This window comes from Pseudopodoces humilis, chromosome 7 (assembly GCF_049639895.1).
Source record: "Pseudopodoces humilis isolate 2021_Gansu_Grassland_sample_001 chromosome 7, ASM4963989v1, whole genome shotgun sequence".
Classification (NCBI taxonomy): Eukaryota; Metazoa; Chordata; class Aves; order Passeriformes; family Paridae; genus Pseudopodoces; species Pseudopodoces humilis.
The window spans coordinates 56,222,699-56,473,767 of NC_142206.1; the positions used below are offsets into that span (position 1 = coordinate 56,222,699).

The 251,069-nt window shown below is 41.6% G+C and overlaps 2 protein-coding genes and 1 long non-coding RNA gene across 8 annotated transcripts; 2 read left to right on the forward strand and 1 right to left on the reverse strand.

Moving 5' to 3' along the window:
* Positions 1–7,210: 7,210 nt before the first annotated feature.
* Positions 7,211–40,931, forward strand: ESR2 (estrogen receptor 2). 4 transcript variants are annotated; one of them, XM_005520059.3, is made up of 10 exons: positions 7,211–7,417; positions 10,084–10,196; positions 10,750–11,222; positions 15,386–15,561; positions 18,331–18,447; positions 26,658–26,957; positions 31,424–31,562; positions 34,156–34,289; positions 36,434–36,608; positions 38,528–40,931. In XM_005520059.3, the coding sequence occupies exons 3-10, from the start codon at positions 10,789–10,791 to the stop codon at positions 38,715–38,717; spliced, it is 1,665 nt and encodes a 554-aa protein (XP_005520116.1). In that variant the 5' UTR covers positions 7,211–7,417; positions 10,084–10,196; positions 10,750–10,788; the 3' UTR covers positions 38,718–40,931. The 4 variants fall into 4 exon arrangements, with proteins under 4 accessions (XP_005520116.1, XP_014105548.1, XP_087913897.1 ...); XM_088057771.1 differs by lacking the exon at positions 7,211–7,417 and adding an exon at positions 9,199–9,495; XM_014250073.2 differs by lacking the exon at positions 10,084–10,196.
* Positions 40,932–45,351: 4,420 nt separating this feature from the next.
* SYNE2 (spectrin repeat containing nuclear envelope protein 2) lies at positions 45,352–219,905 on the reverse strand. 3 transcript variants are annotated; one of them, XM_088057691.1, is made up of 117 exons: positions 219,891–219,905; positions 201,873–201,988; positions 192,358–192,419; positions 191,321–191,416; positions 190,974–191,051; positions 190,790–190,882; positions 189,453–189,634; positions 187,660–187,856; positions 187,112–187,212; positions 186,298–186,399; positions 185,398–185,535; positions 184,426–184,590; positions 182,457–182,569; positions 181,609–181,765; positions 179,864–179,954; positions 179,530–179,717; positions 179,197–179,361; positions 177,778–177,951; positions 175,944–176,102; positions 175,516–175,689; positions 174,482–174,607; positions 174,168–174,323; positions 173,305–173,516; positions 172,954–173,029; positions 172,230–172,348; positions 171,564–171,687; positions 170,566–170,723; positions 169,926–170,073; positions 168,178–168,776; positions 167,390–167,569; positions 166,010–166,160; positions 164,097–164,255; positions 163,234–163,395; positions 160,701–160,802; positions 159,278–159,478; positions 158,170–158,335; positions 157,274–157,386; positions 156,283–156,485; positions 155,806–155,925; positions 155,412–155,700; positions 154,875–155,044; positions 153,242–153,551; positions 152,392–152,544; positions 151,197–151,553; positions 150,578–150,706; positions 149,455–149,616; positions 148,421–148,567; positions 145,752–145,907; positions 145,116–145,381; positions 141,930–144,033; positions 140,941–141,260; positions 140,098–140,242; positions 139,487–139,702; positions 138,852–139,117; positions 137,948–138,104; positions 135,098–135,253; positions 132,318–132,458; positions 131,799–131,981; positions 131,256–131,393; positions 129,941–130,126; positions 128,842–128,964; positions 127,143–127,325; positions 123,283–123,408; positions 120,746–120,940; positions 120,129–120,203; positions 118,990–119,109; positions 118,128–118,229; positions 116,313–116,525; positions 114,415–114,582; positions 113,337–113,456; positions 112,283–112,395; positions 111,502–111,643; positions 110,465–110,596; positions 109,734–109,886; positions 109,272–109,481; positions 108,027–108,128; positions 106,843–106,962; positions 106,491–106,691; positions 105,962–106,135; positions 105,256–105,387; positions 103,391–103,587; positions 103,045–103,177; positions 102,226–102,408; positions 101,670–101,816; positions 99,873–100,049; positions 98,532–98,687; positions 97,024–97,173; positions 94,514–94,690; positions 93,193–93,326; positions 92,539–92,743; positions 90,362–90,541; positions 88,857–88,982; positions 88,236–88,390; positions 87,722–87,869; positions 86,903–86,997; positions 85,410–85,644; positions 83,803–83,997; positions 82,981–83,106; positions 80,840–80,995; positions 77,150–77,308; positions 76,038–76,204; positions 63,818–63,980; positions 60,174–60,361; positions 59,873–60,023; positions 59,240–59,422; positions 57,807–57,944; positions 56,713–56,907; positions 55,595–55,877; positions 54,240–54,376; positions 53,279–53,405; positions 51,433–51,644; positions 49,132–49,332; positions 48,667–48,795; positions 48,025–48,213; positions 47,301–47,390; positions 47,034–47,080; positions 45,352–46,449 (listed from the first exon to the last, which is right to left on the reverse strand). In XM_088057691.1, exons 2-117 carry the CDS (start codon positions 201,949–201,951, stop codon positions 46,224–46,226), a joined length of 20,904 nt encoding a protein of 6,967 aa, XP_087913817.1. In that variant the 5' UTR covers positions 201,952–201,988; positions 219,891–219,905; the 3' UTR covers positions 45,352–46,223. The 3 variants fall into 3 exon arrangements, with proteins under 3 accessions (XP_087913817.1, XP_014105244.2, XP_087913818.1); XM_014249769.2 differs by lacking the exon at positions 219,891–219,905 and adding an exon at positions 55,179–55,247; XM_088057692.1 differs by lacking the exons at positions 148,421–148,567; positions 219,891–219,905 and adding an exon at positions 55,179–55,247.
* LOC148184042 (uncharacterized) lies at positions 219,202–221,000 on the forward strand. Its single transcript, XR_015772917.1, has 2 exons — positions 219,202–219,405; positions 220,708–221,000. It is a non-coding gene; the product is annotated as an uncharacterized LOC148184042 (long non-coding RNA).
* The last annotated feature ends 30,069 nt before the right edge of the window (positions 221,001–251,069 follow it).

Consider the following 251,069-nt stretch of genomic DNA (forward strand, 5'->3'; position numbering starts at 1 on the left):
GTTTCATTTAGCCTTTTTAAAACCTCAGTGTTTGGTGCCAGAAATTGCTGGCTAATTAACCTTCAGATTTCTGTGCTACAAATGAGAATGCTTGGTTTATAAAATGATTCCATCATGTAAGAGCCTTAACTGCAGTGAACGACAAATTCAGAGGCTTGTTATGTCAGAAAGGAGGAGGAGGAACTTCTGTTTAGGTCTTGCCTTCAGAGGGAAAGGAAACACTGATAGTATCCCTGTAACCTTGCACTGATGAGCAGGCACCACATTGCTTTGGAAAGATTAATATTTGAGATCTGATGACTAAGTGGTGGTGGGCACAGCTGCTTTATAATCAGAGATAAAGGAAAGAAGGAAAACAAATCCAGAATTGCTATGAGAAAATCTGGCTGACATGTAATGCTGTCAGAGCATTTATAAAGAGCAGAAACCCTATTCAGTGTCAATCAGGTACGTGCTATATTGAATGGAATATTTATTATTGTAAATGTTGCCAAAGGTCTGCAATTGATAGTCTCTGGATTTATGAACAGTAGCCTCTATGAGAGAAATAAGATAGGTAAATTATAGAGAGTATTAATTTTGGTTCCAGTGTAAATTTGTTCTTAAAGTCTATCAGTTTATGCAGATTAAGTGATCTTCCAATAGGCTTGGGGTTTTTAAATAATTGTGGATACAGAGAAAATTATGGAAGTTTGCTATATTTTAGGTCTTTGGCTTAAGAATCTTATTAGAATAGGATTGCTGCACTGAGAGCAGGAAAATTTTGGAACATACATTAGGAAATTGGTGTTTTAAGGTTTTTGGGAAATTCCACAGATAAATATGATAATAAAAGGTAAATGCCTCTTCCAAGCATCATAGTAATTGGTATAACCTGATCCAAACTAAACTGGGGTTACTGGAGGTCTCTTGACTTGACTTTTGAAATTCCAAATCTCTTACTGATAAATGTCTCAGGTTTTGTTTTTACAGTTGTGAAGTAGTTTTCTCATTGAAGTTGGTGATACAGGTTTACACTCCTTTAATAAGAGCTGGGTTTTTAGGTTTGCTTTTGGCACCGCTAAAAGGTTTATTTAACAATAACTAAAGATTGGACAGCACATGTGTAAATCTTCATCAAACCCATCAGAACCTTTGCCTGAATGCTCATAAAAAACTTTTGGCTAGCAATGGCAAGAATGATCTGGTCTTTAATCTTGGATGCTTTATAACCAAGGTTTTATTAGAGAAAATAAATTTCAGCCTGGAGAGAGGATGGGATAAACAGCAAATTGTGCAATTTATACCTTGGAATGGTTGGTAAATGTACTGTTTCTTTCTGGGAAAGGGTTCAGCCTTGTCAAACAAAGAATGATGCACAATTATCATTTGTGTGTAGAGAAAGTTTTGATATGATTATGGGTGGCATGAGAAAGTGCTTTTGAACATAAAGTCATTTACCATTTGCTTGATGTGCTCAGTGTTACCAGCAATGTGTTTCCTCATCCATATCCTTGAAATTCCTTGCTCATCTGTTGTCCGCACAAGAGGGAGAGAATTCTAAGACTGGTGTTTTTACTGAAGCAGCAAATACATGTTGTATTTCTGATTTAAAGCTTTAGAACTTTTATTTGGTATTTGAGAACTTTATTAAAATTCTTCTTTCTGTTTGTGAACCAAGTTCAAGCACTCCTCTGTGGCTGTCCTCCTTTTTGCTTTCCTTTCTGAACTTTCCTGTACCTTTTAAAATAAGATGTAACTTGTATTTTGCAGACACAGTGACTGTAACACAGTGTTAGTGGAAGACAGCTGTAGTGTCTTCCTTGTCAGGCTGGCAACTCTGTGTGTGAGTGAACAGCTCAGCTTCCTCAGGCTTTCAAAGCAGAAATAACAATAAAAATTTTGGAACTGAAGGAATGGAATGGAAGCAAGTCTGATGTTTCTTTGCAGTTTATCTCTTCAGTGCTGTAAATGAGCACCAGTAAATGGAGCTTCAAGTATTGCTGGAGAAAGTGGAAACTATTTTATATCCTTGAGATTTTTTTGGGCTGATAACCTGAAAAGCTTTATATATCACAGGAAGAAAATGCTCATAGTTTTAGAGGTGTTCTTAAAATGTTGCAACTGCAGAATTGTCTTCAAGTAGTCAGCCAATGTGACTGACTATAATGATGTTCTGATCAAGAATAGATTAAAATATATTAATTAAAACAACTATAAATATAGTTAGTATATGATCCCATTAAAGACTCCTAGTTTTAGTTCTGATTCTTGAATATTGGCTTAAAGGTAAAAGTAGGAAAGGTCTTACAGTGATAAGGGATGGTGATCCATGGGGCTGATGTAAAATCCACTATTTTACTGTGCTTTTCTTCATCTCTCTGCAGCATGTTTTTGCTAGCAGCGAGAAACAGTCACATAAAAGAGTTTGCTGGTCCATTCCTTGAGAGACAGGACATAAGAAACTCAGCAAGCAGAAATCCCAGAATAATTTCTCAGATTTCATTTCAATAAGACTAGGAGGACATTACAGTTTTGTCTTAATTAGTGTGTTAGACAAATGTCCATCTGTGAGAGACATCAACAAAATTCTGACTGACTCAGCCGAGACAGGATTTTACAATAAAAGGCACGTTTTCGTGTCTAAGTTAATGATGAGACAAATCTAGAACAGCTTTCTTTGCTTAAGGGACTAAAACCTATCCACAAACTTTATTAGCCTGTGGATGGTGTTAAACATATCAGACCTGGGATTTCATGCAGCATTATAAGAGTGTTTCACAGCTTGAAAGGCAGGAATAAGCAGTGCCTGGGTTTCTGTGCTCTTTCAGTGAATTAGTGATGGTGGAGAAAAAGTAAAGGCATAATGACTCATTTATTAAGTGCTTGTAAATCTTTTAAGTCATCAAAAACTGCATCAAAAAAAATTCATTTAAAGAAGTTCAATAAAATTGCAGAGATTAAGATGTTTAGTCTTGAATTTGATGTTAATATGAAAATGCACAACAAAATTAATACAATTAGGATAGTTTTTACATAAATTCCAGTAAGAAAATCAATTTACTATAGCTAAAACCAGATAAGCAGCCAAAGGAGTTCTGCATTTCATACATAGTCATGCATAGACTTAATTTCTATTACCATTGTAGGAAAGACTGCTTATTCAAGTTTCATGACTAAAAAGACAAAAGTTTTAAACTTTTTATTTACTCTTTGGCTACCTAAATTATTCCTATAACATGAATCATTTGCATAGTAAAGAGGCCATCTGGAAAAAAAACACTGTAAATAACACCATTTTTTTGGGGGGAAGAGAAAGTAGAATAAGACATTTTGCAAATTGGTCTGACAGGAAAAAGTCTACTGCTTTTTCTTCACTCTTTAGGTCACTGAGATCTGAAAAAGTTATTCCTGACAACATTTCTGCAAGGAAGGTTTTCTTTCGTCAAAGACAGCTCTGGTTATCACCATTGCTTCTCAGCTTTGCAAAACAAGGGGTTATTTGAGGAGCCTGAGGCATGGCATGCTCAAGGGAAAACCAATGTCTGTTTAGCCAGGAGCAATGGCTCCTGAACTTACTGACATATATGCAAAACAGAAACTCCCACCCTGTCTTTTGGAGCTATGGCAGGTCAGATCTGCCAGGGTGGTAGGGCATGAACTGCAGAAATAAATGAGTTCACATCATTTGGGGATGTGTCCCACTTGTCTGCCCAACATCAGACTTGTTCCCATGGATTGCCAGGGGGCAGGTTTTAAGGGGCAGTAATGACTTTTCTCTTTTGTCCATTGGCAAAAGGACTTTTAATCTTGTCACAGGTCTTTATGCCTAGTGAAGGACAGCTGCTACCTGGGAAAGTCTCATCTTTGCTTTCTTCAGAAAACAAGATAGTATCTCCCCTGAGAACGTAGGAATTTTCAATTCCTGCTCTATCCCTATTGCCCGATTTACTTGTTTTTCTTCATATATTGACTTTTTTAGCCACCATCTCTTTCCTCTCAAATTTCTGCCTGGCATGAGTGCATTGCTGCAGGCTCTGCTCTCTTCATGCTGCTGTATATCCTCTCAGACCTGATTGGGAAACTGCTGTGGGAAAAGGGAATAAATGAGGTGGAATTTTCAGTCCCCAATTTATTTATAATACAAGAGCTGTTGATTTGTTGTAAGAGTAAAGAAAAGGAACTTGACTTGAGTCAAAAAAACTCAGCCCCTGTGCCAGCTCATGTCTATACCCTGCCAATAACAGAGACAGTTATTCAGAAACCCTCCAAGCTGTGTAAAAGTTCTGGGCAAAATAAGGCATTTTTTCCATATGCTTTTTCCCTTGTTGAGGGCAGAGGATTGAGCATGGCACTCTGCTTCTCAGCAGACTAGAATTGTGTAACATCTTTGATGATGACAGGGGAAGTGGGATCTAGGCCCCCTCAGCAAGTTTGCTGACGACATTAAGCTCTGTGTGCAGTCTCTGCTCTGCCCTTGTGAAAACCCACCTGGAGTGCTGCATCCATCTCTGGGACCCTCAACATCAGAAGGATGAAGAACCTAAGATTCAGTGAGTCCAGAGGAGGCCATGAAATTCATCAGAGTGCTGGAGCACATCTTGCATGAACATAAGCTGAGAGAGCTGGGGTTGTTTAGCCTGGAGAAGAGAAAGCTCTGGTACTTCCAGTGCCTAAGGGGGCCCCAAGGGAGATGGAGAGGGACTTTTTATCAGGATGTGTAGTGATGGTACAAGGCAGAATGGCTTCAAACTGAAAGAGAGCAGGTTTAGACTGGATATTGGGAAGAAATTATTTGCTGTGAGGGTGGTGAACCACTGGCACAGGGTGCCCAGAGAAGTTGTGGATATCTCATCCCTGGGAGTGTTCAAAGCCAGATTGGATTGAGCTCTGAGCAGCCTGATCTCACAGAATGTGTCCCTGCCCATGGCTGGGGGGGGTTGGAACTAAGTGATCTTCAAGGTCCCTTCCCACCCAAACCATTCATAGATTCAGTTATAATTCTATGAACACACTTTTTGCAAATGGCTAGAAAGGAATGGAGTGGAGGAAGGCACATGTACATTTGTTTTAGGACATTGCCATTAAGATAGAAATGTTGATTGAAGGAATTAATTCCTCCTGGATCTAAGGAAGTGGTGTGTTCTAAGTTGTTGGGACAGGGCTGTGGTGTGGTAATCAAAACAATAATAACTTTTTTAGAATTAGATTAATTAATTGGTATGTGCTGAGAGACCCAAATGTGCTTCAGAGATGCTGGATACCGATGCACATCCCAAATCCATGAAAATCTAAATCCCTGTGCTGCTCTTCCCTGCACTTTCTCGCATCAGAGGAGATACTTTTTTTTTTAAATAATGAAGCTCTTGCTGGACAAGGGTGCTATTCTTTGTATTGGCTTCTGCCACAATACTGCTGCAGATGGAAACATGATTACAAAATCCTCAGATAGATCCTTGTAATTATAACTTGTGTAATAGTTTTAAGAGATGCTTCTTTTCTAATGGAACACACTAAAATTTTCCTGCTGAAATGCAAATATTATTTTTGATGAAAAAGTCTACACTGTACTTTGAAATAATTGCATGGAGAGTAAAGGAGCTGAAGCATCTCAGTTTGCATTTGTATTCTTGAGCAGGACAGTGACTTTTCATTTCTGGTGCCTGAAACCCTAAGTCTATGAAACATACTTAGGAGATGCAAATAATAGAAAGCTTAAATCCGCTCTCAGATCTGGTAACATTTTAATGGTCTACAAATTTAAAGGCTAAAAACTAGTAAAGTCAACCTTAACTCTAGTTTGAACTGAGATCTGAAAATGTTTTCCAGTATTGGGAAGGTGGGGAGGGAAATCTAGAGAGCAAGTAATCCAGCATCCTGCTCAAAGAGAATCTTTTCTGAATCTCTCCAAAAACAGGGATTTCAGCCTTTCTGAATATCCCATCCCTGTGCTTAATTCTCACTGTGGAGAATTTTTCCCATGTTCTACTGAAATTTCCCTTGCACTAGCATGTGACCGTGTTCTCCTGACTTGTGTGCTTTCTGTAAAAAGAGTCTGGATTTCTTGTCTTTGTAACTCCACTTCAGGGGGTAAAAGACTGAAGTTGTGTATTCTTCTAGTAGAACAAATCCAGTTCCTTTGGTGCCCCCATGTCATATCCACAGAGCCCTGAAATGTATTTATGAATGTTTGGAATAATCTAGGAGTTGTCAGTGTCCTGAGTAACTCAAAGGCTAACATAATCTAAAGAGTGCTCATTTTGCTTGTTTCAAAATATTCTTTCCTGTGTGATTTTGAGCCACAGTATTTTATTTAGAGTAGGTCTTGATGTCATTGAGGACAGGTTATTAATTTTGGAGGAAGGAGTACAATATCTGAAGTTTGGACAGATAGCTGTGTTTGCATTTTTCTTCCCTATCTCTCCCCTACTTGTTGCATCCACTCCTTCTCAGGTAATAATAAACTTGTTAACTTGTCTGCCTTCTGTTGGCAATATCTGGCACTGCTGTGTTTAATGAGTAATAAGTTTGTCACAAAACCCACAGCACAAGTATCATCTTACGCATCAGGAATGACTTTCCTTTAATAATCACTTTTCCAGAGGATGATTCAGTTTATTGTTGCAGTGAGTTGTGTAAAATGTAACTCAACAGAATATTAATAGAATGCTCTATTAAAGATGACTGAGGATCTTTGCCTGTGGGGTGTTGGAATGCACGCTTGCTGAATCACCTCTATTAAACCCAAAGGCAGAATGATTGCACTTTAGTTTAAGCCTAGCAGAGAAAAAGGTCATCTTGATTCTCTATTGCAAGAAAGCTTTACTCAATATATATATAAAATGCTAAGCATGTTGTAGTGTATGTTGATGGAAGGGTGCCTGAGAACATCTGTCACTCCCTTGCTTTTTGAAGTGTTGTACTTTTCTAGGAAAAGCTATTGTATTATGTTCCCAAGCAGGCACCCTGCCCTCTCTACCTATTTTTCCCATTTCCAAAATGGAAAAAAAAACCCCAAACAAACATAAAACTGAAAAAAAAAAAAAAGAAAGCAAAAGAATTATTTTCCCACAAGGCTTTTAAAGAGGTACTTGGTATGGGTAATGTGCAATAAGTGGCTTTCAAGTTTGTTGAAATACGTCAGATGGCTTAATTATTTACCCATGTATCTGTTTGACATCTAAACCAGTTCTCATGCCTCATCTGGCATGTCTTGCATGGTGACTCTCAAGACAGATTGAGTTGTTGTAGAGTTATTCAAAGAGAAGAAATCTAATTTTTCTTTTTTTTTTTCGGGGGGGCGGAGGGAACATTAATAACGTTTGGGTTTTTTCCCTACATTCTCATGGATAGTCGTGTCATCCTTTGGGTACTGGAGCTAATGAAGCTGCTTTATTTCAGAGTGAATCCTGCCTGTATTGTCTTAGATTTGTGAATGGTAAGTATTACTTGAGGAACTGGCCAGAATGGCTATTGTTTACTTAATAATGGCATTTCAGTTGTTGAATATGTCTCTAAGCTAAACTTACTTCAGTGGATTGAAACATTTGCAGGCTGCCAGGAGACTGGAGTATAAATGTAATAGACACCTGTTTTGTTTCTGTGCCTGGTATAGATCCAGTGCAAGGCTGATAGACCGCATCTAAATAATGTACTTTATCATTGAATCTTGCTTTTAAAATATTTTTTTCAGAGGAAGAGGGAGTGTTGGGACAGGAGTTCACTTTGGGAAGTAGTTAATTTCTGTTTAATGAGTACTGTTTAAGATATGAGGACATTATACCACGATGGAACAAATTTATTAGCCTATTGCACTACTTATTGTAATCCTTGTATTAAATGTGGTTGTGCTTCCTTCTGAGATGTTTGTGGAGTTTTTCTTGAGTCTCAGATCTTGACATCTATTTCCCTCAGTCTTCAGGTCTGCTTTAAGACACACAACTTCACAGTCCAGCAGACGATTTTTAGGACCTTCTGAGTAATGATGCATAATTTCAGCAGTTTCACTTTATTTGTGAGGCTCTGGGCTTCCCATTTTAAATTCTCTGGGTGTAAAGAAATGTGATCAATGTGATCTCGTGTACATCCATGGTCTACTGTAGCTAGACCATTTCTGCTCCCTAAGTTAATAATCTCAGGTCAATACTGTTATTTTTTCACTACATTGCAGCCTGCTGAAGACCATGAGTACAGTTTTCTTTAACCTGCTGGACCCCAGAGTCGCCTTCTCTTGTAAATAAGTTATGAGCAGTGTGTTTTTCAGGAAGGCTGTACTGACTTCTTATTCTTGTGTGAACTTCTACCCCTAAAACAAGCTTCACTCTTGCTTCTGGTAACTTCTGTATATGTTTCTAAATACTGTGTGCTGCCCTTTGGAGACAATATCTCCTTATGCTAAGCAGGCAGATACCCTGCACACACACATTAGTGGATTCCCCCTGCAGAAAAACATGACTCAAATCTCAGCTGATTTCTGTTAATAAAAATTTTGTAGTAGCAGCTCTGTTCTCTTTGCTTCTACAGCATGCAGGCATTTATTTTCTAAATGCTGAGGGAAGCTACACAACCAGTTGCCTGCTGCAAAAGCTGTCACAGCAGAATGTCTCTAGCTGGCTGTGACAGAGATGTTGCTGTGGTGCTGCTCAGGTCCTTCTCTCCAAAGGGTTTGGGGTCCCCCTGTGCTGTGTGCCCTTCCAAAGGAGGCAGAGGGACAAAGTAAACACAGCTTTTGCTGACCTTCCAGATTGTGTGGCAAAGTGCCCATGCTCATCCTAAATATCTGCAGCCTCTGAGACTGCAAGGGGAATACAGCTTTGCTTATACTGAGTCTTTAAATGTGTGTTGAGTCCAGTGTGCTCATTGGGCCCACTCATAGTAACCCATGAAAATACTCCAAATATTTTTTGTTCCATTTTTTTCTTCTAAAAAATTACCCACCTCACAGTCTGGGAGTGAAAGAACCTTTGGGTTTATCAGTGGTTTTTTTTTTGCAGTTTGCACAATGCCTGGTTTTTTCTGGAGAAGGCTGTGAAGCATCTGGTGGGGGCAGATGAAGCGTGTAGGTTTTGTGAGGAGTGAGGTCAGAATCCCCTGCTTTGACTGCTCTGGAGTTCCAGTCCAAGAACTGCTGGACACAAACAGCTGCTGAGATATCTCATTTTCCTGTTTCCCACAAAGGAAAAAACAGCAGCTGGGTCTAAAGTGCCTGAGCTGATTTAAACGAGTTTCTGGTTATTTCTACACATAACTTCAGTTTCATTGCCAGAATGCAGAGTGAGGAGGAAGGAAGGACTCTCAACTATCCATTTTAGTCAAAAAGACTATTTCTTACCTTTTCTGTTAGTGCTTCTACTCTCAGTCCTTGCCCTAGAAGCGGTGCCTATCAATGCCCCAAGGTGGCATATTAGAAATGCCATGGGCTGAGAACTTTGGGGACAGGGAGGTTGCTGGTTCTTCAACAAACCTATGCTTGAATCTTCCTCATCTTGTTTTATGGTCATGTGAGGCAAAAAAAAGGTAAGAACATTTAGCATCTCTACCTTGGCCACTTGTGGAATAGCAAAGCTGTGGGTGAGTGTTTAGTTATCCTCTGGTTTCTCGTGTTAGGATCTTATTACCATATGTAAAAGCACATTGCAATATCAGTTCAGGGGGCTGAAACTTCCTATTTTGGATACAGTATTGTTTTGAATTGCAAACTAGGTCTGTCTTTAAAGCTGGAATGAATTACAGATTAAAGTCTTAGTGAAGAATAAAGAAAAAATATGTTTAAATGCTACAGTAAAATAATGCTTCTAGGACAGAGGTCTGTCTCAGGAGGATAATTTTGGTGGGCTTTTATTTTTTTCTTTTCAAAATTCTTTTCTCTCTTAAATGATTTGCCTATGCCTAAATCTTGCAAAGAGTATTTACTGTGGTCAATTTAAGATCTTTGTTTTGATAACTGAGTCAGATGGGAGAAAGGACAGGGGGTAGTTGGGATGGGGATGGAGAGTTGCAGGGAATTATAAAACTTCTGGACCTTATGAAATCACTCGAGTTTTATTGTCAGCTTTGGAAATATCTGTGTTTCATGACTTCTGCTTTTCCAATGGCTCTGTTCAGAGGTGCCGTACCCAGGGACCTCTCAGTGATGAAGTTGCACTGCTTGCTGACATCTACTACCTGTCTTCCTCCTCTGTGTAAAGGGATGTGCAGTGGAGTTCTGGATTTGGAAGGTATAGGGGATATGCATGTGTGTGTTTGTCTGTTTTCAAAATGCCTGCTGTTACATGTTTGTGATGGAAAAGGAAAGCACCCTGAAGTACAAGGCTGAGGACTGTAGTGCTTAACAGCAGGAGATGGTGAGTTGTTATAAAGAGAATTGATTTCTCCTCCATAGCTGTGGATCTTGGGGTAATTTTAGCTCTGATAGAGAGCAGATTTACCCTGGTTGTAACTACTGTTAAGATCCAACTTGTCACCTTCATCTTCATTTTAGGCAGGCCTCAAATAGTTTTCTTCTTAAAATTATTATTGTTTTTTAAGACAGTCTGAAGTCAATGTGTATTTTAACCTTTATTTTTAAGGATATTCTAGAAAGCTTTCTTTTTCTTAAAGGTAGTAAATTTGTACATTGACTATTTAAGTGCATTTGGTATATGATCTGTTTTAACGAGATGTTTTTATGACTTCTGGTTTACTGGGTTTTTTTTTTCTTTTCTATAAAAGGCCTTAATACATAGCTTTCTTACTTTTTAATTTTTTTTCTTTTTTTCTTTATCATCTTAGGATGAATATTTGAAGAGCACTCCTCAATCTTGCATCAAAATGTCCCTGTGCACATCTTCTCACAAGGACTTTTCTCAGTTGCTGCCACTTCAGGATATTGGATGCAATAAAACAGAAATTAAAAATTCACCTGCTGGTGTCATCTCTCCAGTTCCTTACAGCTGCAATCAGTCCACACTGGCAGCAGAACACAGTCCAGTCTACATTCCCTCATCTTACATGGAAAACAGGCACGAATATTCCGCAATGGCATTCTGCAGCCCTGCTATGGTGAATTACAACATTGCCAGCAGTTTTGGGGATCCAGAGAGTGTGAGTGCGAGGCAAACCTCCAGCCCCAGTGCGCTGTGGTCTGCTCCTGGCCATCTGTCCCCTCTGACTCTGCACTGCCAGTCCTCACTGCTGTATGCAGAGCAGCCCAAGAGCCTGTGGTGCGAGGCACGACCGATGGAGCCAGTGCTGCCCGGGAGCAGGTCAGTGCTGCTTCTTGCTGGAAAACTTGGCTGGATATTCTTTAGAGTTTCCTTAGCTCAAGCCTTTTCTTTTTACATTTGATTTCTATGTGTTGGTCCCTCTGAAAAACAAAACTATGCCAAAAAAATTTAACTAGACACCAAATCAGTCTGAGGGATTTGCTTGCTTGTTTGTTTGTTTGTTTTGTTTTTGTAGCTTCTGAAATGAGATTTTTTCTTTCAATACCTCCTTAGAGTACTATACAGCAACACAGAGCATTACAAATACCTTCAGTGTGGGAACAGTTTACATTGTGTAAACAAAATTTCAAGACTGATAGGTACTATTTTGTGCAATAAAATTATGCTCTGGGAGATTAAGTCCTTTGAGTGAAAGAGGTAAAGGTTCATTCTTTTTGCCTTCTCATACAATATTTTTTGAATTCATTTTTACCCAGATTATTTTTTTACAACTTCTAATAGATGTGAAGGCTTTTTGTTAACTTGAAATTCGAGGGAAATGTTTTCTTTGCGTTTTGGTTTTAGTATAAGCTGTCACACAGCAGCATGCATCATGTTAAAAGGGGGCTGCTGCTGAAAAAGCCTGACTTTGTTTCTTGCTGCTGTTCCCACTGACTTTGTAAAGTTGTTGCGAAGAGCAGAGTCACAGGCTGAATTTTCAGCTGACAAGAAGCACTGTTTGCGAAAACATGTTATTGTTCCGCACATTTACTCATATTGCAAACTCTAATCAGCATCTGGATCATCAGGTGATGAAATTGCTCCATTCATGGGCATAACACTTGTTGGATGGATAAAAGCCCAGGGTGTGCAGGTGCTGTTCCTGCTTCAGCAGCTGTATGTCTCTTCATAGGCCTCCTTACTTAACTTCAGCAGTCGTTTGGAGTATGAAAAATAATGTGTCCTGGCAACAGTTTTAGTTCAATGGTTAATAAAGGATTTGTGCTATTTTTGAGACTACCCACACTCCTGCCATGGGTGGGTTTGATGCAGTTCTGGAGAGCAAATACGCTTTCAGTGTAGGTGTGTGGTTTGGGAAAGACTCTTTGGGAAGCACTTACAGAGAGAAGAATTCCCCGAGCAGCTTTGATGTGTACAGGGGTAACATCCAAACTCTTTCCACATTGGTTAAGGTTCCAGAACTTTGACAGCCCTGGGAAGGTTAGTGTTTGAAGCTGTCCAGATGTTGGGACAGCAGCTGGAATAACCCAGGAGCAAGAGCACCATCTGATGCTCTGCAATGCCCTCTCAACAACAAAAAGAAGGAAAGCTGAACCTGTCCCACTGGAGTTCAAATGAGTAAGTTGTCAGCTATTTGAATAGATATATAAGGACTATTGCCCATGCAGCTGATGATGACCTAACTTAAAGAGAAATCAAGAAAATCTGGAGTATAACCTCTTTCTCACAGAATGGTTTGAATTGAAAGGTGTCTTTAAGACCATCTAGTTCCAGCCCCTCTGCCACGGACAGGGACACCCCCTAGACCAGTTTGCTCAGAATAGAAGGATGCCCAGGAGAAAATCAGTGACTTATTACTTTGAGTGAAGTCTTGATTCTTTTTTAGAAAGGTAGTATCTCTATATAGGAACCACAATCATAAAATAGAGAGAAGTACTAGGAGGTGTAAAGTAATAAATCTTTCACCATGTGGTTCCTTGGTAGCGACCAGGTACATCCCTTATTTTCCTGCATCCTTTGGGGCAGGAGCATTGTGGGCATCTATCCAGTCACTTCCAGCTCACCTGCAGGAGCTGGCAGCTCATTCCTCTGCTGAGCATGCTGGTGTGCCCCAGTCCTACAGCAGCTGGGATGTGATCTCTACCCACATGTGGGGCTGCCCTCTCTGGATTGTCCTGTGTGTCGAAACGCTGTTGGAGCAGCAGTCTTGGGGTATGGGATGTTTACCTGCAAGCCCTGACTGTTTGCAGGGTCTGTTGTCCTCACAGCCAGTGGTGACAAACTGATGGGGTTTGAGCCTCCTGGTGTGAGGCTGCAGCTGTCACAGACAAGAGGCTGTGATGCTGCTTGGCCCGCAGGAGGAATTTGTTCCAGATGGTTCTGCTGTGTGCAAGCTGCTTGTCACAAGTCTGAGGAAGCCTTGCAGCTTGCATGAGTGCAGGGTGGCTCTTGTTAAACTTTTAAGCAGGGAAAGAAAAAGCACTTTTTAAAAACGCTTGTCATGACTGGGAGGTAAAAACTGACAATCCTCGCCGAGATGTTACGGCATGCACTTTTTCTTTACTTTCATTCATAACCCCAGTGCTTTATCAAGGGCAATAAACATTGCTCTCCACAGCATATCAATCAGTCATAGAGAGGCTCTCCAGCTGATTTTGATCCTCTTCTGACCCTCACAATTGGATAATGACTGCCAAGTAAAGCTTAAAAATATACTTCTTTTACTAATATGAAACACCAAATTACTTTTATTTTTAAATACAGGGGAACAGGAAGGAATAGGAATGCTTTTCCTTCCTTGCATTAGCAAATTAAATAAAGCATTTTAGGCATGTGTGATACAGCCCCTTTACTCCTGCAGAGAGTTCCCCCTCACTGGTCTTCCCAGCATGGCAGAGCAGGAAATAACTCAGTGATTCACCAACCCATTAACGAGGTGTGTGTGTGTAATCAAAGACCAAGCTTGTTAAATACTTAAACACTCCTCTGCCCTGCTGTATCTGAATGAATTACCATTTAAAAAAAAAAAAATCTCTCATAACTTAATTGTACAACAAATACCTTAATTTTTCTGTTTTGAAATTTGTTCTGAGAAGCACCTTTTCCTCCTTTGCAAATTTTAACAGGAAATTTGAACACGTTCTCCTCAAAAACTTATGAACTTGATGATTTTCAGTTGGCATGTGGGTGTGTTTGTCCTTACCTCCTGTCATGAAACCAGCACAAAATCTGCTTTTAATATATTAATTAAAGCCTCTTTGACAACACTTTCAGCATGTTTCCAATATTCTGTTCTAAACTTGCCCTTGTTCTGTAGAAGTCATAAAGCATGCTACCTGCTATCTTATCTGGACTGATTTTTGTTCTCCCCCCTAATCCTTCTGAAAGGCAGGATGAGGAAAATTATAGAGATGTTAAGTTCTGCCTCCATGTTTAAGTTTATACCTATAAGTTGACTATACACCATTCCTTTTCTCACACTCTGAGCTGCTCAGAGTTTGCATGACACTATTTTTTCTCTGTCTAGAAATGGTATTGACCCTGAAAATACAATGTGCAAAACCCACCAAGAAAATGAGGTCCAGATAAAAAGGATACAATGGATATACTTCCTATACCTAAACCCAACATTACTGATAATCTAAATTCCTTTCCTCTGGTGTTTGTTTACAGGATCTGGGTTTCAGGAATTGGCTGTCTTTTCCTGTTTTAATTTTAATCCAGTTATGAATAATTGTTCCTGTATGTTGGAGTTATTTTCAATGCTTCAGGGATGTCTCTATCTTACTAATTTATATAGAGCAACACTTTTTTTTTAACGTAAGGAAGTATTTTATTGTGTTTCTTCATTCTTCTTGTATTCAGACTTCTTTTTGTTTAGCATTAGGGTGATCGACATGGGCTGTCACCTTGAACAGAAAACTTTGTCTAACATCATAAGCTGATCTTGTAGACTGAGATTCACACCTCAGTTATTTCTCTCCATGTCATTGAATGAGTAAAGCCTCATGTAAAGGATGAAATATTTGAGAATGGATGTGTGTTGTAATTTTGCCTTACTAACAGGACAAAGCAATTGCAGCTGTGTTCATTGTAGCACTTATGTCAGTCTGAGCTGTACGAGTTCTCCTTTTCCATGTGAAGCTCCCATGGGGCAAAATCCACTTGGTTCACAAATTCCTGGACTTGCACATTTCCAATAATTCTTCAAGCATTCCATATGATTTTCCCAGGGTTCATGTGACTGATTCAGCAGCAGTCCAGTTTTATGCCTAAATCCTTCTAGTGTCTTCACTGGGATCAGACTATGCGCTTTAAATTATCTTGTCAGAGAAGGCTTAGCAGTGTTTCCCACTCTCCTGTGTTCAGGAACATGAAGACTCTATAGAGAGAGGATAGAAGACAATGGAAAATTATGAAACTCTTTGCAGTGCAGTTTAAATTTTTCCTCTTTTATAACAGATGTTTTTCTTTTCTATCAGAGAAACATTAAAAAGAAAAACTAATGGCAATGACTGTACAAGCCCAATTGCAAATAATCCAGGCTCAAAAAAGGATGCCCATTTCTGTGCAGTCTGCAGTGACTATGCTTCAGGATACCACTATGGGGTCTGGTCCTGCGAAGGCTGCAAAGCATTTTTTAAAAGAAGCATTCAAGGTAGGACAAACAGGTTTTGATAACTTTGCTTAAATAAATTGTTTCATGTGACCAGGGGCTGCAGCAGTTGACCTATTAATGAGCTGGTCTGAAATCCTGATGTCTGGTGCTCCATGCTGAAAATAGAGCAACACATGATTTGACTGTTTTATCTCTTGGCTCTGATGTTATCAAGACTTGGAAACATGACAGAGTGAGAACTGATTTATTTAGAGAAGAGGTGGAATGCATAGCACAGTGAGGCCCTGCAGCACAGGCCTGGGTGGGATGGCGCTGCAGATCTGTGAATCTGATGGGAGTTTGTGGCCCAGCTTAGTTGTGATAATTGAGAATTAGTTGTCATAGACACAGTAAGAGTAGGCAATTATCTGGAGACTTTGCTTGCTGGGAGCTCTACTTGACAAGAGTCTATTGCCTGGAGGTGTTGAGTCATACTGTGTAGTATCTACACACTGTGGAAGATGGAAAAATACCTGTAGGTATTAACCTGATTATCATTAAAGCTCAGCCCTCCACCCCTCAGAGCCTGCACTGCAGTATCTCCTACTCTGCCAGAGCTCTCTGTCTAAGACTTCCACTTACATGTTTCAATTCTTAAATATCTGGTATTTAATTAAAGTTTGCTGCATGGCTGCATTGTGAAGTAAACGTGGGGCTCCACGTTTGCTGTCACAGCCAGTGGAAGTCACTTAGGCACTGTATTGCAGCTTTGGGGCATTCAGTTCCTTTAACCTTGGCCTAGTTATCCTGATCTTTGGCCTCATCTGGGATCTTTTGGTGGAAAATCATTTCTATTGACATTGGTTGCTACACATGGATACCAATGGAGAAAATCCTGTTGTTGTTTGATTTTTAATGTTCATCTCCTTTTCTGCCTGCAGAGCCTTTAGCAATCTGCAGATATTTTCTTTTCACTTAATATGGTAGAGATGGTGCCAGTAGGAGAATCAAATTTAATTCAGAACTTGGTTTGCCTTTTCAGTTCATTGTGCAAATTCTGCACAGGTGAATAGCAATTTCTACTAGTGCAAGTACTTTTGATTTCTGAAATAATTGAACAGACCTTTGTGTCCAGTTTGTCACAAATGAAGACTGAATTTGATGTCAAGGTATTTTCTGTCAAGTACATGCTTTGCCTGCTCTGTGTTGCTCACATGTACTTGGGCCACCAGCAAGTTACCCACTGTGGCCTTTTGTACACCTCAGTCTACTCTGTCAGGTAATAGTGTTTATAATTCAAATGGAAGAATAAAAAAAGCAAATAAAAGAAAGCCAGTTCTTGGCATAAAACACTATCAAGCACTCAGTTGCAATGGTTGTTATACAGGATATTGTGTATTAAAATAAAATACTTCTGGGCCTGCCATAGACCAAAATGTCGGGCTCATGAATTAAATTAAAATTATAAGTATGACTGAGAAACTGTGTGTGGTCTCCTTGGCTTATCTGAATTTGCAGTGTAGTCTGTTTGTCCCATTGCTGAACATCTGCCTGCAAGTTAAATTATCCCAAGGCCACAAGAGTTTTAAATCACTTTATATTCCTGTGTGCAACAGAGAGCTTCCTCCTCCTCTCCCCTCCATGTTGTGTGAAGAGTGATAAACAGTAATTTGTTTTTCAGTTGTATCTGCCAGTAGGAAATGAGACAAACTGTAACAAGATATTTTTTAAATTGTCAGTTCAAAAATTCAAGGTTAAAATAATTCTAATTTTGCATGGCAATAGTCACAATGCTTCAGTTAAATAATTACTCTTGGGGACATGAACTCTTGGATTTGCACCAAGTGAAAAAAAAAAAATATCATTCTAATAGCTGTATTTTTGCCTGATCTTATTTTTGGTTAGGGAAAACAAAACCCAAAGCAACTTAAAAAGCAGCCTGGGGAAAAAGATATTAAGAAAAGTAAATGAATTTTTTTGCATGCTTTAGTAATTGCTGCAAGAGAGTTCCACTATTTGGCAGGAGATGATTCAACTGTATTTATGCCAGAGTGAGCCCAAGTCCAGTAATAAACCTTTGGACCAGATTATTGATTAATGAAATACAGTAACATAAAGGGGTTTGGGTGGGAACGAGGTGATATGGGAAAGAATGAGAAAAGAACAGAAGAGGCTGCAGTGAAAACTGATGAAAATAAGATAAATACTTATCCAGAATATCTAAAATTTACACTCTCTACTTGTGCTTTTCTTTGTTGTTACAGGATGCATTATTTCATACCAGTCTGCCTTCTATCTAGGCTTTTTTTGTTTTGTTTTGTTTTATTGTTAACTTTGGTCCAGGGTCAATCCTTCAAAGGCTTCTTCATTCCTGGAACTCACCACGTCAGAGTTCAGTAAATAGAGCTGTAGTTTACTTAAATCTTTCCAGGACTGAAGCTGCTCTTTTCAATTCTGCTGAGGGGGAAAAAAAAATTAAAATCTGATGTCTTCCAGCTATAGGCTCCCAATATACAGCAAGAAATTGGAGGCTGGGAGCAAATTTCCACAAGAGTCTATGTTCCATTCTCAAAAAATTAGTTGCTTTTTAGAAGGTGCTTGCTAATCTGACAATCACCACTGTAAAGCAATGCTGTCTGGTTAATTCTGAGGCCACAGGCTGATGTTCATTATAGGATAAATATATATTTTTGCATCAGTTAAATTAACAGAGCTTAGATATATGCACATGAAAAGGTTGAATTGTTTAAAGCCAAGAACATTCCTGCTTTGGGAAATGACTGAATGATGGTTGGAAATGTTGGATTTTCCCTTCTTGCCCCACTGCAGGACACAACGATTACATCTGCCCAGCCACCAATCAATGCACAATAGATAAAAACAGGCGCAAGAGCTGCCAGGCGTGCCGGCTACGGAAATGCTACGAAGTGGGGATGATGAAGTGTGGTGAGTTTGCCACATTCTTAGCTTGGGTTTTGCTGGTTTGGTTTTTTCTTCCCTTCAGCCAATTCTGTATCTTTTTTTCCCCCTTGGGATCCTAAGAAGGCACAACAACTAAAGCAAGGTTTAAGCAGGTTTTATAGGAAGGAATTAACTGATTCTTAAAGCTGAAGAAGACTTGTCATTTTCAGAAGAAAACCTGTGGGAAGGGGCAAGGTGTAGGTTAAGCGTGTGAAAACCATATAATCTCTGCAGAGTTTTGAGAAGGCAAGCTAGTTCCATGACACACAGAATGGGAAATTGTCACACTGTATTAGGAACGGTGAGAGTGACGACACAGACTCTCAAGATTAGTTGCAAAAGAGAGCTAGTTTTATTTTCCAGATCTTCTTTTATAGACAGTTCCAAGAAAGTTGGAAAAGGTAAAACTTTCTTTGGTCATCAAACCAACACATCACCATCATTGGACAGTTAGAAACTATACCCCTTGACTGCTTCTTGCAAGAAAACAACAAGGAGACAAACAACACCAGCAAAGGTTGTTTTCCTTCTCTAAAGACTGTTTGAATTCCTCCTCATACTTTCTCAGGCCAGTGTGAGAAAGTTATGTGACTTAATTTCACACAGACACTGTGCTACCTGCCCGATCTCTCACATTCAACATCCACAGGAAATCAAGAGGTGCTGCTTCCAGAACCTCCCAGAGCCAGTCTCTGCTCATGTAAGGTGAAGGAGCCTGTGCTGTGCTCTGCTGGTTGGATGCACTGCAGGAGCAGCAGTTTTACATGGAAGCAATAGTTAGTTAACCCAGTATTCCACCTCTGATGGTGGCCTTGGGAGGAGTGTAGGAATGTGTATGAGGAGCTACTGCTGTTAGCTCTCTGCATCCAAAAATTAATGGTTGGGGACATTAGTAGAATGACAGATTTTTCATTGTCCCTCTTTTTAATCCTATAAAAGTGTAGCATCTACAACAGCAGCTTGGCCATCTATCCTGGGAAGAACAAGCTCTCTGGTTGCCAGGCTTTTGTGGGGGCTTTGTTGGGGCAGCAAAGGGAAGGCAGTGGGAGGGCAGTTCCTTTCTTTGAACAAACTATCTTCAGATGATGCCACACAGCTCTTCCACCAAAAGAAATAATGAACAACCACTTTTTATCACTGCACCACGCAGAATTTTCCAGGCTTTTCTTTTATCCCTATTTCATACTTACATCAATATGACTTCAATGCAGTTGATCATTTATAGATGATATTTTAAAGGTTACTTTTAAGAAAAAAAATTGAGAAATGTTTCAGTCTCATGTATGTTTACAGTCAAGGTTTGCTATTTCTTATAGATTCCCCAATGTATGCAATAGAAACAGGCTGGGAAAATAACCCATAAGGACACTGGAGTGGACAGGAGAAGGTCCCTGTGCTTGGCTCTCCATGATTTGCAGGCATGCATCTTGTTTCATCCCATGTAATGTAGATACCTATTTCTGTTTCAAAACTAGATGCTATTTTCATCCTCCCACAGCTTTGATCTGAAGACTGTTTGCAAAATATGACTTCTTTCATTAGGAACATTCTTTAGAATTTCAGCCTGCATTTATTGCTGAACAATTAATATCAATTTTTTCTTGTAACTACATTGTCTTTTAGCTTAGAGGCTCCTCTTCTCTTTGTTATTAATGGCCTGGTTTTGTTTAAAGACTGCATCATATCCCCTCACAACCTTTGTTTTAGTTGGCTAAATAAACCAAGAAAACTTCTCCTCTTGCAAAATACGGAAAGTAGATAAATCTGGAAGTCATCAGGATAGCTTGTCCCTCCACCTGCTCTGGACAGAGATAACACCATTTGCACTTGGATGCCCAGAATCATGGACAGCAGTCCAGTGACTTCCCTCACTGCAGCAGCACTGATACATTTCTGTTGCTGCAGGAGCTTTCCTCTGTGCATAACCCAGGATCCTATTTGCCTTTTTCAAGGTAACATCATGCTGCCAGTTCATAATCATACCATGATCTGTTGTGACTGCAGCCTCCCTAATCATTTCTAGCTGATAACTCCCAGAGTAGAACTGAAATTTCAACTGTTCTTTGTATCATTTCTGTACTCCTGAAGTACATTTAGTTTCTTCTGTTCAAGTCAGATGCTTCTTTCTATGTGAAGCTCCTGTCTTTTCCTGCAGTGATGATGCATCTCAACTTTATTGGTGTCTGTACTTACCTCTAGAAAAGAAAGTACAAACTGCAAATAAGACTCCTTTCAAAATATTACTTTCTGAAAGATGCCACTGTCTTTTGGTCATTTTTATGACTCAGAATTCTGCTTGAAGTTTTTCCAAGTGAAGTTTCTTTATAGCCCCAGTTCTGGAGTTGTAAAGGTTTGGTAAAGATTGATTCCAGAATGATATTCTAAGTTAGACCTCCGCAATGCTTGCCTTAAATGAATCCTTTTATTCTAGCTGTCCAGAAAGTCCTGGTGTGTGATTATTCCTCATAGGCACTGTGGTATTACAAGCAATAAATTATAGTATGCACTTATGTCCTAACCTGCGTTCCCTTGAATCTTGTCACATATTCATAAACATGTTTTTCTACAATAACGATTGTCTGCAGGACATTGATGACTGTGCCAGCCCCCACAAAAAAAGATAAATTGAAACTGTAACTGAAAAAAAGGACTGTATTTTTAAATAATTAATTTTTAAATAGTAGCAGTAAAGCTTAAACTCTTGAGAATTTAATTTGAGACTCTGAACAATTTATTTTCAGAAAAAAGAACATAAAAATTATTCAGAACTGTCTGAGTCACCTGATGAGTTAAGTGGCACCTGTGAGTAATGCTGGTGTATGGACACATGGTGACAGACATTTAAATCAGACAGATTTTAAGACAGTATTTCTTGCATGAAATGTAAATGCCATTTCCTGCAGACCAGAGCGATTATGTCTCAGACATTTTCTCACAAAAACTGTGCTCTAATAAAAACTTTTTATTGTAGAAAGCCATAAAAGAGAGCACTTTGTTTTTAATGAGAGCTTTTCTGTATCTCTGCTCCTTTCTGAGGTCACTTAGCGAAAGGATTGATTCACATCTGCTAAAGCCCTGGCTGGGATAGAATGGTTTGTGAGTGCATTTTTGCTCAGTGGACACTTGTGTCCAGCAGAAGAGATAAAAGAAGTTCAATTGCCACTTTGTAGTTTATGAGAGCTCTTCATAAAATCTTGGCACCATTCCCATCATATCTTTAAATCCTTGCTTTGCATATTAACAATAGACAACGCAAGAAAAAACACACCCATAGGTACTTTTGTGTTTAAAACATACATTTCTGTGCCTAAATATGATTAAGCAGTACAGGCCATCTTCCATACAGTAGGAGACAGCAGAAAAGTGTTGCTCTACAGCTTCTTAGTCTGAAATTCTCTTGGCTGTCATCGCCTTCAAAAAAGTTAAGAAGTCAGCCCAACAAGCCATAGGTATTTTGGTGGAGGCCAACCTGGGGGTGCTTTGTATTAGGGTGATACTGGATTTTCTTATGAAATATACCATCCTTTTCAAAAGCACAAAGGCCGTAGACATTGCATCTGCCAACTCCTCTGCAGGAAATCCATGTTCCCTGCTCTTCCAAACAAGGAAGCTACTGCTAAAGCTTGGCAGTAAGACTCCTAACAGTGGTAGAAAAATAATTAACAAAAAAATTGCACTGTCATCAGGAACAAAGAAAACAGAAAGACTGCAGTAAACTCTGCCCAGCAAACTTGAATAAAACAGATCAGAATAAAACTGATCTTCCCTTGGAACTTTCTGGTGCTTACCTGGGGAGCTGAAATGGACTTGGACTGTTTGTTTAAGGCAGTGAAGAAGAGGGGAGTTGCTTTTCACTCTTGGAGTAGCTAAACCCTGCTTTCCTTTTGATTTGCTTCCTGAGGCTTTCACAAGGAGTTTTCAGTTTCCCTGACTTTTAATTCCCTCCTCTGCCCTGCTCCTATATCTTTCTCCCCATGTGTCAGTTCTCAACATGTTGAAATTGTTCCAAAGATAAAGCTCCTTTCAGCCTCGAGTGAGGAGGCTGAGAGGCCACACTCAAAAGTGATGGAGAGATGCTTCTCTTGAATCCTGGCATCATTTGACGAGTTTGCAAGAAAGAAAACAGATTTCTCCGGGGGCTGGTTCAGGATTTGGCTCTTTCTCCTGTGTGTGGCTGCTGTGTGCAGTTGAAATACTGTAAAGTACTTTTCACACAGAAAATAAGTGAGGACAAAATATTTCAAGATATTGACTGGACATCAGATGTATTAATTGAATTTCAGCTTTTATAGAAATCCCTATACAGATGGCAGCTCCTTTGTCAGTGGCTCAACTCTTGAGAATTCGAGGGTCTGCTCTGGAATATGTACTCATCAGAGCATTTGAATTTGCTTTCAAAGGTGACTGGAGTGATAATGATTTACCAGTGTGTACTGGAGCCAGTTTTAAGCTCTCACACTTTCAAAATCTGATTATAAAATATTCAATGATAGAATCTGCAATTGCTACAGAGCTGAATAGTTACATGAGCCATTGCAAGGGACCAAAGTCAGCATGAAGGGCAACATGCCATGTAACTGCCCACCATATCAGACAGCATTTGTGATTTTCAGAGAATTTGCAAAGCTTGAAAAATAATGTATTTCACTGCCAGTAATACCTGCTGCAGCTTGTTCATGGCTGAGTGAACAACAGGCTCATTTTAATGACCTTTTTTTCAATGTGCCTTATATCTTGGGGTCATTTATTCGTGGTCTGTGGTGCTGTAGCTCAAGGTCTTGCCCTTGGTCCAGCATTCTCGGCTGAATACAGCAATTTTCTTGCACAAAATAGCTCTAAATAAGGAGAGTGTGGTAGGAAGAATGAGGAATTTGATCATTTTGCACTTCTGCAATTGCCTGAATTACATTTATAGAAATGAATATTAGATACTAAGTACAGTTAGGGAGTTTGTGGTAAAGTTGAAGATAGTCCCTAATCTGGGAAGCTGTATTTTATTGCTCTGCCTTTACACACACTGATCCATATCTCTGTATCTACTTAAGGAAAACATTAGGCTGGTTGATAATTATTTATAATATATAGCTTTATAAACACTTATATATGTCTGTTGCATGCTAATGGACGTATAGGTCAAATTTCTTAGTCCTGCCTAATTCTTGGAATTGAATAGAAAGCAAAGAAGCTCCTTTATGTTGTTGAAAGTTGTTTTAATGGGAAAAACTGGTGTCTTCTGCTGTTTCAGTTAACTAGAGAGTTTAAATGTAGCTTTTTTTCCTTAAATGCAAGCAGAAAGAAATACAAAGTATTTATAAATGTTATCTCTTTTAACTATCTTTTATGCATGCTCCTCGGATTCTGCCTACTTCTGCTTTGGGCAATATATGGTAAATAAAAAATAGAACAAATAACTCAGAATTTGCTTTGGATGGGTTTTTTCCCACCTTGTTTAATATTTTCTTTAGTAGCAAGTTTTTATGCAGAAATGTAATGATCCTAGTCTGGCTTTCTGCACTGGTAATGTGATTTTAGAAATTTGACTTATGTTTTAAATGGAGCATATTTTATATAATAAGAACTGGTTATATAAAAAACTCAATTCAGTTAAATAACCAAAAGTAATTTAAAGAGGTTTACTAGTTCCCAGTAAGAGCCCTTCACAAGTATTGAGAACTTTAATACTCTCAAAATCATAACCTGATTGAATTATATTTAGGTGGAGCATGGAGTACAGCTGTGCAGGTGGAAATTGTTCAAGATTTTGTCAATTAAAACAGAATGCTGAACTGTTTTTTAAATTGCTTTTAAATTTGATTTCTTTTATATTTATTAAAGTATCTGCTCAATTATCTGTGTGTTTATATTTTCTATATATTTATAAAAGCTCAAATTTATACTTATAGGCTACAAAATATCATTTAAAGATCTTTACAACAGTGAGTTGGAAAAGATAACTCAGATAATGCATGCCACAGAGCATTTGGTGTTTTTGGATAGCCCAAGAAAATTTTTACTCTACCCTGCCCATGGCTTTATTCCCTCTGCTATTTTTCTTGTTCTGTGTTTCAAGCTGCCCCTGGGAAATGTACTTAAGTGTTCTAAAAAGCAGAAACAATGTGCTTTATTTCTTTGTGGTTATGGTCTGTCCCATGCTGTGGGGTTCAGAGCCATGGATATCTGTAGGCAGAGCACCTTGGTTCCTGGGTATCTCCTCATGCATCTCCAGCTGTTGTTTCAGTTGCCTATTTCACTGTCAGCCTTTACTTTTTGTCTTCCCTGATGGAAAATACGTACTTTCTGTGTTATTACATGATTTCAGAACAGTCTGCAGCCCGCTGTGCCATTCTAGTGGTCTTTTTGGAAGCTCACAAACCACTTGAAGATTTTCCTCTTGACCTTTGTGCATTAATGAAGAAATGAGGCTTAGCACAGAGTTCACTACATTATCCAGGTGTCTTTGTAGAAAATAGTCTATGCCTTGGTGGCCTTTGACTCTTTTCAGGAAGGATTTGCCCTAGACTGATGGTGGAAGAAATTGCTTCGTTACTTCTGTAACTCTGCAGGGAACCTTTTTTTGGGTATTTTCATCAAGCCTCATTCTATGAATTTCCATAAGATAATACAGAGACTCACGCTCTGAGTGTCTCTGCTGGTATGTTATCTTCCCTTAGCTGCTGTTCATCTGCTCTGGCAACTTCTAGCTAGTTGTCATTTGGCTAAACCTTTGGTTCTACAAATTATTTATTTCCTTCAATCCATTATTTAAGCAAATATCCTCGCTGCACTCAGCCCATTTCATCATACCCACATCCCTCTCAAAGTTGCAAATCCATTCTTTCTCCAAATGGTGCAGGCCTTAAGCTGGGCTTGCAGCTGAAAAATACTTCCAGTTCCAGATGGCCTGTCCAGCTTGGGTAGCTCTGTGCCTGAGGTCTGTTAATTAAGCCAGCTTTGCCTATTGGTCTTCTCCAGTCTCTTGGATTTCCAAGGAAAGTGTGTGCTCCAATACTGAGAGCTTCTTAATGAGAAGTTCTTTAACTTTCTTCTGCATCCAACATGGTTTACTGAACAGGCAGCAAGTGAGAGTGAGAGCCACCTTCAACCGAAAGGTCCACATCCTAAAAGTTGTGGAAGACTCTGCTGGTCCTTACTCAGGTTGTTCCTTACTGGCCTCTGCATTCACCCCTCCTACAGACTGACCCAAATGCTGTTTGACAGCTGCTGAAGATGTGACAGGACTATGACCTGAGAAGCCACCTCCACCTGAGGTTCCTCTGCCACATGAGCCTGAGGGTCTGCATTCACCCAGTGTCTTATTTAGCAAGACAAAGCCTTGTCAACCATATCTGAAATTAATTTTTGTGCTCCCACTGCCCTTATTTTTAATTTGGCTTATGTTTGGACCTCTTTGCTATCTGAAGTAGAACTATAGCTGAGTATTTTGTGAATATTATGGTTTTGGAGAACCTTTTTTCCTTGGAAGCTATGCAAAAATGTGTAACAGTGGTGCTACCAATAGCATTGACCAAGAATTGGACAATGTTTAGATTTGTCAGAATGAACAATTAATTAAATCTGGGAATGTAAAGGACTGATCTTTGCAACAGAAATAGCCTTCTGCAGACAGGACTCCACACAGGGTGCTTGTTCTTAGCTGTAGATATCTGAATTCCCTTTGGAGAAACTCCTGCTGGCTTTTTGGGGCATGGGGAGAAAATGGGTTGAATCTTGTGAATCCCTGGCTGAACATCCAGCTGACTCTGAGGCCCAGCTGTGCTTGTTCCTGAAGCATTTAATCTGTAACATGGCCCAGACTTTCAAGTCTTTTATTCCCCCACTTTACATATAAAGCAAAATTTACAATCAGCTATCTTTATTTGCCTTTAAAGATCTGATTTACATCTTTTTGATGTCAATGGGAGTTTCCCACTGGACTTTTAAACTGAGTTAGCTGATGTTTAAAACCAAACATTTTTAAACTTTATTTTTGTTTAGTAGAATAAACAAAACCCCTCAGCTGAAGTCAGCGGGGCAAAGTTAAGTCTGTGCTGAATGCCTTAGAAACTTAATGTTCGATATTAGAACACCCAGTGTTAAAGAGCTTTCCCCCTTCTCCCCAAATATTTGGGTTTACGTAAGGGAGAAAAATTCTGTGGGAAAAACCCTCCAATGCAACCACATGCCTCTCGTGCCAGGCTCAAGAAGAGAACGCTGCGGGTATCGAATCCTGCGGAGCCACCGCAACCCCGAGGAGCGGGTGCATTGCCTGGGCAGAGCCAAGAAATACAACGAGGCAGCGACGCGGGTGAAGGAGATCCTGCTGGGCACCGTCAGCCCCGAGCAGTTCGTGCTGACCCTGCTGGAAGCGGAGCCGCCGCACGTGCTGGTCAGCAGGCCCAGCAAACCCTTCACCGAGGCCTCCATGATGATGTCCCTGACAAAGCTGGCAGACAAGGAGCTGGTGCACATGATCGGCTGGGCCAAGAAAATTCCCGGTGAGAAATTCAGGCTTGTTTTTATTTGTTTCTGACGATGGTTTTACCGTCAGTGTGTCCTCCTCTGCTCTGACATGACAGAGCAGCACAGTAAGAGCATGGTATGAAAGTCAAGTTTTACATCCTGCTAAGTAATGGAGAGTTTATTGCTCTCATGAATTAACCTGGATGTTTTTTGATTGAGACACAATATAACCCATATCTTGCTGTCTGTTCTTACTCAAATACTTGTTCATTTTGCTACAAAGCAGAGCTGGTGTTGTATGTAATTTCTACCTCAGCTATAAATAACCTGATTAAGGTGGTTTAGAAGACTCCTTTTAACATCAAATTCTTTCCTTGAGTCCTGATAGAAGGTTTCTGTCAGGTGAATAACTGAAGGGTGTCCAAGTCCTGGGTGTTTGTAATCATTTCATTGGACATAGCAGCAACAGAAAAACATCAGTGGAGCTCAGTATTTATTTCAGACTTATCATATGCACTCCTTCAAAAAAAAAAATCAGTAAGGGTTCTTTTGGTTGTTGGCAACACCAAGAACATGCACTGCAGTACAACTGCCTGGAATGTCTCATATATGTCCATGGCATCATGACAATGAACCACTGAACTTCTCACAAACCAGAAACAGTGAGCATTTGCAGTTCCTTCTACATGAAGTACCCGTGACTAAAACAGGCAGAATAAAAAACTAAAGTGAGCTAAAAGCATGGAATAATTGGTGTACTCATGGCAGTCTGGGGTTTGACCCTGAGCTTCAGATAGAGTGCAGTGCTGGGAGCTGGCACTCCATGGATCCTCTCCTGGATTTTGTGCTGAAGGGTGATGGTGTGTGCCCTGCCCTTGCCATGGTGTGCACCATAAGGAGCTGCTGCTTATGAGAACACACCTGGGAAAACAGGACAGGAACCCTTCCCTCCAGAAACACAGTGTGTGCACAGTGCAGGAAGCAAACTTGGAGGAGAATATTTCATTTAATCCTTAAATTAGGAATTTAGCGGTCAGGGAAGCACATCCTATTTCAGGTCTAGGGGGAGCTGCTGATGTGCTGCCAGCTCCAGCTGGAAATGAACACATCTCCCAGGGGCACAGCAGTCTCAGACACTGTGTTGGAGGGTCCAGGTGTGGTGGTTTTGGGGTGTGCAGATTCCAGGCCAGCTGCTGAGCTGCAGGGAAGGAGATGTTTGCACCCCAGAGCATCTCAAACCACGCTGGACATCTGCAAAGAGATGATAGTTTTGCTGTTAATATGGGATGTTTTAAATCTGAGAGCACAAATCATTTATCCTTATTTTTCCTGGCTTAAGGAACTTGGAAAAGAACTGTGAAGCAAGTAACCATAAGGGGTTAAATGGTATCTATCATTATTATTTCTTGTCTAATCATAAAAATGTGACTAAAATGTGCCATTTCTGAGGACTCTACTTAGTTATGGTTATCTGGTAGGAAGTGAATTGTGACCAAAAAACAGTCTTAGAAAATGACCTCATTTTAAGCAATATTTCAGTGGGAAGCACCCCCAACCCAACCTTTTCCATTTTCTGATTATTATTAATTTCTATTTTTTTAACTCTGGGACTTCTTTAAGAAAAACAAATTCACAAACCCAAACCCTCAGCCAGCTGAGATTAATTATTTTTATTTTTTACAAGATCAGTTTCCAAACCAACCCAAATTTTGGCATCAGTCACTTTTAGTTTATTTTCAACATATGTCAGAAATAAAAACTTTTTCTTGGCAGTAAGAGAATTGTATGAAGAAAACCTATTGAAGCAATCAAACCCTTCAAAACAGTTCCTGGGAATGCTGACACTTTGTAGTATATGTTTATTTTTTCTGATCACTCTTTTTACAGACAACAGAAATAAACAACATTTTAGAGCAATGCCAAAAATAGATGGAATGTTTAATATGCACCGAATTATAAGTGACACTGCCATATTCAATGGCAGTTGGAGCATTCACTTCAATGTGGATTGATTTTTTTTGTTTTTCGTTAAAAAAACTGTGATGACTAAAGTTCAGGACATGGAATTTTGTTTTTCAAAAACTCTTACCTGAAGGTAAGCATGTCCATCCCTGCCTGGCTCCTGGAGATAACATCTTAGGGAAAAATAGAGTTCTCGACTAATGGCCCAGTGAGCAGTAATTTTACTTTCTGAAAAGCTGAATATTTGCTTTTGTGCACCTGGCTTAGAAGACCATTTTCATCTCTAAGTTATTATTGGATATTATTTTGACACTCGCTGGAGGTGAAAAAAAAATGTTTCATTATTGTATTAACAATACCTTTTTGCCTAAATAGGAAAAAAAGCATGTTTATATTTTGTGGGTTTTTCATATTTAATATTTAATGACAGTCTTTTGTTATGAATTTTACTCTGTGGCTGTATTTTTGTTCTGGATTTTCAGCCTAATGGATTATATTTTTTTTTGTTTCTCAGTAAAATAGAAGGTGACATCTGGATTTTTTCCCTTATGAATTCCAAGTATTCAAATTCTTGGTTGTCAGGCAGCAGAACACAGCTTCTGTAGTTGCCTTTTGCTTTGTTGACCTAGTCTTAAAGAGTTTAACATGGTTCATTGCTGAACCTGTATTGCAAACCAATAAGATGCTGTCACAATGTAGAAATGTGGATTCATTATGCAGCCTAGTGTGCTGCTGACCAGAGCAATGTAGCTTTTTCTAGTTTTTACACATCCAGCACAAGTTCTTTTTCTTTGTCTGTCTTAGCAGTTTATAATTAAATGATAAGGAATAGAGCCCAGAATCTAAAAGATGTCTAATACAGTCAGAGAAAAATGATTAGTTTATTGTAGTCTGGAGGAAATTAAATGGGGCTCTGCAGTAAAAGCTGTGGTGGTTATTTGCTGTCCTGGACATTTGGAGCATGAGATTGTTAGGAAAAAGAGAAGTAGAGTCCTTCTAACAGCTGTGCTCCATGGCCACAGCTCCTTCTACTGCCACTGATAATTTGAGTTTAGCAGATGATGTTAGTGATAAACCTGGATCTTCAGGAACCTGCAGATTGAACCCTGGGACTTGGTCTCATTCTCACTCGAGAGAAGTTTTAAACCTGATAATTCCTTGTTTATGCTAAAGAAATCAATACATGCCAGTGTAAATGTTTATTTAAATGTACTCTGAAATGTCTTTGGGCTGTTGTTTCCCAGGAAACTGGCACTGTCAGTTTTTGTACTATTTCACATTTCAGTGAATATTTTCCTAACAGCAGTTTTAAATGATGAGTGTGTGTGGCAGATAATCTGTTGCTGGCTGTGTGTTCTGTAGTAAATTCTGTGGCAGTGGAATCCAGGAGGGAAGGTGCCACTCCTAGGCTCCTCTTTACCCTTCTTATAAAATCAGAGGCAGGGCTGCCCCAGCGTTGAAAGGCAGCATGTTCAGCAATGATAAAAGTGAGCATTGCCCAGTTCATGTCAGCCCCTGGCTGTTGCTGACTGTCTTCCAGCTGAGTAATGTAATAATATTAAAATTAATTGTATAAATTACTGACAGAGAGAGTCTTTGTCAGCCCAAATGTCCTGTGTGTATTTTAAGACCTCAGACAACTGGGAAGAACTTCAGGAAACCTGTCTGTCATGGCCAGGCTGTACAGATTTGTCACCACACAGTGTCAGGGATGCCAGCTCATCTGAAAATGGAGCACCTTTGCCAAGGGCCCAAGCTAAGGGAACACAGCTTTGAAAACTGGCCTGATGTTGTTTTTGATCACTGAACGGCTCTTTATCACATCTGTGTTTTCCTCCTTGACTGAGCAGTCTGTTTTCCCACTCATGTTTTGATAATTTAGACTTCTGGTCTTTCGGTTTGGAGTGTGTACTTTTCTTTTCTTTTTTTTTTTTTTTTTTTACTGCTTCTGCCTTCTGGCAGTGCTGCAGTGTTATCTGAGCCCTTGCTATAAGTTCTGGAGAGAAATAAATCATAGAGTGGATCAAGGAATGAGTTGGGTTGGAAGGGTTAGGTTTAAAGATTGCCTCGTTCCAAGGCCCTGTCGTGTGCAGGGGCACCTTCCCCTGTCCCAGGTTGTTCAGAGCCCCATCCATCCTGGCCTTGAACACTCCCAGGGATGGGACAGCCACAGGTTTTCTGGGCAATCTGTGCCAGGGCCTCACTCTCACATTATTTCTTAAAAAATCTTTCCTCTTTCAGGACGAGAACAAAGCAGGTGACTCTGCAGTCATTTGAGTTTCACCAGCTGTATGGGACTAATTGCACTAAAACACCACTCTGCTTTATTCCAAATATTTTGTGGAAGATGATAGTAGCAAATATTTTTGTTCCTATTTGACATGGCAGCCTGGCACTTTGGATGCCAATGCTTCCTTATCTTCACAATCCACAGTTCTTTCTGTTTTTTTTTGTTTTTTTTTTCTCATATACTCATTTTTTTTATTAAAACAGAGCATTTAACATGTTGATTTATTTTATGCTATTTGCATCCCTTTAGGCTTCATTGATCTCAGCCTCTATGACCAAGTAAGACTCTTGGAGAGCTGCTGGATGGAAGTTCTGATGATTGGTTTGATGTGGAGATCAATCGACCACCCGGGGAAACTGATTTTTGCACCAGACCTTGTTTTAGACAGGTAAGAGGAATTAATTTCTTGAGAACACTTCATATTAGCATATTTGAAGGTGGAGTGAATTGTAAGAGGAAGAGGATTAAACCTGGCAGATGTTATTAATATTTCATCAAAAATATCATTTACTTGTGCTTATAACAATAATGTCCTAAGGTTCTACATCCTTACAGGGGCTTAAGGAATGCTGAGTTTTAAAAGCATGGTTTAACTTGCAAATTCCTGAACTCCTGTAGCACTGAGTGTGAAGTTTCTCTGCATTTTTTCACATCTTTTGGTGGTTTTGTTCCCTTTGCTCCAGGTCTCTAGATACTGAAACTGTCAATATAGCAACACAAGGCACTACATTGTCCATTTGTCCCTACATCCCTCATTAAAAAGAAAATATAGTGTCAGACAATATTTTTAATTATTTTTAATAGGCTTCCTGCCTGGTTTTGTTCCTGCCACTACAGCAGGCTTCATAGTTAAGCTATAATAGTGAACTTTGGAGCACTTGCCAAGAGGGATATAAAGACCCCTAGCTTGATGCTGGATACTAAGAATATTTTTTCAAGGTACAACAGGGTATTTTCAAGTTTAAAAATCATTTCTCCATAGCATCATGTACCAGGAAGGGAGAATATGGATTAGTAAGGATGTTTTTCTATAGAACCTTGCAAGGATTTGACCTGAGCTTCATACTGGTAAAAAGTCAGGGAAGCAACCTACTCTCATGGGTAGTCTTAAAATGTCTTTTAGCCTTTTCAGCCTGGGAAAATTCAGATTTACAGCAGTTCTGTGACTTGCAATCAATAATTATTGTTGTAGATACAGATAGGTAAAATTGACTAATAAAGAAAAAAAAATTAATTTATAAAACAGAGGAAATAAATATAATTTTCTCATATAAAATTCAATGCAAGGACATGCTTCACTGTTCAGTGCAATGATCAGAAATTTATGAAAATGTAAAATACATTTAATTGCTCAAGAGTTAATATGGGCTGAATAGAGTAAGAATATTTCTTATATCATTTCTTCATTTCCTCAAGACATGGCAGAGTGGGAGCTTACATGTGTCTGGGCGTGCTGTAATTTTATTCAGGACATTTTTATATGAACCTGGTCTGTAACTTGACTGTTTTTATCTTTGAACTTAGGATCCTAGAATGGTTTGGGTTAGAAGGGACCTTAATAATCATCTCATTCCACCACCCTGCCATGGGCAGGGACACTTTCCACCAGACCAGGTGGCTCAAAGCCCCATCCAGCCCGGCCTTGAACAGTTCCAGGGATGGGGCAGCCACAGCTGCTCTGGGCACCCTGTCCTGCTCACACCCTCACAGTCAAGAACTTCTTCCTAATCTCTAATCTAAACTCTCTTTCCATTTGAAGCCATTCCCTCTTGTCCTGTCCCTCCAGGCCCTTGTCCGAAGCTTCTCTCCGGCTCTCTTGGAGCCCTTTCATGCACTGGAAGGGGCTCTGAGGCCTCCCTGGAGCCTTCAGATACATTTCATACATAATCTTTGCAGACAATGTTTCTCTGGAACCTCTGTCCTTGTTTTGAATCTGGCAGCTGCCTGTCCTTCTCTAAAGCTTAATATTCTTCTTTGCTATGAGGAATGCAGGAAACTGGGCAGTAAAAAATACTTTTTGCAGGCAGAACCTGCTACCCCTAGGTGGTGTTACCTGCATGTTCCTGCCTCCAGCCTGAAGGCTCAGCACCTTTCTCTTGGAATCCAGTAAATTTCTTTTATTTTACTACACTGCTGTGCTTAAATCTGTCTCATCTTAAAAACATTGCAGAGAAAAAAATCTGTTACAAAGAGTCTAATAAGCCTCCCCTTGAGTACTGTTGCTGTAGAGCTTAATCGCTGGTTTAGTCCAGTACATATAAAATAAAACTAACAAAAAAACTGGAACAGCAACTTCAGTAGTTTGAACTTTGCCACTGCTTTATTTTAAAGAAATAGGAATGACTTGTTTGGGGTGTTTTTCAGATCTGAAAATAGGACCACTTCTCATATCCAAGATGGAGAACGTAGTATTCTGTAAACACTTGCAAATACAAAAATAACCAAACCACAAAACCACCAAAACCCCAAATACTTTTCAATTCCTACACAGAAAAAAGTGCCAGGAGATAGGGACAAGAGATGTTTTATTCTTTAAAAATGTCTTGTTATTCCAAGAAACTTATTTTAGGAAGTCTTTCTTTTTTACCAAGTCCTGAGGCCTCCATTAGGTACAAACATCATATTATTGATATATATTACTGGTTGTGGGTAACTCCTTGTGAAACAAATCTGGAAAATTATTCAAGGTGGTTCTATGCCTCGCACTACAAGATTTCAAACTGATTATCCAGAATTATACAGGCTGAGAGGATACAGGAATATGATCACACTTATGGTCAATCCAGCTTGCACTTTAACAAGAAAATCAGTTTCTTATAAATGCTGACCTTTCATACCAGTGTAATTTTCAATTTAAATTTAATGACAGAGCTTTTAAATTCTCCCTAAGACAGGCCTTTTCCAGCCTCCTTCATGCTTTATCTGTCTGAGTCAGTTCCTTAATTCTACTTTTTGGTAACATGTTGAATGTGTTTCCATAGGGATGAGGGGAAATGTGTAGAGGGAATTTTGGAGATCTTTGATATGCTCCTGGCCATGACCTCGAGGTTCCGAGAGCTGAAACTGCAGCACAAGGAGTATCTGTGTGTCAAGGCAATGATCCTCCTCAATTCCAGTGAGTATGTGCTTGGCTCTAATACTCACCAAATGGTACCTTTTATTTTGAGGGTGGCTGGGAAATCAGCCTCAAGAAACCCAAAATGTCAAATCATAAAAAACTGTTGGAAGAGAATAATAGGAAGAGACTTGTCTCTGATAGATTGTAAAGATTTTTTCTTGGGAAATTTCTAAGCTGTATAATTTGCTGTATTTAGGGGCAATGTCTTTTCTAAGAACTGCATGAAAGACCCCAAGTTCTGATAGCTTCTCACAAGGTGGGGCTCATGGCTTGGGCTGTGGATCTGTCCTTTTCAATGGGAAATTTTGCTCCTATTTCTGTGGATCCCAGTCATGTGTAAAGTTGCTGTGGCAGCAAAAGCCCTACAAACCTGTCCTTAATTCTAGTAATTCTGGTAATACTAGTTACTCAACTGAGTAATGACTAATGGGGCTTAAATGTTCCTATTTAATGGTAATGAGTTGGTTAGAAATGATTGGAAGTACTCAACAGCTCTGAAGATGAGTTTCAGGACAGGAGTTCTGCTTTGCAGCCTTTTAGACAAGGTGAATGTTTGCAAGTTTAGGGTAGCCTGCAGTAAAAAATAATTTTTTGCCCAGAACATTTCGTAGTCAATATTGACAAAACCAAAATCCTACAACAAAATAGCAGCTAAACTATTTACATCTATTGCCTTCAGCAAGAAGCTGCTGCATAATTCTTAGTCCAGTACTGAAGGGGAAGAGTCCAGCTGCAATCCCACTTTGCCCACTTGTTTGGGTTGAAGTGTTGATCTGCTGGAGGGTAGGAAGGATCTGCAGAAGAATCTGGACAGTCTGGATTGATGGGTCAAGACCAACAGCACGAGGTTCAACAGGACCAGGTGCTGGGTCCCCCTGCACTTTGGCCACAAAAACCTCCTGCAGTGACACAGGCTGGGGGAACAGTGCTTGGAAAGCCATGATGATGATGATAGGAGATAGGATTTCATGATGATGATAAGAGGAAATGGCCTCAAGTTGCAGCAGTAGTGGTTTAGATTGGATATTAGAACAATTTCTTTACCAAAAGGTTGGACAGGCATTGGAACAGGTTGCCCAGGCAAGTGGTGGAGTCACCATCCCTGAAGGGATTTAAAAGATCTGGAGATGTGGCACTTGGGGATGTGCTTTAGTGGCCTTGGTAGCACTGGGTCAAAGGTTGGACTTGATGATCTTAAAGGTTTTTCCAACCTAGATGATTCTATGATTCTGTGGATACCACTATTTCAAGAGACAAGAAAAGCTGTTCTTCTATCTTTTCCTAAAATACAAAAAAACCCAGCCCCAAACCCCCAAACTCCACATTCATCAGCCTTATTTTCTTCAAAGTTCATGTCCCAAAATATCTGTCCTTTTTCTTCTTCTACTCTACTTTCTTGACACAGTTAATAATTTGCCCCTAATTTTCAAGGTGTTCTGGAGCTCTCTCCTTCCATAAGTATCTCAGGAGGGACTGTTGAGGTTTTTTTCTTTCCCTTGTCCCACGTGTCTTCTGCTTTATCAATAATGTTATTGTGTGTTTCCAGACCTTCCTAGTGATTTATTTTTTTCATTGTCCATACACCCAAACCTCTTTTCTTTTCTTTTGTTTTCCTTTTGCTGACTTTCAAGGTTTCTCACTGCAGACATGTGGTGTATTATGACACCCTTAGTGATCTGTAGGGAGACCATGACCAGCTGGGTCACTCTGAGCAGTGTCACTGACATGTTCTCCTCCCTCCCTACTATATACTCAGGGAAAAGGTTTTTTTCCAACAAGAAGGGATTAGAACAAGCCTAATATTATAGTTCAAAAAAACAGGGTACAGGGGAAAAAAAATCCTGGAGCTTGGAGAGCATGTCATGCCCTGACTGAAGGGTCTACGTGCAACATATCTTGGGAGGATTTGGGAGAATTCCTCACTTTGCAAATGATGGGGCCATAAAATTCATGCTTGATGTGGCATATGGAGCATCATTTGTATAGTCTTGAGGGGGGTGTCAGGGAAGGTATCATCTCTAATTATGTTGAAATATTACATATTATAAAAAATCTACAGGCGTAGCTTTTTTTTTCCTTTCCTTATTAGCAGCAAATATTTCTTCCTCTTCTCAAATATTTCTTCCTCTAACATCTCTTAGGCATGTTCCCCTTGTCAGCAGAGGAACCTGAAAGCAACAGGAAACTGCACCACCTGCTCAACGTGGTCACAGAGGCTTTGGTGTGGGTTATTGCCAAGAGCGGGATCCCCTCCCAGCAGCAGACAACTCGCCTGGCCAATTTGCTGATGCTCCTCTCCCACGTCAGACACGCCAGGTACAGTTTACAGAGTGTGTGTAACGCTTGTGTTATGTTAGTGTTTGTTTATTACAGCAAAAAAGAGGTGTCTGGAACTCCAGAGCACTCCTGAGGGAGTCCTGGTGCTGCTCTTCACCTCTGTCACTGTGAGGCTTTCCTTCCTAGCACAACAGAACAGGCAGTAAACTCAAGTGCTTGCTGGGACTTAGTGATGTGATGATACTAAAATGCTGTCTTAACCTTGTTACATTAAATTATTCATTATGTGTCTGCCTGAAAAGTTTAATAATAACAGAAATTGAGCCTTTCAGAAAAACACCCCACCCAGTGTCAAAACCCTTCCATTCAAAATGAAAATCTGTTCTGAAACTGATCTGCAGTGTGCGCTTTGGTAGAACAAAGTGGATTTTGGGGGCCATGTTTTTCCTAGACCAAATTTGTTGTCTTTTTTGTGGAGCCACAGAGATTTACCAAATGACTCATGCTACATCAGTATCAGGCCCCTGATTTTTTCTGTGGGAAGTGGCTCCAGTTCCATCTATGCTTGTGGTACAGCAGACTGAAAGGCGGATCCTACAAAGTGAGGTTTTAATTTTCACTTTGTTTGTCATTTTAAATTATTACCCAGAGGCCAGCTATTGACTAAGTTGTCTCATGGCTTGACTTGGGGCTGTGTGTCCAGGGAAGAGATCGTGGGACAGGTTGGAGAACACAAAGGAGAGCTGGGCACATCTATAGGGACACTGAAAAGGGGATGGCCACCTTTGCAATAAACATCCTGGGAGAGCAAAGGGCAGCAGCAGGGACCTGATGGTGCTGAAAGACAGATTTTAACAGTCAGTTTGTGGCCTTGCAAAAGCTCCAGCACCAGCCAGAAGTGAACTCTGTCTCATCTGGATTGTGCTCAATGATGTGACTCCACAGCACAGCTTTGCAAGAGCTGTTTTAGCATTCTGTGAACAAACATCATGCATCTTTGTGAATTTTTTGTATTTCCTCATTAAACCAAGATCCTTTATGCTGTATCTCCCTCAGACAAAGTCTGGAGGCTGCTTGTTGTGTCCTGTCTCCTTTAGGTTACTCAGTGCTGGTCAATCAATTAGGCTTTGTTCTGGAAATAACTGAGAGCTGGGTGTGGGAGAGGGGCTGCAATTTCTTCTTGCCATTAACATATTCATAACTCTTGAATTGTAGCAGAACCACGTTTATCTGGAAGCATTGCCCCTCTCCCAGCCCAACCCACCAGCTCAGCTGCATGCTGGCTCTCTGCTGGGATGTATTTGGTGTTGAGCAAGCACCCTTAGATCTCAGCCCCAAACCCCTGAGTGTATCTGGTGTATAAATACGTGTGACTGCAATGGCAATAGCCAATTTTAGTCCAAACCATGATACTGTGCTGAATGTTCAAGCTAGCAAGGTGTCATTGTATTTTACTGCATAACAGAAAGATTAATTTTAAAGTCTGCAGCCACCTGCAAGATCCTCTCACTGGACATGCAGAGAGTAAACAAAGTGCTTGAAATTGGCTGGGTAATTAGGTCTTCCTACTCAGGTAGGTAGAAGAGGTAGCTAGTCATTAGTAAACTGCATGTAGTAAATCCTCCTTTTGCATAAAGCTTCAGTATGGGGCCTCCCACCTTTACAGCATCCAAGAAGCTTTTCCTTTCATTTCAACAGGGTCGGTACATCTGAATTATTTCCTGAAAGAATTTGTATGGTGTAAAACAAAACCTGCTTCTCTAAATAGTAGAACATTCAGCCTTAAAATATTGGGATGTTATTACTGTTGGTAGTGGTAAGTGATCTCAGGGACCACAGCATTTAAATCCTCTTAAATCCAAATTACAAAAAGGGACTATTTTGGAACCATGAGCATGTTTTTCTTCTCTGCACTGTTGTAACCAGACTGCTGAGTTATTTTCTGTTCTCCTGCACAGTAACAAGGGAATGGAGCATCTCCTGAGCATGAAGTGTAAGAACGTGGTGCCAGTGTATGACCTGCTGCTGGAGATGTTGAATGCTCACACTCTCCGAGGGCAAAGGAAGTCCCCGGCCACACACCCTGAGTTTGGCCCACTGGAGCAAATGGAGCCTGGAGACAGCCTGAGGAATGGGGCACCCCAGTAATTGTGTCAAGACCTGGAAATGTGAGGCTTTTTCAGAGCTGTGGGAGAAAACAGAACTGCTGTGATGGGGCTGCAGAAGTGTGACCTAGTGTGAGTTCTCATCCCTTCTGGATTTGCACATCGGTGTCTCGGAGAGGCCGCGGGGCGCTCACCTCTGTCTGTATTTCTGACATTGCAACAGCTGCACTGCTATAGTGCCTTTTCTGAGACTCTGCAAAAGCACCTTATGAAATCAAGCCTCAGAACAGCACTGTGGGACAGGGAATTGCTGCCTCTCCTTCTCAGAGGCAGAACTGAGAGGGAGAGGTAAAGGGACAGGTTTGAGATGGCAGAAGAAGCTTGGAAAAAGCATGTTGGTCTCTGTCTCCCAGAGCAAGACTTTTAAGCATTGACTGAACAATGTCCTCTTTCAGCATGGGATGGTGTGAAGTGTAGAACAGCATCATTTGGGACAGATGTACCTCTGTGTGCTGTTCCCTGGGGAATGCCTGCTCTGTAGCTGATCTAGATAAAGTGCCGAGATACAGACAGTGTGAAGGAGCTTATTCTCAAATATGCAATGGCTGCAAGGGCCTTCATTTGAAGGTCATTTGAAAAAGCTTCTAGGATCAGTTCAGAGCCTCTGCAGAAAGTTTAAATTGATCTTAAGTTTGTATTTTTTGAGCTTGTTCTCAACACTCACATTATTATCTGCTTATATTTCTTCAGTGCTTTAAGCAATGACGAAATCGTCTGAATATTTCAGTCAATGCTGACCTTTGAAATGTGTTTTGTCTGTGAGATTATCATGTTGTTTTATATATTTATTAATGATGTTAAATCTATTCTAATAATTGGGTACAAGAAGTTGCTCTGTGAATATTAACTGTTTGTATTTGTATATGATCTGCTGATCAGGCCTTGTGAAACCAGCTAGAAAAAAAAATCTTCCCACCCCTTTGACTGGTGTGTGGAATTACATCCTGCCCACCCAAAACCTCTTGCAGGGGGGTGAGGCACTGGATGGGAACATGGATGGGGATCTGTTTTTGTCTGCTGCCCTGAGGTTTGCTGCTTGCTTGTTCTCAGCATGCATGGCACCTTGTGCTGTGGTCTTCATATCTTTATAGGAGCCCTCAAAGAGCGAGGATGGGGATAATGGTAAATGTAAAGATAATTTAAAGATGGGGATAATGTAAAGCACTACTTTGCTTTGCAAGTGTGATGACTTGTTTGAATTACACTGAAGATGTAGTGATTTAAACTTCCTTTTTGTGCTGATTTCTGCATGTGTTTAAGCTGCACTGAGTTAAAAAAAAAAACCTGATAAAAAGGCCTGGCTGATGACCTCAGAGATTAGCAGGGTGGCATCATTTATTCTGGTAAATGTCTCTCTACATGGAAACATTTAAATATAGCACATGCATGTTCTGGGCATTATGGTGAAATAAATTGGTATCACACCAAAAGTCTATTTTGAGCCAAGAAGTCTTTTGCATTAGGGACTTTGATTAGTATGCCATTTGCATATTTTGAATATTAGTCAAACCATTAATCTTGATGGTTTTTTAAAGCCAAGGACAGTCTTTTTTATAGGAGGTTTTCAGTGAGTTACACATCTATTGTCTGTTTTGATCTTGTACTATACCAGATGCTGCTGCTGATCTAAATTTTTACTCTCTGCCTTTTTATTGTTTTTAAGAAACTGTAATATAGCAGTGTCCTTCTAAAGATGTGTAACATTTACAATGAAAAAAAGGAAAAAAATGTGAGTACAGTCTGGAATTTATTAGTACTTTCATTTTGAGAGATGTTTTGCTGTGAAACAAACCTGTCTCAGTATTTCTTGGGCTTGATTGTTCTGGCCTCATTGCCTGTTGTCTTGATCCTTCTCTGATTTTCCTTATCCTGTGTAATCTTTTGGTTTAATACAGTTTTTTGAGGAAATGTTTAAGTGATTTGTTTGTTTGTTTGTTTTGCTTTAAAAGCACTGGATTTATGTACCATCTTGGAACAAACCTTTTGAAAAGAAAATGGGAAAGACTGGGTATAAATCATGAAATTACCTTCTAAATGGAAATTTGTTGTGGATTGACTCTGTAAAAGGGATATGCTGCAGTTTTGTGCTGTGTGGTGGTGTTCATATATGTTGCTATTAGTACAGTGCAAATGGGAAAATGATGTGATTTCAACCTACTTTTTGTCTTGTTCAACATGATTTTATTAAAAGTTACTAGTGGTGTTTTAAAATGGGTGAAAGTCAACAGCTGTGGAGTCTGGATTAATGTAGCTGTGTTCATGCTGGGATGAGGAGATGCTCATCTCCAGCAGCACGGGGAGGTGTGTGGTGGTGACTGAATGAGGGTGCCTGGGACTCCTGAGAGAGGCGTGGGGTTTGTCTCTGGTCTGGATCCCCCAGACTGTCTCAGATGCTGCATTCCCGTGTGGACATCGCTGTCCCTGCCAGCCTCGAGCAGAGCTGTCACACTGTGCTTCCATTTGGATATCGGGGCTTTTCCAGTCTCAGTGGATGAGTGGAGTCCTCGGGACCTGCAGGGGCTCCGAGGAGGGGGTGTTCTATTGCTTTATTTTTTATTTTTATTTTATTGCTTTTTATTGTTTTATTTCTTTCCTTTACTGCTTGGCTGTAACTTGGCTTCTGCTGGGACCTGGCAGAGGTGCTACTGCTGCTTGGAGAAATCGTGCTGCAGTTCTGGGATGTTCACAGACGTGAGCTAGCCTGGCTCAGGCAAGAGGGACAATTGCCATGAGTTAAAGAAAAAAAAAGGAAGGAAGGCCAAACTTTTTAACAGCACACATAAGGAAAACAAGCTGAGCTTCTGCTCTCAAGTCTAGAACTGGGATCAGACGGTAAAACAATCTCAGCTGTTTTCTTTCTTTTCTCTTTTTTTAAAAGAAATGTGGTTTCAGACAGGTGAAATGCTTTGTCTTCAGGAATGTGAGACCTTTTCCACACCTCTGTCTTCCATCAAATCACCCATTTTTAGTGCTGTCATGTTTCCAGTCAGAGAGGACAGTGTGGGGGAAAGATATGTAGATGTGTTGAAACATTCTTCCTTGAGATAGTGCCCAAGAGGGTAAGTGCTCCTATAAAACAGCAAACTAAGAAAAATCTTCAAATGCTTTGTTTGTTGACCTTTCTCAATAAATATGCCTATTTCCATAGTCATATTATGTTAATTCCTTGCTGAATGAATGATAAATCTACACAGGGATCATCATGGTGAAAAGGGAACATCCTTTCAAGTGTTCTAAGTGCTGGAATTTTTAATTTTACTCTTGATGAGCTGGGGAGTATGAAAGATACCTGTTGTATTTGCATCATTACAGTGGTTTAGTGGAGCCTAAAAATGTAGTGAGGGCCAGAAAGTTGCCCGTTGATTCTATTTGAGCTGTCACCAGTGATCATCCTCTTCTGAGGCAAGAATTTGTGTTGTGTTTGGACTTTTATCATACAATCATGGAATGGTTTGGGTTGGAAGGGACCATCTCCCCTGCCCCTTTCACCAGACCCAGTTGCTCAGAGCTCCATCCAACCTGGCTTCGAACATTTCCAGGAAAGGAGCATCTACAACTTCTTTAGGTGACCTGTTTCACTGTCTCAACACCCTCAAGGTGTCCTGTCACTCCATGCTCTTGTCAAAAGTCCCTCTCCAGCTTTGTTGTAGCCCCTCCAGGTAGTGGAAGCTGCTCCAAGTCTCCCTGGAGAGCTCTCCTCCCTGCACGGATTTCTCCAGAGCCTGGCCAGGTGTCTCCAATCCACCCCACCCTCCATTCCATCCCCTTAGGAGGATCTGGCTGCAGATTTTGGGTGTGGGGACTCACCGTGGAATAGTTTTGAACATGCCAACCAAGTTTCTGCCACGGAGTAGCAATTGCATTTTACCCTCTCTGTACTGTTAGGATGCAAACACAACTTCTCAGTTTGCTCTAAGTTTACCCCAGGCCATCTTTTCACACTTCCATACAGTCAGGCCTAGACGCCATGGAAACACCTTTGCTCTCATCACCATCCATCTTGGAAAAAATGGTTTGACATCACTTGGTCCTGTGAGGTAGTGGGTCAGCAAAGCAGTTAAGATGTGGTCATCTGTTGTGCTGACCCAGAGCCCAAACCAATTCTGGAGACTGTTGCAAGTGGGAGTGTGAAAAGCAAGTGGGTTGCTGCAATATGGAATGTAAGTATTATTGACATTAATTTTTCACAGTATTTTACTACTAAAGTGAAGTGTTAAATGGCACTTTCATATCTAAGACTTAATTTTATTTATGATCTGTGTTGAGAGAGATTAACTCCATCTTTACATTTAAGAGTCACCTACACTCCTCATGCATTGCTGAGTGTTAGCGATTTTGATTTAAGTGCACAAAGAAAATGAGACTGCTTTGCTATAAAAATGCCAACATCTGCTGCTATTGCCTCAACTTCACTCATCAACTATTGCCTTCTTCACTCATCACAGTGTCACACAGGAGCTGGCATTGCCACTACCAGTGCTTCCTGCACATCTCCTACGCCTGTTTTCCACAAAATGTTTTGTTCTGAGTCCTGTCACTTTAGTTTCAACATTTCACTCTCTCTGAGTTTGTAATGGAAATGACTGAAAGTGATGCATTTTAAAAGCACTTTATGTATTTTATGGTAATGTGAAAGCAACCCCACAACACCCCAGCCCCTCCCTTTCCCCCAGCTGTCTTTAGTTCTGTGAACTGATGGTATTTGTCTGCTGCTGTGTTTCATTCAGTTATGGATTGGTGCAGCTGACTAAACAGGCATCAAGAAATGTAAATATATGGCTTTTTGTTCTTTTTTCTCCTGCAGCTGAGTTCAGCCTGGTCTCATGAGCAGTAATGTGCACTCAGTGACTGAGGGACACCTTCCACCACACCAGGTTGCTCCAAGCCCCAGCCAACTTGGCTTTGAGCACTTCCAGGGATGGGGCAGCCACAGCTTCTCTGCATAACTTTTACCAGCACCTCCCCATGCTCACAGCAATTATTTTCTTCCTAACATCTACCTAACACTGCCCTTTGTCAGTTTAGAGCCATCACCCTTCATCCTACATCCCAGCCCCTTGTACAAAGCCCATCTCCAGCTCTCTAGTAGGTCCCCTTTAGGTACCAGAAGTTGCTTTAAAGTCTCCCTGGAGCCTTCTCATTGCATTGACTGTGCTGGAGGGGGGAAGGTAAAGCTGAAAACAGAGTGAGGCTTCATCTCACTGCCAAAAAATAAGACTTTAAAACTAGCTTTGGCTTGGTTTGATTTCTCAATGCATGTGCACAACCACAATGGGGTTGTGCTTGCTCTCACTACTGCATCTACCCTTGCTTTAAAACATTTTTTTTCCTTCCCTGGCCACTATCAACCCAGTCCTGAGAGAGATGATGACACAAAGAATATAAAATTACTTGTTTAAAGCAGACTTCAGTGTCAGCCTACAGTGAGTGATTATAATTGATTTAAAATAGGTGTAGAAGAAAAAAAGATTTAAGCTATTTCCCAGACTTTTTTTTTGGTGACATTTTGAGATAATTTCTTGAAAGCTTCTCTTTTTATATATTACATCAGCTCAACAATTTGATATAACTGTTCATAATGAAAGGAAATTGTAGGCTATGAAATTTTCCTTAGACCTTTTAACATTGTTCAAGTTTTTTCCCCTGCACAGGTTCTTTAATGGAGGAACTGAGTATCACATCAGTAACTGCCTATTACTTCTTGGCAGAAAGGTCTTCATGGGCATTTGTGACAACCTGGCAATGAAATGATGGTTAGAGCTGGCTCACTTCTACAGAGGAAGAAACTTAAATGAGCTCCATCTTAAAAGTAATTGCTTTGAAAATATCAAATAATTATTGCAGAGGGAGAGAGGACAGTGTGTGTGGCTGTGTGCAGTGAGTGGTGAAGGGGATCCATCTCTGGATACAGCCCCAGTGTGAGAGCTGCTGGTGCTGGAGCACAAGTCTGGCACCTCAACACAGCTTATGAGTTTAGTTTAATATCCTGGAAATAAACCACAATGGGTTTGCCACCATGGCTGGGAAAAAGCTGTTAGTTTGGCCATTCTCTAAACATCAGGACAAAGCAGTTTGCTTCATAAAGCCCCTGGCAGAAGATGGGGAACCAGCAACCACCAGTGGTGACAAGTGTAGAAAGGGTAGGAGAACTCTCCCAGGCTAATCAGAGACTTTATTTTCTATGGGTAAGCACTGCAGAAAGTGGCTAATTCCTGGGTCATTTTCACTGCAACACACAAAAAGCTTTCGACCAAAACCCTTACTACTGCACTGAGCTCTCCTCCACATGCATTTCCCTACTCCAGCACTCCCACTATAGAAAGTCAGTTCCAGAGTGGGAAATAGTTCAGCATTCAAACAAATAATAAGCACTAACTGGTTCAACTTTGTATTCTTCCTCCAGGAAATCAGTTGCAAAGGAAAGGATCTGTGCTGTGGAACACAGGTCCCACTGCTGGATTTGTGATCTCTCACTCTGACAAGCAAGGGAGTGAGTGGTTGTGCTTCCTCCAGCACCACTCCCTTAGCAGACAAAGAAATTGACTCTTCCAGGAGTGGAAGGGGCAGCACTGCTGGGACACGAAGCTGGTCCCCCCCACTAGACACACCCACAGTCCTGCAGACATTGGCAAAATTTTAATGACAGTACTCAAACTGTACAACCGAGGGGCAGTGGCAATGCTGACTGTACACAGTGTTTCTCCAGCCGCTGCCCACACGCCAGTTTCATTTTAAAAACAAAGCTTATAAAAATGCACAATTCTCTCCCAGGGTACTGTACACTATTCAGCAGGTTAAAAACTGAAAAAAAAAAAACTTTCATTAAAAAAGTCAGTGCACTATTTGTATACATCAGGGATAGTCTACATAATCATGTTCATCTAGAAAATATGTGCATTAAAAACCATTTCCATGCAATGCAGCAATTCCTTATTTCAAAGGTGGTATAAAAAGACAACACAGCAGTCCTAACCACTAGAACACTTTATGTCAAACAAAACAAATGTGCATCATGATACTGAACATGATAGATGAATAAAATACAATAACAAAGATTCAAAAATATGCAGTTTTTGTTTCCACCAAGTGACTACAGTACCAAAAGATACAAGTAATGTGAAGTGTGTGCAGAAATTGTGTTAAATGAAGTCCCTCTTCACCTACCTTGTGTTGTGCTAACCCAAGACAGACTGCTATGTTTAAGATTACTGTGATGTCGTTTCTGCATCTAAGAACTCAGTATCCAAACACCTTGCTAGCTTAAGAGCACTGCCCCTATAAAATAGTGTATCTATTGCATCAAAGTATAAAGTGTGTTGCTTACAGTTTAAAAAAATCTATAGAAAAAGTTTTGTTTTCCGTACAAAAACGCTGAAATTTTGTCAAGATATACATTTTGAGATGTGAATCTCGCTGCTTGATTGATGCTAGAGCAGCATGGGAGAAAAAAGCACCACCCAAGAGTGTTTTGGTGTGACTGCAGGGTGTTCTAGGTCGGGGGGGGCCCATTGGTGTAGCGCAGCATGGGGTAGAAGGAGCGGGCGAAGTTGTTGGCCTGGGTGCAGCTGTAATCTTCCTCAGAGGAGGGGATCATGCAAGCCAGGAGCAAAAGCAGCAGGAAGAACAACTGGAGAGGTAAAGCTGCTCGTAACACTCGGTAGAAGAAAGAGGGAGACCGAGGGTTTGCCTGCACAGGCTGTGGATGGCTTTCACTCCTGAAAAGGAGAAGAACAGGCACTTCAGGGTTTGAGTTAAACAAGCTGTTTTTACCCTATTTTCAGATGCAAACTTAATATTTCCGGAGGCAAACAGACCATTCCAAATAGGTGTTGAAGCACAAAGGAAAGACATCATTCATACTGATGAGGTTTTTCCCCTGGCATTACTGAGATCTCCCCTTTGAACAGGCCCCAATGGACTGGAGGTAAAGTTCTCTCTTTGTCCTTTGTGGTCTGTTTGTACCAAGTGGCTCTCAAGGGCAAGTTTTTTTTCCCCAGGCATACTGGCGGAATTAAAGGAAGATTTAAACCTAAAATGTCCCACATTTGGCACAGAAAATATTTTCTCAAGCAAGAGTTGCACATCACTGCAGAGGTCCTGAAGCAGGAGTGCTAAAGGAAACCATTCCCTATGGGGCAGCCCAGAGCTGGTAGGCAGAAGGGACTCTACAGGTAGGCAGAAATCTCTTCCACCCATGTGTCAACCTACAAGGCAGAGGTACCCAGGTTTCTGCTGGCACATAGCTCATCTCTGCCATATTCACTATTTTTCAAGAGATCAGGCATAAATAAAATATTACCTTGTGCTGCTGCCATTCCTGCCATCAGCAGTTCTCCTGAGAGCCACCTGTTGAGAGAAATAGCTTTTAGTATCCAGATTTCAGAAACTACAAGGGATTTATCTGAAAAGATAGCTGTAGATTAAAGGTCCAATTGTAAGTGCTGTAATAAGGTACATGGACCTAAAAGGTAAAATGATTATACTTGAGGAAGTTCCACACTAAATATGTCAAAATACACTATATGCTAGTAGTAAAATATTAGGAAAAAAAAACCAAAAAACTTGCCTTCTTCACAACAGGGCTGGATTTCTCTTCTTCTGGATTATAGACTCCTGAGTCCAAGTCATCTGGAACTAGCAGGAATGTTTTGGTATCCTAAAAGATAACACCAGCTTTCTCTTTAAAATGCACATTCAAAACTGACAATAAGCAAAGTGCAAAGAACCACCTTTCATTGCCTCTCTAGGTGCACAGCCCACTGCCCCTCCACATAAGCATACCCAGTTCCCCAGAATAAAGCAATGTTTTACAGTACCTAGCCTGAAGGAATTATAATGGAATGGGTGTAGAGAGGTATTAACCTGAAAATATCTCTGATAGGCCTCAGCAACCCATTGCTATGAACTTCAACTCCTACGTGTTCATTACACGCTCCTAGCCTGATACCTGGTTTGGATCACACAAATTCAGGTTGGAAGGGACTTCAGGAAGTTCATCTAGTCCAACCTCCTCACCAAAGACCTGATCAAAAGCCTTACTCAGAACTTTATCCTCTCTGCTCTTCAAACCACTCGAGGACAGAGGCAGCACAACCCCTCTGTTATAATACTGTACTAGCCTTGGAGTGCTGAAGTTTTTCCTACAGCCAGAACTCTTCTTTTTTCAGCTTATGAAGGTGGAAGGACTTAAGCTTTAAGTCAGTTTTTTTTTTATAAATACCTTCACTCTCAATATGCTATTTCTTTTCAGTAAGGAAGATCTATGAAGGAGTATTTAAATTCCAACTTACCAGATTCCCTTGTATTGTTTTTAAGTCATGAGAGACTTGTTCTATCAGCTGTTTCAGTTTTGTTCCAATTACATGGACCTTCTCTTCCTCTTCAATGTAATCACCATCTGATTTCAGCAGCAGGTAAGCAGTGAGCTCTTGGAGGGAGTTTACATTAAGCTGTTGCTCCAGTAGCTCTTTCTCCAGTTGCTGAGAATAAACAAACAAAAAGCAGCACAACAGACTGTTACCCTCCACTTTATGGATGTTTTCCCAGAAGGAAGAACTCTGGAAAGCTTTAAAGAACACTACAGCCTGCTTTAGACTCCACAAGGCACAGGAATTGTTATTACAGCTACATAGGAAATGAAGTTATATTGAAGAGACTGGTTGTAACATTTAAAAATAGTTCTACCAGCAGGTAATTCACATTAAATTTTGGAAATTGGATAGCAGCATGAAGACTGCTCATAAGCAACTTTATTATGATTTGTAATTATAGAAAAGTGCTTTGTAGAGGCAATATCTTGGTCCATTTCAAAAACTACCCGCATGCCTGAGTACAGCAGGTCTGAGGACAGGCTGCAGACACTGCAACACATCAACATCCTGCTCTTCACTGTGTGCTGAGAGCTGAGGTGCTGCAGTTAAGACTACACTTACCATTAGCTCCTTCTGGCATTCCAGTATTGTATTGAGATCAGCACTGGGATCTGTGATTTGTGCTTCGTTCCTCCGGCTTTCAGCACTTGCTAACCACAGGATTAGCTTTTGGCTCTGGTCATGGAAATCCTAAAGAAACAAAAAGATTGGCATATGAGGGAAAACACCTTTGCAGTGCCTTCACCTACAAACAAAATGCCCAGCTCTGATTAGTCAGTCACCACAAATTCACAATTAGTGAGCGTACAGAAACCTTATTAAATTATTCCACCTATGTAGTAAAAGGGCATTATCCACTTGAAAGGTATTTTTACCAAACTGTTTCAATCCATCAGAGGCAACTTTATCAGGAAACAAAGCGTCTTGGACTGTGAGCGACACTTCCACCCATGCGCAGGAATTACCCCTCAGCCCTCTCAACAGAATCCCAGGGGTTTTCCCTTACAAGCAGACTTGTGTATGCACCTGGCAGTGCAGCAAGGCTTGCTGTAAGCCCTTCCTCCAGTTGTCCAGGGCACGAGTTGCTTTCTCCCAGTGCAAGTTGACTTTCCGAAGCCTGTTCTGCAGCTCCTTGAACTCTGTGCTGTCTGCTTTCTGGAATTCTTTGCTGCTCAGGTTAGCAGAAAGCAACACTGCTTTGTAGTTGTCAAATGCTTTAAGCATGTCCTGGTAGAAAAAGAGGATTATGAGCTTTTATGAATGATGGAAAATGTACTTATTTACAATAAAACCACACACTCAAAAGTACCACAGGTATTGGGGAAGGATGTTTGAATCTGGTGGCTTTTCAATACTGCTAAGAAACATGCTGAGGTAGGTTTATGTTTGGGTTTTTTTTTTAAAGCCAAAACCTTCACTTTGAAGAAAATAAGTGTGACTGGGCTTGTTCTTCTCCCTAAGTCACAGGCATTATGGCTTAATCCACATCTGCCTTTCAATCCCTCTGAGCTGCCTCTGTCCCTGACAGTTGGACAAATACTCCCATAGATCATCACACAGTATTCTCTCCTAATTGATAAAGGTTTTGCCACCTCAGAATCCTAAAATAATGCTGACAGGGACATCTGGAGGTTCTGGACTCCATTCTCCTGTTTCACACAGGACCAACTTCAAACTCCAAGGAGGATGCTCAGGGCCTCATGCATTGAAATTTTCATTATCTCACAGGATGGATATTCCCCACCTCCTCTGGGCCCCTGGTCCCACACCAGACCACCCTATTGTGAGAAATTATTTTTCTTCTCTCTGGTCTGAGTTTCTGTCAGCACATTTCTCTGACTTCTCAAGAAGTCTACCCCCAGAAGGCACTCCTGCCTGCTTTCCTCCTCTCCCTTAGAATTGCAGGGGGAATAATAAGGAATTTGCAGTCATGGTCATATCATCTAACCATCTTTATGTTAAGGCTGAGCCTGTATTTCTGAAGCTTTTTTAAAAAAAGAATGCCAAACAATGCCTTCCTTCTACCATCCAGCTTACAGTTATAATCAAGGGTACTCCATCTTTTCCAAGCTGCTCTTGCAGTAGGGAAGTAAGAACTGCAGGATGAATCCCAAAAGCCACAAAGCTCAGATTGCTTTTCTCAGCAGCCTTTCTATCCAGGAGCGTCAATCTTTACATTCTCAAGATCCGAGTTCCACTTGTAGAAAACTGCTGGTCTAAATTACTTTTCACCCATCAAAGGATCCTGTCCCACTCTCCTCCAGGCAGTATCAGGAAAAGAAAACAGACTTCTGAATACCAGTCTGTAGGCAGACTGGCTTCATCCTTATCCCAGGCAGTTGGGATGTCCTGACACCTCATGAAATTCACTTCTTAGAGCACACTGACTCTTTTAACACCCCTCTAAAGCCAAACAGTCTGAAAAGGGGATTTACAGCCGGCTGGACTCCTCTTAAGCAGATGCAGAAGAGAGAATAAGCAAAGCTCTGCTTCTTGAGGTTAGATACCCAACTCCAGGCTGAAGGGAAACACCCCTCCACTCAGAAGACACCATCAAACCTTTCCTAGGACTTGATGCCTGGATTCAGACTGGCTGAAGGGGTCAGAGTCATTGTCCCTGGCCTAATAACTACTCCAAGACATGTAGGCTTAAACATACTCTCAGCATGCCTACAAAATCCCTCCTATTTGTAAGCATCACCCCAAAGGTGACATCAGACTGAGCAGCAGACTCAGGGTAACTCCACATGGGGCAGCTGGTGAGGGGTGAGCACACAGGGATTTTGCACTTCCAGATTTTAGGAACACTTGCTCTCTCAGACTTCAACCTGAGGCATTTCATTGCCTGAGTCCCAGGGCCCCAGCACTTACACGAGCCCTGGTAGCCTGCTGGCTCAGCTTGCAAAAACCAAAGCTTTAGAGCAGATCTTTGTCAGTCTCCTGCTGAAATGACACCCTGCCCTTAATTCAATTTTAAAAAAAAAAGCAGCCTAGACTTTGCAGCCTGTTGACCTGGCCTATTTTCAATCTCTTTCTGGTTTGCACAGAGGGGAATGGCACAAGGAAAAGATGTTGATATCACTGTGCAAGAAAAGAGAAAGGGAGAAGTGGAGAGGTTTTTACATCTGCCTGCCAATCTCTGTATATGAAGACAGAAGCACCTTGCCTAAGAACCTCTTTAGTCCTCTTAGCTGAGAACAGTTCAGCTCCCCTGTGGCACAAGAACACTGCTATTGGCATCCACGCTGCCAACTGATCCCAGGAGACTACGGTGATTAAAAAACATCAGCATCTTGAAATCCCTCTTCTCAGTAGGCCATAACTTACTTTCAATGTCTTGACCTTTTGTTCCAATGCCTGCATGCTGGTTGTATGCTTCACCTTTTGCAGCTCTTCCAGCTCTTGCTCAGTTTTATCAAGCCAAGCAGAGATGTCACTGAGATCTGAGTCCAGCTGCTGCCACTGCTGCAATTTCTGTTTCATCCTAAGTTTATTTCTGAGGTCTTGAGCTTGGATGAGCTCCCACCTATCAATAATGCCTGCAAATCAGAAAAAAAAACAACCACTTAAATCTTCAGTAAAGGAAGAAGTGTGTAAAACGGATACAAGTTTTGTAATAAAATTATTCTCCATTCTACTTGAGACCAAACAATTGCTGTAATGTATTCCTGTCATTCAGCCACATCTTTTCTTAAGATTCTGCAGTACCTAAATTTAATATTGCTGGTCAAGTTTTTCACATAGCAATGCTACACAGAATTTTAATGACATTAATTGGAGATGTTTTAATTCACTTGGAAGAACAGACCAAACTGAAGGAGACAGAATTCAATAAGCGCATCTGTGATTTGGTGAACACCAAAATTCAGCACAGAACAAATATGATCCAGCAGTTAGGACTTTGGTTTGTGTTTTATGTCCATGTGGAGCTGCTGGACAAAGTCCAGAGGAAGCCACAAAGATGAAAGGGCTGGAGCACCTCCTGTAAAGACAAGCTGAGAATTGCGGCTGTTCAGCCTGGAGAAGAGAAGGCTCCAAGGAGACCTTAGAGCCCCTTCCAGTGCCTATAGGGGCTCCAAGAGAGCTGGAGAGGGACTTTTGACAAGGAATGTCAATGAAGTGGAAGGACAATGGATAATGGCTTTCAACTGATGGAGGGAAGGTATAGATTAGATATTAGGAAGAAATTCCTTACAGTGAGGGTGGTGAGGCCCTGGCACAGGTTGCCCAGAGAAGCTGTGGCTGCCCCATCTCTGGAAGTGCTCAAAGCCAGGCTGGATGGGGCTCTGAGCAAGCTGGTCTGGTGGAAGATCCAATCCCCTGCCCATGGCAGGGGTTTGGATCTAGATAACTTTAGAGTCTCTTTCAACCCAAACAATTCTAATGACTCTATGTTTCATCAGTTCAGTGCTAGAGGACATGGAGAAGCCAGCTGTGTGATCACTGACATTTTCTGGAAGACATCTAAACCAATCTCAGGCTATTCCTATTCACCCCATGTATGGGACACAACTCTGGACCATTTGTGAGACCAGAGAATCAAAGGTGAATGTAGCTGCAGCCTTCTTTTTATCACATGATTTGCTTTCATGACTGCAGTACAATGTGTTGTTACAATCTCAAGCACCTGAAACCAGGAATGAGGTCCTAAAAAGCCAAGAGAACCAGCTAACTGGCCTGCTTGTATGAAAGGACCACTGTAAAGATACTGAAGAACAGAATGCATTAACAACTTTGAAAAAACATTTCTGCAAATGGGAGCTTTAGCATCCTGTTATATGGAGTACCAGTAACTCCATATAATGTAACATAGCAATCTTATTTTAGACAGACTCTTTGGTTTGAAATCTGATTAGAAGTCTCTAAAGTGTTCAGTATCAGACAAAAGTGAAATTGGTCCCATTTACTACAAGCAGCTTATAGTGAGTATGCAGAAGTATGTTATGAAAAACAAATCTCAGTTCTGGAAGAAAATGTGAAAGCTTTGAACAGCACACATGGGTTGGACAGAAGCAGATGAGAAGGGAGCTCAGCGAAACTTGGAAATTTGGCAAAATACATTCATTTTTTGTTATTGTTCCCAAATATGCTGCCTTTGTGCCATCTCTGCTTTGTCCCCCCAGAGTCACAGGACAAACACCACAGTCCCAAAGCCACTCCTAATGCTGTGTACCTGACTGCTTTTCTGCTGCTGCTATATTCACAAGTTCTTGGTCATCTTGGGGCTCCTCATCACTCATGCTGGCAGACGGAATTTTCTCCTTGCTGCTGCTGCTGCTTGCAGAGCTGAGCTGCTTCACCTGGAATGACATTTTGGTGGGTGAGCCCTGCAGGTTAACAGGATGTCAAAGGTCCAACCTAATCTGTGTTACTCTGGGGTGGCTGGGCTCCTGCATATCAGATTTAGCACTCGGCTTCTGCAGCTTTGCTAACAGTTTACACTGGCTCTCTGTGCCTTTGCAGTAAACAAACACACACCATGGCGATGCCAATTACTACAAGAGTAACATGGAAAATTACTTGCTTTTGCACTACATGTACCAGACAATGTACAACTGCTGATGCTCTCTGTTGGATTGTGGGTCTTGGCTATATTGACTCTAAGGCTCTGAGACTGGATTAATGATGACAAAAGCAGACAGATACCACTACCACCCTGTCTGGAGGAGTGCTGACAATGGGTCCAGATCCACTGAGCCTGGCAGCTGCTGCTGAAGCTATGGCTGGCAAACAGCCACCAAGGCTGAGGTACCAATGGACAATAAGCCATTTTGCCACATTTTTTAGTGCCTAGAAGAAGATTAAATGGTGTGTTGCATATTAAGACCCTTCAAATTTGCTTAGGAAATATAGGTAAGTAAGTACCAAGCGATTCACACCCTGTCCTTTGTGGGGGTTAAGTTATCCTAGACTTGTCCTGTGACAATAGAGGAAAGAAGTTCCTCCAGAACCTGACTGACCAGGAATCCAATCTGAGCCACCAGAAACGAAGTCTAAATTTGAATGAAGTGAAAATTCCCCACCTCAACTATTCTTTTCTTTGACGCTGGAGAAGGGAAGAGGGTGGAGTTAAACAGAACAACAAACAGACTGTGTACAGTTCAGGTTCAGTGCCCCCAGAGCCTCCAACTCACATAGTCTGGTTTATAGGGAGTACTTGTCTCTGGTCCAGACAACACATTTCCAACCATCTCTGCCTGGTTATATCTGTGTTTCCTGCAGACTGGGCTACCTGGAGAATGCCAAGGATGAGTTTCTGAAACAGACTTTCCTGAAACAAACAAAACCAAAACCACACACCATGAGTGCAAGATCCCACCTGCACAAGGAAGCTGCTGCTTTGTATTAAGTTAGAAAGCGCTTTGAATAAAATGGCATCAAGTTATGGCATAAAAATGACAGTTTTGCAGCTTTCCTTGCAAAGCATGCACATTTGCAAAACATCAACAGTGTTTCAAAGGTAATGAGATGAGAGCCATGCAGTTATGGGACATTCTGTTTTCTTCTGGAAAATGCTTGAATACAGGTTAGAGTATTCAAAAAAACCCCAAAAGACAAGGCTGCACCATGGTTCTGTAAAGTTTGCATCCAACAATAACTATCACGCATCTGCAACATGTCAGAGGGAACAAGTTAGACATGTCCTGGTTTGGAAAATGTTTGTTCTGGATTTAACAGACAGGACACACAGAGTTCTGTCATGCACAAACCACAAAAAAATACTCGCAGAGTTGGATCTATTGCCTTCAGTAGTTATGCAACCAAAATTAGAGACAACCAAAAATTGAAACTACCCAGAGCAAACCACCGAGAAAGAACCAAAAGACTTTGGATCAGTACAATGAAATGCATGTTAACCACCTTGGCATTTACCAGGCAAAATCTAAATGGTGTGTTCTTGACTGCTTTTAATGTCCATGTGGATGCTGCAGCGTAAGAACACCATGACAGGATGAGACATGGTGTCCACACAAGGCAGGAAGTCAGACATTACGTATGAAAGAGGTTGAGGAATATAGCGTGCAGCACAGGGAGATTGCCATGTTCAGACACATGCATTAGCAGGTGCCTACCAGAAGATGCTTTCAAAGTTTTTGTGGTCATTTTAAGATATGCCTCAGGGTTTTCAGTGATTTCTACATCTGAAAAAAGAATAATGTCATTTTCCTCACTATTCAGTATCTTCCAACTACTAAAAACAACTGAAACAATGAGGGACAGCAGAAACAAAGAACAAAGTAAGTGGTTGGTACCATTTTCAAACATTCTTAAACAGTAAGGCTTCTAAAACCTTATGGTTCTAAAAATAAAAGCTTGGTTTAGACACTACCATTTCCTTCATCTAAGAGATGAGTCAGCTCACATCTATTAAGGGTACTTGAAAGCCAACCAACAATATGGGAGCAAGACTTCAATCCCCCTCCCTTCCCACACAAGGACATCCTCCAGCTGTCCATGTCACACCAAACTGCTGGACATTGGTTCTCACCTGACAGAGCACTGTAGTATGTTGCTTCTTCATCATCTTCATGAGAGGAAGAACCTCCCACGTCACCTGTGTGATCCCACTCAAGTGGGATGGAGTCAACACTGACAGGGGTCTCACAGCCTGATCTCTCATGGCCCTGAGTCGGGGGCATAAGGTGGCAAAGGGACTGTGTCGATGAGGGCCCCTCAGTGATGGCTTTCTTATGCCAGGGATCATTCTGGATTTCTCTGGAGTCTTCTTGATCTGTCTCATTTTCAGAGTTATCTTTTTCATCGTCCAATCCCTACAAATAAGCAATTATTGCATATTAGTAAGATTTACAAGAGTTCTTAATGAGCGAACGATTAAGCCACACAGTACTACAGAAGACAGATTTGTGGTCAGCTGCAGCAACCAAAGACCACGTGCCTAAAATTAAAGGAAGGCATAATTTCTGCCTTCTTCCTCTTTTGCCAAAACCAATCCTCACATCAGCAGCTACCTCTCCTCTTCCAAGGCACTTCACCACCACCATAGCATCTCTCCAGTTTGCAGGAGGAGTATCCAGTTCCAAATGGACTTAACAGGTCAGTAAGGAAATGATGCTCAGGCAGGAGTAAACAGCAACTTGTTCATGTTACTTCCTTGAACTGGCTTTCTAACAGATGTTCTTTCTTTTGGAGGCCAAGCAAACTGAGAATCATCTGAAAGTTCCCAGGAAAAAGCAAAGTGCATGCTGGTCCCCATTCAGGGTTCTCACAACAAAGTGGACAGATGAGTGGACAAACAAATATGTAAAAAGATATTCTAAGTACATTATTGATGGTAAAGAAAACGAAGTGATATTAAAAACACCAAAAAAGGTTTTGAAGCCTTCAAGACACAACTATGTAATTCTGAACCTTATGAACAACCTCCATTCTATTATCCAGATTCTGCAGAGAAGAGAGGCATGAAAGGATTGGCAACAAAAATTTAGCAAGGCTGGCACATCTACTGCAGAGCTCCTGAACCCTTGGAGCTCAAACCACTCAGTCAGACTGCTAAGAATAAGCAATTACAATTCAAAAACCAAAATAAGCATTGCAATTCAAACACCAAAATCTTGTCAAAGGATTGAAACAACTGTTGCTTCTTACAGGATCCCTTGAAGTCAGTCTCTGATGGAACCGAGCAACTCGCCCAAACACCTCTTGACAGTATCGATGAAGTTCTTCCAGTTCATCTTCAATCAGGATGGCATCCAAAGGCTCGCTCTTCTGAATCAGTTGCTCCCCAAAAACGATTAGCTGATCAATCTTATTGGTGTTTAACGTTATTTCCTGTTGGAAACCCTATTCAGAACATACAAGAAAAATAATTACTTCTCCACTGGCCCTTTCTAGCCTAAGGTTTGTCCCTGTTTTCTAGCTCACTGCAGTTAAAGAGAAGCTGCAATTGACATTGTTGTCTAATTTAATTTGGCAAATATCTTTTTACTTAAGAGGTCCAAAGATTTGTTTTATCAGCAGAATTACAGTTCCAAATGAAGTGGCATTTTCCACCCATGTGTACATCAATATGGCTGCAGTGTCCTGAGCCTGAAGGGGATCACGATATGGGAGTTCAGACTAAACTAATCAGAGTTCATTTTTCTGTTGGGTACACACAATTTTTTCTCAGTAGCCAAGAAGTTTATTTGGTTGCTTGGACCTCCAGCCTATACAACAGTAAATCTACATCCCAGAACAGTAACAGTGCAGGGAGAAAGGAGAAATGAGCATATGATGTAGCAAAGAACTAGTATATTCCTCAGAATCACTGTACATTCCTGATGTCTGATTTCTGTTTACATTCCCAGCTACAAACAATGAGATCAGAGACAAGATTGTACTACAAAGCCAATTCAAAAAAGATTTGCACCAGAAAATAATGCCTGAATTTAGGAATGTAGCTCTTACTGTTAAACAGCATCTGCTGCTTTCCAGGCCAGATACCACTGTCACTGACATACTGTCAGGAGAAAATGGTAGGACAGAACTGAACCTGAACACTCAATCTGAATTAAATATTGCACAGCTGAATCTTGATTCAGACAATATGTCTTAATTTACTACTGTCTTCAAACAAATATAGTCCTAGAGAGATCTGGTGGCTATTGTGAAATTACAGAAAATGGATGATTCTGTCTGGCAAGGGCAGCCCAACAGGATAACTGGGCTACAGTAAACAACTGCTTCATAAGGATACATACATTTAATTGGCGCATTTTGTCATCAAAGTTACTTTTTGAGAAGTGCTCCACATTTGTCAGCTGTAGGTCCATTTCTGTGAGCCAGACAAGGATGCTTTCCCTTGTCCCCTCAAACTCATCTCTCCGGTTGGTGAAGTGCTGGATGGAAAAAAGGAGCCAGTGTTACATGACTTCAGCTACTAAAAGAGACAGCTCAAAGGAGCTCTCTGAAATCAGTGTTTTATTTCAAAACTCCTGTTCACCTTAAAGGCAGGCCATCAGGACACGAACAGCAGCATGCCATGTATAAAACCTGTCCTCTTCCTGTAGGGATGCTAGAACAGTCCCCTATACTAGTACATTATTTGTATGAAAGAGGGAGTAAAATTTTAGCAGTTCAAGATGCTTCTCTAAAATTTCATTCTTGATTCCACACATTCCTTCTCCCACATCATTATACTAGCAACAGTTATTTGGACTAACTTGTTCTAAACAACTAATTTGCTCTAAACTTAAAACAAAGATAAACAAAACGAAGCAACCCACATCTCTAATTAAAGTAATTAAAACTCTAAGATTAAAATCAGCTTTTACTGATTTTACAATGAAGAGGCTGGATCATGGATGACCATGCCAGTGTAATTAATGCTCTGTTTGGCATGGCATGTCCCACAAAAGCTGCTAACAGACATACAACTTGCCTGTTTTCATGGGTGGATTTAATTTTCAGGAAGGGTATCATGCAACATCCCAATTATAACAATTCATAGCTGCACAAATCAAACCCCACCACTGCTCTCACTGCCTCATACACTTCTGTGACTTCTGGGAGCTAACAGTTTTCCCTGTCAATTGCTTGCAGCACTGCTATATTTAAAAATCTGGCAGTGACAAGTTTCCCTCAGGGCACAGCGCAGAGATGTGCCCAGAGATCAGTTTAATTGATGACCAGGATATTTCTTTGAAGTGTCACAAATACACTCTTCAACAACATTCCTGATCAGGCAGGCAGCACAGCAGGAGCTGCTTTCTATCACATCTCCATCTTTAATGCCTTGGTGAATCACAACTTGGCACAAAGTAAAGCTGAGTTGGAAACTCCAAACCATATCTGCACTTGGGGCCCTTTTGTCTCTCTGCCTCTCATCTATGGAAAGGTGCAAGTGCCTGAACACATCCACCCAGTACAAGTGGGTAAAAGGAAAGTGTGATAGGAGCAGTGAGTATTGCAACTGACATCTCAAAATCTGCACTCCTTCTTCCTTTAAGCTTTTCTTCAGCTACCAATCTAGGTTTAGGTCTACTCCATGTACTCAGTGACCCTCCCAGAGCTCCTCTGCTGTAGTTGAGGTAGTTGAGGACAGAGAGAGTTGCTCTGATGTAGGCTTTGCTCATGGGTAATTCCTGCAGAACCCTGCGAGTGCTCCTCACTCCCTCACCCCACTGTGCCCTACCTTGAGTCTCCTGAGAATGGAAGCGACTCGTTTCTGGAGGTTATCCCAGCGCTGGTTCCCCTCGTGCACCATCTGTTTGAGCTTGCTGGCCGAGTCAGTGCGGTTCTCGCGGGCCAGGCGCCGGTACTGCTTATTGATCAGCTCCAGCTGCGTGAGGCGCTCGTGGATCTGCCGCTGGAACGCCTGCAAGGCAAAGCGTGGAGCTCATTCCCTGCTAACAGTCAGGATGTGGATATTACCCATTGAGAGAGATGATGCCTTCCCCTTTAAAAACAGACCTTCCCACTGCAAAACTAAATCCAGATTTTAAGACCCGTGTTTTAAACCATCTGCTCAAACTTAGCTCACTAGGAAAAGAAAGAAAAGAATAAACATCAAACTACAAAAGCCTCTTGCCCATAAAAAGAAAGGCTTTAAACTTATAAGTGTCTGTTCAGAGCATTGTATTCTCCACATTAAAATAAAATTCTGGAGACAGACATTCTGGAGACAGCTGGACACTCACCAAATTATTTATGTTCTCAATACTACCAATGCCAAACCAATGTTTTCCAGAGACTCAGGCATTTTGCACAGACAATATGTATTCAGCAGCCTGATGCTGAGCATAAAAAAAACAGTTAAAAAATTCACCTCAAATTTCTTCAGTTCCTCTTTTGCATGTGTGTACAAGACCTCTGAAGAATTAGGCCTAGCTGCTATATTTTCAGATGCTTTTAGCCAATCTTCAAAGCGAGAATAATCATCCAAAAACCTCTGCCACAGACGCCAGGTTTCCTCAATTCTGAGAGAGCAAAAACAGAAAGGCTTTAACACAAGCTATCAACTTTGAATTCTTTTTTACTCCTCAAAATTCAGCTTGTGGCAAAAGCTACAGCATTTCCTCAAAATGCTGCCACAGGCTTCTGTAGGAGGAGGAGAATAGGAGACATACTTCATTCGCCTTTCCATGGACATGGCACAGATGTTTCTCCACCGTCTGTCCAAGCTCCTGGTGGTTTGTTGGATGGAGTCACACTCTGTCTCATTGGCACACGCATCTGAGTCGTGTAGCAGGACTTCACAGATGCTAAACACGGACTCCACGCCCGCCGTGTGCTGCTCTATGTCTCTCTGCAGGTCCTGCCATCGGCAAAAGATTAGCGTCAGTGGGAGGAAATGTGTGTGGCTACATCTCAGCCATGCCCTTTCAAAATGCTGCAGAGGATGGGGAAAAAGAAACTCCCATGTCAGGAAAAGCTGATTTAGCTTTAACAAAGACTTGCAGGATGAGCTGTGCAGATGACACAGGTCAGGAGAAAACTGCCGTGCAAAAAAAGGGTTGTCCACCTTTAGTGTCTCAGTCTAAACTCAGTCTTCTCATCAACAGTCTGGACCATTTAACGTGCATTCAAAACACAAACCTTACCTATACCATAAATAAATTCTTATTAATTTTGACAGCACAAGATGGCTGTCTCACATCAGGTTACTGCACTGAAAGGCTCATCTGAGAACTCCTAGTGCAGAACATGCATTTTAGTGACTGATCACAGGCTGCAGCACAAAACACAAACACAGTACACAAGAACCTGGTGTTATACTACTTTTATTCCCTCTTGTAGGGCTCCTGTTCTAACAGACTGTTGCAAAGGGTCTGGCAAATACCTCTTATCTAATCTACACTACAGGGGGTTTTTTCAGAGCTTGCACCTCCATGATAGTCTGGCCTTTCATCCTGTACCATCACTACTCCTAAAGCCGGGGTAATTGAAAGACAGAAAAAAAGCCACATCTAAATATGTCTTATTGAAAAGGTAGATCTGTCCTATGCTACCAACTTTAAATATTAATAAAATGACAATAGCCATTACAATTCAATTTTTTTCAACCCATTTCTGGCTTTTCTAATGAAGGATACAGAGACTTTTGCTTGAATAACACTAGAGCAACAAACACAAATGAGTATTTTCCTGACAAGAGTGGAGTTCTCATTAAATGGTATTTACTGATTTCAGTCAACAGCTGAAGCAGAATTGGTTTTGCTCTAGACTTAAAAAAAAAAACAAACCAAACAACATAAAACAAATAAACCCCCCCAAAACAGACACAACTTGTAGTAAATACAAAATGAGTTAAGGAAGATTTTTCATAGAAGTCAACAGGCTGCAAGGAGTTGAGAACCACTCAGTGGCAGTTCTCAGTGGTTACAAGCATACCTGAACCAAGGGCTGAGCCATAAATGGTTAAAATATGGCTGGTGGGATTTGTAGTTATGAACAGCTTTAAGGAATGTAGAAGTGAAATTCTTTACATGGGTGAGACTGTCAGAAGAAGACCCAACAGAATTTTTTACAAGTTACTGAGGACTCACAGCTATTTACTGAGTAAGATGCATCAGTGTCTTTTCAACACAGGCCCCACAACTGGGAGCAGGCTCTGCCTCACTACTGGTACCTGGAGAGTCTCCTCTGAATTCATTAAATTCCACTGGATTTACAGGTATATTAGTGAAAATGAGAATCCTGACCACAGATTACAAATTAATTCTAACTTGCACTATGGTAATGTTCCTGACATGATCACATTACTTCAGACCATGCCTGGGTTCATGGAATAGCCTAGACAGAATCCCTGCTGTTTTCCAAATGACCTGATTGCATTAAGTGAGACAAATACAACAAACTAAGGGAGAGGGTAAGGAACATATATGGAGCCCCAAAAGGTAGCATTCCTTCAACTCTGCATAGCATTGCCCAGAGAGCTTCAACAGACTACACACTGCTAGATTTTTGCATTAGTGAAACACCTTTGCAATCTTAAAATTAATATTATTCATGTTGTAATTGTCATCTTTTAATTGAAGAAACATGCCATAAAACACCTCAGTGGATACACAAGGCTTTTAAATTTCATTATTCAAGACTGCACAGGTATTGACGTTTATTTGACATCCAGTCATGGATGTCAAATAAAAGAAGCCTGTAGGGCATATTTCTCACCATTGATCTGCTCTTGCTGAAATAATTGTTCACATAAAACCAGGAAAGATCTTTCTATTTGTTGCATTCACACAAATGTTTCACTAATGCAGAACAAAAGCAGCTTTTCTTTTTACTGAGGTCTTTTTAGTCAGCACAGTCTTCTTGTACTCAGCCTGCTAAACAGCTACTTGTAGAAGGAGTCTAGAGGTCTGTATTTAAAACAGCACCCAAAAAACTGAAGCAGTAAGTAGCTCTGAGCAGCAAATGATGGCTCTTATAGCCAGCTGAAGCTTGAATGCTTATAATAAAAATAAATTAGTTTGGACACAATTCCTTTGTGCTCCATGCTCTGCTCTGCCTGGCAATTTATCATGGCCTTTGAGAATGCAAAAGATTTGAATGAGAAGAAAAAAATATTTCTTTGTTGTTTACATGACCATTCACAATGCAGATGAAACCATGAGAGGTGCTGGGCCAAGGCTTCTAGGGTTTGACCAGCTCCTGCAATGCAGTCAGTGGGAGCCACCTCCAATCCTGCCACACAGGAGCTGGCCCTTCCTGTGGTATCTGGGACATGAGTACAAGGACAGCCACACCAACCAGCAGAGAACAGAGGTCTGGGTCACTCAGGGATCCTTAGACACGAAAGCAGAAGCCAGAGAGAAAAGATGGAAAAGGTGAGAAGGATACCAATAAATGTTCCTGAAGGTACATGCCATAAAGCTCCCAAGCTTCCAAACTTGACAGACTTACTCTTGATCTTTAGTTTTTGGGCAAGTATTGCTGTTTAACACAAAGGCCAGATGACAGCCAAGCACTTAGAACCTGGTCAGACTTACAGCACAGTCCTGAGCAAAGGATGACTCCACCAGCAAGTCTGTGCTTTGGAGAAGTTCCTTTTCCTTGCTTGGCTGCTGGCTAGAGAAATTTACTCCAGGACTATCCAGCTTCTCTCCTAAGGTCCCCCTGATAAGCCACTGCCTTGGATAAATGCCCACCAGCAGCACCCAGCACTGCAAGGTTGGTTCACACTTGTCTCAGCAGGATTCACGCACCAGCTCCCCTAGCCCTGAGGGATCTTCAGCCTGCCTCTGGATCAAACCTCAGTCAAAGGTGTGTCTGCACATATCCACCTTCCAAAGCCAAAGCATCCTGCTCTGCTAAGCTTGCTCTGCTGTCTGCAAGGAAGGGACAAGAACTGGAGCCAGTGAGGGCAATGCATCAAATCCCAGCACTTGGATCTGTCACGGCCACTTTGCAGAGAGCAGCATTCACGCCTTGTCAGTCTAAGTCATCCTCATGTACTCTGCCCACTGCCTGTGCCCTGCCTAGTCCTCAGGAAGTCTGCTGTACTGAACTGAGCAAAGTTGTTTTTGTTTGTATTTTGTGTGTTTTCCTTGGGTGAAGTGGGGCAGGGAGAAGTGGGGATAATCCAACACAATACTGAAATCACTGCAAGCAAATAAAATATTTCCACGTAACGCATCTTGGCAAGAACACGCCATGCAAAGCAAACAGTCAGAAGGGCTCGCTAAAGAAAAGAAACAGGTGATTTCATACCAGGACCAATCAGCAGCATTTTAGATCATTTACTCTGCCTGCTGCTATTTCCCACCTGCTGTTCTGCCAGTCTCTTCTGGATTTCTTGGTCATCACAGATGTCATAAACAACAGGCTTGGAAAGCTCAGACTCAATCCGGGCCAACCAGGTGCGAAGGTTACTCATGTTTTTGTCCAATAGTTGTATAAAAGCAAATGTTTCCTTCAGTTTCTTCACCCTAAGCAAACCAGGAAGAACATTTTGTTACAAAGATGGTCAATCAGTGGAAAGTATGTTAGCAGGAGGTGATGACAGGCATGGCTTTATGAAGCCATGTCTCATCAAGCTGCTGCCTGTATATTGGTGCCTTGTTTTAGTCAAAACCTACCTAAACTGGCTCAGCAGGCCCCTGCTCTACAGCTGCAAGCAAGTCTTAGCTGAAGGCTTTAGTGAAACTGTGTAAGAAAGGTGAAGGCAGAGCTAGGGAGCACTGGGCATTCATCTAAGAGGAAATTTGTACCATGATTTGCCACAGTTAAACTAAAATGCGTATCTATGGTCTGATTTCCCTGCTGTGGATTTTGCTCAGTGTCTTCTTTAGCGACCAACAGGCTCACACTAACCAACAAAGTACCACTCTGCCAAGAGAGGCAGAATCTGCACAAACAACCAGTCCAACACCCTGGGAAAATCACAAAATGGTTTGGGTTGGAAGGGCCTGAAAGGTCACCTTGTTCCAACCTGCCATGGGCAAGGACACCTTCCACTATTCCAGGTTGTTCCGAGCCCCATCTAACCTGGCCTTGAACATTTCCAAGGATGGGGCAGCCACAGCTGCTCTGTGCCAGGGCCTCAGCACCCTGTGGATACTGATAGGAGAGGAGAAGGCCTGAACAACAGCTACTATAGAACTTGTACCACTACAACATTAAAAGCTCATCTAAACACCACACAAACATGCAGAGATATGTCAGACTCCCCTGGCAGGTGAAAAATTTAAAAAACAATCCTGATGGAAGAGAATATCAAATGGCCAGGGAGACTTGTGCAGACAAAGCAAATGAACCATTGAGAGCATTTACTTTTCTTACAGCTGTTTGTAGCACAGCTATCAAACAGCAGACAAACTTTTTTTTACTTCCAGCCTTAGCAGCATATTCCCATGTCAAACCTCCATATCCATATTAGCCCCTCAAACTACCCAAGCAGCATGCTTTGATGTTTTGGAAAATTTGTCTCCATGTGTTGAAGGAATATCTGGTGAACTACCTCGCTGTTCTCAAATTTTTCTTGAAATTCTCATTTATAGAAATTCCCCAAAAAAATTACTAAAAAGGCAACACCTTAACATCCAGATCACAAGATGAGATGAACTGTACCAAAATGCATGCATTTCTCCCCATGAACTGCAATGGTCTACCCTGCAGTACTATAAATACCAACACTGCAGACTCTAAAGTCAGATGAAATCATTCCACCCATGTCCTAGGGAGAGCCCACTTCTTAGACAGCATTGCTTCCCTGCACTGGTCTCCTGGTCTCTAGTTATGTTCTTGTGCCTTAGGATGGATTTTTGAACCTTGCATGTGATTTCTAAAATGCAAACTCACAAATTAAACCTTTAGCTACTGTGTTTTCCAAAAACTATCACAATGAGCCTCAATTACTTAAGTCAAATGCAGCACAAAAAATTAAAATCTGTATTGTGAAAAGGCTGAAACGTTTCCCATTCATTTGCACAGTGGCTGGAAACTGTCGCCACAAACAAAACCAGCAGTGGGAGTGCAAGGACAGCTTGTACAAGGTGCATGTCCCCAGATGCAGGGGACTGTTGAGGGGTCTGAGTTGAGCCCTGATGTACTTGGCAACACACATCTTGTGCAAGCTGGGACTGGGGCAGGGTGAGAGTTGTAATCTCATGTAATCTCATGCAGGGACAGATTGCTTCAATGGAGAACTGCCCACACAGGGGACCTGGACAGTTTCTTGCCCCACTGTCCTGCCTGCTGCCAAAGTATCCTGGCAAGTTTTAGAGGAGAGGGTTGTCTCTAATGAATGGCTTTTGCAACTGCCTGATGATACAAGGACAGAAGACATGCAGGACACCTAATCCAAAATGAATATGCCACCCTGTAAGCAACAACTGATCTTATTAACAACCTTAAGGTAACCAAAGAGGATAAACACGTCAGCTAGACACTTGATTTAAGGTAAATCACTTATGGAGGAGATATGGGAATGGTCCTGCTGGATTTCTTCAGTCCTATTGTTTACAGAGCAAGGCCAGAAAGTTTAGGGTCTCATATGGATTAGCAGCATGGAAAGCTTCCACTACCTCTTGTCCCAAAACCACCAGGCAGTACTTTCAGCTGTTTTACAAGGAAAGCAAGAACAACATAGTCCTACACTGAAACTCCTGGCAGGTATTTAGCAATTCTGCACTCTCCAAAAGTAAAACTAGTATTGTCTAACTGATGTAAGCCTGTAAGCCAGCCTGAAGGATTTGGCCCAAGTCCAGGGTCCACCTTGTTCCTGCCTTGCACTCACAAAGCTGATGACACTGGTGCAAAGCACCTGCCTCTGTCCCTTTACATGGACTCTGTCTTCCACTGCTGCAGTAGATTGAGAGGAAACCAGTGGATGACAAAAGCATTTAGCTGCTCTTGCTTTTCTTAACAAGCTTTTTTTCAGAACTCTGGTCCCAAGTTCTACCCTGTATGCAGACAGCATCTGGCTCCCAAGCAAACAGCTGATGTATAAATCTTGCTGCTCTTGGTTTTGCTTCTGTTAAGTGGTACTCAATGAACATGTCATTGCATCATTTTCTTGTGCTGTCATGGGCTTGGCAGTTATTTACCCAGGAGAACTAATTCTTCCTCTGCCCTATTCCCACCAGTTAATTTGGAGCTGGCTGGTTACCATGCTCAGCAGGGCCAGTGACTCCCAAGGCACGTGGCTCTCCAATGGCAGGTGACTCAGGAAGCCTTTTTCCCTGGAGAGACGGACAATACAGGCTCCATGTTGAGCACAGAATGGAAGAGCCTGAGCTGAACACCCACACTGTTGTATTATTAACTCTGCATGACTTCAGGCCAGACGGAAGGAAAGCAAGGCTTGATGTCTGCCCCGTCCCCGACTGTATTCTGTGGCAATTCCTCTATATTCTATGATGCTTCCCACAACTGCTATGGAGACATGCACATGTTGGGAGCATCTGATGGCAGAGCTGACCTGCTGAGCTTACTGTGCTGCTCAGGATCATCTCTGCCTCCCTGTGCTCCCTTCTTTGCCTCTATCCACCTGTTTCCCATCCCTAAACTGCACTGCAGAAAAATTCACAGGTTGCTAAACATCTTTCTTCACTCTGCATAGTGGATAGATGAAAACAGCCAAAGGAAGTCCAAAGCAAAACCAAAAACTATTAGACTATATATAAATGTATTTATGACTGAAAGTACAATAGACAAACTTAAAAAGCAACAATTTTAGAATCCAATAGTGGCTTTTTTCACACCAGCGCAATATAATTTTGGCTTAGAAATCGCTCTGATTTTTAAGTTATGAATGTCACCATGAGGATCTTTATCTTCTAGTGTTACCAGAAGCAACAGTCTCAAAGACAGCATCACCGTGGAACTGAGAGCTTGTATTTACTTTCTAGCAATTGCCATTAGACACACCATTGTAATTAAGTAATTTAATCTGTTATTTATTATGGATAGAATTTGGCATTTGCTAATCATTTAAACACCCTTAACATGCTAAGCCATTCATCTCCAACTTGAGCTAAGCAGCCAAAGAAGAACAAAAACCTAAGACACGTTCACACTAGTGCAGTGCGTAAATGGAAAGGCAACCTTGTCCAGACATTCACACTGGCTCATCTCCTGTCAGCAGGGACACAGCCCAAGGAAAAGGACAGGGTTCTACACTGAAACAAGAAGTAAACTGATGAAAAACATGAGCATCCTCAGCTTGCACAGAAGTCACAGGCAGCTGCCATTTCCCTGGCTACAGCTCAAGAGTGAAACAGACTAATTATGTCCACAAAAGTCTTAATTTGCAACTATCATTCTCAGATGCATACCTGCACCCTGAAAATATTCTTACAAATCACCTGATCTTTGCATGAAAGAAACCTCATGAATTCTTTTGAGATGCATCCTGACCATTTCTGGGGAAAGACAGCCCTTCTGGAATCTGGGTGGGGGTGCATATTGCGAGCCTCCAAGCCTGGGGGCAAAAGCCTCCAGCTAGATCCAGGCGATCAATCACCCAACATACAGTGAATTAACAGCACTAGAAGTTCAAGTGCAGCAAAGAAAACCAGCTTCTTCCAGAGGCTGGAAGGTGCCACCACTGTTGATAGAATTCTTCCTCTCTGAAGTATGATTCTCAAGTTGAGATTGGTCAAATGGGAAAAACTTACTGTTCACAGAAAAAAGGCCTGCTTATCCATTGTTCACTTTGCACTGAGAACTCACCTGCCACAATTCAACGTGCCTCCAGAAAGGAAAAAAAGGTAATAATATAAAAAAATCCAATAAAAATATCACAACTAATCTAAAAAAACCCTGACAAATTCAGACTTGTCCTTTGCAAAGGGCCAAGCTAAAAAATCCACCCTGATTAGCACTTAGACACATGTGCAAGTTGACTGGAATAAGCCAAACAAAGCCAATTTTTAAATATATTAATCTTTACACCACAATAGATGTGGCAGAAAAAGAACAAAAGTAGGAGATTATAACTAAAAGCTGGCTGCAAAAGTGAACAGAAGGACTAACGGACCTAACTCGAGATTGGATTTGGGTCTTAATACCCTCAATGAAGTTGCCAGCATTGGGTTACAAGAGAAAAGCATTAAGCTGTCTCAGGCTGAGTCATTGCAAGGCCCCAGAAATACACAGTACATGTGTAATAACTACTGAGGAATTACCTAGAAGTAGGAGGAGCTTCCAAGTTGATTGAAATGTATTGACACCAACAAAAAGAATTACAAAATGCATGCCCTACTGCTCTGCTTTAGCTGTCAAAATGCTGTAGGAAAGAGTACGGGGGAAGCTCAAATAACGTAAATAGTTGCATTCAAATTTTAGTGTCTGAAAGAACAAAAAACATCCTGGCGTATATTCCAAACTCTCCTTCACAAGCGCAAATGTCATCAGAAAAAGCGACTCCGTGCATGTCCTTCGGAGGAGGAGGAGGGGCTGAAATGGCCCTGCCAGCTGACAGGATTGTTTACCAGCGGCAAAGCAAATGAGATGCACAGCCCAGGAAACCTTTGTTCAGTGACTTGCAGGGGGAGCTTAACCGAGTGAGGGACAAAAGACGCGGTTTGGAGAGGTGATGCCAAAGGCAAATCTTAGGCCTTTCTCATGGAAGGCAAGGCCATTTCTCGGTCGGTGCCGGTGCCGTGCCAGCCGTGTCCCTGGGCTGCGTGCGCGCCGGAGGAGGCTTTGGGGGAGGCTTTTCTCGCGTCACCCCGCCGGCAAGCCCAAAGGACGTTGTCAAGGCTCTCCACCGCCTCGGGTGCCAGCCCCAAACACAGCTGATCGCAAGCCAGAGGCCCCTGAGCACTATTCCTGCTGCTAACGTGCCGCACTTCCCACTCATCGGCTCGTCCAAGGCGAGCTGCGGCGAGCGCATCCATCGCTCCCCCCCCTCCGCGGCCGCCGGGTCCCGCTGCTCCGCCAGAACCCACCGGCACCACGCACCCACACGGCACTTACGGTTCGCACGAGAAAACCATTCCTCAGCCTGCAAATCCCAAGCTGCAAGGGGGGAACCGTCTGTGCGAGCAGGCAGGCATGGCAGAGGAAACCCCTCCTCCACAGATGCCCTATTTATTCGCCGCTTTAGCATCCCGGGTGTGGGGGGGAGGCTCGCCCGTCCTCCTCCTCCCCGACCCCGACCCGGGGAGACACCGGAGCTCTCTCTCTCTCCCCCCCCCCTATTTTAACCCTTACGTTTTGCGTTGGGATTTTACCTGGCGAACGGCCGCATCCCTTCTCAGAACAAAACCACGAGAGCTTTATTCTGACACAAGAGAATTATTAGCACGGGAGGAAGCGCACGCCGGGCGGCTGCCCACGGCTGGCGACAAAAAGGTTTGCGGGTTGGAGCCTCCGGCACCGAGGAAGGTGGATGCGGTGCTCATTGCTTGGAAGAAAGAGGGATTGGAGCCTCAGACCCGGATGATTTGCAGCAGAGTCGGTCTGAAGCGAACCCAAAAAAAAGAGCACACGTACATCCACGCACAGGCGCCACGCACAAAGATGTATCCTTACTTCCCCTGCATTCTGCTTTCTTGCCTTTACCATTATATCCCAGGTATTTAAGTACGAATTAAATCTCCCACACACTAACCTGTCCTCTCTTTAACCTTCCAGAGCAGGCAGAAGGCCTCCACTGCAAATAGCCTGTTATGCCAGAGGACAAAATAACCCCTAATCTTCATTTATGATATCATTCGTTTGTGGAAAAATACACTGTCATGATTTCTGTGTGTTATGACTGCCAGAGATCACGGGGTGAGAAAAAAAGGCAGAAGTCTGAGAACCTTGGGGTTACAAGTCACTCCCCACCCAGCCAATACCAGGAAAAAAATAAAGAAGTTGTGATAATCCCACCAAAAATGCAAAGAATGATTTTGGAATCAAAGGTTTTTCAGTATTCAGGTAATTTTCCACAGACCTGTACTGACTTGCTGATGGCTCACACGGCAGAACACACAGTGCCTGAGAGGATACAGCACACTGAGACAGGGCTTTGGACATTTGCACATGTAAATCATGCCCAGTCGCCTCCACAGTTTATTGTCCAGAGTGGTTCAAAACCACATTTGAAATGGTTGACCTGAGTAAATGGGGAAATAACCCCCAACTTTGCAGGCAGACACTGGGAGTGAAGATGGTGTGCAGAAGACAAGGACTCCCCTTGCACTGCCAGCTCCCCCTGCTCCCTGCACACGTTGCATAACCAAAATAAGCCCAACCATCATGCCTGAGACAATAATGAATTCTGTCACAGCTTTCACATTGAAGAGAAATGTAATCCTCAAAGGACAGAGAGAACACAGAAAGAACTTTGTGAGTGAAATTTCAACCATCCACATATTTTGTATACACAAAAAAAAACAAACCCAAGAATGAGATTTTACAGTGGCACTTCCACAAACCAGCACAATTCTGCTGGACTTTGCTGTCTTGTTTACCTGGGAAGGTCTCTCTGCAGCATGTTTTGCTTCCCTTGCCATGCAGTATTGATCTGCTGCAATTTAAGAAGACCTTTGAACCCAGAGTGCACCCACACGGATTGTGGGCTGCCACAGGGTAGGACAGCACACCAACACGTGGTGCCTGATTGTCTGCCCTGCCAAAGGGTAACCAATGTGCTGGAAAATAAATAGAGAGCAGCTGAAGGGTGTGCTGTGAACTCACTTGCTCCCCAAACCCATAATCCAGGACCTGCTGCTGCCAGAGCAACTTTTGGGGCAAGCCAGCCACAAGGGAGGGTGCGAGGGAGGAGAGGGAATTGGCAGCTCACTGTACTCCCCATAAAGCCTCCTTGGACTCCCAGCACAACACAAAGTGGCGTCACTGGAGAGAGCTTCAACTTCTTCCCATTTTTTTTGCAACCTGAGAAGTTTCAGTCTGTTTGGGAATTTCAGCCCCCCTCCAGGGTACGAAGGAAATGAGCTGAAAACACCTTGAATCTCCCAAGAATCCTCCAAGGAAGGAAAGGGCTGACTTGAGTGTAGCAGTTTAAGATTCCTGGATGATGCAATGATGCTGGCAGCTTGCAAACACAGGGAAAAGACCCAGTTGCCAAGGATAACTGCATTTAAAAGAATGACAAGGTGCATTTGACCTTGCTAGCTTCCCAATTTCATGCTTCTTTTAAAGGTCATTTGAACCCATTCCTGCTACATACACAGAACTTTGCCTTTCTCCACAAGGCTGAAAACATGGACTAGACCCACCAAGTAAGAAAACACATCAGTGTGACTGTAGTCAGAGCAGCTGAGAAATGGCATCCCCTTTCCACAGCTTGGCAGCAAGTGGCAAGAGCTGCTGGATGCCCAGAGATACAAAAATGCAACATCAGTTACTGCAGAGACTGGTCTGCAGACCCAAAACGCCTGGAGGCAGCCCCTGATGAAGCTGGTGGCTTTAATGAAGGTTCAAGCAGCATCCAAACGTTTTGCACAGCCCCAGGCAGTGCAGACACCCTCCAGTGACATGGGGTGCTCCTCCAGCCTGACTGCAGGCACTAAGCAAACGCAGAAGGAAAACATTTCATTTTCAGCAGGCTGGGAAGCAATGTGTGGAGTTAGAATCAGCAGTGGATGGCCCAAGGAAAGGGAACATGGCCATGCACGACAGTTCCTTGCTAGTCCTTGCCTGTTAATGCATGGCCCAGGAGTGCTGCTCCAGAGCATACTGAGGATATAAATCCCACTCCGTGGGTTTTTGGTCGTCCACCACCCTCACGCAGCCTGCGCACCCCTCCTCCTACTGCTCCAGTAACAAAAGCAAGAGATTTTCTGTGTCCATCTTTACAGTCAGCACAACACTGCCTTCCTGCCTGTTAGTATGTTTGTATTCCCTATCCCTCAGCACAAACCTCCCGTGGTAAGAGTATCTTCTGAGCTGAACAGAATTAATTTGTTCTCCTCTCCTGGCATGCTAATCCCTTGATGGTTACTTTATCCCATGAAAATTAACATTTTGAGACTCTTCCAAGTTTGCAGCCAGACGGTGGCTTGGTGCAGCACACAAGGCAAAGCTTTTGTCACTGCACAGGCTGAGCACAGGCAGATAATGAAAGTGTTAAATTCTCCAAGTGCAGCCATATGGCAAATCTGAGCTTGTCACCATAAACTAAGAGAATCACTTCAAGGACTAAATGGGGAGCTCACCTACTTTGCCCATCTGTCCCAGGACGTTTATTGGTTTAAAAAGGTGATATAAGCTACCAGGAGGACTGCTCTGCACTGATACAATGGCTTCCAGGCTGGTTTAGTTTCATGTTGGTGTCACAGAGCCATACACTGCACTGCAGAGAAGATAAAATCTTACACAGGTTGCAGAGACAGCCACGGGTCATCAGCAACCACAGAACTGAAGCTGGCAATATATCTCAATCAGATTCCTTTGTGGATACAGGTTAGTTTTCCCTCTTGAACCAGATGACCAATAAGTGGCCATCTACAAGAAAGATTCAGTGCCCAAAAATGAAGAATTGGCTCTGAACACACAGCTATTTCCTCCTACTCAGTGCCTGGCTCTGTAGTTCACCTCCTTCCCAAAACTTGGCCTGCCATGAAGACATACTGAAATGTGGTCCTTGCCCCTGTGATGGTGGGTGGGCCACTCAGAGCCAGGTGTCAGTACACTTAAAGCAGAAGCTCACTGGGTGTTTAACAAAAATTGTTGGAGTTGTAATATTTGTCAAAAAAAAAAAAAAAAAGCTTTAAGTGGTCAGAGATTTGGCACCCTAAACCTCAGAAAGTTTTCACTTTTACTTGCCACAGCTACTCATCTGAAAAGACAGGAGCAAAACCACCTCCTCATTTCACAGATGTGCTGTGAAAATAAGTTCCTACAAGTAACTTTTTTCAGGAGAAAGACAAGGTTTTCTTTGCACCATAGTCAAAATTTGTCACTTCTCTCCAGGAACATTCCCCTACCCTCAAACCCTCCAGGCCCTCTGGCACTCCTTCCCAGAGGCATCTTCTCCATTCCTCTGATTTTCCCCAAGCAATGAAGCAGTGCCCATAAAAAAAGGGCTTTGCACAGGTTGCAGATGTGGCAGCACTTGTGCAGTGCTCCAGTCTCTTCTGCAGGACTGCAGTGGATGCACAGCCCCTGTACCATTCCCTCCAGCCTCCACACACTGTGAGAGGGATCTCTGGACTTTGATGGCTTAATCCAGCAGGGACAACAAAATTCTCCCATCATCCTTTACATGTGTTCTTTCAACACAGCCTCAATACAAATTTTTTAACAGTTTCTGCAAAAGCAGACTGAGAAGGAAGGAGACAGTGTATCAGCACAGGACATCACAACCCACACTCGCAGGTCACCTTGCCTCCAGCCCAAGGCTCTTTGCCCTTCTCTGCTCTCTCTCAAAGATGCCCAATTTGTGTCACATTGGCAATGGATTGAGCTGCTGCCTCCCCACCATCACCTGAGCTTGAGAGAGGCTACTCAAAAGCACAGGAGGAACCTCATCTTGAGTGCCCCAAAGCACACCTCTGAGTGAGATGAACATTTCAGTCAATTGATGTCTAACTTAATTCCTTCAGACATCAAAGCTCAGTAGCAAGCCAGCACCATAGCAGCAAACTCAAAGCAGAAAATTGGCAAGTTACAGCAGGGTGAAATAAACTCTTAGGAGTGTTATCAGAATCTGAGAATCTCAGACACTGTTCTGAGTGTCTGGCCTGGTGGTTACTTTTGACTGAGCAGCTGAGAGCCAAGCCCCAGCAAGGATTAGGTGAGGGAGGAAAGGTGCTGCAAAACACTGCCATATGCTGAACCTCTCTTAGTATTCAATCAAAGGAGACTAGGAGAGCCCACAGGGCTGCCTGATAATCTTGGGCCACCAAGGGAGCTGCTTAAAATCACATTTTTGCCAGGCCCTTCCAGTTCATTACCCTGGTCCTGAGCACCAAGTTGGTAAAAATCACGAGTAGAAGCTGGCATATTACAGACATTTTGGAATTAAGAACATAGGAACAATCAAAAAGCATCACACCAATTCCCTGGTAGCTGCAATATCCACTTAGATACCAAATACTGGGAGCCTTGTTGATGTGCTAGACAAATCCACAATAATGTACCTCAAAGCACCACTGCACGCTTGCCTGAAGGTAAATATTTAAGACATACCAGGTAGTCTTGTTACAGAGTACTGGAATATGGTTCCAGATCTCTCTCTAAATGCCCCAGCAGTTTTTTAGCATGTTTTCCTAAAGCTTATCAGAAATGTGTCAAGCTTACCTCTTTTTTAAAACAGTGCATTTTAATCTGCATTTTAAAATTGCTACAATTCAAAACCAACAAACAGCAGAACAAACACTGATCATAAAAGAGTTTTAAAAGTGACACATTCCTATCAGATGAGAACAGAAAAAGTGCTGTTAGTAAAGTGAAGCTTGCTTTCCTACACCTGATCAAAAACAGACACCTTGAGACAACCATTGCAAGTCTATCTGCAGTGTCAGATCTTAAGAAGGCAGCTTCTGCTTAATCATTCACAGCTCGTGTGTCACCACTAATTCAGATCTCACTCCTGATTAAGGCCCAGCACACCTAGCAGTACATTGTCACAGCTCAACCATCTGCATTATCTGTCCCAAATTTAACTGAGCAACAGAGCCCAGAGTGAGGGATTCACAAGCAGAACAAAACCTTGGGAGAGAAGTTGAGACCAATACTAATTTGGTGTTAGCCTTATTATTTCTGGATTACCAATAAACTCAGCAGGAGGCAAGACCAGCCCAGCATCCTCTTCCCAAGCCGTGGCAGAAACTCAGAGATAATAATGAAATGGGATCATCTCAGTAAGGCTAATACTGAAATGATCATGATGTTCTTAACTCTGTCAAGTATAATAAAGATGCTTAATCCATTAAGAAGAGGTTGTTGCCTAGATTATGCAGGTTTTTGTTTTAATTTCAACTGATAGTATTTTCCACTTCACCACTCATCATACAGAAAATCCCGAATTTAAAAGAAACTCGTATGGTCTTTCAGTTGTTTTTAGGAGGGAGGCAGAATAAAGAAACAGCACTGGTATTAAACAAAATTTCAAACACTTTTGAATATAAAAAAGGAACATTATCATATAAATCTGACTGTCTACAGAGACAGAATAGAATCTATTCCTAAATTCTGTGCATTCAGACATAGAGTGAAAGAGAGGCTTGTGTTAAAATAGGAGACTCAACTAAAAAGCCCAAATGAACTATCATGCTGCCTTAAAATTAGGTTGCAATTCAACACATGGAATGGAAAGATCATTTTGAATCTTCCTTTTACAAAGCTCCTATCATTAGAATTTTATTTTATATGAATTCTTACACCCTGCCCTCTACCGTTGGATAAATTAAGACATTTGGTTTCATAATAGAGCAGTAAGTTACAAAAAAACCCAATCCCTTCAGCCTGACTCTCAGTAATAAATTCCAACTTAATTGGAAAGTCATGTCACTCTGTTTCTGATGGTCAAGGACACAAGCCTCTGACTTTTATTTCACATAAAACATTGAAAATCATTTTCTTACCGTGCTCCAATGACATCGAAGAGGTGCTGCCAGCGATCATTGATTTTGTTGAGTTTATCATCTATTTCTGCAACTCGGCTCTTGTTGCTAGCCTTGATTAGCTGATCACCCATTTGTTTCAAGTGAAGTTTATTTTCACTGAACAGGTTTATTTCTTCCATGCAGTCCTGATAAACATACACAAACATTGCTTTAATTATGGGACAAACAAAACAATGATACCAAAACAAAAATATATGTTTCTTTTCCCACGTGTGTGACGCAAAGTCATGTTTGGCTGAGGTTTCTACATTAGCATGTAGAACTCTCACTGAAAACAAAAAGAAAACCTCAATGAAGAAGCCCTCTCACAATCTATGAAAACATAAGCACAGAAAGACTTGCAAGTGCCGGGAGTAAGTATTCCTAAAAATAGCAATTGAATGTTCTAATTTTATCTGTTGTTTTCCTGATTTAACGTCACTTTTCAATGAAGCTACTTCAAAAGGACCCAAATTCAAGTCTAGGATGGCTTTATTTTGCTGGCATTCTTATCCATAGGAGATCTGGGATTAGATACTGAGATGTTTTAGCCATGAGGAAAAACAGCAGAACAATAATGGTTCTCTTTAAAATCAAGCTAATACAAAAAATGTTAGAAAACACCAACTACCATGGGGAAAGAGGCAGAATTAGGTTTTATTTTTGGTTGTGGTAACTTCTTGCTCACTTGGCATAAGACCTACCCCATCCTTCAGTCTTTTCTTTGTCCTCTGCCTACCAGTTGTGTGGATGATGGAGGTGGTGGGAGCAGTGAGCTGCTCCCAGGACACCACTCTGAGCAGTGCTTGGTGTGCATGTGTGCCCCAAAACCCCAAGAACCCAGACCCCACCACCACAGCTCGCACAGATCACACTCCATGACTAAATGCAGTCCAGTGGCATTTTGGTTCTGCTTTAAGCTCCAAGTCTGAACATCAAGAGCTAATGATAGAAAAGCTCGTCTCACAAAAGCCTGTATGTGCTGGTTTTACACCATGTATCACTTCCAAGAAGCAAGGAACACATGAGGAATGGTGCCTCTATAATGAGTTATTGGACTGTAATTGAAGAAAAGTGCCATTACTATTTACCTTCTGCAATTTGTCTATCATGTCTTCAATGCTAACATCTGCAGTCTGCAACACCTTGCTTTCCATTTGTACCAGCCAGGAGCACAGCTCCTTGTTCTTCTCATTGAACACGATCCAGGCATTGAGCCTATCCTCGATTTCCTGCTTCCGCAGGGACACCTAAGGAAAAGCACACACAATAAATTCCAGCAACAGCTTATCCAGGAAGGAAACCAGCAATTATGAGCCTTCTAATTTCTAGTCTGCATTTGATCTTATTCCGTTTTGCAGGAGCAGCTATCAAGTATTCTACTTTCCTTTCCAAAGCCAGCAAGCAGATTGTTACTACATCTTATTTTGATGATAGCAGGGCAAAAAGTCGAGTAGCAAATACCAGATTCTCTCCCTCAGAAGAATAAAACTGAGTGACAGCTTTATAAATAATGTGCTTATATAATAATTTAAATGTTACACAGTGAAAACCTGAAAATGTCAAACACACAGAAGGAATATAAAATACATAATTACTGCATACTGTTTAGTATGGCCCCATTTATGACACAAGAGAAATAACACCTAAGTAAGTTCTTCTTTTTCTGCCACTCTAAGATAAACTTTGCAACTACCAACTGCAATTATTTTATCTCTGTAAAAGCCTCCCTCTTCTCTTTCTGTTTGCCCACTAGTAATTGGAGAACGTCTAAAAAAATCAGCAGCAAGAATCTATCCTTTTCATTGAAAACTATGGATTTTTTTCTCCCCATCAAAAATACATTTTCCAGGATGGATAAACTAATTGTCTAGCCAGAGAATTAAGGTCTGATATTGCCTGGAAAAGCAGAGTTATTATCATTGCTCCAATATCTCAGAAATAAGCAGGGTCACACTTCTAACTAGCTAATAGCACCTGTCTCTAGCCTAGGGCTCTTAAATATATTTTCTTTACCTTGATGGATTCCTGCAATAAGATATATCAGACAAAGGAAGTGAAAAATGGTTCAAGCTCTACTGGAGCAAGAGAAACAAATAACCCCTCATTCTCACCAATAAATTCTGTCTAAAGACTTTGAATAATGTTTTAGTTGTCTTGGGTGTAAATGTCCCCTCTAAGTATCTCCCCATGGCAGAAAACACTCCCATTTCACATCTCATATGCACTTTATACAGCATGTTACTCCTCAAAATTCCATTATTGATTCTTCTAGACTAATCTCCAACATGATTTTGTACTGCAGATTGAAGTTTAAATGTGTAGTGTGGAAGCAAGGCCGTCTCCCATGTAACACCACGATCAAAACAGAAGGCACCAAGCCACCACATTGCTTTTGTCCCTTAAATTCTGACTTATTTTCAAGGAGGGGATGGAGAGCTGGAAGAGATTTCTGAATCCTTCATGACAATCTAAGCAAAGAGATGAGGATGAAAGCAGTGTCTTGGGACACAGGGAAACAGTCTCCCAAGTTCTCCATAGGAAAAAGCCTGGAGATGCCAGGGACCTCAGAAAGTTTCTAAGAGTGTCTCTGCTCTGGGATGCTCCTGTGTACCTTCAGCCTCAGAGGTTTGGAGGGTGAACCCTTCATCCTTCCTTACCACCTGCAGCATCTCCCACATATGGAGGCGAGTTTACCCTGTCAGTGGAAGGACAGACTATGCTTGTCAGCAAAACAAGCTCTAAACGCTGATGTGATTCTGACTCCATATTTGCCTGCTCAGAACAGGGCAAGGCAGGATTTTAAGAGCATGAAGCACCTTTTAACTGGCTAAGCAATACAGGCTGAGAGTAAAAAACAGAAATAACCCAAAAAATCCCAGACAAGCTTCTAGGAACATGAGCCCTTCAAGCCATTGCTTTGAGCAATTCCTCCTCTGTCCAGCTGCCCTGGTACCACCCCCATTTTGCACCCACCGTTGAGCATCATGTGCATTCCAAAAGGAGGCTAAAATAACATCCATCAGGATGGTGGCTGGGATGAATGGTTAAATCTGTGACCTACATGCACCTTGCAAGGGCAGCTCTGTAAATGCTAATCCCTTGAGTGCATCTGCTCCCTCTGCCCAGTTGAGCACAAGCATCTGGCTGCCCCTGGGCTGTGACAGCTGCAGCTCTTTCACCTCCCTGCATTTATTCTGCAGACTTTCCTCCACACAATACATCTTGACTCTAAGTTGTTATCCAAAACAAAGCAGTCATGCCAACAGCAGAGCTGATAAAGTCTGTTCTCTTTCCCTGGTGTCCAGCACTGAACATCACTCTGGGCTCTCCCGAGGCTCACTAGGGCTGTACAAACATTCAGAGTCTCCCTCCACTACAGCACTCAACAGATTCCTCCCACTATGGATTCTGTGTGCTTAACACATTACTGTCACCACTTTCCTCCCTCCAAGACAGACTGAACTCCATGTAGTTCCCTCAGGAAATTAAAATGGAAACTTTGAATAAAATCTGAACATAAATTACTACAGGAAATTACTACTTGGATAGATTGTAGTGGAGCACATATAAAAATTTTAATTTTCAGGGCTGTTCAACACAGTGGGGACAGCAGGCTTCAGTAGCTCACCAAAAAAATGAAAAAGAACAAAGTTCTTTCATTTATAGGCTTAACTACAGATTTCCATTAGGAAGATGGTTCAGGCATTTTGATTTAAAAAATAATGGCTTGTATTTCTCAGGAGGAGAGAGGATGTCTCGGGTATTATTTTCAGAGTTCAGAAAAAATAACAGAGAAAACACTGGTTGTAGAACAGCTGACTAGTTTAGGGAAAATAAATTAAATTATTTTTTCTCACTGCAATGCAAAAAAAACCAAAAAACAAACTATTTCAATCAAACCAAATATTTATTTCATCACAACACAATTTGTGAAATAAGCACAGCTGTTCATTACTCTGGCAACATCCCCATCAAGATTGCTTTACCTTTGCTTGTGTAAGAGTTAGAAACAAAATACTAACTGGCTTCAATATTTCTTTACTAACGGTAAAATAAAAGCTATTTACTTGTCAGTAAAGAGATACATGAGTTTGGCTTGCTGGTATGTAGACCTCTTCAGAGTAAGTTAAGACCCTGAAGTATTTTACCTCTTCCAATCCTGTTAACAGGTCAAAGTAAGCACACATTCAAACTGCCTAATAACCTAATGCATCAAGTCCATGTGTCTTTGCTGTATATGCTCCCCAGCAATTTTAAATGCAACACTAAATTAAGTGTAATACAGCAACAAGCCACAAAGAATGCAAATGTTTCACAGCATTTTCCTGCTACAAAAAAGACAAATCAGTTCTCAGTGTCCAAACCCAAGGAGTTAGTATTTAAACACGTTTAAGCTTCCTTTTTGCTGGCATTTTATTTTAACTTCCCTCTTCCTTTTTCTGCTCCATGCCCTCAGGCAATTCCCCATGCTCATCCCTCCCTGCCTCTGGCAGCCCAGAACAAAGACACCTCTTCCAGTAAACAGCTGCATCTGGGCTCTGTGCAGTTCCACACTCACTTCTTACAAAGGGTTTACAACAAAACCCTCGGCAGCCTGTCCGGGACACAAAGGGGAGCTCCATCCCGGGTCAGCCGAGCCCGGAGCGGCCCCATTCCCACCCAGAGCTGCCAAAGGGAGCCAGGCCAGGAGAAGCCCCTGTGCTGGCCTGCTCCCCCTTCCCAGCGGGCCCCAGGGATGTCATCCCGCTATAAACACCCCGCAGAAGGTTCAGACTCACCCGCAAGCAGAGCTCTTCCCACTGCCTGTGCAGATGCTCCACTTGCTCCTTGAGCACCATCATGTCCTCGGTGAGGATGAGGTGCGCCAGCTCCGCCTTCATGGCCTGCAGCTCCTTCATGTCGTGGGCCCAGTCTGCCAGCGACTGCTCCAGCTCCTGCATGGAAACGCACCCGCACAAGCCTTGGCACTAAGCTCCTCGGCTTTCCAAACCTGCCGGCTAATCCCCTGCCTGGCCTGTGGGGGAGGAGAGCCGGGAATGTGCAGCCGCCTGTGCCGCACTCTCCATGGGGCTGGGCTGGCCAGGATCCCCGGGAGATCACTGGAACCCAGCTGGAGCCCCACTGGAACCCACTGGAACCCAGCTGGAGCCCCACTGGAACCCACTGGAGCCCCACTGGAACCCAGCTGGAGCCCCACTGGAACCCAGCTGGAACCATCGCTGCTTTCCCAAGTGCTGGAATGCAGCCTGGCCCCAGCAACTCCCCGTGCTCCAAGGCAGCGTTTGGGTTCTCACACCCAGGCCGGCACAGGCTCGCTTCTTCGGGGTCTCCTTTATTCCTGTTGTAACTGTTTTAGACAAGTTGCTTTCCACCTACATTTGCTCCAGTTTCAGGTTATTTTTCTAAACACACAAATTTCATCAGTTGCCTCCTCTAATGAATGATTTCATATGCACTACCTCAGATTTGCAAGCAATGTGCAGCTTTTAAACTGCTTGCTCACAGAAAACAGGCTCTCTTTTCTGCTTTGCTGCCCCAACTCCCTTTTCTCTTTATTGTAAGTTACATATTTCCCTTAACATTGTTAAAATTGTCACCTAAAAGGCAGAGGTACCACTGTGTACAGCTGGGGAATAAGATACTCTACACACAAGGTCCAAGGTCCCATTTTGCAAAAATAGCTGCTGGGAAGGGTCAGTGGTTCATCTAACACAAAAAAAACCCCAAAAAACAAACTCTAACAGAGAATCCAGTTGTCTCATTTTAAAGGGAAAAAAAACCTGTGAGTGTTTGTGTCAGAAATAAGCTGGGTCTAAACCCTATGAGGATTTTCACAGATCTTGGACCCAGCTTCAACACAACAGGAAAATACCAAATAAACCTGACTCTAAATTTTACCTGAGATCACAGTATTCCTATAGATGTGCACACATGCATTTATGTCTCCTAACAAGGGGTAAGTCCAGAGCAATACAGAGCTAACTATGGAATTTCATAGGACATTGCTAGCCTTGTGTAAGATCCAGGGCTAAAGAAAATAGCTTTATTCCATACAGAAGTGAAAAGCTGGAAGAGCATGCCATGCCATTTTAGTCCTTTATTGTACTATGACACCTACTAGCAGCACTTGCACTGGCAGTGTCTGACCCTGACACCTCTACAGCTGAATTTCTCTTGCTGGGATAAGAGACAAACTGTGTGCTTCCATCTCACAGATAATTCAGGGCTACAGCAAGGCTGCTGCCGTGGGAAAGACAGCCAGCACTCACAAAGAAGATTTCAGACAGCTGATAATGAGTTCAAAGCCTTGGCCCGTTAATAAGCTTATTTGTTCCCACTACATAGGTCAACAATTCACTTCATAAAAGGATGATGAAAGGCTGACCACTCCAGACAAAATGTCTCCTATCCCTTGGAAATGCTTTTCTTGCCATTTAATTTTCATGGTGCACTATGGGCTGCAAGTAATTTTGCCACTCCCTTACTCTTAATTTTCCTTCTCTTTAATTATTCCCAGATCCTGCAGGTATGTATGGTGCTTTGCAGAATTACAAGGTCTCTTGCCTGAGGACCTCCATGTGCAAAATGAATTGGGAAACAAAAAGAGAGATTCAGTCATAGGGATAGCAGGCAAATGAGCTGAGAGAAGGGAATTTTTTTCCTTTTGTTTGAGAAACTACTTATTTTATAAATGCAGATTGTAAAGGGAGAAGAAGCAGGAAAAATAATAGTCCAAACACTACTACTACTACTCAACCTTCTTGGTCAGCTGGACTTTGGAGATGGGCAGCAATCAGGATGGTGTAAAGGAAAGAAATTCAGTGTCACTGAAGAGCAGGTACGAGGGAAAACTAATTTTACAGGGATGAGGTGTTGTGCAAAGACTACAGCAATTTGAATACAATATGGCTGTTCATACCTTAATATGTTCCTTGGCTTTGTGGAGCTCTTCATGTTCAACAGGGAGTGGATCTTTTACTTTCTCTTTTAGCGCTTGCAGTCTGCTGTCCAGTTCCTTGGTTTGCTTTTCAAAGCGGTCACAAGTCTGCTCAGAGAGAACCAAGGATGTATAAAAGGTGAGGATACTTTATCATGAGGTATGAACCACACAGATATATTACAAAATAACATTTTCAACCCACTGAAATAATCAATCATGTACTCTGGTTTTTGGAATTTTCTCTTTTGATACACAGTGCCACCCACAAGGATTTGGTGCTTGGATTTAAAGAACTTCAAGCCTCTCCTATTTAAGGCTTGCCTTTGAGAGGCATTTCTGCTCATTTTGTTTTGTTCAACCCAGGAGACTTTAAGCATGGTTTTTGGACTATATCAGTGACAGTATTCAATTTTAAGATACACCTAATAAACTACTTAGCCATGAATGCAAACTGATTGCTCTAAGGAAATAAATATGTGTTTAGATGTTCAACAACATGAGGAGGAACAAGATAAATTTTAGCTTCACAGCCCAAAGCAGGAATGAGCTCCGGGCCATGGGGAGAACATGAGAACAATCAGAGCAGGAACATCCATTGTTCCAACAAATGGAATCCAACTCAATTTCCTTTGGAGAATCAGGAGACCACAGTTTTAGCTTCCTTCAAGCCTTGCTGACACATGACAGGCACTTCCCTCAGAGTGCCCCTGCAGCAAGCAGCAGCTCAGCCCTGGAGATGGTGGGACCGGGAAGCTCTGGAGACCCAATGCCAGAGACGTAGGTGGGGAGGGCATCAGCTACCTGTAGGGTGCCACTGAACTGCATCTTCTTCTTCTCCAGCAGGGCCTGGGTTTTCCCCCAGCGCTGCTGTAATTGGCTGAGCTCCTCCTGGAGAGCAGCACTGGTGTCAGGATCGGAGACAGTGCGCAGCTTCTCGCCAACATCAATGACCAAGGTGTACATGGCTTGCCATCTCTGAAGGATCACCACCTTACTCTTCAAAAGAAAAAAAAAATAATTAACTTTCTAAGCTGTTCTTAGGAAGTTACAGAAGTGCTTTCCCAGTATTTCACTTGGGAAGATGACTCTCAAGGTACAACTTTGTTCATAGGCATGAAAGAGTAATCAATAGATCTCCTATATGCTTAATTGCAGAAAAATCACATTTTCTCTGATACTTTTGATTTATAAAACTGTACAATAGCTTTCCCCAGATTGAATCTATAGGGTGAAAGTGCAGCAGTCAAAAAAGATGGAAATTCAGTTGTACAAGTTACTCAGAACAAAAAATACAATCTAAGTTCTGTGACCACCTCTAACATCAACATCTTAGGCTAATTTTTTCAGCTATAACAGCCCTGTTAATCATGATGTACTCAAAGTGAAGTAAGCCATCAATAATAATTTGCCCACCGCAGATTGATCTCCAACACAAGGAGATAGATATAATCAGCTTCTTTCTGTAGAACAGCAGCAGGAGGAAAAGGACAATTTGAAGTACGAAAGAGAAAACTTTCTGGCTTTCCTCACTACGAAAAAAGCATGAGCACTAAGTTGTAAAATCTACTGAAAATCACCTTTACACAGGCAGGTAGAAATGAAGACGAAATAAACAGGGCAGACACCAGATAGAATCCTGGTAATGTGTTAATCCATCAACACTAGATGTGTGGGTACACAATATAAATCTTGGCCTGTGCAAATAGCATTCAACAGTATGATTTTAAAAGGTTTTAGACTGCCTAACACAAGCATTAAGTTCACTGCTTGCTTCTACCTTCCTATAAAACAAAGAGGTGCATAGTTAAATGGAAAACCAAAATATCCAAAATTAACAAAGGAAAACATTTTTTTCCACTGCATGGAAAATGCAGAACTCACTGTTCTAAAGAACTGCTCACCAGGTTTGTGTGTCTTGGAGTGAAGAGACTCCCTTGCAAGTCTTTTCGCCTTTGTTTCTGGCATCTCCTGCCCATCCCTGCACACACAGGACCCTCTATGGCCTGTCCTGCCACATAAGTACCTTCCTTCAGGCAAAATAGAAGGCCTGAATTCAGCAGTCATGTCAGTAAGATGCACACAGACCTAGAGGTTACCTGCTAGGACAGACTAGGGTGCCTGACTTATCTTCTAGCACCCTGAATTTCTATCCTCATATCCATAAGAATTTTGAAGCATGCAAGGCTACTAAATGGCCGTGCTGATCAAGAAGTTTCTGAGTAAAATGAGCCTTTTGCAATGTCACTGCTTCCTTATCTGTGCTCAGCTTTAAGGAAAAAGTGTCACCAATCATTTCTCCCCCAAGAAAGCGTGTGATTTTAAAGCTTTTTACCTTAGTGGACAGAAGTTGTTTCAGTCTGAGGGAAAAAGCCCACATATTTTAGATTTATGAGAAATAAGCACAGTACCTTGAAATCATGAATTACATTTCTAAGCTGGTAAAGGCTGTAACAGTCCTGGCTCTTCACAGCTGTGAGGAAGCTGTTTGTATCATCAAGGAATCTGTTGAGGCTCTGCAGGGAACTCCTGAAGAGCTGCCACTGGCTCACGAGTCCATCAATATCTTTCTTCCTCTGCTGAACCATCCGGATAACATTCTGCCACTGCTCTTTCAGCAATGTGAGCTTGGAAATAAACTCTGTCCTGAAAATTACAAGGGCTGAGTGTTAATTTATTTTGATCTCAAGGCTGCATACTACAGTAATTGTGATGGATCTCCCATTTGCAAAGTTGTTTTCCAATTATAATACCCAACAGTGCAAGATTTGCAGCCCTAAGCTCAGCCCTGCTCTCTGTATTCCACCTTTTAAGCAATCCAAACAACCTTTCACATGATACCAAAAAGAGTAAGGCAAGTCCATCTTGCAATTGTAGTATAGTAACATACATAGTACAGCAATCAGATACTACAAACACTTCTCTGAAGAACAAAAAGGTCAGTCCAAGTGAGACAAGGTCACTGATTACACTGCAAAATTGATCTGCACAGTGGAAAATTGTGCAGTTACTGAACACATTTAAACAGTTATTTTGTCCTCTTCTTCAACATGGTCAGATGATCCAGCAGATCTGGCTGACTGATTAAGGCAACCCCATCTACCAATTCTGCTTCTCTGCAGGAGGCCATCATCCCTGATTCACTGTTACACAAACCCCTGCCTTTCTGTGGATAGTTCCCAACACAAAAATCCAGCAGCTCAGCTTAGTTCAGCCCTACCTTCCCTGGCAATTTTAAGCAAAGCTATGGATTTCATACTGGCACGTCTGAGGGGAGCACACACAGTCCTGCCAAGCCTCTGGAAGCAGCAAGATCTTCCAAGGAGGGAAATGTGTTCACCCCAAACACCTGAGGCAGCTGAACCTCTGCTCACAAACATTACCTGCTGTTTCTCACACTACATTAAGAGAAAGGTGTAAGATCATACTGATAAAAAACAGGTTTAGGTACCATATGTTTGGGGTTTCGTGGCCAGTGACTCAATGTCCTGCCATGTGTGCCAGGAGCAGTGTGGATAGTCCACACCTCTGCACTCTGAGAAGCAGAAAGCTCCAGAAAGAGGGAGAAGATCCTTCATACGCAGCATCCTTATTATGGTCTGTGGGCAGGCAGCTTCTCAGCCACAGGTATACAACAAAAGACTCCTGTTCAGGAGCAATTATTTTTGTTTTCAGCCCAGCCTGTTACTATCCCAAATGCAGTCTGGCCAGGGTACCTGTGTTTCTTTCTCACTGCACTTCCTTCATGTTTTTGCAAAATGTGACAGGTGATCACTCAAAGAGTGGACCCAGCTAAGAATTTGGGTTTATGTCCTCATAAGAGCTAAGATTCAATACCAATTCCAAGGAAGATAACATATTCACTAAATGACTAAGATCTTAAGGATAAAACCAAATAAAGTACCTTTTCTCTGCTTCTCCAGATTCCAAGGAGAGTAGAACTTTTTCTATGATAGAATTAAATATCTGCTGATTTATGGAAATCTCAGTCTGCAGCATCTGAAAATACCAAGAGAACAAGTTTTAACTATTCAGTGAAAAACCTTTGCTATGAAAGCTGCTTCTGCTCCTCTAGAGTGGCAGCATTTATTTAATTGTAAATGCTGCAAACACTATTATTTTCAATTGCTAGTGTCAAAGGAACCCTAAGAATCCACAGTTTTTGGATACCAGGAGGAATCTGCACATATGTGACAGCAGACCTCACCATGAGCTGGATGATACATATCTGAAACCTAAAGTTTTTTGACTGTTTCTCTGTAACAAATAGCAACTGTTCGGGAAAATACCAGCGAAAACAGATTTCCACTAAAATCTAGTAACTGGTCAAACCAGAAATATGCTGTGAAAATACTATTTTAAATGCATTTTTTCCAGAAACATAAGATTGCTGCCAGGTCTCCAGCAAACTATCCAGTTAGTTGCCACAGGCTCCAGTGTTCTGGGACAGGCAGACAAATACACCTCAGGGCTGGAGAAATTTAGGACTTCCATGACACAGCACTTGAAGATGCACTCCTTAAGGTCTGATCCTTGCAAAAAGGGATCTGCCCCTTTGGAAAAGGATTTTCATGTTTTAGAGATTTTACCTTAACAGGCATTTCAAGTGTGAAATGCAGTGTAAAATCCTGCCCAGATCTAATTTCAAAAGGCACACCATTTCCTAATGATTTCCCCCATCTTCATCATTCAAGATGCTGCTTCCATTTTTAGTTAGCTTTACCTCATATACTCTCTGTTGCTCTTGCAGTTCTTCAAAGTGTCCTGGAATATCTGTTTTTAAAGCTTCTTTCATTTTTTCTAGGAATTTCATCCACTTTTCACATTTCTGAAAGAATTTCTTCTCATCATTTTGTGTTCCCTCAAGCATACTGTAAAACAAAATGAATAACCAGAAACTTCTGTTGGTGGATGCTTTTTCTGGGTGTTACAGGTGCTCAAAATGTGGTGGTTAATAAAATTAACTTAGTTAATTAATAAAATTAACAAAGTACTTCACTTGGCACTTTGCTCCCTTCTTCTCCTATGAACATCCAGGTTTTTGCTTCAAGCAACTTAGAATGCAAATAGCCACTGAAAAATCAAGTAAACTGAAAGGGCAGAATTCCACCTGGCAAGCCCCTGAGAAAGCTGAGAACAGATTGCAAGATGTCCCATGCTTTAACTTGGTTTTCATTTTAATCACAGCAAAAGGAATTGTTACTAGTGATTTTTTTTTTTTTGTTTGCATTTCAGACCTGCAACATTCCAGAGCAGCTGCTGTTTTCTGACTCCACTGCCGAGTCAGGCTCTGCATTTTCTTCAGGGTGAAGTCACTGAGTGGCAGCTTTATGCTTGCTTCATTCAAACTCTCTATGCTTGGAGAAAGTGCAGCAAGCTCCAGTGTCTGATTCTGGAAGCAAAGAAAAAAAAAATATTGCAAAAAAGTACTGCCTTTTTTTCAAAGAAGTATAGAAGCTTATTCTCTCCACAACTTGAATACACCAAACATTTCTGTGTTAACTTCAAAAAATACAGGGGGGGAAAAAAAGTACTAACTCTTTTAAACAGGGCTGACTTTTCCAACAGTACTGAACAGGTACTCAAGACCTGGTACATTGAGGGAACAGAGTATCTCCAGAGCAAAGCTGGGGAAAAAGATCTCCCATCAACCCCAAATCTGGATGATTTTCCTCCTTTCCATGCAGGCATTTGGCCTGAAATGCAGATCTAGGGTTTCTAAACTTTAATTGCGGCTTTTTGTGTTTTGGCTGAATTATAGTTACTCTGATGGAAGTCCTGCAACTGTGACATTTAGGAAACAATCTTGAAGTGATCAAGAGCTGAGTAGTATCTTTTTGTATTGAATGCAAACATACCATGAGCAATTCTGAGTTGTCTCCTTCCCCTAGACAGAGGCTATCAAAGGTGTCTGTGCAATTCTTGACACGACCCTCCAGCGTTTCCAGGCAGTTGTTAAAATCCTCCAGTTGTAAAAGATTGAACTGGCATGAATAAATTTACATTAGTTACTATTTATTACATTTATTCAGTATACAAAAAGGAGCAATAAGCAAAATTATCAGAAAAACAATTATTAAACTTAAATTCTAATGTATTTATAACTCTCTATTGAATTTTTTTCAACTGGACAAGGGGAAAATTTCACCCAAAGCAGAGAGCAAGAAAGAATCTCAAAATTCTGAGACAGCTGTAACTATGTGAAAGGAGTAGGGTTTTCTTTCATAGCTTTGTGCTATTAAATTCATTGTGAAATTGGAAACTCAAAACTCAGATTATCAGAGGGGGGAAACTTGTGAAAATGAGCTTCCTTTTAGGTACACACAAAGCCTGCACCCACAACTGAAGTTGTGCAGCTAACATGAGCTCTGATGTTTCTCATGAGGAATCAGTAGGGCAGGAATTCAAATTTCCTTCAGCAGAACAGCACTGGGAAAGCTTTTACTTTCTTTCCAGAATTAAACTCCACATCTCTGAGAGCACTTCCACAACAACAGTTTTCTAAGGGATGAATGGCAAAAACTGGTATGCGGAGAGAGATTGCTGTGGTAATACTACAGGGTTATGTAGTAACCTAGAGAAAATGACTACCCAGAAATGCATCTTTTCATGCAGTGAGAAATTCACAGGCAATATGAGAAACCTGTTATCTTCACAAAGATTTCTGGCTTGCAGCCATTAACTGTGCTGATAGATGGATCATAAATAGAGCTGGCTTCGAATGTCTTGACTTTAAAACAGAACAATTCATTGGAACCAGACTTCTTCCATAGGAGCAGACTAACTCTACATCAGTAAATGTCCAGCAGTACATTTGCTTGGAAGCTTTCTTAGAAAGAACTGTGCAGAGGAGAAGTCAATCCTCCACTACTCTGAGCAGGTCTCCTGGATCCAGGTCTCTTCCCTACTTGGCCTGAACAGGAATGTCAATCTGGTCCTCAGAATGACATCAAATGGGCACAGTCTTCTGTTTGGTTTGAGGTTCACTACATGAACTATTCCCAAGGAAAACTGAAGCCCATTATTTTTTTTTTCAAGGCAGAGCTGAGAAAGTTTACAACTACTTCAAAGTTAAAAAAAATAAAAATACATTTCCTACTCTTTGATCATCTGAGGGTCCTGGGGATAACATGCCCACTGACAAAGACTGTTAGAGCAACACAAGCAGGTAAGGGTGAAATCCTTCACCTGTCCCTCTGGCTTTGTGTGTTATTTCTTTAATCATCCTGCTGAGTGTCATTTAATTGCAATTTCAATTCAAGAACTATAGTGCTCTAATGAGGAATGTGGCTCACATAGGATTCTAGTGAAGAAGTTACCCCACACTGACAGCTAATTTAATATTTTTTTAAAAAAAAACAACCTGAAGTTCATCCAACTTCCTCTGCAACATCTTTTCCAAATAGGTTGCTCTCTGGAATGGCTGCAGCTTCTCCAGCAGAATGGCTTCAGCAGCTGTCCCAGCCTGCTGTTTTATCCTGTCAGCCTGCAAATAAATCTGGGTTCGGCATCCTGCGATGTTCTGAAGGCCATGCTGTAAATTCTGATGGAAGAAAGGGAAAAAAAAAGTTAGTAAATGAATCAATCAGATCATCATTCATGTGCCACTTTCATTTGGTATCTTTTGTTGCTGTAACTAAACTCTTTTTGTTGATCCCATCTGGGAGCCAAGCTCAGCAATGGTGAAAGCTTCAGTCTTTTACTTGGAGGATAAAGGGAGCTGCATCCATTGACTGCAGTGCTGGGAAAGGCACAGTTCAAAGTTCATGGAACACCAGTGGCTTCAGGCAGTGGGATATGGATGCTCCAGAGGAAATCAGGGAGGGAAATGGGAATATCCCTCTCTACAAGATGTGTGTACATGAGAAGATGGAGGAACCAGCCCATGCTGCAGATGAGGAATGCTATTTAATTACAACCATACCAGTACTTTGGATCCCTCAGTGACTGAAGACTATGGGTTTGGTTTTATTTGTCCCCCTTTACCAAGAAAGATGCTATAAAATTAATTACAAAGATTAATTAATGAAAATTAATTATAAAATTATACTCTAAAGGCAGTACAAAAACAAAGGGAGTGATTTTAGACTCATTCAATGTACTTTATTTTTTCTTTTTTTTTTTGATGAGTGAAATTTACTTTTAGCCATGAAACCCCCTGAAATTTGCCCCTATGCATTGTCTTTTCTGAGAATAATGAGCAAAGTCTTCTGATCAATAGCAAAGAACACACACATTTCCCTAAAAAGAAAAATGGTCCTTGCTTCCCGACCCCTTTGTTTGAAAGGATCATATTATAAAATACCACTCCAGCCATTTAATAAATTACCCAAGAAATTTTGATTTCTTATTCTCTATATAGGAATTTATTTTTATTTTTTGTGGTGACAAAAATCCATAAAACCATAATCTTTCCTAATATATAGAGAGGAAAAGATTAGAGAGATTAAAATACATTTTTGTTATGGACATGTATATTCAACTACACATAACTCAAATGCCATTTCACTGATCCCACCGATCTTTTAATGCACCACTTAAAAAAACCCACAAGGAATTCCTTGTGTTCCACCCACACACACAGGACAGGATCTACAGTGCTAATGGAATTCAGGTGGCCATGCCTTGCTCAGTAGGTATAATACTCTTCACAAAAAATTTCCAGAAAAGGCAATTCCTTTTTGCTGACATATTGGTGAATTTCTGTCACAGCCATTAGTAGATCAGAGGAAAGTAAAAGTACTCTGGTCTAGGCTTTGCTGCCATCAATTTTTCTGACAAAGAAAGATATACATGAGTTCTCTTCCCTTTAATGTAAAGTTTCTTATTTAAAGCCACATGCAAAATGGAATACTCTGGACTTCTTCCATTTTGTGGCTAGAGATTCATAAAGCTTGATGAATCACTGCTCTGTCCTGACATAAGGATTATTATATTTCTTTATTGCAGTCTGAAGGAACCAAAAATGTCAGAACCTAATGAAAGCTTTGCTGCCTAAAGAGTCCAACGCACCGTGTGCTTTCAGCATGATATCTCATTTGCCTAAAGTCAAAAGCATTTAGAATAATCTAATGAGCTCAGGAATCTGTGAACTCATCACACCAGACCAAAACACAGTACCAAATTCAATTAAAAACAATTTGCAGGCTGTGGAAGAGCTCAGGATGATCCTGTGCTCAGGAAAACTGCTCTTTTTTCCCTCACCTATTGTTCTAGTAGATATTATCCCTCCTCCCAAGCAATGCCTCATAAGGTAAATAATTCTTCTTTCAGTGATTTCTTCCAACACAGGCCTAGTCTTTTGTGTAGAGCAGAAAGGGGCAGAGATGGAATATGACTCCCTTCTGCTCTCTTCTTACCATACACTAACTTCAGTTTGGTCTCTGGTCAAAGTGCTTAAAGGAAATACAAAGGTGCTTGTTCATGGAAGAAACCCACAGATTTTATCTTTTCCACTGACTGGATTGTTGGCATTATTTTACCTTGTTTCTCAAAAATAAATCTTGGTTTGTACCAGGCAGCAGAAACTTATTAATGTACCTTCATCTCCTGTATCCTCTGCTCCAGGGTTTCTATTGTGTTCTCCTCAGGCACACGAGCATCCAAGAGCTGAGCGCACTGCTGGCTGTACTGCTGTAACTTGGCTGCTGTCTCAGTGCACAAAGCATCAAAGGGCTCCCAGAGCTGCAGAGCTGCCTGTGCTGCCCGCAGCTGATCTGTGATGTCTTCATTTACTGCGTTCCACCTGCCAAAATATCAAAATATTAAGAGTGTTTCCTAGTAGGGTCTCCTGCAGAATACGATTTGGCACAGGATTCCTGTGGGAGAGTTGCTTTGCATCCACACCCATGTTCCTGAAATCCATTTTGTGCTGTGGGACTCATCACATGAAAAGCATGCAGGTAAAAGGTACAAGTTCCCCATCCCTGGAAGTGTTCAGGGATGGATGGGGCTTGGAGAAACCTGGTCTAGTGGAATGTATCCCTTTTCATGGCAGAGGGGCTGAAACTGGATGATGTTTAAAGTCCCTTCCAACCCAAACCCTACCATGATTCTGTGATTCTACTCCTCACACAGATGCCCTTAGATGGGTGAGATGGTATAGATTTGAAAATCTGACAGATGTTTGAGTCCTGCCTCAACAACTTGGGTGTTTTAAATGCTAGCAACTGGGGTCTGATTTTGCAGGCTTACCTAGTGTGTGCCTCTGTGCACTTCTGGTCAATAATCTCTGCAAAGGAGGGGGAGCAGCTCTTCTTCAGGTTACTGGCAGCAGCCTGGAGCTTGGCCCAACTTTCTTCACTGTTCTCTGATTCATCTTGAAGAGCCTGCAAAATGGATTATTGCAATTAATTGTGGGGGATAAATGACCTAAGTGTAACTTCCTCTATAGATTGGTAGAGCTAGGGCAGCAATAATGCCATACTTTGGCAGATTAAAATGTTTGCAGAAAATATAACACCTGTTCCTAGAAATTAGGAAGCTAAAAGAGGTGAAATGGTCGAAGTTAAAAAAAAAAAAAAAAGTAATTCAAGAGACCTATTTAAAACTGAGATAATTTATTGGCTGTAAAAGAAAAAGCTCATTTAGCAAACCCACACTCCTGAGCTGAATAAAGGACTTTGCTAGAAACCAAAAATGCTTTCATTTTAAGCCACTGTTTCTACTGGCAGTAAAGTTGGCTTGACACCTCCTGTCCTCAGCTGCAAGTTCCCCCTCCTGATACAGGCAATTACAGCATATCTGTGACTGCTACAGGTTAAAAGTAAACAGGTTAAAAGGGTGACTGAAGGGAGGTGAGAAGCTGCCCAGTTCCTTTTATTTATAATATGAGCCCAGGTGAGGGTGGAAAGCACTTGTGCAGGGTTTACTGCCAAGAGTCCCATACCCAGCATTCACAGCCTCAGTTTGTCTTGCACCACTTCTGATACAACTCAAGAAAAAACCCTAATCAGGCCTTATTTACAGGAAAACAGGGAGTGCTTGCACAGCCTTTCAACACTCATTTAAAGCCAGCAATGGGGATTTTAGCCAGAGCTGTGAAATGCCCAGACCCAGGGCCAGCCTAACTGCCTACTCCAGATGCTCCACTTGGACTCTGTAACAGCCAAGCAGAGCAGCAGGAGGATCCAGAGCATTTATGTCTGGCATTCTGACTTCTTCAGAGGCTGTGCAGGAGACTCCAGCTCTCTGGAGGGTGACAGAACAGCTGGACTGGTGCTGGAGCAAGCAGAAATGCCAGGCTCAGCATCAATACAAGGTGCAAAGGAGCATGAGCACTCTGAGCTTTTTTCTTAAACCTTGGTACCTAAATTGCACTCAAGTTGTACTTATGCACTACATAAAATAAAAAGTCCAAGTGCCTCTGGAGATAAAAAAAACCCAGCAATATTGCACTAATTTCAGTGTTAATATAATAAAGAAAAGTTGTTCAGATAATGTTTTTGGTCTTTTTTTCAGTGGAGTTTGTTTGCCTAAAGGCATAGAAGAAAGTACAGAAATAAGACAACTTTACCTGGAGAGTTTTGACCTGTTTTTTCAAAGCTTCCAATGAAGTTTCTTCCCCGGAAGGTTTGCACTGGTCTATGCAGTACAAATACCTTGTTGTCATCAAGCTGACTTCTGCATAAATTTCATCATATGCTCTCCACTGCTCCAGTACTGACTCCATTGAGGCCTTTAGCTGTGCAACCTGAAGACAAACCATTTTTGTTATTATTTCTTGAGTAGTCCTGACATATAAATCACCTTTAAATTGACTTAGAAATCTAAACTCAGTGCTCAATCCATGACAATCCGTATTTATTTGCCAAGTTGAAGTATTTTACTACTTGGTAAGGAATTGTGCAGACTTCAAAAAAAGCAGTAAACCATACCTACAGTGAAGAATAAGAATTTGCTGGTAATTAAAATTTCACTGGAGTTCAAGGTAGCGCTATTCTACCAGAACAACCCAGGAAGTACTGAAATTATAAACTACTCATTCCCTTCTGCCAAAATCAGCCTGAAGTGGGAGGAAGTTGAAAGCCTTAATCTTCTTAGGAAGCAGATAGGTTGATCCAGAGATCAAGTTTCCTTTCAAGTACAATTTGAACAGAAATTGGAAGAAGCCACTACTGCAATACTCTGAGAGCTGTCACCCCTCTTATGCCATTGTGCTCTAATAATGCAGGCCCACCTGGATCACGGGCTAGCAAGTCCAGGATTTTCATGCAAAATTAAATGATGGATATCCCCTTTATTTTCTGTCTCTTTCATTATTACAGTTGTCTAATCTATAAGGGGCAGGCATGGCTTCCATTTGCCACAGGCTCCTAGACACTGCAAACACAAAAATGCAGTCCTCCTTCAGCTATTTTTAATCCTTCTGCTTCAGGGAAGTACATAAAGCATGTCCTGGGTTAGATAAAACATTCACCTAGTTCAGTACCTATTTTCTGTCATGCTTGGAGAAAAGCATGAAAACCAGGCAGACAGACAACCATGTCTCCATGAGACCTGACAAAAGCCAGATGCCAGATTTCTGTTCTGGCTATGCAGCCACACAATGGAAGATGAAAAAAACGTCCACACCGTAGTTCACCCTAAATAGACTGCACAGATCATTTCATCCCAGTATCCTAGTTTCAGGCACACACAGGCTGGTGGATTAATCATCCTTATTCTCTTTTGAATCATGGTACAGGTGGGAGGAACCTCTAATTGCTTTTTGTAGCCTGTAGCTAATTACTGCCCACACAAGGAAGATGGAAAGACATAGTTCCCGTGAAATGTATCTGAGCCACAGACTCACGGTCTTGAGCTCAACCTATGGACAGTTTAATCAAGATATTACATCTCCTTAGCCCTGTATTAGAAATCTCTGCCTGGCTCTGATGTGAGCAGTCACCCGTGGGAAGGAACCTGCCCTTGCTGTTTCACTGCACACACAGACAGCTCAGCTCCAAGAACATCCTGTAGTTTGCAAGTTCGGTAGTTAAGTCATAAAATTCCTAAAATTAACATGACCCATGATGACTGCATGAAGAAAAAAAGCACTAGGCTGTCAATCCTGCCAACTTCTATCCCCAGCTATACACCAGAAGGAAAAACTTTCATCATGTACATAGACATAAATTTCCCTGCTTTCTTGGTAACAAACAATCACATCCCTTCTGCTGAAACCTAAACCAAGAAGCAGCAATACTGGATTGACACCTCATGTGGAAGAGTTCAAGCAAAAGGGTTCAGGTTTCACAAAGTTCTGAGGAAAAAAGGCAAGAAATTCATAATAAAAATGGTAAAGCGATCTTAACTAGAAACACAACCACTCCATCATGTATAATTCTCTACAGCACATGGTTATTTATTATCACAATTTCAATCTATAAATGTACTCATTATTATCTCTCCTGAACCTATCAATTACATCCACATAAAAAAAACATCAGATCCAATTATAATGATATTATGACTATAAATATAAACTGCTGGGGAGTCAGTTTGCATGGGAAACCAATCTGGCAGACTCTCCTTGGAGCAACTGGAAACGACAAAGGATTTGAGGATGGCAGAAGCCACCCTGGTGCGTGGATGAAAGAGTAACTGGGAGGTGGAAAAGCTGCAGTGAGAACAGGGCCAGAGTAGGCAGCTTCCACCAATTGCACTACAGGGGAGAAAGAGCAGGGTATGAAAGAGATCAAGTAAGAGAGTTAAAGGTTTTCATTTTCAGATTGACATAAAAGTAGCAGTGCTCTTTCTTTATTTTCTTAAACTGCAGATGGAGATCTGTTCCTCCTCCCTTTGTACTCAAACTGCTTCAATATCAGACAAATTTTTCTCTCTCAACTTCGGAAATACATTAATTTACTTTACAGTAACGACTTAAAACTAAATTCTTAGGAAGGCGAAGAGTATTCAAATTCCTTGAACACATTTCATCTTTTTTGTACCAGCTCCTGCCATCCTATGAAGATTGATTCTGATCACCACACTGGTGATCAGAAAATGCAGTGGAGGAAACCTGAACACAAGCAAGGCTTTTACCTGGTTTACAATGCTGTCCTTCATTTCACACAGCTCAGCTATCCTGAGAGACTGAGCTTCTGGGGCTTGTTCTGGACTACCATTCGAAGCCAAACTTTGTTTAAGCTCATCAAGAGCTTTAGATTTAGCTGTGAGTTGATTTTCTAGCTCCTAAAAAATGGGAATAAAAAAGATAAGTAAGATCTTTTAATGAGACCATAGAAAAAAAAATTCTGTGTGAGTAGCTTAGATAAACACTCCTTCTTTAAAACCAATTTTTTGCAGTTCTTCAGTTATGCAAAGGTAAGACAGGAACTGGTTTTGCAATGGGTGAATCCCTGACATCCTAACAACTTGTGGAAAGTTATTTTCAGTTTGTCCCTTTACTCAGAGAGACTCCCATGGCAGAAATTCCAGTGAAATCAACTCCAGTGAAATTAAGTGAGAAAAATCTCCAATGAATGGAGATATCTGGGAGAAGAACTTCTCTGGCACAGCTAGCAAGATTTTAAGAATCTTGACATGCTGGGGAAAGCTCAGCAGGGAGTTCTCCGCAATGTGAGGACCTATCCATACCCACAGTGGGCCACAGCATTTCCCTATAATGCTACACTTAAAGCCATGACTGTTTTTCACCTCTCACTGACCATCCCCAAAACATTTTTAAATTTGGATCTTATTTTTATTGACCAAATGAATTTCAATGAAACATTTTAGCCACCTGTATCCTAGCACTGTGTGTTGCTCTGAGCAGGTGAGTGTTTAGTCAAAGCTACCCTTGTGCCCTTCTTCCATTCTGGCCCCTCCACACATTTCAGAGATGCAAGTAACTCAGTGTGTAACAGAGCACTCCAGACAATAAAAGCAGCCTACTACGAGAGAGATGTAACCATGGCAATGAAAGAACAAATATTCCATGTTAAGAAATAGAGAGGGAACACTGTACTGAATGAAAACAGGAGACTGTCAGAGTAACAGGAACCAATTATTAGCTGGCTGCCTCCTGTATTAATTTTGAGGGATCTGATGCCTAGAAAAACATAACAAAGGACACCCAGATCCTTGAGGCTGCTGCAGAGAGACTACACTACAATCTAGGGCAGATGTAGAGAGGGTTTCTATTTTTCCAAATGGGACTGAGTAGTTTCCACGACACTTCCATCACAGAGCTCTTCAAACTAATGGAATTTATAACTTCCATGGGTGTGCTGAACTGAGAACTACTTCTATTGGAAGTATCTCAGAATACAGTATTGCTGCACAGCACTCCAAATACCATGAAGCAACAGCAGATGCATCTTCAATTGGTGGAAAAAAAATCACAGAATAGCCACTCACATTGAAAGTGGCTCTGGCTCTTTATCACCTGAATGCAATATGATTTAATTAAAATGACATTGGAGAATTCTTCTGGGAAACAGCAACTTCCTTTATATTTCTTCCTGTTAAAATCTGTGCAGTTCCTTCAGCAAAGTGTGCTAAATAGGGCTTTTACATTATTTTTTCATATCACTCATGTCATGCTTTACCTTGCAATCATCTAAGGTGTTCTGTGCAGAGATCAGACTTGCTGGGGTCTGTAAGGATCTCAGTCGATCACTCTGAGCTTCCAGCCAGTTGTACAGAGTCTGGGCTTTGTTCTCATTCTCAGTAATATCCTCCAAAATGTGTTCCAGGTCTTGGATCTGAAAGTTACAGAACTGTTTTAACTCATTTAAACCTACAGGTGGGCAGAAACAGGGCTTTACCTTCCATGACAAAATTTGAGATTATGAAATTTATACTGAAAATACTCTTTAGAGAAATATTTTGAAAGGAAAACCTCAAAGATTTTGCAGGTTCTTTAGGATCCAACCTTTGCCTTTGGAAGAAACAAGTCAGTTTGTGCTCTGGAGCTGGGAGACCTGACAAGTTGGGAGACCCTGGGCTATGTGGACACATTCATTCATATGGGAGTCTGAAAATCTCATTCTCACTAAAACCCACCAACAACAAGAAAGGGACCTCAAGTTTCCTGTTTTCAGTATTGGCCCTGAGGATCCATTAGATCCTAGAATGGAATTTCATAAATATGGTTAGAAAAGATAACCTTTTCCCCAACAAAACTGAAATTGCATCATGGAAATTTTCAATTGTATGGGAAGTGAAATTTCTACTTAAAAATGTTTCTGGAAGACTTCCTGAACTAAAAAATATTGGCAATTTTCCATCTGACCAGAAGTCTTTGAATCTGGATTCAGAAAGGGCAGCTTCTCCCAAAGCTGTGTAAATTGAGACACAAAGATGAAAGAGAAATGTGTTGGTAGAGAGATTCATTCCAGCAGCCTCATGGTTGCATTTTGGGATTCTAAGATTCCCCATGTCCTTTCCATATCATGAGTCACAATCAGCTTTTCTGGGTATTGGGGCACATAAGCAGCAGCATCTAATTCTGGATGCATGGATTATTTCTAGCCTCATCAGAACAGAATAATTCTGAGGCATTGCCTGAAACAGATTTTCTCCAGAGAAGCAAGATTATGTGCTGATAGGAAAATTCTGCTTGTAGACTATCAGCTGCTGTCCTTCAAAGCACTCCATTAGGGAAGAATATTCAACTACTGCAGGAGGAGGGCACTGACATAGAGTAACCCATTTCCAGTGACCCAGGAGGGCTGGAGCAGGGCTGGGAACTGATCCCTGCTGTGCCTTGTCCAAGAGGCTCCATCCGAACGTGGCTGTCAACACTACTTACTTAATAACCGCTGTTTTCACAAATCCTACTGCTACAACAGGAAAACTGCTGGTAGCTTAATATATCCCTAATACAGGGCAGTGGCACAGGAAAAATCAGAGCTCTAAGAGAGAAAGCCATGGGGACTCAATCCAACCTTTCTGTTGAGGGACGCCTGCAGGCGGTGCCACCGCAGGTTCATCTCGCCCAGGCACTCAGCAAACTCTGTCCTTTCGTAGCGCTTGCTCTCCACGTCACAGGTGCTCATCTGCAGCAGGGACTGGTTAACAAAGTCTACCATCCACTGCTTAAAGTTCATTTCCATCATGTACTCCTGCAGGGGAGAAGAGGGAAAGAACAAAAATGTAAACATCAGTTTCGCAGTTTTAATCTGATTGGTTCCAATGATGCTTCAAGGTGCGGCAATGGGACATTGACAGCTTTGTTTGAATTAGGACCAAAAATATTTTTCTGAAAGAGAACTTGTCTGTAGGAATAATTCTCAAATTTTTCCATTCTGTATTTCTGTAGCTGTTTCCATTCATGAAATGTCTGCAGAAAATCTCTATCATTATGTGGGTAGTTCAAGGTAAAAAACAGACTAGTGATGGAGCCGGGAATAAAACCCAGGGGAACCAGATCCTGTACTTAATGCATTGGACAAAACCATCACACTGGGCCCAGATTAGGCTAAGACCAAGGCTTTCCCACACTCCTGCAACTCACAGGCAAATGCAACAAGAGCTTCTACTCCTTTTAACAAAATATCTGGTATCAGAATAGAATATCAGAATATCTGGGAGCCTCTAACATCAGCATCTCTTGCACAGAGAGATAAGTGAGAAACTACATGAAAAATGAAAACATTAAGGAATGTCTTTTTATTTCAGAGAGTATTAGAAGAGATTAGGAAAGGGCTCCATATTTATCTAGTAGTGCCCTGAACAGTCAGCAGGGAATACCACAGCAGAGGTACTAAAGCCACAGCCGCTTCCCTCTAGGAATTTGTGACCCTCATCCCAGTTTTCTTCTCAGCACACACAACCCCACCTTGCTGACAAGTGCAAAAGATACACCTACAAACCCAGCTCTAAATATCCAGTGTTATGAACAGCACCTCACCTACATGTCCCAGCTTCCAAATCCAACTGATACAGACCAAAATGGTGAGTACAGACCAAATGTATGTGCTCTACCAAGGCACTTGGAATGAAATGTTTGCATTGGAACTTGGCTTATATGCAGCACCAAGTGCCTGCAAGCTGCAGCTGAAGACTGAGAACTGTCAGCCTTTCTGAGCCCTGAGCAAGGGCAGAGCAAAATACCTCTCTGTGGGGATTCATGCCCTGAGGCTGGGCTCCCTGGCATCTCTGGAGTACACAGCTTGAATCCTTCCTGTGACTGAAGAAATCAGCCTCTGCCACTTGTGCTCAGACATCTGAACAGTGCCGAGACTGCTGCAGCCTCTCTCTCTCTGCAGGGATGTTCATCTTGTCCCTCTTTCCTAGCAGGTTATTTCTTTTGATGACACATAATATTCAAACCCCCTGTTCTCTAGTTAAACGGATTCAGGTTATGGAGCTCCATTAGGAGGTATTCCTTGTTAAAAAGACAGACTAGAACACAGCCTCTGAAATAAACACAGAGTCTGTCTTCCTAAGGAAGGAAAGATTTGATGCTCTTCACATTTTATAATCTAAATGCAAGAGAGAGAACAAATGAGACAGATGAAACAGCAGGAGAAAAGGAGATTACAGCCCAGCAGGCAGTAGCTGTATTGCAGAACAGGCAGTGGTTTGTGTGTTATGGAAGCATAAAGGTTTTATAAAGGAGGATGTTACGACATGTTTCAGACTGAGGAGCCCTCTTGAGAGCAAGGGAAAGGATATGACAGTGCCTGTAGGCTGCTTCCATCCTTTTTACAGCAGGCCTGGGCTTACAGCCTCCCATTTACCTTGTACTTCTGAAGGAGGGTCTTGACTTGGGCAGCACAGTGTTGTGAATTTATTGGCTCCTCATGTTCCTGCTGTTGTTCCACATGGTCCAGCCAGGCCATTAGTTCAGCAATAGCTTCTCGTGATGAAAGCTTTTCCATCTGAAGCTGAGGTAAAGCATACAATGAATCCTTTACACTCTACTTTTTAGAAATACCAAGGAAAATGACATTTCTATTTTTAGAAAGGCTCAGGCACTATAATCGCATTATTGGGGCATGAACTTGAAAGTGAGCCCTGTGGTCCAGAGGGGCAAATGACTTCAATTCTAGAATTCATGAATCTGAAATAAAATTATTTCTAATTTTAAGTAACAGACTTTCATGTAAAACTGTAGAGATAAGAAATATATGTAAGCCAGGAAGAATACGGCAATATCTAAACTGCAGTACAATATTGGGGTTATTCTGAAAGCTTGGCACAGCTAATTTGGAAAAAGGCAACTGAATCCCGGCAGCAGCATTTTAACATAATTATTTAGCTTGAACTGAAAGATGGCAGCAGTTTCTCACTCACCTGGTGAAGCTTTTCTTGGATGGCTGGGAGCTGTGTAATCAGTTCTCCCCATTTTTGCTCAAACTTTGCCAAAGATGACCTAAGTGCTGCAGTATCAGCTTGCTTCACGTGGAGGAGCTGGCTGGCAGTGCTCACCACTGATGACTTCAGGGAAGATTTTTCATCAACCTCCTTAGAAAATGTCTTAGGTGCATGGGAGAAATTTAAGAGTGGGAAAATATTTATATACATGTTGAAATGAAGACAAGCCATATTTTCACAGGATAAAATGCCTCAACGAACAGATTTTATCAAGATGGTAAAATTCAGAAAACCTAAGCTCAATATGTATTAGCAGATAAAGTATTCTTTTGCCCACCTTGATATACAGTGCTGAATGCCACCTTTTGCACCCACAGAGACTGGGAATATCCTGACCCCACTTCACACAGAGGTCCAGGGAGCAATCCCAGTCCTCATACCTCTGCCCAACTCACATCTACCAGTCAAACCTTCATGATGCTTTGCTTTCCTTCTGTGCACTATTCCTTCTGTCTGGCTTCACACTGGGAACCTCCTGGCTAACCATCCAAGGGGAGCAGGGAAAGATATGAAAAGCAATTCAGTGTTTCTCTTTCCTGACTTTGGCTGACACCTCCACTCCTGTACCCTGAGCCCACACTCCAGGTTCAGTTGTTAAGTGGCTTTGGGGCACACAGCTATTCAGTGCCGTATTATGTGGGTGGCTCAAGGCCATGGCAAACACAAAAAGACCTCTCAAAAGGGTCATTTTCACCAGAATTCACAATGTGTTATCTAAACCTGGCAGAAATGACTTACAAACAAGCTGCTGATGTTGTCCCTGATGGTGGCAAGATCTTGTGACACATTGAGAGACTGCTCCTTCCAAAAATTCATTCTCTGCTGAGCAGAATCCAACCATTTAATCAATTCCTCTGAGTCTCTGTTGTAGCTACAGGAGGAAACAAAACACAAAAACATCTAGCTGAGGCTGGGATACATTTCTGAACCCTCTTGTCTTCCCTGTGAGAAGGCACGTGCTGTTCTGGCAACTCTGCTGCTGCATAACCCTGCAGAAGCATGGCTTCAGCTGTCATCTATAAAAAACACTACAAACTAATGTCTAGCTGAAACTTCAAAATTTTTTTTTCTGTGTTAGACCCACCTGACCAGGAGTTTCAGTAATGTTTGAAGTCGGTGTAGCTCATGGCCAACTTTTTTGGTTAAAGACAGCCACTGCTCTTCCAGTTTCCCAATCTGGCTTCTTATTTCTGGGCAGCTCACAGCAGTCAGCAATTTCTTCCCTTCTTTCACCATCTGGTACAGCTTGGCATGCTTTTCATCAACACTACTTTTGATTTTCTGTCAGAATAAAGGAAGTTTGCAAAACAGTAACATTTTAAAGACAGAAAACACAACTAGAAAAACACATATCACATGTTCTAACTTCTTAATCTCACATTTCCTCTGTAATGTATTTTATTTTCCGAATGACAGCAATCTGTAATTCATAACATGAAAAAGGGACACAGGTTTTTGTGAGTTTGTTAATTTTTTGTTTGTTTGTTTGTTTCCTTTGGGTAACATAACACAGACTGACTGTGTTATGATTTAATGGGCTTTTCTGACACCCGAAGATGTCAGGCAATGGACAAACACTGTCAGATCTGGCTGCACTGTCCAAATACACGACTGCACCCACCAAAAAATTATTGCCTTCCCATGCTCTTGAAAGTTATTGTTCCTCCTTCAGGCTCTATACCATTTTGAAAAAAATAGTTACTTTTTTGAAGGAAACTGCTGGGATAATTATTGAATAATGGTGGCGGGGAGAAATGAAGAGTGGACAGTGAAGTCATTAAGTAAAAAACAAAGGTCAGGGGTTATTTCTCTTGCAGAAATTAAGTCCTAGAGAAATCTATTCTGCTCTGTTTTTGAAACTCTAAAGCTCCAGTTTCACCCTGCACCAAACATCTTCTAAAGCTTTATGACTTTGTTTCTGAAGTCTTTAAACACAAATAAAGACTTAGGAGTGAAGAGCTAGTTAAGAACTCAAAAAGCCAAGGAAAAGCAGGCAACTTCACATCAGTAGCTGTGCAAATTTTGCATGTCTCTTGTCTCAGTGCAATAGGTACCAAAAGCACCAGAGGGCCACTATGACTGCAAACATCTACTGTTGATTTATTACAAAGGCTTTACTGTAGCTCACATTTTCCTGGGAATATCCAGTGATGTCTTTCCTGCAGTCAACCAGATTAAATCATTATAGTACTTTTTTTCCTTTATGAAACATTCATTAATCACTCATTAATTTGCTTTTATTAAACACTTAATAATTCAAAAATTTCTAACAGAGAGTGTCCTCTGAAGACTGAGAAAGGTCAGACCTGTGAGGTATGGCAAGCACTCTCTGAAAATACATCACTAAGATTACTGAAAACCTTTCTTCTTAATTTTATAAAACAACCATAAATGCTGCTTTCATATCCTTATATTTAATTGTGTTTAAAACGTGGATAAAATATTTCCAGCTGCAGCTGAGGTTGTAAATAAAGATGTAGCTCTTCCATTAGAGATGCAGCTGCAACCAGAGCTGCCATAAGAGTTCAAATATTTGGTATTTTCAGATATTTGAAAGCTCTAGGTTGATTCTCCTTTTCCATAGGTTTTACATTGTGGCATGAAAATAATTTCTGAATTACAGGGAAGTGGCACTATGCTCACTCCAAGGCTCTTGCTGTCCTTGGGATCCATGGAGCCTGCACATCTATCTGATCCCAAATACTCTCCTTTGAATATTGAGTTATAAAGTAGTTATAATCATTACTCCCACTTAAATGGACTTGTAGCTCCTGACTGGAATTAGGAGTCCAATCTTCTCCTACTTTTGAAAGTCAGTTTTGAGCTTGCATCCACACACAGCTGAGGAGACAAAGGAAGCTGTGCTGTGCAAATCACCTCCTCATATACTAATATTTTTTGCTAGTTCTACTGTTCCATAAAGAAAAGTAGCGACAAACACATAAATACCTCTAGAAGTGCAATCCTTTCCAATAATCTTTCTTCAGTTTCTTCAACCAAACTGACAGAAGGCAACGCAGAGGCAAGTGCTTCTAACTCCTTATTGAAAACTAGGCATTCCTCATCAAATACCATCCAATCCTAAAAAATACATTGAATTGTTAACACATCCATTTGCACTTTAATACACCAGACTCAGGCCTTAATGCCTTCTCTAGGATCAGCAGCTCTTGCTTTAATGAAACATAACACAAAAGTAAGTGAACAATATGTAAATATCCAAGTGAGACATGACTTCACCACAGATTAATTAATTATGCATTCTCCAGAATCTTTAGGGATTCTTATTTTAAAGTGGTGTATGCAACATTTATTCTCTAGGGATGTTCTGAGATTATTTGTTACATTTTTTAAGTTTTAAAGGGGTGCTGGTATTTTTCTTCCTTAAAAGGCTCTTCTGTCAGTCCAGACACTCAGAAATTACAGCAAGAAGTTATAAAGTGTGATGTTTTGAAATGTCCACTTCCAGAGATTTTCAAGAAGAAAGCTGGTTTACTGACACACATAGGATAAGTAAGAAATAGATTGTTGCTGTCCAGTGGAAACAGGAAAGGACAACTACTGGCCCAAGTCACTGGAAGGACAAGAGCTGCCCCAGATGCAACTTTTCTCCTTCCCTCCAGGCTTTACTCTTGGGTGTCTTTTGATTTATTACCTTCAGCAGGCTCTCTAAGTGTATACCATACTGGCAGGCCTTCTTCTCCAGCAATTTGACTTCATTCACCAGCTCTCTCCAGAATTCCTCTCTCTTTTGCAGGACAGAAGGACTCACTCTCTTGGAAAACGCTTCCATGTAAGCCATGCGTGTCATGAGGTTGCAGAAAAAATCCTGGAAAAAAACCCAAGCTAAACCTGGCTTTTTAAGAGAGATCACACTCCCACAGCAGGAGTTCTAAGGCTTAAGTAGTAGGCAGGACACAATAATCCTTTGGGTAACTTAAGAAAGACGTGCTTTCCTTACACAGCAAGGTGTTCTGAGGTAAGCAGAAACAGCAATTTATCACCAAAAGTGGCACTGTTTTGGTCTACTGAGAAATTTGTGTTTGTTTTCTGCACATACACCAGTCCCTCCCCTTTGCTATGAGCCAGCCACTCTCCCCTACTACACTGGAGAAAAACCAGTCACAGAAAACTGTGCTCCTTGCTATGCTGACCTGAGCAGTGCTGAGATGAACAACTCATACCTTGTGATTTTTCAGGTGAGACTGCAGAGCTGCTCTGCTTTTTGTTAGGTGCTTTGGATCTTGTGCCATCTTCTCTCTTCCAATAGCTACCAGCTCTGCAAACCCACGAAGCAAGTCCTCATACTGGCTTTCACTGATGGAAGGGGAGTTCAGCTCCACATACTTTGCTTTCAGAATCCCCCACATGTCATCCAGAACATCCTACAATGCAAACACAGCGTACCAATTCATGAAGGACAGAAATGAATCCCACAAAGCCACAGAATATGAAATAACCATCAGCCTTTTGATGCTGCAAGTGAATTGCTTAGAAGAATCAAACCACCTGAGTAAATTGGTACTGTGCTCTTACCTCTAATTTATAAGCTTCCTGGATTAAGGTGATAGGTAACTGCAATCTTTCTCCATGGCCTCTCAGTTTTGCTACTTGGTTTTCAAAGTTTTGCAGCTCCACAGTACAGGCACCAATTTTCTGGATGAAGGACAAAATTAATTATTAGGAAGAGTTCCATTCCAATAAACTTTCCATTATCACTGGTAGTGCAGTAAATCCAGTGACTGGATCCCTCCTGTGCCAGCACTTCACAAAATCCAATGAGCTAATAAACTAAATGGACAAAACATGGCATAACTTACTGTGTTCACACAGCACAGCCAAGAAGGGAATTCAGGTCTTGTGTCTCAGGTCAACATTCAACATGCCTTTCCATTTACTAATTCAAGTGCAGCCATGAAAATTAATCATGGAGTCAGAAAACAGTTTTTTCTTATGAATCAGAAGTACTCAAGGACTGAGACAGGATCCTTCGGAAGGAAGGAAAGCTATGTACTTCTGGCATTCCTTTCCCAAAAGTGGTTACCTAACACAATATAGCCAGTCCTTGCTAGGGAATTCAGCAAGGAACACAGCTCTCAGTCTGGCAGAAAATTATGCCTGTAAGCAAGGTTATGAGTCTGTAACAAACCAGCTTCAGAATACCCTCCTCTGCTTTGGTAATAAACAGGTAAATGGCCAATGGCCATTCTGAGGAGGATATGCAGTCTGTTAATTTTTAATTTTCTGCTAATCCCAATAAAGGTCAAAGAAAATAGCTTAACTGGTCAAATTCCATATGATGAAGTGCTCATAAATGCTGCATGAGAAGATAGAAATACCAGAGTCCTATTCCCACAAAAAAAAAAAAAAAAAAAAAAAAAAGATAGTTTGACATAAGAAAAGGCATAATGTATAGCTCTTTTTCTTCCCTGCCATAGTATGGGGTATATTTACTCTGGGAGGTTGTGGAGAGACTGGTTCCTCCACTCCAACCACTAAAATGTCTGGAATTGGGTCTAAGTATGGATTGGGGTGTAGTTAAAAAAAAAGGAAAAGGGGTGGTGGTGAATACAGCAAATACTGAACTCTCTCATTCTCTCCTTTTCTCATTTTAAAATCCTAAGTTAGACTCAAACTTTAGAAAATATGAAACTTCACAAATTGCAGAAAACTGGAAGTAATAGCTAATGCTGTAAAAACTCTCCTTCAAATAAAATTACCTGAAGCTGCTCAGAAACATTACGTCCACGTAGTTCATTCAAGCATTGTTGCAGAGCAGCTTTTTTCTCAGTTAACTGATCATAGAGTAGCCTGGTTTGATTCTGCAAAAGAAACAAACATCAGAAATATATCATATGACAGTAGTATAGTAATGACCAGAAAAAACTGCACAGCAAACAAAATTATTACCTCCTTAAGTAAAAAAAAAACCAAAAAACAAACAAGAAATAAAGAAAGAAAGAAACAACCAACACCAAAATAAAGCACATGCATTATGGGCTTAAAGCAGTAATTGGACAAAGGAAATTCTGAGTCTGGGTAGTGCATAAGAAGCAGATTACTCTGTCACAATGATCCTCTGTGACTGTAAAAATCTGGGAAACTGGTAAGAGAATCAAATTATTTTCTTCTGAAAATAGGAAAATGAGCCCATTACTGGGGACTGATGGAGCTCTATGGATTCTGCATAAGTAAACATTGCAAGACTAGTTCTGTGGCTGTTTGGAGACAACATCCCAGTGTTCTTCAAAGGAGCTGCTTTATTATTCAGCAGTGAAAGGCCAGGATTACTTGCAGATGATGAGCACACTGGCGTTTTGCTGGACATTGCAAACCGTATTTCAAAGACCAGACTCTTGCTTCCTTAGTTCTGACTAAACACCTGATCTGAATATTTTCCAGCAATAGAAGATGTAGCCCATCACAAGAACCTAAAGAAAAGCTTCTCACAATCTGCTTTTCCAATAAAGAACAAAAGAAGGAAAATTTGTGAAACTGTGGCTTCTGCTTCTGTGGCACAAAATCTAAAGGAACAGTAAATGCAGTGGGGTCAAATCAACCTCCAATACATTAGCAAAAATAGCCTAGTGTCAGACATGGCAGCACAAGGGAGGAAGTCTGCCTTTCCTGAGGACACAGCAGATGAAAGAATATATGAAAGAATATATGAAACCATCCTTGGCCTAGTCCCTACACACAGAAACTTGCTTTAGCCTGCAGCTCAGCCTGCATGGGATGCCAGGTCACTTCCACACTTTCTGCATGCAAATTTTCTACTGTGATCCAGGCCTCTGCAGCACTGCAAACAGCAAAATTAATCTGCTTCTTGAGAGGCCAAGACAAGTTCTTAAGTAGTGAAAAAAGAAAGCCCATTAGAGGTTGCTCATCTGTAACCCAAACGCATTAACACTGACAAGCCTAACAGGTACTGTGAAAAACAAGGTGTGCATTTGGCAGTGGAGTACCAGGTAATTGCTATTATGATCCAGTCCAGCTTTCATGGAGCTGCTCCTTGAGGCAGTGGCAGCTTGAGTTTGTTCCAGCCGCGCCTGCAAGTTGTTAAAGCACTCGCAGAACACATCTGTGCTCCCACCAGCGCAGCTGATGGACTTCAGAAGATCATCCTTTTTATCACTCAGATCAGCATGAAGTTTTTGCATCTCCACAGACAGAGTCTAAAGGGTTGAAAGAAAAACCATATGAGTGAAAATGGTGTATGCAAGGACTCTTCCCTGTAAGAGGCAGCAGGGCTCCAACCGGTAATTGTTAAAAGCAACAGGCCCAAATCTGTGCAATACAAAATAGTTTGGCAGCATTATTCCTGAAAAATGCCAGCAGAACAGAGAGGAAATATATGGCCATATATATTCTGCTGTAACAGAAATCCACTGGGGTTTCTCCTTGCCTGGAGGATCTGGGGCAGTTACCTCATAGAGAGCCTGCTGCACAGCTGCCTCTTCAGTGGAGAGCACGGAGGTGTTCAGCATCTCCTCCATGTTATTCAAACACCGACTGATTGCCAGAAGTAACTCAAACAACTTTCTGTCCAAATTGGAAGAGACTTCCTCTGCCACATTATCCTGGGTAAATGCAAGCCAGTTTTCAGTACTTTCATCCAAGGCATGGCTAAGATTCATTCACTCATATAAGGTTAGTTATACTAATAAGTTAGTATTGCTCAGCCAATACTAAAATGGAATTAATGAAATACTGAGGGGCAGACCTGGATATATGCATGCAACATTCAGAGCTGTAGGGGCCAAAGCTGAGACAATGACCCTTTACGTACTGGACAGTGGCTGTGCTCTTACATGCCTCCTATTTCAGGCATGAGCACAAGAAGTTTGTCTTATCAGCTCCAATCCTGCAGATTTACTGAAATCATTCACAGGCTCCTTGCTTTATACAGTTTGAGGATTTTTACCCACACTAGCAAACTTTTGGATTTAGCTAGAAGTATCGTAGTGGAAACTTGGAATGTTTCCTGTTAAAGTCCTCAGCCTATTTCTACATTACAGTCCATACCCAACACAAAAGCTCACTACAGTGAATGCCATTTGCAATAATATGATTACTGGCTGTTTCCCAGTGTCCAAACAGTGTCTTGTGTCTAGAACCCCTGGGGTTTTTTGCAATGCTTAGGACATGCCATTTTTACCTGTGCATGCACCACATTTGCTTCCTGGCTCAGGTCTCCCAGCTGGACAGTGTAAGTTTTCAGCTCTTCCACAGTTGGGGTTCCTGCACCTGAGAATGTGCCTCGAGGCAACATGTTCATCTTTGCTGTGATCTAACATTTGGAAAAAGAACACTGCAATTAGAAGAGCAGCTCAAATGAAGACAGGCTATGGGCAACAAAATAACACTCCTGTCAAAAAGCATTAAAAGACTCAAGGTACTGATATAAAGCACCTGGATAGCAGGGTTCCCTTTTCACTGGCAGAAGTTGGGCAGGCTGTGCCCTGATGGGAGCTTGATTGAAAAAGGAGCCTCTGATTCCCAGCTTTATGGTCTACAGCTGTCGTGTGGGTTAAGGCAACCCTACTGCCCACTGCAGGGTAAGTCTTGCCTGAGGAAGAGCTGATATTCACCCTTTTACATGTCTAATATTCTTCCATATATTGCAGCAATTTCAGACAACAGAAAATCTAATAATTCTAATTTAGTATGAACAAAATTGTTAATACCAGGAATGATAGTTTTATCCAAGCAATACAAGTCTCTGCAGTCTGTTCAGAACATACAGCTCAAACTCTGCTTTTGATGTGTGAGAATGAGAACACTGTGCCGAATGGCAGAACAAAATTTAAGCCAGAGATTTGCTTTGACCAAAATATTCCCACCTGTGGGAACTGAGATTTCACCCACATCCACGGGAATCAGCTGTGAGCTTGCCGGGTAACTCCCTTCGTCCTCTTGAAAGAAGTAAGCAGATATCATCTACTCTGAATATGAACCACAGGGATTCACCTAAGTGCTCCCACACTCTGCTTAGCAGTCACTACCTCACACACATGATTTACCTCAAAGTAAAATTAAAAGACAATTATGGAAACACTATGCAGCAGCAATCTCCTCTGGAGAACCCTTGCACAATTTCAGATATCTGATGGAGGGCCACATGCTACTATGACACAGAAAGATACACTAATTGCCATCTACACTATCAGAGTGTTTTATGGAACTTAAACAAACCTGAGGTTCCACAAGCTGGCAGGGAGGAGATTTCATCTTTGATGACAGCTCCTGTTGTAAATATTGCCATTTATTACCCATGTGATCCTTTGGAGCCAAGGTGGCATCAGCCTGCTTGCTCTTTGAGTCAGATTCTCCATTGCTGTATTGGGAATACATTGTTAGAATGACAATTACTGAAGCAGAGTAAGTAAAACTAGGTTTCTTGTACAAGATGAGTTTCACTTGCTCCTGCCTCAGAAGCAAAGCAAAACCAAGTGCATATATGATTATTAATCCAAGCTTTGATAAACTTGTTTGGACTTTCCCCTTCACATGAAATACGCCAGGAGCCTGCTGGCAGCCTCCACCTCTGAAATGACCACATGGGGAGCACAGTCCCGTAGGAAGTCCTGGTTCCATGCTGGAAGTGCCTGATGCCCGTGTCCCCTTTTTCAAAGCTGCTGCCCTTACACTGGCTGGGTGTGTCTGTACAGCCGTGGCTGTGAGCAGAGCACCCAACCTGACTACAGACAGGCCTGATTTAGCTCATGGCAGGTGTCAGTCCCACCTGTTAGTGAGATCCTAAACTCTGGACTCAGCCCAGTATCAAACAGGCTGTCCCATAAATGAGCCTCCATTTCTCTGGACTGCTGATGGCAGAAATCCCCAAGCTTCTGCCATTTTTCTTCTAAAGGCACACAGAACCAAAGAACAGAACCAGGGGTGCCACTGCAAGGCTTCAGGAGATTTATGCACTTTTACATCACTGAGCCTGGTGACTGGTTGTGTTATTCTGTACCTGGACTCTGATTGTGGAGTCACGCTGTCCTCAAGCTGTGGCTGCATTTTTTCCACGCACGACTCAATAAAGTCAATGAGGCTTTTCTGCTCAGCTGCTTTTAATTTCAGGTCCTGTGCACAGAGAATAGCATGAGCAATTATGTGAACTGTAATAATCTGAAATGATGATTGTGCTTTTCCAATCACATTTTATATGAAATCATTTAGCAAAGAAAAAAAACAAACTACATCTATTAGAATAAAATGCAGTTTATGTATAAACATGAATTTACAGAACAAGCCATTTTCTGCAAATATGCATTTTTATGGAATATATTTCTACCTGAGCTAAAGTTTTAAAAGCAAAGCCCAACCAGAAACAAATTACATATAGAAACTTAAACACCACTGACTGCAATCCTTACATAAAGAAATAGGCAAGGGAAAATGGGGATTTGCTCAAATATGAGTTCAAGTTCCATTAGTTAAAAGGAGAATGTTGAGTGAAAAGTGAGCAATTCTAGCAACTCTAGCTGGACCACTTTCTCCAGCTCTTTTCCTATAGCAAGAAAAAGGCAAAAGTTAATTTACAGTTAGCAAAATAGAAGTAATTTTCAGAGCACAGAACATGACAGAATTTTCATATTGTGTTAGCAACAACCTTAGAAGTGTTAGCCCATGGGAATGGGCTAACTAAAGTTCACAAAACTTTAGTTTCAAACTTACCTTCAAAACCAGTATTAGTGTGTGGACCCAGATTTCATAATACATCAGTGTTTTAAAGCTAGGACTCCTGCTTTGCTTCATGGTGATTCAGATGGCATCACCCACCCCTCCAATCTCCTAGCTTGATATTACTAAAACTTTTGGACTTAAAATCTTAAGGGATTTTAGGGGTGAGGCCTTTCTCCATCTTGACAAACTCCCCAAATCCTGGAGGAAATGGGTAGCTGAAACCTACCCCTGACAGAGTTGATCCCACAGGGAAACTGCAGCAGCTCTAAGTGCAGCTGCCCCCAGCCCACAGGGGATGTGGAGCAGCCTGGCCCCTGGATGGCAGGAGAATTAATTACCTGTGGCTGCTGGAGCCCGTTGTGCCAGGGCTGTTGGGCAAGGGGCAGCTGGGATGTGCTGAAACCATCGGAGTGCAGGATCTCCAGGGGCTCTGGGTCAATCCTCTCCCTGCTGGGAACCTGTAAAGGGAGACCTGTTGTGGGAAGGCTTCCAGGCCTGACAAGACAGCAGAATCCCACAGTTGCATCTTGGGGAAAGGGCAAAAGCAGAGTTGCCTTGGACTTACCACACACAGAATCAGCAGCACATGAAACACAGCTGCTACTTTTGCAAAGATTTTTGTCCAGTTGAATTTACTAAAAGTTTTAATATCCTAACCATTCTAACCTTCTGCCAAGGTCCTCACATCTCACCCCCAAGTTGCTTTGCTTTCTTTTCCTGCCAGCAGATTAGGTGATACTAACCCTCCCTTCTTTTTGTTTGACCAAAATACAGGGATGTGCATTTATGCTTATAAATTTGGTCACACACCTGAATTTTAAATCTGTCTGTGCTCACAGAAGTAATTCAACACAAGCCTTTACCACTGCTAATTCACACCAGAGAGACTGTGGCCGCTCTTAAACAAACACATCAGGTGGGCTTCTCTGATCCCTCACACAACAGAGAGGGAATGAGCTCTGAAGCCAGGAGTTACAATCTCACCCACTGGGAAACTCAGCAAAGACTGCAGCTGTGGTGCAGGAGAGCTGACAGAATTACTGCATTTAAGCATTCTTCAAAGAGAAAATTACTAAAAGGCTTCTCTGCTGTGATACTGTCACAGACAAACATCATGGCCTTTGGAGGCATTTAAAACCAAGCCCTAAGTCCTTTTCCTGTGCTCTTAGCAAAATGCTGACCTCTGCCACCGAGCACTTAAAGCAGAAAAGATGCTGTTCAGAGACTCATTAAAAATCCACTACTTGTTGCAAACTACAAGTAATTATACAGCTCTGTAAAGTTGAATAATGGCAACTCTGACATTTCTCCTTTCCTTGCTTCACACAGTGAGCTCTAACTGTTTTTCTGCAACCACAGGCCATTAAAGCACCAGGACTCTCAACTCTTGCCCTGCACAACATTCATATGATTTACCTGTTCTTCACTGTACTTGTCTTGAAGCATCATCTGGACATTTTCCAAATTGCGCTTCACCTCCTTCAGCTTCAGGGAAAGAGCCTCTGTCTTTTGTTGGTAGTCTGCACTATCTCCACAATCTTCCAGTAAAGAAAGGACCTTTTGTTCAATCTCTGATAACCTCACCTAGAAGGGACAGCAGATAATTACTCATTCTCAGAAGTGCAACATTGCTTTTCTGACAACATTCTGAAGTCAATGCTCACACCTCCCCTGCCTGAAAAAAGAAACATGCAGGGGAAAAAAGAGAAATAGCTGCAATCCCCCTAGATTTTCTCCAGCGTAGTAATTTTATTCTGGACAATTAAATGAATTTTATACAGAGTTAGTCTTAAAACTTTTTCAAGCAAGAGCATCTGCAGGAGGTTATCTTAACTCAGATACCAAGTAATAAAGAGGACAGCAGAAATGGCAGACTCCATTTGAATGCAACCAAGAAGACAACACACCTCAGTGTGGGAGAAAGAGGCAATGCACACACAGCTCACATCACTCTTTGGGAGGAATGATGCTGAACTACCAACACATAGGAACGTTTCCATGTGTCAGCCAGGCCATTGTATACTGTTGGGATCTGATTTTTGATCCAAGTTGCTGTGAATCAAAGTGCATCCCTGCATACTTTAAACTCATGTTTTTAAGGTGACCATGGAGAAAGGTACCATGACACAACTGCGAAGTAATCAACTGCAATAAATTAATTACTTTACACATACACCCATACCTAAAGACTGTTTCTTCCATTCTGTGTGAATTTTTCTCTGTAGATCTTGACTAGGTTAGAGAACCCTCTTTCCCTGCCCAAGTTCATGTCTTAACATTGAACCACACTGTTTGAAGCCAACAGGAATTCAGCCTGCTTGTTCTCGCCAGCTGGAGCTGCCCTGGTGAAGCCCATGCTGGCAGGAACCCTGAACAGGATCCAGACACAGCCAGCTACTCAGGATCCTAATTCCCACAAAGTTCAGCACCTGAGCACTTGGCTGAATCACAGCCTAAACCCAGAGGCACTCCAATTAAAAACAACCACCCAAACCAACAACAAAACAGCTGTTTTTGTCTCTCAGTAATTTAAAATGGGGACAGTTTTGGTATTGGCTCCTTTATTGTGAGTGAAATTTGTTGCTCTGGGTAGGCTCAGTGCTTGAAGCAAACTGGCACACCAGACTGGCACGGTGGGGAGCCTCAGCCCTGTTTTCATCTGCACATGCTGCATGCCAGGGCTCCCTCCCACCCAGCCCCTTGTGCCAGTCCTGTTTTCCTCCTCCCATTTTCACCAACAGGTACCACCCACTCCTTTTGTTCGGCTGCCGTGGGGGCAAGAGGCTGTCCTAGGTGCAGGCAGTAGGTAAAAGTATCACTGCTCACTGAGGGTAGGGGGAAAGCCACAATTTTTCTGTGATAGGAGTTTATGGAAAAGACTGAAAAAGTAGAACTTAGCAGCGTGGAAGCTTTCTTAGCCCAGTCTTTTAAATCATTCTGACAAGCAGAAAGTGAAAATGTCAGAAGAAAAAAAAATGCTCTTTTGTTTCTAGCTGGTCAGGACCAATGAAAAATTGCCTTTTAACAGAGGATTCAAACTATACTCAGCCATGGTTTTGAAAATAATCCAAATCAAACCAAAGCTTTACATATACTCCAGAATTCTACCTAAATCCCCTGGACGCACACAGAACCCTAAAACCAGATGTTTTAAACAAACCCTGGAAAATCTGAAGCTGGTGCCCAGCAGTCACCTGTTCTGTGCACCGAATGAGGGAGCTGCTGGAGCAGGAGAGGCAGCAGGCAGAGCTGTTCTGCAGACACACCCCAGGGAAGGGGACTGGGGGATGGCAGCAGCAATGTCACCACCTTACCTGGCAATCAGCAAGCTGCGGCTCCACCATCTGCTGCCTTTGGGGGGTCTGAGGGTCTGACCTCAGGGACATTTTAGTTTTGTCTAGCCATTGTTCCAGCTCTGCCACCTGGGCCTGGCACACCAGGAGGATGGATTCTGGCTCGAGCCTGGCTCCATCCAGCGCTGTCGGCGAGCCCAGGGTGGCGTTGGGGACTGGAGGCGGCTGGTGGCTCTGGAACAAAGCACATCAAAGCAGCCTGGTGAGTGACCTGCTTTTGTAATTTCCCTCCCCTCCCCTTTCCAGTGAGAGATGATTAACTTCCACACTCACAGAGCCCCAAAACAACTCTTGTCGCCGCATTCCCACACTTGGTGGGGGGGGGGGAAAACCACAAACCAAGAAGGAAAAAGGGAAAGAAAGGGAAACTCAGCAGGCAGGCGATCCAGGATCTGGTGTAACAGGTTTCCAGGCAGCAATTTGCATCTGCAGGGATCTACCTGGGCACAGCAGCTATACCTGAGCGCACAGGAAGTGATGACTCACCATTAACCTGCTCTCCCCTGAGGAGAGATGTTTTTCTGTGGGAGTTACACACAAAAGCAATGCAGCTGGAAGCTGCAGAACAAGCTCTTGGACAACGCTTACAAGCTACTCGTGCGCGTTCAGTTGCAGCAGTTAAATATACTTTACTCGGGATCTAGGTCACACAATAAAAACATGGTGTATTTTTAAAGACATCTTGTGCAATTCTTCTTAAATGCACTCCTTGAAGAAGCAATACTGCATTGCACATGTCCATAACAAAAGTCCAAAGTACTTGGAGATAAAGAGCAGTGACTTGGAAGGCTGCACAGGTCTGTATATGCCTCCACACATGCAAACACACTGGTACTTAGTAAGTAAATGAAGCATAACACCACAAGAACAGAGCTACCTGAATGCTCCCGTGGCTCCAGAGCACATACTCAGGCAACTGAGATGGCTAGTGCTAGTGCACAAGCTTCACATTTAAATGAGATTTTGGCAGAAAAAAAAAGAGAGCCAAAATGCATTGTTCCAGCTATCAGTGTCATCACAGAATGACAGAATAGTTTGGCTAGGAAGGAGCCAATGGGCATGTAGTTCCAAGCCCCCTGCCACAGGATATTGAAAAAAAATTCTTCACTGAAAGGGTTGTCAGGAATTGGAACAGGCTGCTCAGGGAAGTGGTGGAATCGGCATCCCTGAAGTGTTCAAAAAATGTGTAGATGTGGGACTTAAAAATATGGTTTAATGCTGAACACGGTGGTGCTGGGTTAGTGGTGGGACTCTGATCCTGGAGGTGTCTTCCAACCTTAACAATTCCAGGATTCTGCAATGCTAAAAGCTGAAGCTGCTCTGCCATCAGACTGCTGCTTCTGGCCTTCCTGGAGCACTCATGCCACCATACACTTTTGTATTTAACCTAATGGCTGCTGCTCACTCTTCTCTTAGCCTTTGCATGACTTCCACAGAGCAGCAACACATGTCAAGCTCCTTAATTCCTCCTCTAACTGCCATTTAAAATTTCTGTTGTTGATGGAACCCCTCCATTCATGCCTGTCTGAATGACAGCAGCTTCTCTGCTGAAAATACTCCATTTTGTTCCCTAGAAAAGTGTACTTTCAAGTAGCAATTGAAAATTTATCACCCAGAGCACCAATATGAAGAGGCCCACAAAGGGCTGCAAGTATCATACCACATCATACTGCAGCAAGCTCCAGTAGCAAAACCACAATGGACCAGGGCCTCTGCCCACTAGGTAATTCACAAAACTCACTCAGGAGGTCACCTTGTTCAGTCCTTCAAACTCACCATAGCCAGACTGCCTGTGCCAGGACCTTCAGTGCCCTCCAAAGTTTGCAGAGATGTTTCTTCATCATGTTTACTGTGTGATTCAGTTATAACATCCTCATCCTGGAGAGAGAAAGGCAGCAGTGGAAATATTTCTTATCTTCCATACAGATGTGCAGTAGTGGAGATGTGGCACTTTGGGACATGGTTTAGTGGAGGACCTGGCAGTGTTTGATTTATGGCTGGACTCGATCTTAAAGGTCTTTTCCAACCTAAATGACTTTCTGATTCTATGTTCCACTGCCTTGTTGTGCTACAGAAGCCTGAAAGAGCAGCAACCACTCAACCTATTGTGGTCCTGGCCCAAGAATATTCACAGACAGCAATTTTGTTATGCCTTCTGATGTACAGAAATGAACAACTGCAGCTGTGACAACATTACTGAGGCACCATGAAGTACAGAACAAAAAGGCACCACAACTGTAGCTGATTGAGTGTCCTAGACACTGATTTTCTCATGTACAAAGAGAATCTCTTCCACAAATCATCTCCCACATTTTTAGAGCCTTTCCAGGAATCAGTGCAACAAGTTGCTTCTACTAAATGTACATTTCTACCTTTGGGGGTTTTGTGAAGCTAAAAGGGATTAGAATCATTGAATCATTCAGATTGGAAAAGCACTTAAGATCACTGAGTCAAGCCAATATGTACAACAGAAAAAGAGGTTCTATATGGCAAGATTTAGTGTGAGATGGAAGATATGAGTATGGCCACCTTGTCCTGCAGTCCTACGGTTCTCTTGTATTGCAGGCTTCAGCAATACTTAGGACTTTTCCACAAAGATGAGTTTCCATCTCCACAGAGATAAAGCTGAGTGCATTACCTGAACAATGCCATCTGACAAGGTACCAGAAGACCAGGAGGTTGCACTGTCTTCCTTGAGTCTTCCATCATCTCTTTCTGAAGGCCAAAAGGTTGCATCTTTCTCTGTGGCTGTGCTTCCCTTTAAAAGCAGTAACAGCTCAGCTTTAGCTTGTGACCAGGAAGCTCAGATATTCCTCCAGGCAATGTAAAGCACTGCAAGCTTCTAATAACACTTTGCTCTATTTCTGCCTTGTTTATCTACCTGTATTTATGTTTCCCAAGTCCCACCCCTCTTCTTGCTCTATAGCTCTGCTGTAAGATGGATGGCAGCTGGATGACACTGAATGTTCTTTAGAGACTGCAGAATATTCTCATTTTTTTTACAATATTAAACAAAAGACAAAAAAACCCCAAACAAACTAACAACCACCAAACCAACAAGAAGACACTATCTATATTTCTCCTGTCCTGTCCCCTAAAAAGTCCTACATGTAAAGAAAATTGCATCAGTGAGGATGAAGAGTGAAAAACCCTGAACCTGACGTGCTTGGATCAATAGTGAGGCACAAGCTCTGCAAGCTGTTTGGACTTCTTTGCACTGTCTTGCCACAGAGTTTTTTCCCAAAAGCAATTAGTTCTGCTCCTGTGCAGTTCACCTGGGCATTCAGACCCCTCAAATTCAGAGCAGCTTGTAGGGCAGCATCCCCCAGTTTCTCCCAATCTCCCAGAAATCTCTTCTATCTGATCTTCACTCCCAATAGTCTAATCACATCTTTTTAACTTAAATTCAAAGATACAAATAAATTTTGTTGTTTCTTTTATGTTTTGGCATTTCAGAGGCTAATTCTTTCTGACACCCACTTCCACATGGAAACATTGCTATTTAAGGCCATATTTTGCCATTACCACTTCCATAAAGGGGGCATTATTAAATAGGCAATCCCACCAAAAGCAGGATTACACCTCACAGGACAAGATGCTGTCATATTGGGACCAGAATATTGGTACACTGGCTTGACTGTAATTCCTTCGTATCCTGGAGTGATAACAGATGTTTTAAGTTGTTCTGAAATATTTTTTCACATTTTTCATAATTTCTCCTTTACCAAAATCTTCTTACATACACAGTTGTATATATATAAAATGCACTGGACTCACCTTGCTGTGTAAAGAACAGTCTTCTGATTCTTCATCTAAGGAAGGTAGAAGAGATATCACTCCTCTTTTTTTCAACTACAAAAATATACACAGAAAGACAACACAATTAATCATGGCAAGAACAGCAGAAGCCTCTTCACTTCTGCCTGTAAACCAAAACAAATTTACCACTTGAGATCCACTTTTGGAGAAGCATTGAACATCTGGCAACCTACATTAAAGTAGCTGAAATCTGCAGGTTCTAAGCACCTCTGAAAATTGGGATTTGAGGCTGTTAGGTTTCAACAGCACAGCTACAAAAGGGGAAAATTTCATTTTGCCTCATGAAAATAATTTACTGAAATTCCCAGAACAATTGACTATCAACAAAACTACACATGGAACATTTTGCTGTTGATTGATGCAAACTTCATGTCAAAAGAGAAAAATGCTAAGAACCAGAGGCACACCTACCTTCTCCTAGACATGCCTCACACTCAGTCCTTCTGAACACAAAGGGGAGGAGAGACAGTATTGATTCACAGGGCAGGGGTGCTCCTCTCTCACATGCCACTCCTCCAGGAGCAGCAAGGGTTATTTACCTCCCCTCTTTGGCCCTCAGGTGAGTGATCACTTACCTGCTGACAAGAAACATCAGGCCCAATCAGGTCACTCTGTGCCAATACAGAGGCTGGAGGTTCATCTGCTGCTTCAGGCACTTCTTGCTGTAGGCGCTGGTGAAGCTCAGACATGGAATTCTTCATCCCGGTAAGGAAATCTTCCTTTCTTTGGCACAGCTTTATGATTTCTTCTTTTACAGCTTCCATCTCTCCCTAAGGAGCAACAACATCTATAAGCATCTGTTTTTCTTATTTAACCAAACAGCAATGTAACAGATGACACTAGGGATGCATCTTACTGGTACTGGGGCTACTTCCCCCCTTTCCTTTTTCTGGGCTTTGGGGCAGTTCCCCATGGTCACTGCAGGAGATGTCCAGGTACACGCAAACCAACAGAACAGATTTGGCTCAGGACAGCACTTGCCACTTGTGATGCAGAACTCTGTAGTGGGGAAGGAAATGTGGCAGGCTGGAACAATTGTAACTAGGTCCTGCATATCCATGAGAATACCAGCTTCCTCCAGGACAAAGGGAATGCAGATGGGTTACATTACTCTGTGTGTCAGAGCAGGGCATGTTACTTCCAACTACCTTCCCTGGCAGCCTGACACTGCCCACTTGGGAAAGCCCTGAGGAGGGCAAAGACAGCAAATGAGGGTAGCTCAGGGCTCAGTCTTTGGTGAAGCTGGCCCAAAGGAAACAAACCACTTGGTGGGTGTTGGGGATGTGGCTAGGGCCAAAATTAACCCGTGACTTTGAATGTGATACTGGGAGAAATGGACCCCAACAAAGCTTCAGGAAAATATTTAATGTTCCACAGAGACTAAACAATAACTCAAGTAACAGCACTAACAGGGGGAAATAAATCTGTCTTCATCTCCTTCTTGGCCATAACTATTGCTCCAGCCAGTGTTCTGCCCTAAGAGTTTTTTCTTAGGGCTTTCCTTACCACCCAGCCTCCAGGTGAACCAAGAAACCCCAGCAAATAACGGAGTAAGACAGGACTTGGAAAGAATTGCCCTACTCCCTTCGTTACTGAAAGTGCTAAAGCTCTTTGAAGCATTGTTACTGGCTCAGAAGACTGAAATCTGGCTAAATATCCCTTTGCACACTGGGCTCAGTTGATCAGAGCAAGCTTTGATGCCAGGCTTGAAGTGAGAACAGTGCTGGCTCCACACCATGCTCTGTCATTAGTGATGTTATGCAAGTAATAATCTGTGGCAGATGAAAGCAGTGAGACTGCTGGACCTGTCTCCTCTACAGCTTCTGTTCATAGCTCCAGGGTGGCAGCATTACAGGAAAGGTGGAGGAGGAACTCCAGCAAATTTTCAGAGGACATGGGAACTCTGCTCTGACAATGCTTTTTTCCTTTTGTACACTCAATACCACAAGATAAAATCATCCAAAGGTAAAGGAAAGAAAACGTCATTGAAATGAAGAAACAGTCATCCATGACAATTTGGCATGTTTTTATGTACATCCACTAGGAAGAGTATATCTACTTATTTCACTACAGGAGACTTGCCAGCATAGATTTGCCAGATATTTCGCAAACTTAATTAGCCATAACCTCCTCCAAAACCAAATCTTTCTTAAAATCGCTTCTTTTTCTGCAGTCCATCAGTAAGATGGGCGATTCCACTGCCCACTTCTATTCATGCAATGCTGTATCTGCCAAGTTTTCTGCTAAAACAAGAACTATTAAACATAAAATCCTACACTCAGAGACAAAAACAAGGAAGAATCAGGAAATGAGTCATGCTGAGCACTACATCAAGCCTCCAACATCCAACCAGCTGACAGCAGAGCAGCTATGTACTTAGGAGCCTACTGAGTGATTATAGTTATTAGGCAAGTACAATGTAAGTGTATTAACTTTACTGTGACTGACTGGAAAAAGCTGAACATTTCAGAGGCACTTTATAAATAGTTATTACATTTAATTAGAAATTTCCTGATTTCTGCAGTGTTATCTTTAAAACACATCTTATTTTTGCATTAAGAAAAACAATTCATCCATTACAGAAAGCAGCTGACTGTAGAGAGAAAAGCAACACATGTTTACCAGTGATAAAAACATAGTGTGGCAGTGAGGAAAGGAAAGGAGTCTAATGAATCTAACCCTAACCAGAATACCCAAAAGTAGCACTGCATGACCAGTCATCAGAAGGAGACTCAATTCTCTCCTCAGGCACTATCCCAAGCTGCCACCTCAGGAAAATTAGCAGGATGCTAAGCACAGGTAAGCTCTCAGTGCTGCATATTGTTTCAGCAAAACAGCTGTTATGAAAACAGCACCCAGTTTTTCTTCCAAGTTGATCAGGGTACAAATGACACCTCAAAATCAGTAAAGGAGTATACTATGAAAGATATACCCAACTTGCAAAGTAATATTAATTGTAATTAATTGCATGGTCACACTATGGCATTCAATTGCCTGCTTGACTGTGGTGGAGAAGGGGAGAACACCAGTATTTCTTGGTGCTCTGCATGATCATGATTAGTGTTAGTCAGGATAAGGATGACACATGAGAGAGGAAAATAATGAAACCCACCTCTGGACAAGGAGTCTTCTGAGCCTGTGGCTGATCTTCATGTGATATTTCGACCAAATGGTTCTTTAGGAGTTGTTTCAACTTTTCAATTTCTTCCTCACATTCTTCTGTTTTCTTTACAGTTTCCTGTGAAAGAGCAATCTCCATAAATAATTTTGAAATAAGGAGTACATAAACAAACAAGTCGGTAAGGAAACAAAGTTGAACTGAAGAGTACTGAAGCTTCCTTTGTACCTGCAGTTATGTGTAACAGAATCTGTGTTTGTTCTGCTAACTTTGCACAACCCATCCCTCACTAAGTTTATTATTCACTTGCTGAAGACAAACAAGCTGCTCTACCCACAAGTTGAAGTACGGTGGAGTCTTCTGTCTAGGAGCTCCAGAGCAGAACTATGAATTTGGCTATCAAATGGAAATGGAGCAGATTTCATCACATTCATTACAATTTAGAAAAGGTTGTGAAAAAGAGAGAAAATAAAGGGTTTCAAATCAAGTAGAAAGCCCAACTGGTTTTTACTGCTGCTCAAGTCTTTACTGCCAGCTAGTTCTGTGCTGACCAAGAATGAACTGTGCTGTGCACCAGGAAAACACTGCAGCTTAGAGGATAACCCAACCACACTGTCCAACTGTTTGAATACTTCCAATAAAAGTGATAAGCACTCCTACCATGTGAACTTTTCCTGATTACATGGCTTATAGGAAAACATATTATATATTATTAACAGCCAAATTCAATTTTACTCATTTGACAGTGACAGCAAAATCTCATTGCCCCCCCAGGCTTTGCTCTTCATGCAGAAATGGGCAATCTCCTCACACACTCATATTTGTCAGTCACAGCCTGTCATGATGTCTCAATTAAGAAATTGTCACATCTACAAGTCAGAATATCTTGTGAAAACACTGAATATGCACAGCACTTGGTGGCTCTGTTTCTGGACCCACAGGCTGAGAACCAAAAATATCAAAGGACTGCTCCTCAGGTGCCTGCAAAAGGTAATAAAGGAACAGTGAAGTCAACAGGCTTGATCCTACAGTGCTGACAGCAGCACCTGAATGACCCAACAGGTCAAAGATCTCACTGCAAAGTGTTCACAGACTCTGCATTTCAGAGCAGAGTCTCTCCTACTATGAACAGCAACAGTGCCATTTCTTCAGTCACTTCTTCATAGCAGCACCCCCCCTCAAGAAAATGCAGGCTAATAAAGTTATAAATAACCATTATTATTTTACAGGTCTTAAAAGTGAGAAGAAACTATTTTCCTCATTTAGAAAAAGAAAGGCAATTTGAAGGGGAAGATATTTGTGGCCTATATTCTTAATGTCACAGGCAAAGAATCAGAGAAGAAAGAAAAAGGAATAGGTGATCTTCGCTCAGCTTTAATGAGAAAGTAAAAGAAGACCACCTAAAAGGAAGATTCTCTTACACCTTCAACTCCATATGAATAGCACTATGTAGTAATAAATTGAGTCCTGCCTTAAATTTCCTTGACTAACTAAAGAGTCTGAATATTTCATACACAGACTCCAATGTATTCTGTCATGGACCAATATATGAATATAGTCACTTACCTGAAGACAATTAATTTGTTTCTGCCTTCTACTCAGAGAAAAGAAAATCTGATTCTATCCTTTATCCAGTATAACAAATTATGCCATATATGTGGGACTGAATTTCTTCCTACAAGTGCTGCCTTTCTTTCGAGTTATTTCCTGGTTAACAGTTGCTCCTTACTTTTCATATTGCATTGGTAGCTGCAGAAGACCTACCCATGGAAAAGGCCCACCTAACCACAGTGTATTTGTTTTGGAAGAGCTTAGTGAAAATGAAGTCAGTTAATCATCAAATATGCAAATAATACCACTCTCTTGCACTGAAAACCAGTAGAAGCAGATGTGGCTTCCAAACCTTCCTCCTGATGACGTTATTTAGGTGTGAAACTTAGGCCACAATAAAAAAACAGAGGGCAACATTCAACAGAGAACTAAGTCACTTAAACTCCTCTCCCAGAGCATTTTCAATACCTGTTACAGGCTTTGTTTCTGACTTACTGCTTCAGGTGTTACAATGCAACTTAATTACACAAAAGTTACTCATGCAATATTCCATTGCCTCATCCATAGCAAAATATGGGCAAACTCATTCAAAGATTAATCCCTGGGGGGAAAAAAATGTATATATTTGTACAGGAAGCTTGGCTCCCATTTGCTTTCCTCTGTAGCAGGATTCTTACCACCTTCTTAATGCAGCAGTCAAAATGCCACAGTTTAATGGCTTTATCCTTTGTTACACCTTAGCTGGTGCTAGACTTGTATTGTAGTACTGCTGCTTTCAACCCATTCAACTCCACTGGAAAATCTATTTTGCACAGTTTGATACACTAGCTGCTAAGAATTGCAATTTTTCCAATCTGTTTTCTCACAAAGAAATTTCATTCAGCTACAGATTGTTGGGTGTCTACAAGATAAAGGCAAATGCTGAGCAAAAAAAGGTCACAGCTGTACAAAAAGGATAAAAATCTAAAATTTGAGTTAATACTGCACAAAAACCAGTTACAAGTGTCATGACAACAACTGATAATTGGAAAGCACACTGTTTCTGATGCTTTGAAAGTGTTTTGAAAATTCTCCATTATTTGATCTGGTAACTCAGGAAAAGGTACATTTTACCACATCCATTTTTTGGACACAAGAAGTTGTATGGACTTAAAAAAAACCAACAAAACCAACAAAAACCAAACTGTAGGGTTTATACAAATCTAATATAGTCACTGCTTTTATCCAACTCCAAGCATGCACTAGTCATGTGGCATGTTTGAGTTTTTCTCTGTGTTCTGCTCTTAATTTCACAAAGTGCAAATCAAAAATGGATATTCCTGTTTTAGCTGTGACTTGTCTGCCTGGCCCCTGAAGTGCCCAATTAGATGTTTTAAAGCATTCTGCTTTACCCTATTAGCTTAGGAAAACCAAATCAGCAAAGATAATGTAACATTTTTCTAGGTGATGTCAGCATCCTGCCAAGAAATGGATGGGTCACACAAGAACTTAAATTCCTCTGCTGCCGTGGGAACCTGTGTTACCAAACTCCAGATTTCCTCCAGCCTGAGCAATGGAGCATGACCAGGTCCTGAATTAAAACTTCCCTGAGCTGGTACAACCACATTGCTCAGTAAAGTGCTGCAGGTTTGCAGACTCCTTCAGGTTTGGAGCTGTTCCATGACTCTCCCTGCCCAATTAACACTTTCTGACCCACCAGCATTGCCTTCTCCTGTTGCTGTTTCCCTTCTGTTTTCACAGCTGGCCTGGCCAACAGCATCTCCAAGACCCCTGTCACACACTGGCCTGCCTCAAAACGGTGAATTAACCACAACACAGCTGTAGGGAATGGGCACTTTCCTGGCTCACTGATTTGGATTAGTAAAAAGACCTTCTGCTGTTAGCAGTTGCTATCTAATGGCTGTCAACAAGAATTTCCATGGTCAAGGTGAGTTTCAGGAGCTGAAGATGTGAGCACCTGCATCTAATGCTGGACTTGAATCACCATTGCAAATCTGGGGCATGGAACACCTGAGCCTTCACTCCTACAGTATGTTGTCAGCTGTGAGCGAATTGGAAAACTGAAATGTATGTCAAGACCATGCAGTGTGCTTTGTTGCAGGATCAAATTAAATAGGTAAAAAAAAAAAAAAAGAAACCAGAACAAACAAACAAAAAAAAAATCATCCCCAAATCATTACACAGAAGACACAATAGGTGTAACTACATGGCTGCAAAAGCAATACTGTTTAAAGATCAGAATTACTTTAAAAAAAAGGTGGTTCAGGTGACTGAAAAAAAGAAAATCAAAAATATTCAATTACCTCCAGTAGCTCATTTTGTTCCTTGGTAATTTTTTCTAATTTCTTCAATTCTCTCAAGAGTTGTCTTGCTCTTTGGAAGACTGAGAAAGGTTGCATTTTCAGCCCTGGCACCTGAAGAGCATCTTCATAGGACTGTATACGAACAATAGTTTTCTGCATGGGACCAACATGCTCAAGTATAACCTGTCAGGATAGAACAGAGATGATGGATGTGATACTGAGTTAGAAAAATCAACACCATAAGTTTATATTACACTAATAACGAGCAAAAGCTCTCTTTGGTGAGTTTCCCATTTAACAAGGAAGAAATTTTAATCCCCACATGGGCCACTCATTTAGGAGTCAGACTATGATCCTTGTGGGTCCCTTAGAATATTCTGTAATTCTTATTCTTGGAACTAAGTGAAAATCCACAGTGAGGTTGTCTAAAGCAAGACAAAGATGTAAGTTTATTTACAATACTGTTTTTTCTGCATATACAAAGTTTGCACAGTGACAAAAAAAGGCTCACATTCAGATTAGTTGCTATTTACTAAGCAGCTCATTTCAAAGCAGAACATCATTGGCAGTGAAGACATTTAAAGTGGTGGAAATTCTTTGATGTCACTGTAGGCAAATTCTGGGTTTTGTCTTTTGTCCAGCAAACCAATCATTTTATGATGGTCCTAAAAGCAGTGTTATCAACAGAGATGAGATAATGAATCAAGATGGAAGTCAGCAGAAATCCCTGAAGATGGCTCTCCTGTCTAGGACAGTATTTCATATCACAATACTTGCAGTGAATGCACAGTTTACAACCACCTTGATCAGTCTGGGATGAACAGAAATGTGCAGTTTCATAGCACAGTGCATGTTTTGTGGAAGACTCTGATCAATTTATGAAGACAGAATGGCAATAGCAACTTGTAACTTCTTGGTTCTCCTTAAGAAATATCAAATCCTACTGGAACCTCATTCAGCAGGGCACTCCAGAATTAAAAAATAATATAAATACAAACCACCTACAGGCCTTTTAATTACTAAAATTTTTGTTAAACTCCCTCTCAAAAAGATGTTTTAAAATGCCCCAGTGGAAATAGAGATGCTTATTCTCTCATTCATAACCAGATTGTATCAGGATTTTTTTTCACTATCCAGGCTTTGATTTACAGTAAGGAAGTGGGTGAACATTATTTTCCAGAAGAAATATTACTGTAGTTTTTCCATGTAATGTAGTTATTACAAGCTGCATGGTTTTGTTATGAGAGTTACCCTGCTATGAGAGGTATGATGACATTTTTATTCCTCACCTGAAACTGAACCCATGCTTTTTGTATTTTAGGTAGATAACACTGTTGACTGTATGTATATGGTGTGAAATAAAAGAATCATCTGCTAAATTTTGCCTCCATTTTTGGAAGAACAAGGCCTAATTTTCTAACTTCCATTTGGTGCCAAATGGAGTGGTGTGCAGCAAGTATCTCTTGAAAATCAGGCCATAAACTTCCCAAAAAATGGAGATCTCAAAAGTGGCAGCTATGGCTGACATGTGCTCAAGTTACACCCTCAAGTTCTCTGGGGGCATATTCTCAACAGTGCTTTAATTTCAAATGTGTTGTGTTCAAACCATGACTCTGCTCCTTGAAAAGGTGTCTCAACACTCTCACCTCAGGGTTTACATTGATCAGGAAAAAAAGCCTATGTAGGAGTTTTCACAGACCTGTCCATGTTTAAGTTGGTCTTTAGGAGAAAATTCTAACAGATCTTTTGATGACAGGATTGTCTTCATTTCTGCAACATCCTTCTCAAACACTTTCACGTGAGATTCGATGGCATCCAACTCCTAGATTTTGGGAGCAAAAAGAGTATTTGTAGATAGCCCAAATACCAAAGCCAACTTGCATTTCTGTCTTTCACTTAAATTTAAAAAGAAATACTGAAAAATGAGTGCAGCATACACAGGATATACTAATGGTGCTATCGCTCACAAGGCTAGTTATTATAAATTACTTTTAGTCATAACTTCCAAAGGAATTAAGTATTCAAGATCATCTGGTCTGTTTTAAACCCTAAATACAGAACTGAAACATCCTTAAAAATTCACATTATAAATCACCAGACAGTTTTCCAGGGGGGATAGTTATCAGAATAGGAAAGTGCTGTAATTACACTGTTGCAGCTTTCAGTAGGAAGACACTTGTGTCAGATGGAAAAGGAATCCCCAGACAGCTGTTTGTGAACTCTCACAGAGACAGTCACAGTAGATTAGGCTGAAAGGGACTTTGAAAGGTCTCTGGTACCCATCAAACCAGGGCACTTGGGGTCTGATCCTGTTGAGATTTGGGTATCTCTTGAGGTGGGACTATTACCCCTGATCTAGTGTTTGACCAATTTCACTGCAAAAAAAAAAGTGAATCTTTCCTACTATGTAGATGTAATTTCCTTTGTTACTTGACTTGAGTTCTGTTAGTGCTCATCTTTTTCCTGAACACCCCAAGAAGAGCCTGGCCCAATCCTGTGTGTAATCTCCCATCATGTAACAGCAAACAGCAGCAATATCAACCTCTCACCCCCAAGCTTCTCTGTGCTGAACCAACCCAGGCTCTCAGCCTTTCCTCCTACATCCTGTGCTAATCCTGAACTTTACAGCTTAATTAGTTACCAAATGCCTTCTGATGGTTTGTTTCCAAACAATTTCCTCACTTGGCACACCTACAGAAACCAGCACAACACCCTGTTTTCCATGCAGGTGATATAATCTGCATTTCCTAACATATGATGAAGCTCTGATAAAAGGCTTTTGGGTCACCCAGACTTACATCAGCCACATGCAAGATTTGTGGAAGGATCTCTGCTATCTCATGCTGTAAAGTTGCTACTTGAACATCCATTTCATTCAGCTGCTGCATTACACTGTCAGTTTCAAAGACAGGTGACAGCTCCTCCAGCTCCATGAAGATACCTTGCAGAAGATTTTGCTTTTGCTCTGAGTCTTCCAAAGCCATCTGGAGACAAAATAGGAGCTTAGTACAAAATAGGAGCTTATACATCTCTGCTGAACATTATAGTTATAAAGGTAAGGATTTAAAAGGAACAAAATGCTCCAAAAAATATCAGGCCAGTTGTGTGTGATGTGAAATCTCCTCCCCTGCAATGAACTGGTTGAGCTTTTGGATTAACTGCAGCGAACACTGCTATGAAGAACAGTGAGGGCTACAAGAAATGCACATGATGAATTTGTCTGGGTGGTGTGTGAAGGAAAGGACTGAATGCACCTTTCCACCCTAATGCAAGCCCAGAGTGCATTTCCAAATCCACTCGTTTCACAGCCCAGGAAAACAAAACATTCCATTTCACAAACACAGGAGACAATAAGCTTTTGCCACAGAAAACGTTCATGGCTTTTGGAAATCACATTCTCCCCATTGTGGCTACATGCTTTTGACAATAAGCTTTTGCCACAGAAAACGTTCATGGCTTTTGGAAATCACATTCTCCCCACTGTGGCTACATGCTTTTGTAACGTATCACCTACTTCCCGTCAAGAATTCTTACTACAGAAGTCTATTTAGAACACAAACTTTCTCACTTCGTCTAAGCCAAGGAGTGGATGCATAGAAGACTCGAATTTTAAGTACAAAATTACCTAATATTTTTTTTGGCACAGGCCCTAATCTTTCCTATAGTATTACAAACATTCAATTTTTGAAATTACCAATCATAATTACCTTCAAGAAACAGTGAGCACAGCCTTCCAAACCACAACTCACTTCAAAGTTTCCATCTAACACACAGACATCAAAAAAATAGCATTTTGCCTTTTTGGCTCATGTACAATATGGAATGAATCCTATATATACAGGCAGTAAAAACTGACCATAGCCACTCAGCAGGGTTACAGAAGACAATCACACATTTCTGGAAGTTTTACAACAGTTCAGCATCTGCACAAGATAGGTATGTCCAGCACCAAAAAACAACTGTATTTCATGAGTGTCAACTATAGCTACTTTTCACTTAAAAAATTTAATGAAAATGGTAAATTACTTATGTCAGTAACAATTAAGAATGGAAAACTGCATCTGCACATAGCAACAAGTGCTAACAGGAGCATTTACCTGCATCAACTCTTACCTGGAGCTCATCAGTATGCTTGTGTAAGCTTTTTGCAGAGTTGTGCTGAGCATCAGCTCTTAGCAAACTGTTGGTGCTTTCTATCCAATCTTTCACATTCTTCAAGTGCTCCTCATATTCTTCCATCTTGTTGGTGGCCTAGGAAATGACAGAATTTTACAGAAAGCCACAAGATAGTTGCTTCATTGTGTAAGATAAATGCATCTATGAACAAGATTAAAAGAAAACAGGATGCATTTGTACCATGGTCATTAGCATGGTGAAATAAAAAACATTTTTCTGAAACAGTTTCACGATTTCAGGCTATCCCCTCTCACCAAAGTCACTGTGGTGCTTGCATGTTTACATTTCATGGGGGCACTGTTGCAATTTATACAGCAATGGCCACTGCCTGTTAGCAGAGTCTGAGAAAACCACCTCAACACCCACCCAGGGCAAGAACTCCCCACACAAACCCCTCAACCACGGCTTGAGCCAGTCCTTTTTTCATAGGAATTTTTTTATAGGATTGGATTTTTAGAGAAGTGATTCATTTGCACCCACCTTGTTGAGAATGGCAGTTCTGCGTTCAGCACGCTGTGAGACCTGCTGGTACTGCTGCAGGGGGGCCACCAGGATATCCATCAACTCCTGAGCCTGGCAGGAGTTCTGCTCCACTATATCCTGCACTTCTGCATCCAGCTCATTGAGTTTGTAATGCCAAAGGTCCAGCATATCCCAAATTTGCTGCATGTGGAGAGAAGGGAAATGAAAAAAAAGGTCAGGCTCAAAGATACCAGCAGCCTTATTTGTTCTTCATGTGGGACATGAATTGCAAAGGTTTCAGAACTGATATGATGACAACAGAACACTTTGTATCTACATGTGTGATTCACAGTTGGAAAAACCATGGATTTTTCTGTGAGAAAGAATTGATAAATATTCACCAGCTAAATGCTTGCTCGTATTTCTCCTTTTACAGACATAAAATGAATGGAAGAGCACTTTATGCTATAAACCAGGCACTGTAAAAACAACCAAAAATCTTTTAACACCCGCAGATTATTTTTTTGGCAAGTTTACCTTCTGAACTTCTTTGGCTTTTCCAATGTTTTCACTCTTCTGTTGTAACATCTTTTCAATAGCTTGAAGGCCATTGTTAATAGTTTCTGCTTTTCTTCTCAGCACATACTGAGGAGAGTTCTGCAAGATTTCAGAGCTAACCTGCCACAGCAAAGAGAAAACAATCGGGCAGATTACAAAGATCTGCTTGTTTCTGTGCACCATTTTACCAAAAATATTCCAATTCTTTCTGTTTCTCTTGACAAGTCAGTTAAAAACACTGGAATTGAGCTAGATTTGCAGGACAAAGCATTAACGTGAGCAGGTTCAACATCTACATGTTGTTCACTAATTTGTTCTCATTAAAAAATGCCTGGCTGAGGAAAATCAACCCCTGGGGAAAGAAGCACTGAGGCACTGCAGCTCCCTGGGTGCTTTGCTTCACCCTGCTCTCATCTCTAACAGAGGCTGCATGGTGGGAAGGGTCACATTTGGATTTATGTGTGGATTTTTTGATTTATGCTGTAAGAAACCCAGAATGACACCTTTATGTCTCAGCGGACAGCTGGGACTTCCATGTAACAAATAAGGGAATATCAAAGTGCATCAATGCACACAAAATTTCTCAATATAAACTTGGAGATTTATCACTAAAACAAAAAGCTCTGAGGAACTTAATTTCACTCTGCAGGACACCACAGAAATGAAAAATTGGTGCAGTGGAAGGCCTGATTTTCTGTGTAAAGAGAAAAACTCTCAAAGCTGAAGTTGAGTAATTGCCTGAGCACAGGACTGAGCAACACAGCATAAGCTACCAGGTTACTCCAGACTGGATAGAGTGCAGGGAGTGAGAAAAGTCCTTGATCTTGCCCAAAATTGACATCTTTTCTCACTAAATCCTGCTGGCTGCCAGGGTCAGCCAAGCACCTGAAAATAGTGGTAAATTTTTTGTGTGCAGCAACCCTAGGATTTAGGGGGGAGAATGCACACTGGACAGTTTCATGCTGCCTTGATGCCAAATATTTTTAATTTGTTATTTCAGTTTGAAGCTCCCAGTACTGAAATACTTTATCCTTGTTGTGGGATGAGGAATTAAGACCATTTTTAGTTAACAAATTATCTACTCATTTCTTAACTTTATTAACATAATTTCTAGATTCCAACACAACCTCTCTAAAAAGTACCCATAGTACAATGTTGTATTGATAAAATTTCATTTTATATCTATAAATATAAATAAAATATCTATAGAAAGAACTAGAGGGCTCCTCTGAAATACTTCTACTTACACCACAAAACCTGTGAAGTCAGTCTGTACTTAGTGCCTAAGACTTATTGGAAAAAGGAATTCAAGGCTGTAATCACTGAACACTTGACCATTACTATCCTGGAATATACCAAAGATGAAAAATGGTCATGCCAGCTTCCAAAATAAAAGACAATCACGTAAGAGCGATGTGACACAGCTGGAAATGAGTAAACAGATCAAGCTCTGACTTCCCCTGTTTCTTCAGGATAAAAACACTCCATCTGTCAACGCTCTGATCATCAGCGAAGCAGGATTTTAATTTCAGTATTTCTTACTGGGATAAAGTTTATTATTTATGGCACCAAATGTACAATTTATTTTTTATTTTTTGGTTTGCAGATTTAGAAGAAAGCAGAGTGACTTTAGAATATGACAACTCAATTTAACACATGCTGGTATCACCTAATATGTAACTGAACTGACCTCCAGTTCCACCATGATTTTTTTGATTCTTAAACACATTTTGAAAAATTCCAAGGTAGTTTTTATTGTTTTAAATGTGAAAAGCAAATGTTATCTACATTCCAGGACCAGTTTTTTCACTCCAACAGGTAATGTGTGCTTTGGGATAATCTTTTATATCTTGGTAAATCAATCAGCAAACAAAAAAAGAACCCCAAAGCATAAATACTCTTTTGTTTTCCTTCTCTCCTCCCAGTTGTTGGTTCTGAAAAGACTAGTCCCATTTTGAAACAAACTATAAAGTTAACCAAATTAAAATTCATAAACTTTAGTTAATATGCTGCTAAATATTTTATGTAAGATAAAATGAGTCACTTGATAGACACGAAAAGGTAACTGGATTTCAAAACTGTTTTATTACACTTTCAAATTTTATCAAATGAATTGAGATTTAACCTTAAAAATTAGCACTGAACATCATTAGTTCTGAAATATGAGAACTGAAAGGGGTTCTTTTTTCATTTTTAAAATAACACAAATGAGTAAGTAACAACAATAATTGCATCAGGCTAAAAATGTGACCCCAAACTGGGCGTATTACTCTGTTTTCCCTTAATTTTGCTTTCAGCTAACTGCTGAATAGATAGAATATATTGCAAAAAAACTATGCAATGGGATTCAATTATTTAAATTCCCTGATTTTAAAGGAAGGCAACCATATTCTCAGGGGTGGTAAAAAAAAAACATGTCCTGATACCCTACCACATGTGCAAGTTACATTTTAAAAAAATCCTATTTCAAAGCCCTTTTTTTAACCTAGTTCTGAAAATACTTTCTCATTTAAGCTATACAAACTTTGCAATCAACTTTGACTACTAGCTCCCAATTTAAGGATCAGACTGGACAGAAGACAGCATCCATATCATATTAAAAATTAATGCTCAAGATTCTGCCACATCCATTTTTAATAAAAACTAAAAATGTTATATTCACATTGCTTACCATAAGATGATTCAAAAAAGAGACCTAGGCATGAGGAATGATTTATAAATTGCAAATAGATAAATATGAAAACCACATCAACAATTACCTTCTCTTCTAGGTCTTGCAGTAGTTTCTTGCAGTCCTCCAGCTGTGTTTCGATCTCTGCAGGGACTATTGTGTACATTTCAGAATACTTGATCCGAAGTTTCTCCATGATATCCTCCAGAGCTTGGCTCTCTCTACCAATCACACTCTGAAGCTCCTACAAAATTAAGCATAACTTCATCAGTTTTACCCAGTTTTTATTGAGTGCATGTGTGCATATGTACATATATATGTGTATATACACACACACGTAACGTGTTTTATATTTCCTACCGTGATTATGGTTTGGAAAAATTGGCTTTGGGATATCAAATCTGATTTGATTACCTCTGCAAGCAGATAAACTCTAAGCAATACTGACTCATTTAATCAAATGATGCTCTTCAATCTGTAAGAATTAATTAAACCTGATACTGCTCCGTGTCGGGGAAGTGACGCACTGATGCTCATTGACAGCCACAGCAAAGGGACCATCTGAAGAGCCCCTATGATTAAATGTTAACCTTTGCACTCTCCCTTCTGCCAAAAGTGCATTTTTCCCTTTGAAAGATGTTTAATAGCCAACGTCCATCCCTTCATTATTATAAACAACACAAAGGCCACAAAAAGCAACAGGTTTCAGGCTGAAGTGTCTGCTTTCAGGCAATTACGCAGAGCAGCACAGCAGGCTCCTCTCAAAACAGTAGTTTCCAGTTCTGCACAAAGAATGTAGGTTTTATGAGATAAAAGAAACTTGAACAACTGTTTACAGCCTGTGGCCTAGAATTAAAATCTGAGCTAAGTCCTCCTGCAGAAAGAATGAAGAAATTCATTTGTTTGGAAGGTTTTCTAGAGTTTCAAGTTGGAAGGTTCTGTTTGCTGGCTTTATGGTTCCTTTCCCAAGTGCTCAGCTGTTTGAGAAACTCAAATGTTAACTCAGGTTATGGGGAAAAATTATCCAGACCTCCTACCAGGCAATGAAAGACACTAAAATTAACTGCCTTTGCTTTTTCAATCAGGAGTAATGGTAATCCACTAATTCATAGGCTACACTTGGGACTCTCTTCCTTCACACAAATGCAACACACAGAAGAAATATGTAAGACACTGAGGCTGATTTATTTCCTGTCATCCCACAGCAACTGGGATTGTTGATATTAAAAAAACCCAAACCCTCAAACCCATGAAACAGCTGTGTGCCTCATTCTCTCAGGGAGAAGGATGCTGTTCTCAAACGGCCCAATTAAGATTGTGCCAATATTTATGGGAATTCACAGATTCCCTGACCTAACCCAGAAATAATCAGTTACAACTCCTGTCTCCAAAACAAAGCAGGTCTCTGCAAACTGGTTTCTGTGTATTACTGCATGTTCACATTTCACACATAATTTAGCTGGAAAGCAGGTACCTATCAAAGCTGTCCCATTTTTTTTCCTAAGGGATAAGATAATAACACTTCCCCTCTTCATCTGTGTGGGTGAATTTAAAACTTTTGCCACACAGCTAAATCAGGTTTGTCATCTCAAAATGAAATAGATATTTCCACTCAATAGGTGCAGTGGAGTCCTGACTAATGCTATAGATTTCATAGGAACTAGATTTTCTTTGGAAGTAGGAGATGAAATTGCCCTGCAAATTTTGGCTTACTGGTGTTTGGACTATGTAAAATTAATGAATTCTTCAATCCTTTCAGCTCAATCTTCTCAAAAGGAACAGGCCTGCTGTGAATATAATGCTAAAAAGACATAATTTGATGGGGTTGCTGCTAGCATTTGCTTGTGCCATTGCTGCCAGGAACAGGAACAAGGTCTAAACTCACTTTTGGGTGAGTTTTAGGTGCTCAGACTAGCAAAGTTTATATCTGAGGGAAAAGATCAGGTTTAAAGCACCTGCAGTAGTAGAATTTCCTTCTGGATACAAAGAACTCAGTAAAAAAGCAGACACTCTAAGTTATAATTCTAAATTATAATTCTATTATTAAACTCTAAATTATAATTCTAAATAATTTTAAATAGAAAACCAGCCCTTTTAGACAAATCCAAGGTCTCACCACAGCAATGCTGGCTCATGGGTTTTCAGAAATTCTTAAACATGTAATAAACATTTCTCTCTCATGCTAATCCCCCATCTACCACCATAGTCTTTGGCTTCTGCATTTTTCCTAGCCCTTTGCTAGGACACCAAACCAGTTTTTATACAAGACTCAGCAAAGACAGCCCAAATTTGTACTACACTTTAGCAGCCTAAAATAAATAAATTATAAATTCTATAATAATTGGATTAAATATAATTAAGAACCACTTTTTGTTCAGGATTTAAAAAATATTAAAGCAATATAAACACAATAAGAATAATTTGAAACAAATATAATTCAAATAATAAATGAACAGAATCAGGAAGTATTAGGAATATTAGTATTTCATAAAGTCAAAAAATGCAGAAATGTACAGACTGCCGGTGGCTGCTGCTGGGCACTGTGGTCTTGATCAGAATTTGAGTTTTAAAAATCATTTACTGGGTTAACCCCCAATTTGGGACATCAAATCCACCGTATCTGAAGCTTCCCTGGGTAGGTATGCAGAGGGGAAAGCATGCAGGGTGTACACTAACCAGCCCTTCCTAAAAGGAATGCAGCTGGATGTGAATTTCTCTGCAATCTGGAAATGCTTCTGTGCCTGCTTGCAGATCCCCACAGAGGGAAAGAAACACAAACCAAGGCCATGGCAGGGCCAGTTGTGTTCTGCTGAGCCAGATTCATTGTCTTTAAGTCAACATACATAGACCTCACCATTAATTTTATCTGGAGCAAGTTCAAGCACCAGCATAAGCCAGAAGATATTCTGAATATCACAATAACAGAGCTGTTACCAACCTCCAGCTGTTCTGCCTTCCCATCAGCATCCTGCAATAACACAGATGCAGCATTCTGTAATGCATTTGTCACAGCACTTATTTCTTCAGTGACCTTGTTCCTCTCTTGAATCTCAGCTTTCACAGAATCTTTATGGTCTTGAGCTTTTTTGTACAACCTATGCAAAAGAATACATTGTTTTAGACTCAACACTAAGGGCAAAGAGCATGCCTAATACAGATATCATGTAGGTGTATATCCAGAATCACATTTGTCTGTAATTTAGAGTTTTTTTCTGTTATTAAATCTATTAGTTTTTTTATCACTTGTTATCTCAGTTTCTTTAAACTAAGTCCTCAGATAATGCTATTTGGTAGACCAAACCAGAGTGCAGGCATATTTAATCAGCAGAGGTCAGATTCTCAGTCTGAAGACACTGGCAGAGCAGATGTTCACAAAGATTACCATGTCCTGAAGCAAACCCAGAAAAGGGTGAATACAATCATCAGATTTGTAAAAAATATTTAGGGAGAATATAGACAGTGGCACTCACTGAGTAAGATGGAAGTTGCACTGTTGCAAAAAGCATGAGGTCTGATTTTCCTAAAAATGGAAAATCTTAAAATTCACAAGCACTTGGAACCTCTAAAGCTGACTATTGTTCCTTGATTCCTACTGCATTTGAACACAAATTGCAGCCCACAAATGATATGGCCATGCTCAGGTCTTCTCTCTAAATAATATTCCCCAATGCCCGTACTGGAGACAGCAGATGGGTGAGACAGAGCGTTAGTCTGACCCAGGAGAGCATTTATTGTCTTTTTAACTGCATTACAGCTTTTATATATTCTTCGATCTCCAGTAAAATCCTGTGCTTGTGACTAGTCCTGTCTCGTATCTTCAACAGCAATTTCACACCACTTACTTTTTACAGCGCTCTTGCATTGCCTTTATCTCACACAAGGCAGGAAAGGCAGCTTCTCCCTCAGCATTTTCAGGTGTATTCAGGATGTTTCTTATCCGGTGAAGAAGCAAGAGTAAGAGGAGCTGCTGCTGGTTGATGTTTTCTTCAAATGAGTTCACAAAATCAAGTAACTCCACTAGCTCCTCTCTGGTGGCCTTTTCCTTCTCTTTAAGGCTTTCTGGCTGTTCTTCCTGGAGCTTATCAAGAATTATTGCTTCTCGTTCCAGCTAAATAAACAACATGGCAAATCATGAGATAAAGTGCTCTTTTATTCCACCATCTGAAGTTACATTATTCATTTACTCACACGGGTGACTAAGTACTGGGAATTACACAGTCAGAACTTGAACCTTTGTAGTGTGACAGAACTTCTGAGCTTGCTTTAACAAAGCACATAAAACCCTGTGCAGAGCTGCCCTTGGTTCAGAGGACTGAGTAAATATCCCCACCATTTCTGCCTCTGGGTTGAAGAAAGGGTGAGGGTAACTGAGCAGCAGGTGGGAAATAATGTTCTGCCCTGATGTCAGCCCTTCACAGGACATTTTACTCACAGCCCCATCTCCACCCCCTAAACTTGCAGATGTTGAGCAACTCACCTCTTCATTGATGAATTTCCATTCCTGCTTTAGCTCTTCACAGGTAATTTCCAGCCCTTTGGCTGCCTCAAGCAAACCCAGCCAGTTTTCCCACAGCACTTTTACAATCCTGCCCAGAGCCCTGTCACTTCCTCTGCATAACCTCAGCATCTCTCCAGAGATCTGCCTCAGCTTCATGAGATCCTCTTCAGCAGAGTCAATGCTGGAGACTAAAACCTTACAGGAAAAACAAACACATCAATCAATAAAATGCTACAGTCAGGAGTATTAATGAAGTATTCAGTAACATGATTAGGATCCTCTATGAAAATGGCAATCACTCCACTGAGCTGGTAAAATATGCTTTTACCCTCATAATGAGGGAGTTCTGTTGGCTAAGACTGTGGAGAAAGATGGAGTAAATAAAATAAGCAGTAAGATATACTCATTTCACATGGTCTATTATACCTGGTCTTTTAACAAGTATATAAATATATTAATATATTCTGTGGTTTTATATATACATAAATATAGGATAAAGAATTCCATTTCTTTCTACTATGTTATTACATGGTATTCATAGCTGAATTAGTTTTGCATGAGCTTTTCAAGTTCTTCAGAGTCTTTCTTACCTTGCTTTCTTCCAAATGCTCCAAAGCTTCCTTATAAGACAATGGAATCTTAGACAGAGACTGTCTAAGCATCTTTTCTAGTTTCTTAAGATTATCACACACTTTATCTTTGGTTTCTGTGTAGCTTTTGTTTTTTTCAAAACATCTGCATGAAACAATGAATGGATCAATTAAAATTTGTTGTTGTTGCTGCTCTCTCCAACCATAATGCCCAACAGAATAAAGATGCTAAAAAAACCTTATGAACTTCTACTCCTGACTGTTCTGCAAGTTATTGTCAATTAACATTTGTTAAACACTTAAAGTTTGATACCTGAGATACTGATCAGTGGATCATAATCAAGCAGTTTAAAAATCCTACACTCTCTCTCCCAAACCTTTTCTATACCTACATCTGAAGGCCCTCCAGATTTCTTCTGTACCTGAAGGAAGGAAACTACATCCTGTGCCTTATTTGGGCTTCACTTTCCCAAGCCATTGGAACAGCCTATGGAAGACATGAATTAGGGACCCTCTGAAAACTATTCTAGCCTCCACCAGCACTGAACTGCAGACTAGAAATGTGCTTTCTTCTGGTTCTGGCACCCTACGACCCTCACTCAAGCCCCACATCTGGGAATATACAAGAAATTACTGCACTGTAAATCAGAAGCAATATGGTTATTGTCTGGCAATTTTCCTTCCTTAACAATCACACCTGAGGACAAAAGGAATGCTTATCCTTCTTTCTGCTGGAATTTCTGAATACCTGGATTTCTATCAGAGCAGAAACAGCACTGGATTTATTTTTGGTCAAGCTTCTCACAATAAGGAACAAGATCTATGAAGATCTCTTAAACCCACCTCTGTTCATCAGCTTCCTTTCTTTGAGCCTTCTTCCTTAATGCCAAACTCTTCTCTACCAGATCTCTTAAAGCATTTTCCAGACATACTTTGTCTTCTGGCTTCACTAGGTTTTTCAGCTTGGAGTGCAGGTTTTCTAGGTCAGCCTTTGCAGAGTTGAACTCTTCCTCTTTCCAGTGTGGAGTCTGACAGATCTCCACCAAGCTACAGAGCTCTGCTGCAGCCTGGGCTGGAGCTTCACAGTCCTCGAGCAACGTGGCAGCCCTCTGAAGGGCCTTGGTATAGAGCTCTCCAGCCCTACATGCCTCCTCCAGGGCATTCTGAAAGCATTAAAAAGAGAAAGGAGCAATAAAATAAGGCTGCTGTGCTCCTCTGCATCACCACATGGCCTTAGAATTTCACACTTGGCTGTCTTTGAGACCAATGCTCCCAGAACTGGCCAGAGAAGATGTGGGAAGACATTTGGCAAACACATTTGGTGCTTATGTAGTCACAGAGCAGTGCTGTAACCCATGTATTTATTGCCCTCATATTGCCCTTATGTTCACCATTCCCGGTAACATTGGTTTGACCTGTGCTTTAATCCTCCTCATCATTCCCAGCTGGTAATAACAGTAGAAATAAGGTGCTTGGATTTTTTCATCATTGTCACTATTGAAAATGTTGCCTATAATCACAAAATGACTGCACCCAGTCTCTCTTCAGCTGAATATTTCAACAGAGCATTTTCCTTCCTCCTCTTTACCATTCTTTTCTTGTGCTAATCCCCACTGATTAATTATAAACAAACTTAACACAATTTTCTTTGTATCTTTTCTGTCATGATTCCCACCCTATCCACCAATGCAGAGATGACCACAGGCCAAATCAGCTGTTAGAATAAATGTGGATGTGAGTCATGAAAATAAAAATGCCACAGTCACAGACACCTAATCTTATTGTTGGGGAAAGGCACATGTCAATACTTCACTTTCATTAAATATACTTACAACACGGGCAGCAATGTCTGCCTTCAGTTGTGCTTCATGGCCTTGCAGTGTCTCTACTTCTGCAGCAGCAGCAGGAGATTTTTCTTCTTCTTTTTCCCTCTCTTTTTCCATGATACATTTAAGAGCAGAAAACTTTCCTTCCATCATATTCTGAATTGCTCCCCATCGCAGCTTTTCATTCTGCATCGTATTGAGGTCTATCACAAGTGGCTGCTGGAGCTCTAATTGAATATGCTTTATGATGTGGCATATATTTTCTACTTCATTTTGGCTACCTTCATTGTTTACACTTTGTAGCCCAGAGACCAAGTTTTGAAGAAACCGTTTTAATTCCTCAACATTCTTCTCCAGGCTCTTTATTTCTTTCCTTTTAGATTCTTTGAATGATGTATCAAACATCTCATTTTTGTTAATTTGATTTGCTGCCTCCTGGGTTAAGTACAAGATTTGTTGAACTGCCTGCAATAGAATCTGTGCAGATATGACATTCTCAGCAGGAGAAGAGCTGGAGCTATCATTTAGGATATTAGCTTCTTTTCTTACACTGGATGTCACAGTTTGGATTTCATTTAGCAATCCTTGAATCTTATCCCATTCCCTAACAATATTTTCCAAGTGTATTATTTTCCCTTTAATTTTATTTTTAATTTTACAAAATTTAGTTTGCAATTCATCCAGCTGCAGTGAGTCCCATTTCAGACCTACACACTCAAATATTTCCTTGTACTTCATTACTTCTGACAAATTTGACTGAAAAGCAAACACTTTTTCTTTCAGTGCTTTGCATTTGTCCTTCAGTCCCTGCTTGGCACCTACTAATTCATCATCTTTCAGGTTCATTTCACCATCCTGTACATCATCAAGATCCTGCTGCAATGAAGCTATTCCTTCAGCAAACTCTCTGGAGATAGCTGCCTTTTGTTCTACTTCATGAAGTTTACTTTGAATTTGCCTTTGTGTCTTCCTTGCCCTATTCTTCAGACTTCTTAACTGATCAATCAGGAACAGTTGTTCAGACAGGCTCAGCTGCCCAGCTGTGACCTGACTCTCTTTACAGTGGGATGAGATAAGCCCCTCTATTTCCTGTATGTCCTTCAGCATCTCCTTTAGAATGGCTTGTTGGCCTTCCAGCTCTGAGCATGTGCTGGTTTGCTGTGGGTCAGGCCTGGCCATCAGCTCGGCTTTGCGAAGCTGAGAGTGAACTTTGTCTATTTCTGCAGTGAGTCTTTGCCTCTCCTCCAGCTGGAGCTCCAAGTGCTGCAATCTTTGAGCAGATTTTAAAACAAGAGCCTTGTATGAATTCTTCAGTGTTTGTAAAAGGAAGGTCATATCAGAGACCTCCTCTGGCTCCAGGCTGGGAAGGACGTGCTGGAGCCCATAATCCAGGGATACAATCACAGGTTCTCTGTTTAGGATATCTGTGTTCATAAGCTGACAATTTCTGATCTGTGATTTGACATCACTGGGGAAAAGTGCTGCTTTCTGATCAAGGTGAGACAGTGAATCTTTGACCCAGGAAATATTTTCTTTCAGCCTCTTCATCATTTCATGTTTCATGAGAGCAGGACCAGTGGTCTGAGTATCCTCTTGAGGAGTTTGTTGTGCTGATAATGCTTCCAGTTTGCTCTGCAAATCATGTATGGAGTTCTCCAAAGCGACCTTCTCTTGATCACTCCAAATTCTTTTCATCTGCAGCTCAATCCTTCTTTTTAATAGAGAAAGACCATGTTTAATGTCCTGTAGCTCTGTGGTCCAAATTAGAGGGTCTTTGGCTTTTCCTGCAGCTGAGGAATGTAACTCTGCTTGTAAATATTGTTCTTGTATCAGCCTCTGAATATCCCGTGCTTTATTCATAAGCAGGTTAAATTCATCGATTTCTGCCACAACCTGATCATGTTTCTTTTGCACTGCTTGTTCCATGTGCTGCCACCAGTGCTCCAGCTGCCTCATTTGGCTCTCTGTCAACACTTTATCCATGCATGTCAAATGCTGAGATAAAACTTCTTGCTGACTTTGCAACTGGTTTAAGACGTCTCTTTCTTTTCGTAAGGACTCTGTGCATGCCTTAATTTTCTCCAACAGAACTGTGTTGTTCATAGGCCCCCTGCCAAAAACATGCATAGTGTTTAAAAATAATGAATTCTCCTTATACCCAGATTTTTAAAAACAAATTTCACTGTTTAGAGCACAATTCACTAACTTTATTCACTTAACCATACGTATCTCTCAGTGTTCTTTTGGGAATTCCCTAACCACCCTTACAGAATCATTTCTTGCTTATCTGTAAAGCACTCATTATTCATTGATATCTGTGCAAAAATGATACATTCTACTGTATATTCTCTAAAATTGCAGTGTCTACTAACATAGAATGTAGCCCTCGCTTTAAAAATCAGCAGCAGTGTTATGTCAGCTCCAAGTGAATTAACAACATTTTATAGTAATTTCTGGTTGACAGTGAAGATAAAACTTGGTTATAAAAAAATTGAGACATTTCCATTCACACAAGGTAAACACTTCCAAATGAATCTACTCATCTTTTATTTCCAGGAATATTTTTAAATGCCCATCTAAAATGCATTTAGCAGACAGATTTTTATTACACTTTGTAAATTTCTTTGCTGTAAATTAACAACTTCATAAATTTTAAATGTTTTCAAATGATACTGGTACATTACCATGACAAAACTAGTTTTGTGTTTTGAAGTCTAATTCACAAAACACAGTAATTTTTTTTTGTGCATTGGTTACCTCTGATTTGGTAACGTAGACTTCCTTATTGCCATGAAATTTTTCCTATCAAGTAAGTTTAGTTTTCAGAATAAAGATATTTCATTCAGAAAAAACCCTGGAATTAATGAGGCATTAAAGAAAAATGACTATTTCTTATCTGCCACATTTTAAAAGAAATATTTTAAGATGGATTTTTTATAGGTTTTTGCCCAGCAACTACTTCTTTGTTTTGCCTAAGGAATAAAGAGAGTAGATGTTGTTTAAGGATAGCAGAGAGCCACCAGAAATTCTTCTGCTTAACTCTGTTCACAAACGTACAAAGTTCTAAGACTTCTCTTGAAGTGTATATAACTCCATATTCTTGACTGAGCTTTACTGAAGCATGTCACGAAATTCAGTGTAAAACCATATTTGTTCTGCAACCTCTTAACCAAACCCCTCCACGATACTTACATTTTTATGTTATCTTTTTCTGTTGACAAATTTTTCATGGAGGACTGTGCAGCAGCAAGATTTTTCTGGTATTCATTAATTAAACAGCACTGTTGCTGCTTCACTGCTTTAACAGCTTCCAGTTCCTGGAGCAGCCTGTCCCAGCAGGGCACCACAGGCTCCGTGGTTTGCAGCTCTGCTCCGTTTGATCCTGTTCCACTGGGAATTGGTTCTTCACTATGGCACAGAGACTTTGCTTTCCACGTTTCCAGCTCAGTTTTTAAATTCTACAATCAAGCCCACCACAGAGAGAGAGGGGATTAAAGGATGACCTTAAAGACTCTCAGCTTTCACCATGAAATACGGCTAAATGCTGATTCACCTACAAACATATTCCTGCTCATCCACAAAAGCAAAGGAGCACATCATGGAAGCAATCTTAGGTGTATCTATCCCTGCCCTCTGGAAGAGCAGTACAAACTATGGGATTTACTTGGATATGCATCAAGGCATGGTGTTTGCAGACAAACTGACTAATTGTGCAGTTAAAACTCAGATAAGGCTATGGGCAACAATTTTGGTTTGCCCAAAAGTGAATCACCATTCTGCAATGTATCACTACATTAAAAATCAGTAACGGCTTTGCAGTTTCCATACCTCCAGCTCTTTTAGTTGCTCATTTATAAGCACCATATCCAGTTCAGCCACTTCATTTTTCAGCTCATTGACCTTTTGTTCCTCTTCAAAATATTCATTGTTTACTTGCACTCTGGGAAACAGTTCCTTCTGGACAACCACTTCTGCACCTGTGTCCTACAACACAAAACAAGATCCTTATTTCTGAAGGGTCTAAACCAGTAAGTTTTCTGACTGCAGCACTTTGCTTCACGTGTTTAAGCCATGCTGGGGCTGTTAAACCCTGCTGTGGTTTCCCCCACAGCCTCTGTGGATCAACCAGGACCTAGAAACTGGAAGCTACATCCCTGTCCCCCACCCCTACAGTCAGGGCAGCTCATGCATGAAGCAGCTTGGCTGTGACACAAAGCCCCAGCTGCCACTGTCACAGGTGCTATCCAAAATCTGGGATAAGATGAGAGCAGTAGGGAGTCACATCTCAATCAGGGTGAGGAGGGATTAGAAGGCTCCAGAGCCAGTTCCTGCCACTGCCTCCGATTCCCACAACAGAAGGACAAGTCACTTGGGCTGGGACCAAGGTTTAACATCACCTTCAGCTATTGCAGACAGCAATAAATAAAAAAGTATATAAAGAAAGCGTAAATGAAAAGTCACAGGCTAGAGTTGGATCACGTGATTATCCCTTAAAAATCTTTCTGCATTTCCCTTCTCCCACTACCTGTCCATAACTGGTGATCTGCATAAAATTTATATGAGTGACTGCATACAAATACACAGATATAACTGCAGTGTGAGATTCTCCATGGTACTAACATCTAAAATCAATAACATTAAAAAAATTATTGTCAGATAAACTTCATGTATTGCTACTTTAGACACTGTTTTACTAGAAGCAGCCAGCTATCCCTGCAGCCATGTATCACTTGTAAACTGTTGCTGTCATCTGTCCCTCTGTGGGTCATGAGCTATGCAAAATACACCTGCCTTCAAGTGTGAGAAACATATAGCACATCATACACATTATCAGAGAAGAATAGTTCTCTTCAGTTGAACTCTAGGTTATTTTCAGTCAAAACTGAAGAGGCCACTCATGAACCAGTCAGTTGGAAAACTTTTCAATTTCTCTGTGTACATATCCAAAACAGTTGTATCAACTCAGACATGAGATTTAATCTCAAGAGACTCTGGAGTGCCATAGAACTGAAGTAAGCATTAAAACTCAGCTAAGCTATCACACAGAAAGGAGGAAATCCACTTCACCAGATTGAAATATCAGCACATCAAAAGACACAAAAGTGTCCTGACTTTTAGAAAAACCTTGCTGTGTACTTGTTTTGCTTGTTTGTGTGATGTTCTCATTGCACCTCAAATTCTGTGTCCAGTTTCAGGCCCCTCGCTACATGAAAAAACCTTGAGGTGCTGGAATGTGTCCAGAGAAGGGCAATGGAGCTGGGGAAGGGTCTGGAGCACCAGTCTGGAGTTGTTTAGCCTGAAGAAAAGGAGGCTCAGAGGAGACCTTATCACTCTCTACAACTCCCTGACACAAGGGTGTAGCCAGGTGGGGTTGGTCTCTTTTGCCATGTAACAAGTGACAGGAGAGGAGGAAACGGCCTCAAGCTCTGCCAGTGGAGATTTAGACTGGATTTTAGGAAAGATTCCTTCAACAAAAGGGTGGTCAGGTACTGGAACAGGCTGCCCAGGGCAGTGGTGGGTCACCATCCCTGGAGGGATTTAAAAGAGTATACCTGTGGCACTTGGTGACATGGTTTAGTGGTGAGCTTGGTAGTGCTGGGTAAATGGTTGGACATGATGGCCCTAGAAGTCTTTTTCTACCTAAATGATTCTATGATGATTGCATTGTTCCTTAAATGCTTTTCAATAGTACCCAGAATGACCTCTCTAATTCTTCCAGGAACTGATGTTAGCCTAACAACTCTGTAGTTTACCAAATCTTCCCTCACACCCTTTTTGTAAATCCAAATAACTCTACTAGCTTCCATTCAGCAAGGGCTTCTTCAAAGTCCCAAGACCCTTGGGAGATTTTGTTGGGTTTCCAGAGAGAGCAGATGTGCAAGTGCCAGGTAAGACCTGCCCATGGACAGGCCCTGTGTGGCCCTGCCTATAGATTCATCATGAAGATGAGATAAAGCTCTACCTTCAATTTAAGAATGTAGTGTCTGAGATCAGCTCTCACAGGGTACTTGTGATATAACTCCTTTACTCTTAAAGAAGAGTAGAATTAGTAAAGTCATTGAGTAATGTAACTTTTCATTAATTCAGCTCGAATCCTTTCTCCTTTCTGTATTTCATTTATTTTCTTATGCTGGATCACCCCTGGATTTCAGTTTTCTGATGGCAAAACCATCATAACTGACTGTAATGATATGGAAAGAAGTTTGTATTGATTGACAGTTTAAAGATAAAGGTCTAAATATCATAAAGACTGATTAAGATGGCTCTAAAAACTAGAGTGAATTCTTTTTTCAACACAACCACTGAAAATTATGATGTGGCAAGGACTTTGGATAAAGTTCAGAATTATCATGGACATAAATAAGAACTATCCACAATGGTCTTGATTTTGATGTGATTAATTGTCTCTGTTTTTAAAACACCTTCACCTGAGACCAATGTGGAAACAAAAATTGAACAACTGGCACATTTCACTTGAACTAACAGACTGTGGTTACCTCATGTGCAGGAGCTGGGGGATTCAACCCCAGACCATCTTTCTCAGCTGCTGCAGATTCCAGAACTTGACCTTTCTGGCACAGCTTCTGTTGAACCTGCCCCTCATTTTCTCTATATGACTGATTCTCTACATCACTAGGTTCCTCCTTTTGGTGTAAGAAAAACAAAAGAAACCAGTAATCAGAAAGCTCTAATCAAACCTGCTGAGTAGTAATTACAGTGCTTGAGAAAGCTATGAAGCCCATAATTATAGGTAGATGAGGAAAACCATAATTACACCTTGTAATTTACTGTGAGCAAGGTTATGGCAAAGGAAACCACTTACAAGAAGCAATGCTGTAATTTTGTTATAAATTTTTAGAATAAATTGCGAGTGTTCTGACCTACACTGTTCATATTTCATTATTCTAAGCAGGGACTTTAAATTGTGTGCTCCTGGACACAGTTTTGAATGCATTTTTTATAGGTTTAGCTTTTTCCTGAGGACTTGTACTATAGACAGAGTGTATCTGGTTTGACACCCAGGCAGGAGAGACCTGTGGGTAACCTGGAGGTTTGCTGGATGTAGGTTTCAGTATCTCACAGAGTTTGCTAAAACTCTGTCAAAATTCCCCTTGTGACAGGGTGCACCACACAGGGCACAGCATCTCAAATGCAGCCTCACACATGCAAAGTAAATATCTAGATAAGGAATCTATATAAATGAAAGCAAGTCAAGCACAAGAACAGTATTCAGGCAAAATGGTCAGGAGATTTCACAATACATCCAGGTGACTTGGAATGCAATAATATCCCTTGGAATGATCTTCAGCTAACCACTGAAGAAAAAAAATTCCCTCTATACTAATTTTATATGTACAGGAAAGAATTAAACAAGTTACCATGTACTAAGTATCACATCAGACAAAAGTAGCTCAGTGTAAACTTGAGGATTTTCTCACTCATTTTGTAGTAGTATCATCACCCCTGCAACTAAACTGGATACATACACCCTCAATTTTGACCCCTCTGGTGTAATCTCATGTCCAGTTACCTGTGCTGGATGGGTTTTTTCCCTAGATTGACCACCTTCAAAAGCAACACCATCCTGATGTCTTTCCAGTTCTGCTTTACCACCCAAAACTGCACTGTCCAGAACATCCTCTTGGATCCTGTCAGGTTTATCCATATCTGGGCTCTCCTTATCAGTCTCTCCCTGATTTGAAAAATGAAAAATGTTTACAATCAGTAAAAGTCATAGTACAAAATTTGCTAAGAAACTTCCCACTCCACAATCTGTCTACTCTATCTTCATTTTAGCTTAATGAATGAAGGAAAAGGCTGAGGTAACCCTAACCCAGAGAGCTGGAATCCCCTGCTTAAATCAGTTTGCCATATTGGGATCTTACCCACTCTCAAGCAGTTTCAGGACAGGGTTAACAGGAATAAGTGCTTACAAGATTTTTTAATATGGTTATAGAAGTTTCTGATTAGACACATTTGGTAACTATTGATTTTGCACCTTCTCCAGAAATCCTAGTATGGACATTTTCCACTGTGATATTTTGATGGTGATCTCTCCCAGGTACTCTTATTACTCCATGGTCAGGTCAATGAGTACTCCAAATCATTCCCTCAGCCTTGCACACATTTACATTTTTACAAGTAATTTACAGCATCAGTGTCCTGAGGTCCCATAAAAATCAGCAGTTCCAGGTTAGAGACCTTTCATTACCTGCAGTGATGAAACCTGTTGAATTCCCAGCCCTGGCAGTGTGTAAGGCTGGGCTGCTGGGTGGGGCTCAGGACAACCTGGCCTAGTGGAAGTTGTCCCTGCCTATGCAGGGGGGTTGGAACTGGATGGACTTTAACATCCTTTCCAAATCCAACCATTTAGTGATAGATTTTATGAAATCACAGGTAGGTGGTGCGTTTTGCATCATGGACAAAGTGGGTCCAAGCCCTGTGGGTTTGCAGACACCATCACTTTCATCTCTTGCACACTTCACAAGAGCAAGGCTGAGGGGATGGTTTGAAGAAAACACAATTTATCATTACTTCCATCAGATAAGGAAAACATGCCTCCAAAAAATGAGAGATTTTAAGGAATTACATATGGATTTCTAATGAACACACACATATACACTGACTTATACTGAAACACATTTGTCAGGTACCTGAACAGCCTGCCCCAATCCCTCCTTGCTGTGATGGATATCCTGTAATGGGTTGTCTGACAATACACTGCTTTCCTCCAAAACTGGAGCATTCTCTTTCTTAGACATATTTCCATTTACATCTTGACCCTAAGAAAAATGATAGAAAAGAAAATCTGCTTGTGTTACCATAATCATTATATTTTAACATGAATTTCTGAATGGTAAAAATTATTCTCTCTGAAAACAAACAGGACAAATACTTTGCTGCAGCTCTAAACAAGTCTCATTGGTTTAAGAGCAGCTCTCAACTCTTAGGCAGAGGTTCATCTGCAGATTTCCCATCTCTACACCTTCTCCCTGTCCTGAGCAAGGATACCTGCTGTAGTAAGTGGCAAGAGAAAGTAACATGCATTTAAATGGAATTGTATTTAAATGGAAAATTGTTGTTTTAAGTACGTTATTGGCTTGTTACAGACTTCCTGTAACAAGTTATGAGAGTTCCTTCCACTTCTTTGATTTATACACTTGTATTTATAGGAGGCTTAATTTCAGTGAAATTAAGGATGCAATACACATAAGACATTTGAGCTGTCTCTTTAGCCGGCTTCCCATTGTCACTGTCAATAAATAAACTCACATCACTCATTTCCAAAGGCTTTTTCAGCTCCACTGCTGTGGGGGTCTCCCTTCCAGAGATTTGAGTATCAGAAGTGATCTGTGTCTCTCTCTTCAGCACCGTATCTGCCTCATCTTCCTTTTGTGTTTCATTATCGAACTCATCTTTTAACTCAAGGGCTTCACTGAAAATGTTTTCCTTCTTTTGCTTGACATTTTCAAGTCTTTCTTCCAGATTTTTGTGTTCACTTTGAAGTGTTTCAATCTCATCCTTAATAAGATCCTGTTCTGGTGAAGAGGTGTTTTGTTTAACAGTTTCTGTTAAAACCAAACTTTTCTTTACAGAGTCTTCACATCGGCTAAGTGGTCCCTGTTGTTCCTTTAAACACGAAGAGAACATTTTATTTGAAAAGTGTCTTCACTCAGTATACCTAATGACAAGATCTAAGTCAGCCTCTAAAATCATAAATACTTGTTTTGAACAACAAACTGTGTTGAAAGGTACATGCAGACCTATTTGCTGCAGAAAGTCAATTACCAATAATTTTGTCAGCCATTTTTATGCACATAGAACACCTGAAACTAAAAGTGTTACGGTGATAAAATAATCCCATAGCACACTGGGATGATGATCCTTCCAAGCTCTGAACAGTTAATTCCCCCCTTGTCTCCTCTCCTATTCCTTTTTCCTTCTTAGAGGTACAGCAAGTTCTGCAGGACAGGGAATTGCAGTTATCCATATCTGAGCTATGATTCCAGCTTACAGCAACTCCGCGCTCACAGCTACAAGACTCACTTCCATTCTGCCAAAAAGCAAAAGAATGCCTACTTCTACATGCAGGACACTTCTTAAAAATGAACTTGGCTTACTGACTTTTTAAAAAAAAAGTTTCACACTGGCTAAATTAAGGACACTTACTAATACCAAATTTAATCATATCTTTCCTCATTATGCCCCAAGAGGACAAAACCAAAATCCTAAACAACCAAACTGAAGAATCCTGCATGCTTGAGCTAGGACAATTCTTCCTGAACCTCCTGTTCAGCCAAGGTCCCCCCAAGTTCATTAAGAGTGGTTTGAGTCCTACAATTATCTTGATAAAGGAACATTACACACTTTTTATTCTAGAAAGTTTTCATAGCTTTTCAGTTTGACACCACGAGCAGATCTCATTTACAAATGTGATGGTCTCCAAGATGCAGAAACTGCAACATACCTGTGATTTCAACTGATTTTGCTCATCTGATGGTTGTTCTGTTGCTGGACCATCACGCTCAGACAGCTTCTCAGAGACAGTTTTCAGCTCAGTGCTCAGGCCTGTTACTGTATCCTGAACCTGCTGGTGCTCTTGAACAGGGCTTTCCCATGTCTGCATGAAGGTTGAGAAACCAAGAAGTTTCTAGATTAGTCCACCATTATCTCTAACAATCATCCACAGACTGTTACAGCTTTTCCAGGACCTCACCAGCACAATGAACTTGCTTGTTTCCCATAAAATATCTGGCTAACCATAGGATGAACACAAAACCATTTTGCTCTCTTCCCAGCACATTATGGACTCCCATAATGAACAAAATTTTTATGAATAGCAGGAAGCAGAAGGGTTAACATATCATAGAAATGTACTTGTAAAAAGGATGTTTTCTCTTAAAATGGATGAAACATTAGAGATGGAATGCCACATGGTACAAATGCAGTTTGCACTACATTGGGTGAAACCAAGAACAAGCAAGATGCTGGAAAAGAACCTTTCACATGTTTTCCAAATTCATCCTTCCAAAAGGAAGAAAACGTACTGTGGATTGAAGAATGTAAGAGCAAATGCTCCATATTACAGCTATCCAGATCTGTTTACACAGGCACAAAACGTTCTTCACGCTTACTTTGGTCTCAGTTGTTTCAGTATTTATCCCTCAGAGAGAGGGGGGGAAATATTCCCTGCCCTTTTTCAGAGGAATTTCCTCCACTCCCAGCTTTACCGATAACCTTCCCACCCGAACGAAAACACATCTGAGCAGTGAGAAGTGCAACCAACAGGAAAGGACAGAGAGAGTGAAGGTCCCAACCTGGAGCTGGCTGAGCAGATTTTCATGTTGGTGTTTTAATTCTGACCATTCTGCCTCTGTGAAGCAGGGATCGACAGTGTGGCCCTGTAGATGCTCTTTCTGGCTTTTCAATTTGCTAAACTGGGAAGTCAAGGCTTCTGTTTTCTGCAGGAGGTCAGCATAGTTTGCCAGCTGAGCTTGCTTCTCCTCCAAACCAGGCTGAAGGGCAAAAATCTCCTTTTGCTGTTTCTCCAGTTCCATTAGAGCCTGTTTCAGATCTTCTTTGCTTTGGTCATATTGCTCCCTGTTGCACTGAAGTTGCTCTTGAGGGCTAAGGAAAAAATGCTGTGTTTAATAGTGTTAAAAAAACAGATGTATTGATTACCTAGAAAATGTCAAAGTGTGAACAAGTCAACCATTAGAATGAACTTGAGTGTACTGAATACTTTTTTCTCCAGATCTTAAATTACTGATCAGAATGGAGTTTTCAAGGGGATGAAAAACACTGGTTTTTGCAGATGAACTGGACCTAAATGCAGGACAAATGACTAACCCTCTTAAACCTTAACCTATAAACCCAGTTTCCAACATCTGAGATGTGATGCTTATGCTCAGTATTCTTCTGCTTTTCACTGCAGTAGAAATTCTGTTCAAAAAACTACAATATGGTTATGAGTCTGCTTTCCTTGACTTCCCATGACAGCCTCCTGAAAGGGAATGCTCTGTGGAAGACACACATCACATTTAGTTGGGTGGGGGAGTGTTTTAGAGATACAGACAACAAAGGCAGCATTTACAATATGGGGTACGTTAGTACAATCCAGTGATTACTTTCCTGACCTTTACACTGAATTTCTCTTTGTGTGCTTTATAAGCATGCATGCTGATCTGCTGCAGGTGAACAGGTTGCATTTGTCCACAGGAAGCATGCAATGAGACAGAAGTAACATTTGTATGTTCACATTTAGTGATGAAGCTCAGATATCTTCCAGATGGAACTTAAATGCCAACATTCAAAAATATGATTCCACACAAACAAATCCAAATAGATAGTCTGGATATAATTCTGTAAAGTACAGCAGGATAATTGAGGACAAAAACAGAGCTTCATTGTTTTGGGTTCTGCCCCTCAACATTCATATTTTTTGGCAAATAAGCAAACCACAGCCTCACATAAGTGAAGTGCTCTTGCATCAAGTTCCCTGTTCCAGCTTCTCACTGCTGTTGTTCCTGTGGTACATCTGCTGTCCACAAACCTGATCCTGCAAGGTCCTGAGCATCTCTTCAGACATGCAGAGCACCTTCTCTCTTGTCTATAACAGTGTGAAGAGGATGCTCTGCATTCTGCTGTGCTGGATCCAATGCTCCATCTTCCTGAGTGCCTCTTGTGCTGTTTTTACTGAGACCTCAATAATAACAGGAGGAAAGAGAAGATTCTCTGGCTATTCATGGCCACACCAGAAAGGATCTCTGGCTATTCCCCACCTGACCATTCAGGCCAAGCTGTGACCTGCCCCTCCACAACTCTGCAGAAATAAAACTACTTATGTGGGTATCTCATTCTGCTCCCACAGAACAGAAAATTAATTGAACAGATGCAGGAAGAAGAGAAAAAAGTCAATATACCAACTGCTTCTTGCAAATTCTACATTACCTGCTAAATTCAGTGGCCATCTGACAGATGTTTTCCCACCTTTTCTGGAGCTCAGAAATAGTCTGCTGAACCTCTGGCTTCTTATTTTTCTCATTTCTCAATATAGTTTCTCCTAGAGCCACCATGCTCTGTATTTTGGCCTCACCTTGATCTCTGAGATTTGTGATTTCCTGTATTAAACAAGAAGCAGAAGCAGTGCATACACAATTATTTTTGGTTACAAAATGAAAGGTATTACCATTATTCTTTTCATACTTTTCACACTGCTGTTCAAGACAACAGAAGTTTTCTTCTGATACATTACATAGCTGACACATAAACATATAGATCATCTAATTTTCAAAGTCTGGGACAATTAAGCTAATTTATTCATTATTCTCTACAAAGAAGACCCATATTGTGCTGACAAATTTAAAAAAAATGCTAAAATTACAAAATTATAGCCCACGAGCAGTGACAGTATCTTTCAGGTGGTACTGACTCATCAAGCACTAGCTTGAGGTGGAATGTGAAAAAGGAATATATTTAACACAATACCTTTATCTGAATAATCCTTTCATCTGATGGCAACTCACTTCCTTGTGAACTCATTTTATTGAGAGCCTCCTCAAGCTTTTTGATCCAGCAAGAAACATCCTGGGCAAGGCCTTCAAAATTCTGTCCTTCCACTGGAAGTCTGTCAGTACTCCCTGCCATTTCACTGACATGTGTTATCAGTGCATGGTACCTACTAATAAGATTACTGGCTTCAGAAAGGGTTTCATATTCTGCCAGCCCAGCCTCCCTCAAGGAATTTGATAGCTGAGCCAGGGAGTCAAATGGTTTCCTGAAAAATAATAAAAAAAAATTAATCAGCATCAATTTGTTGTAACAACATGGAAGAATCTTGTTTAGAAGACAGTTCTTAGAAAGAGACCAAAAAACCCAGTACCTCTGCATTAATAATGTTTTATAGACATTTTCAAGTTCTGTATCATCTTTATTGATCTCTTTCACTTTTTCCTCCTGAGCAGAGAGCCATTCTTCCAACGCCATGCTGCTTTCTTCAAGACTAAAGGAGGTATAAACAGAGACTCAGGTCAAAATAAGAGGCATCACAAGGTTAAAAGCTGCTGGCAGCAGTGTTTTGCTGAAAAAATAACATAAATAGAGTGTCTAATCAAGAAAAATTTTGAACATAAGCCTAATTTTAACTGTCTCTGCTCATGTCGCTGAAATTGTCCATAATTTCCACACAGGTCTGCTATGAAATTGAAAAAAAACCCCACATGGAACATACAACAAAACATTTGATTAAAATACCATCTTTTGTAAAAATAATGGTTGTTTGCCATTCCCTATGGCTGTTTAATAATGAATCATTTGATAACACGTGTGATTAAAATGTCAGACAAGATTAGCTCCCTACCTACTGAGCTGCTGGAGAGAGGCACCAAGCTCCTTCTCCCGTTTCTGGCATTTGGAGATCAACCTTTGTAGTTCTGCCTCTTGATCTCTCACACGACTGTTGAGGTGGTTAATGCTTGCTTTGGGCAAGTAAGGCTTCACTTTATTCAATAAAGCTTTAACCTCTTGGATGTCTCTATCTCTGCCTTCAGATGTTAGGAAGTGCTGAAAAAGAACACAAGCACAAGATGCATTTGTCAAATTTGCTGTAGTGTAATAGATATTTATGTTACAAGAGCTTTTCAGCTACTGTTATATCCACCAGTATTTTTTTCCAGCAATTTCAGTTCCTGAAAAAGAATTTATGTTAATTCACAGTTTGCTGACTATGGCATATGTAAATGGAAAAGTTGTTGTTTGTAAAATAAAGAGAAAGTGGAATTGATGACTTGTTTTCTCTTCTCTACAGTACTGTTTCACACAGAAACAGGCAAGCAGCATCCAAATCTAGCACTGACATCACTCTATCTCCTGCTGCTGCTTAACTGTGATTGCTTCTTGCAGATGTTGTGGCTTTTCCATCTGTTTTCTGTTCATTCTGTCTGATTTGCAGAGAAAATCTTGCTACAACAAATTAAATGCAATTTTTTTCACATGTGAGTCCATTGGGGGTCAAAATTCACGCTATTCTCTACATATTTGACTTTCTGCAGCCTTGCTCACTGAAGTACTTGGTCAAGGTTCACTGACTTTGATTAACTACTGTCCTGTCTCTCACTTGCCCAAGTTGTCTGAACCTGAGCACTGACAACTTCATTTCAATTTCAATTCAATTCAGTTTTATTTTCATTGCCCCTGTTTTCCTAATGCTTTAAGCTATATGAGATGTTCTTTCAGCCTCCAGTTATAAAACCACTGCAAGCTGAATTCAGTCCCAAGAATAGTCTCATGGTAAAAAGAGCAACACTCCAAGAACAATCAGCTTTAGTAATAACAATATTTTAATACTTTACCTTTAGTCTCTGTAGTCTTTCTTCCAGTATGGGTTTTGTTTCTGAGGGCTCAAAGCAGTCCTTCAGAGACAGCTGAGTGCTGCTGAACCAGTCATTAAAATTCTTGCACTGACCTGAAATAAAAAGGTACGTTCCAATTTTTTTCATTAACTGCATTCTGTAAAAGAAATTCCTGTTTAACATGAAGATTTCAGACAATTTACAATTACATTTATCAGTGCTACTGTCTAAGGTTGCTTTTTACTACAGAACATGTGACTGAAAATTCTGCAGCTCTTATTTTTTTCAGCTAACATTGGTTGACAATCAACACACCTGTTCCCTGAGAACAGAAAAGTCACAGCAGTTTGGGAAACAAGACCTGGAATAGCCTAGAAGAAACTTTTCTCATTTCCACACAGATTGATACTATTTAAAAAACATTTGAAGACATAAGACTATCTTTGGGCCAAATTTCCTACCTGCATAATTCTGTGTCTGCTTAAAGCAAAGAATAAAACTATATAAACACTATTATTATTATTATATATAAACACTATTTATTCTTGTAACTAATTTTAAATTAAAAAAAATCACTGGAAAAAAATCAAAACATTGGATTTCTGTATTTTTAAATGAAATACTCTGACAATTGTTCCTGAACTATGTTTCACACTTCTTTATCTTATGTTTTAAATGCAAAAATAAGAAACCAAATACTTTGATTCAGTCTTAGTGATTTTCTGGGATCAAAATCTGTTTTTCTGCAAATCTTTATCTTGTTCAGAACCTTGAGGCAGTTTGGGATACCAAAGCAGTTTAAAACACCCAACCAATTAACTGTATGACCTTAAAGTCATTAAAGTGGTGGTCAATGCAAACCTGTAAAGGTAAATAATTGAAATGTGTTCACTTACGATTCAAAACACCCATAAAGTGATCTTGAAGCACATGTTTCTTGTTATTAAATAAATCAGTGACACATTTAAGCTGCTTGTTTAATTCATCCACATCAGGACAATCTGTCTCTTCCTGGAGTAATGCCACAAGGTGTTCTTGCTGCAGAATTTTCTGGTGTATCTCCTAAGGTTAAAAAAAAAAAAACCCAAAAAACAAAACAGGAGTTTTAAAAAGTTAGCTTTGAAGGCCAAGCAGAAGTTCACTGTACAGAGCTGCTTTAGTACAAATTAGTTTTGCAAAAGGGTTTAGCCCTGCCTGTCTGTCAAAATGATTTCTTAAATGGTATTGGCATTCACAAGGCCATCAGTAGGTAGGTATAAGCACTAAACTCTCCTTGAGCAGTGTGTGTACACCTGTATGCACACATAACCCCACAGAACAGATATGTGAATAGTGCCATTGTGTGTTCCAGAGCATGTAACACTTACAAACTAGAATGCCTCAGCTGCCATTCCACCCCCTAAACTCCTTATTCTGTGTGTCAACACCACATGGGCCGAAAGGTAGCTTAGAGTGAGCCAGAGATTTAATTAAAAACTCTTACGCTTCCTCCAATGGCTGGGATTTCACTGCCCCAAACACTAGAGGTCTGACACCCACAATGCACATAATCCACTCACTGCTCCACAGGAGGTTTAAATCCTGCCAGCCTAAGCCTCCAAGCTTGAGTTTCAGCAAATATTTGGCTGAAATTGGCTAATGGGAGCTCCCCTTGTAGTCAGGATCAGGTGGCACAAAGGCATCCTCTGTATATTACCCAGTCTTGGAAAACAGACAATCCAAACACGCACTACTGCTTGAACATACCCTGGTGGCAATATTGCTGTTGTGCCTAGGATTAATCATTTCCAACAGCTGCAAGGGTTAAATATATCTGATAATTCCAGTAAAAAGAGGCTTTTCTTCCATGTTTCTGGCAGCTTAAGGAAATATTCAAGCCAGGCTCTTCACTGGAATTATTCCAGCAGTCTACAATTTGCACAGGATGAACACTTAGGAACACATGAGAAAGAGGGAGAAATTATGAACAAATGTATAAAATATACACAATCTGTGGCATGCTACCTCTAGTTTGGTAAAGATCTCTAAGGTGTCTGAAGGAGATAAAGCTTTGAGAAGTGATTCAGTCATTCCAATCTGTGTCTTGGCCAGATCAAGGTCTCCCTTCAGCTCTGCTGTATTCACGGTGAGTTCACTGGTCCCTCGCTTGGCTGACAAGAGCTCTTTTATCAGCTCCATTTTTTGCACAACAGATGATCTGATGACCTTAAAATTGGAAGTAAACATACATCAATTATACCAGATTGATTTCCCAGTACATTACGAAAATCTATGATAGAAATAAAAATAAATTAAGTGATCTGAGGTCCAGATGTTTCAATTACAGTTTGTTTTGATTTGTTTCCCTCCCACTCCAGAAATTGAAAAACATTTAAGTTCTGCTTTTCTGAGGAGGAGTGATCTCATTTCATCTTTTTTAGCATTTTTACTGGTGCTGTTTTAGTTTATTTGTCATTCTCTCCAGTGCCTGAGCTGGATAAAGGCCTTACAGGAGCCTCGGCTGCCATGAAAAAGAGGGTGGCAGCTCTCTCTGTAACACACCCCCCTGCAGTGATTCCACTGGGGGAAACTCCCCACAATGGCCCCAAAAAATGCCAGCAGAGAGGTTGGGAGCTCTGGGTTGAGACTATTCACTAAGGAGCAGCAGGTCCTGAACCTCATCCTTGAATTACATGAGGCAGCAGCTGGGTGGGGTCACATGGTGGAACACCACCCCTGGGACTCCAGGTACCTGGGGCTCTCCAGGAGCAGAGCATGCACAAGGCTGCTGAGTCCTTCCCTAAGCTCCTTAGATCAGTGAAACTCCTCCAAGTTCACTGCCTGCTGAGGATAAACACAGAAATAGCTAAACAGGGTCAAGCTCAAGGTGCATGTGACAGACACTGTGAGAGGGTGATTACAGAACTGCTACAGGAGCAAGGGAAGCTAACGCAGTAAGATGATTTCCTGGTGATACCCCAAAGGAAAACACCACAGTAAACATCACTCTGTGCAAGAAACTTCATATTACCAAGCTACATTAAGCCATGTCCAGGCAAAGGTAGAGTTTAAAATTGACAATCAGAAAAGCTGAACTCCCCAAAGGGGATCCCCGAAGGGGTGACGAGGTCCATTTTGCCCTATTGTTCACCAACAGCTAAACACCAGATATTACTGATATCAGCCTCTTTGAGCAGGCCCAAGCACCTAAAAAGGCACAGAAGTGAGAAAGACCTTTGTGTTTAAAATGACAGGTTTGGTTTTAACAACCTCTAACAGCTGAGAGATACAAGAAATGAAATACCACTGCTCACTGGCAACAAAATGCCTCCAATTCTCCTTGAGTGGATGTAAGTAAAACCAGTGACTGATTGTAGCAAAAGGCAATACTAGAAGCAGGGCTATAGTAAGAAGTATTGGTGTATCAGCTGTAAAAGCTTCTCTGTACCTGTAGCTCCAATGGAGGTTCATTACTATTCAGAAGTTCTTCTATCTCAGCCACTGTGTTGTCAAATTTTTGGAGTTTCTGCTCTTGGACTCGTAAGCATGCCTAAAGGTGGAAAAAACACGTTGGTAACTGTGCTTCCCTCCAAATTAAATATCTGTGTTTATGTTAGAAAATTATATTAAAATATTCTGATTATTCATTTTGGCATATAGAGATGTCACTATTTGTTCATTTCCTGATTTTCATTTTAGCAATTAAGCATTTTTTTGTATTCAAATCAGAAACACCCTATTTCTCAGGCAAAGCAGCTGATAATGCAAATCTAGTATATATATATATATATATATATATATAAGAATCTTAATTATTTTGCTTAAAGTAAATTCACAGGAAAATAATTTTAATTTTACATTTATGTCTTGCTGCTTCTACTAAAAGGAATATTCTCAGATGTCACAGACTTCAAGGCAAAAATTGGCATCCTGGTGTCAACTTGCTTTAGGGAGGAAGTGATAAAACACAACACATGCTGTAAGTACTTCCTAAATGTAAACCCTTTGCCTATGGAAAGACCGCCACACATTTGAATGTATTTTGGAACAAGTCAGTAATGTGAAGGTAAAATGTCAGCTTCAGCTTAACAACAGGACAATGACATTATCTCACATTCCCAATCAATATTCCAAGCTCCCTGAGGACAAAGCCTTCCTTGTGTAGTCTCTGTACAAGCAATCATCAGAACCCATTCATGTGCTGCAGCTCTTGAAAGAGTTTGCATTTCCATAGAGGCTACAGGGGAAAGCAGAACTTCCTTCACATTATTTATACTGAAGTTATCCTTAAATACACAGTCCAATAATTCACTGCTCTGCTCTTTTGTGACAGGCTCCCTGAAATCATGTGCACCAGTGCTCTGCTGGGTGCTCACAAAGACCCTGGGTTTCAACCCTGTGTAACGTGATACACATTGCAACAGTTGGGGTATTTTGAATTAGCTTTTTATTATTCTAATTTAATATTATTTTAATATTTAACATTTATTATAATAATATTAATCTTTAGAATTATCATAAATGCGGAGATGTTTAAGGATCAACAGAAAAAGAGTGAAAATAAAGTGATACATGAACTTGATGCCCCCTGTACTTGGAATCATTTTACAAAAATTCAAACACATTGGGTTCAGTTTTCTCTCCTTTTTTTCTGCTTTATAATAGTTGCTTGTGGGAACATGGTTTCTGTGTCTCTTGCCCTCTTCTCCCTCCTTTTTTGAGACTTATCTCTCAGAAGGAAGCAGCAGAATAACCTTAGTGCAGCCACCTCCAGCACAGCCTTTCCTAAGGAGGAGCAGAGTCACGCTGGGGGCACGGTCACATCATGCTGGACTCGAGCAGTTTCCAGGTAACAAAATGGCCCTAAAACTACATTTTCCAGCTGGTGCATTTTTACTGGAGCCTCCAGGGCCCTAAACTACTCCAGGAAAATTCTGACAATACAATGGTAGAGACAACAATGATGTGAAAAAATATCCATTGCTGGGCAGTGTATATGCCACTGTTTCCTGGTGAAGATCCATACACAAAGAGCACCTTGGCTTTTTACTGCTCTGCAAATTAAAACAAATGAGCAGTGCTAACAGTAGGAGGAAAGCTGCAAACAACCATAATAAAAAACAGGCCATTTGTAGCTTGTAAACACTGAGGAAAAACTGCCTGCAAATTTTCAAACAAGAGGATATGCGATGTATTTATGCCTAAATCACTCTAAGCAGGAAGTTATTTTCTCTTAGTGGACACTGGTTATCACCACAACAAAACAGCAGAGCTGGTCCAGTGTGGCCCTAAAGTTAGAAATTAAAATATTCATCCCCGTAAATGAAGCTTTCAATGGGACAGACCCAGTGCAAGTGGTTTTACACCCAGCTGCACCCTGATACTGAGAATTGAAGTTATAATCTGTGCCAAAGGGGCATGGACAGCCCAGGCTCTGCTCCTGCCTGCACATGTGCAGCCCCTGGAGATGCTCAGCAGCCACTCTGTTGAGGCTGCAAAAAGTTACAGTGAGGAACACACTGGGACAGGGGGAAAATAAACCACCTCTGAAACCTCTCCTTGAGCTGCGCCTTGCCCAGCTGTCCCCGAGGCTCCAGCATCTTCACTGACAGGCCATTTCTACCTGGGAAACTAATCATCAGCCTATACACACTCTTTTCCTTCTCTGTGCTCCACTGTACTCCAGGCTACAGCCTTACAGGCCTTCTCTTTGCTCCCTGTTTGTACAGCATAACACAGCATTTGACTGAAAACCATTTACTGCACATATACACTACCTGTGCATTAGCTGCCAAGACCTGGATCCCTAAAAAAAGGCAAAAAATAATAAATAATTTCCCTTAGTGAAATCACCCATGCAGATACAACTGCAAATGTTACAACTTCCTCTGCTGGTGTTTCTATGCAATGTGCATGTTTATAGCCCAAAGCCTGTAACACTACAGTATAAAGGAAAGGTAAAAAATTTCTATTTAAATTACCTTCAGCTGAGTGAGGTCCTCCTCAGTCAGGTAATGGTCTTCTGCATTCTTGAGCTCTGCATTTGCCCAAGCATCGATTGTGCCAGATAAGCTCAGGAGTTTGTCCCACAAAGCCTGAGCTCTTCCCAAATTATCACAGTAGTTTTCAGTCTTTTCATTGATCTACCATTAGATTAACAGACAGAAAACATACACAGATTTCAAAAAATGTTGAGTTATATTCTAAAAGCAAAAGCAGCACAATAAAATAGGAGTGAGATGAAACCACTCACAAAAACAAGAGCAGCAAAGGGGGGAAAAAAAAAATCTCGTGTCTTCACAGTAAACTGGTCATGGAGAAGATACTTAAATCCCTGCCACACATGTCACCAAACATACCAATCACAACAGCAGCTTGCCAGTTTTAAGGCAGGTTTAGGAAGGAGCCTTGCTCATTAATGTTTATCTACTCCCAGTAAATACCATTTAATCTCAGTATTGATGCACTGCTTAGATCGACAGTGGCGACCATTTCTCACCAAAAGCACCAGCACTGTAATTTTCCAGATTCTCTCCAAATTCTAAATCCATAGGAGTTGTAATGGAAGCTTACAGATTCATGCAGAAAGCACAAATACTGCCTTCCTGCATTTTCTAGAACTATTTATCACGAAGGAGTACTGACAATATAAACTACCTGAGAGATCAGAAATGTTACATCCACAGATAGTCTGCAAGCTTTGCTCTGGTAAACACTTGGATTTATCTCTTAAGAATCTCTGCCATATTGCACTTAATTTATTTGAAATATTACACCCGAGTCAGAATCAATTACTACAATGCATATCAGATAAGACCACCCTGATAATTTACTTTTTACATACATCCAGCCATCTGTCCACAATAACGTTAGCCTCATTCTCAAACGGAGGCTCCTCAAAGCTTCTCATTTTATTCAGCTGGAATTGCAGGTTTTTGCAGATCTGATTTATTTTGTCTACATCTTCAGAGTGATCATTAAATTCCTCTTTTGCCTCTTCAATCTGTGAAAAAGACCATATGGATATTTGTGAGTATATTTGCTTATGACTGTTTATTCAGCAAAATATTTTTTAATGGATTTGCTGGGAATTTTTTGCTTAAGAGAAACAACAGCATTACATAAAATAATCTATTTCATACAATATGATGAGACTAGGAATGCATCCTGTGTTGTTATACCCCTGCTATGCTGACAGGAATATTGCCCTGTTAGAAACCCATATCATTCTGTTACTGGCTCCAGACAGCTGAGTGGGAATATGGATAATTTATTTCTAAGAGAGCCAAAACCACAATTTGCTTTTAAAGTCCTAAGTGTCAGATCCAAGGGGACTGTACATCCAGAATTCTGGTTACAGAGATCAGAGAGATAAACAATGCACAATGTGATAATCATCTGAGATACTATTAGAACTCTAAAATATATCCTGCATTCTGATCCCCAGGTTTCAAACTATTTACAAAAAAAAAAAAAAAAGCTTAAATCCTACTTAAACACAAACACTGTCAAATATGTCACTGCCAGAAAATGAAACATCTTTCTCCTACTTTCTATTTAAACACCAAGCTGCTTCTTTGTGTTTAATTGGAACGTCAGTGTTTACAAACAACATGGAAGCTTTCTGGAAAAGAAACACTGACCTCTAGTGCTAGGCACTTGGATGTTAACAGCTCTCTCCTTATTTCCCACAGACATCCTGGGAAATTACATCTTCCCATACCGACCCTGCTGGGTACTGAGCTCGGGGGAGGGATGGCAGAGCTGCTCTCACAAACCAGAACAAAGCAGTTCCCTGCTATTATTTTGTATAATTCTATATAACAAATCATCAGCACTCAAGGACGTGCCTGTACTGTGCCACAGCAATTTCAGAGCACAGCTCAGGGTGAGGAGGGAGGGTTCTCCTCAGAGAGGGATCTCCAAACAAGCAGGGGCTGGGATATTCAGGCAACGTCCCCCTTGCAGCAGGAGCCCAGGTGATGCAAGGTGCCCCAAATCTCACTGGTGGGACCATGAAGAGACCCTGCCCCAGCTAAAGGGGGCTGGCACAAGCAGACACCATCCCATTGCCTGAGGAAGACACCACTTCCATTGCTTCTTAAATGTAACCAGCCCAGGCACAGCCTGAGAGCAAACACCCCTGGATTCTCTGGGTGATGCCTCATCAGAAAGCCTAAAAACAGGATCTGAACAGTTACATACACCAGAGTATGTGAAACCTGTGCAGTAAAATGCTTGTGATGGACACACTGCTGTTCACTGATCTGTTAACCATTGACAACAATACCCAGTAGCTGTATTCATTCAGCCAAGAAGTTGGCTGTCACATTTCTGACTGAAAAGGTGGAAAACTTTAAACTAAATGAAGGGGTGTCCAGCAGTACCTGCACATTCAGTATAAGTAACTCATCAAGTAATGTAAAAGCTACTGCAAATGTTTAACTGCTGTCACAGACAGCTTGGAGCAAAAGGAGAGGATGTAATCTCATCTTCATACTATATCCTAGTTCTTCCATGGGGTTTGGTTTTGTTTTTTTAATCCTTTTCCATTAACAAGACTTTGATTCACTAGGAAAATACAGACTTAAGTCTACTTAAAACAAAAATATGGAGTCCCTAAATGTATTTTGGAAGTCAAAGTGAAAGCAAGACCTTAACATCTGCCCTGAAGGCTGAGGGTACAAGGGCAACTCTGCATCTGAATGCTCCCAGGAAAGGCTTTGCTTTCCTTTCTACTAAGTTCTTGTTACTCACCTTTGCTATTAGTCTGTTCAAATTTTCCTTCCCCATGTAAGAAGTTTGCTGGGAAAGCACAAGCTCCTGTTTCTGGATGATGCTGGTCAGACTCGTTTTGCAGCTTTGATACTGCTTCAGGAGCTCCAGAACCCTTGCACACTGTTCCTGGCTATTAAAAAGAGATGTATTATTTATGGCCTAAGCATAAACCTGCAGCCTCAACCTCCTGTCTGCTTCCTTCTATATTCACACACATGGGGAGTTTGACAAGTATGTTTGGATGAGAGAAAAGGAGTGATGAATTGTACCAGTCTTAAATCCTGTAGTAATGTGCAGTATTGTCATGGTTTTAAACCAGCAACTAAAAAAATTTACTTATTTCTTGCTGTGAGATATGGATTAGAATAAGAGCAAAACAGGCTTAAAATTTAAAAGGAAAAAAGTTTATTAACAAACTACAAGAATAAGAACACCAGAATAAACTTTCAGAAAACTCTTTTATCTTTCACTACTTGACCATTTCTTTGTACACACGATAACATAGAGACAAGGAGGAAAAACTCCCATCAGCCACTAACAGCTTCAACTTCCCTAACTCTCCAAGGTGTCTTAAAGGTAAAGCTACCCCATGACAAGTATCCATTTAGTTTTTGGAATCAGAAATGCCCTTCACCATCATATGTCTCTGATCCACATTTAACTGTGGTGAGTGGTTGTGTTCATATGATCCTCTCCACCAGAAAGGTGAGCTCAGTCACCAGTAAACTGAAATACCACGTGCAGCAGATCTCACAGCAGCTTGGATGATGGACATCAGCCCATCCTTCAGTGGGGTATGAAAACAGGCTACTCCCACCTGTGCAAGCCATGAGAACTAATCAGAACTGTGCCAGCCCATGCAAAACCTCTGGCATCCTCAAAAACCGTATCTGAAGCACAAATGTCCTGAGTGATCAACCCCAGCCTTTCCCAGTCCTCACCCTCACAGAGTTATCAAACCAAGCTCCCTTTATTTTGCTGCATAAGGGGCTGTTTTCCCAGCTGTCCCTTTCCATTTCTTTCAGTTTGTCTTTTCATTTTCAGCATGCTGGCAGGAAATTCCCGGCAAATATAGAAGACACAGCATTCCCAGAAGCAGCCAGGTTATTCTTCTGGATACCAATTAAGTCCAACACATGACTGCATACTTCCTAAATGATGCTTTAAAAAGATGCAAAATTCATGAGCTTTGGCTGCAAACCTCCATGTGAAATTCTTGGTTTAATGATTTATGTAGTAACAATGGTAACATCAGCCACTGTCCTTTAAGGTATGGTCTAGGGCTTTTTTTCTGTTTGATTTCACAAGCAAACTTCTTGCTTGAACGATACTACTTTAAGATGCAATTTTCCTCCTTACCATTCAGCAAGCAAAAGCTTTGTATCCTCCCATAACCTCTCTGTAACTCTGCACTGCTCATTTGTTTCCTCTGCTTTCTCCTCATCGATCTGTCGGAGCTTATTAGCAATTTCTTGCATAGGTTTCATTTCAGCAGCAGCACGATCCAATTCCTTTTCCAATTCTGTTAATGCTTTTATCCTTTATTAGAAAAAAATGAAATACAGTCTTATATTAAAGTTAGCCTTTAATTTGGCTCACAATGTAATTATTAAGTTCCCTAGAAATTCATCCTGAGCTCCACACATTGTATTAAATGACATCATAAAAAGTCTAATTTGATTTTCAGTTCATGTAATCTGACACAGGCCCTCAGATGAGTTATGCTGACCCCAGCACTGTGAGAAAATAATCCAAATTCTGAAGGGCAGTTGGGTCTGTATGAACACAGTGAAATTTATTTGTATTAAGAATGCAGTCTGTCCATCTTACACTGCAGAGTTTCAGATCAGGTGCATCAGTGCCCAGCAAGGGGACCCATCTCCCTGTCTGACAGTTTTCTTACTGAGAACTAACATCACAATAACCAATCTCCTACTTTTTCTGCCTCAATGCTGCTTCAAACATATATAAAATGTATGAATTTGAGAGAAAAAAAAATGGAGAAGGCTTCCTTTTTTAGGCTGTGATGGAACAAATAAACTCACAGCTTCTGTGAATGTTCCACAGATACTTCAAATTTCAGTGCTCTCCTGCAGGCTGACTCCACTGAGATTATGAAATTGAAAGAGCTTTAAAAAATAATTCACCTTTTTTGAATAGCTGGAATTGTTGGATCCTTCAAGCCTATTTTGTTAATTCTGTCACGTAGATCCTGAATGTTTTTAAGGAGTTCACCGTTTTTTCTGGAAAAAGTCTTGCATAAGTCATTTTCTTCTGTAAGCACCTGCTCACTTGGGGGATCATAAATAGCATTTAGCTCTTCAGATAAAGTCAGAACAAGGTTTTCACAGCAAGTCTTTCTACTACATTCAGCATCTTCTAAACAGATATCAACAGTCTTCAGGCGTTCATCCAAGCATTTTGCCTCTTCTGCCATATGAGAAACTTCTTGTGCAGCCTCTCTCAAAGCTTTTCCCCGTACTTCAGGTTGATCTGGGGGATCTGGGAGACACTTGATGGAAGACTGGATCTTCCTCAGGGAGGCCATAAAAGCTTCCAGATCTTTAAGAACTGTCTCACGGATCTGCATTTTATGGCTCATTTCTTCAAGCTGGTTTTGATAGTAAATCATAATTTTGCTTGCAGCTTGCAGGTCTATTGGATTAAATTCATCCCTTGCTGAACTGTCTAGGTGTTCCAGTTGTTTGCACACTTCAATCTGATTTAATATGGATCTCTGCAGCTCCTGAAATTGAGAGGATGACCAAAAGTGTTAGCAAGTGAAAGAAAACATATATCCTGCATTCAAGCTGAACCTATAACTGAAAACCAAATTATAACAGCAGTAAAAAAGTATGCTAAACAGGGTGGTTATGATAGAAAATCTGTTCTGGATGTCAGTGGAGAGAAGGAAAAAGAACAAAGTAATCAAATAAAAATGGTATTCCACACACAGGGAATTTGATCAGCACTACAAAAAGCCCAAGACTCCTTCCAGCAATCAGACAAGGAGAGAAGGATGATGATAGTCCTGGGACTGAAAGCAGCAGGCTTTCACAGCAGGACATCAGAGCACAGGCAAGCACAGAGATATTTATTACTCTGCCATCTTTTCAGTTCTTTATGGTATACTTTTGGAGCAGACTTCCATGTGTTTAAAAATCTCCTGGTGCAGCCTGCAGATTCTCTGGTTACAGCCCTCGAAGTGCAGTGTGTCAGGGTTGTGAAAGCTCAGCTGTGCAGAGAGCTGGGCAAAAATTCTGGGTCCTTGCAGCCAAAACTGGTCAGACAGAGTACACAGGCTCTCTGCCCTTGAGAGAGCTAAACCCTATTTCACTGGAGAGCCAAGGGCAAACAAATGCAAACTTTCAGTTCTGTGTAGCTGTCAGTGTGCTCAGCCCAGAGGGCAAGCCAAGAACAAAACAGAGTTCACCCTGCCCAGTGGACCAGGGCCTGGGTATCAGATATTGATAGCAGGTGAACAATTACAGGATTCCACAGTGACCTTCCACTGTGCTCAGATACTGCAGCAGATGTGACACAAGGTAGCTTGGCTGAGCTCGTAAATTGACAGTATATTACATGCATGACTCCACAAAGTGAAATAAGGCCAGGTGGGAACACCACAAATCTGCATCAGAAGAAGGTCCTAACCTACAATGAAATGTTCACAACAATGGCTTTTACAGCAGAACCTATTGAGGGTCCCAGGCTGGCTCTACAGGACCAGTGATGTTTAAAACACGGGGACTAAAATGATGTTACAGATTTTAGAAGGCTTGGGAAGTCTTGTCAGCAGCCCCAACCTCCTGAGTGAAAATCTCATTAAGTTCCCTACTTCCTAGATATTAAAAACCTATCCTTGCTAGGGTGTGGTTTCTGCATCTTCCCTTACCTTCAGCTCCCTATAAGCAAGGTCACTGTTCATCAGATTAAACTGCTGGATGTCCTTTTTCTTCAGCCTCTGATCTAATTCACAGAGAAGGATGGATTCATTTTCGATTGGCAAAACAATTTCCAAAGCAGTCCTTAAAGAGTTCATTCTGCAAGAAAGGTAACAAAACATGAACTGGGAAAGCAAACAAGAAAAGACACTCAATATTTTTAAGCACAAAAAGCCACCAAAATAATACAACTGTTTAACAGATCCTCCTCCTGAGGTCAGATGAGTTTTTCACTGATTAATGCGAAAAGCAATGTGAATCACCATGAATTTAACCAAAAAATGAAAGGAAATAACAGCAATATATGGGAATATTGCACAGTAGTGTTACAAAGATCTGTCTCTGTTCTTCTTGGGGAGACTCACACTATTTGCCATGTGATTCACATGAATATGTGAATGTTATGTGAATATGTGAATGAATATTACCAATGTGTATATGAATAAAGAAAAATTAAGTACAGCTTAATTTTTTGCAATGAAGAGAAGGTTAAAAATGTGCAGCTATTTCCTGCAACACACACTATTCCCTTCACAACACACACAATTAATTACAATTCCTTAGCTAATATCATAAAGTGTTATTTTATACCTGGTACTTATAATATCCTGAAGGTCTTTCCACTCGCCTTGTAGCTTGTTTCTCGCCTCAGAGAGAGCAGCCTGCTGCACCTCAGCCACAAGATTTTCTAAGGCAGATGAGATGTTTTCCAACTGTGTCCAACCAGAACTGATTTCACTGTCTATTACCTAGAAGGCAAGCAATACTAATGCATTAATATGATCCTGTATTTCTCAGTGGACAGTTCATAAATCTACAGTCACGAGAGTCTCTACAAAAACAATGAAAACATCATCTGAAACTAAGAGTATCTATTGCCTTTTTTCCCCTTCAATACCAAATTTTTAGCTGCATGCAAACCTCCAGCAACTTTTTATGGTGACGATTTCCATGTCACATATATGCCTTGGCTACATTTTATAAAAGGTTCAATAAATAACAGGACAGGCATTTTTACCACAAGAATGAAAATATCTCCACCTAGCTATGTTCCGTAGTAAAACAAATGTAGAACTGAACTAAGTTCTGAGGTGCTTGCTAAGGCTTTGTAATCCTTTCAAGAAGGGCCTTGAAAAATTGCAGTAATACATTTTTCAGCATCAACTCTGTGTCCCCTTGTTGTCGCCTCAAGCATCTCACAAATCTAACCAAGTTACATGTCCTGGAACACTTCCATTCTGCACAAACACCACTTGGTGGTTTCAGCTGATGACTCCTGCAGCCCTGGCTATCTCTGATACCTAAAAAAACTCCTTTCTGCAGCTTTTTTCCCATTACACCTATTTCAGCCCGCAGGCAACAAACCTAGAGCTGCCAATTTCTTCTTTCAACAACACCTGCAAAACTCCACTGCTAGGCAGCAATTCAGTTCTGCTGAATCTTAAATCCTTGATTTCCCTTCTTCTAATAAATCTGGTTGCAAGGATGCTGCTTTTCCCTTGGCAATGTATGTAACAGAGAAGTGAGTGCTCTATGTGGGAAAATAACAATTTAGGCACCAGGTATATTTTTAGAAGTTGAATACTTGCCTGTAGCTCAAGCAGCTTATTCTGAAGGCATGAAGTGCCTTTTATTTCATCAGTAAAGCCAGATGCTACTTTATCTCTGCTGAGCTGTAGAAGCTCCTCCAGGTTACTTCTTTGTGTGTTAAAGCTAAGGAAAGATGCAAACACTTTCAGAGAAAATATTACTTTTAATTAAATGAAATAACTCAGGGTATGGGACTCAATGACCAATAGAGTAAGTCCAAAATAATGCATAAATGGACAACATATTAAAGAGATTGTTCATATAGCTAACTGTCAAGTCTAAATGCCAGCCTGCATTCTTTAAATTCAGTTTTATGAATGTAAAAATGTCCGTTCTCTAAAAAAACATGACCTATTTCTTTATTTTGCAATATTTGAAGTTATTAGTAAAGGCAGATGCAGACTTTTCTAGCCCAAGAAAAGAAGTAAAACATTCATAGCTAAAAATGTTCTTACTACAAAATTCTAATGTTCGAAGCATTTAGCTACTGTAGTGCTTCCTTGTCAATTCAGAACAGTATTCAGTAAACTGTAGTAGAAAAAAGAACAGGGTTCTGCACAGCAAAAGTGCATCTAATGTTTAGTACATCCAATTAATTTGTGAGCTAATTTGTATAGCATAGCATCTTTTCTTAACAATCATGCATTTCTTCCTTCAAAAATTACCTCTCTAACAAAGTTGGTATGGCCAAATCACCATCTTCCTCAAACTTGCTTGCACAGCTTTCTCCATTGTGATGTTTCACATCTGGTTCCAAAACTGTATCTGCAGCAGGTCTTGAGGTCTGAGTAAAAATAAAAAGGGTGACAGTGATCTCCACATCATTCTGTGAAATACACAGCAAAGCCTAACAGACATCTGTGAGCTCCTGAAGGAAAGAATTGCTTGATGTGTCCCAAAGGAGATGAGAGATGCCACTCATGAATACAAAATGTGTTTAAACTTGATCACAAGTCCCAAGAGCAAATTTTGGAATACTTGCAGCCAGCTCATTCATCCTTTTCACAGATACAGACAGATGCCTCCAACTCTTCATGAGTTCTGCTCTCTCTGTCCTCTGAAAATTGATCATATTACTGGGACACTATGGAGGATTTTCATTTGCACACAGCTTACCACATGACCCTTCCATCTGAAAATGACTTTTCTGCAAAATACAGTTCCAGGCTGGAGGCTCACATCTTCTCAGGACACCCAGCACTGCTGCTTGCATGTTAATCTTTAATATTTACTTAGTCTACATTCACAAGCACAATGGGGTTTTGATTTCTGACCAGAGGCTCAAGGCCTTATCACAATAAAAACAGTAAGAGAAATAAACACTTTTTCCTTTTGGCAATGACCTCCCTTTGACAGAGCACTGTTTTCCAACAGTAAGTCTGGCCTTACCTCCTGTACCATAAGGCTGTCAATTTGTTGAGAGGAACCAGACTCTTCCCCATTCTCAGAGGCCATAATGGAGTTCCTGCAAGAACAAAATATGAAATATAAAGGGAAAAAAGAAATCCCAGCTCAGGGTTTAAAACAATGCAGCTGTTATGAAGGGTAATCAAGCATTGTACTTGCCAGTTTATGAAACTTAATACCGAGTGTTTAAATGTACAACTGCCCACAGTAATGTACATGGTTATGTACCACAAAATACATTAGAGTATCCCAAAATTTATTTTTAATTTTAAAAATTATTTCTATAAAGCTACAACTTTATATATAAAGCTACACCATGACTGAGCCACCCACCCTTTCTGAGGGGACTGTCCTTTTCCAACACGAGCCAGCAGTGCTGTGTAAGTGTCTGCCACCATTTGTTGAACCTTTTCAAACCTTTTTTCACAGTCTGAAGTGAGTGTCTGTATCCCTGGAACAGTTTCTTCTGAGAGTCTTGACAATGCTTTAAGGTCTTCCAAAGACTTGTTAAGTTCCTTCATGCTGCCTTCATGTGAAAAAAAGGCCTAAACAAAGAAAAAACAATACAATAAGCCCATGTTAAGACATGAGGATAAGCAATTATTCTCATGTATTTTTTTATACTTCCATTGTCTTCTTGGTTGAGTGCTCTTAAAAGTCTAAGCTGTCAAACCAAGAAACACACATTTATTTTCTCTTGCTTCTTTCTAAGATAGAACCAGAAAATAAATTAGGACTTCTGGCAATATGTTCCCAACTATACTCAGAAGACTATACCGACTCTTGCTTGTTTTTGAAATTCATTGTGTTCTATAGTTTTTAATTTTGGTCTCAAGTCTTCTTCACCCTGACATCAGATAGACATGTCCTACTGACTACAGAAAAAGTAGAATATTTTTGAAATATTCCTTGTCAATTATTATACTTTCTAAGGTGAATTCAAGATATACTAAAAATCTGGGGAAAAAAAATTGAAAAAGGATACCACATACTTAAGAAGGGGTTAATTCTGAAAGTCTGCAGGAACACGATTATCTGCAGTCAAAAAATATAAAGAAATCATTTTGGTGGCCTCTTTTCTCTGTATTTCCATAACACAGAGCACAAGAGCCCTGCTCCACAGATAATGAACCTAACAAGGAGGAAGGACAACAAAGCATTCACAAAGACAGGCAGAAAAGGAGGGTGTCAGATACCTCATGTTCCTTGATGAGCCCTTTGGTTTTATCCATACTTAGGAGTTTCTTCTCTTTGCCTAACTGCTTACTGATTTTTTTAAAAGTTGCATTAAATTTCTTTTTTTCCCTTTCTACTATGAGCTGGACATAGGATACAATTTCCTGACGAACTGCCTGCAAAATACAAAGCACATTGTTCCCACGAGATGATGAGACAGCGTTACACAGCAAGTAAAAACATTAGAACATACTGTGACAAGAAAAAATTGGTTTTCAAAGCTGCCAGGCCTAATGAGACCAGACAGTGGATTCTCATTCCTTCATTATCTCACCTCCCATCTCCTACGAACATCATCTTCCACCACAAGCTTCTCATGATCTGATGAAATATTTTTCAGCTGTTCAGCTGCTTTCAAAAATTTGTCAAGAACTTTATTGTCCAGAGCATTAAAAGCTTCCTGAAAAAAAAAAAGACATCATAATGAAAAGCGAACAGAGCTGAATGTAAATTATTTAATTAACAAAATGACACCAGCAGCACGTAAAACCTGTGAATAAATCAGTGTATACACTGCACATATGGGGTGTGTGGTTCTGGTGTGGGTGGGTACAAGAGCATTCATTCTCCATCACTGTTTATCTGCAAAAGGTTGCAGTATCAGTGAATGCTCTGTGGAGAAAAACAGGTGCTGTTCTTTTAACAACTTTAGGGCAAAATTTGGTACCAAAGACAAAAGATTAAGGTCACTGAACTCTGCCTCTTCCCTAGGGAATACACAAGGCCATGTCCCATGGCTGTCAGCAGCTGGGTGAAAGGTCTCCATCAGCATCAAGGGATGCTCCAGGATGGCCTGGAATGAGCTCTGGGGCCCTCCTGGCACATGGTCACCCAGCTCTCTCTCTGCCAGACCAGCTAACACAGATTTTGGGCACTTCCATCTCCAACACCCCTTCAAGAGATCCACATTTTGAGACAGGACATTTGATTTAACAACTACCCTCTGGGAAAAAGAGAAGACTGAGTATTTATAATAATCTGCCCAAGAATTCAGGCATGTTGATCTTGATGGGAAGCTTAATTATTGATCAGGAAAAAAAAAAAAAAAAAAGTCTCTAGTTCTGAAAATTATGAGCTCTGATGAAGTGATGGAGGAATTCAGGGCAGGGCACTGAATAAACTGCCATGTAGATTTATGTTTCTTTATTCAAGTTGTCTGCCAAGTTAATAAAGTGCTAAATCAGAAAACTGAGAAAAGCATTAATAGCTACCAGAGAAAAGAATCTGTACTTTTCTTACTTCAGACTTTTAGAGACCCCACAGCCCTCAAAAATACTCAGATTCAGCCAGTTCAGAACACAAACCCACCTCATATCTTGAAATACATTCTTCAGGACTTAATTTTTGACTGACAAGTTGCACAGCCTTCGAAATGGAGGCCTCAAGTTCTTTCTGGGATTCTTCAAAATGGAACAAAGCCTCCTTCTCTGAGGGCCTTTTCTCAGATTTGGACAAGATGTTGTTCAGGTCACCCATGACAGCCTTGGAAGAAAGAGACTTTTCAGAACACACCTATCTAATTATCAGCAATTAGATAAAGTTATTGCTTCATAACATCACTCAAGTTTTTCAAGTTGAGATACTGATCTCAAAGAAGTTCCAGATTTTGCCCTGACAAGAGTCTGGGAGACTGATTGCAAAAGTACAGAACCTTTTCTATTTTACTTGACTGACAAGAGTCTTCCTTATTCCATAATGCTAAAATTAGAGTTATCTGTGTGCTTATAAACAAGTACCTCTACTTTGTCTCTGGCTTCTTTAATTTGTGCCTCCAGCCCAGTGGTGCAAGAATGCTGCTGAAACACCTGACTTGAAACATTCTGCATCAGGGATTGCAATATCTCTTCTGCTGCCACAATCTGGTCTTGGCATGAGGATCCTCTTGCAGCCAAACTCTGGTTGAACAAAAAGCATTAGAAGCCTTTACAAGTGTTTATTTGTCTTTTTGTTTAAACAAACTGAGTGAAAAAGACAGCCTTGATCGTGGATGGTCGATACTTGGTAAAGGAAAGCCTTATATTCCAGTTATGGCCAGGGTACTGCACTGTAAAATCTCTGTGTGCAGAGAAAGGAATTTGCTGCCATCCACAGGGGATTCTGTTTGCTGAAGCAATTTCTTTCTGTCAGTGCAACACCTCCCATGTCTTTGCCACAGAGCCGATTAGATGTGCTTTTAAAATGTGCTCTCCCATCCAAACAGCTTCCCAAATGAAACCACACATTTGGATATGCATCATCTGACCACAAAGTCATCCAAAAGCGAGCACATACCGAGGCTCAGATTTTCTTGTGGCATTCAGTACTGCAAGGCAGGAAGCAGCTGGGTGTTCTGCATGCAGGAGTAGTGTGCCATGTTTGAATATTTATCACAAAAAGTCGTTATTAGAGCTGTTTTGATCTATGAATATTCAACACATGTCTCCTGTTTGAAGTTGTCAATTAGCATTCTCCTAATGATAATCAGAGCTTTATTCTGGATCTTGAGTACTGCGGGTACTCACTCTCCTGCCCCCAGACATGGAGATACAAACACCAGCCACATGTTTGGAGGCTGCAATTCAGAGTGTCCTTTGTTACTCCATGATTTTTTAACAAACTAGAGTCACACTGCAAAATGAGGTTTGTTTTATAAACACATGCCTGTGATTACAAAAAGATGAACAGATCCTTTTTGTCTCTCACACTCCCAAATCTGTCAGCTAAACACTGTGCAAGAAGGCACAAAGCAACAGGAAACTAACAGTGATTCTGGTGCACAGTTATTGTATGTAGATTAAATGAAATAAACAGTATTTCTGTTTTTTTACAGCAGTTAAACAAAGGAGTTTCAATGAAACCTCCTTCTAGTGGTCACCTTCCACCATTAAGTTACACAGGCCCTATTGCAGAAGTAGTAAAGGCAACATAAGACAGTGCTTCAACTTTCCAGTGCAAAGCTTGGCATCTTTGTTCTGTCTCACCTTCACTGGCAGTTGAAGAAAATAAATCACACTTTGTATTGAAGCTGCTGAGTTATATAGACAGATTTTCACCTGCCATATGCTGGGAGCTGAGGGTAAACCCAGGCAGAGAGACAAGGGAAACAATAGTGACTAGTGGAATTTCTTGCTAGAAATAAATTTGTGCTCTTTGTGGATATTTAGAACAACTGCCTGTAAGATGAGATCCCCAAATTACCCCATGTGCTGCTGAAAATACTTCAAGTATCCCAGTTTTTGATGGGTAAGTTTTGAATACAGTCAAGGTATCCCAAACCCCGTCCCTGCACTGGAGGGTAGATGATAAAAGTCCTGTATGACCAGGGAAACTACTCAAATTGGCAACTTGCAGAGTTCTAGTCTGCTCCAAGTGCTGTGCTGGACAGCAGTAATTAATATCACTCGAGAACAAGCTGCTGATCAGTGACACCAACAGCATTCCATTGGCACCTGCTTGTCATCTGGACACACTCATGGTGGAAGATTCACTCACAGCTCATCTGGGAGTGATCCTGAGAAATAACAGCAAGGCCACAAATCCGTGCTGCAAGATGACAATCTGAGGAACAAGTATTTTAAGCAGCATTTTCACCTGCAAATGCTCCTCCATCTTAGGCTCCACAGGCTCCTGGTGACTGATCTTGCTAAGCACTCGTCCCATCTCTGCTGCCCAGCTGTCCACCCCTCCAAGGAGCTCTTCAATTTTCTCCAGGCTCCCTGGAAGGTCCGTGGTCTTTTCAGCAGCATTTGTGCTCTCTTCTCCAAGCTATCAACAAAGAGCAGGGTAAGATGATCCCTCCCATCATCTCCCCACTGCCCTCCACCAACACAGTCACCATTTGGGTCACTTCCCAGCTTTAGCACTCAAAAGGGATCAAAGGAGAAATAAATGCCAAACATAGTGGGAAATAAACCTTGTGAGGCTCAGTTCCTCAGCCCTGAGGGCAGGTGGGACAGCACAACCTGTGCCCACATGGCCTGTCTCCTGGTCCCCTCCCCTGTAAGCAGCCACACTACTATGGAGAAAACTCCTGAGCTGCAGCATCCCCCAGCCCACACCAGAGAATTGTCCAAAAGAACAGCAGCTGGTGTTGGTCAAATCAAGATCAGGAAGCGTGCTGACAGTTTAATGGTACTGGCAGTCACAGGCCACAGCTCAGGCATTTGATATCAAAAAATAAATGTAATATATATACATGATAGTCATACTGTCCAAAGCAATGCCACAAAAATAACTCAGGAAGTCGTTAAGACCTTAGACAGGCTTCTTGCACCTTTGTTCTGACACCTCAATATTTTTCTTTGAAGAGTCTCTTATTAAGGGTTTTTCTAGCAAACTCTGGATTTCCCTCACCTTTTGATTCTACTGCTTTCTCACTAAGCTCATCTCCTATAAAAATGTAGTAGTAATTTTTTGCCACCATTTACTGTCACAGCAGTACCTTTAATAAATGTCAATGAAAGGCTCAACTCAGAAAATTAAGAGTTCTAATATTCCCAGGCAGAATAAAAATGTCATTCTTGTGAAAGCATTCGAGAAAATGTAATATGTATAACATTAGGCAAGTTGTATAGGGATTTACAGCAGCCTAAAAACCTGTCAAGTGAGCTGGTGAAAAGTTGCACAACCTTAGCAATATCTATGCAGCAATAATTACTTTCTACCAGCTAAGACAGAGACTGTAAAAATATAGCACAGACTAAATTGATTTCTTCCACTCCTAGCACTGAATTAAGAGCTTTATTCTGCAATAAGATTTCCTTTTATAAGTGGTTTTGAGATTTCAATTTAAAAATTGAACATTTTCCATCCTGTTATCATGAGAATTTAACTGAGTCACAAAGACTAAAGAATGGGATGCTGCTGTGCACTCTCTGTTCCTGAAGCTTTAAAACTGGCAGCTTTGAGTTGACTGAAAGATTGATCAATCTCTGATTAACAAGCTGGTAAATCTAGAAAATACGACTTTGAAGGCTGCATGGCAAAAAGTAATAGTAAATTGTAACTCACAAAGTGCGTCTTTTTGATGAACTTTGCCCATCTCCTGTTCAGCTTCTTCAGCTCTTTGGCAATATTTGATCCAACTTGCTCTTTGCTGACTTCAATGAGATGGTTTCCAGCTTCATTTAGGGAACCATGAATTGAATTCCTCTTTGCCAGGATCTCAGCAGGGATCTAGACAGAGGAATTGAAATCAATCAAAGCAAAACCCTGTCAAATGTTTATTTCCAAAATGAAAAGCAGAAAAGCAACAACAGCAGCCACTGTAACATTTAATGGTTTTCTTCCAGGAGGCTTCAAAGTATCTCTGTTTGTCAAGCAAAGAGAAATCCAACCAGGTACCTCTTTTGGATCCTCATTTCTGTTTTCTTCCAGCCATGTCTTTAGTAAGTGGATGTTTTCTGTGTAATTACTCCAAGAGGACAGGACTTTCTGTAGGGTGGTGTTTACATTGGAAATGTACTCTTTGCACGTAGAAATCTTTGACTCCACTGTCTTCAAAAGTTTGTTGATTTCTTGAGGATCTCCAGCTAGGATGTGGAATAGGGATTATTGTTATACATTTGGAAACAGAAATATTAATTAAACAGAAGCACCATTTACATGGAATTAAAACTGGTGGCAGCACATCAGTTCAAAGTGGAGATCTTCATTCAACTTATGCGCATGAGCTTACCCAAGTCAGAACCATTTATGTTTTTCAAGTCTTCACAGATTTGAGTAGCAGTGTCTAGTTGTTTTTTAAGTTTCTTTTCTTCAATGAAATTCTGCCAAAAGTGAAAAGCAAGTTATATGGGTAACACTGAATAACATAAAACTGGGTAAGAAATACAGCTTGGGACACTTTTTTTTTTCTTTTTTAATATGAGCCTACAACCTACAGGTTAAATGTAAACTGAGCAAAGCCCACCCAGCAACTCAGCTGCACCCTTTAGTCTGAAACAGACCTGTTCTTTTATTCTGCTTGTGCAGAGAGTAAAGTAAATAGAAATATGAATACCTGAATGCCACTGCCTGAGCCACAGCCCTGCATGAGTCAGGACTGCTTGTTTCAAAAAGTTACAGCCCCAGGGCAACACTAAGAAATGGCATCTAGAACAAATCAGGCAGAATTTAGTCACATAAATCCAAAAAGTGATGAAAGCAAAAGGTGGTTTTCCCTGCATGCACAGAAATATTGGTGTGCCTTGTTTCTCACACAGATCAGGACAAACGGGGGATGGAGAGGATGAAAGAAGAAATGGGAGCAGAGGAGGAGACTTGTGTGTGCATAGGGAATGAGGGTCAACTTCCAGCCCCTCTCTGTCTGAGGTGATCTCACTCCAGCACTCTCCCCTCCTACAAATGTCCTACCCAGCAGGCCACAAAAAAACCTCCCCTGCGGCTGTGACAAGCCTGGGCCACCACATCACCACTCAGGCAGGACTTCACATCATGGGACCAGAAAGTAACCAGCAACAAGCCCTAAACTCCCTGGGAAAGCTCTGCATTCTGTCAGCTTGAGCAAGACCATGAACCACAGCTACAGAATAACATGTTAATAAGTATTTATGAAACCAACTGAACCAACAAACTCAGCACAGATTAACTCTGCATGACCATCTCACTACAGGATGAGGTTGACACTGCTTAGGCAAACTGCTATTTTATACAACCTACTGTTGCCTCCTTCCACAGTACTGAGCCTGGTGAAATTCCCACTAATTTATCTATGGATATGCCAGTCTGAGAATCCTCTGAGAAAGTCCACTAAGATGGAATTCAAAAGGAATCCCACTAACTTGAGATGGGAAAAACTGGAGGCATCAGCATTTTAACCTCTGCCTCTCTTCCTGATGCAGTATCCAAATCTGGGGTTGGGAAATCCATCTCCTCCTAAAAGCATACAGTGGCATCAGCTTCATAACTTGAATCCAGAAACTAAGCTAAGCATAAGATGTAAGAGAACAAGACAATCCATATTCACCACGAAGCATAAGGAGGTAAAGAAGCTGGGAAAAGGAAGAGGCAGCAGTGGGAATAATGGTTGGTTTTGAAGAAAACAACTATTGAACTACTCCAGAGAGGGTTCTATGGATTGGAGCAAGGGAAGGGCTGCTACAGCTGGCTCTATAAACAGTCTAGAAAGAAAGAAATCTTCACAAGAAAGAATAAAAACACGCAAAGAGAAAATCAGTCATGGCTTGCATTACTTCTCCAAACTGAAGAAAGAACTCTAATTCATAGCAAAATGGAAGATGTTGGGGGCAAGAAAAGTTTCTAGGGAAGTCTACCTGCCCTTCTTTGAATAAATCTGAGATTTCACCAGTCCACCATGCTTCTACCAGCTATAATATCTTCAGATGACAAAGACATAAGATTGAATCAAAGAGGCTGGGAAAGAATTACCATCAGGGTGTGATACGTGTCTCTGAAACTTACATTCCAATTTTCCAGCAGTGATTCCACGGACTCTTTTGCCCCATATTTCACATCCCAAATATTTAGCTTTAACTTCACCTCATTGGCAATGGCTGAGCACAGTCCATAGTGATATTCAAGAAAAGTGCTGGGGTTTGTGGAACGAATATTGCTACATCTGCAAACAGAAAATAGTTCCAAAAGTTTATTCAAAACCATTGGACATACAAGGTGTATTACTGTATAAGGACTTTATCCTAAAAAATCAAGATTACATGTATGTAAACATTTTTTTTGTTATGATGGGAATTAAGTTCTAAGATAGCAACAGTCCATTTTTTCTAAACAGCAACAATTGAGCAGTCAATGTTGTCTTGTTCCATGTATGAAAAACCTGAAATGCCCAGAAAAGAGGCATCTGCCACTTGTATGTCAAAGCATCTCAGGTTATGGATACAGATTCACTGCTCTTTTTTTTTTTTAATATCCTCCAACAGATATTTGGAGTCACACAAGTTATAGATCACAGTGATTTTTAATGCTGGAAATAAAACTTTAGAGAATCCCTGCCACTAGGGAAATTTTTACATTGAAAATATTCAAGTTTCCTATCCCTAGGGTTGTCTCCTATCCCCACTAGCAAAGGGCATCTCAAAAGGTCCTGTTAATGAGCTCTGTACACATAATTAAACATTCATTGCACCAATGAGAGATCCCTGGCTGCTCAACTTGACAGTCAGCCTGTGCTTAGGTTAAAAATGCTCTTTTTTTTTCAAGGCATGGATAAATTATGTGCTTTGTTCAGAACAGCAGAGCAAGTAATTGCAGAGCTAAAATACAACATGAAGTAGAGGGAATTTGAGCACAACCTTGTTTTCATTTCCTCTAATTTTTCAGGCACGACTAGTGGCATATTCTTCTCATCTTCATTCTTAAATGACTGAAGGGTGTCCAAGTGAGAATCAAAACAATCCATCAAGCCCTGGGGAGAACAAGACACAGTAAGCCACTCATTTTGATCTAGATTTCATCTGGGATCTCCAATTCACCTGCCATTAGGGAAAGAGCTATTAAGAACTAGTCAGCACAAGACAATCTCCCATTAAAATTATCATTAAAGTGCAATAAAAGTATTTACCTGATCACCTTCTGAAGTGCATATTTAGTGCCATATTACCTGATTTCTCCTGTTACTGTGCATCTACTTAAATATAAGGACCACAACCTTACATACTGCTGGTATCAGTTTTTCTGCACTTTCACAATCACTTTAGGAGAAAAAAGCATCATTGTAACAGCTTCAGGGTATTAAATTGTTCTCTGCTATCCCTTAGCAAAGACTGACAGCAAAACCTGTTGAATAAATCTATTACGTCACCTGTTCTATAGTTCATTTGGGTCAATAAATTTGTGTCTAACACCAGGCTGACAGGGTATCAAATTAACCATTCAATGCCCAGTGTCCCACAGTTGGGGAATACTTTACAGGCATGTGTCTCAGCACCAAATTTCCTACCTGAAAATGAAACATAAAATGTATTGCACAGAAGAAAAGCCTATTTCTCAGTGGCATACTAAAAAAAGCTACAAGTTAATTTCTATGTTATAAAATCTGCCACAAAGCACATTAATGGAAATGGCTAAATCCTGGGACAGCCCTTATCCACAAAAATAGATTTTTAACACCATATTTTGTAATCTTAACACTGTATCAGTCAGACAGTTATGAGCATTGGTGGATAATTTCCTAGATCTTAAGTAAAATTTGCATTATAAGGTACCACCTTGCCAATATGATCCCTACATACAACATACTAAAAGGGGAAAAAATTCTCTTCCCATCAATGTCTTCCCATCAAGAAAAGTGAATCTGGCAGGAATTAAGCATCAATGTGTTTCTTCTTTTGAAGCAATGTAATGATTTTATCTATATGTTTAATGGGTAAAAAGAAATGATGTAAGAAATTACATTAGTCTCTCTATCTTATTCTTAAAAATGCTTTAAGTACTTAGGTTGCACAATAAAAGTCTTAGATTGAGTGGCTAAAGACTGACAAAGCTGTTACCAGTTAAAAAACCATCTCTCATAGCAGGACCTGGCTAGAAACTGTACAAAAGAGTGATGTTATTAAGCCACTTGCAAGAACCTCCACTGCCCATTCTTTCAAATCCTCTTTAAGGACAATGTCACAAAATCAGCAAACCTGTTTATAAAAAACTCAAATATGGCATTATGATCACCAGTCAGTCATCAACACATATACTCCTTCAGAACTTTCAAACTCAAAAGGATGTGTAAACTATTATCTGTGCAAATATTTGAAGATCAGAATAAATAACTTGCATGGTACCAAGGTATCAAAATACCCTTGCCTTGAATGGAACTACAGAGTGATTCAGCAAATATTTAACTTTAAACACACAAACTTCTTGAACTATTTAACTTTAAACACACAAACTTCTTGAACTCCCTGGAATGTAACCTTAAGCTCAAGTGCTTTTCTAAATAGGTATGCATTAAGCATAGATTTAAAGATAAAGATGCAATTATCCTGTTATTACTTAACAAACAAGCAAGTTGCAGGAACCACATAAAAAAGAACAGCATAATTTACTCATTCAGGCAGTACTCAAATTTAATCTCACCCCAGTGAAATCTGAAACCTGCCTTATAGACCCATACAGTTATTTAATTAAACTCGTAATTCTTCAAAGGTATGTTCAGAAGAGCTTTTCATCTTTAGAAGACAAACATATGCACACCACTTCCCAAAATGTCAAACAGCAATTCCATAACAAGTGCTTTGCCAGGTCAAATTTCATTTGTGATCAGCATACCTTAAATATTACAATTATTTCTCTGAAGACAGACATTGCTTTGAACGGGTCCTGCAGATCAGGCAAATCTTCTGCCTGCAGACGTTCCACCTCCTGGAGCCAAGCCTCAATGCTATCCAGAGGGGAGGGCAACATCTGGTCCAGCTTCACTTTCCACTCATTAATCTTTAAAAGGAGAACAAGTGGATTAAATCTCTCACTATTATTTTCTTCCTATCTCCAAAATGTTGATATAAGCTGGTGCTTGAGACATCCCAGGAACCCACTCCCTCATGCCTGTCACTGTTCAAAAAAACAAGAGCTTTCAGAGAAGTCAGCTAAAATCAGCCCTCTTTACCTCAAACCCAGGTTTGCCCCCAGCCCGTAACCTCTGCAACACCACAGAGAATTTGGCATTCCTGTCCTTTCCTGGTGACCATCCCAAAGCCCAGCAACAGGAAAATTTATAGTGAACTAGTTGCAAAAATAGTGGGGGAGAGATGAACAGCTTTCTGTCGTGGGGCTGACAGGGGAACATCTCTTCCAAAAACAGTAATTCCCAGCATGGCCCTATGCACCCCAATTTGAGCCAACACAACTGATCTCACTGCAAAGCACTGACCAACCCCACTAGATCAGTATCTGTGCTCTGAGCACATAATTATGTCTCAAAATAACCTTTTAAGCACAAACAGGTTAAAAACTTTGCCCAGAAGAGTGCTCTAAGATAATCAGATGTAGGGCATTTTCCAGGGATGTTTCAGTCTTGAGGCTCAGGAGGCAGAAAGGTAACACACAGTAACCTTCTGCCTCCTCTTGGGCAGTGAATGCCACCCAGACTGTCCAGACTTCAGGCTCAAACCTCTTTTATCATTCCAAATAAAGCATCATCTCCCCACTTTTCCCAGTGTGAGTTCCTGGGATAGACTTAGGCTTCTTCATCCATCCCACATGCTCATGCTGGTAATGGGGCGAGCGAGAAATGCCTCTGACCTGAGCGACCACTTTATCCCACTCTTCCCTCATCTGCTGCTGGCCTTCACTCAGCTCAGCTTCACCTCTTTTTGATGACAACACAGGCATAAAGGGGATTTTCTCTTGGTTAAATGTTTCCATAAATGACATCATTTCCTAGGGATAAAATAGAAGAGTAATTCACAGAAGACGTCAGATGGAAGCTCACGGAGCCAAGTCCTGCCTTTGAACACACTTTGGGTATGAGTTCCATTAACTTCAAAGGGTGTGATGCATGCAAAGGCAAGATAGCAAGAGGCATTCTTGTCTCCAGGCAGTATTTGGGTCTGAAATTATAGGTGCCATTCCCTAAGTCTGTATTTAACATAATGTCAGTGCAGCCAGAACACAGTTCTCCCCTCCCAGCAAGAGAAAGGGAAAATTCCTCCTCTGACAGATCCCCATGGGCCACTTTATTACAAACTCTGGCTACAATATAAGCCAAAGGAAATTTTGCTTCAGCACAACCTACAGTCAGCAATTCAACTACTCCTCTAAAACATTAGCAGGGTAAAACCTACTGTTGTAATTAGCACAGAAATAGCAAGAGTAACTCTGTGAAGGGCCTACGTGCATGAATCTTGTCCAAGTCTTCAACTACGTCAATTAAGACACTCCTTTACTCTTTCCAAAAACTCTGCTCAGAAACAAAATAGCATATCTCTTTTTCATAACAGAGAGAATTTTTGCCTACCTTTCCTTCAATCTTAAGAGTGCATTTAACAATTTCATCATCAGGTTTCTAATTTTTCTTTAGAAACTTATTTAACACTTCAGTTTAGGCAATGAAGATGAAAAATACTAAAATTTTAAAATATTAAAAACATTCAGAAATAGATTATATTTCACAGAAGCTTCTAAATATGAAATGCAACTTACTTTGTACTTCTGGTAATATGCTTCATTTTCTGTTTCCACCAGCAGCTTTGCTAACTTCTTCTCCTGTGCAGCCAACCAGCCCATGGCCTCTCTTACTTTCTCCTGGTAATTAGAGCAGAAAATTGCATTTTTCCATTTTTCAAGCATTGTTTTTAATTTACATTGTGCCATAAAACAACACACATTCAGGATATGATAAAGTCCATTCAAAGCTATTGAAAAACAAATAATAATTCCTGGGGAACCTGATGAATTTTGACTCGGGCACTATTACATTGCAGGGACAAAGTTTTAAACCTGGCACCTGGATATAGGAAGACATCAAAAAAGACCTGATTGCAGTTCTACTGAAAGAAGATTATCAGTATGGAGATATGTGGGTAACCAACTAAACTCTCATAAGAAAATATAGACAGTTGCAAATGTCGGTTTCTGCTGAGTATAACCTGTCAGAGGCAACTTCTGTCCACTTTACATGTCAGCTATTAAATTTAAAGCTGGTTTTTCTGTGCATCTGGAAATCTTTCTGCCTCTCCAATGTTTACACATACGAAGACAACAAAGCTTGAATATGTCCTCTGCAATAGTTAAATGAAAACAAAACAACCTGCACAGCAATTCCACCTGTATGACCATCAAAAATCTGTAACATGGAGTTTTTTCTACCACACAGAAGCATCAGAAGGCTCAACCCAACTCAGTCTTGTCAGTAGCAGAATCAGAGAATCTACTATGTGTTACTGACTCAGATATAAACTGGGCAAAGAAAGCACACTAATTTGAAAATGCCTCAGTGATAACCCACACAACATACCTGCATGTCTTCTTCAGACTCAGGCAAATTCTTGGAGTATTGCAAAAACTGAGCCACGTAAGTCATGATTGATTTTTCATCCGGATTCACAACGTCAACATCTACGAGAGCCAATACACCATTTACATAATTATGCAGCCTTCTAGGCCTGATCACATAATTACACACTATGCTGCAGTTATTAAAACACATTACCAGAAACATGTTTATTTTGCAACAGCTCACTTAACATGCCATTGACAGAAATTAATATATAATGAACATTTTTTCCCTTGGGAATATTTTAATAGAACATGATTAAGTAATGAAAAAGTTTCTCCCATGAACAGGAAAGTTTCATATCCTTTATTCTGCATATTGCTCCTGCAATTGTTGCCAATTCAAAAATCCTACAGTCCCTAAGTAAAGCTGATGTTATAAAATAACGAACCTCAGGTTTGAGCATTACAACAAACATCAATGTTCCATTTCAAACTTAAGCACACTCTTATAGATCACATGAATCTCACCCCTAATAACAAAGATTTTTTTAAAAGCTGATCATTTACCTTCAGGCTCCAGAAGCCGTGGGATGTTCAGCTCCACTTCTGCAATTTTGAAAGCCTCTTTCAGGTTTTCTTTATTGCTTCTCACTTTTGCCTTCTCCAGATCAACCAGACCTGGCCTCAAAGTTTGGATGATGGCTAAAAACGCCAGTCCACTTCGCCAGCTGGACTTGAAATCAGTGATACTGACAGAGCCATGCCTATCCCAGAAATGAGTGGAAACAAGATGTTAGAACATCTGAAGAAACAGGATTTAAGTATAACTTTAGAAACAGAATATAAATTCAGTAAAATGGAGTGTGAACCAAATCCAAAAGCACCTTGCCACTGAACTTCTGCACAAGTCAGACAACAACACAGCCAGTACTACCAATTGCAACAATTGCTTATTTTTACACTGTTTTTACGAGATGACTATTTCTTTTTGTCTTCTACTGCATTCTGAAGATAGAGCCTTGCAGATCCAAATCCTTTCTAAGTATCATAAAAATATGTTGATTTGTCCTCAACATCTAGGCATTCTATGGGGTGGAAAACAACAAGAAAAGCACTGCAGAACATGTAAGGACACCAAGAACTGGCATTTTAGAAAATCCAAATCTTAAAAGCTGTGTATTAGTGCAAGAAAAAGTATTTATTTTTCTCTTAATTAGCTAAGTGTCTTTAGATCATCTTTTATTAATGTTCACAGCCTGAGCAGTGCTGTGAGGTGCCCAGCCATGCAGGCCACAGTGAATTCTGGGACAACTTTCTAAGAACAGCCTGTATGTTATGAGCATGTTACAGCATGGAAAAGATGGGGGGTTTCAGGTGATCAAATTTAGTCACAAAACAATGGGCCAAGTCTTACAAGATTTGTTTCTTTACCAAAAACTGCAGGATTCATTGGTAAGAAAATATTTCACCATAATGACAAGCTCAGAAATGATACTGCAAACCAGACAGCAATACTGCTGAAAAACAGGCAAAAGAAAGAGGAAAATAACATAGACAAAGAGCTGATTTTGATGTGCCAATTAATCTTCTGATAAAACACAGCTAGAAGGCAAACCTCAGTGCCATTCCATGGGCAGAAAGTGTCTGATGTGCTGATGAAGCCCTTTATCTCCCACTAATAACATGGAACAACCCAAAGAGCTGTGGAGGAAGAGCTAACATTACTGTAAAGCATATTTGAAAGATCCTGGAGCGAAGCAGCAGCCCTAGAAGAAAATGTAAATATCTGTATCTGCTCTAGATTGTGTGCTGTGAACACACTCCCTGAAAGCAGCAGTGCTATCAGTCCATCAAGCAGAAGGAAACATGTTTTAGAATTAGGGACTAGGACCACCAGGATTATTAGCATCCCTTCTTTGGGATCATGCAGTGTTTTGACAGAAAAGCATGAGTTGTGGGAATCGTAGAAATCCTACATTTTTCATTAAGAAATATCAAAAAAATCCTTGAAACTTTGTGAATCAGTGCCAACCATGAGGATTAGAACAAGCAAACCATGTAAACATTTCACTAGGCTTATCACACAGGAGCCCCTAAAAAAGAAAAGCCAAACAACTCAGATTACAGTGTTGTGTTTAATTAGTAAGATGAGCTTCGCTTTATTATATTTAAAGGGCTCACATCAAAACATTTTGGGCCTGATTAAAAGTACTGGTAACCACAGGCAAAAGTTAAAGGTTTTTCTGCTGAACTGTCACTGACTCATCTCAAAAAAGCAGGGGGAAATATCACCACATTTAGAGAGGAAAGCAGTAATACAAAGTGTAGCGTGCTAATTTTAAGTCTTGGATGGAACTTACAGTGAACACTGTTCTTTTGCCCACAACAAAAGAGCCTTTGTAGCAGACATCTTCCACCGTTCCTTAATTTTAGCACTTTTTTTAGCTGGTCTGCTTGCCTTTGTAGAGGAGTCAATGGCACTTGAACAATCAGGTGAAGGCTGATTGTAGGTACAGGCAAGTGTCCTGGCCAGCTCTTCAATCTATCAGAGAAAATGGGAGACTTAATGAGGCTTCACTGAGAGATTACCAAGGAATGAATGGCAGAACACCACAGAGAATTAGACAGGACTCAATGACAGCTGTAACAGCAGCTTCCCTGTCCCCTAGAATCAAACCACAATTGATCTGCACCATCTGAACTATTTCATGCTGAATTTCCATCTTTAGGATTTTTTTTTTGTATTCACCCAAAGACTTCTGTGTTATGCTGTGGGTACCAGCAATGACATCAAGGGACCTTCTCACTCAATTTCTACTCTATCCAGTGACAGCAGCCCATGGCAGATTTCTGTCAAGAATGACATGTAGCAGACATAGTCAGAGTTTGCCTGCTCACTCAGAGTGCAGGAAAACCTACTTGATAGACCTCAGAGATCTCTTCTGGTCAGAGAAGCTTGGCTTAGGTAAAAAGGTAATTGCACAGGCCATGAGCAGCACAAGCCTCTTTGGCATCAAATTACCTCTGCCACAAAAAATATGGGCTAAATACTGCTAGAAATCATTGATTCTCAGGGTTCTGCTGAGCCCCAGTCACCAGTGAGTGCACCTACATTATTTCACTGCTGGGTTCTCCCTAGACACCAGCTTGGTTCCAGCATCTTCTGCAGCCCTACATGATGATTAAATCAAGGCCCTGTGCTTCCACACCTCCCCACAACCTCATGCCATGCAAGATGCACACTCTTACTGTATAAGAAACATGACTGTGACAGCCTTTGTGTTATTTCAGGGGTTGGTATTGAAAAATAGCGATACAAGAATTGTACATTGTAAGCACAGTCAGCACTGAGGAGTGGGGCTGCCTCTGAGAGAGATGGATGAGCCACTTCACACTATCTGCTCTTTTTGGAGCTAAATCATTACAGACCTCAGACAAGCAAAGTTTATCCCATTTTTTAACTGATTGCTTAAAAAAAATAAATCTCAGTATCTTTCCTTCCTACCATTTATAGCTAGATACTGTTCATCACTGCTATCCCTGTATTAGTGCATCTCCTCCTCGAGCTGTCACTTGCACATGTCAGAAAATAATCTTTTGTTTAGTACTAATTCATCTTATTTAGCAATCACATAAGTCAACACATTTTTTGTGCTTTTCCCCTCTACTAAAACTCTTACATGGCTGAAATACTTACATGAAAATGAAATATAATGGTCCAGATTAGGCCAAGCACAATGGAAGGTTTTCCTTCAATAATGTCAGCTACATGAATATTTATGAGCTTCAGCTAAGGAGGGAAAAAAGGGATCATTGTTAACAAAGAAAATGTTCCACCAGCTAAACTGGCTTTAGTTGTGAATTCTGAAGTTAATACTCACTGATCTGCTCTTTAAAAATGTCAAAGCATTTTCTATATTACTTCTACATTGGAAGGTATTAAATCCTTTTTCCCGTGGCTGCGAAGAAAAAAAAACAGGTTATATCTTCAACTGTAAAAATTAATTTTATTCTATATTTTCATAAAGGAAGTCCTGCAAAGATTCATAAATTACTTTGGATCAACTTACTTCAGCGTGTTTGAGAGCCAATGATATAAAAATAAGTTACTTGAAACTAACTCTATGACTCCAGGGGGATGATTCATATGGTTGCACTTAAGCATATCCAGAAATCTTTGCTGGTCTTGACAAAGGATTGAGGTAATATTTTTATTACTCTCTCTTACCAGATGTTGACCTGAAAGCACTTCCAACAGATCCAGAAGCAAATGTCCTTGCTGTATGTCTGTATACAGGTCTGAGACAACATAAGGAGGGGTATGCTGCAAGGCAAATTTCAATCTTTTGTCATTTTGAATTCAACACACTACAAAACATCACAGATTACTCTGTTCAATGATGTTTAGCATCCTTTATTTTTTTCATTAAACTTCAATAAAAATCCTGCATCTGAATAGCTATATCCTGCTTCTTCTAACCCATTATTATGTTTGTGCCTTATTCCCTCCCCCTTGTCCTGCTTCTATGTTTTATAAGGGTAATTTTAGGCCTCACTTTCAAGCACGCACATTTTTCAAGTCTGGGGCAAAAGAAAAAAAAATTGAGAAAGGGAAAGCTAAACAAGGCAGTTAATTCATATTTTGAGATCTTAATCAATATTAAGTACACATTTGAGTATAGAGCTGCATAACTAAACCTCTTTTCACCCACACAACACAAACTTATCGTAAGCTCAGCAGCTTGTGCTCAAGGAAAGACCAGGATAAATTTTTAGGTTTTATTTACCTGAGCAAGTCAGAGCCCCAGCACATGCTGCAGGAGCTGTTTTCTGAGAGCTTAAAGAGCACCTCCACTACTATGTGGTTTGTCTTAATACTTACCAGTCACTCAGGTCATCTCATTAAACTTATGTTCTTGGATTGCATAACAGAGCAACACTTACCTAACCCCAGTAAAACCAACTGTAAACTCAGAAACTCGTAAAACCCTGAGACATGTGCCTCAATCCACCACAAGTTTTACCACATGAGAAAGGAAGAGTGACATCTACACACAAACCACCTCATACAAATGTCCTTGGACGTGCCCCAATACAGTGCTGTTGCACTTAATAAGCAAATGCTTCTCAGGGCTCCTTTTCCCATTCAGTGCCTAAAAAAACCTCGCACTAATTTTATTTGTTCCTAAAAAATGTAATCTCTAACCAGCAATATCTGAATCAAAAAGGCAAAAGGCATGTCTTTACTAAAGAACCCCCATTTACCTTTGCCAATATTGAATTTATCCAACTAGTGAAGGTTTTCTTCTGTGTAAACTCTCGCTGGACTGGGAAATAAACACAAAAAGAAAACAAAGTTAATGGAAAAAATGATCAGGTTTTATTCCTCTTTCTCAAAAAGACATATGGCATCCACATCAAACCTAAGGTCTGTTCTTCCAGATATTAAGCTACTATTTAATATCAGTTTTTCTCAACTCTTGTTTTATAGCTGATATTTTCTTGCTTGCTGAGCTGGTACTGCAAAGACCTCTACAACCATCAAGCATAACCTACAGGATGCAGAGAATAACTAATGAAGGATGTCTCAGAAGATCATCAAATACAAAGAGCAGTGTAAGCACATAATTCTACAAAGAAAAATGTCTTCAATAGCTCTGTCTGTTCCTAAATGTTCCTTCAAGGACTCCTCAGTACAAGATATATCTTGGAGTTTGGGAAAAGCCAAAATCCATTAAGTTGGATGCAGGCTGGAGGTGAAGCCACACAACGAGAAGTCTTTGCTAACCAAACGGCTGGAAAGAGTAATGAGGTTGTAATGGGGAAATACACCCTCCTCCAGCACCCCTTCCAGGCTGTACAAATTATTAACCCAGCCATAAAGGAGCACATGGTGTGTTAATATAGGCAAGAGGAAGAAAGAAGTGCTTGAACTTGTGCTGCAGCAAAAACCAGTGACCTGGGACTCAGAGCAGGAGCCAGGGACAGAGATGCAGCTCTGCAGCCCCAACCCTCGTGGTGCCACCCTGTGAGCAACTACCAACCAGTGCTTGTGCAGGGAGACACAGAGCTGGTTAAGCCACATTTGAAAAACCAGATGTATTTGAATGGTCTCTCACACCTGCCTGTGGGCAGCAGAGATGGAGGAAAGCCCAGTTCCCCCAGAAGGTGAAGCAGAGGGTGAGCAGCAGAGTCAGACCAGACCAGCCCTGTCAGGGGCAGTTTATTACCTGACTTCCCAGCCCATGCTCCCTCCCAAAAAACCACTCCATTTCCAAGGCATACCACAAAACACACACATCTCTTAGGGGCTGGAAGTCTGAATGCAGGTCTCAGGTGACAAACAGAGGTGCTGACCCCTCAGATGATGGACTCACATCTGCCACCAGCAGCCACCCCAAAGGCTCGTGAGAGCCAGCCTGAGCACAAACTCCTTTTTATCTCCTTTTCCACAGCAGCCTTGACTGCAAGTGTTGGGGCTGGCTTCCCAGAAAAGGCTTGCACAGAGAAACAAATCTGGGAGACAGGGTGGGAACAGACCATCTCTTCTGCCTCTGAAAGCATGTTCTTGCTCAAAAGATTAATTGAAGGCAAGCTTGACACTGTAAGGAAAGTGCAAGACTTCTCAGCAATAGATAAGTATGTTTTGGTAAGCTGGGCAGGATGAAGGACACCAAAAACACCAAGTCCTTGGGGAAAAAAAACAAAGTTGACTGTTCTGCCCATGAAAGTGAAAATGCCACTCACAGGAAAACATCCCACACTTTATTACACTTTGGGAATTTGCAACCACAAACCCCAGTCATGGGGTCTTTTCATGATCCAAGACAGACCAAAGGAGTTTCTGTGGAGCTTCATCAGCTCCTGAAACACAGAAATTCACTCGAGGATAACCAAGGCTCCTGCTCCTCATCCCACAGGCTGCCTTCTGCCTCAGTGGGCAGGTGAGCATCAGCAAAAACATTCATGTCACCTGTGTCGAGCACTGCTTTCCATCCTGTAGTGAAGGCGTCTTTCAACAGCCCTCCACTAATCTGCAACACCACCCTCCTGTCAGAGCATGAAGCAGGAGGTTTCCCCTGCTTGCTGGATTGTTTCAAAATTCTAAGTATCACAAAGATTGCCTTCAAACGGTAAGGTAAGGGCAATCTTAATGGATAAAAATGACATGACAAAATTGGGTTTTGTCTGGAAAACAGAAAATTAAGTGCACACATGGCACACAGACCAAACAACCCTGCAATGCTCACAGGGAGGACAAAAATAGCATGGAGATACTGGATTCATGTTAGCACAGGAGCCAACCACACCCTTCAGCTGAACACCACGTGGGAGCCATTCCAATTACCCAACAAGCAATTATTGAGTCGCTGCGCTCAATTTTATCAGGCAGGCAAGGCTGGCATTGCTAGCATTTGAAAAGGGATAGAGAGCAAATATTGACTACTCTGCCTGACGCCAGCGGCTCCTGCAGCTGCAGCTCTTGCCAAACACACACCACTGCTGCTGATTTGAAGAACTTGCATTTGGGGCTGGTTACAGATGGTTAGGATGAGACACTTTGCCTTGTTTTGGTTGACATCCATATTAAAATGCTTCATTATGCAATAGGGGCCAGATACTGCAAGTGTTGATTCACGTGGGCAGCTCTTAGGCAAATGTCTCGCCTGGTGAAAGTACAAGGTGGTTATTCCACTGCACACACATAAGAGCACCTTAAACCCTCCACAAGCTACCTAACACAACCCACTGGGCTGCCTTCCAAGAAGCTGCTGCCTCTGCTGCAATGTGCCTTTTTTTCTTACCCAAACAAATAACAGAATCTCCTCCCAAATTAATAACAGAACTCCACGCTTGCCAGTATTCCCCCAGCTCATAGTGTGCAGCAGTCAGGGTTTCCACGCCACACACACTCAGTACAGATGTGTTCCTGGCACCATGGCAGGCGCTGTATTGCAATTTCCAGGCTGAGTGTGTTTTCTCTCCCAGCTCCCCCTCCAATGCTGCTGCTCAGAGGCGCTAATGATTTAATCAAGCTCTCCAATTCTTATCTCTATCACGTGGTTAATTAATACAGATTTTTATTTTTATGAGGGTGAATGGATTCTTTGTGAGGCCTTTTTGTAGGACTCTAACTGACCTTGGTTTTCTCCTGCCCTAGTTTTCAAAATGTCACTGACCTAGAATAAAAAAGCTACAAAAAAAAACCACCCTGATAATTTCCTTTACTTTGGGTCAAAACTCACTAAGCTAAAAAGTGGATCTGAGAGAAAAGAATAAGAACCTGGTAATCTGAAAATACCCAAAATCTACCACATTTCTCCCTGTATTAACAACTCTTTAGGGAGGAATAACACACTCAAGCAATGTGTCACGTAGGACAGTCAAAAATCAATACACACTGCTGGACAATGACTGTTTTATTCAGTAATGAGCTACCAACAAGTGCTACAAACCAGGCTGATCATTAGGAGCACAGGGACACGGCAGGAACCACGTGAATGCAGAACTCTCCCAGGAGGGAAAGGAGAGCAGCAGCACTGCCAGCCACTGTTTTACTCTCAGCCTTCCTTAAGCCCTGATGCAGAAAAAACAAAATTAGTTTACTCTGCCCTTCTGCCTTTCGTGCCTCCCTTCCTGAGGTGGGGGAATGGCAGCTCCAAGGAAAGCATCATCTCCTTCAGCAGGAGGTGGGGGAAGCAAATCATGGCAGAACTGATGTAGCCTGTCCATCCACACTCATCAAGCACTGTCACCAAACAACAAAGAGGATTTCTTCTATCACAACGACTTGTGTATCATTGCCAGTGAACAATTTACAACTGTATGGCTTCTTTTTAAAAAAAAAATAAAATTAAGCAATTACTTTAATGAGCACAAGCCTGTCTGTCATATTCTCATCTCTGTTTCACCAGGAGGAATTACCTCTTGTGTATGATATTTTTATATCTTCCTTTCACCACTGAGGTCAGCTGAGGCTACGTCTACAGCAGCGTGCAGGGAGCTCATCAGGAACAGATCAAGAGAGCTGCTGTTCACAACACAGAGCACCCACCATGTGTGCAGGGACACAACAAAGGTTGTGTTGGGCTAACTCCAGCCCCAATGCCCAGGGAGAGCCACAGCACCTTCCTTATTTCAGTTTCATTCAAAATAACCATTTCCACACTCCCTGACAGCAAAATGAAGCGAAGGATGGGAAGCAGGGATAACCAGGAGAGCTCCTTCAAGACAGCACTGCTGGTATGAACTAGTACACCGAACAAGTACATTGTTTAAATGACTGGAACCATCAGAAGAACAATTAAGTACTTGCCAATCCAGGGAGAGAGTCAGCAATTAACCCCCAAGCCTTTTGTATAGTCCCTTCCCTTCCACCCAGCAACAGTTTCATGTTCTGCAGACAGGAAAGCAGGGAAAAGAGTTATTTCCAGCATTTATGTTCAGCAACATGGTGTTAAGCAATTAAAAACAAACACAGAATTTTTTGTCAAGATTGAGAAGTTTACCCAAAACCCAATGAAGATGAGGAAAATATCTCTAAGGAGATTCATTCAGGCAGGAATGGATCTTTTCAAATCTAAGTATTACATAAATATTAACTAAATCACTACTAATACATCAGTGAAGCAGGTGGAAACTTTCTGCACTAGTCCTTTCAACCTCCTTTTCCTTTAGAAAGCCAAGTGTTCAGTTTACCAAAAAGTGCTGCTTTACCGAAAGTTCACACCAAGCTTTGCCCTCCTGGCTTTCTTAAACCCTTTTGCTGCTCTCGTTGCCAGGATGCTGGAGCAACCCTGCTCTGAATCACCACTGCCTTTAATGCCACCACAAAGTGATGTTTAGTACTCAGGCAGGTTGAGATTAAATTCTGAAAAGGTACCAAGTCACATCATTTAGATATCAATATACTTTTAAAGATAAACATTCAAGTGGCTTTTCTAACATTTTAAAGAAAATAAACAGTGAAACAGGGATCTGACTGTAGTGACCTCACAGGTGCCTCAGGAGCCATCCAATCCTTAGGCATTTTAATTCCAGTTTTTAACCAGTTATGCACCAGATAATGCCTTTAAAAACTGCAATTTACCTAGCAGGGAACACTTTTATGCAACTATACAATCTATTTTTTTATGTTAGGCATGTGAAGCAGACAAAAATACCCATGACTGAATTTTTTCAAAGTAGTGTCATACGTCAATTATTTCTCCAGTGCCATCAGCCCTGTCACATGCCACAAAGCTGGAGCAGTTACTGGACCTGCAGAACAGCTCCTCACCCAGGCAACATAAACCAGGAATAATTTTCTGTGCAGCTCCTATGGGAGCTCTTTGCAAAAGTCACCCTTATAAAATTGTAATAAACACTTAATGGACTTTCAAAATCATTCTTTAAATTAAAATTTTAAGGAATTCTTGAAATCATGGTTGAAGAAAAAAAGTGTCACTTCAATAAGCAAGTGGCCCCATCAGATGAGACACACAGTTAAAAACAAAACAAAACAAAAAAAAAAGATGGGTAAGAATTATTTATTTACCTGACTTCTGGATGAATTAAGAGGGTCCCAAAAAGAAAAACCCCTTTATTCAGAGATGAGTACAAGGTGCAGAACAAAGCCTATCCATACATATCACAGTATTTGCAATTTCACTTGAAATCATTCATAAAGGATTAGACGTAACTGCATGAAAATAGTATAATTCATTTTTATCACTAAACTCTCTTCATAAGCAGTTCTCTTCAAAAACTCTCTTCAGCTGTAGCAACCACATTCCTGTATTATCATCCTTTAGGTTACAGAAATAAAGAGTAACACACACACACACAGATTAGTAAGTGGAGCCAAAAATTAGGACCCTTGCAGTTAATTAAACAGTGAAAAAGTACATGTCACAAACTCCAAGAGCTAATACACACTCTCTTGAGTCTGAATTAGCTCCGCAAGCATGGAAACGGAAAACAGAGTTCTCTACAGGCTTGGTGGGTCTGTTTGCTATCCCAGGGAAGGATTTGTGCATGGGACAGAAAATCAAGGCTGAATCCTCCCAAGGTAAAGAGATTTATGTTCCAAAAGGAAAAAATAATCCATTCCAGAGTGCCACAAACCCTGCAGAGTTCCTGCTGCAGCCGCCCATCAGCGAGCAGCCACGCATTCCCCTCGCTGCAATCCTGCACTCCTGCTCAGCAGCAAAGCATGGCTCCATCTCCAGCAGCTCCCAAAGCACTGCTAGGAAGCCCTTCTCTTACCAAGCAGGCGACATGCCTCTTCATCTTAAGTAGCCAAAGGCAATTTTGGATGTTGAGTGTTCCTCTTCGGCTCACAGAAGGATGAGCAGCAGTCTGGACCCCACTCTGGGGCCAGCTCATGATGCAGTGATGGGAGGGAAACACAGAAGGAGGAGACACAGCAGGGCTCCTGCTTTATTCCTCCCGTGCTCATTGCCAGCCAAGCCCTGAGCTCCTGCCTGCTCCATCCTACACCAAAAAGGGACTTGAGGTTTCAAACATGGCCCATGGTGCAATGAAGCATCTCCCTGTCAAGCACCCTCTGCTCATCAAAATGTTTGCAGATTGCCTGGCAGGAGAAACCCTTCCCATAAGTATTCCCCCACTGGATATAGCCACAACAGGTCCAGCTCCAGGCTTTGCACCTGCACTGTTTAATGGCTGTGCAAGGACACAAAGCAATCCTGCAGCTGCTCTAAGTTGTGCTGCATCAGAAAACTGCAAAGAAGCAGAGACATGCTGAAGGAAAGGCCCAGATAATGTTGACCTTAATCTGATAAAATTTTATTATAACATCTGGGACAGAGGGAAGGGAGAAAAGAAAATAAAAGAAGCCTGCCAGTTCCTGACATCATGCATTTTCATAGCAATTTCCACTTTCTTGGCAGGGAGGGAAGGGGTAACTATTACTCTCATCTGGATATCAGCTTGAAAACTGGTAAAGGTTAAAGAACAATACATAAATCTGAAAAGATCCATATATAAGGGTTTATAGTCTCGCAGCTTTTTACCTCAGCCTCCTGATTTTGTGACTAGCTTTACCATTTGAAAATGGCTGGAGATGGGGGCATTAGGAAACATACTGCTTTCATTTCTTCACCTACTTTCGTCATGTTTTTCAAGCTTCAGTCTCCTTAAAGTAATAAGCTGATGAGAAAGATGCAGTGAGACCAAAGATACATTATTACCTATTTTCCAGTGAAATTCTTTATGCCATCTTCTAGGCCAAACACTATTATAAGGAAAGTGAATGTTTACCCTTGAACACTCTTTTACTTAAAAACCAGTAACAAGCTTTTACACTATTAACCAACTAGCCATAAATTAATAAGAATTTTATAATAATAACTACTAAGTAGTAAACTCTCTACTAATTACTTTAAGGAGATTGTTCTTTCCCTCTCTTTTCCTCTTTTTTCTTCCCAAAAGTGCTGTCCTCGCAGAAGACTGTAACTTAAATAACAGTCAAGCATACCTAAAATAACATACCTACACAGGGTAGGGAAGGAAATAAAACAACAAAGCTAATGATTTTGTCATATTTTTTAAGCATAAACTTCACAAAGTTTTATGACCAAACCAACTGGCACATTAAGTTGATCTTGCCCTAATTAACAAGACTAGACAAGTGCTCCATCCCCATGGGATGCCTTTCAGGAATAATGGAAGTTTGGATCACAAAGAATTAAAAAGTAGATTAAAATATATCTAGATGACATGCAGACTAGATCTCACTCCTGCTTTTTCCTTTATGCATGTCTCTTGTTATGCTGTGTGTTACACAGTGCTGGACATACTCTTTGAAGCTATACCCCAGCAATTTGAACAAGCAGATCATAATAAGTTTTACATCCACCTGCAGCCAAACAAAATGTCAGCTGCTTCTCTGATAGTTATAACCAGCTACTCCTTGAATCTGAAATTTCTCCAACACTTCCCCAAGTGGACCTGAAAATTTAAAGCAATCAGTGTTGCCAGCCGCTTTGCAAATCTCATCTCAAGATTCCTATTCATGGAAAAACCTATTTCCTTGAGTGACCCTATTCTTCTTATTTGACCTTTGCTACCACAGATCTGTGAGTAGAACTCCAATGGTCCCTATATGTCATGTCAGGGAGTGTGTCTTTGGTGCTTCCTCACACCTACATTGCCATTTGCTTATTTGACCCTGAGCAGACGATGCAGCACCAAACACAGAATGTCTCAGTACCATTTGTTGTGTCCTTCAATCTTTAAAAAAATGGCTGATGTCACTTCTAAGGGATGTCTCCAGATGTTTTACAGCAGCCAGTCACAGACAGCTTGTGCACAAGATTTGCAGTATGTTCATTTCAGCACAATCTAAGAGCTCCATTTATTATACCAAAGAAATACAGTCATTTCAATTTTACTAAACAGGGCTCCTTCAATGAGATATTCACCAAAAAACTCAATTGTTATTCAACACAAGCACCAACCTGATTTTTCAGGAAAAAAAAAATAAAAATTGAAAGTAAAACCCTGTTCTTAAAATGTCCTGTAACTTTAAATCTGCCTTAAAGCTAGAGAGTGTTTTCCAAATCTGTTTCACAACAGCCACCTCAGCCTTTCTACCCAAGGCTGAGTTTGACTGGCACAACAAATGTGTGTCTGACAAGCTGTGCTTGGTGCAAAAGTCAGACTAGCTCCTGTCTGCTACAAGCTTTTGCTTGTTCTCCTAAAAATGGAATACTGAAGCAAAACAGAAGAATAGCCACCATTAAAGATACTTGGCTTTGACCACTATTAACACTCACTCGTCGAAACACATGGCTCCAACGACAGTATTAGTGCAAATATGGATCACAGAAGTGACTTGACAGAATATTTTTTTGCACCATCTGTTTTCAACATATTTGCTCTCAACCAAGCACCACAGAAATTTCATTGCAATGGAGTTAAAAGGAAACAGCTCTGTGGAAACAGGAGTTAGCCCATCCGTTCTAGGATAAGCAGGCTCTAAACACATCAAAACTAAGCTTTCAGCAGGGCTAGCCCTGATGCCTGGACTAGCCTCCTTGACAGCCTCCACAAATATGTTCACAGCAAAGTCAACCTTCACAGGAAATTCATAGAGAAGGAAATTTGACATGTCAGTAAGGAAAACCCAAAAGTTCTGAGAGGTTGGGTTGGACGCACTCATCATCATTTAACTGTCCAGGTAGATGCCATTAAACTGAAATAATTAAAAACCACCACTGAATGTTTCCTTAACAAGTTGTAACACATGACAAGTAAGAACCAAAGACTTGACCCATAAGAAATTTGTTTGAAAGGCACAAAAATTATCCCTACTTGCAGAGGATATAGTAGTTAAAACCAGAAAAACTGAAGTAAACTAAAATAAAATAGTAGTCAATAGCTTCATTAAGACAGCTCAATGCAACCACCTAATTGTCCACAAATTGAACACAAGGAAACTAATGAACTGGCCTGTTTTCATGCTGCTGGTCCTTTTGAAAACTGTTTACACCAACATGTATTCTGAGTAACAAAGCCTAAGAACCAGTGAGCACATCAGCACCAAAAAAGGCAATTGATCTGAAAACATCACGAGAAAGTACTACAAGAGCTTATCTGTCATTTCCCTGCTGAAGCCTCTCTCCTGAAACACAAAGCACAGACATGAACTAACTACACTCACCATAACCTCATTGTAGACAGGTTTCTCAGAATTCCCTTCAACTTGTACACAGAGCCACAGATTTTTGACAAAAATCTAAATTAAAAAGGCACGGAAAACTTCAGTGACTTACCTTGCAGCGTTAGATGGAGATCATCTATTTCAGAGGAAGCCTGCTCCTCTGGTGATGCAGATGACTGCTGTGATGCCATATTGAATTGTATGGAGATTCTTCAGTCAATTTCCAAACTGAAATTATATTAAAAAAAAAAAAAAAGAAAAAAATCAGTACAGTTTTACATAAAAATTGATGATGCTCAGTGATGATGTGGCATCAAGATACACATTTTGGGTTTTTGTTTTGGGTTTTCTTCCCTTGGTCAGCTGTTTCCTTTGTTTATACAGAATACAGTGACTGTTCGTACTGCAGGAATCCCAGATTTTCTACCAGCAGCACTCCACAATACAAACCAGGATCCAAGTAGGTCTTGCCATGAAAACAAAAGCACCAGGATTAGGAAAATTCAAACACTGTTGCTTTCTTTGAGAAAGCCAAGGTGACAAAGCTCACGGTGCCTTCTGCAGACTGGTAGCTGCCAAACCTCACTTTCTAAATCCTTGTACCTTAAAGCTCTCCCCTTCTGCCTGGATAATTGTTACAGAAAAACAATTCAGGCAGAATCTGCAAAGATTAAGAAGAAATGAAAAAGCAGCAGTAATCATATGAGAATCAACACACAACTGCTGTCTCTGTCTGGTACCTTTATTATTCCTCAACCCCCATGAAGGAGTTTCTTTTTCCAACTCCTCCATTTTCCTCTCCCTGGATACATCCTCTATCTCTAATGCAACTTTAGAAAACAATATGCTCTATCTTCCTTAAAAAAATACAAGTGTTCCTGGTTCTGCAGTGACTATGTTGTTCAATTTGCCACTGTAGGAAGAACTGGATGCTTAAGATAGGGACTTATTTTTATCAAGAACCCAGAAGTTAAACAAATTGAAAAATAAATTAAGCTGCAAATTAAATAAGAGCTGACTCTTAAACAAGTTTTGTTATCTACACAACTGTAACCTTTTCACCAGAAGCAAAAGGATTTCCACACCATATATTAACAACTCATCCACCAAGTATATGTCAAAATAAAGGGCGTGAGTAGATGAGTCAGGAAATACAATATTAAGGAATGCCAGAGAAATTCTTACATCCATTCCCTTGTGCACATGAATCATGAGGCAACCTTTGTTTACTCCACTTTATACTATTTTTCCTCACTCTCTGTCTCCTTCACTGAGCAGAGATGAGAAGATGCATTTCACAAGGAGCTCCTCAATATTTTACTTTCCTCACCCTGAACGTGTGTCCCTGTGCTTTATCCAAGAGCTGCTCTGATGACAGGATTATTGAGTCCCTCACAAGATTTTCTGTGGCACTCACCACCCTGGCATCTGAACACTCCACAAACATCAATCAATTCTCATTTACAGCACCTACATGAGACCAGGGGTTATTGCCCACATTTAGAATCACGCCACGCTTTGGGCTGGAAGGGACCACCAGTCCAACCTCCCTGCCAAGGGACATCTACTGTTGACAAGCAAAGGCCAGACAGAGAGAAAAAAGGCAACAAAAAAAAGCCTCTGTATTTCCAGAGAAATATATATTAGCTCACAAGGCTGAAGCACTGATTCCAACTCTTGCAGTGACCATGCAGCAATTCTGCAAGTCACCAAAAACTCACAGCTGCAGCTCAAGGCATCAGATTCAAGCAAGGGGAGTTCTAGATAGGTCTGACCTTTACCTGCCCCATCTGGATAATTAAAAAAACCCATTTTTTTACAGGAGTTTGGCTTGCTTAGCAAGCAAAAATAGGAGGAAAAGGGCTAATTTGATCTTTGGCTGGCACAAGAAAATGATGATATAAACAAGCCAAGCCTTGAGGTTAGGATGGAAATCGTAAGATGTATAAATTAGCCAAGAAAGCAAACAAAAAGCTGGGCGGCACAAACAAGGGCATCACTAGCATCACCAGAGAAGTCATTATCCCACTCTGCTCAGCACTTGTCAGGACACCTGGAATACTGGGTGCAGTTTGGCCCCAGGCTGCACAAAACGTTATGTGGACAGGCTGGAGAGAGAAAAGCACAATAATGACCAAAAGACTGGGAGGCCTGTGTGAGGAAATGGCTGAGAAAACTGGGTTTGGTAAGCCTTGAGAAAACAAGGCTGAGGGGAGACCGTATTACCATGTTCCAGGATTTGAAGGGTGACCACAGAGAGGATGGAAACTCCATTTTTACAAGGAATCACATGGAAAACACAAGGGGCAGTGGGTACAAGTTACTGCTAGGGAGATTTTGATTAAACACAAGAGGAAAATTTTTCATAGAGCAATCACTCATTGGATTAATCTCCCCAGGGAAGTGGTGGATTCCACAACATTGGCGCTGTTATGATTTGACAGGGCAGGACGCTGTGCCATCTTGTCTGGACCATGCTTTTAGCACAAAATATTGGACAGGATGGTCCTTGAGGTCCATTCCAACCTGGAATTCTAGAATAAATACTGGGCTCTTACAGGAACTGAGGATGGGCAGCGGCTGTGCAAGAATCCAATGCTCACAGCTATGCTGCCTATGCCCAAGGCAATCTTTCCTGGGAAGCTCCCTTCATTTTCCTCTCAGGATTAAGCAATACAAACACAGAGTCTGAAAACACAAAATGTCAGGTGGCCTTAATATTTTTTGGGTATGACTAAGTCTTGAATTTGTTTTTTTGATCACCACACCTTGAAGGTGATGACAAATGGCCCAAGTGGGAAGTATGTAAGCAAACTCTCAAAGAGTGGAAACTTACATATCTGTTCAACTTCAAAGCATCTGCATTTGAGATGATGACATGGGCAGAGCCAATTTACATTCAACTAACTTGCATGATACAAGAGTCACTGGGACCACATTCCAGGGAAATGGAACAGGATTTGGCATTAAAATTCCATTATAGTAACAGGAAAGTATGCAAGAGCCATGAACAACTGTGATGGACATTTCATAAACACCACAATATATATTTTTAACCTTTGTGCGACTGTTCCTCCTCTGTCCCCAACCCTTGCCAGCTACAACAACAACACAGCACAGTGTCTCCTTTTATGTGCTTGCACTGCACTTCTTGTGATGGGACCCCAATCTCAGTTCAGATCTCTAACCAGTAAAGCACTTAAAGCTAATGGAACTTCCAGGATTTCAAAGCAAAAAGTATATCAAGGTCTAAAGCAGGAATAAACTTTAATTGTTACTTAATTTATTAATTAACTTAAATTACAGCACATTATCATAGAACACATATAAGTAAAGAAAAGCATATGCTCCTATATTCTTTTAAAGTCAATTTTTAGCCTCCTTCCCAAAAGGATAGGAAATTTCAAACTTTTTTCTTTAAACACAGACATCCACTCAACAAATCCACAGTGCAGGTTATGAAGACACCCAGCTAATAACAGGTAAATTTATGCTAAAGCTTTTATGTCCCTCAAACCCTCAATTCACCATCCAATACAGCAGATGCATTTTGCCCTGCCTCAACAGAAGACTCCACAGCTTTGAAGGGGAGACACAAACACAGTCTTGGAGGACACACCTGCAAGGATTAGTCTTCTTGAAAAGGTACAAGGTACAGATTGTCTGAGAAGGGATTATACAGGGACAATATGCCTGCTTTGTCCTCCTCCCTGCCCCAAATTTCATTCAAATACAGCATTATCAACTCAAACTATATGATTACAGGCTCTGAAGAGTCTAAAAAATCAAGCTCTGAAGAGTCTAAAACCACCAGCCAGCAATGGTTTTCATTGGCAGTAGGAAGGCTCATCTTTTCTACCTCATATTTAAGTCACTCATTTTGTTTCGCAACAACTCAGTGAACTGCAGAGCTAAACCAATCCCTTCCCCTCCAAGAAATGCTGGACAACTAGGAAATATATATCCAGAGTGCTGAAAAATAAATCAAATGCTTTCAAACTCTGCCAGTGGGGATAAAAACAAAGGTGAAGGGAATGTCCTTGTCTCCCCCTCTCTCTGCAGAGTCTAGAGTTAATGCAGGAAAGCATTAACTGCTTACACCTTGGGACAGCCTGTGAAGTATCACAGAATCAAAGAGGCAGTTCCAGGCACACTGGGATCTTACTTCCACTGGATTCATTTCCTGTGGATTAATTTATGTGAATTGGACCAGTGCAAGCTCATCTTTTCTTCAATGTACAAGAAAGGTGCCATTAGCAATGTCCTCCTGGAGAAGAAAGCTTTCCATGGTGTTCTCCAAAGGGGCAAAATCTTGGTCATCTGGGCTCAATCCACAGCTCAAATGGTTAAACCACCAACATAAGCTTTCCCTGTGATGAGAGCACTCCTAAGACTCAAACCCTTCATCCCATACCTCTTCAGCTATTTCCACAATGGGCACCTAAAAACATTGATGGAAATTATATCAGCACAGTTGTATCACATCAATTCTACTGTAATCTCCCTTCCTCTACCAAATTTAGTTGATGTTAGCCAGCAGATTGCAGCAAATCCTGGACATTAACATACACACATAGGCACACTGAAAAGAGAGAAACCTAAGAGCAAGTAGCAGACTGCACATCTCAAGGAACTAACATGAAAATAATCATACCCAGGCTTTACATTCCATTATCATAAGAATAGACAACACTGATTTAAATACCTTGTCTCCAGTGAGGCTTAAGTCTTAATGAGACCTAAGAGATGCTCTTCTTAAGCAGGGTCTTTATAAGGACATTCTTGTCTCAGAAGAAAGGGTGAAAAAAGTTTCAGATGGATTTAGAGGATTCATTAGAAAGGATTTCACAGCCTTAACATTAGTTCAGATCAGGGTGGTTTGCAAACCTTGGCTTTCAGCTGTTCCAAGTACCGCAGATGGCAAGATTCCATCGCATGGAAAACCCAGCAGCTACACAGCACACTCCTTAGTTAAACCACTGCCATCCTCAAAAAACAATACCTGTAACTACACCTAAAACAGGAAATGGGTATTTCATCAACTAATTCAAAGCTACCTCTACAAAGAAGCTAGTATTTAAGAAGCAGGCAAATTAGTTGCTCTGATTTCCACATTGTCCCAAGTAAGAACATTTTTTTAGCCCCCGAGTTCCCAGCTAACTTGTGCAAGTCCCTGCACAGATGTACCCTCACGGCCCTCCACAGGAGCCAATCTTGAAAAATCATATGCCATGAAATTAGCTCCATTTTGCACTCCTTAAAGCTGAAAGCAGCAGAAACCTTGCAAACAAGCCCAGCTAGAGGTAGCTAAACATTATAACCCACAGTTTGTAAATCCCTGCTTCATTGGTTTTGCCTTTGGAGATCCATGCCCCACACTTTCCCAATTATGTTGGCTACATGCTTTCCACTGGTGTTGCAATATGAATTGCAGACATCTTTTCATGGCATCTCCAACTGCTTGTTTTTACTTTTCCTCCTTTGAAGTGCCACTGATTATTTATGACCCACTCAGGGACTCAAAGACCTGCCCTCCATAGAGGCCTCTCCATGTAAACTGAAGTCTGTTCCTAGCAACAGATTATTATTACTCATGCACTGAGCCAAGCCAACATCATGTACAGAAACAGCAGATTTTTATCTTTTAACCAATCCAAAGGCAGTAGAGCTCCACAGTGCTGACCAACTGAAGACCCTTTCCTTTTTGGCTATTAACTAAGATCTCTGTTTATTTTAGATTCAGAAAGAAGCAACATTCAGAGGTGTGAGTCTTGAGCCTTGCAAAGTGCTACTGAGACATCTTTTTTTGGTAAGCTATCTTTCTGCAAGTTTGACAGAGCCTCCCCAAGGCAAATTGTTGGCATTCAAATCATGACCCCATGACCTAAATAATTACCACAGGAAACTCCATATCAAGTTGGTTTGGTTTCCACTCTTTTATAATATTTTCCCGTCACTTCTGATGTACTCACACCTCTGTTAAGCCTGAGAAGTTCACAAAGCACTTCAGTCTGATGGTCCTGCTTTCTCCTCAAGACTTCACTTACAATGGTTTCACCATGTTTTCTCTCAGTGGTGGGGAAAAAAAGTCTGTTTAAAGGATCCATTTTCTATCACCTTTGCATTTAAGCACTCTTTTGTTGTTTTTGGTTTTTTTAAGCTCCTACACTAAACTGAAGTTCGCCCCTTCCACCTTTAAAGCACTTGCCAACATCTCTCTTCTGGGCCATCTCAGATTGTATCACGTTCCCAGCTGGAATGTGATCACACAGAAAACATGCTGATCCTCCTCCCTTCAAAGCCAGATCCTCAGGAGACAAAAATCAGGACAGCATCATCGACAGATCTACCTTGACTTCCCCTCTGGAGGAACTGACAACTTCTCTATATCTGGCAGAAAAAAAAAAGTTGTCATCATCCAGTATGTAATAATGACATATTCTCTGTGCTTCCCTGGAGGAAGAGAAGTGCTTCCATTAGTTTTCCATCCCTCTGAAGGTGATACAGAAAAGAGGCTATAGCCTGCTGATCCTACATAACACCCAACAGCAGTCAGATGGGTATCAGCCAGTCTTTTAATAAGTGGTATTAGTGCATGTGGCAACAGAGAGACTCTGCACTGCCTGAAATGAAGTTGAAATAAACCTGCCCTTGGGTACTCCTATGCTATCAGAAGCTGGACATGAAGGAATCGAAAAAATAAAAGCTTGGAAAAGACTGAACAACTCTGCTCAAGTAGAACCAAGCCAACAGGGCATTAGATAGATCTGCAAGACACCAAGCCCGGAGAACGTAAGATCTTCAGGAGATTCAGAGCTGGACATGAAGCTTCACCTCACTGCCACAGAAATTATCTTGTCTCGTGTGACCTGATGCTCTGGAACCAAGTGGAAAGTAAGGACTCCTCCAAAGAAGAAGAACTGCATGACCAAGGCAGCTCTTACAAGTTTATTTATGACAAGCAGGAGCAGTACATTTTTGTTATCCAGAGACTTCCCAGTGACCTATTTATAGTTTCTGAAAACCAGCCAGGAGAAGCATATGAGTATACAAAAGCCACACCATTTTTAAAGGCCAGCAAATGTTGCTGGTTTGTCTTTGATTTACACATCAGTAACACTTCCTGTAAGAGAAGCACAATGGATCTTCTCATTGTGTTAATCAATTTTAAAACACTGTTATCTAAGTGTCTTTCTTGACCTTTTCTCTTTTGGGGGGTGGTAATATATCAGTCATCCCGGTACAATTACACAGTTTGAAAACCGCACTAACTCCATGCTGATGTTAACACACACAGAGAAATGCTTTTATTAACAGAGCTAAGCCTTGTTCACACAGTCACAAAGGTTGACCCATAGAGGTGCACGATGCAATTACTTGCCCTCAGAATAAGAGCCTCTCTCACATTTATCTGTTCCCAAGTGGGAAGGCAGTGCCAAAGCACACTGACTAAAATTGCAGAAACAATTCGGTTTTCAACTGGTTTCCAAGATTTTCCATGTTGTTAATAAACACAAGAACTGCTCAGGACTTAAAGTCACAGTTATTAAGGTGAAAAAGAGGACTGTTGAGTGCCTGGAGGCTCAGGAGGCTGATGCCATACATCTCAATCACCCCAGGGTCCGCTGCTATGCAGGAAGCCAAAAACACCACAGTGACTTCATGCCTCCATCAATGTCAGGGGCTTGGGTGACAATTCAATCTCCAAAACACAAAGCCCATCAGTGCACCCTGGCCCAAACTACCTGTGCAATACCCAGAAGCCTCCAATTATGTCCAAAAAGCCATGTCATTTGAACAGTGTGCTGCTGTGAGGCCGGAATGGAAAAGCTTTTCCAGAGCAGGGGTTGATTTCACACTCCCCTGCCAGCCAGAGCAGCTCCAAGGCCGCTTCCCGCAGATAACGGGGCTGTGGGGAAGGGTTATCACAAAAACAACATGAGAAACATGGGCTGGCTCCAGATCCACGCTGTACCTGGGAATCACATCCAGCGCACAAACACGACCTCCTCCTACGCGCAGGGTGAACTGGGAGAGCGGGCAGCGAGATGACAATCGCCGTCATTTCACTCCTACGAGACTTTCTCCCTTTTCCCACGACAGACTGTGGGACAGACTGGCTGCCTGTCCCTGGGCTCAGGCTTTAGGCAGGCACAGCACAGAGCAGCCACGCTGTCCCTGGCCACCTCTGGGAAGGGGAAGGGCGCAGCGCGGCCGGGCAGCGCCGCAGACGGACAGACAGACCTCTGACCTTTGGCTGTGCGGCTCCCAGAGGCGCACACAGCTCCGCTGCTCACAGCCCTCCTTGGCCTTCCTGGCCCCCAGTCAGACTGTACAGCAGGGAAGGGATGGGAAGGAGGCAGGAAGGGCCTGCAATCAGTTTTAGCTCTCATGCCTGATAGAACAAGCTGGGCAGTGCTGCCTACACTAACTCAGCAAGAAGCAATGCAACAAGTTATTTACAAGTATTTCCTTCCCTCCCCTGAATTGCAACTGAACATCAGTATTTTAATACAGACTCACAGGCACACTGGAACCACTTTACATGGTAAAGTGTATTTATTTAAAGTGTTTAATATTTAAATATATTTAAAATAGCAATTTATAACAGCTACACCTGCTTGGCATTAGTGGCATGATATTAATGAGAAACAGGGTCCTAGTAATAGTCTGCCTTTGAAGGAATACAAACATTTCCTTCCCACTATCTTCCCAATTCCCTTTTTCCCCAAATAAAGGAAACAGTCAGATGGTTAATAAACACATTATTCTGTTGGGCAAAGCTCTTCTAAGTAATAAAACACCTGGAGTTTCTAAATTAAATCATAACACTGTTCAGAAAGACGTTCCTGAAGAGCAGTAATCTGCGCTTTCAGGAAGTTAGGAAAACAGAAAGGCACTAGGGATAGTGGCAATCTGAACGCAGGAGTTTCCACTAAAGCAGGGACTTGTTCTGACTGAGCAGAATCCCTGGAAGCAGCAGGGCAATGTTTGCACAACAGACCTCGCAGACAGAGCCATTGACGGTACCAGGAAAGGGGAGGAAAGTGAATTACACCGTGGATTTGGGAGCCAAAAGAGAAAGGGCATGTCTCAAGCTAAATTCATCTGCCTTGGCAGTATTCCTGCAAGGATCACAAACTTGTGACCACTAAATATAGCAGAGAAAAGGAATCTATTGCAAGTAACTCTCTCCAGCAGTGCTCACTGTTTTACGCAGCCAGAAGGAAAACACAAAAGAGAGGTTTGTCAAGCAAATGGCAAACGAAGCTTGCCGAATTTGAAGGGCAAATTACAATTTAAATGATGGGTCCTAGCCTGTCAGCTGTGAATTCATCAGCTTCTCTCTCAAGCGTGTCCAATCAAGGCTACAGCGATGCAAGCCTCCCCAGCACACCTCTCCTCTGACTTGGAGGGGCTGCCTCTCCAAAGAATAAATATCTCATGTCCCTTTAATTCTTCCAGTTGAAAATTCCCTTTAAAGTGTTAGTTCAGGGTCTTGTTTGTTTTATGCCTTCTGTCCCACATACTTGGAGGACTGTGGGCAGAGGAGCCTTTCTACAAGCACAGCCTGCACGTTCGCATGCCTGTGCTAGTTCTGCACGTATGAAAGGGGCCCCTCGACAGTGGTGTCTCCCACACTGTCAGTGCAGGACCTTCTCCACTAAGAAAAGCACTTTCCTTTACCACTTAAGACAAATAAAATACCTTTGTCTTTGCTTTTAAATAATTAGCTGCTTCAGGGGAAAGAAAAAACCCCAGAAACCTAAATCTCTGATTTATTGTATTGTTTCAAGCTTGTAGAGTAACTTTTTGTGTGCAGTGAAAACCTGGCAATCACTGTTCCTCCTGCCAGTGAAGATCACTGATTACTGATGCCAGAGAAGATCAAACAGCCAAAGGGGTCATAGGCAACCCAAGAGAAAGAACTTGGTGTTGCACAGTAAACTGCTAGAATAAACTGTTCTTGCTAAACAAAATAAAAAAAAAAAATACAGGTGCAATTGCAAAGCCAAGTACTCCAAATTAGAAACAGCCCAGATTAATGAATGCCTTACTTATATCTGCATGCCTTCTTCACACTCAGGGTGACAACAGTCTTCCCATCCAAGTCTGAATCACAGGGTGTCCAGGCTGTTTTCTCTGAGAATCAGGATTTCTTAACAACGCACACAAACCAGGACAGATGCCCGTGAGCCCCGTGCATCTCCCTCGCTGAAAGGCACCGGCATTACTACTTACACATAAGTTACTTACAGACAAGTCCAGTCAAGCACCAGAGGCTGTGTTGCGTAAGCAGAGCCGCTGCACCATCCTGTCCCGGGCCAGGCAGCACGGCCGGGGCCAAGCAGGTGAGGTAAGACATGAGCCAACCCAGCCCGAGCCAACTCCAGCCCACTGAGGCTTGTCTCTGTAGATTTTAGGGACACACCTCTCAGAATCACCATTCAGAACAAAACCCCAGCAGGGAGATGGCGTGTGATCACCAACACAAGCCCTTGCAACAGGATATGCTTCAATTTCCTCACAATGCACACACTGGCTTTCAGTACAGTGAACTCCTGGACTGGCTTCTCGCAGAATTTTTGCAAGAAGAAACAGATTTAGAGTCACCTCTGAGCTCTGCAAAGGTGATGCCTTCACTCACCAACATTATCAGTAAAGCCATTCCAAGGCTACCTACAGCACCAGGAAGGCACAATTGCTCTGCAGGAACACTGTTTGCTCACACTAAATTGCACAGATACCCACTTCCACCCCCTTAGGAACTCCTGAGGTGACCTGGACATGTAATTGGGAAGAAAATCCAGACTTCTCACTTCTCCAAAATGAAGCCGGTCCTGCTCTAGATTCCCTCTTCCAATAACAAGCTCTGCTTTCTCCATCCCAGGGGTATTTCGTCACCAGCATTCCACCCAGTTTTGCATAAGAGACAACGCTGCACACAGTTTATCATACACGCTTTTTCTTTTAAGAAAAACAACAAACCTACCAAACAACCCTAAACCTGTCAGCCTGCTAACTGTAAAACCACTCGTTACAGTCTGAGCAGTTGAAGAAACAGAAGGACAATGCCAGGAAATACCTGGAATTGATCTTCAAAGTTTATTTTTGGAGACTGGCTTTTCTCCCAGCTCTTATTTAATAATTTGCTCTTTCCCTCCTCTCGCCAGTTGTTGTTTCTGGGGTCAAATTGCAATCTGCTTCACCTCCTGGAGTTCACCCACAGACCCTCTAAGAAGAACTTCAGGAATCAAATTCTGGCTCAGACAACACATTCTTTCTATTTCATGGCTATCATATTCTTTCTCATGTATCAAGAAAGATAGAATAGTCTGGTATTTGTCTAGAAGCAGACGTGCACAGGATCCATTTAACACTCAGTACCTGCCTGTGCTTCATATCTCTGCTACACAAGCAAATTTCTTCAGCAAAGTCACTCCCTCGACATTTAGCTCATTTAGAAAAAGAAGTCTTTCTTCTGTGAACTAGTTCTCCACACTGAAGAATTTTTTCCTTGGCCTACCTGATTTACCAGCACAGATAGGCTTTTGCTACAAGAGCTGGTGATTTCTTTTCCATGCTGCTAAATAACACAATGGTGGCAGCAGCAGCACATCAGAAGTGACCAGGGTGTGGCTCCCCGCATGGCTCCCTGAGGTTTGCATTTAGATATTATCTATTGCACACTTGGATGTGCCTGTTTAAAGAGTTTCCACACATCACCCAGCCACCAGGGAACAGCCACACCTGCTGTCCTGGGCAGCATAAATGGTTGCACATTTACCCCAAGGTTTAGGTGCTTGTGACTGAGAGCACCCACACAGTCACCCACAGCAACCTCGTGCGTGTACAATACATCAGCATTGTGCCTGAACCATGGGTTTTTGCAAGAGAAAGGACAGGGAAAGGAGGATGAGTCATTTTGCAAAAGGTTTCCATCCAAATGAAGTGAGTACCTACCGGGTGCTGTCCACCACTGAGAGCCAGTGCCAGCCTCGCCCCCGGGAGTGCAGCAGATTGCAAGGCAGCTGCGAGGAGCTCGGGCAGGAGAAGGAGCACACCCCTGGGAGCCCACAGTGTCCTCATTGCTTCCACCTCTGCCACTAACCTGATGTGAGACCTTGAAAACGCCACTCTGCAAATCCCTTCGGCCTCTTATTTATAGCAGATTGTCAGGTCCAGCCTGAAGCTTGTCCGAGTCCAGGGACTGACCAGGGGTGAAGGGTGGATTTAAAGTGGATGTTGCTGTCTGCTCCCCAGTCTCAGCCAAACACCTTACACTGCACAACCAACACTGAGCCTGGTGGAAATGAGGACACTCAGAGCACTCCTAGACACGCTGCTGGGACTTGAGACACTTTGGCCAAGATTCAGCTCTCCTGACACTAAACAGCCAGAGGAGCAGTACCTCTGTAAGTGCTCATTGTTTGAGCTCAGCAGAAACAATGGAGAGGAACAGGCACTTTTAGGGCAGTTTGTCCAATGTATTTTTAGATGTCCAACTCAGTGTGGATGAATCATGGCTCAAAAGCGTGTGCTCCTCTCCAGTGACTATGAAAGGAGTCTGGAGAACTGTTTCTCGTGCAGATAGTTATGTTATAAAGTTCGGCAAGATGAACCGTGGCCTTTTAAGACGGGGAAAAGGAAGGAAACAAAGCAGCATCCCCTTGGGTTACACTGAAGCGAGAACACCCTCCAAGTGATCTGTGCTTCCTTTCCCCAGAAACACCTTGTAACTAGATGACACACAAACACCTTCACCCTTGGGCTTGTCTTAGCTAGAAGAATTTCATTCAGGTATTGAACTTGAATATTTCACCAAATATTCCTGCAAGCTAAGCTGCACATTGCTCATGAGTCAAGAGCCTCCAAGAAGCTGGACGTGCTTCTTGTGAGTCAGCTTTCATTCCTTTCCCTGCATCATTTAGGTGGTTATCAACAACACAAACCCACAAAACACAGAGGTCTCTAATGAAAATTGAAGAGAACCCATTTCTCTTCTCTACAACCACTTCATGGATGGATGTACACAGGCTGTGTGTCACAGACCAAGGGGTGTCCAGTGCATTCCTTCCCCCTTCTGCTTAACCCCTTTGCTCCACCATCTACCAACTCCTGGTCTTTCTCCTGGCAACCAACAGGCCAGAAGATTCAGAAAGCACAACTTTTTCCCACAAACCCCACATTTCTGCCTCCTCCTTACGCTTCCACGAAAGTAACTACAAGTGCTTTGTTTTCCATTTTAATTGTAATTTCCTTTGATAGAACTTGCAGCCTAAGTCTTAATGCTCAGATAACTAATGCCATTCTTTTCTCTTCTTCCTCATCTCTGGTCACAAAGAGTGCTTGTACCAGGGTCAGCAGTTCCTTAAAAACCTTCTCGAGCCAATCTGTGCAGCTGCATTGTGCAGGGAGTTATCAGCAGGCTGCAGGAAGGTTAGAAAGCAAACATGCCTCCCTACAAGCCTGAAGTTATGCCTGGAGTCAAAGCTCCGTCCTGTTTCCCCTCCTGTGGGGAGATAACAGCCTGTTCTACACCAGCTCTTTCCATCACACAGCTTTCTGCTGTGCACACAAGCTGGGCTAAACAGAATTTTTAGCCCCACTCCCTCTTCTTTCCCTGTCCTGGTCCCTCTGCATCTCCACAGAAGCATATTTTTCCACCTCCTGCTGTACTGTCATTTAGGTGATCTGCAGAGGCTGTCTTCTTTGTACCCTCCCCAACACCAGGAGCCTTGTGTGACCCATGAAGGTGGCAGAAAGCTGGCCAGTATTCAGCAACAGTACTTAGTCTTCCCATCTCCACTCCATAATCCTTCTGCAAAGAAAATGCTCCAAACATGAGAAGTCTCTCCCCTGTCAGCATTACCCCAAGACAAAATACATTCATCCTGCACAGTGACTACTTGCTCCTGGCACCCTTCATGCTCTGAAGGATGCAAGTCAGTCCAGGAAGGGTAAGGCAGTCAAATTCATGTCCTATGGGATAATATACATTGTATTTTATGATTCATAGTCCAGTAGCTATAGATTCTACTTCAGGTAAAAGCTCCTGCTCCTCCTGCAGGAACTGCATATTGGCACAGAGAGTGGGGTGAACACTGCCTGCCCCTTAACATGGATATATTAGTTGTACTTCCATACATTTACATTCCTGACCAATTCATCTACACCAGCTGAAGCAAAAAATTCCCTCTGACCCAAGCCAGGTCTTGATCCCTCCTCTAGAGAGCAAAAACAGCAAAATCAGATCAACCTGCTCTGCCAGTGTCTACATGGCCACCTCTGCCTCAGTTACAGGAGTCCTCCAGCCAAACCGTCCAGGGGAGAAATTCAAGGAAGGAAAGATTAGGTGAGAGGTATATAAAATGTCACCTTCTCTTTAATCACAGCTTATGGATCCATCCCAAAGTATTACTCATACAGTGCTCCACACTCCCCATTGCTTATAATCCCACTGCCTAATCCAGCTACTTGTTCTAACAGGCACATTGCTAGGAGTGGGTCCTTGCCATCACTGAGAGCACTCCTTCAAGACCACGTCCCTTCCCACATCTAGCAGTACCACGACAGCTCAGGAAAACCTGCAGGAAAGGTAGAGCAAGCGTGGTGCACACACAGCTCTTCCTTTCAACAGGACAGAGCCCATGGCCATCCTCTCCCACGCTGCCAGATAGTATTGGGGAAACACTTCAGTTGTGGTAAGCAACAGATAAGCATCTCTGCTTTGACACAGAAAAAGCATCTCAGCTGGTAGACTTTTAAAACCAGTATTTACTGTGCCTCAGGGAAGAAAATAAATTGGCTAAATGGGCTGAAAGGCACAGCTTCACTAGGAAGAGCTTGGATTGTCTCGTTGCATCTTTCAGCACAAACCCGGCCATTGAGAGCCCAGATCTAAAACAGAGACGCAGTTGCTAAGAAAACAGCGCTGCAAACAGATGTCAGGAGATGATTCATGGAGTAAGGGCATATCCCTGTACTACAGATAAACCAAAATGAATAAGGCTCTTTATACCTGATCTCCCAAGCTGGGCTTCTTCATACCCGCTTTGGGACTATTTCTTTAGTTCCTTTCTATATTCAGATGTTGAGGAAACTGAGTAGAGCTGAACTCACTGTTTATGGAATAATTACAAGTAAAAGAGTTTTACAACATACATAATGAACTCAATAAATGGGCTAAACTGTGGTCCGTTTTTCCCCTGAAACAATGCAATTTTCTCCCAAAGCATGCAAGCAATCTTTCCCAAAAACAGTAACATAAAACACACAGATAAAAACTGCAAAGGAACAGTAACCAGTTGGGGTTTCTTTCTTACTTTCTCTTTCACCATGAAACTTAAAATTAGCAGCTGGGGAGATAAAGCATTTTCAAGCTATTAGATCATTAGCCAGCAATGCCCGCCGCTCCTTGAATTACTTCATTGTGTCTGTGCTTAAAATCTTTGCTTGACAAATAAATAAGAAATAGCTGGCACACTACAGGACTGGTCAAGTGCTACTGACACCAGCAAAATTCTCAGTTACTTGACCGAACTTTTAGTCTGACTTAAAGTCTGACTCCTTTTGTAGGAGAAAGATTAGCTCCCTTCTTAGAATATCCACAATCATACAACATCCTGAGTTGGAAGGAACCCCCAAGGAGCATCAAAGTACAGTTCCTTTGTCCCTATTAAACCACCATGCTCAAATCATAGCACTGTATGATATCAGCAACACTTAAAATAGAGTTTCCTGAGGGTAATTGTAAGGAATTGTTTAAATAAAGGAACTTTAATATACATTTCTATAGAAAACTCAGTTTAAAATATAATTATCATTCATTACCTTTCAATAGGAAGAAGGGAAGAATGAACATTAATTTATCTACTTCTGAATAGGTGTTTGTACAGCATTTCACATGAGGGGGGCTCAAACATTGCCACTGCACACATCAGTACATGGTGACATATTATTGTGGTTACTGCTGTTGTTTCACCTCCAAATTCCAGTGTCACCACCCATCCCTCTCTCTTCAGCTCATCCCCACTGCCACTGCCTGCAGATGCCAGGGTTTCCTCTCCCCTGCCACCTCCTGCTCACTCCACACCACCCCATCCTCTCTTGCTATGACATGCTGCCTCCTGCCTCAGAAATCAATTATTTAGGCTGCCCTGATTTCAGCGTGAGGTGGCTGTGTGTGCAGATACTGTTATTGTGAGCAGGGTTAACAGCTGCCACCATGCTCCTTCTCAGAGCTATGAAGCCCCCCCAGAAGTGGCTGAAGACCGTGACACAGCTAACCAGGTGCCAGCAGCCATGCATGTTCCTTCTGCAGGAATTGCATTTCACGGAGATGTAAACAGACGTGTCCGCCAAGCTACAGCTCTGTTCACTTGGCCAACAGTCACAATAATGAGCCAGGACCTGCACGTGGCACTTACGTCTTTGTCTGTCTGTCCTGCAAGGACAGATCACCCTGCGAGCTGAGAGGGAGGAAAACTCAGGAAGGTCAGGAAGAGGGGGAGAGGACAGGCGGGACACAGGGAAAAAGGAAAGCAGAGGCATGAGGAACACGGAGTCACAGACATGACAAAGGCTGAGAGAAAACTCTAAAACTTGCTCCAAGTTTTCTCTCTATAGATTCTGAGTAACTTGAGGAGGGTGCACCTGCTCTATTTCCTGATGCCTCCAGCAGCTCTCAGGAGAAATAAAGAACGATTCCGTTTTGGAGCGACAGGGATAGGACTGAGCCCAGGTTTTGTTCTGGAGGTGAAAGGAGGACAAGGAGCCTTCCCTTAAATCAACACACACACAGAGCACCTGACACTAAGCCAGCACCGAGTTACAGCCAGGGAGCCCCACATGCGGCATCCCATGGGCTGGAATAACACAGACCCGTAACAACTGCTCCGAGAGGAAACAGGCGGCTGCCAGGAGCCCTGGAAAGATGGGAGGAAGGGAGGAAAGGCAGGAGGGAGGCCGGTAGCGAGGCGGGAAAGAGAAAGGAGCCCATATGCAGCGGGAAGCACAGAGCGCGCGAGTCCTCAGCAGGCAGCGCTTCAGCCAAGGCAGCAGCACCGGCAATAAAAGGCAGCGCAGGGAGGATGCCGATGCCTTCCGCGGCCCTCCCAGAAAAGCAGTCGCTCCCTTTTCCCGAGAACTTTGCCTGAGTAAGTTTCCACCATCAGTTTCCAAACACACAACCCAAGAGACACCGACGTTCCCAGCGGTACCCACGGCTCCCCGGGGAAGCGCCGATCACCTGCCCGCACCCCCTGCGCGCTCCCCCGACCCGGGACAAGCCGGCTCCGGCCGGAGCTCCCCCGGCAGCGCGGCCCCCGCTCGGGAGGGCAGGGCAGGACCGCGGGGGCGGGAGTTCTCTCCGAGCTCGCTCCCAGCCCGCTCCCGCCGCCGGCCGAGCCCGCCGCGCTCCCCCCGCGCAGCCCGGCGAACTCCCGCCGCTGCCCCGCCGCGGTGCTCTCCCCTTTCCCCGGCTTTCGCAGCGCTGGGAAAGCGGGGGACGCGCTCCGGGAGCGCGGTCTGTCCATCCGCGCCCCCCCGCACAGCGATGTCCCGCGGGGGGCGCGGGCGGTGCCGAAGGTGCAGCCGGCACCGAGGGAACAAAGGCGGCGGCGGCGGGGAACAAAGAGCGGCAGGTACCGGCGCGGCGCGGGGCGCGGGCAGCGGAGCGGGGCGGCGGCGGCCCGGGGCAGGGGCCGGGGCCGGAGCGGGCGGGCAGCGCCGCCGCTCCCGCACAAAGGCGCAGCCGGGCCGCGCCGCAACTTCCCGCGGGCGGGTCCCGGCGGGGCAGACTCACCGCGGGCGCAGCCCCGGCAGCGGCGGCGGGCGGGGGCGGCGGTGGCGAGGGCGGGAGGGAGGAGGAGAAGGAGGAGAAGGAGGAGGAAGGACGGACCGGCCGCTCCCCGCCCCGGCCGCTGCCAGCAAGCCAGCGCTCCCCGCCCGCGGGCCGGAGGGCGGCGCGGCCGCGGCCCCCTCAGCCCGGCCCGGCCCGGCCCCGCCTCCCCGCCCGGAGCCCCCCGGGCCGCCCCCGCCCGCGGGACACCCCCGGCACGGCCGCGGTCTCGGGGTGCCCGGCGAGAGGAGGGGATGGCCCCGGATCCCCGCGGCCGCCTGTGCTCACCAGCCTTGGCTTTGGCGTGCGGGGTTTCCCGGTGTTTTCCCTCCCGGCGCTTACCGGGACGGCGCTGTTCATCCCGCCCCTCGTGAACAGCCGGGCAGGGCCACAGGCCCGCTGTGTCCATGTGCTTTAGAGTAAGGACTTGTGCTGGAAGTAAGAAAACCTGTGTGTTGTAGGAACCGTTTTCTGGTCTGGGAACGTTTAGGGTTACAGGTAATTGACAAAAATAAAATACTTCGTCACGAACGTGCAGCACCCCCAGATGAAATTTAGAAGATCATTGGAGACCTCTGCAGTCTCTGCACAGCCTCCACAGCCAAGCTGAGCTCCCCTCACCTAAGGCACAGCCCCCAGGTGTATGACCCATCTTCCCCTCTCTTCCATATCCAGACTTTCCCCCAGTTTAGAGATAGCATCATCTGTCTGTCTGGAAGACAGACGCAGGTCATCTATGGAAACATAAGTTTGGGGTCTTTTTTTAGAACTCAGAGTAGGGTTTTTTGGAGAAGGAAAAAGAAGGAATTCCTTAGATTTGTTCCATTTGACACTGGATATCTTTCATTTGTAGACTTCACAAAGCAAGAAAATACAAATATTGGGATTGAGTTTTGTTTTATACACCCAGAGGTCAGCCAGCTATTCAAAGGAAATGTAACTTTCCAAAAGCCACTTCCTGCCAGTGTCCATACACTGGGCTTCTCCTCAATCCGTGCTGGTAAAACATCAACCACCTTAAAAGAGGGAAGCAAGTGAGAGCCTGTATTTGAAGGCTACACAGCCAAATGTACCTGCTTACTCAAGCTTCTCTTTATACCCACAGATCTCCCTAAAGAAATTCTGGAAGATTTGGAGCCCTGGTTTTCTGCAAGAAAAATTTTCTTTTCCAGGCCAAAGTGAATCCTGCACCTTTTTTGGTGTCATTTCAGCTGGAGCCTGAGAACACAGTGACTTGCAGAAGCAACAATCAAAGCTGGCTATGACTTGACTGCCCTGCCTTGGCAAGCACCTGGTCCAGTTCATGCTTTGTTGCCATCCTGGCAACAAACCAACCCATGATGGCTCTTTGTGTACTTTTTTTACTTGTTTTATTGAGGATTAATTAGTGTTTGTGTAGTGACACTGCTGTCTGGTGCTGCATGGACACAGCTGAAGGCGAAGGCCTTTGGGCTATGCTGTGGTTTCCAAATTCCTGTGTTATGGCTACTGTAATGCATATCCTCGAAGTGAAACAAACATTTCTGACTGATTTATGACTTTTGACTGCCAGCTTTCAGTCTTGTGCTTAGAGGAAGGAGAGAAGAAGATGCAGTATCAAAACCAAGCTCTGTTACTTGAAGAGTTATTTCAAGTCTCCTGTTGATCACTTGAGGCTCTTGCACATGCTCTGAAATTCACCAGAAGAGGTCTTATGGAGCCTTAATCTTTTATACCTTGGAGAACACCATCCCACATTATCTCTCCATGTTCTTCTCACTGACTTTACCCTTCCATGAATCACAGGGCTCCTCATCCCAGCATACACAGCACTGCAGGCATGCCCGGCTGTGTCAAACACAGCACAGGTCCCAGCCCAAGGTGCTTGTTTTCACTCAAATTACACATTTCATAACTTGCTTGTAAAGCACCTTGAAGATACGACACTAGTGTTGCTAATACTAAATGGTATTGTTGGGCAGGTTTAACATGAGCAATTAAATAGTAATTCCATAAAAAAGGTGCCAGACACTAAGGTAGAATTAACTCATATATGCCTACTTTGTATCCAGATCTTCAGGCTGTTGATTCCTTTGACTCTGGAAATAAGCTTTCATCTCTTTTTCCACACAGCCTGCCAGGTAGGAACTGCTAAGGCCCTGTGCTCAGACTAGAACTGCTTTGACAGGTATATGGGTGCTGCCAGCAAGGATAGCAAGTAGCTGACACAGGTCAGCTTGTGGAAGGTGAAGATCTGGAAGCTGTGTGAGCAAGACTCTTGCCTGCTGTCTACAGCTGTCCAAAATGAGCTGCCTGGATGGATGCACAGAGCACTGGGGAAAAGCCCTACAGAGCAGCACTGTCAGGCAGTGATGAATATTACAGTGGGGAAGAGGAGCCCTCACAATTCCCATGAAATTCCCTCCTGAAAGAGGGCCTGATCAGTTCAGCAGTGATTCTTGCCTCACCACCTTCCCACACCAACCAGAATGGCAAAGTCACAGAGCTGAATGTTTCTTGCACAAGGCATCCAGGTAGCGATTGTCCCCCTGTGCTGGGCACTGGTGAGGCCACACCTCAAATCCTGGGTTCAACTTTGGCCCCTCACTACAGAAAGACATTGAAGGGCTGGGGTGTGTCCAGAAAAGGGCAACAGAGCTGGGGAAGGGTCTGGAGCACAAGGCTGATGAGGAGCAGCTGAGGCAGCTGGGGCTGTTTAGCCTGGAGAAAAGGAGACTCATCACTCTCTATAGCTCCATGACAGGAGGGTGTAGCCAGGTGGGGATCAGGCTCTGCTCCCAAGCAACAAGCGACAGGAAGAGAGAAAACTGCCTTGAGTTGCACCAGGGGAAGTTTACACTGGATATTAGGAAAAAATTCTGTACTGAAAGACTTGTAAGGTGTTGGAACAGGATGCCCAGGGAAGTGGGGGAATCTCCATCCCTGGAAGTGTTCAAAAGGCGTGTGGATGTGGCACCTGGAGACATGGTTTAGTGGTGAATGTTATGGTGCTGTGTTAACAGTTGGACTCAATGAACTCAGAAGTCTTTTCCAATTGGAATTGGAAGATTGGTCAGTAGGTCCCACAGGGATCAGCAGAATGAGCTTCATAGTAGGACATTCCTTCTATAACACAGAATTTGCATGTCTAGATTCCAGCATTGGAGGGAGATCAAATGTCCCCAAAGTCCCAGCCCCAATCTAGATAAAGTGTTAACTCTGAATGATTATGATGGCTGTGTAAACTAATTTTGTTTGGATACTCCAAGTTACATTTGCTCTGAAGTCTGCCAGGACAAACCTTTGCCTTAGTGACCCTCCTCTTTCCCCTGTGTGCAACCCCCTGTGCTGGCACAGTTTGCATGCTGGAGCTGGAGGTGGGAACCAGATGAAAGTTAGCCCTGAAGAAAAATACTTAGTTTTGATTTGGATTGCTCCCAGGGATTGATTGTGGTGTGTGGACACACAGACAGGTATGTCAGCATGACAGAGGGGGCAGCAGGGTCTAGCACAGGGACAGGAATGCACACTAGAAGCTGGAGTTGGGAACAGGACACTAGACAAGAAAACAAGGGATCAGCACCGTGCCAGATTCATCAGCCTCTGTGCCCAGCTGCCCTCTGCTCACCCCATCCCTTGCAGGAGAGAGCTGGGAAGGGGGAAGAAGGGGTCAGAGTAGAAACTCACCTTTGGACTTTGCAAAGGACCTTCCATCCTGCTGGTGTAGCAACACCAAGGAAATACAGATGCAGTTTTGCAGGCATCATTTTTGGTGGCCGTGATTTGATGGACCATGCAGTTTATGCTCCCTCTTGTTGTGCTGGTGCAGCTCTTTGTGCTGTTGTGTTGTCAAACAGACCAGGAAACTGCTTTAAAAAAGCAGCACCCCCCCCTCCTCAGTTATTTTTACCCTGGCTCAGTCCCCAGACACAATTCACCTTGTCTCCACTGAGGTGCAACTGGAGGAAGAGCGCTGGAGTGGGAAAGTGTAGCCAGAAGCAGGTGAACAGGGGTCTGCCTAAACCCACTGTACCCCTCAAAAAATGCCAACACCTTGGGGAGAATTTCCCTTCAGCAGTCATGGCCTGCTTGTTTGCCAGAATTAGAGAGATCAAAAAAGAAGAAAGGAAGGTTAAATCCGTGCAGGCACGTGCAACATTTGCATACTATTTTCCTTTGAAAAACATAAAAGGAAATCTGGCAGTAATCATGTTAGAAATGCTCCCTGTTTCCCTCCCATTTAATCTAAGCTCTGTGTATGACACTGTCCCTGGCATGTAAGACGGCTCCAGCAGATCGCCAGGGCACCGACACTGCCTCCAACACCCGGGTGTTTCTGCTGAAGTCAGTGGAAACACTTCGATGGTTAAAGGTGCCCAAGCCTAAATGCTCTGTTAGGTCACCAGCTAATTTTAGGATGGAGGAGCACAGCTCCAAAAGAAAAAAATAGGTTAATAACCTTGAAGTCACAGCAAATCTGTAGGAAATCTCCTGGAATATGTTCATAATTCGCAAATCCTCACCTTTTCTTCAGTTCCCTTTTTCCCTTGATTTTTTCTGTGGATGTGGTTCCTGTGGCTAAAACAGGATGAACTGAAGACTTCTGCACTTAGAGATTAGTACCTGAACCTTATAGCAGCATCCAGGAGCCAGAACCATGCACTTAGATCCTTCTATACAGAATTGCATTAGGGAGGTGTTTACTGTCTTAAAGTAAACAGTGCTGGTGTGAACTCCCAAATTTTTCAGAGCTAAAGCACTGGATTCTGCTCATACAGAGGCACATCCCAGGTTAGACTCCTGAGGACAGGCACCTGCCCTCTGAACTGTGCAGGGCTCATTTTGCTCCATTTGTAACACAGGTGTTCTGCATGAATAAAAGTTTCCACTCTGTTTTCCCACCTTCCAAAGTGCACCAGCTTCTCAGTTACAGGTGAGAAGGGTTTGTTACACAAAGAAACATAACTTCAGGTTTCAGACTAAAAACTAAAATTCAAAGGTGGTCATCCCTAACCCTCAATTCCATCTTAGTGGGGTTTTTTGGATCACAGGTATTTACTGAGGGTATTTACCTCTCACCTGTCTAAGTCCTGCCTCAGCACTGAAGTGCCTTTGTGGATCCTACTCAAAACCTTGCATCCCTGATTGGCTTAGTGGGCTTATCAGATTGTGTTTTAGGAGTCTGTTGGACTCCTGATAAGATCAGGTCAAGGTTTTACAGACCTTTAGGAGCCCTTAAGACCTTGACCCAACCTTACCAGCAAATTCAAGCAAGATTTTGGATTCAAAATCCCTTTATCTTAAACCCAAATGTTTATCCATTTTTTTCATTTACATTAATCAGTCTAACAAAAAATAATACCCCTTTTATGCTTGGACAGTCACAGCTGCAGCCCTTATGTTTATAAGAGCACTGTAATGAGCCTGCAATCAAGACCACACCAGTCTTGTCAGCTTTGCCCTCGTGCTCCAAGGCTGGCTGGTGCCTCCCAGCACTCTGTATCTCACCAGCAGCTTGGCATCTCAGTTTTGGCTGTATTTCTCAGAACTTGTGTGAGAGAAACCTGCCAAGAAACACTGCTCAGCTGACCACAGCAGAAGCTTGAGAAACACAGTGTATTGGTCCAATGCTAGGAAATAACAGCAGCTGGACAAGCAGCTTTTTTGTGAAATAGCTCCAACGGCAGCTGCAAGCTCAGGTGCTCGTAAAACAAAACCGGGCAGCAGAAGGCAACCAAGGGCTTGGGCATTTTCCTCTTCCTGGCCTCCTCTCACCCCTGAAGCACTTTCACTGAGGCTTAGACAAGACCTGCAGTAGTTTCCCTTTGAGCAGTGTTTTAATTCCTTTCCTTGCCACCTCCAAGAATGGAAAGGAAATGAAGGGGGAAAAAAAAACTTTCTCTGTAGTTGCAGGTATTGATAGTTCTAGGACACACCTGAGCTGAGGACTGCACAGCCCACATCAGGACATGGAAATACTGGACAAGGCACCCGTCTCTCCCCACCATGGTCAGGGTGAAGCTCACTTGAGCAGCTCTCAGGCAGCAGCAGTTTGCTTTGCCTCTGCTTCCCCTGCAACACTGACATATCTTGGGTGGCTACAGCCTATTTTCAACCATGATTCAGTGGAGAACAAAAAAGCTCTCAAGGGTAGGAAGTGGGGCTAAGGCTTCTTTGGAAGCAGGATTTAGTAATCCCAGTTGCCACCTTTAAAAATCAGTGCCCTTGGGCCCCAGCCAGCCCTCAGCTCTGTCAACATCTTTACTGCCAACTTTACTAACAGTCACACAAATGTAAATCTACTGTGAGAAGAGGATTAAGCCCATTCTAGTTTTATGGCCTATAAAATGTCTCCTGCCCTGCTGCCACTGTGCAGTGATACATAACACAGAGAAGGGGAATTCAGGCTGCTATTGTGTTTTCAGAAATTTAAAGGAAAAAATGTAATTCCAGAAACTTTACCAGCCAGTGAAGTGCAAATGCAGACAAGGGTTTTTCTAAGTCAGAAGTTAAAGGCCTGTACCTTGCCAGATGCTGGTTGAAGTACATAATTTTTTTCCTCAGAATAAGATTATCAACAGCAATTTTCCATGCATTCAAGTTCAGGATTTTGTCTGCAAGGGGATTAAAGCTCAGGTAAACATCAGCCTGCCTGAACACTGCCCTGCTCCATCTACTGCTCCCACTTGGGATGAGACCTATGTAGGGGGCCATGTAGGAATCCCACTTAAATGATTATTTTTTCACTGATGACTCAGCTGGCTGAGACTTGCAAGGAGGACTGAGGGAATCATATTTACAGTTTCTAAAAATTTTCAGTTTGTTGTGGGTTTCTCACTCTCTTAGGTTGATATTTTCATACAAAAGGGTTTTCTTTACTAAAAATATTATTATTGAATTTCAGCTCTTGGGTTGGGCATATATTTTGGTTCCAGGTTTCTATAGTTCAGAGGATGGCTGAGACGTCTTAGCAAGATCTCAGTACCACTAAATAATTGTAATGATCACTAACAGAATAACTCCATTGAGCTGTCAGCAGAAAATCAGCCGAGCTGAATACATATTTCAATTAAAGATGCAGAATTATGCGTATTTATGCACAAGCCTCTAAAGCAGATGATATTTAAAACGTTCTTCAGGGCAGGAGATGCAATTAATTTTTCATTACCTTCAACATTTATCCAATTTATCTCTAGCTGGAAAGTCTCATTCATTCAGTCCTTATTTGTGTCAAGTTGCTGTTGCGTAAGATTTTGTGGGTGACTGTGACTATTTTGGTCACAGGGGATAGGTAGGGACTATAATGAGATACTACACTGACCCTGGAAGGCACAACTGATGGCATTTGCCAAAATGGGAATCCATCTCCCTGGCAAGCCCTCACATACACACACTCAAACTCTGCTTCATCTTTCAGTCCTCCTGGTCAAACTCTCTTGCAGATCAGAAGGAAAAGTGGTGTGTGAAGACAGACTGCAGTGACCTCTTTCTTTGGAATGCAGTGCTGTTTGTTTTGGCATTGCAGATATATTTAGTAAACTGTCATCTCTTATAATTTGTGTGGGGACAGATCCCATATTTTGAGAGATGTTCGCTGTCCTGTGTTGCCTGGAGTCTGTAAATTGCTCTGTCATTTACACACTGGTCTATTTTAAAAGAGTGTTAATGGACACATCCTCTCCCTTATCCCACCATGAGGACCCTGAACTCCCAAATATTCATGCAGCAACACAGCAGGTTTTTAGCCAAGTCCTCTTCTCCTAAGCAAACGATTTGGTATTTATTTACAAGCAGTTTTTCTGAAACCCAAGGAAATGCATGCTAAATGATCCACTTGAGTTTCTGACTGCGTGACACACTGTCCCTTGAAGTGTGGCCTCAGCCTCCCAGGGGTGTCATCCTCCCTGTAGACCCAGCTATTTTTGGCCACCAAGGCCCTGGTGTCAGGCGCTGGGGGATCTTCTGCTCCACAGGAGCATGTGTTCCAACAGTCCCATTCCATGCAGGCAGCTGCCAGCCAAGCGTTAGTCCCAGTCACAGGTTTGCTGGTTCATCCTCTGGCCACAGAGCAACACCTTGGTTGAATTTGCAGGAGAAAATTAACCCCTCATGTTATTTTGTGTGTAGCCCAAATATCAGCAGTCACCCTCCCATCTCAAAGAAAGGGAAGGAAATGACTGCAGGAAGAGTCAATGCCAGCACAAAGCTGGGGTTAAATCACCAGGATTGGTGCAGCATTGCTGTCGCTTCAGCCCCCAGACTCTGCAGAGCACTACAGGTGGCCCCATGATCCCCTGGTTTCCCCACACCTCTCCACAGCCTTGCAACCCTCCATCCCCATCCTGAGGATGTTGCACCCCATGTTAGGGTGAATTTACCCAGAGTTAGGGCTGGAGACGAGCCTCGTTTGAGCTGGTCATGCCTTCTACAGCTGGATTTGGGCTCAGCCTCAGAGGGCAGAAATAGCCCCTTGTTCCTTCTGCCAATCAGAGCTTCTCCTTTCATTATCACTCTTTTTAATTGCTTCTGATATAGGCTTGTTCTGTGCAAGTCCCAGATCTCTCTCAGATATGCACTAGAGACAGGGTCTTTGGGTGCAGCAGGAAGCTGAGCTGCCCTTGCCTGCTTTCAGCACCAGAGGAAGCTGCTGAACATCTCCCTGCTGCCATACAGTGAATCCCTGGCCTTTATTCTGCAGAAATAAACTAAAAGCTCTTTCCAGATTTAAATTTCTGGAGACTATTAACTAATAGATAGCCTAATGTATCATGTACTGCTTGCATTTGAAAAAACAAGGTCAAAGGAGAACACCAAGACACAGCAGAAATTTTGCGATGGCAATTCTTCCAGGAGGTGCTATTTTTACTGTTTGCAGTGCCTAAAATCCAGGAGTCTCCTGTGGCAAAAGGACATATCACTGACACCAGCAGAAAAGGGTAAGAAGGGCCTGTGCACAGCCCTGGAGGTGTCAGAGGTGATGCAGGACCTCATTCCTAGCAGAGGCAGGCAGAGGTTGGACCTGTTCAAACCAAAGTTGGTCAAACTGATGCTTGAGCCTCCTCAGGGTTTGGGGGGCAGGGAGCAGAATGGTCTGGGTGAGCATCTGGAGGGAAACTGGAACTGAGGAGTCCCTGGCAGAGCTGAAGCTCATACAGAGGAGGACAAGGGCAAAGAGGGGAAAAATGTGGGTGTGAAGAGCAATGAAATCCTGGTGAGACCAGGGCTCAAGTTGGCCACCCTCCTGCTCCAAGATGCATTTCTGTCATTTCCCCACCACCTCTAGCTAGACGGCCTTCACATCTCTGCATCAGGCTGGTACTTGTGGGTAGTATAAATCCCAGCTTAAATGAGCTGATGGAGCTGCAGAGCAGTCTGGGAAAAGGTGTGTAGTTGGTTATCAGTGGGTTGGCTGGAGCCAGCACAAGGAGCCATGGTTGATGGATCACAGAAGGGGAGGGCAGGCAGGGCACAGGCTGCAGCTTCTGGCAGCTGTGCCCACATGGGTCAGTGTGAGCCAGCATTTTGTGTGAGCTGGTCTAAGTGGGGCAGTCACAGTAGGGTGATCCCATCCTGAGCTGCCTCAGCTGTGTCCTCTCCTTCCAGGTTTAGTGATGAGAGGTCAACAGAGTGAGTCAGCTCAGCCAGCAGATCCAAGAAAAAGCTGTGAGGAAGCCTTTCTTTACAGTGAGTGTGGTCAAACACTGGAATAGGCTTCCTAGAGAAGGGGTTGATCCCCCAGCCTGTTAATGTCTAAGAGGCATTTGGACAATGCCCTTAATAACATGCTGCAACTTTTGGTCAGGCAGTTAGATGAGATGTTCGTTGTAGGTACCTCCCAACTGAGACATTCTATTCCATTTTCCTCTTCCATGGAAACACTTTCTGGGATGCTACTGATCAATCAGATCAGCTCAGTGAACAAATTCATCCTGTGGACATGTCACCACTAGATAGAATGTAAAGGGAGTAATCTTAAGGTGTGATTCTGTGATTCACCTGTCCCCAGCCCCTGAGGTGTGTGCTCTGTCCCTGGTCCCCTCCCCATCACACTCTGGCTGGGCAGGACTGTGGTGCTGGCACTGGTACCCACTGACCACGCAACCACCTTGTCCTTTGGGACCTCAATCAACCAACAGCTCATTTCCAGACATAAAAATAGCTTCAGGCTGGGCTGGTTGAGCGCCCTGGCAGATCATGCCGGGAGCACCGAAGCGAGGGACAGGGGGAACTGGATGTGCTGGCATTTGATGCACAGAGCTGTGCCCCAAAGCCACCCCTCCAGCACGACCTTGCAGCAGGAGCTGCTGCTCCCCAGCAGATGTGCAGTGAACTGTCCCAGTATGGCCTTACACAGCAAGATCCAGCACAGGCCTCCCGCTGGTTCACCAGCCCCAACAAAAAGCCAGGTCAAGGTCTCTCTGGGCGATATGAACCAAGCTGCAGGCAGATGTGCATGAGCAGACTGCATTTCTATAAAAGAGCATAAATTTTAGGACAAAACTCAGCTCTTTCTAGTGCAAGGGGGGTAAGCTGGGTGTGGGAGAGCATGTGCTTGCTGGAGCAAGGAAACAATTCATCTTCAAGAGCCTGATAGGACCCCAAGCCCTATGTGACACAAAATTGCTGTTATTCCACTACCACCATGGACTAAACCAAATGTAAATCTCTCTCAAGTTCAAAGTATTACTCCATGCTGTTTCGATAACAAAGTTCACTGAATAATTTTGCTCTGTGCTCTTTATTCACTTCAGCCAAGTCCAAAAATGAAATGGGATCAGGGTAAGAGACCAGAGCTGAAGTTGCTCATGCTGATGCTTAGTTTGTGCCGTTAAACTTTCGTTTTCGGTTCTACTGATCCTTTATTTTCATGATGACTTTGAAGATCCATTGTAATTACAATGTAATGAAAAAGCTGAATCCAGAGATGTAGCTGCAGAAGGGTAATCACCTCCTGTGCTTTGTATTTAGAGGAGGTGATTAACTGTACGTTCCAGGGACAGATTGAAGTGATGAATTTGACAAAGTTCAACAATCAGGAAATCTTAATTTAAAATATCTATCTGCTATTTTAAATTTCTTTTTGCAATGGTTCCCAGCAGTCATTTCAATTTTTAAAGGAAGATTAAGTTTAGAGGCTGTTGGAATTAATTAGATGTTAGCAACCAGGAGGGCACCTGTGGCTTTTACTTACTCAAGTGAGTCTGTATCTTATATGCATTTATTGGCATCCCTAATTATATTTTAATAAAACTATTAGAAATGGTGACTAATGCTTCTTTTTTTAACATGATTATTTTTCTCTTAGGTCAGGTTGGGTTGCAATTAAAAATTAGTATACAAGGGCTTAAAAATATCATTTTACTCTACAAAATAACCGAATACATACAGGAAATGACATATAACTTACACTTTTTTAAAAAAATAAAGCTTACTGATTAACTAAATAAAGGAGCTTTTCCTGTAATTAGATTTGGAGGTTTTTTTCTGGATTTTAAGAAGTGCTAGCTCTTATCCTCAGCTATCTTCCTTTCCTAGGCAAGAGGAAGAAAATGAGTTTTCTTCTTTTTTTCAGTAGTTAGTGAGTTTCTTGAGCTGTCCTTAGCCAGGTAACCAAATAAACTGGAAATAGAAATACTCTTCCTGCCCCAGCAGACCAGGCTCTTGTCAGATCCAGAGCTCTGCCTGGTGCCAGCGCCGGCTGCTGGACCCTTGGACCTGGCAGAGCACCTGCGGCTCACATTTCATTATCAATAGCCCTATTTCCGGCAGAATAAATACAATTAAACTGCTCGGAGGGCAGCACCAGGCGCTGGGGAGGGCTCCCATAGGGGCAACACATCCTCCCAACCCAGATTTGGTGCAGATCTTCTCCCAACCCAGATTTGGTGCAGATCTTCTCCCAACCCAGATTTGGTGCAGATCTCCTCCCAACCCAGATTTGGTGCAGATCTCCTCCCCAAAGTGCAGGGTCCGGGTGCGGCTGGCAGGAGCATCCCCCCCCCAGCCCCTGCAGCCTGGCTAAATGAGGGAGCCTCATTAGAGGCGCTTAATCAACCCCGGTGATTTGCAGGAGGGACGCTGACATCTAGCGGGGACTCCGCGTTCCTTGGGCAGCCGGCGAAGAGGCTTTGGGAGGGATTTTTGAGAGCAGGAATCGCCACCGTGGTCGGAAAGGCACCAATAATGAACAATTTGAAAGTCAATATCAATGATTTATGATTTATCAATGATTTTGACACCCCCCCCCCCCCCCAGTTTCTGGGGTAGAGCTGATACCCGGCACTGAGACCAGCCCCTTTGTTTTTCAGTCTGTTTTAAGCAGCAGGGAGTCAAACCTTCTCAGCCTTAAAATTGAATTTAACCCTTGTTAAAGCAGCAGAAGGAAGGGATCTTGCTGTGGAGTTTAACTCTGTTTAGTATTACAACCTATTTTGCAGTACAGGTATCAGTGCTGCCTGCTTACATAAGCACTGAGCAGGGGCATGTGCTGGGTATTGCTGCTCCACAATCATATCTGACAATACCTGTGAAAACAAGAGAAATCAGAATTTTTATGTCTGTAGTCCGTGCCTCTGCTTCTAAAGGATAATTTGCCAACAAGCTGGATCAAAGAGAAGTTAAAGGAGAGCATGTTTCCCTAGAAACCTGAAAAGGTAATTGCCAATTTCATAGCCCTGATTGATAAGAACAAAGATATCAAAGGGAATAATAAGCCTCCCATGGTTTAGAAACAACTGTGAGATTAAGGTGGGAGAGACCATGATGGGCTGCCAGAAAAACCTGCAACTGCAAGAGCCAGCAAGGAGAGGCTGAGCAACCAGGGGAGCTGTGCTTTTAAGGTTTATTTTGCTTTTTAAGCTCAAAGTAGATGAGGTCTGCCTGTATGCATTCTATTTGGAAAATGTTTTTGCATGTCAGGACAAATCCTTTAGACTGTAAAGGTTAAATTCCTCCAAGAGCTAACTTTTCTACAGGAAACATGGAGACAGAAGCAGCTTCCAGGGGCTTCCCCAGGAGAGGGGCAGCAAGGCAGTATTGGCAGGGTTGCACAGGCCCACAAACCACAGTTTTGAGCATGAACAAGAAATATGTGAAAACTTTGCTTTTCCGGTTTTGAATTATAAGACCTGTAATTCTCAGGCAACATGTAGAAGAGAATGTCTAATCTTCATTGACTCAAAGAAATTCCTTAAAAATAAGGGATTCTTATGGCTGCAAAGAAAATTTACGTGACCTATAAAAAAAAAAAGTCCTGTTTTTGATAAAGTAAAAAAAATGTAATCAGGACCTTAAACCGTGAGGTTGGTTACACAGAGAGCTTAAACATTCCTCAGTTTAGGCTTGTTCATTAAAACCTAACACTAATAGGGAGCTCTCTATTGTTCAGGATCACTGTAGTGCTCAGCCTAAATCTCAGGGTGAATACTTAACTCATGTTTTCTGCTCGGGGAGTGTATTAAATGAGCAATAGAGCTGCTCCCCAAATGTAGGGTCTTTAGTCACACAGTATCCCTTTCAGCTCCACAGAAATCTCACAGACCCTGCAAGGCTCCCTCCTGACTTGGCCAGAATAGCAGGACTTGGATGCAGAGGGATGCTGAATCTCTCATGCACACACCACAGATGAAACACTGGAAAGCAGGAGTGCTTTTCTGAAGTGATTTCCATTGTGGTAGCTTCTGTTTAAGCCAAGTGTCTTCTTGAGCAGTTCCCAGCATCCCAAGTTATTGTGGTCATACAACAGTATTTTACTCATTACATTTCATTACCTTCTTTTCCTCTCTTTTGTTTGCCTTTGCAGTTTGGAGCTTTGTTAAAGCTTTATTGGGACCCTAAATTGAAACTCGGCAAAGCTACTCACAGACAAAGCAAAGCTGCAGCTGGAGAGAGCAAACAGCAATCCCTGCCAGCACCGAGCTGTGTTTGCTCAGTAGAGTGGGCTACATGGAAACAGCCATGTGTATTGAACAGGCAATCACGTCTGCACTTGGCTGCCTGGGAGGATTCTCTTCCAGTCTCCAATGCCAGACCTGGAGACTGAAAATCAATTCCCAGCAGTGCCTCTTTGGCCAGACAGTATCAGTTATTACAGACCTACCATACATGCTTATGAATTTACTTTCTCTTTTGAAACAGCCAGACAAGACACACCAGCACCAACCCAAGGGCTCGTGGACAATAACACTGTGCTCTGGCTAATGTGAGTATAGAGGTGGCAAAGCTGCTGTCACCTCATGTGTGCCAGCTCGTGTCACAGCTTCCCAGTAACCTTGAATGTTACTGATCCAATGCCTCCCTGTTCCACAACTCTTTCCTGTTAACACCCGCAGAGACAGCTGAACTCACGGCTGAGACTCAGGAAACCTCCCCCAGCCTCCAATCAATCAGTGCTCCTTTTTGACTTGTTTATCATTGGTGGCTTATTTTCGTGCCCACCGTGCACCCATAAAGCACAAGTCAGTGTGGAAGAAGCCGAAGGAAATGAAAGCAGGAGGGTTCATTTCCCAGCTGTGCAGTCAGGGCTGTACAGAGAAGGGATGATGTGCAGTTCCCAAGGTCTGGGCCCCTTTAATCTATCCTTTCTCAAGGCTTGCAAGAGTTTATTATGGATCTGTAGCTTACAGGTTCATAGAATCATGGAATGGTTAAGGTTGGAAGGGACCATACTGGGTCAGCTGGTCCAGCCTCTGCCCAAGTAGGGAAATACGGGTCAAGCCTGTGTTCTTGCTATCCTTGTTAAGCAGAACTTTACAACAAAATTAGAATCATAGAATCTAATTCAGAATCATAGAATCTAAGGTTGGAAAAGACCTTCAAGATTATCAAGTCCAACTGTAAGCCCAGCATATGGGCTCAAGTCCATATTCTCAAGTGTCATATTCACACAGTTTTTGAACAATACCAGGGATGGTGACTCTGCAATTGGTGAAACCATTGATTTGAACAGGCTCCTTTGTGACCTTTTAAAAGTTGAGGGAAGCAATGCAGAAGTACCAGGTGAAATTTGCAGATAGGCAGAACTTATGCCTAAAAAAAAGTTGAAATTACCTGATTCATTAAATAACAGTCAAAACACTTGGTCTGTGAAAGGGCAGCAAAGGAACTTCCCTGAAAAACCAGACAGTGGGATTCTAACAGCTTGGTGTAAGAATTTTTGGGTCATTTCTCCCACATCTTGAATTATGTAGAAGGCTGTTAGATTTATACTGATTGCACTTTTTGGTGATGGATGAAGAAAATGCATTTAAAGGAATGATCTCTGCTAGGGGAGATTTAGGAATCTGGGCATACCAGGAAAAGCTACTGCAGAAATTTCATCAGAGAGAATTTTCTCATGAGATTTTCACATTTCTCTTTACTGTCACCAAAGTGAATGCAGTGCAAACCAGAGAGACTTCCCAAAGTCTTTCAAAAGTCTTTATCAAACCTTGGAAATGGGGGACAGATGAGAGTGCCCCACCTGGAAACAGTCCTACATTATGCTATCAGCACTGGGTGAGACTTCCTGTGTGACTGTGCTGTCCTTGTGGGCGAGACTTATGAACCCCATAATTCTGGGAAGGGCATCAAGCAGTTGGACTGAACTGCCCCAAGTGGCTGAGGCTTTCTGGGGAGCACCTGTGTGCAGCACAGCATGCAGGTTCTACAGCTGTGCAGGATGTCCTGACCTTTGGGAAGTGCTCATGGAGAGAGTCCATTGAGATTTCAGCTGCTGCACCTCTGGAAATCTTTACCAGACAGAAAGGATTTAACCAGAGAAAAGCAGTGCATATGTGGCAGCCTCGAGTCCATCTATAAATTCCAGCACTTTCAGGCATTCTGGCCCAACCCCCACACCCAATCACCCAGATTAGCTTTAATGTTAGTTTTAATGAGCATGGAGAGCCCAATATGAGTGTCCTGGGAGGCCTGTGTGTGCTTTCTCACACAAGGGTTTCTCTTTTCTTTCATCTGGAAAGCTGACTAATTTACTCCAAGCTATCTGTAATGTTTGTGCACAGTCTGAGAATGCTGCTCCTCACAACCCTACACACGGGGCACATTTCCAAAATTTCCTTCCCAGATCCCTTTTACCCTTTGCCCCAGATTTCTAACCTCCTGGTTTAGGTTTCTCTTCACCACACTGTGCCTGCCTCAAAGGTGCCTGAAAGGCTTATGGTGGCCAAGTGCTGCAAAAACAAGGAATTGGTGTCTTCAGAACACCCCAGAGCCTGGAGCAGATCTCACATGGCAGTTGTTGGGTTGGCTGTCCTTGCTCCATACTCCCACATCCTGACCTCCCTGGTGCCAAGCTCCATATCCACTGGGGCAGTGCTGCTGCTTGCAGGTATTTTCCTACATGTCTTCACTCCTCCTCTAGCTCAGCAGATGCAGTTCTGTCAGTTCACATTCATAAATGCTGGGATTTATTTGATGCACAGATCGGCACATTCATGCATTTACTACAGGCAGGAAACCTCAGGCCTGGCGTGTATTTGCAGATGCATTTATGTAATTAAACATTTAGGGGTAATTACTCTAATTGCCTAGCTTGAATTGTTAAGCCTCCCATTCTGAAGATGAAATTCATTTACCTAAAGAGGCTTGATTTTCACAGTCCCCTTTGTTCATATCTGTCCCTCATACAGCTGAGGGTTTTGCCATATCCCCTTTCCTTTAGGTAGGCAGTGGCCAAGGGCTGCTTGATCCTCACAGCTGGATGCACATGTTACAGAGGGGCTGCAGTCAGGAGTGTTCTGGTGTGTTTGCTTGCACAGTCCCACGATTTCCAGCAGTTATCTAACCCAGCTGTAGCCTGGCATGGTCACCCCCTCTCTCTCCCTCCACTCAAGAGCCAGCAGAGGCTGAGGAGCCCTGTGAGGGCTGGCTGTGTAGTGTGTGTATCTGCATCTGTGTAGGAGCTGCTCCCTCGTGTCTGCAGAACTCCCTGCTCTGTGTGTGCACAGATGAATCTGCAAAGGAGAGAACACTCTGCTTTCAGCACAAAGACCTTGGTATTATAAACCCCAAACCTCAGCATCTGGGCTGTGAATTCACATTTTGACTATTTAGATAAGAGTGTGCAGCCTGTTCTATTACTCTTTACGCAGGCTCAGGTTTAATCACTGGTGTGCCAAAGGGAGATACGCCTTCATTCTTGCAATAACTCTCTGCTGCTTGCGCTGAGCTGAAGGGTCCTGAAGGAATGGAGCTGTTGTAACCATCCCCCAGCACTCTCAGCCTTTCAGAAGAGACAGACTTTCACAAGTTGATCATGCAGTGATCAGCAGCCTTTTGCTAGAGGGTGAACTTTTGCTTCCCCAGGTTGGATGGCTTTCCCAACTCTTTTCAGCACATGTAGAAATTATGCTCAGAAAAATCACCAGTGGATCCAAAGCAGAGATATGGAAAACCAGTCCATAGCTCTGCAAATGCACTTACTTGTTGTGCCTCAAAGCTATAACACAATGAAAACTAAAATAAAAATTATAGATGGGTGTTGTCTTTATAGCCTTTCTTCTCTTTCAGGGCTCTGGGCAGCTGGGCTTATAGCAACTCCTACATTTTTTGGGAGAGGTGGAAAGAAAAATGAGGCAAACTTATTCATCTTCCTTTAATTCTCTGAAATAGCTTTTAATGAGATGTTATTGTCTACACAGCACATATAAAACAGGCAATGCTCCAACACAAAGTTCCATGCTGCTGTCCTTTGGAAAATTCATCTAATTTGCATGTGGGTTTCATGCACCCACAATACACATTCCAGAATTCCATGAATAATAACAAATACCCTTTATAACATGCCAGGGCATGGTGTCCCAGCATGAGAACAAACCTTTCCTTGGAATTCAGAGGTACCTGCTCCTGCCTGGCATCATGTCCCTATACCACTAGGTGGCTTTTCCACCCCATAATTTGTACCTCTTTCTCCGAAGTCACTACAAGTACAGGAAATCTGCTCCTAAGTGCAGCCATCAAAGTGGTGCAAAAGAGAGAACAAAACTAAGGCATCCTTCAGCAGATGAACTCTTAAATTCCCATAGTTTTACAGTGAAATATTTACCAATCCCTTCTCTATCCTTTTAATGCTTTGTTTTGACTTTGTTACAGCTGGCTTATTTCCAGATTTTGGGTATCATAAGGTATCTGCTCAGATACATTTCTATGTACCTATGGAACTTTGCAAAATAGTGCATTTGTCAAATTTTATAATAGTAATTTTTGTAATTCATTAGCATAAACCAGTTAGTAATACAGAATCAGGATGTGTATTTTAATGTAAAGTGTTGCCTCACCATGTTCTCAGTAAGAGTAAATTCAGCTTTGTCTTCTCAGATGTTTTACTCCTTTTTTCAACTTAACCATTTTAATTACAGATCTTTGCTCACACCTAAACACTGCAAATATCTGGCTGTGGATAGTATCTTTCTCAAGTAGCACTCAGTGTCTGAAGTTTCTCCAAAAAAAAAAGCCCCAAGGGGCTCATTGACTGTGAACAGAACAGGGGGGAAGAATGAGGGTTGCAAATCCAGAGCAGAGTTAAAAAAAATACACACCCCTCTCCCTCGAGTTTTTGTTTAAGTTTGACCATGTTGAATAGAATGTATTCTATTTGAAGCACAAGGGAGCTGAGTTGGGCAGAGACAGACCTAAGAGATGTTAGAAATTTGGCAGATGAGCTCAAGATTTGCATTTTTCATTCATTTCAGACTTTCTTTCACATATATAACTCCTGTTTTCTGTCACAAAAATGGTCATATTGCTGGAGGGAGACCATGGAGCTGTCTCCTGACAAGTGCCCTTCAGTGGTGTGAAAAGAGCTGCATCAACAGCTCTTTCAGGTAGAACACATGGAATTTACATGTATATATTAGGGAGGAGCTAATCCTGCAACTAATTTAACACACAGGAAATAAGATCTGAAAGAGGAAAGTCAGCTATTGATGAAAAGGCTGGAGAAGGCTTCTGCTTTAGCAAACAGCAGAGAGTCTCATTTGGAATACCTGTGTAAAACTGGTTCCTGTCTCCAGATGTTCAGCAAAGATGGACACAGCTGGGCAAGAGGTTGAGAAAAACACACCTGGAGCTGCTCTGCACTGGTGCAGCACTGCATGCTCTTGGTTGCCATGTCCTGATTTGTGCTGCTTGGGTCCAAGTCTCTGCACTGATTGCAGCAGCCAGCTTTTTACACCAGCTGGTTTTCAATACACAGCTGTCCCTGAGGCCCTGGATTTCTGAGGGAAGAGGAAGATTGTAGTTGAATTTATTGGAGAAAACCGATGCTCGGTAAAAGCTGCACCAGAGGAGGTTTGAGTTGGACATCAGGAGGAATTTCTTTACAGAAAGGGTTGTTAAGCCTTGGAATGGGCTGCCCGAGGAAATGGTGGAGTTACCATCCCTGGAGGTGTTCAAGAAACAACTGGACGTGATACTTGGAGCTGTGGTTTAGTTGATAAGGTGGTGTTTGGCCAAAGGTTGGGCTCAATGATCTTAAAGGTCTTCTATACCCTGAATGAATCTGTGGTTCTGCAGTAATATAACTGAATAAATAAAGCAAGTAGGAATATGTGATGCTTTTTTTCATTATACAAGCACCTTTCAAGTCACCTTTATACAGCATAAGTGTCCATAGTATAATCCAACTAAAAGCTGTGTTATCAGCAGTAGCTTGGTGCTGATTCAAAGTCAATACACTCTGCTCCCAGGCACTTTTTTTCTGGAGCTTGGCACCACATGGATGCAGGAACACAGTTTTTGGTGGGCATAGAGCATGGGCAAGAGCCGTCTGTGTTATCTCAGTGTAGGTGCATGTCCAAGCTGATCTTTAGGTTACAATTATCCTAATCAAAACTAAGTTTTGATTTTTCACGCTCAGACAGATGCATCATGATCTGTGCTTTTTGCTTTGGCCTGGCACAATTTGGCCTGGCAGTGTTTCCTGGCCAGTGAGTGCCTCAATTTGTGGCTTCAATTGCTGAAAGGCACTGGACGAGTGGTAAACCTCTGAAGAACCTCTGATCTCTTGGCGGTCCCTCAAGCTGTATTATCTCTGCAAACATGCACTTCCCTTAAACTCTGTATAATCTTCTCCCAGAGTTATTAAAAAAAAGTTCCATGTTTTTTCCTTAGCTTCTTCCAGCTAAGCGTTTTGCAGCCTCCCCTCCTTGTGCCAACAGTCCGTAAATTTTGTCCTATGACTTTATTTTTTCTAATCAAACTCTTAACTCCTCTGTCAACTCTGCTCTTTATACAGAACTTTTTCCAGGGGAAACACTCTCTTTCCTCTTCTTCACCTCATGGAGATTATTCATGTGGCTGGAGGGTCCCTGTGGAAGAAAGCTCTGACCCCAGCTCTGCACTGTTTTCAAACACGCCGCTCCATGAATGTCTGTCATCTCTTATCTCACGATGCCCACAAGCTGGAGCACACAGCTGCGGTGCATGAGCAGCGAGAGGTGAAGTCTGTGTGCCAGAGCTGTTTCCTGATGTGCTGCAGGTCTGGATGCACAAAGGGATTTCAACAGGGTGGCTCTCAGTGAGCACAAGCCCTGGCAGGAGGCAGCACCCAAATGGGGATATCAAAGTGACAGCCCAGGGCTGCTCTGGGAGGCAGCTGGAGACCTCTCCCAGCTGTGCCCAGCATCCAGGGCCACCTCCTGCCCACAAAGGCCCTGCCCTTCTTCCAGTCCTTGGAAATACCCACTACAAAAGTCATAGGTCATGGGAGGATGTGAAATGCTTTCCACAGGACTGGTATTTCTGCCAGGGCTTCCTCTTCAAAGCTTTTCTCTTGTCTTCATCAGGATCATCATCATCTTCATTTTTAAGCCTTTGTTAGTTCTGTTCTAAACATGGGACACATGTGTGCTGTGCTGTGATGCTTTTACTGTTTTGCTATACTTTAATATCCATTTTCCAGCACAGCTAAGAAATATTGTTATAATCCAATATTCTCAATTATTTTGACTGTAGTTAGATACACAGGAAAAATGTGAAAACAGCTTTTTCAAAGTATCAATTTTATTTTTTCAAGGACTGTTTCGGCAGTTTATACCTTATATTTTAATTGCTTGTGGTAAGGAAACATCAGTTGATTGAATGTAATAATATTTTTCTACATGAGTGCCAAAGATCTTGCATCTGAAATGGTACATGGAAATTATTCACAGAAGCAGGTTTTCATTGCATTGATAACAACTTTGTTTTGGCACTTTTCACCAGTTGATTTACAAAGGAAATCAGTCCTTATTTCACTGTTACTTTTACAGAAGCACAGGGAGGAAAAAGGACTTGATTAGGTTTATTCTTCCTAACAAAATGATTGCTTGCAGAGGGGTTAAAGAGTTCTGGCTCCTCTTTATTTGGAGTTAAGAGAGCCTTGGGGGCCTATTAAAAAAAACTATCAATGTTCACCTAAATAATTTCTTTACATTTGAATCTACTTAATATTTTTACAGGGAGTATTTTAACACTAAGAAAGGAAGCTGCATCTTAATTCTATTAGCAGTAGGGCCACATGCTTCTCAAAACTAATTCCAAACATTTTATGACCTTGTCAAAATTCAAATATCTTCAGCTTCCAGCACTGAGCGCCTTCCCTGTGACTTCAAAGTCATTCAAAGGAATGTGTGAGCATGATGTATCAAGATGATCCCTTACAGAATCACAGCACTGGTCAGTATTTTTACTGGAAATTAAACATTTCATGGTGGGGTATTACAAAGAGGTATTATTTTGTAATGACACACTTGGGAGAATAGTGTGACTGCCTTTAATTTGGAGATCACTTCATGGTGCAAACCTACACAGACTGCTTTGTAAGAAATACCTCTGAAAGTAAAAGGTGGCATTTTCTAAGGTCTTTGTTTAAGTGCCACCCAGGTTCTTGCATGCAGGGCTCCTCCACCTCTGTGTGAAAGGAGCAGTTAAATTAGTAACTGTATGTGGCCAAAAAAGCTGCTGAAACCAGAAGACTATAAATGACTATTTACACAAACCTTTTAAACTTCAGGTTTTAAACCATTTAAGGCAAAATATATAACTCAAGCCAGACTTCCTGAAGGCATGGCTCAGGTTCAGTGAGACAGATCATAAACCTTAGACAGGCTTACACAAAATCTGATCTGAGTTTCAGATTTGTAATTTATGCTAGTTTGAGGTTTTCTTGCAAGTATTTTGCATGCCCTAACTAATACAACTGTATTTTAGGTTTTACAGTGTCAGGGGTGCTTGAGTACCAACACAGCCTTCAACCCTGCTCCAAGAGGTTTGGTGCCCGTGTTCAGGGCCAGCGCTGTAACCTGGGACAAGACTGCAGGGAAAAGAGCTGTGAGAAGTCTCCTCCAGGCTGGGATTTACCTGGCCTTGTGCCTGATCTTGCCCTACCTCCTTGACTTGCCTTCCTGGACTGAGCATCACCCCTCCTCCCTGCTGTGGCTTTGCACAGCCATTGTTGGGCTGCAGCTGATTCCAGCTGGTGTCACCAGGGCTCTGCTCACCTTGCTGGGGTGTTGCAAGGCTGTGCCCCAACAGACACTGAGCATATAATAAAAGAGCCTGACATGTGGCTTTTCCAAGCACTTGTTTCAAAAATGAAACCAGCTTGTTAAATTACAGAAAAAATTTTAATCATGTCTTCATTAAAAGTCTTGCAGGCAGTTGTCTTATAGATAAACAATAGGGTCTGACATTTGAGTGAAGTCCTGTTTGCCAGGATTTCACTGGGCATGGTATGCAATAACAGCATGATGATGATGATGACCAATCTCTTGCATCATTTAGATGTGATTTCCTTCTGGACATGGAAGTCCTGGGCCCATTTTAGTGAGGGTTTTGTTGGAGGGTGGTGATTTTGTTAGGCAAAGAAGGTGTTCTTATTACACCTGAAGTATGTCTGTTAGTCATTGCTGCATCATGTTTGCCTTGTTCTCCACATTATACTTTGGATATGTTGCTATTGGCATGAATGCCAAATCTTGCAGACTCAGAGGCTGGAAATTTCTCTAGGACAGAAGGGTAAGCTCTATTTACACACTGGATAATATGCAGAAGCCTGTGATTGTATCTAGGAAGTTTTAAATTTATTTATGCTTTGTTTATGATTTGGGTTTGTAAATGATATTGTCTACCCATCCAAGGATATAGGATATGTTCTCCAGCAACTGTGTCACGCTGTGTCTCCAGTTTCTTAATGAAATCCAAGTTCATAATTAAACATGAGGAAGAGTCCTGTCCTATGTAGGACTTACAAGCCATATCCAAGAGAGAAATTACTCTACTAAGGGAGTGATTCTTTCTGGTGTTTATTTTTGTTCCATCCCAAATCCAGATATGCTCTTGATATTGGCATTGTCAGGAGGACTCTGCCAGTGCTTTTCTGCAGCTGGCACTTAGATGGTGAAAAGAATATGAAATATAGTAACATGACCCTGGTACTACCATATGACCAGAAGTGTGAGCACTCCGCTGGTGCTAGTAGGATTAAAGAGTAGGAGAGAAGTGCTTGTATGTTGGATCTTTATTTATCAGTTACAGGACAGAGCTGCAGGTAGGCACTCCTTGAGATTTTAATTCACCATCAGCCTCATCGGTACAAGGTGAGACATGAGAGATGTTGAAAGCTCGTGCTGTTACAACAACAGTCAAATTCTGTTCGTTACAATGCCTTTTTAAAAAACTTTCTAGCCAATAGCATAATGTAAAAATATTTTTTTAACTTTTTTTAAAAACATTTTACAAGTGTTTGCTTAAGCCAATCATTAAAACTACACGTACACTTTGGTTCTAACAATGCCTGTTTGTCATAGTTTAAAAACAATGGATAAAGCTTCATTATTAAACCTACATTTCTCTATTATCTTGCTTATTTCTAAGGCCTAAGGCCTCTCTGCACAGCTAAAAAACACAGCCTGATTGTTTCCTTTTCTTACATGTCTGTATTCTTGTATTCTTCTATTCTGAGATCTGCTTTCACACAGTTTCTAAAAGTTTTCTACCTTTTCTGCTTCCCACAGTTGTACAGCTTGTGGCTGCAGAAGCTCTGCCAGATACCCTATGTACACAGAGCCAAAGGGACTTCTGAGAGTTCTCCTGACTGCACATGTGGGTGAAGTATCAACAAAATCAACACAGAGGAAAATGCAGACAGAGCTAATGAGAACAAGGCATAATAAAAAAGGTGTATGGGCACATATATACATCATACAGAGGGGTCAGCACTGCAGTCATAAGGCAAAATCAGATTCAAGAAAATGAGCACTTCCAGCATAGAAGAAATAGGATAAAACCATCTGATTAGCCAAAGAACCTGCAAATTTTAAGACAAAGTGACTGTGACAACTCCAGCCCCTTCATTAATAGTGTTTTATCTTCCTTTGTTGCCTAGCTAAGCTGGTTTGAAAAGCCCCTTCATCAGCAGTATGTCATTTCTAGCACAATAAATGTGCAAAATGACACAATCTTTAGAACTGGTATCCTTATGTCCTTAACTGATGAACCTACATTGCTAGTTCCTCCAGTCATGTTATAAACTTCTTCTTTTCCTAAAATACAGTGATCAGAAAGTTATGCAGTCTCCTACTGCCTCCAAAATTAACAACTTCTTTTGAAAGTGCTTTTCCTACTATACATCATCTTTTATTGGTTTCTTTTCAGGAGCCACAGCAGATCACGAGGGCGGTATCAGAAGACATACAGGCAAACAAACACAGAGCTGCTGCATCCTCAAGTTATGCTTCAAGCATGGTTGCTCCACAGCTTTGTGAATCAGCAGTCTTGTGTTCTTGGCCAGTTTCTACCATTTACATATCCTGACTTCAAACCTACAGCTGCATGACTTGTTTGCATGACTAATTTCACTGAACTCCAAGGGCAGGACTTCAGGGGCCTCCAATTGCAGCTCCCAGTACGTGAGGGAGGTCACACCTAATCAAGAGCCTCTGCTCCCCCCTCAGCCAAAGCAGTGAAGCTCCATCAAATGTGGATCTCCAACATCCCAGTCACAGAACTATTTGCAATGCCAGATCTCTTTCCATTCCTCTAACAGAGGTCTTAAAATCAGGAGGAGGGATGGAAGACATGATGACCTGGATTATGCCATAACCTAGTGGCTACAGCAGCATTCTGAGCCATGAGTGGGCTGCATCCCAACAGGCCAAGATGAAAGTGAACTGAGATTTCCCACTCCCTAGCTGACTACATTTATTAAGATACTGTGGGAAGGAAGCTCTGCTGCTTCCCTAACCCTTTTCACAGAAGCCTGTGGTTTTTCTGTGAAAGACACTGGCTTGGTGCTAAAAGGCTCTGAGGGAGCACAGCAGAGTGGGCTTCTCCAGGGATTACAGTGGAATTTTTTATTACTGTGGAATACAGTCATGCCTTTGCTGTACACCTGAATCAGGCTGAGGGCCTGGCCCTCCTGGTCACTGACACCTGTGCAGGCATGGGCAGCCCCATTTAGACACCTTGGGAACTGCCAGGACAGTTGGTGGTAGGAATTTTTACATACCCCTAGGCTCAAACAGCTACCACAGCAGAAAATAGCTTCCCTGATAGGTATCTAGAAGATAGGTAGTTTTCTTGAACTTGGCCAGATGAATCCTCTGAGTTCCACTTCTGGTGCCCAATGTAAGCATTGTAGAACCTATCCATCATGACAGCGCATTTATTTAATGACTTGGATGTTTGAGGGCAAGTCTCATAACCCTATGTATTTTAACTCACCATCCCAAACATCTAATTACTTACCTCATGATGATATTTTAAAGATTAATTTACATTTGAGGAAATGGCTCTAGGGTCCCTAGGGAAATGGTCACAGCACCAAACCTACTGGAGTTCAAGAAGTGTTTGGACAATGCTCTAGGGTACACTGTGTGAGCTGTCCTGTGCAGGGCAGGACTTTGATGATCCTAATGGGTCCCTTCCGACTCAGGATATTCTGTGATATATCACAGACACACATGTAATCCTGAGCACTTTCCATGTAATTAAAAAGAGCAGCAAGTGTTACCCTGAGAACAAGAGCTGGCAGAACCACCGGCTCCATCGCAAATACTTGTCATACAGGTTCTGAATTGCCCTGGGATGCACAGGTTGCATTACCTGAAAAAGGGTGCAGTAGTAAGGCAGGCAAGTTGTTCTGAGTATCACCATATGTGCAGAGCACACCTGGCCTTTTCCTGAGAACCTCCCCAGGACTGGGAGTATGTAGCACTCCAAAGATGGAAGACTGATAGAGGTGGATTGCTGGCATTCTCAGCAGATTGAAAAAAAATGGCTCTTGGTGATGTTGTGGATGTTCTCAATTCACCTGCAACAAACAGGACCACAATGAGAGTGAATTAATATTGGTTATCACATTGTTAAAAAGGCTTAAACTTAGCAGGAGCTCTGACCACTTGGCATTTTTATCAAAAGTGGGCATCCTACCCTGTAAAAATGTGCCAGCTACCCAATTATTTATAAAAGTAATCATAAGTGACTACCATCAGTACATCCTGTATTGTATTGAATTCAAGGTATCTCCCTTTTAGTCCTGCCTGAGGCATGGGATGGAGTTTCAGAGCCATCCTCACCTTGGTTTGTTATCAGCCAGCTCCAAACAACTCTCTCATCTGCCTGCAGATCTCCTGGTCTGTGTGTCAAGGTATCTGCCTTTTCCATGAAGGATGAACACATTTCCCAAACTGTGGCTTCTTTTCCCTCTCTGAATAAAAAATTAATAAATGTTGTCAGAAAGGATCCTAGGGAATCTTTGCCTCCTCCTACTTGAGAGATGAGTAACTTGACACACCCTTGAAAATGAATCTGCTCTATTTCATAATCTTGGCAATTTGCAATCTTCCAAGGAAAAAAAAGTCCAGAACTGACAAATGCACACATCTGTAAATGCAAATGCAAATTCCTCTCAGCCGTACGTCTTATACTTTACATCCTGATTCTCTCAGCATATCAAATCCCTCTTCCCTAGGGATTTATTTGGCACATCTAAGCCTTGTCTTGTTACCTACACATGAACTTTTGAGCCTGATGGGAAGATTTGAACATGCTCCTCCCTTTCACGTCACAGGATGCCACATGGTGAACTTCCTGCTCCTGCTCTTCAGGCTGATTCCCATTAATTCCTTCCCATTCTTGTGGTATGGTGTGCATCCCTTTGATGAGACCAAGGAATCAGAATGGCTCTAGTTTCTTGAAAAGGAGCTTTTTCTGTTGTTTTTTTTCCACCCAAAGCTGTAATTCCTAGGATGTGATCACCTTCCTAGGTGCCCTCCCAACTCTGCAATGCCCTTCGAAGAGGGTGGTTTTCATCCTTGGCTTGGGGATAAGGCCTTTGAACTGTCCTATAAGTGAGCAGGTTCTGCTCCTGGGAACCAGAGGAGGAATCCCTGCTGCTCTCAGCGTGCTCCAACAAGAATCTTCTGCTCCCAGGAGTTCTCAGCAGCTGTTTGCCCCTGCAGCAGAGTTGGCTTTCAGACACGGATGTAACTGCCACTCCTGCACACAGAATTCGGTCCAAAGTGCAGTAAGTTCAGTTGATGCCAGTCAGGATGCAAGAACCTAATCCTTTCTTAAAGGACAGGTATCTTTAAGGGATCTGCAGAAATTTCAAGGATAAAAAGGCTGAAAGCACAGTATAACCACCAGAGTCCTGATGATGCATGGAAGAGGGAACCCTCTAATTTTGGGCTCCAGGTTGATGAAGGGCTGTGCACAAATTTTGGTTGGTTGGGGTTTTTTAATTCTACCCCTCCTCTGCTGCCCTGTAATAAAGTAATAAAACATCGCTATAAAATAATGCAGTGATGGCACCCAAACATGCTCAGGCACAAGTTAACAACTTGTCCCTTCCACAGAAAAACGCTATGGATAATAAAGGAAAGCATGGGAATGAAAGCAGAATCAGTTATTCCGGGTGAAATCAAGGAATTCTGCAATTTAATCCCTGGTAGCCAGAGAGAAGAAGTAACTTCCAGAAATGAGAGTTTCACACCCACAACTAGGTATTATTAGCTCAAACTTCAGAAAAAGCAGGAGCCTAAACCTCCTCCTCTTTTTCTATTTTTTTTTTTTTTTTATTTTGTGTTTCTGAAAAAGAGCAAATGTATTCTGCCCACCTACAAAGCAACCGATGTCTCTCCTATCTCCCCAAATTTAATTATTTTCAATTCCAAATCCAGGGATGAGGAAGCAAAAAAGACCAGGGATTTATTGTTGCTTTAGAATTTGTTAGTCTCCTTGAGAAACCACAGGGGAAAAATAAAACAATCACTATTTTCTCACCACGCAGTCAGCATATCACCGAATTAAAAATTTAAAATTACAGGAACATGGGAAAATGGAAGAAATGAAAGTATAATGAAACTGTTACCAAATCAGTATCTTTTCCTCAGTAGTAAAATTAAGGGGGTGGTAATCACATGTTCCACTCCCTCGCAGTTGTTCTGATGTGTTGCCAATTAAGAACTGTAAGACACTGAGATAAGTGTATTTTAAGATAATGTTGAAAATGGAATAATCTCATTTTTAACACAACAGAAACACTCCTTAAATAATGACATCTTATCTGAATTGTGTTTGAGGTGGCATGTGACAGGGTTAAATACATGGATTTAAGTTCACAGAAGAATGAAAGGACTATAACAACTACATTCCTAGAACAGCTTTAGAAAGGAGACTCCGTTACTGCATCTCTTTTACTACTTATTTTCAACTTTTTTATTCTTTGCTGTAACGCATCACAGCACTGCACACCTGGCATCAGCATACGACCACGCTGTCACTAAAATCCTGTGCCTTTCCCAGATTATGTGCCGATACAGACATGCAGAGAAAAAAAAAGAAAAACCAGCCCAAGCAGCTGGGCAGACTCTGGAATGATGGGCACACTTGGCTCTCATCTAAATGAGGCAGCAGTATAATGAGAAATACATCTTGTGACATGAGAGCATGTGCTGCTGTGCCACCCTGGGCTAAAATAGCAACACACCAAAGCCAGCTAATTCCAGTCCCTGCAAAATCCAAGCTTGTAACTCCGAAGCAAAACACTGTTCAAACAAAGCCTGTGCTTTCTGCTTTTGGTGCTCAGGGTCCCATTGCTAAGGTAATATTATCTGGAACTTCATCTTTCAATTTATCCCATCTGCCAAGGGATCAGATTTCTGAGGTACCCAGTGATCTTTCCCTATCATGCCCAAATGCCAAAGCACTGTGTGTGCACAATTTAACAGATTAACAAAGTAAATAATACAGGCAAAGTGTTATGAAACACCACCACCACCAAAAAAGGTTCTCCTGCATACAGGACTTAGAGCATTATCTTGCAGAAATAAATGCATAACCAGGCTAAATTGAAATCAGGATATTGCAGCAAGTCGTTGAGTTAATTTTTTACTGCAATGGTAAAATTTTTAGCATAGCAATTAGAACACTACCAAAAAACAAAACAAAACAAAACCCCCCCAAAAACACAAGAACCAAACCTTACTCTTTCCAAACTACTGAGGATTTTTGGGCTTTTTGCCCATGCAGAATGACATATTGTTACATCTTATCTAAGAGAAGTGCTACATTGTCTCATTACATACATTTTTACTAAAGACAGCTAAATTCCTTAAAGTTCTATTGAAAAAGGCATCACTGAGATTCATGAGGAGTAAATTCTACAGAGATAAGCAATATTTTAATGCCTTAAATTGCTTACTAAGAAAAATACTGTGCAGGACTCAGCAACAACCAAGTACAGCCTAAGTAAGCTGAAAACCCTTCAGCCTGTTCTTTCTCCCACTGCTGTAATGGTACATTAGCACCTTCACTGAGCTATTGCAATAGCTCATACTCAGGAACAAATTAAAACACTCTCAGGCTTTTTTTACTGCTTTTTTTTTTTTTTTTTTTAGAGCAATAAGCATTAATTAGAAATTAAATCCATTTTCCCTTATTCTCTCATGTATTTTTCAAGACTTATAATAAACCTTATAACAAATACATTCTTGCCTTCCCAAATCTGGGCACTCAACTCACTAATTTCTTTAAAAATTAATAACAAACCTGATATGGTTAGCACATTTTATTCATTGACATTCAAAAATCAGCTAAAATGAAGCTTTCCTCTGACTCTAGGCACTTTAACATCATTAATAATATAACACAACCCTAGCAGCATTAGAATAATTATTTCAACATGATGGCAGTCCTTCAGACCTCTGTGGATACTCCTTCCCATCCTCCCTCATGCTGGGAAATAATCTTAATTCTCTTGACAAAATACTATCCTACATGCCTTTGGCACAAAAAGATTACTAGATTCAAGCTATTTCTGGTGATGACAGAAAACAATTCCCCCAGTCCTGGAGAACATCTTGACACCTGCTCCTTCAGTTTTATTAGGACATAAAAACAACTGGCTTCCGCTGACTGGGATAAACTGGTTTGCAATTGTTAAAAGCTTTACAAGGCAGAACTGGTGTATTAAATACCAGTGCTCATCTAAGAGGGTGCCAAGCAAGATGTTCTGCTTCAAAAAGGAACTCCTGGGGCTGTTCCTATCACTGGGGCAGGGCTGTGACAGCAGCAGCTGTGAGTGGGATGAGTTCTGCACCTCATTTGCCATCGATTCCCACAGCTGTCTTGTCAAATCCTGCCAGCCTGCAGAACATGGCTGCGAGTGCACTGCTTTGCCAGGCATCCTTGGAAATGCATGTTACGGGTGTCAGCTCAGGCAGCCCTTGGGTGCTGAGCTGAAATGGATCCAGAACAGCCTTGGGGCCATCTTCTGCAGATACTAAAAAGAAACACAATTTCTGTCCAAGTTCAGCGTTAGGGCACACCCCAACCTCCTCTTGGAGTGCCCACTTCAATCGGAACTTGCCTTAAAATGCACAGAGGTAATTTAAAAGCTCCCTCAATATTAATGTCATGCCATTTTCACACTAACAGTTCAAAGTCTAAGTAAACAAGTTTCAGCCACACACACAAACACTTTCTGCCTTTTTAAGTTACCAAGCACATACCATAAAGACAAGTCTTGCTTTGTGACCGCTGATTTTCCCTCCTGTACAGTTATTCAGATCCCATTCCAGAATTCGTCATCTGGTTAATTAACAGATTTTAGTTTGTTCTGTGTTTAAGGGGAGATTGTTTGTGGCTTGACTCTGGGAAAATGCACAAACGAGGCAGCAGCTTGTTTTTCAGCTCCTGTCTTTGCATTTTCTGCCCAAGAGCCAGGGAAGCATGTAAATTAGGAAGCACATGCATCTTGCAGGATTAGCATTTCTCAGAAGGCAGAGAAATGACAGCACACCTTCCAGTCTCAAGACAGAAAAATTCATCATGTACCATTTTGGGGGTGGATTTTTTCATGTTTCTCTGCCAAGCTACTGATCTGAAATCTTATTTTTATTTCATTCATTCTTCTTTCAGTAACAGCAGCTCCTCTTTTGGTAATATGATGCCTCAAGTGAGGTTAAGGCTGTAAAATGAAAACATATGTCACATACAAATATACAT

Coding starts and splice junctions, on each gene's coding strand:
- ESR2 (XM_014250073.2), top strand. Junction 15,562..18,330: donor TTTTAAAAGAAGCATTCAAG/GTAGGACAAACA, acceptor GCCCCACTGCAG/GACACAACGATTACATCTGC. Junction 31,563..34,155: donor CCAGACCTTGTTTTAGACAG/GTAAGAGGAATT, acceptor GTGTTTCCATAG/GGATGAGGGGAAATGTGTAG.
- SYNE2 (XM_014249769.2), bottom strand. CDS start 201,951: ATGGCATCACAGCAGTCATCTGCATCACCAGAGGAGCAGGCTTCCTCT. Junction 181,766..182,456: donor TTAGAGGAAATGAAAACAAG/GTTGTGCTCAAA, acceptor TTCTGTTTGCAG/ATGTAGCAATATTCGTTCCA. Junction 170,724..171,563: donor ATAAGCTGCTTGAGCTACAG/GCAAGTATTCAA, acceptor CTTGCCTTCTAG/GTAATAGACAGTGAAATCAG.